This window comes from Oncorhynchus mykiss, chromosome 12, assembly GCF_057628025.1.
Source record: "Oncorhynchus mykiss isolate SJ-2025 chromosome 12, ASM5762802v1, whole genome shotgun sequence".
NCBI classification, from domain to species: domain Eukaryota; kingdom Metazoa; phylum Chordata; class Actinopteri; order Salmoniformes; family Salmonidae; genus Oncorhynchus; species Oncorhynchus mykiss.
Genome location: NC_143033.1, coordinates 15,229,177 through 15,517,534, shown reverse-complemented (window position 1 = coordinate 15,517,534; position 288,358 = coordinate 15,229,177). Strand labels below are relative to the sequence as shown.

The 288,358-nt window shown below is 42.9% G+C and overlaps 1 protein-coding gene across 2 annotated transcripts; it reads right to left on the bottom strand.

Moving 5' to 3' along the window:
- Positions 1-51,676: 51,676 nt before the first annotated feature.
- LOC110537019 (contactin-associated protein-like 4) lies at positions 51,677-267,301 on the bottom strand. 2 transcript variants are annotated; one of them, XM_021622727.3, is made up of 24 exons: positions 267,041-267,301; positions 236,089-236,199; positions 216,239-216,432; positions 205,131-205,278; positions 190,016-190,222; positions 172,515-172,696; positions 168,949-169,089; positions 166,707-167,007; positions 166,349-166,498; positions 163,216-163,387; positions 141,119-141,225; positions 137,922-138,041; positions 137,139-137,336; positions 134,089-134,245; positions 130,951-131,078; positions 129,321-129,491; positions 109,535-109,756; positions 90,367-90,606; positions 74,617-74,841; positions 68,008-68,141; positions 62,384-62,471; positions 56,311-56,529; positions 55,498-55,569; positions 51,677-54,486 (listed from the first exon to the last, which is right to left on the bottom strand). In XM_021622727.3, the coding sequence occupies exons 1-24, from the start codon at positions 267,162-267,164 to the stop codon at positions 54,287-54,289; spliced, it is 4,011 nt and encodes a 1,336-aa protein (XP_021478402.2). In that variant the 5' UTR covers positions 267,165-267,301; the 3' UTR covers positions 51,677-54,286. The 2 variants fall into 2 exon arrangements, with proteins under 2 accessions (XP_021478402.2, XP_021478403.2); XM_021622728.3 differs by lacking the exon at positions 55,498-55,569 and having other exon boundaries at positions 53,242-54,486.
- Positions 267,302-288,358: the final 21,057 nt, after the last annotated feature.

Sequence of the window (288,358 nt, the reverse complement as noted above, 5' to 3'; positions counted from 1 at the left end):
CTACAAACTGCCAGATCACATGGGATGATTAGACTACAGCCGGTAAAATCACTGGGTCCATTTTCAGGCCAACATATTATCTTTGTATTAATTTATCAGACTATTGTGCACACTGTCAGAAAAATCCTGTCATTTCCACGGTAACTTACTGGCAGCCAGTGCCTGTAAGTAACTATAAAAAAGATACAGTACAGTTGTTACCATACTGGCTGCCAATAACTTACAGTAGAAACAATAGGATTTTAAAAAATATTTATTTTTACAGTGCACCACAACAATTTTACCATTCGAAATGCAGTGTCACAGAAGGGGTCATTCAGACCAACTCTAACATGCCGTTGTCTGGAACATTGGGAAATTGTTGCTAACAGTGTTGAATAGAGTCTGTCTGGCCATGCCTGGCCAAGGGAGGCATTTATTCATCAGTAAGAGAATATGCTAGGTAGGGGAACTAGACTTCCTTGATTGATAAGTCCTGGAACGTCACATATTTTACAGAAACACTGAGTCAGAGAGAATGCCCAGCGGTGCCACAGTAAAACATTGAGTCAGCGAGAATTCCCAGCAGTGCCACAGTGACCTTGGCTGAACTGTGTTGAGTTAACTACTGTACAAGTCAAACTCCAAACAAGTAAGCCAGGCCTAAATCTAGGGCAGGCCAGGATGGAATGTGAAAATAATTGAATCTAAATCTAAACTACCCAACTTAATCCATAACAATGCCAATATTGAAATCATAAGCATTTGCCAAGATATAAATAAGTTATATTATTATCTGAATAACCTTTAGTCCCTGAGAAAAATTGTTAATTGGAAAGACAGGTACAGTTTATGCTCCTCATGAGCAGTGGTATCTCTTAATAAGGCATTCTCTTCCAAAGGCAAATAGACAAAACATATGCTTAATCAAATTCTCATGGTTTCTCCATGGCTATTGTATAATGTGTTTTCATGGAAATAACTTACAGTAAGAATCAGGCATCACAACATTTATTTTTAGTTCTAACTATGGGTAAATGAGAAAATGGTTTCTAAATCAGAATCAGAAAAGACTGGGAAGCACTTGCACTGTTGGGTCACTTGCAATTAACTTGAGGTTGTTCTTTTCCCTGTCTTAGAACAGCTGTAGATTTGGAGTTTATGAAAAGGTAGGAGGATCAACAGTAATGTATAAGCTTATATGAGGTTTTCTGAATCTGGTACTTTTGATCCTAGCTCTGTGTTTAAAGTGCTGTAGGGAAGTCTTACCCAGAGGACCCATGACGTTTTCAAACTCAGAATGAGGCCCTTGAGAGTAGAGTTAAAAGAACCTCTCCAAAGCTGAGACATATCAGAGAGAGATAGTGGGTGTTGATTTACCAAGCTCCTTGTATGTGTGTAGGTGGGTTTGTGGTGAACTGTGACTGAATGGATGCCCCACAGCAAAGATTTCATTGAAGGTGAATCCCGAGAGATTACTCATGTCTTTTTGAAAGTTTGTAGCCCAAGAGAACAAAGTCTGATTGGTGTGACTGGTTTACTTTTTCTCTCTCTCTGTCTCTCTCTTGCTGTCTCTAAAAACACGCATGCACCCACAAAGGAACACACAGACACACGTCGTACTGAAATGGCATCTGCATTTCAAAATAAGACATGAAACGACCATGAAATATCTCTTCATCTCCACCATGCTGTGTCTTACGCCTCCTGATAACAGCCAGTCATTAACAGATGAGAATGGCTTAGTCTGCACAACGCGTGTAAAAAACAAATTTATTACTGTAGTCTGCCTATCAGGAGAACACTTGGTACAGTCCCTAGTTGGAGAACTAGGGACTGTACCAATTCAAGGACACAATGTTTGGGCATGACAATTCCCTTAAAAATATTAAATACTCAGGTTACAGACATTTTGAAATGATATTGATTCCTTCTCCCAATAGAATGTTTGTGTGAATTCACTTTGGATTGTTACCCACTTGTTGCTACCAAGGTCATTATCACCACTTGGTCAGTTAGAGCTCTTAGCTCCCCGGCTTCATCATTCTCTGTAGTTGTCCGTTGTTAACATATTTTAATTAATATAGTCATACACTTTATCTTCCTGTCACGCTCAACAAATTGACATTCCATGGAAGATACAATCATAGAAAGAGAATTAATAATTATATTTCTATGGGTACAACAACAATCAACTTAATTCAAAGGTTGATGAGAGTTGATGGTAGCCTGGCTGACACGGGATCCATGTGACTACACAGCGAGCTGTGCATCACTGGTCTGGTAAGTCGGGCTTGTAAAAGGGGAGGTTAGCTCAAATTATTTGTATTGGTTCTCATGTCAATCAATCAACTGTAAAGCTCTTTTTACATCAGCAATCAGAAAGTGCTTACAAAGAAACCCAGCCTAAAACCCCAAAGAGTAAGCAATGCAGATGCATAGTGGTTAGAAAAAACTCCATAGAAAGGCCGGAACCTAGGAAGAAACCTAGAGAGGAACCAGGCACTGAGGGGTGGACAGTCCTCTTCTGGCTGTGCCGGGTGGAAATTATAAGAGTACATGTTGGCTTTTCATAGCCGAGCATTCAGTCAAGACAGCAGATGTGGAAGAGAGGGAGAGAGATGGGGAGGGAGAGAGAGAGAGAGAGAGAGAGGGTCAAAAACAGCAGGTTCGGGACAAGGTAGCAGGTCCGGTGAACAGGTCAGGGTTCCACAGCCGCAGGCAGAACAGTTGAATCTGGAGCAGCAGCACGACAAGGTAGCATGTCCGTTGAACAGGTCAGAGTTCCATAGCCACAGGCAAAATTCAGCAGAAACTGGATCCGCAGCACGACCAGGTGGACTGGGGACGAGGACAGCCAGGAGTCGTCGGGCCAGGTAGTCCTGAGGCATGGCCCTAGTGCTCAGGTCTTCCGGGAGGGGGATGAGAGAGAGAGAGAGAGAGAGAGAGAGAGAGAGAGAGAGAGAGAGAGAGAGAGAGAGAGAGAGAGAGAGAGAGCGAGAGAGAGAGAGAGAGAGAGAGAGAGAGGTGAATTTGAGGGAGCATACTTAAATTCACACAGGACACCAGATAAGACAAGAGACTTACACCAGATAGGACAGACTGACCCTAGCCCCCCAGCAAGTAGACTATTGCAGCATAGATACTGAAGACTGAGACAGGGGGAGTCTAGGGACAATGTGTCCGAGGCAATACTCCAGGACAGGGCCAACCAGGTGGGATAACCCCACCCACTTTGCCAAAGCACAGCCCCCACACGACTAGAGGGATATCAACAGACCACCAACTTACAGTACTACCCTGAGACAAGGCGGAGTATAGCCCACAAAGATCTCTCCCATTGCACGAGCCCGAGGGGGCACAAAACCGGACAGGAAGATCACGTCAGTGACTCAACCCACTCAAGTCGAGTTTAGAAAAAAATATCCTGGCACGATGTGACGCACCCCTCCTAGGGACGACATAGTAGAACACTAGTAAGCCAATGATTCAGCCCCCATAATAGGGTCAGAGGCAGAGAATCCCAGAGGAAGATGGGAGCCAGCCAGGCAGAGACAGTAAGGGCGATTTGTCACTCCAGTCCCTTGCCATTCAGCTTTGCACCACTGGGCCAGACTACATTCAATCATAGGACCTACTGAAGAGATGAGTTTTCAGTAAAGACTTAAAGGTCGAGACCGAGTCTGCGTCTCTCACATGGATAGGCAGACCATTCCTTAAAATGTAACTCTATAGGAGAAAGCCCTGCCTCCAGCTGCTTGCTTAGAAATTCTGTGGGAAAATAAGGAGGCCTGAGTCTTATGATCATAGCGTATGTATATATGGCAGGACCAAATCGGAGAGATAGGTAGTAGCAAGTCCATGTAATGCTTTGTAGGTTAGCAGTAAAACCTTGAAATCAGCTCTAACATTAACAGGAAGCCAGGTTAGAGAAACTAGCACTGGAGTAATGTGATCACATTTTTGGGTTCTAGTCAAAATTCTAGAAGCAATATCTAGCACAAACTGAAGTTTATTTGGAGCCTTATCCTGGTAGCCAGAGAGTAGAGCATTGCAGTAGTCTAATCTAGAAGTGACAAAAGCATGGACTATCTTTTCTGCATAACAAAAAAAATATAGGCCTGTAGTAAAACAATTATAATCCGGGGCAAGGTTTGGCTTTTTCAAGAGAGGCTTTATTACTGTCACCTTAGTGAGTTTAGTACACATCTGGAGGACAGGGAGATGTTTATTATATTCAACATAGGCGGGCCAAGTACAGGAAGTAGCTCTTTCAACTCGTTCAGTTGGAATAGGGTCCAGTAGGCAGCTGAAAGGTTTAGAGGCCATGACTATTTTTGTGAATGTGTCAATAGATACAGGATTAAAAAACTAAAGTGTCTCCATTGATCCTAGGTCTTGGCAGTTCTGTGCAGACTCAGGACAACTGAGTTTTGGAGAAATACGCATATTCAAAGAGGAGTCGGTAATTTGCTTTCTAATGATCATGATCATTTCGGCAATGAAGTTCATGAATTCATCACTGCTGAAGTGAAGTCTATACTTCTTAGTTCACTTTGCAACAGTGTAAAACATCTATTTTGTATTGTTTTTATTCTCCTCAATCAGGTTGGGAAAGTAGGTTGATCAAGCAGCAGTGAGGGCTCTTCAATATTGCATGGTACTGTCTTTGTAAGCTAGCTGGAAGACTTCCAGTTTGGTGAAGCGCCATTTCCATTTTCTTCAGGGCTCAAGTATTTTCTGTATAAAAGGGAGCTAATTTCTTGTGACAAATGTTTTGTGTTTTTAGAATTGCTAGTCCTGCGACTGCATCTGCATCTATTACACAAGATTAAGTTTAGAACCTCGGTTAGGTGGTTAACTGATTTTTGTACTCCGACGTCCTTGGGTAGGTGGAGGGAGTCTGGAAGGGCATCTCGGGAATCTTAGCAGAGTATTTGTTGTGATTGTAAACGTAATCAGGTGGTGGTCCGATAGTCCAGGATTATGAGGAAAAACACTTAGATCCTGAATATGTATTCCATGGGACAAAACTAGATCCAGCCTATGATTGTACATAGGTTCAGAGACATGTTGGACAAAACCTACTGAGTTTGATGATGGCTCCGAAAGTCTTTTGGAGTTAGGCTGTGGACTTTTCCATGTGAATATCGAAGTCACCAAAAAGGTGAATATTATCTGTCATAACTACGAGGTCCAATAGGAATTCAGGGAACTCAGTGAGGAACACGGTATATGGCCCAGGAGTCCTGTAAATAGTAGCTAGACAAAGTGATTAAGTAGGCTGCATCGATTTCATGACTAGAAGCTCAAAAGACGAGAACGCAGCCCTTTTTTCCCTTGCTGTTGTAAATGTTAGCAACACTTCTGTCTTTGCGGGATGCGTAAGGGATATGGTCACTAGTTTAACGAGGAGGAGAGGCCTCATTTAACACAGAAAATTCATCAGGCTTGAGCCATGTTTCAGTAAGGCCAAACACATCAAGTTTATGATCAGTAATTAGTTCATTGACTATGTATGCCTTGGAAGTGATGTCCTATTTTGAGATGTGAGATATTATCATAATCTCTTTCAATAAGGACAGGAATGGAGGTCTTTATTCCAGTGAGATGGCAAAGGCGTACACCACTAGGTTAAGCAGACTCCACTAAGCTGGCAGGCTGTCTAAGAGCCTGCTGCCTGGTCTGCAACATATCTCATTGTGGAGCTAGAGGAGTTAGACACCTGAGAGCACCCCTCCAGCTTGGATGGAGTCCATCATTCCTGAGCAGGCCAGGCTTGGTCCTGTTTGTGGGGGAATCCCAGAAAGAGGGCCAGGTCTCTACAAATTCTGTTGGGAAGGGCAGAAAACAGTTTTCAACTAGCGATTGAGCTGTGCGAGTCTGCTGTAGAGCTCATCACTCCCCCTAACAGGGAGGGGGCCAAAGACAATCACTCAATGCCAACACATTTTTCTAGTTAATGAGTTTCCATGGCCAAAGAGCCGCACGCACACAAGCTTAAGATAACCATGTGCAATGCCAAGTGGCATTGGTGTAAGATCGCTGCCATTGGACTCCGGAGTGATGAATCACGCTTCACCATCTGGCAGTCCGACGGACGAATCTGGGTTTGGCAGATGCCAGGAGAACTCTACCTGCTCCAATACATTGTGCCAACTGTAACGTTTGGTGGATGAGGAATAATTACCTAGGACTGTTTTTCACGATTCAGGTTGAGCCCCTTAGTTCGAGTGAAGGGAAATATTAGCTCTACAGGATATAAGGATATTCTAGATGATTCTGTGCTTCCAACTTTGTGGCAACAGTTTGGGGAATGCCCTTTCCTGTTTCAGCATGACAATGCCCACGTGCATAAAGCGAGTTCCATACAGAAATGGTTTGTTGAGATCGGTGTGGAAGAACTTGACTGGCCTGCGCAGAACCCTGACCTCAACTCCATCGAACACTTTTAGGATGAATTGGAATGCAGACTGCGGGTCTAATCGCCCAACACGAGTGCACGACCTCACTAATGCTCTTGCGGCTGAATGGAAGCAATGTGCAAACATCTAGTGGAAAGACTTCCCAGAAGAGTGGAGGCTGTTTTAGCAGCAACGGTGGGACCAACTCCATAATTTTGAGATGAGATGTTCGACGAGCAAGTGTCCACATACTTTTGTGGACATGTAGCGTTCATCTTCACTGAATCTACATCTTCAAATTTCAGTCATTCCATGTTTGCGTCATGCATTATCTCATCCTGTAAAGTAAAGTACATTGTGTACATGCTCTCTCTTTTCTTTATCTTTACATTAGTAATTGTTGCATTAGATAGACAGGTTTACTTGGTTGACTTGATGAAAGCTGATTCATATCTTTTGTTTTTGTTGGTCATACTTGCTGTAGTTAATATTTAGGGTATTTCATGTTCATATATTGCCAAAATAAGGGGGCATGCAGGAAACTTGCCAGAAGTGAGCATGGTTAATACAATAGCTAGCTAGCCATGGGCGATCGACACATTCACAGCTAGCTATGCTAGCTAACGTTAGTTGCTACTTGCTAGCCACAAGATTGTAACTTTTAACAGGGTGCAGTTGTCTAGTATGTCACTCGGTTTAGTGTAGAAGGGTTGTTATAACGGTAAATATAAATGTCTGTGATAATCTATTCCCCCTATTCATGATGTTAGTGGCAAACGATGTCAGAACTCCACACGTTTTACTAGCAGCTAGCTAGCTAGTGTATCTGTTTGCTTATCTAGGAAAGGCTTGCTGGAAGAGGAAGGGCTGGGGCAGTCCCATGTAAAACAATTGATCATGATTCATAAAATTTGAAATGGGGATATCCAACCAGCGTAGAGTTCAGCCTGGAAGTCTGAGGGTACACCTCCTTCATTATCGATGCTTCATGCTGACACATGAAAGCAGCCGTTCCAGACTCTCAAGTCAGGAAGAGCTGGTGTCAGTAAGGAAAGGCAGAGGGAATATTTCACCAACCATTCGAAAGTGTCTGACAGCATTCCAGTGAAAAGTTAATTTGCTTGATTTTTAAACACAACATTTTCAATGTCTCCCGTTGTTCAGCTATCTCTATTTTTTGCTTTTTCCTTCTGTCTCTCTCTCAGTCTCTCTTTCTCAGTCTCTCTTTCTCACTCTCACTTTCTCTCTCACTTTCTCTCCCTCTCTGCTAAGCACTGACCTTGGGCCAGTAAACAGTGTTAGTGATGTATTACAAGAGCAGAGGGTAAATAATTATCCTGAAGCGCGGTGGCCCCTCAACACAATGACGCTGAGCTGTAAATTTGGATTGGATTTATAAAATATGGATGCCATCTATCTCAATAAAGGTGTGATTTGAATATGGATATTATTATTAATGTGATTATATGGTTTAACATGGTGATCATGTACATACATTAGGGTCTGAAATTATTGACACCTTTGATAAAGATAAGCAGTATAACTGTATAAAATAAATAATTCAAATACTGAGCTACACTGAGTGTACAAAACATTAGGAACACCTGCTCTTTTCATGACATAGACTGACCAGGTGACTCAAGGTGAACACCATGATCCCTTATTGATGTCAATTGTTAAATCCACTCCAATCAGTGTAGATGAAGGAGGGGACACAGGTTAAATAATTATTTTTAAGCCTTGAAACAATTGAGACATGGATTGTGTATGTGTGCCATTCAGAGGGTGAATGGGCAAGACAAAATATGTAAGTGCCTTTGAACGAGGTATGGTGTAGGTGCCTGGCACACCATTTTGTGTGTGTCAAGAACTGCAACACTGTTGGGTTTTTCACGCTCAACAGTTTCCTGTGTGTATCGAGAATGGTCCACCACCCAAAGGACATCCAGCCAACTTGACACAACTGTGGGAAGCATTGGAGACAACATGGGCCAGCATCCCTATGGAATTCTTACGACACCTTGTGGAGTCCATGCCCTGACGAATTTAGGCTGTTCTGGAGCTGTGGGGTGGTTTGGGGGGTGGGGAGTGGAGGGGGAGTGGAACTGTGGGGGGATCTTGGATAGTTGATGGCCTGGCAGTTGGGAGCTTGGGCCGGTGGCAAAGAGGTCGTTGGTTCGGGTCCCCAATTTAACTTGGGAGATCTGCTCGATGGGCGGGGCGTTTGACCCTGGTTGCTCCGGTGGGTCGCTCTGGATGGGACTGTCTGCTAGATGACAATGTAATGTAAATGTTGAGCGGCTTCACTATATGTTTTAAAATGTAATAAATAAAAAAAATAATCATAATAAAATCCTACATCTGTGTGAGTTTCAAATACTTCTATGTTTTCAAAGATTGTTATACATGCAACCAACTAAATCGCTTCAATCAACCATGTCGGTAGAGCCTAGGCCACAATTGATGATTTTCGATAGAGACCTCAATTTAAGACAGTGGTTGGTAGTGGCTGAAAACATACACACAAAATCTACAGGCACATTTAGAGAGTGTCTTCAATCAGCAAACTGAGATTCCTTGCTGAAACCTTTGTATTCTGAACACCTTGACAAGCTCAAAAGCAAGCTGCTGTAAAAGACAGATGTAATGCCAATCCATCGAAATGCAAATGCAACTGCCATATTCAAATACGTTTTACAGTCTCGGCTTTAACTGACTAATCCCAGGTTAGACATTAATCACAAGCCATCTTGCTTTTCATAATGGTTTATACAGAAAGGGGTAAATTGAACATTGTCTGCCATAATGGCTACAATGATTGCCATTTATTTTTCTTGCCTAGCAAGTCCCATTTCAATCATATGAAATCATCAAATATAGTGAAAGATGAAAAAAATATAAAAAAATTGAAGAGTCTAGATGGATAGAAGATACTGAAAGTGACAATTAAGTGAAGTTACGCCAGGCAAAATGCCAACAACGAGGGTTGGGTTTGTCCCCACTGTACTGCTGCCAGGTAGCAGATAACAACACATCTAAATCTCCATTCTAAATGTCAGGTTGCAGATGTGGCAATCTGTGTCGTGACATGAGGTAAATGAGAGGTTTAACAGTGAGAGCCAGGTAAGATCCACTACAATAGGACAACTTAGCGCCAATCTGCTGTTCCCTTTTGATAAATGGTGAGCTATCTATACGATAGCTCTGTGTAATTGATAACGTGTGTAATTGAAAACATGGCTCTTGGATGAGTTTCATCTCCAACACAGGAAGGAAGCACATTTGCCTGTGATAGCTATCATGATGTGCTACCTGTCCCAGACCTGCTGTTTTCAACTCTCTAGAGACAGCAGGAGATTAGAGATACTCTCAATGATCGGCTATGAATAGCCAACTGACATTTACTCCTGAAGTGCTGACTTGCTGCACCCTCGACAACTACTGTGATTATTATTATTTGACCCTGCTGGTCATTTATGAACATTTAAACATCTTGGCCAAGTTCTGTTATAATCTCCACCCGGCACAGCCAGAAGAGGACTGGCCACCCCTCATAGCCTGGTTCCTTTCTAGGTTTCTTCCTAGGTTTTGGCCTTTCTAGGGAGTTTTTCCTTGCCACCGGGCTTCTACACCTGCATTGCTTGCTGTTTGGGGTTTTAGGCTGGGTTTCTGTACAGCACTTTGAGATATCAGCTGATCTAACAAGGGCTATATAAATACATTTGATGACTCGATTTGATGATGATCGTTATTAATCTCGGGCAGCGAAAAGCTAGAAGCCATCTCGTCTCCCCTGTGTCACCCAGGCAGGTGAAAATAGATCCTTTAAGATCACAGGCACATTATTTTATTTAACCTTAATTTAACTAGGCAAGTCAGTTAAAGAACAAATTCTTATTTACAATGACGGCCTACAAGGCCTATTGACAAACCTTTGAGGAGCAGAGGGTTCCCTGAGACATAAAGTTCACCTTATATAATGCCTGGCCTGATTGCTATCAGTCCTCTCATCATCTTTTTACTAGAAAAAGTTTGATAGCTTTTAAAGCAACATCACTCTCTCTTCTCAATTTGCGAAAACTTTTGTGGGTAAAAGGTAACTGGAAACATGTTTTATAACGTTCAAGTTTAAAACATCTTAGCATTCATTAAAGGCACTACAAAGGCGTTTCATATACAGTCAGCGTACGTCATCCTTCAAGGAATTGTGGGTTTGAAGCTGCCTACAGATGACGCATCAACCGACCCTCTGACATGGAAGGAAGTATGGACTCAAGGTGTTGTGGACATCAATAAAACATGAGGTGGAGGAACCTAACGTCTTTAAAAACCCTGTTATTTATAAATGTAGTCCGCTTCAGCATACTCTGAGATGTAATCTGGGGCATACAAAAGCCCATGATCTATGCCTTTAGACCGATCCGATCTCAGAGGGCTTAAGTCGGCGAAGGAGGAGAATGGGGGAGACGTTCGTAGTGTAGTTAATTAATTGCCCAGTTGTGTGTGAGCTACAACCATTTCCTATACCCTCAGCCAAACCAGTGCCACTTCACTGAGCTATTCAAGGGTGAGGTGATATTGAACATTTTTTGGAAGAAATCCATTTATTATACGCCAGGCCCAAGGTGGCTTAAAGGCCAGAAAATGTATATGTATTAGAAATACTAAACCCCTTTGTAAAGTCAGAGGGGGGGGGGGGGGGGGGGGGGTGTCTGGTCTGGCAACTCTTGAAAGGAGATGAAAGTAAGTAGGGAGCAGGACACTGTTTAAAGTCTCACTCTCATCTTCTGAGAAACCTGTTTCAAAAGTGTACAGATTAAGTGTGAATTCCTGTGTTATCGCACATTCATAAAAGATAAGGCTAGAAACATTCACAACAATTGACCTTAAGCCAAGGCCTACACAAGAGGCCAAGACTATTCCATCCCATAAGTATTCCTAGCTGACATTGTGAGTCCCTACTTCTAGACTATTCCATCCCATAAGTATTCCTAGCTGACACTGTGCTTCCCTGCTTCTTTAAAACATTTATTCTGTTTCCCTTCATGTGTTTCAAGACTATTCCCAAGGCAATCAAGAACGAGAGACACATTCACTGAAAGCATGCTTTTGTCAACTGATGTCTGTTGGGACTATACTGGGTGAGAAAACCGGAGCTTTCTCTTCTTTCAGCATAATGTACCCTGTACACTTCACACCAGTCAGATATTTATGAACAATATCTTTGGCTGGGCTTTAACAGCTTATCTGTATGCTATTTTGAACAGTTTAAAGTATTTGAAGGCTGTCTACGTAGGCTTACATTTGATCATACCAACAGTAATGGTAAGAGCAACAAATTCATCACACCCATATTACAGCTCTATTAATATGGAATTCAATAATATCTCAGATCCTGCAGCACAAGATGAGTCATTCCCTCCCATAGTGAAGCCTCTCTCAGCAGAGGCAGAGCCACAGGGAAGTTAACCAGTAGGAAGTAGTACAAGTCATTAAGTGAACTTTCTTTGAGGTACTGTTCAGTTTGAACATCTTGGCTCCTAACACCTGACCCCTGCCCACTGATCCCTGACAAACCCTCTCCCTGTTATGTCACTGCATCCCAACTAACCCTGCACCAACTAACACGCCGACTGACACGCCGACTGACACGCCGACTGACACGCCGACTGACACTCCGACTGACACTCCGACTGACACGCCGACTGACACTCAGGAAGGGGCCAAAAGCTCAAGAGAGAAGATGTCACGACAGGACAGACAGCGTTGTGTTATTCAGCCTCTTTTTCATCAATAAACGTCACATTGATATTCCAGGCACATCGCGCAGCGTGATAATGATGGATACAAACTGACAACGGAGGTCTGTGGTGTCATTTGTAATTGGTCGGTGCGTGGAGATGTTTTCCGTTTACCGTTGGGTCCCACGAGATGGCTAATCAGATAGTGGACCAGCAGTAATTATGTCTGCCCACCTACGGTATGTAGAGAAACATGGCACTGAAGAATCAGCTCGCTCACTCTCTCTCATCTCATCTTACCAGAGAGGAGTGGAGATGCTGCTGTAATCAACTAACCTCATTCATATGTGACTCCCTTTATTCTGGGGCGCTTCGCCTTGACACCTGCCTTGACTGTGCTGCATATTAAATTCAATTACCATTCAACAGTGGTTACTGCAAAATCAAAGGTTGAGGAATATATGAATATATCAGTAAGTAAACACAAGTCTTAATGCTATTAGGGCAATATCAATACCTGTAAGCTCAGCAATTATTGTTATACACGATAACAATGTCATGTTATTTTAAATAGGGAAAAGGGATATTACCATTTGGTCACTGAGATGAAAACCAAGGACCATGTCTTTTGAAAGTAAAGTTATGTTATTAAAAACAGGGTAATCAATAGCACACATTTTAAAGCAGCATTATGTCACATTTTTGCGTTGCCATGTCAGAAAAAGTCCTTAATATATCTGCAGTAATAGTGGAATAATAATGTTTCACAATATTGCATTCTGATGGTACAGCCTTCCAATTTGTCAACCTAAGACTGTCTGAATGGACAACTAAAATAGTGATATATCGCTGCTACTATTAAAGGGAAGGTGTACAGCACAGATACAGTTGTGAAGCTGCCTGTATGACAACCCTACACTGAGTATACCAAACATTACGAACATTTTTAGTTGCCTTCCACAAACTGTTTCCACAAAGATGGAAGCACAGAATTGTCTAGAATGTCATTGTAGTTTCCCTTCCCTGGAACGAAGGGGCCTAGCCAGAACCATGAAAAAAAGCCCCAGACCATTTTTCCTCCTCCACCAAACTTTACAGTTGGCAATATGCATTGGGGCAGGTAGTGTTCTCCTGGCATCCGCCAAACCCAGATTCTTTCGTAGTACTGCCAGATGGTGAAGCGTGATTCATCACTCCAGGGAACGGAGGCTGCGAGCTTTACACAACTCCAGCCAACCCTTGGCATTACGCATGGTGAACTTAGGCTTGTGTGTGGCTGCTCGGCCATGGAAACCCATTTTATGACAATGCTGATGAACAGTTCTTGTGCTGACGTTGCTTCCAGAGGCAGTTTGGAACTCGGTAGTGAGTGTTACACCCGAGGACAGATGTTTTTTACGCGTTACATGCTTCAGCACTCGGCAGTCCTGTTCTGTGAGCTTGGGTGGCCTACCACTTCGCAGCTGAGCCATTGTTGCTCCTAGACGTTTCCACTTCACAATAACAGCACCTACAGTTGACCGGGGCAGCTCTAGCAGGGCATAAACTTGACGAACTGACTTGTTGGAAAAGTGGCATCACATGTTGAAAGTCACAGAGCTCTTCAGTAAGACCATTCTACTGCCAATGTTTTCCTATGGAGATTGCATGGCTGTGTGCTCAATTTTATACACCTGTCAGCAATGGGTGTGGCTAAAACAGCGAATCCACTAATTTGAAGGGGTGTCCACATACTTTTGTTTATATAGTAGCTCTCACCTGGATTCATCTGGTCATTCTATGTCATGGAAAGAGCAGGTGTCCTTAATGTTTTGTATACTCGTTGTATAGTGCTGCTTTTCACATACAGTAAACTGATGGATAATTCTAAAAAGGTACTGTAGGCACATCACAGTATTGCTTGGTGCAGTATGCACAGCAGCAGATGCACAATTTTTGAAAAATATTCAACAAGAACAACCCATTAATGTTAGATTCATAGTGCACAGGCTGCCTTTCACATTTTCTGCTTGTTGTAGCAGAAAATACATTGGTATTAAAGCACCATTGGCACATTTACTCTCCATATGAAGGCACTTCAATGCCGCTCAGAGACCCATTTCATCAATTTTGTTCACAGTTTTACTGTGTAGGTTTCATTTTCCAGACACTTTGAATAGCCATTGCAGTAAATTTGATGCCTGGACTGAAATCAGTAAAGGTAGCAGATGTATTTGGTTCGCTTTGCTAAATATTCTGATTTTAATTACTCTGCTTTTTAGGGGGGGCAGTGTTGATGTGGGGTTAGGATTACTCCTACTGGGTAAATTGTGCATCACAGACTCTCATCTGCATAATCTGACTGGTCTACTGGGAGAAGCTACTCTTCATGCGGATCACAGATGACCAAAAGTAATTCATGCAAAAAATAGAGAGGGGGGGAAAGCAAGGCAGAGAGAGAATTAGGGCTCCTTCTCACTGGGGTGGGTTTCTCTCACTCTAAATCAGTGATAAGTGGAGGAACATCAGAATGCATAGGAGGATGTTTCAGTCAGGGGGCCTCATATATTGAAATGATATATTCAACGAGTTTAAGAGTACAGTATGGGCCATCAGATTGCATTTAAAATGCAGGAGCAAAATATGCATTCCATAAAACAGGTTTCCATCCAACCATTTTATGTGAGTAAAGTACGTCGGAGAGGCCTGATGGAAACAGGATATTCTTCAGTAAACTGTCCAAATGTCAACAAAACAAACTACATTAGACAAGGTGGGGTCTTTTAGTGTCAGTAAAATGAATAATGCGAAAAATGGCAGTGGAAAAGCTTTTTTGACATGTCTGGTCCTCCCACTAGTCCGGGAAAGCATGCAGTTTATTAGGCTACAGATGAAACAAGTTAGGAACTTCACAAGGTGGTGAAAGTGCAAGGTGATGAGCTTGATGCTCCTTTCCAATAAAAAAAATGGAGGCACTTATTCTGGTGACATGACCGTTGATGCTTGGCTGTCGTTTGACCAAAACATTTTTTAGCTTTTCGTCTATAATAACCTCGTCATGTATGCTATACATGCACTCTTGCCAACAGCATGGAAGATGCCCTCGGCAGCGGTAGAGCGTCCGGGATGTTTACAGACTGCTTCTTGACCCCCCCCCCCCCCCCGGATCTTCTTCTGTAGCTAGCCAGGAAACAGTCCCGTCCAACAGCACTAGAGGCCTGCCTTTAAATGCCTCAGAGGCATGAGGGGAGAGGTGGTTCTGTAGATTGGCGGGATGGTGGAGGCCCCGAGCCGTCCATGCATGCAGAGAGGGGCTGGTGAGCTCAGGCGTTCAGAAGATCGGCCTGGAGGCCAGCCACGGCATTCCGGTTCTTTGAGGCCTGGAATTGTGGCAGGGCACCAAGACAACAGACCGCAGACATCTGGTTAGAGTGGGTGTCCCCATGATAATGGAGAATCTGGGACTTGGTCTGAAAACATGGTGGAATCTAAGATGGTGAGATCAATCTCCATTGTAAACGAAGTAAGCTAGCTTAAGTAACTAAGTAAGCTTTTGCTACAGCGAGGCTTGTCATGCTGTGTCTTGCATGCAACATAAAACAGAGAGGAGGAATGACTGTTTGATCAGGTTTAAGTAGGGTGGGAGTGCTGATTAAGGAGGGTGAGAACAGGTGTTAAGGCTGATTAGCAGTTAGTAGCAACTGGAGTTTGTTTTAGGTGTTCCGTTTAAGGCAAATAGTTAAGCGTTGCAAACATTAGTTGAGGCTGATTGGCAATGGTTAGCAGCTGGTGCTTGTTCAAGGAGTTCAAGGCAACTAGTTAAATGTTACATTCAAATCTGGTCATTAACACCATTAATGGTGTTTTACTGTATTGCTGAGGGAATGAATATTACATTTGAGAGGTGATCTAAGCTTATCATTATCATTGGTCACATGCTTTGAGACCATATGAAGAGTCTATATGCTCTGTTTTTTTTAGGGAAGTTCTGTTTAGCCTTTCCAGTGTTCCAAATGGCACCCTATTCACTTTATAGTGCACTACTTCTGACCAGAGCCCTATAGTCCCTGGTCAAATGTAATGCACTATATAGGCAAAAGGGTTTAATTTGGGAAACACATGGAATCCACAGGGTGTGAACAACAAACATATTCTTTATATAATATATCCAGCATTGTAAATCCTACTTATTTACTATGTAAATGTACTTTAGCTCGGCTCGTAATATGTTAGCTTAGGGAGAGTTATCACAAAGCTGCAGTATATCACGTGTGGAGATAGAGAGAGAGCGTGTGATTAAGAACAATTGAGAATGATAGTGAAAGGAGAGAGGCAAGCACTCCACAAGAGTGAGAGAATACCTTGACATGGGGTCCTGTCAGTCACTGGGGGTCTTTAGCAAACTACCTCATGAGTATTTGTATGAGTGGGGACTGCGGAGGAGAAAATAGAGGGTATGCGCCTCCAGATAGGTAACCTCCAGTTAAAATGTTTGCCATTTAACTGGTGTGGAAAAGTACAGTACTTACACTTAGCATACTCCTAGTTCATTAGCTGCAGGGACAAGGCAGTAAAGAGATGCCTGGCTTACTCACACATCATTATGATTGATGGGCCTTGCCTAGCGATTATCCCTGATAGCGCTACAGACTCAGGCTGCCATTACAAGACTAAAGACATACCTGCTGCACTACATACTTACTGTACACGTTTTGTAGAACAACTGTAAGGTCACTTCTGGTAACTTTTTAAAAGGTCATTCTACTCCAAAATTCATAACAATTTAATGATGTTGACATCATCTGAAATATAACTGATGCTCGCCACTGAACTGTTGGGAGATGACGAGGAGCAAGCAGTGGCTATGCGCTCGTGGCTCTCTTTCAAGCCACTGCTCCCTCTGTTTGCAAAAAATATATGTTGTAACTTGCCACTCTGATCTTTAAGGGATAGTGCAAGATTTTGGCAATGAAAACCTTTTTCTACTTTAACAGTGTCAGATGAACTAACTAATGGATGCCATTTTTATGTCTCTGCATGCAGTTTGAAGGAAGTTGAGCCATTGCGAACTAGTGGTAGCACTGATAGGTTTGGATTTCTGAACTTTAAATGTTATTCATGATTAGCTGAAATAGAGACCTGAGGGGTGCCATAGCCGAGGGCTACACCAGACGTTAATGGTTATCTGTAGGAGGAAAGTATATAGTGGGTGCAATTAAGCATGGAATGTACTGAGTGTAGGGAAAGTGATCACGTAGCAGGCATTGATAAAGGGAGAGAGCCATGGATTAGTGATGAAGGGGGTCAAGGTCAGGTTAGGTCACGTTAAGGGAGAAAGAAACGTTTATGGCCCGTATCACTTAGTTTTCTGCATAGCAGTAATGATACAATGTTTGTTCAGATGGTAGGAGGAGACTCAGCATAGAGAAAGGTTTAAATATCAGTGCTTGTGTGAAAATGTCTTTGTCTAATGCAGCTGTATTGATCCTCTGGGAAGAATAAACCTGGTTTGAGCTTTCATAGTGTCCGTTGAGTTTATTAGAACCTAACAGCACAATGACAAAGTGTTTGTTAATAGCTAGCATGCATTGACTGGAAGTCTATGGGAACAGCAAGCATGCTAGCTGTTCCAATAGACTTCCAATCATTGCACTAGCTTCCTTTAAACTGCATTCAGAGACATACAAATTGTATCCATTAGTTAATCTGACTCGAGGTAAGTAGAAAAAGGACTTCCCACTATCTCTTTAAAAACACATCTCGGGGGAGCACCGCTGGTAAATTAATCTAGGGGAAACACAACATGTTTTACTTAGTGTGGTCTAGGAAAAAGGCCTATGTCAATAGCTTTATTCTGAAAATCCTGCTGTACTCTATCCTGAGTTAATGGCAATACTTACATTGTCAACATCGTGTTCTGGTAATTTAAGGCAGTGATTTATGTTTGCTAAATTACAAAATGTTTGGGGATTTTTTAATCTTTTTTCTTGTCCAGGACTGAACTTTTCAAGTTGTGGGGGAACCCTACATTATGGATTTCTTGGGAAGGCAAATAATAAAATATACTATTTTATTTTTCTGTTGAAACACCATGGTGGTGCAGATTGTTTTCTCAACAATGAATTGAATGAACATTGACATCTGTATTGTTGTTCCCTCTGCAAACATCCAGTCTCTATCTGAAAATTCTCCATATGCAGAATGACATTTTCATAGTCATTTATACGCAACAGTCTGTGGAGTCATGATAAAGTAACTGCCTATGCCTTGAAGCAGAGCACTGTGTACCACAGGGACTCTAGACTGAAAACGGTTGACTAGTTTCCTGTGAAGACAAGTCACAGTCTCCTTCAGTTTGAAAAAGGAAATGCCAGTGATTACACAGCAATCTACTGCATGGCATAATCCCTTTCTGTGCTGAAATCAGTCGTGAAGTGGGGTCGAAGAAGTGACCAGAGAACTAGAAAACTAAATGAAACCATTTTCTGTGAGAGGAATGTCTTGTCTTTTATATTAATTGACACCAAAGTGTATTTATTGATTTGAATAAAGGTATTTCAACCAAATGTGAATTTTCAAAACGTCCTTGCTAATTAGTGTGGTTGATATGACTTCTTCCGCAAAAACTTCCTTCCTCATTTTTTATCAAAACTTAACCTCTGACCTACAGGTAACTGCCAAGATAAAGTAAATACTTTAGCTACAAAGAATAATTAAAGCAGGTGCTTCCACACACAGGTGTGGTTCCTGAGTTAATTAAGCAATTAACATCCCATCATGCTTTGTGTCATGTATAAAAATGTCCAGTTGCCCATTATTTTGGCTACCATGGCTAGAAAAAGAGAGCTCTGTGACTTTGAAGAGGGATCTCAACGGAGCATAGGGGGTTTAAAGTGTGGGTGGGTCGGTCACCAGATCTCAACCCAATGGAACACTTACGGGAGATTCTGGAGCGTTTTCCACCACAATCAAACCACAATCAACAAAACACCAAATTATGGATATTCTCATGGAAGAATGGTGTTGCATCCCGCCAATAGAGTTCAAGACACTTGTAGAATATACACTATATGTAAAAAAAAAAATATTAAAAAAAAGTATGTGGACACCCCTTCAAATTTGTGGACTTGGCTATTTCAGCCACAACTGTTGATTGACTAGAGTATAAAATCGAGCACACAGCCATGCAATCTCTACAGAGAAACACTGAATGGCCTTACTGAAGAGCTCAGTGACTTTCAACTTGGCACTGTCATAGGACGCCACCTTTCCAACAAGTCAGTTCATCAAATAGCTGCCCTGGTCAACTGTAGGTGCTGTTATTGTGAAATGGAAATGCCTAAGAACAACAATGGCTCAGCCGCGAAGTGGTAGGCCACACAAGCTCACAGAATGGGACTGCCGAGTGCTGAAGAGTGTAGCGAGTAAAAATCGTCTGTCCTCGGTTGCAACTCTCACTACCGAGTTCCAAACTGCCTTTGGATGCAACGTCAGCACAAGAACTGTTCATCGGGAGCTTCATGAAATGGATTTCTATGGCCGAGCAGCCGCACACAAGCCTAAGATCACCATGCGCAATGCGAAGCGTTAGCTGGAGTGGTGTGAAGCTTGCCACCATTGGACTCTGGAGCTCTGGAAACGCGTTCTCTGGAGTGATGAATCATGCTTCACCATCTGGCAGACCGACAGATGTGTCTGGTTTTGATGGATGCCAGGAGAACGCTATCTGCCCCAATGCATAGTGCCAATTGTAATGTTTGGTGGAGGAGGAATAATGGTTTAGGGATGTTTTTCATGGTTCGGGCTTGATCCCTTACTTCCAGTGAAGGGAAATCTTAACGCTAGTGTGTGTGACATTCTAGACTATTCTGTGCTTCCAACTTTGTGGCAACAGTTTGAGGAAGGCCCTTTCCTGCCTCAGCATGACAATGCCCCTGTGCACAAAGTGAAGGTCCATACAGAAATGGTTTGTCAAATTCGGTGTGGAAGAACTTTACTGGCCTGCACAGAGCCCTGACCTCAAACCCATCGAACACCTTTGGTATAATTTGGAACGCCGACTGCGAGCCAGGACTAATCACCCAACATCAGTGCCGAGACCTCACTAATGCTCGTGTCTGAATGGAAGAAAGTCCCTGCATCAATGTTCTAATATCTAGTAGAAAGCCTTCCCAGAAGACTGGAGGCAGCAAAGGGCGGACAAACTCCATATTAATGCCCATGATTTTGGAATGAGATTTTCCACATTCTTTTGGTCATGTAGTGTATGCCAAGGCACACTGATACTTTACTGGCGGCTCAACACCCTAAGACACTTTATGTTGGTGTTTCCTTTATTTTGGCAGTTACAGTTGAAGTCGGAAGTTTACATACATTTAGGTTAGTCATTAAATCACATTTACAGTGGGACAGAAGTTTACATACACTAAGTTGACTGAGCCTTTAAACAGCTTGGAAAATTCCAGAAAATGATGTCATGGCTTTAGAAGCTTCTAATTTACATCATTTGAGTCAATTGGAGGTGTACCTGTGGATGTATTTCAAGGCCTACCTTCAAACTCAGTGCCTCTTTGCTTGACATAATGGGAAAATAAAAAGAAATCAGCCAAGACTTCAGACAAAAAAATTGTAGACCTTCAGAAGTCTGGTTTATCCTTGGGAGGAATTTCCAAACGCCTGAAGGTACCACGTTGTCACGAACGTCATAAGAACTGGAAATATACTCGGACCAACATGCAGCGTGATCTGGGTTCCACATCTTTTATTGGAAATAAGTGAACCACACAACAAACAATAAAGACTAAACGAAACTTGATGACAATGGAGTGCTAACATGCAACTACACATAAACAATATCCCACAAACACGTGTAAAAAAAAAAATGCTACTTAAATATGATCCCCAATTAGAGACGATTATCAGCTGCCTCTAATTGGGAGTCATACCAATCACCAACATAGAAAAACAAAACTAGAACCCCACATAGAAATAATAAATTAGACTAACCCACAGTCACGCCCTGACCTACTCTACCATAGAAAATAAGGGCTCTCTATTGTCAGGACGTCATCTGTACAAACAATAGTACGCAAGTATAAACACCATGGGACCACACAGCCATCATACCGCTCAGGAAGGAGGCGCGTTCTGTCTCCTAGAGATGAATGTACTTTGGTGGGAAAAGTGCAAATAATCCCAGAACAACAGCAAAGGACCTTGTGAAGATGCTGGAGGGAACAGGTACAAAAGTATCTATATCCACACTAAAACGAGTCCTATATCAACATAACCTGAAAGGCCGCTCAGCAAGGAAGAAGCCTCTGCTCCAAAAATGCCATAAAAAAGCCAGACTACGGTTTGCAACTGCACATGGGGACAAAGATCGTACTTTTTGGAGAAATGTCCTCTGGTCTGATGAAACAAAAATAGAACTGTTTGGCCATAATGACCATCATTATGTTTGGAGGGAAAAGGGGGAGGCTTGCAAGCCGAAGAACACCATTCCAACCGTGAAGCACGGGGGTGGCAGCATCCTGTTGTGGGGGTGCTTTGCTGCAGGAGGGACTGGTGCACTTCACAAAATAGATGGCATCATGAGGGAGGAAAATTATGTGAATATATTGAACATTTTGAACAACATCTGAAGACATCAGTTAGGAAGTTAAAGCTTGGTCGCAAATGGGTCTTCCAAATTGACAATGACCCCAAGCATACTTCCAAAGTTGTGGCAAAATGTATTAAGGACAACCAAGTCAAGCTATTGGAGTGGCCATCTCAAAGCCCTGACCTCAATACTATATAAAATTTGTGGGCAGAACTGAAAAAGCGTGTGCCGAGAAAGGTCTTCAACCTGACTCAGTTACACCAGCTCTGTCAGGAGGAATGGGCCACAATTCACCCAATTTCTTGTGGGAAGGTTGTGGAAGGCTACCCAAAATGTTTGACCCTAGTTAAACAATTTAAAGGCAATGCTACCAAATCCTAATTGAGTGTATGTAAACTTCTGACTCACTGGGAATGTGATGAAAGCTGAAATAAAAGCTGAAATAAATCATTCTCCCTACTATTATTCTGACATGTCACATTCTTAAAATATAGTGGTGATCCTAACTGACCTAAGACAGGGAATGTTTACTTGGACTAAATGTCAGGAATTGTGAAATACTGAGTTTAAATGTATTTGGCTAAGGTGTATGTAATCTTCTGACTTCAACTGTACCTATATATTGTCAAGTCCTTTATAAATAAACTAAATTCACATAATGACTTTGACACAGCTCTTACTACTGAACCTGAAAAGACTATGTGCTTCTGCTGTAAACGTACAAGAAATACATTATCAACCAGCACAGACGAACAATAACTTTTGCAATATAGTAACTTCCTTAGTCTTTCACAGTCTGGCAGATTGCTTGCCCATCACATTCGGTTGCCTATAAATACTGTAATGTATAATAATCTAATGTTGAGTAATGTTTTACATCTGCCATAGATTAAGTCTCGTTTACCTGAGGTCAGTGACAGAGAAGAGTTCAACTGAGCTTGAAAGACTTAAAATGTCAAAGAAATTGACAGTATGTTGAGAGGGGAAATTATTTGTGAATCATGAGAGAAGAAGGGATGATGCTAGAACCCACCCCCCTCTCTCTCTCTTTCTCTCTCTCTCTTCATAAAGAGGTTTTTCAGAATGTTAAGTGGCATAATTATGCTATAATGGTCCCTTGGGGATTCCAGGGGTGACGTATAAGTGCCCTTATGGAAGAAATAGGGATAACACCGAGGAACACTTTGAATGAATTAACAATCAGTCATTATGCATACATTTCCTGAGGTGCACAGAAGCACACTACCCAGCTAACACACCATATTCTGAGAAACCATACAGCATGTTTCTTAAAGCTTGGTGATAGTTTTGTTGTCTTGTGGTTATTTTGCATACATCCTTCACATAACTGTCTGGGAATGGTGCAGGATAGTTGCTTGACTTTGGAACATTCTCAGCACATGTATAAAAATCGTGTTATTTAATTACTTTAACAGAACGTTTACTAAAATCTCAAACATGGTTACATTTAATCAAATGTTTGGTAATGTTCTAGGAACGTTCTCCAAATAGAGTGACATTGAGAATATTCTCAAATAGTTCGGAGTATGTTAAGAAACAATGTTCGTGTGTGGGAATTTCAAGACTTTAGCATAATGTTTCCTATAGGTTTTTTTTCATTTTTCTATTTCAAGTATTTTTGTTAAATGGTTCAGAGAACTTTATTAAGACACAATGTTCTTCTGTAGGAATTTCAGTACTTCATCATAACATTTCCAAAAGCTTTCCTTGTGGTTCTATTTAAAGTAATGTTCTCAAATTGTTCAGAGAGCTTTAGAAATCAATTTTATTCCGTGGGAATGTCAGCACTTCCCCAGAACATTCCACACAAGTTCCCATGTTTTTTTTTTTTTTTATGTCACATTTTTTATACATTCTGGGAACATTCCCCTAAATGGTGTCACATAAGCGATGTTCTCAAAACATTCAGAGAATGTATGGTTCTCTTTTATGTTTGTATTTGTCAATATTTTGGGAATGTTCTATATAATGGAATTCTACATTAACATGAATAAGCTCTAAATTCCTTTCTCAGAACATGATGAAGGCCTTGCATAAAAAAACTCAAGAACACTTTAGTAACGTTGTAAGGTTGCATTTACACAGGCAGCCCAATTCTGACATTTTCTTCACTAATTCGTCTTTTGACCAATCAGATCAGACCTGAAAATGATCTAATTTGAAAAGATCTGATGTGATTGGTCAAAAGACCAATTAGTGTAAAAAATATAAGAATTGGGCTGCCGGTGTAAATGCAGCCTAAGATTGTTATTTAAAACATATACATTCAGTTCTCAGGGTCATCAAAACTCTCTCTATCCTCTATCTTGTTCTGGGTGTTCAGGTGTGTTGTCTGTGCCACTAATTGGCCACACCTGATATTAATCTTGTTTCCTTTTAAATGGAGTCTGTTTGAATCGACTAAAATTAACAGCTTTATATTATTGATATGATTGACTAACCAGGTTTCAACCTTTTTATACGAGTAGTACATGTCGGATAAATAATGCTGCGACAGGCCTGACGGAAACAGCAAATTTGTTGGTAAAGTTTCCAAATGTTGACAAAACAAAATACGTTAGTAAAGGTGGTTTTTTTTCGTGTCAGTAAGATTAATAATGCACGGAAATGGCGAAGGAAATGCCTTTATAAACAAATATTGATATAATAACCATGGTCACGTTTTGATCTGTTGTGTCGTCCTCCCACTACGACTTGTCGGGAAAGAATGCAAGTTTAGGCAACAGATCAAATGCTACATGAACTTCACAGAGTGGTGAAAATGCATGTTGTGATTGACGCTCCTTTCCAATAAATATCTAGGGTCTTATTCTGGAAACATGATTGATGCTTGGCTGCCTTTTGAAAAATAAAAATAATCTTGCTATTTTGTCTTTAATAATCTCATCGTTTTGGCTATCCTACCCCATCTGTGTCTGTGAGCTCTTGGCTAGAGCGCACATGCCAACACCAGAGTGGGCACATTCGCTACACAACTTATTTTTTGACAACTGACAAAACCATCTGCATTGTTGAAAATGCAATGGAAACCCATTTAACTTGTATGTTTTATTTAACTGCCAAAGTTTTTGAATGCGCACTATGTCATCATGAACAGCCTTTGATCCACAACAGGTCAATTTCATGGACACACATCTCTGGTAGGAAAATGCGCATGTTGTTTTTATTCACATGAAATTGGATGGAATCCTAGCTACTAATATTAAGTGTCATACACCTACCTGTGCCTAGCCCACATGGGCTTGCAAGTTACTTAAAAAAATATATGTATGCGTAAAAAACATATTTCACCAAACTCCATCCCTTGTGGCCCAGTGGACTAATTCCAGGGATAGAAAACAAGATCATAGGTTTGAATCTCACTGATGTCAATATATATATACATATACAGTAACGGTCAAAGTTTAGACACTCATTCAAGGGTTTTCTTTATTTTGACTTTCTACATTGTAGAATAATAGTGAAGACATCAAAACTTTGAAATAACACATATGGAATCATGTGTTAACCAAAAAATAGTGTTAAACTAATCAAAATATATTTTAGATTCTTCAAAGTTGCCACCCTTTGCCTTTATAACAGCTTTGCAAGCTCTTGACATTCAACCAGCTTCATGAGGAATGCTTTTCCAACAGTCTTCAAGGAGTTCCCAAATACAGTATGCTGAGCACATGTTGGCTGCTTCTCCTTCACTCTGCAGTCCAACTCATCCCAAAAAGGTTGAGTGATTATGGAGGCCAGGTCATCTGATGCAGCACTCCATCAGTAGTTTGACTAACCGCAAACCAGATGGGATGGCGTATCACTGCAGAATGCTGTGGAACCCATGCTGGTTATGTGTGCCTTGAATTCTAAATAAATCACTGACAATGTCACCAGCAAAGCACCCCCACACCATCACAGCTCCTCATCTATGCTTCACGATGGGAACCACATACAGTGGGGCAAAAAAGTATTTAGTCAGTCACCAATTGTGCAAGTTCTCCCACTTAAAAATATGAGAGAGGCCTGTAATTTTCATCATAGGTACACTTCAACTATGATGGACAAAATGAGAAAGAAAAAATCCAGAAAATCACATTGTAGGATTTTAATGAATTTATTTGCAAGAGCTAAACAGACAGGTACTGGACAGAGCTAAACAGACAGGTACTGGACAGAGCTAAACAGACAGGTAATGGACAGAACTAAACAGACAGGTACTGGACAGAGCTAAACAGACAGGTCCTGGACAGAGCTAATCAGACAGGTCCTGGACAGAGCTAAACAGACAGGTACTGGACAGAGCTAAACAGACAGGTACTGGACAGAGCTAAACAGACAGGTACTGGACAGAGCTAAACAGACAGGTACTGGACAGAGCTAAACAGACAGGAAAGTTAATAGTTACTAATGGGTAGGAGAAACATCACAGATGAATATCATTACTTCAGTATATTAGGAGATAGTCACAACACCTGATAAGGAGCTGGAACTACACACCTGATAAAGTTATGGAACTACACACCCATAACCCTAACCTTAGCCCTTTTAGCTAACCCTTCACATAACCCTAACCTTGACCTTAGCTCTAACCCATTACCCTAACCCCTAGCTAATGTTAGACACCTAGCCAACTAGCTAGATTTCGTAACATATCATACACTTAGCAATTCATAACATATTGTACGTTTAGCAAATTCATGACATATAATGAATTGTAATTCGTTACATATCGTACGAAATGGGTGATGGACATCCACAAATTAATACATACAATACAAAACATAACACATCATACTAAATGGAGGGTCTCGGATTTAAGTACAGAATAATACGAAATGCTCTGAGACCAGATTCGATAAGGAGCTGGAACTACAAATCTGATAAGGAGCTGGAACTACACAGCTGATAAAGAGCTGGAACTACACACCTGATAAGTAGATTGAACTAAACACCTGATAAGGAGCTGGAACTACACACCTGAAACTACAAACCTGATAAGTAGATGGAACTACACACCTGATAAGGAGCTGGAACTACACACCTGAAACTACAAACCTGATAAATAGATAGAACTACACACCTGATAAGGAGCTGGAACTACACACCTGAAACTACAAACCTGATAAGTAGATGGAACTACACACCTGATAAGGAGCTGGAACTACACACCTGAAACTACAAACCTGATAAATAGATGGAACTACACACCTGATAAGGATCTGGAACTAAACACCTGATAAGGAGCTGGAACTAAACACCTGATAAGGAGCTGGAACTAAACACCTGATAAGGAGCTGTTCATCAAAGCAGTCTGCAAAGAAAACAATATGTCCCTTCTTCAAAGACTGAAATCTGAACAAAACTCTTATGATATTGATCAAAATGAATAAACTGTTTTTCTTCACTAAATGCTACAATGAATCACAACTATGAATACCCTTTGTATCTATAGCTACATCATCCTTCAAGATAAAGTAATTAACCACCCCAAGAGCACAGAAATATGAATCCCAGCCCAGACAGGGCTGTGTCCCAAATGGCACCACATTCCCTATTTAGTGCACAACTTTTGATAGGACTCTGGTCAAAACGAGTGCATTAAATAGGGAATATGGTGACATTTGGGATGTAGCCCTGATTAAGGGATTGGAATGTGTGACCAGGTAGAATTGGAGGAGGCATACATACGACTCTAATCAATAATTGGTCACAGTGTACTCTAGCGGAAAATTGCTGAATGTGGAACGTAGTAGTCTTATCTGGCTCAAGGTAAACTGTGCTTAATTGCTGTTACACTTGATTATGCTCCAAATATTAGGCAGCCTAAGAAGCCTGTAGTGTGGTGCATCTTAAGCAGTATGCTGTAACAGTGTATGCATAATATGCAGATTTCTGTTCACATTCCGGGATATCTCTGCTGCCAATATACTATTTATATTCCAATAGCGCTCATCCATGCAAAGTCAATTTACTCATCTGAAATCATATTGTCTTTACACGCTTAATATGGGTTACTATGGTTATGAATTAAGGAATAAAACCACATATTTCTCTGTTTTGCATATGTGACCGACCGGCTCGATTCGGTCTTAAGTAGCAAAATTTGAAATAGTGTTTTTAAAATTTTTACAAGCCATGAGGCCGAAGGAATTGTATGCAGAGCTCCGATACAGGATTATGTCGAGGCACAGATCTGGGGAAGGGTACCAGAACATTTCTGCAGGATTGAAGGTCCCAAAGAACACTGTGGCCTCCATCATTCTTAAATGGAAGAAGTTTGGAAATACCAAGACTCTTCTTAGAGCTGGCTGCCCAGCAAAACAGAGCAGTCAGGGAAGAGAGGTTGTCAAGGAGGTGACCAATGGTCACTCTGAGAGAGCTCCAGAGTTTCTCTGTGGAGTTGGAAGAACCTCCCAGAAGGACAACCATCTCTGCAGCACTCCACCAATCAGGCATTTATGGTAGAGTGGCCAGAAGGTCAAACACAGATCAAACATGTAACGTTAGCTAGCGAGTCAGCCAGCTAATGTTAGCTTGCTAGCTAACAGTACACTTTAACGTGAAAATAAAATGACTTTCTGACAAATTAGAAAAGTATCATATCTGAAAATGTAGCTAGCTAGACGATCTTACCCATATGCATGGATGTATGTTTCTCCCTCTCTGTCACGGATGCCATGGTTGCCTTTAGTTTGAAGGTAATACAGAGACAGGCATTTTATACGACATCCTTCTGTCTGTTCTCTTTTCGATTCCCTCTACATATTTGCAATCAAATGCCTGAATTTTCTCTATCTCCTTAGCTATCGTACTCTAATTCCACTGGGCATCCCACTGATTTCAAAACTTGGTCCTTTAGAAAGTAGAGGATTACCTACACATACTGACCAGCTCATGTCATAGACAGAAGCGTGCTACATGGCAGACCAATCCGAACTCATCTCTCGACATCTCCAGTCCATCCACTATCTCAGCGAATCATGGCTAATGGAAATTAACTCTTGGAAGGAAGATAGTCGGGAGGACATATTATTGGACAAATGGAGTAGTATATGTACTAAGGCTCAGACACAGACTGTGAATACTCGGCTAAAATTATTGCAATACAATTGGTTGATGCGAACAGATGTAACCACTGCTAAGTTAAATGCGTTTAATAGTACAATTCCAGATATATGCTACAAGTACAATCACTCTAAAGGGATTCTGTTTCATTGTCTGTCGGACTGTGAGAAAATTCACGATTTTTGGAAGGAGGTATCACATATGATATCCCAAATAGTATCAGTAAAATTGCCTCTCCATCACAAAGTGTTTACCCTGGGGTTGTACCCAATCAATCCTCATCTAAAGAACCAAGAACAAACTCTTATAGATGTGTGCTTGTTGCAAGCAAGAGGCTTGATAGCTCTTGCCTGGAAAAGTGTGAACAGACCTAGTATTGCCCAATGGCATAGGGAAATGTTGTCTTGCCTGGGAAAGTGTGAACAGACCTAGTATTGCCCAATGGCATAGGGAAATGTTGTCTTGCCTGGGAAAGTGTGAACAGACCTAGTATTGCCCAATGGCATAGGGAAATGTTGTCTTGCCTGGGAAAGTGTGAACAGACCTAGTATTGCCCAATGGCTTAGGGAAATGTTGTCTTGCCTGGGAAAGTGTGAACAGACCTAGTATTGCCCAATGGCATAGGGAAATGTTGTCTTGCCTGGGAAAGTTTGAACATACCTAGTATTGCCCAATGGCATAGGGAAATGTTGTCTTGCCTGGGAAAGTGTGAACAGACCTAGTATTGCCCAATGGCATAGGGAAATGTTGTCTTGCCCAACAATGGAAAAGATAACATATAAGAGTAAACAAGACACTTTTGAAAAGGTTTGGGGACCATTTTTGGATTTTGTTGAGCAGCATGATGTGGGTGAAATATTGGCTAATAAAGGAAACTCAGGGTAGTGTGCTATGCTTTGTGTGCATGTGGTGTGTTGGGGAGAGATATCCAGTTGGCTTCTGGCGCTGTGTTTCATCTTAAATTTGCACCAAGTATGTTCTATCCTATTGGATCAGACCACTGTAATTGTGGTGGTTTTATGCTTCTGTAACACTTTTGTTTTGTCTTAGATGTTTCATAATATATATATATATTATGAAACATCTAAGACAAAATTATATTATGTTATATTTGTTGTTTTTTCATGTAATATTTATTCTTATATATGTCTTGTTAAAGAATAAAAATAAATAAATATATTGTTTAAAAATAAAATATAATCGCTAATGGGAACGTTTTATTTTTTTCCATGGCTAATCCAACTAGGCTCGTAAGTTACCAGTTTTATTCGTATTTACATATGGCATACTAGTTTGTTATTAAGGCAAATGAAAGCTTAAAAAAACAACTTTAAAATGCCTCTCCTTTGAAGTAGTGATGCGTGACATACAGTACCAGTCAAAAGTACTCATTCAAGGATTTCTCTTTATTTGACTATTTTCTACATTGTAGAATAATAGTGAAGAAATCAAAACCATGAAATAACATATGAAATCACGTAGTAACCAAAAAGGTGTTAAACAAATCAAAATAGATTTTATATATTAGATTCTTTAAAGTTGCCATCCTTTACCTTGAAAACAGCTTTGCACACTCTTGGCATTCTCTCAGCCAGCTTTATGAGGAATGATTTTCCAACAATCTTGAAAGTGTTTCCACATATGCTGAGCACTTGTTGTCTGCTTTTCCTTCACTCTGCGGTCAAACACTTTCCAAACCATCTCAATTGTGAAGGCCAGGTCATCTGATGCAGCACTCCATCCCTCTCCTTGGTCAAATAGCCCGTAAAAAGCCTGGGGGTGTGTTTTGGGTCATTGTCCTGTTGAAAAACAAAATGATAGTCCCACTAAGCGCAAACCAGATGGGATGGTGTATCGCTGCAGAATGCTGAAGTAGTCATGCTATTGTAGTCATGCTGATTAAGTGTGCCTTGAATTCTAAATATATCACTGACAGTGTCACCAGCAAAGCACCTCCACACCATCACACCTCCTCCTCCATGCTTCAATGTGGGAACCACACATGCAGAGATAATCCGTTCACCTACTCTGTGTCTCACTAAGACCGAGAAGGAGAGTGATGGAGTGCTGCATCAGATGACCTGCCCTTCACAATCACCCTATCTCAACCCAATTGAGATGGTTTGGGATGAGTTGGACTGCAAAGTAAAAATGCGAAGAGTGTGAAAAGCTGTGTAATCAACGCAAAGGGTGGCTACTTTGAAGAATTTTTAACACTTTTTTGTTACTACGCTTCCATATGTGTTATTTCATAGTTTTGATGTCTTCACTATTATACTACAATGTAGAAAATAATACAAAATAAAGAAAAACCATAGAATGAGTAGGTGTGTCCAAACTTTTGACTCGTACTGTATATGTACAGTTGAAGTCGGAAGTTTACATACACTTATATCAAAGTCATTAAAACTCATTTTTCAACCACTAACAAACTATAATTTTGGCATGTCGGTTAGGACATCTACTTTGTGCATGACACAAGTCACCTTTCCAACAATTGTTTACAGACAGATTATTTCACTGTATCACAATTCCAGTGGGTCAGAAGTTTACATACACTAAGTTGACTGTGCCGTTAAGCAGCTTGGAAAATTCCAGAAAATTATGTTATGGCTTTAAAAGCTTCTGATAGGCTAATTGAAATCAGTTGAGGCAATTGGAGGTGTACCTGTGGATGTATTTCAAGGCCTACCTTCAAACTCAGTGCCTCTTTGCTTGACATCATGGGAAAATCAAAAGAAATCAGCCAAGACCTGCAGACCTCCAGAAGTCTGGTTCATCCTTGGGAGCAATTTCAAAAACGCCTGAAGGTACCACGTTCATCTGTACAAACAATAGTACGCAATTATAAACACCATGGGACCACGCAGCTGTCATACCGCTCAGGAAGGAGATGCGTTCTGTCTCCTAGAGATGAATGTACTTTGGTGCAAAAAGTGAAAATCAATCCCAGAACAACAGCAAAGGACCTTGTGAAGATGCTGGAGGAAACGGGTACAACGTATCTACTGTATATCCACAGTACATCGACATAACCTGAAAGGCCGCTCAGCAAGGAAGAAGTCACTGCTACAAAACCTCCATAAAAAAGCCAGACTACGGTTTGCAACTGCACATGGGGACAAAGATCGTACTTTTTGGAGAAATGTCCTCTGGTCTGATGAAAACAAAATAGAACTGTTTGGCCATAATGACCATTGTTGTGTTTGGAGGAAAAAGGGGGAGGCTTGCAAGCCGAAGAACACCATCCCAACCGTGAAGCACGGGGGTGGCAGCATCATGTCGTGGGGGTGCTTTGCTGCAGGAGTGACTGGTGCCCTTCACAAAATAGATGGCTTCATGAGGAAGGAAAATTACGTGGATATATTGAAGCAACATCTGAAGACATCAGTTAAAGTTATATAAAGTTAAAGTTATAAGTTAAAGCTTGGTAACAAATTGGTTTTCCAAATGGACAATAACCCCAAGAATACTTCCAAAGTTGTGGCAAAATGGCTTAAGGACAACAAAATCAAGCTATTGGAGTGGCCATCACAAAGTCCTGACCTCAATCCTATAGAAAATCTGTGGGCAGAACTGAAAAAGAGTGTGCGAGCAAGGAGGCCTACAAACCTGACTCAGTTACACCAGCTCTGTTAAACAATTTGAAAGGCAATGCTACCAAATAGTAATTGAGTGTGTGTAAACTTCTGACCCACTGGAAATGTGATGAAAGAAATTTAAGCTGAAATATTTACTATTATTCTGACATTTCACATTGTTAAAATAAAGTGGTGATCCTAACTGACCTAAGACAGGGAATTGTTAATAGGATTAAATGTCAGGAATTGTGAAACACAGTTTAAATGTATTTGGCTAAGGTGTATGTAAACTTCCGACTTCAACTGTATAAAAAAAATATATACGTAAAGAGGTCCTAAAATTCTGATAGCTAAATGATCCTTGGTATGACCATTTTCCTCCACTAGCACTCCTCCCATGGTACAAACACAGTATTTCACCTCACAAAGTCACAATGACTGTAGTGGACCATCATCATGATTGTCTTCAGTGGAGGTTACTCAGAGTAGGAAAGGGAATTTCACACACCCTTCCATAGACATAAACAATAATTATTGTTGACTGAAAGAAAGAGAAAGACAATAGTTTAACAGATTTTAACAATTTATTTTAAAATGAAAGAGAAGCAAGAGAGAGAGAGAGAAAGGTATATTTCTAATTTTTTGAATAAAAAATACAGCTAGCTAGTTTAGCCATTCAACATTAGAACTCTTCCAAGTCAAGGTAAGCTTTTGGTTTTATAAATGTATTTTCACCAGGGCCTGCCAGTGTAACTGCTAAACTGCTTGCAGACTGTACACTGTACTGCAGGATTGTAGTGAGTTTACTAATGCATTAGCTGTAGTAGCTGCGTTATCTATTACATTTGCTTATGTGGTGACAACGATGTAGGCTGGGTGTAGTGGTTATGATATGAAGGTTTGACTTGGAAAGGTTTTTTCACCTGGTCAAAGACAGCTGATGTGTTGAGCACTGAAGTCCACAAGCGAAGGGAAAAGGTGAGAAGGTGAGAGCGCGTAGCAAAATGATCATGCTGTTTGTATGTGGCTGCAATGAAAGTGAACTGTTTTAGTGTGATCAAGGGTGTATTCATTCCAGCTGATTCTGTTGGAAAACATAAAACGGAATCAAATGGAACAAAACGGGGAAAAACAAACCTGAACCTCGTTTGCAACATTGGACTAATGATTACACCTTAGATCAGCTAGTGTGTGCAAGGTGGTACTGAATGTGTCACTGTCTGTCACCGTGATTACACACATTTTTCTCAACCTGTGCACCTACGTACGTTGTAAACGTTCATTCATAGGCTAGCTAGGTTGTCAGAATCACATGATGGGTACAGGGAAAATTTGAGTATCACGTAGTAGACTAAACCTATCGATGTTATATTGAGCTGGGTGAATAGAATATGAATGACAGTCATCCAATATGCTATAATAGAAATAAGGCCAAGCTCATAAAAAATATAACCTTACTCCCTCATTTTAAACGTCACCGACTGCCACTGATTGTATTTAACGTGCTCATGCATGACAATGTCCTAACAACAATGAGATTTATTCAAATGAACACTTTCCCTGTTCGATGAAAACCCAGAGATGAGTATTACCCCTCAAAATAGGATTTTTTTCTTTTTCGGGAACCAGACTCACTGAAGGTTGGACATGATTAATTTACTGTAAATTGGAGTCTATAATTTCCATGCGGTTTGAGTGTATCCAGGTAATTGTGTGCCCATGTGATGTCATAGTGGTAATGCTGACTTGCATGAGATCAGCATAACTAATTGATAATGCCCGAGAAGCCGGTGTGTGGAGGATATATTGGCACGGGGGTTGTTAGACCCGAGACTAATATACAGGTTACCAACATATTCAAATAATTATATTTTCATAAAATTTTCATTTTGATGAATTTATTCGTACCATTTCGTCCTTCTACAAGACATACAGTAGTCCCGATACTAATCTAGGGTTGCTACCAAAGCCGGCTGGTCTTTCGTTCTATGGGTTCAGTTGCTAGAGACGCCACCAAGTCATTCAGTCTTTTTGTTCTGTATCTATCTATGGACACAACCCAGTCGTTTGTTCTAAATGATCCATTTCCATACTGGCTGGCAACATTCTCATCGCGTGCTTGCTAGCTAACCAACTACAGCTACAGTCACGTCAAGAAAAATGCAAAGTAGTTGCATTTGAATAAGTTGTTTTCTTCTGAGATTTATTTGGATACATCCAAAACAATGAGCTAATGAGGCGCAATTGTGCGTGGCATAGAAAATGTGCTTACTCGTCAGGACACTGTTGTTTAGAGCAGAGGAGAAAAATAAAAAAATCTATGTATCCATAAAACTTTTGTCAGCTGATTCATGATTTAGACTGTCTGAGAAACGCTGCTCGTCACATTCATTAGTATGGGACAGCTGGAGATTGAATTTTAATATTGAAACAATGTTGCAAATGTTGAAGAGACAGACAGCAAGGTTTAAACAAATGTTTGCTGTTGAAAACAAAATGTTAGTCTTAAAGAAATGTGAGATAATGTCTAGATGCTTTTTATAGTGGAGATCAAGTTTTCACATTGCTTTGCTGATGAGACAGTGGATTGCGCAGTCAGATGGAACAGAGTAAATAGGCATTTTAACTTCATAGATTTAGCCGGTGGAAAGACACTGGATGGAAGTCGATTTTAACCAATCAGCATTCAGGATTAGACCCAGCCGTTGTGTAATGATCAGATTACCAAATTCTAAAGGTCTTGACTATGGCACTGAGAGAACTAGTCACAGAGGCATATACTGTACCTAGTACTGAAAGGTCAATGGTATGGTTTCTTGGGCAGAGCTAAATTTACAAGTACTGGACAGAGCTAAACTAGCAGGAGAGTTAGTAGTGAGTAATGAGTAGGAGAAACATCAGGGATTAATATCATTATGTCAGTATAGTGGAGTTAGTCACAACATCTGAAAAGGAGCTGGAACTACACAACTGACAGGAATATACATTTGCTTAACAAGTCACATAATAAGAAGCATGGACTCACTCTGTATGCAATAATAGTGTTTAACATGATTTTTTAATGACTACCTCATCTCTCCACCCCACACGTACAATTATCTGTAAGGTCCCTCAGTCGAGCAGTGAATTTCAAACAGATTCAAGCACAAAGACCAGCGTGGTTTTCCAATGCCTCGCAAAGAAGGGCACCTATCGGTAGACAAATAAACAACAGACAATGAATATCCCTTTGAGCATAGTGAAGTTATTAATATACTTTGGATGGCCTAATTTTGCATGCCCAATTTTTCAGTTTTTGATTTGTTAAAAAAGTTTGAAATATCCAATAAATGTCGTTCCACTTCATGATTGTGTCCCACTTGTTGTTGATTCTTCACAAAAAAATACAGTTTTATATCTTTATGTTTGAAGCCTGAAATGTGGCAAAAGGTTGCAAAGTTCAAGGGGGCCGAATACTTTCGCATGCACTGTACATAATAATACAAAATGCTCAGAGAACAGATGGGATTAGGAGCTGGAATTCACACCTGATAAGGTGCTGGACCTCACACCTGCAAGCTGCGCTCATCAAAACAGTCTGCAAAGGAAACATTGTACCACACATATGTCCCTTCTCCAAAAACTGAACAAACCTCTTACGATATTGATCAACATTCTACACTAAATGCTTCAATGAATCACAAACATTCATATCCATTGTATCTATATCTACATCTTCCCTCAAGGTAAAATAATTAACCACCCCAAGAGCACAGAAATATGAACGCCAGACCTGGACTGCGTCCCAAATGAATGTACTACTTAATGTACTACTTTTGATACGTCTCTGGTCAAAACGAGTGCATAAAATAGGGAATATGGTGACATTTGGGACGTAGCCCTGATTAAGGGATTGGAATGTGTGACCAGGTAGAAGTTGGAGGAGGCATACATACGACTCTAATCAATGATTGGTCACAGTGTACTCTAACGGAAAATTGCCTTCTCGGAATGTGGAACCTAGCAGTGTTATCTGGCTCAAGGTAGTCTTCACTTAATTGCTGATACACTAGATTCTGCTCCAAATATTAGGCAGCCTAAGCAACCTGAAGTGAGGTGCATCTTAAGCAGTAAGCTTTAACTGTGTATGCATAATACAGATTTCTGTTCACATTCCTGGTTATCACCGCTGCCAAAGCCAATATAACATTTATATTCCAATAGCTCTCATCCATGCGTTTTACATATATTCATGTGAAGTCACCTTGTCTTCAAACGCTTAATGGTGTTAAGAATTTACTCAAATTCAGAAGAGAGGACCAGACTTGAATGCAACACTTAACTGGTTACCTTGAACGCAGCTCCCTACTAACTCAACAAGCACCAGCAGCTACTAACTTCCAATCAGCTTCCACACCTGATGCAACACGTTAACTAGTTGCCCTGAACGCAGCTCCTCAACAGCATCAGCTGCAACTCATTGCTAATCAGCCTCCACACCTGTCCTGACTCTCCTTAATCACCACTGCCACCCTATGTAAACCTTACCAAACTAACATTCCTCCCGTGCGGGGATGCAGGAAATGGGTTTATTATTAAGGGACATATTGAGTAGACCTTGATTAGATATGGTTTCAAACAGTTAGTTGTCTTTTTATTTTTAAGAGAAACTGGGCTGGCAGGTAAGATGTAGTTTCTCCCTGTCTCTGGCCCTCACTCCAGAACAGTCAGTGACGGTAATGCACCATAACGTTGGATGCCATCCACCAATAATCCCCACCGAAGATGCATTACTCTTGTGTTCCACAGTGCGTGTTGTAGAACACTGGCGTTACCAGCCTTGTCAAGTTCTGCTGAGCAAGTTTGCTGCACAGCAGGTTAATTGTAATATTTTGTTGACTCTCGCACCAGCTCCTCTCAGGTCTTGTTCTCTAACCTTGTACTGTTTCTGTCTTTAACCTTGCTGATGAAGTCAGTTGGCCCTTGCTGCTTAATGCTTTAGTTTTATTTAGTTGTCAATTGCAATTTCTATCCCTTGTTCCTCTAATATTATGGCCCAATAAGCTGCCTGCTTTCACAACGTTTCCTCCCCGACAAGCTAGCCAACTCCGTGGTCCATTTCCATGTGCATTTCCCAAAGATCCATGACCGTGCTTCACTGAACGTACCAGCACATCTTCTGGCCACATGCCCCGCTCCTCTGTGTACCTATTTACCACATTGGCCACATCCATATCCCGCAGACCGACCTTCTCACTCTAGAAATGCCATCTTCATGTCACTGCATCGTCCAGCCATGGTTGTTCTCACTTGTGTTGCTACCTCCCTCATGCCCCCACTAAACTAATTCTCCCTCTGTTTGGTTGACAATGGCTGCCAATCCTGGTGGGACCACAACCAACTCCACCCATGTTGCTACGGCATGAGGACAACACGCATCCAAGGGCCACCATGATAACATCCCCACACCACCAACTTGGCTTCCAAGTCTCAGATCAGGCCTAAAAGACTTCGACCCAGGCCCCCAAACCAGCTCCGGACCTGGCTTCTCCCTCAGCCTCAGATTACGACTTGACATTGGACACAGCCTAAGTCAAACAGCAGCTACCCCCAACAGCTCAGCAGGCCCATATTCTTTCCCGCCTTCTCTCTAATACCCGACACAGGTACACATCCCTCTCCCTTATCTCCTCCACTCTCCAGGCTGGCAGTGTACTACCTGCATCCAATGGCTTCTCTGGCCCCCAGGCTCCCTTGCTTCTTGCAACTACTTTTTACTCTAGCCCAACTGATCGCTGCTCCGGAAGTGGCTCACCTACCCTCTCTGCCAGCGACAGCCGATCTCTCTCGGCATACTGCTTCCTCTACCCCCCCCCCCCATATGCTCTGTCTCTGCCGCTTGTGCAACTTTTCCAGTTGCCCGCTCTGGCCTCCCGGCTCCCTTGCCAGCTCGATCTTCACAGCCTTTGGATCCTATTGACCCCAGGTCTCACTTGCTCCATGTGTGCTTCTCTGGCAGCAGCTCACACTCTTTCTCTGTCATTGTTGACCGCTTTCCCTCAGGTCTCGCTGACCTCCTGGCTTCCTTGTCTGCTGCTTCTTCACAGCCTCTGGCTCCCCTCCCCCATGCACAGGTCCTGCTGGCCCCATCTCAATCCAGTGATTCACCCTCTATCTGCCAGTGTTGACCACTTTCACTCAGGCCCCGCTGCAACCACTGCAATGTCTCCTCTGCTCTCTGCCAGCAACGAATCCTCACGTCCCCCACCTACTCAGCCAGTCATGTGCCCACTGACACCACAGCAGTGCGGCCCCTGGCCTTCCCAGCTGCAACCCTGACCCAGTTCAGTGAACCAACTGCTTCGCAGTTCATCATAACTGCTGTCCGTCTGGCCCTGGCTACAGCCACCAGAAACTCTCCCCACCTCAGGACCTGCTGGTCCATGACTGTGACACACAGTGGTGGATCATCCCCTCTGCCAGTGATGACTTCTCTTTTCATCGCTGGTCCCATAACTGCAATCCGTGCAGTGCATCACCTTCCATCCCTACCAGCCATGAAATCCCAGACAGTTACGTGCCAACTAATCCTGCAGAGGTTTGGCCCCTGGTTTTACCAGCTGAGACCCTCTCCTCGATCAGTGAACTTCCTGCCACAGCCCAGCCGTGCCAACATCCCCCAATCTCCTTTTCATCCTCTCTGTATGCATCCAGATGCTGAGGTTATTTCTCCATCGCAGTCTCTACGCTGGGATTTGTTTATTTTGGTGTTCTTTGGCTTCCTGCAATGTTCTGAGTTTATATCCTCATTTTCTACCTACGTCCCTTCTCAGCATATCAGACCGACATCGCCATCCTCGACAAAGATACCTTCACCATCACACAGGAAACTGACCAATTTGGCAGAACCTCAAATTTACCTGTTCTGGCTAACTTCTGGCTAACATCTGCCCACACCAACCACTCACCTACTTCCTACAGCTCAGACAATTTCAATATCGGATCCACTGTTCATAACCAAATGTGGTTTCATCGCCCCCCCCCCCCCCAATGTTTCCATTCCCATCTGAGACAAATACGATTACTGTATGGCTATCCTGTTGATCAATTCTCCGGACACTACTTCCACATCGGCGCTGCATCCATGGAATCTCGACACAGCATCCCAGACCATACCATACAATTCCTTGCACGCTGGTCCTCTCAAGCTTATCATCCAATAGAGCACAAAGTGTTCTTCAATGGAAGCTTTGAGAACCTTTTCACGAGTGAGTTCCAAATCAAACTTATTTTATTTATGCAGAACATTTCTAACAGGGAATGCAATGCAGTGTGCCTGACAGGAAAAAACTATGAAAATAAAAGCTGAAATATTTACTACACAACAAACATAAGCTAAAATAATGGCAAATTGTACAACTTAAAAGCACCCAAAGGAAAAGCAAAGCTACAAATCTTAAGATTTGTCCAGTTTCGGCCCCACTCAGGTTCTCTGGCTGGGGGCATAATAACTAAAGAATGCCTCTTGGTCCTAGGCTGCGGGGTAGTTAAAAGGCCAGTGCCAGATGACCTGAGAGAACAGTAGCAGACCCTAAATGTAACCTTGTGGAAGGCCACATGATATGTATTTTCTGAGGTTTGTCCAGAAGGACATGATGGTCAACAGTGTTAAATGCAGCACTTTTTAAATCTGAGGACAAGGACAGAGAGCTGTTTGGTATCTAAGAACATTTACCACTTTAAGTAAGGCTGTCGCTTGGCTGTGATGGACACAGAAATCAGATTGGAATTTTTCTGAAATACAGTTGGCACTTAAATCATTTAGCTGTTTGAACCCCGGTTTCTCCAGACTTGTGCTTAAGAATGGAAGGTTGGCGATTATTCCGCTCTAAGCGATTTTCGACCAGTCTAGATGACTTTTCTTCAGAAGGGATTTCAACATAGCAATTTTTTGTGCAGTGGGGAAAGTGCCTGTGAACAGGGAATGATAAACAATATTTTGCACTTCAGATATGTAATTAACCCCTTTTGAAGGTGGTGGGGATATGATTGAGAAGGCTTAAGTTGTGATGCCACTTTCCTGAGCATGTCTGTGTCAACCAGGGAAAAATAAATCCATAGTGCCTGTGTGGTAGGCTAGAGCACATAGCAAACTTTTCATCAGGTCTTGCTTGACTGATACCCAGCCTAATGTTGGTTCTTATCTATGAAATATGCAGCAAACTCATCATATTTAGATGTGGAGGAAAGTTCACAGGTTCGTGTGGGTAGGCTTTATCAGGCCATCCATGGTTGAGAAGAGCACTCTCGAATTAGTCTGATTAATAATGATCAAGTTAGACATCAACATCAACTCAAGCAGTGTCCTCTAGTCCCTGCCTCCTATCACGGACATCATTTACCTCACGCACTGAATCCTACCCATCCAGCCAAAAGAGGATTGGCTTCCTAGCTGAACCTGGTTCCTCAAGGTTTTCTTCCTTCAAGGGAGTTTTTTTTCTTGCCACAGTCACTTCTTCTTGCTCTCCTGGGGTCTACACGCTGTACTACCTCAACTGTATTGCCAACCATTCAGCACCTGCAGTCCAGAATGGCTCACTTCCTCTCCAGGGTCAGAGTAACTTGGCCTTCTCTTCTTGGGGATTGGCACTGCATCTGCCTCATGCACAAATTCATGTTGGTCCTATGACCAGAAAATGTGAAATATTCCTCTATTAAAATGAACAAGACACCCTGCTAATAATAATACAAATGCAGGGCTATCGATCGACTTGGCTACTCATTCATTGCAACTGCAGCGCGAGTGGAAGCAGGGCAAAGTGTTTCTAATGTTGTAAGTGTCTTGAATTGACAATGCTGAATAAAAACTTAGACATGAACTCAATCAACACAGCAGCTGTTTGCTGTATTCTATTAGTCTCTCTCTCTGGTCATGGTTTGAAAAGTTGCGAAATCTCACATAGGCTAGGGGTTGTGGGAGCTGTAGGAACAATGATGAGCTATCCACGTAGGCACACTAGATGTCATTTATGTAGAAAAGCCTGGTCAATCTTCTAGGAATGCTTTAGAGATTGACCAGTCAGTTGGTGACCACTGGATTAGTGTCCGCACTGAGATTAAAAGGTTGGGAGTAAGATCCCCAACTGAGTCATACCAAAGACTGTAAAAATGGCACCTGGTGCTCCTCTGCTTGGCACTCAGTATTATAGAGATAGATTGGGGGTAGGGCCCTGCAATAGACTAGCGTCCTGTCCAGGGGCTGTACTTGTGCAGCAAGCTGCATCACACTACAGAAACACTAGATATGTTCCTGCTCCTATTAGCTCTTCCGATTGCACAAGCTAAGGCTCGTGCAAGGCTACTTAGTATACCTATTCTAGCCTTTGTCTTCAACTCAGTGCCTTTGAACATTGAATTAACTACTGTAGAATATTCTTTGTGTTCACAGTTGGCAATGCATATAGTAGTTTGTCCTACCAATAGAAGTCTTAATGCCATAGGGAAATTCATATACAGCATCAAAGAGTACTATTAAATATTTGTAGCCATAGAAATGCTGGGTAACTATTCTGTGATGTTGATTGCAGATCATTTAAAGAGGGTTGTATTCTGGGAAATGAGTCCTCGGGGAGGGTTGATCCCATGGGTTCAAGATTTTATATATAATTCAAATGAAAATCTCATATCAATTGGCTGTTCAATAACAGTAAGTACCAGTGGCTTAGTAATATTTTTGTAGGGGAGAGAGCAATTTTTTCTCTCAGTTTGACAGATGTAGCCAATTGAATAGCCTATTATTATAGAAATCCAATCAAATTTAAATTGTCACGCTTCGTAAACAGGAGTAGACTAGCAACGAAATGCTTACCTTTGGGTCCTTTTCCAACAATGCAGAGTTAAGACGAAGATTAAAAACAATATATAGGAATATGCATAAAATGCAACCTCCAATTGCAACGTCTGACCATGCCTCCACATAATGTCTAAATATTTGTTTATATATATGTTTAATACCCTCAAACACCAAGTTAGATACAGTATAGGCTACCTAATTTCAAAATAGGCCATCATCAATGCCAATCGTGAATTATAATTATAATTTTTACTGGTGAAATGTCCAAACTGCAACTTCATGAAAATAATTATTTTCCACCATAATTTGCAAACAAATTCATTAAAAATCCTACAATGTGATTTTCTGGATTTTTTTTCTCATTTTGTCTGTCATAGTTGAAGTGTACCTATGATGAAAATTACAGGCCTCTCATCTTTTTAAGTGGGAGAACTGGTGGCACAATTGGTGGCTGACTAAATACTTTTTTGCCCCACCGTATCAGTTGTTTTGCAAGGGCTATGTCTCGATTGATCCACCGATGTTAGCCAGATGTCAGCCATCTGCATCTGTGGTGAAAGGTAGCAAAGCTACAGCGGTGTGTCAAACCATGAGACATTCAAAAAATAATCAGTCTTATCGCGAAAACGTCTATCGTTTCTGAGCAGAAAGATGAGACGCTCACGATCACGAGGGTGTTCTCCGTTTTACTCTACACGCTGCAAAGACTCCCTAACTCTTCACCATTGTACACGATGGCCCATTGCTCTGAGACTTCCTATGACCATTCTAAAGCCCTCATGGGGCATCCTTGCCTTAATGGTGCTGACTTTCTGGTCTAACTCTTCATCTGACATATCAGAATAGCATTCCCTGACAGACATATTATCTATTTTCATCCTTATGAAAAAAAGCTAATGGTTACACTGTCATGAAATATGATTATATATCGACTATGAAACAAATAGGACATGGCCTGCTTATGAGTTGCCATGAAAGAAAGTTTGGTTAATTCAACTGAAAATAACAAGAACAGGCATTCGTAGCTAAATGCTTTTGGTTAGCTTGAGAATAAAAAGTGCATGATTTATCATTCTACGGTGTTTATGTGTGTAATATAGTAGAATGTTATGAACCGACACTGAATCGTAGGAGCTAACTAACCTGCTATGTAAAAGTTGGATGGAAGAACACCCAGTGCTGCTTACCTGAGATGCCATCATCACACAGTCCTTCTTCGTAGGTGTCCGCTATGACTTCCTTTGTGTTGGAAAAAAGTTGCTTTCAGAAAAATTATTTTTGATTGAAATAAAGAAGTTTTGCTCTCGACAAAAACACACAAATGTACCTCCATAGCATATAACAATTTTCCTGTGATTAACCAGACCGTCATACAAACTTGTTCTGCTGAATTCTTGACGCATAACTGAAGGTGCTGTCATAACCTGCCACCACACCCACAAGCGAGCCACTCAGGCACAGAATGACGCGTGGAAGAGGGCGAAGAACTTGTTGGGAGTAACAACAATTTGTTGCAAGTTGGGGAGGGGTGCTAATAGCCGAACAATACACTATTCAACCTTTAGTAAAGACCAGTCTCAACGTCAATAGTGAAGAGGCGACTGGCCTTCTAGGCAGAGTTGCAAAGAAAAATACATATCTCAGACTGGCCAATAAAAAGACAAGATGAAGATGGGCAAAGGAACACAGACACTGGACATAGGAATCCTGCCTAGAAGGCCATCATCCTGGAGTTGCCTCTTCACTGTTGACTTTGAGACGGGTGTTTTGCGGGTACTATTTAATGAAGCTGCCAGTTGAGGACGTGTGAGGCATCTGTTTCTCAAACTAGACACTTTAATGTAATTGTCCTCTTGCTCAGTTGTGCACAAGGGCCTCCCACTCCTCTTTCTATTCTGGTTAGTGCCAGTTTGCGCTGTTCTGTGAAGGGAGTAGTACACAGCGTTGTACGAGATCTTCAGTTTCTGGGAAATTTCTTGAATGGAATAACCTTCATTACTCAGAACAAGAATAGACTGACATGTTTCAGAAGAAATGTCTTTGTTTCCTGCCATTTTGAGCCTGTAATCGAACCCACAAATGCTGATGCTCCAGATACTCAACTAGTCTAAAGAAGGCCAGTTTTGTTGCTTCTTTATTCAGGACAACAGTTTTCAGATGTGCTAACATAAGAGTTTTCTAATGATCAATTAGTCTTTCAAAATGATAAACTTGGATCAGCTAACACAACATGCCATTGGAACACAGGAGCTGTGGTTGCTTATAATGGGCCTCTGTACACCTACGTAGATATTCTATAAAAAAATCAGCCATTTTCAGTTACAATAGTCATTTACAACATTAACGAAAACTACACTGTACAGTGGCTTGCGAAAGTATTCATCCCCTTTGGCATTTTTAGTATTTTGTTGCCTTACAACCTGGAATGAAAATTGTTTTTTTGGGGGAGTTATCATTTGATTTACACTCCATGCTTACCACTGTGAAGATGCAATTTTTTTATTTATTGTGAAACAAACAAGAAATAAGAAAAAAAAGAACACTTGAGTGTGCATATCTATTCACCCCCTCAAAGTCAATACTTTGTAGAGCCACCTTTTGCAGCAAATACAGCTGCAAGTCTCTTGGGGTATGTCTCTATAAGCTTGGCACATCTAGCCACTGTGATTTTCGCCCATTCTTCAAGGCAAAACTGCTCCAGCTCCTTCAAGTTGGATGGGTTCCGCTGGTGTACAGAAATATTTAAGTCATACCACAGATTCTCAATTGGATTGAGGTCTGGGCTTTGACTAGGGCCATCCAAGACATTTAAATGTTTCCCCTTAAACCACTCGAGTGTTGCTTTAGCAGTATGCTTAAGGTCATTATCCTGCTGGAAGGTGAACCTCCGTCCCAGTCTCAAATCTCTGGAAGACTGAAACAGGTTTCCCTCAAGAATTTCCATGTATTTAGCACCATCCATCATTCCTTCAATTCTGACCAATTTCCCAGTCCCTGCCGATGAAAAACATTTCCAAGGCATGATGCTGCCACCACCATGCATCACTGTGGGTATAGGGTCTCGGGGGGATGAGAGGTGTTGGGTTTGCGCCAGACATAGCGTTTTCCATGATGGCCAAAAAACTCTCATCACCCCGAGTACCTTCTTCCATGTGTTTGGAGAGTCTCCCACATGTCTTTTGGCAAACACCAAACGTGTTTGCTTATTTTTCCTTGAAGCAATGGCTTTTTTTCTGGCCACTTCCATTAAGCCTAGCTGTGTGGAGTGTACTGCTTAAAGTGGTCCTATGGACAGATACTCCAATCTCCGCTGTGGAGCTTTACAGCTCCTTTGTTATTGATCTTTGGTCTCTTTGTTGCCTCATTATTAATGCCCTCCTTGCCTGGTCTGTGCGTTTTGGTGGGTGGCCCTCTCTTGGCAGGTTTGTTGTGGTGCCATATTCTATCCATTTTTTAATAATGGATTTAATGGTGCTCCTTGGGATGTTCAAAGTTTCTGATATTTTTTTTATAACCCAATACTTGAATACTTTTGCAAGACACTGTATTTCTGATCAATTAGATGTTATTTTAATGTACAAAAATGTGCTTTTCTAAGTGACCCCATACTTTTGAACGGTAGTGCATATATATGTATAAATAAATATATATTTAAAACAATTAGCTAATTAAAATAAACTGAATAGCAACTATAAGGCGTTAGCAATAGGCTAATATGATAAACATAGCACACAATATATACAGGGCCAACTTGCATAGGTAATCAAATCAAATTTCAAATCAAATGTATTTATATAGCCCTTCGTACATCAGCTGATATCTCAAAGTGCTGTACAGAAACCCAGCCTAAAACCCCAAACAGCAAGCAATGCAGGTGTAGAAGCACGGTGGCTAGGAAAAACTCCCTAGAAAGGCCAAAACCTAGGAAGAAACCTAGAGAGGAACCAGGCTATGTGGGGTGGCCAGTCCTCTTCTGGCTGTGCCGGGTGGAGATTATAACAAAACATGGTCAAGATGTTCAAATGTTCATAAATGACCAGCATGGTCGAATAATAATAAGGCAGAATAGTTGAAACTGGAGCAGCAGCACAGTCAGGTTGACTGGGGACAGCAAGGAGTCATCATGTCAGGTATTCCTGGGGCATAGTCCTAGGGCTCAGGTCCTCCGAGAGAGAGAAAGAAAGAGAGAATTAGAGAGAGCATATGTGGGATGGCCAGTCCTCTTCTGGCTGTGCCGGGTGGAGATTATAACAGAACATGGCCAAGATGTTCAAATGTTCATAAATGACCAGCATGGTCGAATAATAATAAGGCAGAACAGTTGAAACTGGAGCAGCAGCACAGCCAGGTGGACTGGGGACAGCAAGGAGTCATCATGTCAGGTAGTCCTGGGGCATGGTCCTAGGGCTCAGGTCCTCCGAGAGAGAGAAAGAGAGAAGGAGAGAATTAGAGAACGCACACTTAGATTCACACAGGACACCAAATAGGACAGGAGAAGTACTCCAGATATAACAAACTGACCCTAGCCCCCCGACACATAAACTACTGCAGCATAAATACTGGAGGCTGAGACAGAAGGGGTCAGGAGACACTGTGGCCCACTCCGAGGACACCCCCGGACAGGGCCAAACAGGAAGGTTATAACCCCACCCACTTTGCCAAAGCACAGCCCCCACACCACTAGAGGGATATCTTCAACCACCAACATACCATCCTGAGACAAGGCTGAGTATAGCCCACAAAGACCTCCGCCACGGCACAACCCAGGGGAGGGGGGGGGGGGGGGGGGCGCCAACCCAGTAATAAATTAGCATGCTAGACTAGCAGACTGGAAAAGGCCATGGAAGCCGTTATCTTAGATTGCATAACAACAACACTGGCCGGCTGCCATTTTAGGCCGATGGCAGGAATGGCAATCAGATAGTTACATACTAGCTTACAGTACAACCAGACATAAAGTTCCCAGAGTGCTCCTCACTCTGCCACTCCTTTCTGAAGACTGTCCTGCCACCACAATGGTGGAACCAGCTTCCCCCTGAAGCTAGAACAGCAGAGTCCCTGCCCATCTTCGCAAAAAACTTGTGAAACCCTACCTCTTCAAAGGGTATCTTAAATAATCCCCCTCTTCACCTTGACCCCCCCCCCCCCCCAATACATTTTATTTTTATAAAACTGACCCTCCCCCACCCCTTCTAGTTCTGACTTTGCTGATAGCTACTTTGAGGAAATGTATACTTACTATGTGGTGTACCTACTATGTTGTCCCACCTAGCTAGCAGAGGAAGGCACTAACTGTAAGTCGCTTTGGATAAGAGCGTCTGCTAAATGACTAAAATGTAAAATGTAACCTTGAGATTTATTCAATTGAGCATTTTCCATGTTTGATGAAAACCCAGAGATAAATATTGCCCCTCAAATACAATCTGAGTGTTTGAGTTCCAAGATTTTTTTAGAGAACCACACTGACTGAAGATTGGGCATGATTGATTTACTGTGAATTGGGGTCTGTAATTTCCAATGCGATTCGAGTGTGCCCTGGTGATTGTGTGCCTGATGTGGTGGTGGTCAGCATAATGAGCAGATAAGGAAGTTCTAAAGGTCTGACTATGGCTCTGAGGGAACTAGTGACAGAGACATATACCTAGTACTGAAAGGTCAATGGTATGGTTTCTTCGCAAATCAAAATATTTAAATTGGGGTATTTCTTTATCCTAACAGCTGCCCTATATGCAAAGAGAAGACCCACCAAATCCGCCTACATATCGTGTTTCTGAATTCGATAGCAAATTGCTTCACCGTTTTTATCAATGAGCTGCTTCCTTTGGCACACAGTTTCTTGCATATCAATAAAAAAAGCTGATTTTCCAGCAATTGTAAAGATCAGCGCTATACATGAGGAACATATGCCAACACTATCTGTGTTTTCCTCTGAACAGACCCATCTGACTGGCCCTCAGTTTGTTCCCGGAGTCTAGCTCTCAGCATGTGCACTGGGTGACAAAGTCAAGCATTTAGCCATCTGTTCTTGGTTATTGTCTGCAGTGGCAGGCCAATAACCCAGCATTCAGCAGCAGATGTATGGGCGGGCCACAAGGCCTGGGAAATGTAATCTCACTGCTCAAAAGTGTGAATTGTTACAGAATGGATAAGAAAAAAGCTGTGAGGAGAATGAAGCCAAGATTTTTCCATCTGTGTGACACACCAGACAGGTATATGGGCAGAGCTAAAGTAGCGGGTGAAATTTAGAAGGATAATTCCTTGAACAATGAGAGATACTGTTGAAATGCTTCTCAGAATAATGTTCAAATCAAATCAAATCAAATGTTTTATTTGTCACATACACATGGTTAGCAGATGTTAATGCGAGTGTAGCGAAATGCTTTTGCTTCTAGTTCCGACAATGCAGTAATAACAAGTAATCTAACTAACAATTCCAAAACTACTGTCTTGTACACAGTGTAAGGGGATAAAGAATATGTACATAAGGATATATGAATGAGTGATGGTACAGAGCAGCATAGGCAAGATACAGTAGATGGTATCGGGTACAGTATGTACAAATGAGATGAGTATGTAAACAAAGTGGCATAGTATAGTATAAAGTGGCTAGTGATACATGTATTACATAAGGATACCATCGATGATATAGAGTACAGTATATACGTATGCATATGAGATGAATAATGTAGGGTAAGTAACATTTATATAAGGTAGCATTGTTTAAAGTGGCTAGTGATATATTTACATAATTTCCCATCAATTCCCATTATTAAAGTGGCTGGAGTTGAGTCAGTGTCAGTGTGTTGGCAGCAGCCACTCAGTGTTAGTGGTGGCTGTTTAACAGTCTGATGGCCTTGAGATAGAAGCTGTTTTTCAGTCTCTCGGTCCCAGCTTTGATGCACCTGTACTGACCTCGCCTTCTGGATGATAGCGGGGTGAACAGGCAGTGGCTCGGGTGGTTGATGTCCTTGATGATCTTTATGGCCTTCCTGTGACATCGGGTGGTGTAGGTGTCCTGGAGGGCAGGTAGTTTGCCCCCGGTGATGCGTTGTGCAGACCTCACTACCCTCTGGAGAGCCTTACGGTTGAGGGCGGTGCAGTTGCCATACCAGGCGGTGATACAGCCCGCCAGGATGCTCTCGATTGTGCATCTGTAGAAGTTTGTGAGTGCTTTTGGTGACAAGCCAAATTTCTTCAGCCTCCTGAGGTTGAAGAGGCGCTGCTGCGCCTTCTTCACGATGCTGTCTGTGTGAGTGGACCAATTCAGTTTGTCTGTGATGTGTATGCCGAGGAACTTAAAACTTGCTACCCTCTCCACTACTGTTCCATCGATGTGGATAGGGGGGTGTTCCCTCTGCTGTTTCCTGAAGTCCACAATCATCTCCTTAGTTTTGTTGACGTTGAGTGTGAGGTTGTTTTCCTGACACCACACTCCGAGGGCCCTCACCTCCTCCCTGTAGGCCGTCTCATCGTTGTTGGTAATCAAGCCTACCACTGTTGTGTCGTCCGCAAACTTGATGATTGAGTTGGAGGCGTGCGTGGCCACGCAGTCGTGGGTGAACAGGGAGTACAGGAGAGGGCTCAGAACGCAACCTTGTGGGGCCCCAGTGTTGAGGATCAGCGGGGAGGAGATGTTGTTGCCTACCCTCACCACCTGGGGGCGGCCCGTCAGGAAGTCCAGTACCCAGTTGCACAGGGCGGGGTCGAGACCCAGGGTCTCGAGCTTGATGACGAGCTTGGAGGGTACTATGGTGTTGAATGCCGAGCTGTAGTCGATGAACAGCATTCTCACATAGGTATTCCTCTTGTCCAGATGGGTTAGGGCAGTGTGCAGTGTGGTTGAGATTGCATCGTCTGTGGACCTATTTGGGCGGTAAGCAAATTGGAGTGGGTCTAGGGTGTCAGGTAGGGTGGAGGTGATATGGTCCTTGACTAGTCTCTCAAAGCACTTCATGATGACGGATGTGAGTGCTACGGGGCGGTAGTCATTTAGCTCAGTTACCTTAGCTTTCTTGGGAACAGGAACAATGGTGGCCCTCTTGAAGCATGTGGGAACAGCAGACTGGTATAGGGATTGATTGAATATGTCCGTAAACACACCGGCCAGCTGGTCTGCGCATGCTCTGAGGGCGCGGCTGGGGATGCCATCTGGGCCTGCAACCTTGTGAGGGTTAACACGTTTAAATGTCTTACTCACCTCGGCTGCAGTGAAGGAGAGACCGCATGTTTTCGTTGCAGGCCGTGTCAGTGGCACTGTATTGTCCTCAAAGCGGGCAAAAAAGTTATTTAGTCTGCCTGGGAGCAAGACATCCTGGTCCGTGACTGGGCTGGGTTTCTTCCTGTAGTCCGTGATTGACTGTAGACCCTGCCACATGCCTCTTGTGTCTGAGCCGTTGAATTGAGATTCTACTTTATCTCTGTACTGGCGCTTAGCTTGCTTGATAGCCTTGCGGAGGGAATAGCTGCACTGTTTGTATTCGGTCATGTTACCAGACACCTTGCCCTGATTAAAAGCAGTGGTTCGCGCTTTCAGTTTCACACGAATGCTGCCATCAATCCACGGTTTCTGGTTAGGGAATGTTTTAATCGTTGCTATGGGAACGACATCTTCAACGCACGTTCTAATGAACTCGCACACCGAATCAGCGTATTCGTCAATGTTGTTATCTGACGCAATACGAAACATCTCCCAGTCCACGTGATGGAAGCAGTCTTGGAGTGTGGAGTCAGCTTGGTCGGACCAGCGTTGGACAGACCTCAGCGTGGGAGCCTCTTGTTTTAGTTTCTGTCTGTAGGCAGGGATCAACAAAATGGAGTCGTGGTCAGCTTTTCCGAAAGGGGGGCGGGGCAGGGCCTTATATGCGTCGCGGAAGTTAGAGTAACAATGGTCCAAGGTCTTTCCTCCCCTGGTTGCGCAATCGATATGCTGATAAAATTTGGGGAGTCTTGTTTTCAGATTAGCCTTGTTAAAATCCCCAGCTACAATGAATGCAGCCTCCGGATAAATTGTTTCCAGTTTGCAGAGAGTTAAATAAAGTTTGTTCAGAGCCATCGATGTGTCTGCTTGGGGGGGGATATATACGGCTGTGATTATAATCGATTATAATCGAAGAGAATTCTCTTGGTAGATAATGCGCATTGTTGCATTGTCATATCTTTTCTTGCATGGACATATACATTTTTGGAATCGATTTTACATACATAAAGACAAACACCAACATAAACAAATCCTTAAGCCCTGTGCAATAGATTTCTCAATATTTAATTCAATGCATTCAATGCATCTCGCCATAAAGTTACACAGAATGAGTTCTTCCATTACGGACAGTGGACAGGAGTTTGATATTGAATGGAAGCATTAGTAGTGACAGAAGTGGTGGATGGTTTCAACTGTCAACACTTCCTTACAATCCTTTACACATATATGGTGTATCATGATTTGTTTAAAGTGCATCAAAAACATGTTTCTCATTCAACACTATTCAATAACTGATCAATTTGAAATTTATTGAACAGGATATACTTGTTAATCAAAACAACCTGAATATAATCACCAATAAGCATCATTCCATTATAGTTACATTGAGTAGTGTTCAGTTCAATCCCAACCATGTGTAATGTAAAAAAAAAGTGAAACTAAAGACCCCCAAAAAGAATAAACCTTTAATACCCCTCAAACTTCAGTTATGCCAACATGCCCATTACTGTATAGTTAGCACTTTGTTTCTTCAAAATGACAGTATACACAGCTTGTCCCAGAAAGCAAAATGAATGCCTTCACACCTCCGATTGGATCTATTCCCAGGCATATTGACACTCTGCTTTGCATGACAAAATACCACAGGGATGTGAAGAGTAGGTAGTATAGGTTTTTATACTCATTAGGCAGACTCAATATGCTGTTTCTGTCCATAGGTATTTTAGATTGGACTCTCTGTGGTCCTATAATCCATGAAATGTTCTAGTATCCTGCCCTAAAACATACCAACATGGGAGTGTGAGGGTTTTTAAACTGAATAAAGGGATACTAGGCGGAGACTCAATATCAGCTATCCATTTGTTTCTGTCCATGGGTATTTTAGACTGTACTCTCTGTGGGCTTATTATCAGAGGTTGTGTCCCAAATGGTACCCTAATCCCTATATAGTGTACTACTTCTTTTTACTGGTCAAGGGCTCCAGAGTGGCGCAGCGGTCTAAGGCACTGCATCTCAGTGCTAGAGGTGTCACTACAAACCCTGGTTCGATACCAGGCTGTATCACAACCGTCTGTGATTGGGAGTCCCATAAGTAAGCGCACAATTGGCCCAGCGTCGTCCAGGTTAGGGGAGGGTTTGGCTGGGTAGGCCGTCATTGTAAATAAGAATTTGTTCTTAACTGACTTGCCTAGTTAAATATTGTGCAGCGGCATTACTGTGACTGTGAGGGCTGTAGAAAAACCTCCGTAAGGTCACCTGTCTCCAACCAACATCTAGTAGATTCATACAATGTTTAATGCTTGGGAACATCTAATCTGACCAGGAAAAAAAGCACTGTGGAAGGAAAGAATGTCGTAGAAATGGTCAAAAGTCTTCCATTTAAAGTACTCTAGCTATGTTCTCCAGGGATCCAACTAACACAGAGAGCAGAGCAGTGTTTGTGTGATGAACAGCAACTGATGACGACAATCCTCTCCTCTTTACCTTCCTGATCTAGTCTGTACCGCTGTTTGAACCGAATGAAGACACGCATGCTGACAGATAGACAGGTTGGCATTCATCAGATCCATCTCCTCTTCTCTGACTCTGTCAGCGTGTCTCAGATGAACTTCCTCTGATTATCATTCTGCTTCCTATGAATCACCAATCCCACCAAACCTGTCTGTCTGTCTGACAAACCAAACTGGGTATTCTCATAAAGATTAGCACCTTGTGAAAGGAAGGTTGTGATTAGCCAGAGTGTTTTAGAGTGAGCCTAATGTTGTGAGTTCCGTTCAAAGCTTTTCTGAGAATTGGGTCTGTCAAAGTGTTCTAGCTGTGGGTGGTAAGGAAGCAGTGTTTCAAAGAAAACCGTTAAATGGCTATGCTTTTATTTTTTATCAAGGATAATGCAGCGCAAGCACACAAAATTACAGGTTATGCTTGCCACGGAACTTTCTGAAGTACAGTGAAGTAAAAAAACAAAAAAACATTTGGAACATAAAACTGTATTTACATAAATTTTGTCAGTGGGATGTTCGATTCGATATGTTTGTTCAATACATGTTCTCATGTATTTTGGTCAACAGATTCTGAGATGTTATTACTGTAGAGGTAATCTCTATGGCTAAAACATCTAAATCTCTCAATAAAGCAATTGCATCATCATAATACCAAAATACTTTCAACTCAATAATCCAAACATGTATTGTATCATCTTCATAACCGTACTGCAAGTACATACAGTATAAATCCATCCAGGCATTATTATATTTTCAGTACTGTACCACCGGAGAGGAATATTAGACAGCGATTGTTATAAAGACATGAATTAATTCAACATTTACATTTTCAAATAATATTTACACTCCCATGAATGACAGTATCAACACCTTTCAAAGTCTATCATCTACACTTGTGTCATATTACCAGTACAAACAGTGTGTACAAAAAACAGTAAACAATATGTGGTCATCACTAGTTACTACAGCCACAAAGTCATAAACCCAGTCTATTGCTACAATTTCTCTAAAATATAATGTCAAACCTAACCCTAACCTTAACCCAATCCTTAACTACACTGCTAACCTTATGCCTAAACCTAACCTTAAATTAAGACCGAAAAGCAAACTTTAGTTTCCATTATTGTTTACGATATAGCCAATTTGGTTTTGTGGCTGTGGTAACTACTTGAAACCACAATACATGGATGCATTTACAGATTATTTGTTGTCTTCTTCAAATCTTGGTCCGCCATCTTGTTTTGACAGTTGCTGATGGTCTTTTACTGCATGTACTGTGTGTGTAATGTACTGTGAACGTAATTAACGTCTCTAGGTCTTGTCAAGGCTTGTCCTTCCTTAATCAGATTCATTGGATTAGTCCAACATCGAGAAGGTCGAGATGTGGATAGTTTGACTTATATGAAATACTCCTTTTGGTTTTCACTTAGTATGTTCTGTGAGTTGGGCTCGCTGTGGAAAGGGTATTCAGGACTGTCGGCCTCAGGTTTGATTCCCTGGGGTTCTTGGGTGTGGAATGTCTCTTTCCGTCGATACAGGAACCTTGCCATTATTGCCAACGCACACAGAATCACAAATATCACCACAGCAATCACACCTGCAAAGGAGTACAAAACATTAAGTCAGGAAACAACAAAACAGCACTCATTTGAAAACAGAAAGAAACTTTAACAGAATGCTTTTTTAAGACGGAAAACACTGAAGACTTCTAAAGTGAAACCAATTAACATCATTTCACATTGTGACATCTCTATGGGTTTCCTTTTTCAGAAGCAAAAATAGAGAAAGCACAGTGGCTTTCAGAACACATTAACTCCTTTCTCACATTCTCAAGTTTAGTTCTGCAACATTTTGTCTACGGCATAGAAGCCTTAAGATAAATAATATGCCAATTTCTCTTGTGGGTATTTCATTGCTATTACCCGGCCTGCCTAATTTCCGTTGCTAATCTAAACTCTAAAAGGCATTACACAAGCTTCTAAAAGCTGTAAATTCATCTCTGTACAAGGCACAGCACAAAGATCTCCAGTTCAATTCTCACAAACGTAGCAGGCATTCATTTCATAAACCTTAGCTACAGTCCTTGTACACTGCAATGCTATGTATGGTGCATTTCATTATCAAGAGAAAAGGATACATCTTATTGGGAAACCAGAACACACCCAGACTCAATTTAATGGTAAATTACAATGGTTCTAAAATGAAAATATATTTGAAGATAGCTGTAAAACTTCCTTAATCAGCAAATCATTTCTTTAAACGTTGAATTAGTTTTGGTGTTCTTTGTGCATTTGGCACTGAGTAAGCCTGTATAAGGAGGACTTTAAACTACTTTCTATATTCCAGCAACTGAACCAACTGGAACCTAATCAACCACCGCTTCAAAGCTGTGTGATGTGATGCTGCAAACATGCCATATCTTATGTTGAAATATTGTTAACTTTTATTTATCCAGGTTTGTCTCATTCAGAAAAACATGTATTTTGCAAGTGATAAGTTTTGAACAGGATCATTTCTTATCTGACATGTTGTTTTACTGAATACAATATAAGTATGGTTTATTATGACACTATAACAGTGAAACACATGAGAAACATGTTCCCGTTACCTCCAATCAATGCAGAGTCACTCTTGATTGCATTGACTATAAGCTCACCAGTACCTACTGTACCTAAATGATCTACAGCGGAGAGAGACAGAGATTGAGAGAGAGAGAGACAGAAAGACAGAGAGCGAGCAAGAGAAACAGACAGAAAGAGAGAGATACACAGAGAGAAAGAGAGAGACACAGAAAGAGAGAGACCGAAAGACAGATGGAGGGAAACAGACAGAAAGAGAGAGATACACCGAAATAGTGAGAGAGGCAGCAGAAAGAGAGGCAGCAGAAAGAGAGAGAGGCAGCAGAAAGAGAAAGATAGACAGAGGAGTAGAAAGAGAAAGGGAGAAGAGAAAAGAAAGGGACAGAAGAGAGAGAGAGAGAGAGAGTCAGTAACATCAAGGGTCATCAGTCCATGCAGGATTCATTTAACACTACACCCTCAGTCCTAAACCGCATGAGGAGGACCACAGAAGTAATATTATGCAAATGAGAAATGCCTCTCATCCAAATGAATGAACTCATCTGTCACAATGTAATCACTTTCATTCTCATCTAATTAACAAGGAAGATGGTGTATGTATTAAATGGGCCCTTGATAAAGTTTGAAAAAGCAGTTTGGAAAAAAGTGTAGATTCTCAAGTGGAATTAAAGAAAAACAAAAGGCACTCAAGCAGAAGAGAGAGAGAGAGAGAGAGAGAGAGAGAGAGAGAGAGAGAGAGAGAGAGAGAGAGAGAGAGAGAGAGAAAGAGATGGAAAAGGGATGACCATAAGTCCCCGCTATTACCACAGACTCCGCCCATCATAGGGAACTTGACACCTTACCTGATAGGGAGTGTGTAGTTTCAGCTGGGTAGGGATTGGCTGGAGATGGGGAGCCACAGGTGGACTCTGCTAGGGATCCAATCACTACAACTGGGCTGGTGTTGGGGTAGAGCAGCGCTGCCTTCAGTGGGGCTACGGAGTTAAACTGGACCACCGACAGACAGCCACTGAAACCTTGGGAGTTCAGCCTGGCAATCTCTGGATCCAGCTCACCAGACTCTAAACACAAACGCACACACACACCCATGCACACAACCAAAAATGCAGAAACAGTCAGTGAGATCAGAGGTAAGTCAGATCATTACGTACTGTAATGGATAATGGTATAGATTAAAATAGATCCCCTACATCAGGGGTGTCAAACTCAATACATGGATGGCCTATTGTCTGTTGGTTTTTGTTTTTTCTCTTTCAATAAAGACCTAGTCAACCAGGTGAGGGGAGTGCTTACTAATTAGTGATCTTACTTCATCAATCAAGTACAAGGGAGGAGCAAAAACCCGCAGATACTCGGCCTCCCACTAATGTGCAGTATACTGATCAGTCTAAGGTAAAATAAGTGGGATTCATTGCTCTCAGCGTAATATTGATTGATTAGGCAGAAAGTTCATCAACAGCTCACAATAAACAAAGTAGATAATGAGAGACCCCTGTAACACTGCTTCCATTTGAAAGTAGATAATGAGAGACCCCAGTAACACTGCTTCCATTTGAAAGTAGATAATGAGAGACCCCAGTAACACTGCTTCCATTTGAAAGTAGATAATGAGAGACCCAAGTAACACTGCTTCCATTTGAAAGTAGATAATGAGAGACCCCAGTAACACTGCTTCCATTTGAAAGTAGATAATGAGAGACCCCAGTAACACTGCTTCCATTTGAAAGTAGATAATGAGAGACCCCAGTAACACTGCTTCCATTTGAAAGTAGATAATGAGAGACCCCAGTAACACTGCTTCCATTTGAAAGTAGATAATGAGATACCCCAGTAACACTGCTTCCATTTGAAAGTAGATAATGAGAGACCCCAGTAACACTGCTTCCATTTGAATGTAGATAATGAGAGACCCCAGTAACACTGCTTCCATTTGAAAGTAGATAATGAGAGACCCAAGTAACACTGCTTCCATTTGACTGGCTAATATCCAGTAAAACCCTACATTTGCCAGGGTATCTGCCTCACTGGCTCTTCAGAATGACCAAGTGACTATGCATTTAATGGTATGAATTTGCATGGTTATCAGTACTCTTGAGCAAGGCAGTTAACCCACTGTTCCCCGGGCGCCCGAAGACATGGATGTTGATTAAGGCAGACACATTTCAGTTGAAGGCATTCAGATGTCTGACTAGGTATCCCCCTTTCCCCTTTCCCTTTCTTAAAGAAGTTAGTGAGCCGATGGCATTGTACTGCATCACACAAGCTACTGTATCCTGACTGTAACTTTCCCTTCTTACAACAGGGGAGCTATTCCTCCTCAGTCAGGCCTCATCTCAATTCAATTCAAATCAATTCAAGGGCTTTCTTGGCATGGGAAACATGTGTTAACATTGCCAAAGCAAGTGAGGTAGATAATATATAAAGTGAATATATAAAGTGAAATAAACAATAAAAATTAACAGTAAACATTACACATACAGAAGTTTCAAAACAATAAAGACATTACAAATGTCATATTATATATATATATATATATATATATATATATATATATATACAGTGTTTTAACATTGTACAAATGGTAAAGGACACAAGATAAAATAAATAAGCATAAATATGGGTTGTATTTACAATGGTGTGTGTTCTTCACTGGTTGCCCTTTTCTCATGGCAACAGGTCACAAATCTTGCTGCTGTGATGGCACACTGTGGAATTTCACCCAGTAGATATGGGAGTTTTTCAAAATTGGATTTGTTTTCGAATTCTTTGTGGATCTGTGTAATCTGAGGGAAATATGTCTCTCTAATATGGTCATACATTGGGCAGGAGGTTAGGAAGTGCAGCTCAGTTTCCACCTCATTTTTTGGGCAGTGAGCACATAGCCTGTCTTCTCTTGAGAGCCATGTCTGCCTACGGCGGCCTTTCTCAATAGCAAGGCTATGCTCACTGAGTCTGTACATAGTCAAAGCTTTCCTTAATTTTGGGTCAGTCACAGTGGTCAGGTATTCTGCCGCTGTATACTCTCTGTGTAGGGCCAAATAGCATTCTAGTTTGCTCTGTTTTTTTGTTAATTCTTTCCAATGTGTCAAGTAATTATCTTTTTGTTTTCTCATGATTTGGTTGGGTCTAATTGTGCTGCTGTCCTGGGGCTCTGTAGGGTGTGTTTGTGTTTGTGAACAGAGCCCCAGGACCAGCTTGTTTAGGGGACTCTTCTCTAGGTTCATCTCTCTGTAGGTGATGGCTTTGTTGTGGAAGGTTTGGGAATCGCTTCCTTTTAGGTGGTTATAGAATTTAACGGCTCTTTTCTGGATTTTGATAATTAGTGTGTATCGGCCTAATTCTGCTCTGCATGCATTATTTGGTGTTCTACGTTGTACACAGAGGATATTTTTGCAGAATTCTGCGTGCAGAGTCTCAATTTGGTGTTTGTCCCATTTTGTGAAGTCTTGGTTGGTGAGCGGACCCCAGACCTCACAACCATAAAGGGCAATGGGCTCTATGACTGATTCAAGTATTTTTAGCCAAATCCTAATTGGTATGTTGAAATTTATGTTCCTTTTGATGGCATAGAATGCCCTTCTTGCCTTGTCTCTCAGATCGTTCACAGCTTTGTGGAAGTTACCTGTGGCGCTGATGTTTAGGCCAAGGTATGTATAGTTTTTTGTGTGCTCTAGGGCAACAGTGTCTAGATGGAATTTGTATTTGTGGTCCTGGTGACTGGACCTTTTTTGGAACACCATTATTTTGGTCTTATTGAGTTTTACTGTCAGGGCCCAGGTCTGACAGAATCTGTGCATAAGATCTAGGTGCTGCTGTAGGCCCTCCTTGGTTGGTGACAGAAGCACCAGATCATCAGCAAACAGCAGACATTTGACTTCGGATTCTAGTAGGGTGAGGCCGGGTGCTGCAGAATTTTCTAGTGCCTGCGCCAATTCGTTGATATATATGTTGAAGAGGGTGGGGCTTAAGCTGCATCCCTGTCTAACCCCACGACCCTGTGTGAAGAAATTTGTGTTTTTTGCCAATTTTAACCGTTATTTGTGTACATGGATTTTATAATGTCGTATGTTTTACCCCCAACACCACTTTCCATCAGTTTGTATAGCAGACCCTCATGCCAAATTGAGTCGAAGGCTTTTTTGAAATCAACAAAGCATGAGAAGACTTTGCCTTTGTTTTGGTTTGTTTGGTTGTCAATTAGGGTGTGCAGGGTGAATACATGGTCTGTTGTACGGTAATTTGGTAAAAAGCCAATTTGACATTTGCTCAGTACATTGTTTTCATTGAGGAAATGTACGAGTCTGCTGTTAATGATAATGCAGAGGATTTTCCCAAGGTTACTGTTGACGCATATTCCACGGTAGTTATTGGGGTCAAATTTGTCTCCACTTTTGTGGATTGGGGTGATCACTCCTTGGTTCCAAATATTGGGGAAGATGCCAGAGCTAAGGATGATGTTAAAGAGTCTTAGTATAGCCAATTGGAATTTGTTGTCTGTATATTTGATCATTTCATTGAGGATACCATCAACACCACAGGCCTTTTTGGGTTGGAGGGTTTTTATTTTGTCCTGTAACTCATTCAATGTAATTGGAGTATCCAGTGGGTTCTGGTAGTCTTTAATAGTTGATTCTAAGATCTGTATTTGATCATGTATATGTTTTTGCTCTTTATTCTTTGTTATAGAGCCAAAAAGATTGGAGAAGTGGTTTACCCATACATCTCCATTTTGGATAGATAATTCTTCGTGTTGTTGTTTGTTTAGTGTTTTCCAATTTTCCCAGAAGTGGTTAGAGTCTATGGATTCTTCAATTACTTTGAGCTGATTTCTGACATGCTGTTCCTTCTTTTTCCGTAGTGTATTTCTGTATTGTTTTAGTGATTCACCATCTCTCTGTCTCTCTCTGTCTCTCTCTGTCTCTCTCTTCAATTTTAATTTAGAGGCTTTATTGGCATGGGAAACATATGTTAACATTGCCAAAGCAAGTGAAGTAGATAGAAAACAAAAGTGAAAAAATGAACATTAAACATTACTCACAAAAGTTCCAAAAAAATAAAGGCATTTCAAATGTCATTTTGTTTGCAAATAGTTCAAGTACAAAGGGGAAAATAAATAAACATAAATATGGGTTGTACTTACAATGGTGTTCGTTCTTCACTGGTTGCCCTTTTCTTGTGGCAACAGGTTACAAATATTGCTACTGTGACAGCACACTGTGGTATTTCACCCAGTAGATGTGGGAGTTTATCAACATTGGGTTTGTTTTCAAATTCTTTGTGGAATATTTGTGTAATCTGAGGGAAATATGTGTCTCTAATGGTCATACATTTGGCAGGAGGTGCAGCTCAGTTTCCACCTCATTTTGTGGGCATTGTGCACATAGCCTGTCTTTTGAGAGCCAGGCCTGCCTACGGCGGCCTTTTCAATAGCAAGTCTCTCTCTCTCACACACACACACACACACACACACACACACACACACACACACACACTACATTTCAATTTGTTAGCGTGATTGATGACAGGCGTCGCTGGGAATGACACAGAATCCACTTTCATGCCAGCTCTTTGATCCTGATATGACACACATACTGTGGCGGGGTTAGAAAAGAGAGTATGGGGAGGACCCGGTCATGCTTTAACATGGTCCATGGCATCTGAGGTTACATTCCACTACCACAGAGCAGTTTGTTTGTGTGTATGTGCCGGATGACCGGAGAGCCAGAGGGCAGACCCCTTAGCCCCACAAGTCATTATACCCTACAGCTACTGGATTAGTCTGACTTTATACTAATGGAGCTTTTGGATTAGTCTGACTTTATACTAATGGAGCTTTTGGATTAGTCTGACTTTATACTAATGGAGCTTTTGGATTAGTCTGACTTTATACTAATGGAGGTGTTGGATTAGTCTGACTTTAGACCAATGGAGCTGTTGGATTAGTCTGACTTTATACTAATGGAGCAGTTGGATTAGTCTGACTTTAGACCAATGGAGCTGTTGGATTAGTCTGACTTTAGACAAATGGAGCTGTTGGATTAGTCTGACTTTAGACCAATGGAGCTTTGACTTTAGACCTATGGGGCTTTTGGATTAGTCTGACTTTACAATAATGGAGCTTTTGGGTTAGTCTGACTTTAAACTAATGGAGTTTTTTGAAAGTTCCTGAATAAGTCAATAACAATATCACAGTAGCTACTGTTTAACTTGTTATTGTGACATTCTTGACATTGTTACATATGGATAGAAATGGATTTGCATCTGAAATGAGTAGCAGTGCATTGTGTATACAGGCATAGTATGGGAGTATTATTTCCACTTGACATGGAATATTTTGTTAATTATATTGTATCAGAATGTACTGTACGACTGTAACTGCTGTATTTTATGTCTGTTTCCTTTAATCATTCCTCACAACTGAAAGCAGGCCTCCTATTTTAAAATAAAGACATTAGCAATAGGCCTTCATAAAGTGGCCTATTTCCAAAGCAGGGGATAGACAATAATTACACAAAGACGATATTATTCAGATTTGAAGTAAACAGACACCCAACAACGCTCTGATGATAACATGTCATGTCGAACTGTGATTACCTGAGTGAACAAAAAAATAAACATAATAATAGATAATTATTACATACGTATGGGAGCAATTCTATCTCTATTTGAGCTAAAGAAGCTCTTTGTTATCATATTTTCATTTGAACAATCTTTATGTCATTTTAACAAGCTTTATGTTATTTAACAAGCTTTATGTAAAAGCTTCAGACAGGAGGGATCCTCACAAGCTCTCCAGTTCTGTGATTGAAACATACAGCGAAACACCTCTGAGCTCTATATTAAATCACAATTTCTTTGCAAGTTTTAACTTAAACGGCCTTCTTCGTCATTTGAATGGAGTCTTCTATAACTCACCATGCACTTTCCCCAGGACAACTGACTTGATAGCATTGAATTCTGCATCAGATGTGAGATTGAAGTCTTCCCTTTCGTGCTGGTCAATCTGAAACAAATTGCAGAACAGGACCTGTAAACACTTTGTCAAATGGTCATATTGGGGATTTAAAAAAGACAATTAACACTTTCAGATGATGGAGAATGTACTCTTTCATGTAGACTGCTCTTCAAAGTACGTTAAACACATTATCACTTGGCTGTTTAGTATCTGTCATTCAACTAAAAAAGGAAAGTAGTGAAATAGCTTGGAAAGGTTTTCTCGTTCAAATCAAATCAAAGTTTGTCACGTGCGCCGAATACAACAGGTGTAAACCTTACAGTGAAATGCTTACTTACAGGCTCTAAACAATGGTGTGAAAAAAGGTGTGTGTGTGTAGGTAAGTAAAGAAATTAAACAACAGTAAAAATACATTTGAAAAAAAGAGTAGCAGGGCTATATACAGACACCGGTTAGTCAGGCTGATTGAGGTAGTATGTACATGTAGGTATCGTTAAAGTGACAATGCATATATGATGAACAGAGAGTAGCAGAAGTGTAAAAAGAGGGGTTGGCGGGTGGTGGGACACAATGCAGATAGCCCGGTAAGCCAATGTGCGGGAGCACTGGTTTGTCGGGCCAATCTAGGTAGTATGTACATGAATGTATAGTTAAAGTGACTATGCAAATAAGACAAACAGAGAGTAGCAGAAGCGTAAAAGAGGGCTTGGGGGGGGGGGGGGGGGGGGGGTACACAATGCAAATAGTCCGGGTAACCATTTGGTTAACTGTTCAGGAGTCTTATGGCTTCGGGGGTAAAAACTGTTCAGAAGCCTTTTTGTCCTAGACTTAGCACTCCGGTACCGCTTGCCATGCGGTGGTAGAGGGAACAGTCTATGACTGGGGTGGCTGGGGTCTTTAACAATTTTTAGGGCCTTCCTCTGACACCACCTTGTGTAGAGGTCCTGGATGGCAGGCAGCTTTGCCCCAGTGATGTACTGGGCCGTACGCACTACTCTCTGAAGTGCCTTGTGGTCGGAGGCCGAGCAATTGCCGTACCAGGCAGTGATGCAACTGGTCAGGATGCTCTCGATGTTGCAGCTGTAGAACCTTTTGAGGATATCAGTTTAGTTTCCTGAGGGGGAATAGGCTTTGTCGTGCCCTCTTCTTGACTGTCTTGGTATATTTGGACCAATGCGAATGGGGACGTGCTCGCTGCTCCTTTTCCTGTAGTCCACAATCATCTCCTTAGTCTTGGTTACGTTGAGTGATAGGTTGTTATTCTGGCACCACCCGGCCAGGTCTCTGACCTCCTCCCTATAGGCTGTCTCGTTGTTGTCGGTGATCAGGCCTACCACTGTTGTGTCGTCAGCAACCTAAATGATGGTGTTGGAGTCGTGCCTGGCCATGTAGTCGTGGGTGAACAGAGAGTACAGGAGGGGACTGAGCACGCACCCCTGGGGAGCTCCAGTGTTGAGGATCAGCGTGGCAGATGTGTTGCTACCTATCCTCACCACCTGGGGCGGCCTGTCAGGAAGTCCAGGATCCAGTTGCAGAGGGAGGTGTTTAGTGCCAGGATCCTTACCTTGGTGATGAGCTTTGAGGGTACTATGGTGTTGAACGCTGAGCTGTAGTCAATGAACAGCATTCTCACATAGGTGTTCCTTTTGTCCAGGTGGAAAGGGCAGTGTGGAGTGCAATAGAGATTGCATCATCTGTGGATCTGTTTGGGCGGTATGCAAATTGGAGTGGGTCTAGGGTTTCTGGGATAATGGTGTTGATGTGAGCCATTACCATCCTTTCAAAGCACTTCATGGCTACAGACGTGAGTGCTACGGGTCTGTAGTCATTTTCACCCTCTGGGTGAGTGGTTTCCTGTTTGATTATTTCCTTCTACAGCTGACTGAGTGCGGTCTTAGTGCCAGCATCTGTCTGTGGTTGTATATAAACAGCCACAAAAAGTATAGCTGAGAACTCTCTAGGCAAGTAGTGTGGCCTGCAGTTTATCACAATATACTCAAATTCAGGCGAGCAAAATCTAGAAACTTCCTTAGATTTCGTGCACAGCTGTTGTTTACAAATATGCACAGACCGCCCCCCCTCGTCTTACCGGAGTGTGCTATTCTAGCCTGCCGGTGCAGCGTGTATCCCGCTAGCTGAATATCCATGTCGTCATTCAGCCACGATTCCGTGAAGCATAGGATATTACAGTTGGTAGGATATTCGTGATCATACCTAGTCTAGTTTATTGTCCAATGATTGCACGTTGACGAGTAATATTGACGGTAACGGCAACTTTCCTAGTTGTCTTCTGCGGGTCCGGACGAGGCATCCGGCTCTTCTTCCTCTGTGTCGCTTCTTTTTGCGAATAATTGGGATGTCTGCCCTGTGGGGTGTTTGGAGAATATCGTGTGAGTCCTGCTTGTTGTTGTGGTTGTTATTGTTGAAGAAGAAATCTTTGTCTAATCCGAGGTGAGTGATCGCTGTCCTGATATCCAGAAGCTCTTTTCTTCCGTAAGATACGGTTGCAGAAACAATATGTACAAAATAATTTACAAATATTGCGAAAAAAAACACATAATAGCACAATTGGTTAGGAGACCAACCAGCACCTCTATAAAACATGTTTGGGTGTCCGCAGTGGTGGAAAAAGTACTCAATTGTCATACTCAAGTAAAGATGACTTGAGTAAGAGTCATAAAGTAAAATACTAGTTGAGTAACAGTCTTAAAGTATATGGTTTTAAATGTACTTAAGTACAACGATAGAAAAAGGACTCAATTGTCATACTTCAATAAAAGTAAAAAGTAATTGTTATATATCAAATTCCATATATTAAGCAAACTAGTCAGCATGCTTATTATTATTTGTTTATTTATGGACAGAAAGGGGCACACTCCAACACTCTATTTGTGTTTAGTGAGTCCACCAGATCAGAGGCAGTTGGGATGACTGTGTTATATTGATAAGTGCGCAAATTTAACCATATTGGAAGGGAAAGGGAGATACCTAGTCAGTTGTACAACTGAATGCCATCAACTGAAAAGTGTCTTCTGCATTTAACCCAACCCCTCTGAATCATATTGCTGTGCTGTCTGAGCATTCGAAATGTAATAAGTACTTTTGGAAGTCAGGGAAAATTAATGGAGTAAAAAGTACATATTTTCTTTAGGAATGTAGTGAAGTAAAAGGAAAAGTTGTCAAAAACATAGATAGTAAAGTACAGATACCCCAAAAAACTACTTAAGTAATATTTCAGATAGCCTAATGGTTAGAGCGTTGGGCCAATAACCGAAAGGTTGCTTGATAGAATCCCCGAGCTGACAAGGTAAAAATCTGTCATTCAACCCTGAGCAAGGCATTTAACCTAATGTTCCCTGGGTGCTGTGGATGTCAATTAGGGCAGCCCCCCAACCTCTCTGATTCAGAGGGGTTGGGTTAAATGCGGAAGACACATTTCAGTTGAAGGCATTCAGTTGTACAACTGACTAGGTACCCCTTTGATGTATTTGACTTAGTTACTCTACACCACTGGGTGTGCGTTATCATATTCCTTTTACTAGACTAGTCAGACTAGTACATGTTGGGTGGTTGGAAACATGGAAGTAAACACCTCTAAGTGTGCGGTCCACTAAGTGATTACTATGGAAGGGAAGTGCATTAAAATTGTCCAACACATTGGACTCACCCCCTTCTCTAAGAGGTTTATAAATGGGGTGTCTAAATTTGGGCGTTTGTATGGCCTTGCTGTTGTAGTTGGGTTGCTGTACTGTAGTTCAAATCCTCAAAGAATGGTTCATACAGGATGATCTCAGGCGAAATAGACTTTACCTTGCTTCAGCAAATACCCAGCAAGCCATGACCTTCAATTTGTATTGCAGAGCACTTAGTTAAGAACATTACACTGTAATTAAAAATAGCTAAGGGTGATGCGGTGGGGTTAATATCATGTTAACTAGAGTGGCAGTTTCAGATCACATCAGGGCAATGCTAAACAGGAATTCAGAATGATCTAAATAATAGATTTTACTATATGGGGTAAAAAACGCAACTTGCTTTCCATGTGTCTGTCGAAGAATGGCTGAAAAGAAGAATGTCGACCACCTTTGTTGTTACAATTCTTGAAATATGTGTTCAGTCTCCTCACAGATTTCAGTCCCTTACGCTAAAACTTTATCGATTACTCTCTACTGTTCTCTTGTTTGCCATCCTATTCCTTTAGTTATTTAGAATCATTCATGTTGCCTGAAAGGTCTCTGAATTGTGAATGAGTGGGCCTACTTAATGACTGAGAGTTGGAATGTGTCTGTGCATTCTGAGTAAGTACAGCTCTGGAGCAAGGCCTGGGTTTGTGTCCTGCTGTGCAAAAGGCTTGGACTTGATGATAGATACATATGTAGGATCTTAATTTGACGACCCTGTTGCAGGAGAACATTCCTGCAACAGGAAAAACTTGTAGTGTATTTGAGGTTTAAAAAGTATCCTGATGTTTTTCATCAATGACCATTACACATAATCTGAATAATTATTTCCTGTTGCTGTAGGATTATTTCCCTGATGTCGCAAACTGGCTAAAATTAAGATCCAACATCTGTAGGGTTGGCTTCTCATGTGAGGTTAGCAAAGAACTTGGACTCCATGATAGATACAGAGTCCCAAGAGGTAGAACTACACTATAGAAAAAACCTGCATCACTCTTTATCCACTATCCTCAAGTGGTATCACATCTCACTGTATATTTAAATCTGTTGGGAGTAATGTTATTTTCCTTTTGAATTAGTTTCACTCACCATGATAAATATCCCACACTGCTAACATGTATACACTTACATTTACAGCTCAGCAGGTTAGTTACATTACATATAGGCCTACTTGACTTTAAATACCCCTTGCTGACATTCAAGGCAGTGATTCTCAATATTTTTATGTTATGCTACACCCAATTACTTTTTTTTCTGCCTGCAGAACCTCCTCATGTGCAACCAATTTTTAGGCCTATGTTTTTATTAATATTCCCAACTACCCCTTGTGGATAGGCCAGGTACCCCCAGGGTACTAGTACCTAAGGAAGAGATCCACTGCACCAAGGTAACTGCTCAGCTTTACTTAATTTTGAATGAGAATAAGTTACCTGAATAGGGACAGAATAAATGATCTGAACAGTGGCAGAATAAATGACCTGCACAGTGACAGAAAAAGTTACCTGAACGGTGACAGAATAAGTTACCTGAACATGGACAGAATAAGTTACCTGAACGGTGACAGAATAAGTTACCTGAACGGTGACAGAATAAGTTACCTGAATGCTGACAGAATAAGTTACCTGAACATGGACAGAATAAGTTACCTGAATGCTGACAGAATAAGTTACCTGAACGGTGACAGAATAAGTTACCTGAACATGGACAGAATAAGTTACCTGAACGGTGACAGAATAAGTTACCTGAACGGTGACAGAATAAGTTACCTGAGCAGTGACAGAATAAGTTACTTGAATAGGGACAGAATAAGTTTAATAAGTTACCTGAACGGTGACAGAATAAATTACCTGAACATGGACATAATAAGTTACTTGAATAGGGACAGAATAAGTTAAATAAATTACCTGAACACTGACAGTCTCTGAAAGCCTTCTGATGGAGACTCTGTGAAGTTGTCCGTTGGCCAGGTTCCTAACGCTGGTCCTGAACACCTCAGCATCTCTACTGTTCTGCAGCTTGTATTTAACGTCCAGGTAACCTTTGAGAGATATAGAGACAACTTTAATACCAGGTAACTTTCAGAAACATTATGGGACAGTTGTCCAGAAACAGATTAAACAGACTCCTGCACTGAAAACATTCTTAACTGATATTCTCATTTGAAAGACCCTTTTAGTCCAGGACTAAGGTTAACTGAAATTCCCATAGAGATGAAACTTGAACAATAATCAACACCATTTAAATGCAGACAGCCACTGAACAATCTCACTTCTACATGTGCAGCATTCACAATGTACCCAGAAAATCGTTTTTTTTTTTTTTTCAGTACAGATGTATGATCTTAAATTGAGCCAATTTGCTACAACATGAGAATAATCCTGCAGCAACAGGGTATGGCAATTATTATGTTGATTATAATTAACTGACATTTTATGCTAGGGCAAAAACAAAAAATGTGCAGCCTTGGGGTCCCCAGGACCGAGTTTTGAAAACCCTGTACTAAGCGGATTAATCTCTAATTCCCTATCAATAACAGAGATAATAAATCAAATTAATTTTCATAATTTGCAGGGAATTATGTATCTGAGGGGCTCTGAGTAATACACGGTTGTGCTTGTATTGTCAGTCAGCACCAAACTAATCATTCACATTCAGACGAATGGACAAATTGGAAATGTATTACATTGCTTAAAAAACACATTCTCACTGATGCTGCAGCACACAAATTATCACTTCATACAAAGGTGTCTTTTTTTATCATTAAGCCAACATGAAAGCCCTTCATGATAATTACAATAACATAATTAGAATTCTTCATGGAGGGATTGGGGGTACAAATAATATACTGAACGAAAATACAAATGCAACATGTAAAGTGTTGATATCATGTTTCATGAGCTGAAATAAAAGATCCAAGAAATTATTCATACGCACAAAAATGTATTTATGTCAAATTTTGTGCACATATTTGTTTACCTCCCTGTTAGTGAGAATTTATCTTTTGCCAAGATAATCCATCCACCTGACAGGTGAAGCATATCAAGAAGCTGATTAAACGGCATGGTCATTACACAGGTGCACCTTGTGCGGGGGACAATAAAAGGCCACGCTTAAATGTTTCGTCACACAATGTCTCAAGTTGAGGGAGTGTGCAATTGAAATGCTTACTGCAGAAATGTTCACCAGAGATTTTGCCAGAGAATTGAATGTTCATTTCTCTACCATAAGACACCTCCAATGCTGTTTTAGAGAATTTGGCAATATGTCCAACCGGCCTCCCAAGCACAGACCATGTGTAACCATGCCAGCCCAGGACCTCCACATCTGGCCTCTTCACCTGCGAGATCGTCTGAGACCGGCCACCCAGACAGCTGATGAAACTGTGGGTTTGCACAACTGAAGAATCTCTGCATGAACTGTCAGAAACCATCTCAGGGAAGCTCATCTGTGGGCTCGTTTTAACCGACTTCAGTGGGCAAATGCTCACCTTTGATGGCCACTGGCAGGCTGGAGAAGTGTAAGAGGTTGGCACGCTCTTCACGGATGAATCCCTGTTTCAACTGTACCGAGCAGATGGCAGACAGCGTTTATGGCGTTGTGTGGGCGAGTGGTTTGGTGATGTCAACGTTGTGAACAGAGTGCCCCATAGTGGGGGTCGGTTATGATATAGGCAGGCATAAGCTATGCACAACGAACACAATTGCATTTTATCAATGGCAATTTGAATGCACAGAGATACCGTGTCAAGGCCCATTGTAGTGCCATTCATCCGCCGCATCACCTCATGTTTCAGCATGGTAATGCCCGGCCCCATGTCGCAAGGATCTGTACACAATTCCTGGAAGCTAAAAATGTCCCAGTTCTTCCATGGTCTGCATACTCACCACTGAGCTTGTTTGGGATGCTCTGGATCGGCGTGTACGACAGCGTGTTCCAGATCCCACCAATATCAAGCAACTTTGCACAGCCATTGAAGAGGAGTGGGACAACATTCCACAGGCCACAATCAACAGCCTGTTCAACTCTATGCGAATGGGATGTGTCGCGCTGCATGCGGTAAATGGTGGTCACAGCAGATAGTGACTGATTTTCCGATCCACGGCCTTACCTTTTTTTTAAAGGTATCTGTGACCAACAGATGCATAGTTGTATACACAGTCATGTGAAATCCATTGATTAGGGCCTAATGAATGTATTTCAATTGACTGATTTCCTTATATGAACTGTAACTCAATAAAATCTTTGACATTGTTCTGTTACATTTATATTTTTGTTCAGTGTTAATAAAACATGAACTAGTTACACACATCCAGGTGAAATAAAATAATATTTGAGAGGGTAAGAGTGTTAAATAGACATTAAAATGATTTGTGCCATGGGACAAATTAAACAACAATTTTATAAATGAGGGAGAGGGCCCATTCTGCGATTAAAGCAGAGGGCCATCATATCAGAAAGTCTACAATTACTGAGGCACTGTAAGGTACAGGAGTATTTGAGCCATTTTATGATTTGTGCTCTAGGTAAAATAAACTCTTATATAAGTGGAAAGGGCCCATTCCTATATTCAAGTAGAGGACCATCACATTAGATAGGCCACAATTACTGTCACACATTGACATGGGCAGAGTGTAGACTGTCTGCCAGTGGGGCGTCGCTGACCACTCGGAGAAGAAGCTATCCAGGGTTTCCGAGAACAACCGCTCACTGAGCTCTAATTGGACAATCGTTCAGGAAGAAGTGCGATAACTAACTGGATGACTGTACACTCCACAGTAACGCACTTGGCAGTCCATCACACTTCTCAGGACCATAAAAAACATGTATCAGAAGCAACCTTTTTGAATTGCATTTTCGTTAGGCATACAGCATAGCAGTGGAGGCTGGTGAGGGGAGGCCGCCTCATATTGATGGCTGGAATGAAGTGAGCCGTCCCCTCCCTCACCAGCCTCCACTGCAGTACAGTACATGGTAATGTAGAGGCAGTCTTACTGCAACTTCTATACAGTAGAGAATATCAAACTTCTTAAACACCCACTACACTTTGAGTTTCTTTAACCTCAGCAGTTAGTTTTTGAACATGTTGTAGCTAACAGTATCTACTTAACCCTTGCATGGTGTTCATGTTTTTGTTATTCACCCAATGTTCGCGGGTTATTTTTGATAAAATGTGATTTTTGTAAACAAAAATCTATTATAATCAAGACACGGGTGGAATAAATCATGTGCATCTGGAACAAATAGAAATGAAACATGGTTTTCATCACTATTGATGTTTATTGTTTTGAACTGAACAAATTGGAAGAACACATTTTACATTCAGTATTTTATGGAAATGATAAATGAGCCCCCGGTCTACAAAACACATGAGGGACAGAGTTTTATTGTGTGTGTGTTGCAAATGTATTTCTTGCACTTCATGCATGTGTCCTTGTTTTCCTGTCCTTCTTGGGTCCACACACATCGCAACGCTTCTTCTTGTTGGTACCGGCTGCAATCTAGAATGATAAAAACACTTAGTTCAGAAATGTTACTAACATCTCCCTCACTCACTCACATATATAGTTATAGCAGGCCAAGATAGAAGAGTCAGACACACACACATGCAACAACATCACTCACACTTACTTCCGGTATTGAAGTTGTTAGTCCTGTGGGTCGGGCAGATGGGGCACCAGCATCCTCCTCACAATGGCTGCAGAAGCTGGGGTTGCCTCATCTGGATTTAAGGTCTTACCAATGCCTTGCCCAGCTCCTCAAGAAAGAGCCGTCTCCTCTGGAGCTTCCCTCTGTTCCAATCTGGGTTCAACGCCATCCAGTTGACAAACGCGTTGTACGCTGAGATGTCCAAGATGTTAAAGAATATCACAAGTGGCCAGCATAGGGTTTTTCTTTTGCAGCTGTAGCCAGTCACCAGCCAGTCCACCCCTCCTTTTGTGGCATTATGATTTCTGATTTTATGTTCCTGGCCACAGATTCTCCCATCAATATGCAGCGTGCTCATGAGTACCACATTTTTGCCTTTCTTTGGCATGTAGGACACTAGGGACGTGTCGGCCGTGAACACAAACTTAGAGGAATTGATAGGCCTGTTCCGTGTATTCAACAGCTGAGGTGGGAGCTCTGACTTGTTTTTTCGTACTGCTCCTACCATCGTTAGCTTCCTCGAGGAGCACCTGTCCCAGCTTGTGCGAAGTAAAAAAGTTATTGCATGTAATGTTGTGGCCACGGAGTCCCTATTACGTCCAGGACAAACTGCATCCCTTGGTTCTTCTCAGGGGCTCCTACATCTGGCTTCCCTGTTCTTAACTGACTTGCCTAGTTAAATAAAGGTTAAATAAAAAATGTATAAAACAATACACTTGCAAGTTCCACGCATATGAGGAAGCAGCATCACAGGCAGCCCAGATCTTGATTCCATATTTTCCGGGTTTAAACAGTTTGCACTGCCTGAAGGGGCAGCGGCCTCTAAATGGCATAAGCTGATCATCAACAGTAACGTTGGGCCCAGGGTTGTAAAACAGGGGAAGGCGGTCCCCCCACTTGTCCCACACTGACCTGATTGCAGCTATCTTGTCTCTCTGCCGCCGAACTGGTCTGGTGTCTTGATTATCGAAACGCATAATCCTGGAAATAATGTGGAAGTTTTCCAGAGACATTGTTGCATGGAAAGGTTCTGTGCCAGTTTCTGCATCCCGCAGGGATTCTGTGGATTCCCCATTGGATCTGAAAGCACCAGCAAGGATAAGAACCCCAAAGTATGCATGTAAATGACTTTGGTCCATCTCCTTCTATTTCTCTCCAAAAACACCAGTCCAGAATAATTTTCTGGATGGTGTCTGGGATGAACAGTTCAAAAGAAGACTTTATGTCCTGCACATTTGTAACCACCATCCATGTCGGTCCTGGTTGCATCCTTATCACATTGGCAGCCATGCAGGGTGGCTCACTCCTTAGGCAGGCAGACCATTCAATTTCTCAATTTTTTGACATCCATATTTCTCCTCCTGCAGGCTGTTGATGAGCTGGTTGCTGACGGGCTGGTCCTGAGGCTGGCTGAGGGTCAATCTCATCCTCTTCTTCAAACTCACTATCAGACTCCGAATTGACAGGGACATTAGCTTCTCTCTCTGCAAAAAAATTCTAAGGCCTCTCTGAGTAGAGATTCTTTTTTCCATACTGATTGATTGTTGTAAGGAGCCACACATGCAAAGCTATTTATTTTTTGTGTCCCTCCCCCAATTTGCACCTGGCTGGGGTAGTGTGGGAAAAGACTTTCTTAAAAAAAAAAATGTATTTAAATAATGTATTGTAATAACATTGTGCAGGTTCCCACACTACAAAGGGTACAGAGTCCGAGAAAAGCGGCAGACAGGCAGACAGGCAGGGAGACAGACAGGTTCTTGGTGCTATGTTGAAACAGCAGGGCCAGGGAGGAGGACAACAGAGTGAAGGCACACAGCAAACCTTTGTATCATTTTTACTTGCTTTCACCTACACACACACTTTGACACTTTTATTACGAACACCACATACGTAATATAAATGTGTACAGTATGCACATGCATGCGTGCACAGTATGCACTTAATGAAAATGTGTTATTTTACATGTTCTTCACAGAAAATGAGCCAAGGCCAATGAGTCTCAAGTCTCAAATAATGAATTGTGTAATTTTTATTTGAGTAAACATTGAAAATGGATCCCACAGACCCGAACACCAGACAAGGGTTAAAGGAATTTACTGTGTAGCTGGAGACACTAGTAGTAGCCTAGCTACCAGGCAAAATATATTAATTTTATATTCAAACGCTCCTCATTAATATCACATCTAACACAGGACAAACAGAAGATACAAATCAAATCAAAAAGAAGCCTGGCAAGTTGATAAACTGTCCCTTTGTATTTAGATATGTTGACTATATTTACTATCAAGAAAGACATATTTTGCACTTTCTTACTCTTACTGAGATATCTTGCATGTGCTCTCTTAGAACAACCGACAATGCCACACATGTTACTTTGGATGAATTAAGAGGCAGTGGTGTCTGACAAGCCTGATGTCTACAGGGACTTGGAGACTCAAATTAATCCAAATGAATCTGCTAGTGGAGGAAAATGAGCAGCGAGATGAGGACCTGCTCAGTTCAGCAGCTGTTTCCAACCATGCTCTCTCTATCCCCTCTCTCTCTTCCCCATCCCCCCTCTTTCTATCCCCTCCCTCTCTCCCAACCCTCTTCAGCCCACCCCCCCTCTCTCACCTCTCCCAACCCTCTCCCCACCCTCCATCTCTCTATCTCCTCCCTCTCTCTACCAACCCTCTCCCCACCCCCTCACCATCTCCCCCTCTCCAAACCTCTTCCCCCCACCCCCTCTCTCTATCTCCTCCCTCTCTCTCCCCCAACACCCGTCCCCCTCGCTCTCACTTACAGTCATTGTTAATAACCTTTCTAAATGTAGTAATACGACATAACTAATATCACAGGTTGGATTTTGAAATCCCTCCGCCTCTTACCATTCCTATTGAGCAGCACAGCCAGGTACTCTCTATAGTAGGAGCTGACGTAGAGGAGCAGCGCCGGGCTCTGGGAGCTACGGAAGCTGAATGACACGTTCTCTCCCCGCAGCTTGAGGTCAGAGTAAATGGAGGAGGACTGGGTGCTGATGTTCCTGTTCAACTCATACGGCTCCTTGAATGTGTACTGGACCGATGTCCCAGGTTTGAAGTCAGCCGAGACCTCTGGAAGACAAGGGGGGGGGGGGGGGGGGTTCTGGGTTGAATTGAATGGTTTTGCTGTTACTCTTATGTGGATGATGTTAAAAAATACTTGGTGGTCTGATGTGATTAATAAGGAGCATCCAAACGATGCATTTAATGATTTTATGAAATTGCTTCTTCCAAGTATTGATAAACATGCACCTGTTAAGAAACTGACTGTTAGAACTGTTAGGGCTCCATGGATTGATGAGGAATTGAACAACTGTATGGTTGAAAGAGATGGAGCAAAAGGAGTGGCTAATAAGTTTGGCTGCACATCTGACTGGCTGACTTACTGAAATTGAGAAATGATGTAACTAAACTCAACAAAAAGAAGAAGAAACTGTATTATGAAGCAAAGATCAATTATATAATGAATGATGAAAAAAAAACTTTGGAGTACTTTAAATGTAATTATGGGCAGAAAGACCAATTCAACTCCATTTTTCATCAAATCAGATGGCTTATTAATCAAAAAAAGATTTGATAGAGCCAATTATTGTAATGGTTACTTCATTAGCAAAATGGGCAAACTCAGGCAGGAAATGCCAACAACGAACAGTGAGCCATTCTACTCATGAATATAAAAATTAATAATGAAAGAAAAGCATTGCAAGTTAGAATTTTGTAAGGTTAGGTGGACAGATGGAAAAATATTGTTATCGATCAATAATGACAAACCTCCTGCCATTGACAACTTCGATGGAAAGCTACTGTGAATGGTAGATGACTCTATAGCCACTCCTATCTGTCATATCTTTCATCTGAGCCTAGAGGAAAGTCTTTGTCCTCAGGTCTGGAAGGAAGCCAAAGTCATGACGCTACCCAAGAGTGGTAAAACAACCTTTATTGGTTCTAACAGCAGACCTATCACCTTGCTGCCAGCTATTAGCAAATTGTTGGGTAAATTAGTGTTTGACCAAATACAATGCTACTTCTCTGGAAACAAATTAACAACAGACTTCTAGCATGCTTATAGACAAGGGCACTCAACATGTACTGCACTGACACAAATGACTGATGATTGGCTGAAAGAAATAATAATACGATTTTGGGAGCTGTACTGTTCGATTTCAGTGCAGCCTTTGATATTATTGACCATAACCTGCGATGAGAAAACTTGTGTTATGTATTTTCTACCCCATGCCATATCATGGATTCAGAGCTAGAGTTGAAGTCGAAAGTTTACATACACTTAGGTTAGAGTCATTAAAACTCATTTTTCAACCACTCCACACATTTCTTGTCAATAAACTATAGTTCTGGCAAGTCGGTTAGGACATCTACTTTGTGCATGACAAATAATTTTTCCAACAATTGTTTGCAGACAGATTATTTCACTTATAATTCACTGTATCACAATATTTCCAGTGGGTCAGAAGTTTACATACACTAAGTTAACTTTGGCTTTAAACAGCTTGGAAAAATCCATGGCTTTAGAAGCTTCTGATAGGCTAATTGACATAATTTGAGTCAATTGGAGGTGTACCTGTGGATGTATTTCAAGGCCTACCTTCAAACTCAGTACCTCTTTGCTTGACATCATGGAAAAAACAAAATAAATCAGCCAAGACCTCAGAAAAAGAATTGTAGACTTCCACAAGTCTGTTTCATCACTGGGAGCAATTTCCAAATGCCTGAAGGTACCACGTTCATCTGTACAAACAATAGTACGCAAGTATAAACACCATGGGACCTCACAGCCGGCATAGCGCTCAGGAAGGAGATGCGATCTGTCTCCTAGAGATTAATGTACTTTGGTGTGAAAAGTGCAAATCAATCCCAGAACAACAGCAAAGGACCTTGTGAGGATGCTGGAGGAAACAGGTACACTTCACAAAATAGATGGAGTCATGAGGAAGAAAAATTATGTGTATATATTGAAGCAACATCTCGAGACATCAGTCAGTTAAAGCTTGGTCGCAAATGGGTTTTCCAAATGGACAATGACCCCAATCATGCTTCCAAAGTTGTGGCAAAATGGCTTAAGGACAAGAAAGTCAAGGTATTGGATTGGCCATTACAAAGCCCTGACCTCAATCCTAAGGAAAATGTGTGGTCAGCACTGAAAAAGAGTGTGCAAGCAAGGAGGCCTACAACAAACCTGAGTCAGTTACACCAGCTCTGTCAGGAGGAATGGGCCAAAATGTACCCAACTTATTGTGGGAAGCTTGTGGAAGGCTACCCTACATTTTTGACCCAAGTTAAGCAATTGAAAAGCAATGCTACCAAATACTAATTGAGTATATGTAAACTTCTGACCCACTGGGAATGTGATGAAATAAATAAAAGCTAAAATAAATTATTGTTCTGACATTTCAAATTCTTAAAATAAAGTGGTGATCCTAACTGACCTAAAACAGGGAATATTTACTAGGATTAAATAGGGGGCAGTATTTTCACTTTGGATGAATTGCGTTCCCATAGTGAACTGAACTATTTTTACTATTACTATTGGATAGAAAACACTCAGAAGTTTCTAAAAATGTTTGAATTATGTCTGTGAGTATAACAGAACTCATAGGGCAGGCAAAATCTTCCAAACAGGAAGTGAAATTCTGAATGCGGGTCTAATTTCAAGTCATTGCCTCTTCACTTCCAAACAAGATGTGGATCTGTTAGCACTTCCTACGCCTTCTACTAGATGTCCTCATTCAGTTGAACATGGAATGGAGCCTCTGGTGTGAACTTTGACCGAATGGGAGGGGAATGAGTCACTGTAACATCCTGAAGATTGATTCTCTACTTAGTTCGACCAGTTTATTCGACCTGGAATATAACTTTTTTAAGTTTTCGTCTGAGTTCGCCTGGACCAGCGTCAGCTTTTGGGCACGTGAGCTGAAAGTGGTAGCAAATGCAGCTAATTGGACACGCGTAATGGACATTATGGAACAAAACAACGATTTATTGTGGAACTAGGACTCCTTGCACTGCATTCTGATGAAAGATCATCAAAGGTAAGGGAATATTTATGATGTCATTTCGTATTTCTGTTGACTCCAACATGGCGGAGAAATATATTTACGTTTTAGCGCCGTCTCAGATTATTGCAATTTCCCCATTCCAGCTACTGTGAAGGACTACAACAAGAGCATGGGAGGTGTGGACCTGTCAGATGCGCTGATAGGATACTACATGTATTGTTTGAGGCTGATTCTGGCCTTTGAGGCTGCCATCCTCTCATCGATGGACAGGTTCTGGGCGGGCTGAAAATAGGTCTTGCAGGCCTCAACGATGTTGGGGTAGAGAGGTTTGATTTTGCACAGCCTATCAAACCTTGGTATGCCTCTCTTCTTGTCATTCTCTCCATAAACTTCTGGGTCACTGATGTGAAGCGCCCGTGAGATAGTCAGAAACATTTTACAAGACATGACAGTCATGAGGAAAGGCAGTTGATAGAGAGCTGATGTTTCCAGTAGTCCCTTAGAGTTTTCAACTTCACCAGCCCCATGTAAATTACCATTGAAAAGTAGCAGAAAAGGTCTGACATGGAAATGGTCTTCCTTCCTGTCTGCCTCTTTCCTGCCTGCTTCTTAGCCCCGTACTTATTGGTGTTCGACACCAGGGAATCAACAACTGATGGGGTGAAAAATAGTTGAAAAAGTTGAAGGGGGCTGTACTTTGCAGTCATGTCGAGTTGAGGTCCTGGCTGCCTTTTGGGTCTATAAACTGGTGGATTTGGTTCCACATCATCTTCTAACACAGAGTGTCAACGACTCTCTGGCCCTCTGTCTGCAGGTTTCTCTCTTCCCCACCTCTGCTTCTTTGTCACTGACTTCACATCTCTAGATGGCCAGGTAGGTGTGGAGCCAGAGACAGCGGGGGTCCGGCTGGATGAACCAGCTTCAGAGGGAGATGGACACCTAGACATTGGCGGCTCATAATCAGAATCACTGCCACTGTGAAAGATTTTTTTTTAATCAGTAACAATACTTTCACGTATGAGCTCTGTATCAACACGTAAAATAAACAGTTATATGTAGAGTACATGGAACATAATCACTATGGTGAAGTGGTGAAGGGCTGTTCCATCCCATGTTTATGTAAAATACATTTTAAAAATATATCACACACACACACAGTATAGCCAATGTGTACTTTACACATTTCATTACAGATGATATTTTTATATATTGCAAAAATTAAATAAAATTAAAAAAATCGCAAATGAATAATATTTGATATTATTAATTTCAAACAATGACATTAGCATTAGAATTTACCAATCCAGCATGGCATCCTCGCCATGCAGAAACATGTCTTCCGCCTGGGAGTCAAAACTAGCTTCGCTGAAAGATTCATATTCCTGAAGCAACTTGGTCTCGCTGTACCTATCTATTTCCTATATAATTTGGGTTAAATTTGTATACCTAGACTTTGTTTTAGCTTTTCCTGATTTATTCACCATAATTTAAATATATAAACTTGTTGAAAATGCTATTGAATATGTACTGCTATGCGTAACACCCATGGCTCCGTCAAGTAGGATTTGCAATGTCGAATGAACCTCTTTTACGCCAGAGTTTACGACAAAGGCTGGTCTTCAAACGTATAACCATTACATATTGCCGTTTACCTCAGCTCATTGGCTATCTTGCAAGCTAGATTTCAAGATGATCAGTGGTCATTTGGCCAAAATACAGTCAATCAACGATAGACGGATCCTTGGTGCGCAATGAGGTCATTGATTGGTGTCTTCAAATCGGTTTGTTTCGGTCAATACGTCCCGGGAAAATAAGGATCAAGTATGGTTGTGTTAGTAACAACCAGAGGATTGCAACCATGACTGGATAAACGTTTGTTTAGTGTGTGTAATTACCACGAACGCATCGTCCAAAGTTGAATGAGATGGAAATCACGACGCAAGCGGTTTACAAATGTTGTGTGTTAGGCTATAAAAATGAATTTTATCAAACAAAACGAACATTCACAGTGTAGTTGGCATTGCCACCAGAGGAAGATCTTCAATGGTAAGCAATTTATTTTATTGTAATTTTGGACTTTCATGACGCTAATGCTTGGTTGGTAAATGCTAGTAACACTTGTGTGTGCGTGGCGCCGTCCCCAGAGAATAGCATGTTTACTTTTGCAGTAACGGCTTTTTGAAATCTGACATAGACGTTCAACTTTTAAATGATGTAACATTCATGTATTTACAATGTTAGCTCTCTGCAGTTTCACCGGATGTTGGCCTGGTGGGACGTTAGCGTCTCACCTACCCTAGAGAGGTTAACACAGTGTCCAAAGAAGGGCCAGATGTATACAGAAAGGTGTCGTCTGCGTAGAGGTGGATCAGGGAATCACCCACAGCATGAGGGACATCGTTCATATAAACAGAGAAGAGTCGGCCCGAGAATTGAACCCTGTGGTACCCCCATAGAGACTGCCAGAGGTCCGGACAACAAGCCCTCCGATTTGACACAATGAACTCTGTCTGAGAAGTAGATGGTGAACCAAGCGAGGCAGTCATTTGAGAAACCAAGGCTGTTTAGTCTGCCGATAAGAATACGGTGATTCACTGGGTCAAAAGCCTTGGCCAGGTCAATGAAGAAGGCTGCACAGTACTGTCTTTTATCGATGGCGGTTATGATATCGTTTAGTACCTTGAGCGTGACTGAGGTGCACCCGTGAGCAGCTCAGAAACCGGATTACACAGCGGAGAAGGTACGGTGGGATTCGAAATGGTCAATGATCTGTTTATTAACGTGGCTTTCAAAGACTTTAGAAAGGCAGGGCAGGATGGATATAGGTCTATAACAGTTTGGGTCTAGTGTTACCCCCTTTGAAGAGGGGGATGACCACAGCAGCTTTCCAATCTTTAGGGATCTCGGACGATACAAAAGATAGGTTGAACATACTGGTAATAGGGGTTGCAACAATGGCGGCGGATAATTTTAGAAAGAGACCAGATTGTCTAGCCCAGCTGATTTGTATGGGTCCAGGTTTTGCAGCTCTTTCAGAACATCTGCTATCTGGATTTGGGTGAAGGAGAAGCTGGGAGGCTTGGGCAAGTAGCTGTGAAGGGTGCAGAGCTGTTGGCCGGGGCTGGGGTAGCCAGGAGGAAAGCATGGCCAGCCGTAGAGAAATGCTTATTAAAATTCTCAATTATCGTGGATTTATTGGTGGTGACAGTGTTACCTAGCAGCTGGGAGGAGGTGCTCTTATTCTCCATGGACTTTACAATGTCCCAAAACTTTTTGGAGTTAGAGCTACAGGATGCAAATTTCTGTTTGAAAAAGCTAGCCTTTGCTGACTGCGTGTGTTGGTTCCTGACTTCCCTCAAAAGTTGCATATCGCGGGGACTATTCGATGCGAGTGCAGTCTGCCACGGGATGTTTTTGTGCTGTTCGAGGGCAGTCAGGGCTGGAGTGAACCAGCGCTATATCTGTTCTTAGTTCTACATTTTTTGAAAGGGGCATACTTATTTAAGATGGTGAGGAAATTACTTTTAAAGAATGACCAGGCATCCTCGACTGACGGATGAAGTCAATATCCTTCCAGCATACCCGGGCCAGGTCGATTAGAATGGCTTGCTCGCTGAAGTGTTTTAGGGAGCGTTTGAGAGTGATGAGCGGTGGTCGTTTGACCGCGGACCCATAGCGGATACAGGCAATGAGGCAGTGATCGCTGAGATCCTGATTGAAAACAGCAGAGGTGTATTTGGAGGGCAAGTTCATCAGGATAATATCTACGAGGGTGCCCATGTTTACAGATTTAGGGTTGTACCTGGTGGGTTCCTTGATAATTTGTGTGAGATTGAGGGCATCTATCTTAGATTGTAGGACTGCCGGTGTGTTAAGCATCTCCCAGTTTAGGTCACCTTACAGAACAAACTCGGAAGATAGATGGGGGACAATCAATTCACATATTATGGTGTCCAGGGCACAGCGGGGGGCTGAGGGGGGTCTATAACAGTGAGAGACTTATTTCTGGATTCATTTTTAAAATTAGAAGCTTGAACTGTTTGGGCATAGACCTGGAATGTATGACAGAACTTTGCAGGCTATTTCTGGAGTAGATTGCAACTCCTCCCCGTTTGGCAGTTCCATCTTGACAGAAAATGTTGTAGTTGGGTATGCAAATCTCAGAATTTTTGGTGGCCTTCCTAAACCAGGATTCAGACACAGCAAGGACTTCAGGGTTGGCGGAGTGTGCTAAAGCAGTGAGTAAAACAAACTTAGGGGGGCTGATGTTAACATACATGAAACCAAGGCTTTTTCGGTTACAGAAGTCAACAAATGAGAGTGCCTGGGGAAATGCAGGGCCTAGGTTAACCTCCACGTCACCCGAGGAACAGAGGAGGAGTAGGATTAGGGTACGGCTAAAGGCTATCAAAACTGGTTGTCTAGTGCGTTGGGGACAGAGAATAAAAGGAGCAGATTTCTGGGCATGGTAGAATAGATTCAGGGCATAATGTACAGACAGGGGTATAGTGGTGTGAGGGTACAGTGGAGGTAAACCCAGGTACCGAGTGATGATAAGAGAGGTTGCATCTTTGGACGGGCTAGTTATGCTGGGTGAGGTCACCACATGTGTGGGAGATGTGACAAAGGAGTTATCTGAGGCATGTTGAGTGGGATTAGGGGCTCCGCACTAAACTAAGACAACAATAACTATCCTAAACAACAGTGTACAAGGCATATTGACATTTGAGAGAGACATAAAGCGAGGCATAAAGCAATCACAGGTGTTGATTGGGAATGCTAGTTAAGGCAACAACGGGTAAGACAACAGCTGATCTGCTAAGACAACAACAACAGGTAAAATGGCGATGAATGGGCAGAGAGGGTCGGTTAACTACACACAGGGCCTGAGTTGGGGCAGATTAACAAAAAATAAACAAAATTAAGTACCGTAATTAATGAACAGTCCAGCAGGCATCCGCTATGTAAAGTGATAAAGATAAAGTGATCATAGGGTCTAGTGAACAGCAATAGATGGAACAGGGAAGCCGTGGGGTAGTCGTTACTACACTAGAACGCGGGACACACAGAGTTTAAAGTTAGCAGGCTTGGGTAAGTAGAAGCGTCTGCTCTGACGTCCGGCAAAGCCCGGTTGAGGGCACAGCGGATGGAGTTAAGTCGGCGGACCAGTCGTGGTGGTACGGCGGGGTGCTGTGTCGATAAAGGGTCCAGACCAGATGGCGAAAGAGGTAATTGTAGTTGTAGTAATTTCGTTTGCTAGCCGGGAGATGCGCCTGGCTCGAGGCTAATTGGTGCTAGCTTCGGGGCAGGGGCGTTAGCCACTATAGCCACTTGGTAGCAGCTAGCTAGCAGTGATGATCCGATGCAAAGGTCCAGAGCTTACGGCAAGGATCCAGTGGAGTGGTGAATTCTAGCCATGTTGGGATAGAGTCCTGAAGGCATCGGCTGAGTAGCTGGGTGAACACAGAGTAGGCCGAGAGGTGGGTCTGGCTCAGGGCTAGCTTCGGGGCTGGGTCACTCGGTGGCAGCTAGCTAGATGTGATGATCAGGAGTAATGCTCCAAGGTTTACGTCAGGAATCCGGCATTGTTGTGGAGAAAACAGTCCGATGCTGGCAAGTATTATCCTGGCAACAAAAAAAACAGCTGGTGTCTGTGCAGAAGGAAAGGCCGCTAGCAGTGGCTAACAATGGCTAAAATAGCTAGTAGCTAATGGCTAGTCTATGATGGAGGTTCTGGCTATTAGGTCTAAAACAATAGCGGATCCGTGTCACTTTGGGTGAGGCGGGTTACCGGAAGGTATATTTAATTTAAAAAATGGAAAAGAGATTGAAAAGAGATTGAAATATATACAAAAAATGAAAAATACAAAAGTCCACGAGGACAACACTGCTACGCCATCTTGGATTTAAAATCCCCCATATGGTGGGAGCAATTAAGTTTGGAATGTACTGAATGTATGGAAAGCAATCACATGGCGGGCATAGATAAGGGGAGAGAACCATGGATTAGTGATGAAGGGGGTCGAGGTCAGGTCAGGTCACGTTAAGGGAGAAAGAAAAGTTTATGGCCCGTATCACTTAGTGTCCTTCCTAGCAGTAATGATACAATGTTTGTTAAATGGTTGGAGGAGACTCAGCCTAGGAGAAAATGTTAAATAGTGCTTGTGTGAAAATGTCTTTGTCTAATGCAGCTGTATGAATTCACTGAAATCATTAACAAACAGTTGCAGTCTGTTTTGGAATGAGTGGCCAGTAATAAACTGCTTCTGAACATCTTTAAAACTAAGATAATTGTATTTGGTACAAATAGTTCCCTAAGTTCTTGACCTTAGCTGAATCTGGTAATGAATGGTATGGCTAAACAAGTTGAGGAGACTAAATTACTTGGTGTCACCTTAGATTGTAAACTTCCATGGACAAAACATATAGATTCAATGGTTGTAAAGATAGGGAGTGTCACGCCCTGACCTGAGAGAGATTTTTTTATTCTTTATTGGCCAGTGATGATCCATGGCCCGGAGCCTCCAGTGATGATCCATGTCCCGGAGCCTCCAGTGAAGATCCATGTCCCGGAGCCTCCAGTGACGATCCAAGGTCCAGAGTCTCCAGCGACGGTCTGCAGTCCAGAGCCTCCAGCGACGGTCGGCAGTCCGGAGCCTCCAGCGACGGTCGGCAGTCCGGAGCCTCCAGCAAAGGTCGGCAGTCCGGAGCCTCCAGCAAAGGTCGGCAGTCCGGAGCCTCAAGCGACGATCCCCAGTCCGGAGCCTCAAGCGACGGTCCAAGGTCCGGAGCCTCCAGCGACGGTCTGCAGTCCGGAGCCTCCAACGACGGTCGGCAGTCCAGAGCCTCCAGCGACGGTCGGCAGTCCGGAGCCTCCAGCGACGGTCGGCAGTCCGGAGCCTCCAGCGACGGTCGGCAGTCCGGAGCCTCCAGCGACGGTCGGCAGTCCGGAGCCTCCAGCGACGATCCCCAGTCCGGAGCCTCAAGCGACGGTCCCCAGTCCGGAGCCTCCAGCGACGGTCTGCAGTCCAGAGCCTCCAACGACGGTCTGCAGTCCAGAGTCTCCAGCGACGGTCTGCAGTCCAGAGCCTCCAACGACGGTCTGCAGTCCAGAGCCTCCAGCGACGGTCGGCAGTCCAGAGCCTCCAGCGACGGTTGGCAGTCCAGAGCCTCCAGCGACGGTCGGCAGTCCAGAGCCTCCAGCGACGGTCGGCAGTCCAGAACCTGCAGCGACGGTCGGCAGTCCAGAGCCTGCAGCGACGGTCCCCAGCCCGGAGCCTCCAGCGACGGTCCCCAGTCCGGAGCCTCCAGCGACGGTCCCCAGTCTGGAGCCTCAAGCGACGGTCCCCAGTCCGAGCCTCAAGCGACGGTCCCCAGTCCGGAGCCTCAAGCGACGGTCCCCAGTCCGGAGCCTCAAGCGACGGTCCCCAGTCCGGAGCCTCCAGCGACTGTTCCCAGTCCGGAGCCTCCAGAGACGATCTACGGTCCGGAGTCCGCAACAACGATCTACGGTCCGGAGTCCCCGGTGATGATCCCCGCACCAGAGGCGCCACCGAAGTGTCACGCCCTGATCTTAGAGGGCCTTTTTTATTCTCTATTTGGTTAAGTCAAGGTGTGACTTGGGTGGGCAAATCTATGTTTCTATTTCTTTGTTGGCCTAGCATGGTTCCCAATCAGAGGCAGCTGTGTGTCGTTGTCTCTGATTGGGGATCATACTTAGGCAGCCCTTTTTCCCACCTTAGATTGTGGGATCTTGTTTTTGTGTAGCTGCCTGTAAGCAGCCCAGAATGTCACATTTCACTTTTCTTCTGTATTTGTTTTGGTGAGTTTCATTGATTAAAACATGTGGAACTCTAAGTACACTGCGCCTTGGTCCGCTCATTTCAACGCACGTGACAGGGAGAGGTCTTTTCGTAATAAAGAGATGCTCTTCTTTATTGATACCATACTTCACAAAGCAAATCCTGCAGGCTCTAGTTTTATCTTATCTGGATTATTATCCAGTATACCTATTTGGTCAAATGCAGCAACGAAATACCTAGTTAAGCTGCAGCTGACCCAGAACAGAGTGACACGTCTTGCTCTTGATTGTAATCAGAGGGCTAATATTAATACAATGCATGCCCGTTTGTCTTGGCCAAGAGTTGAGGAAAGACTGACTGCGTCACTTTTATGAGAAACATTAATGTGCTGGAAATTCCAAATTGTTTGCATAGTCAACTTACACACAGCACTGACACACACACTTACCCAACCAGACATACCACCAGGGATATTTTCACAGTCTCCAGGTCCAGAACAAATTCAAGGAAACGTACAGTATTAAATAGCCAAGAGTGCATGGAACCCCCTTCCATCTTATATAGCACAAGTGAAACGCAAACCTGGTTTCAAAAACAAATAAAGCAACACTTTGCGGCACAACACCTCTCCCCTTGTGACCTACTTGTGTGTAAGTACTGACATGTACAGTATCAGTCAAAAGTTTGGACACTAAATCATTCACGCATTTTTCTTTATTTATACTATTTTCTAAATTGTAGAATAATAGTGAAGACATCAAAACCATGAAATAACACATATGGAATCATGTAGTAACCAAAGTGTTAAACAAATCAAAATATATTTATATTTTAGATTCTTCAAAGTAGCCACCCTTTGCCTTGATGACAGCTTTGCACACTCTTGGCATTCTCTGAACCAGTCCAACTCATCCCAAACCATTTCAATTGGGTTGAGGTCGTGTGATTGTGGAGGCCAGGTCATCTGATGCAGCACTCCATCACTGTCCTTGGTCAAATAGCCCTTACATAGCCTGGAGGTGTGTTTTGGGTCATTGTCCTGTTGAAATACAAATGAGAGTCCCACTAAGTGCAAACCAGATGGTATGGCGTATTGCTGCCAAATGCTGTGGTAGCAATGCTGGTTAAGTGTGCCTTGAATTCTAAATAAATCAGTGTCACCAGCAAAGCACCCCCACACCATCAACCTCCTCCTCCATGCTTCACGGTGGGAACAATACATGCAGAGGTCATCCGTTCACCTACTCTACGTCCTACAAAGACACGGCGGTTGGAACCAAAAATCTCAAATTTGGACTCATCAAACCAAAGGACAGATTTCTACCGGTCTAATGTCCATTGCTCGTGTTTCTTGGCCCAATCAAGTCTTTCTTATTGGTGTTCTTTAGTTTTGCAGCAATTCAACCATGAAGGCCGGATTCACGCAGTCTCCTCTGAACAGTTCATGTTGAGATGTGTCTGTTACTTGAACCCTGTGAAGTATTTATTTGGGCTGCAATCGGAGGTGCTGTTAACTCTAATGAACTTATTGTGTACAGCTGAGCTAACTGCTTAGATTTGTTTAACAATTTTTGGTTACTACATGATTCCATATGTCTTATTTCATAATTTTTCAAATCTTGAACTTATTATTCTACAAAGTAGAAAATAGTCAAATAAAGAAAAACCCTGGAATGAGAAGCTGTGTCCAAACTCTTGACTGATACTGTATGTAAATTGGAAATGATTTGGTCTGTAATGCATTTTTTGTTATATGTCGGACCCCAGTAAGACTAGCTGTCTGCATTGGCATCAGCTAATGAAGATCCTACTAAAGCAAATCAAATAGCAATCAATGGTATTGTGTCTTTCACTTTGCTTTGTATTCTTTACAAAGATTTTCTCAACTCTGTTAACATTCTGTCCTTGCGTTAACTATTATTAAGCCAATGCAGAGTTTTGAACATGTATTTAAAACGTCAATAAATTTAATAACCCACTTCTTTGTTCTTCTATAAAATGTTCTTCTTACAGACATAATTAACACTATTATGACCTTGTTACTTACAGAACAATACATTCTTTAACTGACAAGAGCTAGACTGTGGAGTAGTAGAGCATCTATAACAAGAACACTAATTAAGAACAGTCTTCAAGTGTTGTGACCAGCGGCTTGGCATGCGGTAAAGAGGTCAATGGAACTCGACCCCAAAATGTGGAAATGCCATGGAAATGTGTGGGGGAAAGAGCCATGAGGGAAATATCACTTATCTCCTCATTGCCTCCCAGGAAAATTTGCTTACATTTAGGCTATTGTTTATATGTCTATTTCACGCTGTGTTGAGGTAGAAATCGGAGTACAATGCTTGTATGGGTGTCAACCCCAATACATGTTCATGTCATCGTTACCAATCAACTGCATAATAGTTAAAAACGACTTTGACTACCATCAATGATTTCCGTATGCTAGCTTTACTAACCAGCTTATGAGAACAGGTTTTAGCATTTAGCAGTCACTTCTTTTAAACCTGAAAAAGGGACAACTTCTAAATGCTATGCAGTGAAAACATCCAAATATATCCAAATCGGACTTACACTACATGGCTAAAAGTATGTAGACACCCCTTCAAATGAGTGGATTCAACTATTTCAGCCATACCTATTTCTGACAGGTGTATAAAATCTAGCACACTTCCATGCAATCTCCATAGACAAACATTGGAAGTAGAATGGCCCTTACTGAAGAGCTCAGTTACATTCAACGTGGCACCGTCATAGGTCACCGCCTTTCCAACAAGTCAGTTTGTCAAATTTATGCCCTGTTTGAGCTGCCCTGGTCAGTTGTAAGTTTTGTTATTGTGAAGTGGAAATGTCTAGGAGCAACAACGTCTCAGCCGTGGAGTGGTAGCCCACACAAGCTTACAGAACAGGATGAGTGCAGCACGTGTAGCACGTAAAAATCATCTGTCCTCGGTTGCAACACTCACTACCGAGTTCCAAACTGCCTCTGGAAGCAACTTCAGCACAACAACTGTTAGTCTGGTTCTTCATGAAATGGGTTTCCATGGCCGAGCAGCCACACAGAGGCCTAAGATCACTATGGGAGCAGTGGAAACACGTTCTCTGGAGTGATAAATCACGCTTCAACATCCGGCAGTCTGGTTGACCAATCTGCCACAATGGATAGTGACAACTGTAAAGTTTGGTTGAGGAGGAATAATGGTCTGGGGCAGTTTGCATGGTTCGGGCTAGGCCCTTTAATTCCAGTGAAGGGAAATCGTAACGCTACAGCATACAATGACATTCTAGACAATTCTCTGCTTCCAACTTTGTGGCAACAGTTTGGGGGCGGCCCTTTTCGATTTCAGCATGATAATGCCACTGAGCACACAGCGATGTCCATAAAGAAATGGTTTGTTGAGATGGTGTGGAAGAACTTAACTGGCCTGCACAGAGGACTGACCTCCACTCCCTCTAACACCTTTGTGACGAATTGGAACGCCGACAGCGAACCAGGCCTAATCGCCCAACATTGTTGGCTGAAGCTAGTCCCTGCAGCAATGTTCTAACATCTAGTGAAAAGCATTCCCAGAAGAGTAGAGGCCTTTATAGCAGCAAACTGCATACGCCCATGATTTTGGAATGAGATGTTCGATGAGCAGGTGTCCACATACTTTTGGCTATGTAGTGTAAGTAACCACATTGTGGGCCTGTTACAATGCATACATCATGACAGATTTGACGAATATCGTCTTTGTTAGAAGAGATTTGAATGTGCTCAAGTCTGGTCAATGGAACCTCTGTATTCCGTTGACTACGTTACCACATCTACTGTGTCAGTCAGCACTGCCACCATAACTACTGACCGCTTCTACCAGGAAGTGGTCCAAGTCATTCTTATTAAATATTCAACACATCCAATTTTCCAGCCTGCTTCATACAGTTGACCTGCTGATGGCGATGACTCAGAGACATCAAAAGGTGTACAGAAAACACTCCTATATTATTAAGCTCTTGATGTAGCTAACTCACACAGCTGGTAAGTGCATGTTAAGTCGTGTTTTAACTCAAGCTCGCTAAGAGGGTCCTCAGAAATAATATGGATTCTTCACTTTTTGATAGTCATCGTTTAATATGTAAAAATTCTAAATGGCTGTTCTGGAAAGAATTGGAGGCTCTAGAGCATTTCAGACGGTTGCTAGGGGACCTTTTTACCAAATAATGTGTTTTTTATGGTTGTGTTTTGCTTTTCATGTACTGTTGTGTATAATAACGTGCTGTCTTATTGTGTATGTGAATGTGTAGTTTAACGTGTTTATTGTATTTTGATGTGTATTGTGGTGCTATACAGGGCTCATCTAGAAAAGAGACCTTGGTCTCAGCATTGACGCCCTGTCAAAATAAAGGTTAAATAAAATGCCCACTCCTTGGTGGGAAGCTACTAAAGGTCAAAATCAAATGACTACAAAAAAATGTAGCTATAAATATGTTCTGTAGAGCTAACCTTATGTATGTTAGCCTTACAATAAAGGAATTAAAAACAGTAGGCTAAACCTCATTAGTTTAATATGGTTATATTTTTCAAATTTTTATTTAACCTTTATTTGACTAGGCATGTCAGTTAAGATACTGTAACCTTGGCGATGGTTTAGAATAGATTGTAGTGTTAAAACATATAAACATGTCCTCTGGTGTTGTGTTGACTGCATCAACATGAACACCACATCCTCTCATGTGGTTGATGAGATGATCACCAGAACCTCAGAGCTTAGAGGTCGATGTGATGCTCATGGTCTATTTACCTCTCTGGCAGAAGGGGCCTGCATAGGCTGAGAGGCCACAGTCGCAGGAGAAGCCGTTGTACATCTCCACGCACCTCCCTTGGTTCTGGCACAGCTCCCCGTAGCTGCTGCAGTGTCCCGGGCAGCCCGGCCTCACCCCGGGCGTGATCTTGGCCCTCTCCTCCAGGTCCAGTGTCCTCCCGTTCAGCTGCAGCGAGCGGATACACCCCAGGAAGCCTTTCATTCTGGAGGCTGTGCCACCTGTCAACACCCAACACAGCACACAGTAAAAACCCATTGTTCCTGTTTCTCTATCTGCAATTCCAAGGGTAGTGGATAAGTAAGATCTCCTATAGGTTATGTACAGTACATACAAACTTCTGTATCTCCTGCCAACACACAAAGCAGAGCAGTCAACCGCTTTGTTCCCGTTTCATAATGCGACTTTCTCTATTTCTTCTTAGTCTGTGTGACGGGGCACGTACCAGAGCTATGTGACACGTCACCCAGCCGCCCTGTGACGGGGCACGTACCAGAGCTATGTGACACATCACCCAGCCACCCTGTGACGGGGCACGTACCAGAGCTATGTGACACGTCACCCAGCCACCCTGTGACGGGGCACGTACCAGAGCTATGTGACACGTCACCCAGCCGCCCTGTGACGGGGCACGTACCAGAGCTATGTGACACGTCACCCAGTCACCCTGTGACGGGGCACGTACCAGAGCTATGTGACACGTCACCCAGCCACCCTGTGACGGGGCACGTACCAGAGCTATGTGACACGTCACCCAGTCACCCTGTGACGGGGCACGTACCAGAGCTATGTGACACGTCACCCAGCCACCCTGTGACGGGGCACGTACCAGAGCTATGTGACACGTCACCCAGCCGCCCTGTGACGGGGCACGTACCAGAGCTATGTGACACGTCACCCAGCCGCCCTGTGACGGGGCACGTACCAGAAAACACATTCAGAGAGCTGACTTTTATCAGCTGTCTGTCTGTTGCCACTGCTCTGGCTGCTAACCTCCCTCTCCTCCTTGTCTTTTCTTTCTCTTCTCTGGAATCTCCCCATACTTCATATTGTTCTTGGAGTTCAGGCAGGGCTTTTCACAACAAAGAATCAATGAGCCTCTCCCCCTGCAAAGCAAGACTCTGGGTTTGTCGGAGTTCTCTTCGAACTGAAAAACGTTTTTTTGTTTGTTTACAAAGCAGTAACACAATGTTGAAGCATTTCCTAGGCAGGCTGTCAAATCTTTAGTCAAATATAATGTAAGAAATCTTTCCTTTCAGGGACCGTTGAATAAAATGTCACTTTCTCATTGTAGACTAACTGATGCTGCAACTGAAAAACATTTTTTTAAACAAAGAAACCCTACAAAGAAAAATAATATTTACCCAGATGAGTCAATTAAGAACACATTTTTATTTACAACTACAGCCTGGCAAGTGTGCTACATTGTTAAAGTATTTCTTATGTATGTGTCAAATAAAATATTATTGAATACTCTTATGCTACAGTAGTAACTGTTGAGTTGGAATAAACTGTAATTTGGTCATCGCAGAGCGGACTTTGGGTATCTGCCCGATGGGATATAATCACGTTTGGGTAATTGTATATCAGAATGGGCTCATGATTCTGAAGTACTGAAGTGTAGAGAGTGTAGAGAGAGAGAGTGTAGAGAGAGTGTAGAGAGAGTAGGGAGAGTAGGGAGAGTGTAGAGAGTGTAGAGAGAGCGAGAGCGAGAGAGAGAGAGATCGCGAGAGCGCAAGAGCGAGAGAGAGCGAGAGAGCGAGAGAGCGAGAGAGCGAGAGAGAGAGAATGATCAAATATACAGACAACAAATTCCAATTGGCTATACTAAAACTCTTCAACATCAGCCTTAGCTCTAGCATCTTCCCCAATATTTGGAACCAAGGACTGATCACCACAATCCACAAAAATGGAGACAAATTTGACCCCAATAACTACCGCGGGATATGCGTCAACAGCAACCTTGGGAAAATCCTCTGCATTATCATTAACAGCAGACTCGTACATTTCCTCAATGAAAACAACGTACTGAGCAAATGTCAAATTGGCTTATTACCAAATTACCGTACAACAGACCAGGTATTCACCCTGCACACACTAATTGACAACAAAACAAAACAAAGGCAAAGTCTTCTCATGCTTTGTTGATTTCAAAAAAGCCTTCGACTCAATTTGGCATGAGGGTCTGCTATACAAATTGATGGAAAGTGGTGTTGGGGGTAAAACATAAGACATTTTAAAATCCATGTACACAAACAACAAGTGTGCAGTTAAAGTTGGCAAAAAACACACACATTTCTTCTCACAGGGCTGTGGGGTGAGACAGGGATGCAGCTTAAACCCCACCCTCTTCAACATACAGTATACATTCAACTTATTTAATCAGCAAAAAATAATTTCCCCTCCTCTACAAAACAAAGCGCTCCTTCGTAGGCCCACTTCTCCTCAAATAATAGGAGATCTTTTACAGCTGAAAAGAACTCAAAATCTACTTTTATTCTTGCTTTCACTAATCCTTTAAAAACACATCTTATATCCTGCCCATATCCCATTTCTATCTTATGTTTCCTACTCAGAAAAATTGACATCTTAGCTTGTCCCAAAATAAAATTTAACATTTGACATTTTCTTTTCTGTTGTTTACTATATTGAAACCCCAAAATAAAAACAGTGTTATTGAAAAACTCCCCTACAGCTTTAAACAAAGATTCCAGCATTTCCGATAGAGGCTTTATCCTCTCACACTCCATAAAACAGTGAAAAATGGTTTATTTTATATTACAAAAAGGACATCCATCTCTAACATCTGAGTTAATAACAGATACAAAAGCATTAACTGCAATGATGCCATGTAAAACCCTCCATTGCATATCACCAGTACCCTTTTGTAACGGTGGCTTGTACAGTGCTCTCCATACTGGCTTTACCTTGTCATCAATGCCCAATTTTACCCTCCATGGAGTGTCTTTTCTATTTTTCAATTTATCTTTATTCAACACCTTGACACACCCCCTATACAAGTCCTTCCCATTCACCTCATCCAAACCCACCTCCTCCGACCCTCTCAAATCCAGCAATAACGCCTTTCTTTCTGACTCTGAGATATTTGGTGTAATCCCTAGTCTTGGAAATAAGACGTCTTTATCTTGTACCTTCTTCTTGTGGCTACTAAGCATACCCCATTCTTCCGCTGACAGAGCCTTCCTGCAGCTCCCCAGCATTTGTCCGACAATCCTTTCCGACCTCATCCCCAAATGTTCTGCCACCCGTCTTCCATCCATTAAGGCGGGCCCAGCCATGGCCATTAACTGTTTTAAGGTTATGATTTTCCCCTTCACCAGAATCTTGGAGAAATGTGGAACAGCTGCAGTTGTACAATCCAGTCTTGCCCCATACACCAGAGGTTCCTCCAACAGCCAATGCACTCCGCTGAAGTTCGTCTGGAGACCTTCATTATGCTCCACACTCTGAGAAGGCCTCTGTAAAACGGAGGTACTCCCTCACTAGAAATCTGGCTACTATCAACCAGAAATAAAGCCTTCTTTAAACCTAATCCTCCAACCCGCTGTAATACAAGACCTGTCACCCCTCTCCACACCACATTTTCCGGTCCATAAAGCAACCTTTGAATAAACTGAAACCGGAAATCAGCAGCCCTACTAGCAAGATGTACAAGACCTTGTCCCCCCTCCTCTTTTGACAAATACAAAACACTTTGTGGAACCCAGTGATATTTATCCCAAAAGAAATCCACAATAATTGCCTGTATCTTAGCCAGAAGGCCAGATGGTGGTTCTAAAACTGACAACCGATGCCACAGTGCAGAGGCAATCACATTGTTAACTATAATAGTGCGCCCCCTATATGACATACGAGATAGTAACCAACGCCATCTCCTCATCCTCCCTTCCACCATTTCAACCACCCCACTCCAATTTTTTTCCCATAGTCCCCTCATCTCCTAGGTACACTCCAATATACTTAAAACCTCCCTTACACCATTCTAGCCCCCTTGGCAAAGCCATGATCCCTCCAGACCATTCTCCAATCTGTAAAGCACAACTCTTTTCCCAATTTACCTTTGCAGAGGATATTCCCCTAAAACGATCAACCATTAGACTCAAGCTATCCACCTCCGCTTGATTTTTCACTAACACAACTACATCATCAGCATAGGCTTAGAGACGAATAGGAGGAATATCCTCTGAAAAGTACACCCCTGCAATGCGACTTGTAATGCTATTTAGTAGTGGCTCTATAGCAATGGCATATAACATTCCTGACAAAGAACATCCCTGCCTAATACCTCTACACACTTTAAAAGGAGCACTCAAACCACCGTTAACTTTCAATACACTTTCAATGTCACCATATATCACCTTTATCATGGCAATAAAACCAGAGCTGAACCCAAACGCCTCAAACGTATGCCATAAATATTGATGTTCAACTCGGTCAAATGCCTTTTCCTGATCAATTGAAATTAGACCAGCATCCAACCCAATAGCCCTAGAGACGTCCAAAAAATCACGAATCAGAGAAATGTTATCCCCTATCTGCCTGCCAGGAACACAGTAGGACTGATCCGTATGTATGATTTGCCCCATCACCTCCCTCAGCCTGTTGGACAAAGCCTTTGACAATATCTTATAATCAGTGCACAATAAAGCCACCGGCCTCCAGTTCTTCACCTCCCTCTGGTCACCCTTTTTGGGCAGTAGGGTGAGGACAGCCCTTCTGCAGCTTATTGGTAGTAACCCTCCAGTTAAACTATCATTAACTACTTCTAACCAATCCTCTCCCAACATAGCCCAAAAAGACTTAAAAAAGTAAACGGGAAGCCCATCAATGCCTGGTGCCCTTCCATTTTCCATGCCTTTTAATGCAGTGTATAAATCCTGCAAAGACAATGGTTGCTCAAGCTCAACCTGAGCTTCTGCAGCCACCTTTGGGAGCCCATCAAAGAACTGCTGTGTCACTGTTTTATCCTCTTTGTACTCACACTTGTAGAGCTCAGCATAGAACTCTACTGCCCTCTTTATAATTTCACTAGGACTAGTGAGCTCTTGTCCAACAGCTGATTTGAGACAATTAATAATTTTTCTTTGTCCATTCTTTTTCTCTAAACCAAAGAAAAATTTGGATGAGGCATCTATTTCAGATATTCCCTGAAACTTACTTCTCACCAATGCCCCCTATGCTCTGATACCCAGCAGGTCTGCCAATGCAGCTTTTCTCCTCTTGAGGGCCTGAGTATGGCCTCGATCTCCTGTGGTCTCAACCAACGTCATGAGTTCCACTATTTCAAACTCTAGGGCTTTCATTGATCTGGTGATATCCTTGGTGACATTCCTCGTGTATTGATTACAAAATTGTTGAATCTGGATTTTCCCTATATCCCACCACTGTTGAAGGGATACAAAACTGGCCTTTTGAGACCTCCACCTCTCCCAGAAAAAACTGAAACAGTTCCTGAAATGAGCATCACTCAATAAAGTTATATTAAAATGACAGCATGCGCTTTTGGGTTTTACATCGTTAATTAACGCCACCTCTGTTATTAAACAATGATCAGAAAATCCCACTGGGGTTATCACACTTGATTTACTGACCTGAGATTGATGCTCAAAAACATAAAACCTATCTAACCTGGCCATAGAGATGATGTTCTCCCTCACATGCGCCCAGGTGTACTGCCTTGTTCCTCCATGTTGACTCCGCCAAATATCACACAGTTCATGTGTTACAATGAGGCGTTTTAAAAAAGTCCTTGAGGCTATATGAGGTTCTTGGTGATTTCTATCTAAATCGCTAACTGTGCAGTTAAAATCCCCAGCAATAAATAAATCATCTTCTTTGTTACATTTCTCAATGGTATTTGATAATGTCTCTAAAAAACATACCCTCTCAACTGTCACCACTGGGGCATATACATTTATCAGACACATAGTGATGTTTTCAGACCTTGCTCTAACTTTTAATAACCTCCCCTCAACTACCTCTTCAACCTCATATGACAAAGGCAAAAACCCTTTTGAGAACAAGATAACCACACCCCCACTTTTTGAGTTTTTATGACTACACACCACTGTCCCCCCCCCCCCCCCCACTCCTGTTGCCACATAACTTAATTTTCCAAATTACTATGCGTTTCTTGTAGAAAATGTATGTCACTTCCCTTTCCCCTAATTAACTCATACACCATGGCTCTTTTTTTACCCTCTCTTGCCCCATTTACGTTTAAAGAAGAAATCTTAAAACTTCTCATGGATGGAAAAAAAAATTAAAAAAATACAGAGGAAGATACAGCCACCACATCTCTTTACAGAGTTAAAACTGCAACTGAACTCTTTAATTTTCTTTAGAATTCACATCACTTATCACTCTCGTGACCACTTTCTTGAGTCTAGCAATTTCAGGGCTTTTCAAACTTCCCCCTGTAATTTTTGACATCAGAATCTTTGCTGATTCAATAAACAATTCACGTTCAGGGAAAAAATCAGTTACATTGTAATGCTGCATATATTTCTTCCCTTTTGTCAACTTCAGAAATTGACGTATCTTCTCGATCCCATACCTCCCTTCCACCCCATTTATCTCACTATATTGTTGTGACGCATCAGATGACTCACTCTCGCTATCCTCCCCAGAAGAAAACTCCACCATTTCTACAACTTGTTCATCTTCAACTGATTTATCAATCTCTACCTTTCTCTTAGAATTAGAACCTTCACCACCCCTTAAATTCTTCCTTTTACTCCTCGGTATTTTGAAAACATCCGCTTCCTTTTCCGTTATTTCAATCTCCTCTTGACCTCCAATTTCATTTTCCAGCACCACCTCAGCGACGGCAGTCGCAATCTCACCTACTGTTTCCCCTCCCTCTTTGTTCTGATCTACCTTAATTGCCCCCGTATCCACAATGCCTTCCTCTCCTACTTTTCCAACCACATCTGCCCACCTTCTCTCTTCCCCTGCACCCTTAGCATGTTCATCCCTTCGCGGTGGTGCGTTAGTTGCACCAGCACTAGAGCTACTACCAGGCTCAGCGCGCTCATTCTCGGGACAACTACGCACCAAATGCCCCTCTCTTCCACAGCCAAAGCATTTCATTGATTCAGTAGATGCATAGAAGACATAATCAAATCCATCAATCTTAAAACTGAACGCTAAATTCAGTTCATCTCCGTCCTTTTTTAAAATCATATGCACTTGTCTCCTATGAGACACGACATGTTTCAACAACGGAGATTTGCATCCAAAAAGAACCTTCTTTATTGTAGATACGATTTGACCATGGCGAGATAACTCTCGCTCCAACACTTCATCTCTAACAAATGGTGGCACGTTAGAAAGTATAACTTTCTTCGCCGGATTCATAAGCGGAAATACCGGCGTCTGTGTCTCCCGCAACACAACACCCCTCTCAACTATCTTATTCACCTTTTCAATTGAATCTAAGAATATCACTACAGCGCTATTCATCCTTGAGGCTGATTTGATGCTATCATACCAATTGATAGCACCCACAGCCAAGCTACATTCTTCCACTGAACACCCGGCCGCAGCAGGAATCTTTACTCCATGCCTCCGACTAAGTTTTTCAAACTCTACACTTCCGCGAGTGGCCATTGCAACCAGCCCCACCCGCTGGTTGTGCCCTCGCGAAAAGCGAACCTCAAAGATCCCACCACCCCTATACGTGCTTAGTGATAGTTCAACAATATACCCTTAAAACAACTAAATTAATCAATATATATATATATATACATACATACCAAAACCCAATAGAGTGAAAATAAATTCCATTCGCTCTCACAATCACTCCTGCTTGACGACTCACTCCCAGCATGCACTCCGACGAGAGAGAGAGAGAGAGAGAGAGAGAGAGAGAGAGAGAGAGAGAGAGAGAGAGAGAGAGAGAGAGAGAGAGAGAGAGAGATGACCATATTAGAGAAATGAGGAAAATTAGAGAGATCAGATGAGCTCCTGCATTTTTCAGCAGTTTCTTAAAAAAAGTCAGATAAACTTAGATTTTTTTTGTCAGGAACATATACAGTATGCTACCCTCGACAACATAACCTTCACTCCAAATCAAAACTCAAAACCTACAACCTGATTTTGGATGGAATTACGGAATCACCTGGAAGATTTACAACTACCAAGGATTATTATTCTATACAGCAAATTCTCTGGAAAACAACAGAAACCTGAAAACACCATCCAACCTCGAACTGAGTGAGTAATGTTTAGTCTGAAACTGTTTTTTATTTCAAAAAGCCAAGAAGAAAAATACACTACATTACTTTATAAGGACTGAATGCTAAATGAAGACTACCAAACTTGATACAACTTCAACTAGCACCGACGCGTCAATTGAGAGGTGTCAAATTCCTTTAGTACAACAATGGCAGGGGGGTCAAGCAGTCTACTCCAACCAAATGGAGAGGCCTTAGAAGCTGCCTCCTGCTGTTCAGAGGTAATTAAAATACAGTACCCTGTGTATGTAAAGAATGATAAGGCAAGAAAAGATTAGAAAATGAAGCTCCTTATGAAAAATCAAGTGACATTTTTTGCTGACTATTACAAAAATGGGAACATCAGCAACCTTATCTTCCACACAAACCATCCCCTGGAATGGCACAGTGCTACATTAGCACACTAACCTTTTGTTAAGAATTGAGAGGCGTGGAAACTCAGGGTACTTGACAACGAGGACTCTGAGTCAGCTAATATAAATCTCTATAAGTCTGGAACAGTAATGGTACAGGGCAACCCCAAACAGTTTCAGCTGGACTTTCACCTAATCAAAGAATTAGCCCAGCAGGAGAAGCTCTCCCTTGAGAAAGATACCCCCACCCCGAGTGGGTCAGACCAGACCTCTTCATTATATAACCCCACAGACGAGCCACCCCCAGCGGAAAGTCAACCTCCCAGCACAGAGTACTACCCTCTCATTGAAATGAAGGATACATTTACCCAGCTGGAGGTAAGGCAGGTGGAGCTGGAACAGCAGGTGATTACACGCCAGTCAGCACAGACCCAGACAACAGTCCAGCACAACAACACTCGCCTAACCAGACCCGGAGTGCTGGAGGTGGAGAGAGACATATCTGCACTCTGGACAGTGGTGAGACAACTTCAACAGGAGAAAGAGCAGGAGCAGGAGAAGAACAGAGCACTAGAGGAGAGGATGAGACTGCTGGAGGAGAAGTTGAGGGGGGTGGCGGGTGACAGAGAACACCCCACTAGAGAGGTGGCCACCTCAGCAGAGAAGCCAGCAGAACAGCCCACCTCAGCACCTGACAAAAGTCTCAACACCACAGCAGAAGTCCACACCAGACCCTGACCATAGCGTCGACATCACAGCAGAACAGACAAATGAAGAACCCCAAGCCCAGCGGCTCTCACCCCCTCTGAGCACCCCCCCTGTCAGCCACCCTGATAGCCCTTCTGACAACCCCCCCCTTCTCCTTATGGACTCAAATGGGAAATATATACAAGAAAAAAAACTTTTTCCCCCAAACACAATGTGTCTAAACTCTGGTGTCCAAACACCCAGCGCGCCCTAGACCTTCTGTCTGAGGACCAACTAGCCACATAATAATACACACAGGCACAAACGACCCGAGAGCACAGCAGGAAAGGGTGGCCACAGCACTTAAGGGAGTGATTGAAAAAGCTTCTTCTACTTTCCCCAACGCACAAGTGGTTATCTCCACCCTGCTACCACGAAAATACTTCCACCCTGCCATAATACAGCGGGTAAACGCAAGTATTTCCCGGGACTGGCCCACCACTCCACCCTCGACTTGAACAGCCTTTATGACCAGGTCCACATATACAAGGCAGCAGTGCCCACCACTCCACCCTGAACTTGAACAGCCTTTATGACCAGGTCCACCTATACAAGGCAGCAGTGCCCACCACTGCACCCTGGACTTGAACAGCCTTTATGACAAGGTCCACCTATACAAGGCAGCAGTGCCCACCTTTCACCTTTATTTAACCAGGTAGGCTAGTTGAGAACAAGTTCTCATTTACAACTGCAACCTGGCCAAGCTAAAGCATAGCAGTGTGAACAGACAGCAACACAGAGTTACACATGCAGTAAACAATAAACAAGTCAATAACACAGTAGGAAAAAAAAGAAAGAGTCTATATACATTGTGTGCAAAAGGCATGAGGAGGTAGGTGAATAATTACAATTTAGCAGAATAACACTGGAGTGATAAATGGTCAGATGGTCATGTGCAGGTAGAGATACTGGTGTGCAAAAGAGCAGAAAAGTAAATAAATAAAAACAGTATGGGGATGAGGTAGGTCAATTGGTGGGCTATTTACCGATGGACTAAAGGACATCGCTCTCAAACGTAGCCCCAACACTTCACACAGGAGCAACAGATCAATAGACACAACGCCCAGACCAGCAAGATACCCTCCCAGACCTGCGGGACCAACAACATTGGACACTTCATGGAACACAAAGCCTTCACTATATCATCCTGGAATATCCAAGGCCTGAGGTCATCTGCCTTTGGCCTAAAGAGCAGGAACCCGGACTTCACCAAAGAAATCGGTAATACAGACATTGTCATCCTGCAAGCAACCTGGTATAGAGGAGACGGACCCACTGGTTGCCCTCTAGGTTACAGAGAGCTGGTAGTCCCATCCACCAAACTACCAGGTGTGAAACAGGGAAGGGACTCAGGGGGTATGCTAATTTGGTATAGAGCAGACCTAACTCACTCCATTAAATGAATCAAAACAGGAACATTTTACATTTGGCTAGAAATTAAAAAGGAAATTATTTCATTAGACAAACATGTCCTCCTGTGTGCTACCTATATCCCCCACTAGAATCCCCATACTTTAATGAAGACAGCTTCTCCATCCTGGAGGGGCAAATCAATAATTTCCAAGCCCTGGGACATGTACTAGTCTGTGGCGACCTAAATGCCAGAACCGGACAAGAACCTGACACCCTCAGCACACAGGGGGACAAACACCTGCCAGCAGGTGACAGCATTCCCTCCCCCATATATGCCCTCCTAGGCACAACTATGACAACATAACCAACAAAAACGGGTCACAACTCCTGCAGCTCTGTCGCACGCTGGGTATGTACATAATCAATGGTAGGCTTCGAGGGGACTCCTATGGTAGGTACACCTATAGCTCATCTCTTGGCAGTAGTACTGTAGACTACTTTATCACTGACCTCAACCCAGAGTCTCTCAGAGCGTTCACAGTCAGCCCACTGACACCCCTATCAGACCACAGCAAAATCACAGTCAACTTGAACAGAGCAATACTCAATCATGAGGCATCAAAGCCAAAGGAACTGAGTAACATTAAGAAATGTATTGCAATGGAATGCTGTATTTCACAATTTCACAAAATGTCAAAATTTCTTGGCTTGCAATGTATCGCAATTCAGTAAAGCTGGGCCCATCGACCATCAATGAATAGGCTAGGATATTCTACATGCAACAGAACGAAGACCGAATACACACTTGCATCATTAGCGAAGAGAAAGAGCAGGAGAGCCAGCTGAACTGTGATTTAAATTTTGTAGTGAAAAAAACAAAAAAAACATGTTTTTCCATCACAGATTTTTCTTAAAGTTAAGGATACCAAATTCCCTACACCCCTAGTCACCAGATCTCAACCAAATGTAACACTTATGGGAGATTCTGGAGCAGCGCCTGAGACAGAGTTTTCCACCACCATCAACAAAACACCAAATTATGGAATTTCTTGTGGAAGAATGGTGTTGCATCCCTCCAATACAGTTCCAGACACGTGTAGAATCTATGTCAAGGTGCATTGAAAGTGTTCTAGCTCGTGGTGGCCCAACGCCCTATTAAGACACTTCATGTTGCTGTAGTGAGGTGCGTACTGGCGGCAGAGAAGTCAGGCGCAGGAGAGTGAAAACTGATTTACAACGGTGTCGTTTAATATCCATTAACCACCGTCAACAGAACAATACAATAAATGGGTCAAACAAAACCCGGTAAATACCAGCATACCGTGCATAAGCACTACAATAAACAATTACCGACAAGGACATGGGGGGAACAGAGGGTCAAATACACAACATGTAATTGATGGAATTGGAACCAGGTGTGATGGAAGACAAAACTAAATCAATGGAAAATGAAAAGTGGATCAGCGATGGCTAGAAGGTCGGTGACTTCGACCGCCAAACGCCGTCCGAACAAGGAGAGGGACCAACTTCGGCGGAAGTCGTGACAGTTGCGGTTTCCTTAATTTTGGCAGTTTGGCTAACTGTAGATGGTGTGTTCATCTACTGGCATGCCGATGTGTGCGACAGTATTGGTTCACAGTGTGTGGTCTCATCATAAGATGTGTACTGAAAAAGAGTGCCAACATGTCGTGGTCTCCGATAGAGGTGCCAGTTCAGATTATAGGTGCACATCCCGGTAAGAGGACAGAAATCACCAGTAGGACACAGATGTACAGAACACACTTTTATTGCCACGCTCAAGACAGGCGCACACACATAGTAAACAGGAAGTGGACTAGGTGTAAGTGAAAGTGATAGTGGTTTCTGTAATGGAACAGAAAGGGGAATGAATTACACAACAGTAATAACAGTGATGCTAGACGCTATGTAGCATAGGCTAGCGGTAATAGTATAGCTATATAACATTATAGCAGCAATGAACATGGCATAGTATACAGCCAGTAGAAGGTATTAGTATAACATCATATTAGTCTGGTAGCCTAGTGGTTAGAGAGTTGGGCCAGTAAGCTAAAGGTTGCTGGATTGAATCCCTGAGTTGACCACTTCAAAATCTGTCATTCTGTCCCTGAACAAGGCAGTTAACCCACTGTTCCTAGGCCGTGTCATTGTAAATAAGAATTTGTTCTTAACTGACTTGCCTAGTTAAATACAGTTTAAATTAAATAAAAATCAATAAAAAACACAGTATGTACAGGTCAACTAGAGTTAGTGAGGTTAGCAGTATTGGCTAACATAGCACACAGTATAGCAATGTATACAGTGCCTTGCGAAAGTATTCGGCCCCCTTGAACTTTGCGACCTTTTGCCACATTTCAGGCTTCAAACATAAAGATATAAAACTGTATTTTTTTGTGAAGAATCAACAACAAGTGGGACACAATCATGAAGTGGAACGACATTTATTGGATATTTCAAACTGTTTTAACAAATCAAAAACTGAAAACTTGGGCGTACAAAATTATTCAGCCCCTTTACTTTCAGTGCAACAAACTCTCTCCAGAAGTTCAGTGAGGATCTCTGAATGATCCAATGTTGACCTAAATGACTAATGATGATAAATACAATCCACCTGTGTGTAATCAAGTCTCCGTATAAATGCACCTGCACTGTGATAGTCTCAGAGGTCCGTTAAAAGCGCAGAGAGCATCATGAAGAACAAGGAACACACCAGGCAGGTCCGAGATACTGTTGTGAAGAAGTTTAAAGCCAGATTTGGATACAAAAAGATTTCCCAAGCTTTAAACATCCCAAGGAGCACTGTGCAAGCGATAATATTGAAATGGAAGGAGTATCAGACCACTGCAAATCTACCAAGACCTGGCCGTCCCTCTAAACTTTCAGCTCATACAAGGAGAAGACTGAAAAGAGATGCAGCCAAGAGGCCCATGATCACTCTGGATGAACTGCAGAGATCTACAGCTGAGGTGGGAGACTCTGTCCATAGGACAACAATCAGTCGTATATTGCACAAATCTGGCCTTTATGGAAGAGTGGCAAGAAGAAAGCCATTTCTTAAAGATATCCATAAAAAGTGTTGTTTAAAGTTTGCCACAAGCCACCTGGGAGACACACCAAACATGTGGAAGAAGGTGCTCTCGTCAGATGAAACCAAAATTGAACTTTTTGGCAACAATGCAAAACGTTATGTTTGGCGTAAAAGCAACACAGCTGAACACACCATCCCCACTGTCAAACATGGTGGTGGCAGCATCATGGTTTGGGCCTGCTTTTCTTCAGCAGGGACAGGGAAGATGGTTAAAATTGATGGGAAGATGGATGGAGCCAAATACAGGACCATTCTGGAAGAAAACCTGGTGGAGTCTGCAAAAGACCTGAGACTGGGACGGAGATTTGTCTTCCAACAAGACAATGATCCAAAACATAAAGCAAAATCTACAATGGAATGGTTCAAAAATAAACATATCCAGGTGTTAGAATGGCCAAGTCAAAGTCCAGACCTGAATCCAATCGAGAATCTGTGGAAATAACTGAAAACTGCTGTTCACAAATGCTCTCCATCCAACCTCACTGAGCTCGAGCTGTTTTGCAAGGAGGAATGGGAAAAAATGTCAGTCTCTCGATGTGCAAAACTGATAGAGACATACCCCAAGCGACTTACAGCTGTAATCGCAGCAAAAGGTGGCGCTACAAAGTATTAACTTAAGGGGGCTGAATAATTTTGCACGCCCAATTTTTCCGTTTTTGATTTGTTAAAAAAGTTTGAAATATCCAATAAATGTCGTTCCACTTCATGATTGTGTCCCACTTGTTGTTGATTCTTCACAAAAAAAAACAGTTTTATATCTTTATGTTTGAAGCCTGAAATGTGGCAAAAGGTCGCAAAGTTCAAGGGGGCCGAATACTTTCGCAAGGCACTGTATATACACTGCTCCAAAAAAATAAAGGGAACACTAAAATAACACATCCTAGATCTGAATGAATGAAATATTCTTATTAAATACTTTTTTCTTTACATAGTTGAATGTGCTGATGTCACGTCCTGGTCTTAGTATTTTGTGTTTTCTTTATTATTTTGGTCAGGCCAGGGTGTGACATGGGTTTTTTTATGTGGTGTGTTTTGTCTTGGGGTTTTTGTTAGGTATTGGGTTTGTGGCTTAGTGGGGGTATCTAGCATAGTCTATGGCTGTCTGGAGTGGTTCTCAAACAGAGGCAGGTGTTTATCGTTGTCTCTGATTGGGAACTATATTTAGGCAGCCATATTCTTTGAGTCTTTCGTGGGTGATTGTTCCTGTCTCTGTGTTTGCACCAGATAGGGCTGTTTAGGTTTTCGCACGTTTATTGTTTTTGTTAGTCTATTCATGTATAGTCTTCGTTATTAAAGAACCATGAATAGAAACAACGCTGCATTTTGGTCCGTCTCTCCTTCACCACAAGAAAACCGTTACAGAATCACCCACCACAACAGGACCAAGCGGCGTGGTGACAGGCAGCGGCCGCAGGAGCAACAAAGTTTGGATTATACGACTTGGGAGGAAATAGACAGGTGGGCGGTCGAGTGCCGGAGCCCGCCTGGGATTCGCTGGAGCAGTACGAAGAGGGTTATAGGAGAATGGAGTTGGAGAGACAAGCACGGCGGCGTGGACGGAAGCCCGAGAGTCAGCCCCAAAAATGTATTGGGGGGGGGGGGCTCAGGGAGAGTGTGGCAGAGTCAGGAGTCAGACCTGAGCCAACTCCCCCTGTTTATCGTGAGGAGCCAAGGAGGAGACCAGAACCAGAGCCGGTGTAGGAGGTGAGCGAAGCAGAGACTGTGAAGGAGTTAATGGGGAAATTGGAGGAGAGAGTTATGAGGGAGTGATTGTGTTGGTGCTTTAGGCATGGAATTCGCCCGACGGAGCGTGTCGGGGATTTGATGGCACCTGGGTCAGCGCTCCATACTCGTCCTGAGGTGCGTGTTAGTCGGCTGGTGAAGATTGTGCCAGCCTCACGCACCAGGCCTCCTGTGCATCTCCCTAGCCTTGCACGTCCTGTGCCAGCCCTGCTCTCAAGCTCTCCAGTACGCCTTCACGGTCCGGTCCATCCTGTGCCACCTCCACACACCAGTCCTCCGGTGGCAGCTCCCCGCACCAGGCTTCCTGTGCGTGTTCTCGGCCCAGTACCACCAGTGCCAGCACCATGCACCAGCCCTTCAGTGCGCCTCGCCTCTCCAGTGCTGTCGGAGTCTCCCGCCTGTTTAGCGCTGCCAGAGCCTGTCTCCTCTCCAGCGCTGCCGGAGTCTCCCGCCTATCTAGCGCTGCCGGAGCCTTCCTCCTCTCCAGCGCTGCCGGAGTCTCCCGCCTATCTAGCGCTGTCAGAGCACATTGTATGATTTTTAAGTCATTAATTTGCATTTTATTGCATGACATAAGTATTTGATCACCTACCAACCAGTAGGAATTCCGGCTCTCACAGACCTGTTAGTTTTTCTTTAAGAAGCCCTCCTGTTCTCCACTCATTACCTGTATTAACTGCACCTGTTTGAACTCGTTACCTGTATAAAAGACACCTGTCCACACACTCAATCAAACAGACTCCAACCTCTCCACAAAGGCCATGACCAGAAGGCTGTGTAAGGACATCAGGGATAAAATTGTAGACCAGCACAAGGCTGGGATGGGCTACAGGACAATAGGCAAGCAGCTTGGTGAGAAGGCAACAACTGTTGGAAAACAACTATTAGAAAATGGAAGAAGTTCAAGATGACGGTCAATCACCCTCGGTCTGGGGCTCCATGCAAGATCTTCCTCATGGGGCATCAATGATCATGACGAAGGTGAAGGATCAGCCCAGAACTACACGGCAGGACCTGGTCAATGACCCGAAGAGAGCTGGGACCACAGTCTCAAAGAGAACCATTAGTAACACACTACGCCGTCATGGATTAAAATCTTGCAGCGCACGCAAGGTCCCCCTGCTCAAGCCAGCGCATGTCCAGGCCCGTCTGAATTTTGCCAATGACCATCTGGATGAACCAGAGGAGGAATGGGAGAAGGTCATGTGGTCTGATGAGACAAAAATAGAGCCTTTTGGTCTAAACTCCACTCGCCGTGTTTGGAGGAAGAAGAAGGATGAGTACAACCCCAAGAACACCATCCCAAACGTGAAGCATGGAGGTGGAAACATCATTCTTCAGGGATGCTTTTCTGCAAAGGGGACAGGACGACTGCACCGTATTGAGGGGAGGATGGATGGGGCCATGTATCGCGAGATCTTGGCCAACAAACTCCTTCCCTCAGTAAGAGCATTGAAGATGGGTCGTGGCTGGGTCTTCCAGCATGACAACGACCCGAAACACACAGCCAGGGCAACTAAGGAGTGGCTCCGTAAGAAGCATCTCAAGGCCTAGCCAGTCTCCAGACCTGAACCCAATAGAACATCTTTGGAGGGAGCTGAAAGTCCGTATTGCCCAGCGACAGCCCCGAAACCTGAAGGATTGGGAGAAGGTCTGTATGGAGGAGTGGGACAAAATCCCTGCTGCAGTGTGCTCAAACATGGTCAAGAACTACAGGAAACATATGATCTCTGTAATTGCAAACAAAGGTTTCTGTACCAAATATTAAGTTCTGTTTTTCTGATATATCAAATACTTATGTCATGCAATAAAATGCAAATTAAGTACTTAAAAATCATACAATGTGATTTTCTGGCTTTGTTTTAGATTCCGTCTCTTGCAGTTGAAGTGTATCTATGATAAAAATTACAGACCTCTACATGCTTTGTAAGTAGGAAAACCTGCAAAATCGGCAGTGTATTTTTTTGTCATTCAACGAGAGAAGACTCGTTTTAATGCATATTTTTTTACAAAAAAATACTGCGCAAAACATCTTAGTTATATGTAAAAAAAAAAAAAAAAAACGTCAAAATGAATGACAGATTTCTTGAGTTATCTTAGAAAAATGTTGACTATTTTGAGGAGGTGTATACTGGCTACGACACACTAGCCGAACTTAAGCATGCTGGCACCTTGTTTGCGGTAGGTAGGCTACTTGTTTTAAGAGTTAGAGAGGGCTGGAAGTGTTCAGGAGAGGGGCTGAAAGCATTTTCTACACATACGTTCTGAATATAAAATCACAAAATGTGTGTTTATCAAACCGTGACACATAATACCAATAGAGGCCAACTTCCTATGAACCCCAGGACAATCTGTAGGTTTTACATAGAGTATGGTCCCTCACAAGCACTGTAAGGGATTACTGGCTAAAGACATCCAACATATCAATATTCATTCTCTCATTCTGACTCTGCCTGCATCCACTGTTTGTTCGTTTTTCCAGCAAAGTGGATGTTTGTGGATATAACAGACCGAAAGAAGCATCCTCAATATTTGCTTGTAGATAAAGTGTTATACAACAGCCTGTTTTTCCTAGTGTTTTTCCTAGTGTTTTCCTTTCTTTAAATCATTGGAATAGTCTGGGGCAAAAACAGACTGAAAACCAGCACAATGGTACTGATAGGCTCTATATGCCAAAGAATTTTCCCAATATAGATGTCTGACGTAGGTACAGAATAGATTTATTAAACCTAGCTTCAAGCAAATGCATATCAATGGACAGATGGCCTGAGAGCCAGGTTGTTTGAGAATGCATGAGCATTCTCAAACTATTACTGTGACGGCGGCTGCTTCTTATAGGTGGTGCATCCACTGCATCTTACTGTTGGAAGCAGGGCCTTCTCGTTCTCTTATTAACTTACCTCTTGAACTATGCTGTACTGATCAAAACATTTAAAAAAGGAGAGAAATGTCACAATATTTCAAACACCAATTCCATCTGGAATTACCGCTACCTATATTTGGAAGCTATGGATTCATAGTCTCTGTTCACCACCGGCAGAGGAAACAGAGAAAACAGAAAACGGCCACAAATGGCTTAATTTCTCTGAATTGCTCTCTGGCACACTCCTGAAGGAGGGAGTGGAGACAAACAGGAAGAATCTCAGGGTGCTATACCCTATGTAGAGCAATACTTTTGTAGTAGTAGTGCACTATATAGGGAATAGGGTAGCTTTTGGAAAGCAGACAAAAACGGCATTATTACAAATGACAGACGTGGATAGGGCTGGTGAATGTAGGAAGCCTAGCACCTCTCACTGAGCCATTTATATCACGCATGCTTATTCCTCTTAATGGCAGACCTGAGTTCAAATGCTATTGAAATTCCCTTCAAATACTTTATCTGTGTGTGCTTGAGCCTGCCTTTATGAACTGATATAGTAGTCCCACAACTGCAAACCCCACCCAACAGGCATTCACCAGGGCAGGCTAGATCAAACGCTTAAAGTATTTGAAGGATTACAAATAGTATTTTAACCCAGGTCTGGTTTATTTCTGTCTCGAATGAGGGAGGGATAGGTAGTGGTCTGAAGTAGCAGTGTTTTCCTACCTACAAATAACTGGCTGTTGAGCTGCAGATGGATGTGACCATCGGCGGGGGCCTTCTGTGTGGCGTTGGGGAAACCGTCCACACGCAGCGAAGCCTCTTTTACATTCCGCTCCGCTCGAACACGGTGCCACCTGTCGTCGTTTAGTGCCACATCGCCTGTCTCCACCCGCACTTCAAAGGGGCCGTTGCCCACGTCAAACGAGAAGACCACCTCTGTCGGCGCTGTAGGGGGAGGGAAGGAGGAAAGGAGGAGGGCGGATTGCGGAGGGAAGGAGGGATGGAAGGAAGGAAGGAAGGAGAAAGAGAGTTATACACACCAGATAAGTAGCATTTGGATAGGCGGGTAAATATCCCAAAATGCAGAGTGCCAAATATATATTTTTTACCTCCAGACATCTAGATAATTTTCCTCCCCTTGTCTTCTGACATTTTCTTTCCAATCTTGTCTATAAAAATACTAATCTGACCCATGTAACTTTCACTGCTCGGACAAAATCACATTTACACTTTTTCAGTTGTATGTCTGACACAACTGTGAAGCTTTTTTGATGGTTGCTGTGACCTTGAGTATCAACAGGAATAGAGAAAGATGAGGGGTTGTCATGCCGATACCAGTACAAAGTGGCCTGACAACATTGTGTTCCAGTTATTTTCCCCCAGATCTATCTCACACACTACATCAAAAACGTCCACTGCTGGCCTGGCACTAAACTCCACTATACAGTAGCTAGCTACAGGTAACTGCCAAAATAAAGGATAGACCAAAGTCTTAAAAGGGAGTTGGGCCACCATGAGCCAGAACAGCTTCAGTGCCCCTTGGCATAGATTCAACAAGTGTCTGGAACTCTATCGGAGGGATGCGACACCATTCTTCCACAACAATTTCCATCATTTGGTGTTTTGTTGATGTTGGTGGAAAACACAGTCTCAGGTGCCGCTCCAGAATCTCCCATAAGTGTTCAGTTGAGTTGAAATCTAATGACAGACGGCCATGGCGTATGGTTTACATTGCTTTCATGCTCATCAAACCATTCAATGACCACATGTCATTGTCATCCTATGGGGGCATAGCCATGGTAGCCAAAATAATGGCCTGCCCAGCATTTTTATATATGAACCTAAGCATGATGGGATGTTAACTTAATTGAGGAAAATAAGAACAATCCGAAATTCCTTTTTGATACTGTCGCAAAGCTAACTAAAAAGCAGCATTCCCCAAGAGAGGATGACTTTCACTTTAGCAGTGATAAATTCATGAACTTCTTTGAGGAAAAGATTATGATTATTAGAAAGCAAATTACGGACTCTTCCTTAAATCTGCGTATTCCTTCAAAGCTCAGTTGTCCTGAGTCTGCACAACTCTGCCAGGACCTAGGATCAAGAGAGACACTCAAGTGTTTTAGTACTATATCTCTTGACACAATGATGAAAATAATCATGGCCTCTAAACCTTCAAGCTGCATACTGGACCCTATTCCAACTAAACTACTGAAAGAGCTGCTTCCTGTGCTTGGCCCTACTATGTTGAACATAATAAACGGCTCTCTATCCACCGGATGTGTACCAAACTCACTAAAAGTGGCAGTAATAAAGCCTCTCTTGAAAAAGCCAAACCTTGACCCAGAAAATATAAAAAACTATCGGCCTATATCGAATCTTCCATTCCTCTCAAAAATTTTAGAAAAGGCTGTTGCGCAACAACTCACTGCCTTCCTGAAGACAAACAATGTATACGAAATGCTTCAGTCTGGTTTTAGACCCCATCATAGCACTGAGACGGCACTTGTGAAGGTGGTAAATGACATTTTAATGGCATCGGACCGAGGCTCTGCATCTGTCCTCGTGCTCCTAGACCTTAGTGCTGCTTTTGATACCATCGATCACCACATTCTTTTGGAGAGATTGGAAACCCAAATTGGTCTACACGGACAAGTTCTGGCCTGGTTTAGATCTTATCTGTCGGAAAGATATCAGTTTGTCTCTGTGAATGGTCTGTCCTCTGACAAATCAACTGTAAATTTCGGTGTTCCTCAAGGTTCCGTTTTAGGACCACTATTGTTTTCACTATATATTTTACCTCTTGGGGATGTTATTCGAAAACATAATGTTAACTTTCACTGCTATGCAGATGACACACAGCTGTACATTTCAATTAAACATGGTGAAGCCCCAAAATTGCCCTTGCTAGAAGAATGTGTTTCAGACATAAGGAAGTGGATGGCTGCAAACTTTCTACTTTTAAACTCGGACAAAACAGAGATGCTTGTTCTAGGTCCCAAGAAACAAAGAGATCTTCTGTTGAATCTGACAATTAATCTTAATGGTTGTACAGTCGTCTCAAATAAAACTGTGAAGGACCTCGGCGTTACTCTGGACCCTGATCTCTCTTTTGAAGAACATATCAAGACCATTTCAAGGACAGCTTTTTTCCATCTACGTAACATTGCAAAAATCAGGAACTTTCTGTCCAAAAATGATGCAGAAAAATTAATCCATGCTTTTGTCACTTCCAGGTTAGACTACTGCAATGCTCTACTTTCCGGCTACCCGGATAAAGCACTAAATAAACTTCAGTTAGTGCTAAATACGGCTGCTAGAATCCTGACTAGAACCCAAAAATTTGATCATATTACTCCAGTGCTAGCCTCTCTACACTGGCTTCCTGTCAAAGCAAGGGCTGATTTCAAGGTTTTACTGCTAACCTACAAAGCATTACATGGGCTTGCTCCTATCTATCTCTCTGATTTGGTCCTGCCGTACATACCTACACGTACGCTACGGTCACAAGACGCAGGCCTCCTAATTGTCCCTAGAATTTTTAAGCAAACAGCTGGAGGCAGGGCTTTCTCCTATAGAGCTCCATTTTTATGGAACGGTCTGCCTACCCATGTCAGAGACGCAAACTCAGTCTCAACCTTTAAGTCTCTACTGAAGACTCATCTCTTCAGTGGGTCATATGATTGAGTGTAGTCTGGCCCAGGAGTGGGAGGGTGAACGGAAAGGCTCTGGAGCAACGAACCACCCTTGCTGTCTCTGCCTGGCCGGTTCCCCTCTTTCCACTGGGATTCTCTGCCTCTAACCCTATTACAGGGGCTGAGTCACTGGCTTTACTGGGGCTCTCTCATGCCGTCCCTGGAGGAGGTGCGTCACCTGAGTGGGTTGAGTCACTGATGTGGTCATCCTGTCTGGGTTGGCGCCCCCCCCCCCCCCCCTTAAGTTGTGCCGTGGCGGAGGTCTTTGTGGGCTATACTCAGCCTTGTCTCAGGATGGTAAGTTGGTGGTTGAAGATATCCCTCTAGTGGTGTGGGGGCTGTGCTTTGGCAAAGTGGGTGGGGTTATATCCTTCCTGTTTGGCCCTGTCCGGGGGTGTCCTCGGAGTGGGCCACAGTGTCTCCTGACCCCTCCTGTCTCAGCCTCCAGTATTTATGCTGCAGTAGTTTATGTGTCGGGGGGCTAGGGTCAGTTTGTTATATCTGGAGTACTTCTCCTGTCCTATTCGGTGTCCTGTGTGAATCTAAGTGTGCGTTCTCTAATTCTCTCCTTCTCTCTTTCTCTCTCTCGGAGGACCTGAGCCCTAGGACCATGCCCCAGGACTACCTGACATGATGACTCCTTGCTGTCCCCAGTCCACCTGGCTGTGCTGCTGCTCCAGTTTCAACTGTTCTGCCTTATTATTATTCGACCATGCTGATCATTTATGAACAATCGAACATCTTGGCCATGTTCTGTTATAATCTCCACCCGGCACAGCCAGAAGAGGACTGGCCATCCCACATATGCTCTCTCTAATTCTCTCTTTCTTTCTCTCTCTCGGAGGACCTGAGCCCTAGGACCATGCCCCAGGAATACCTGACATGATGACTCCTTGCTGTCCCCAGTCCACCTGACTGTGCTGCTGCTCCAGTTTCAACTATTCTGCCTTATTATTATTCGACCATGCTGGTCATTTATGAACATTTGAACATCTTGACCATGTTTTGTTATAATCTCCACCCGGCACAGCCAGAAGAGGACTGGCCACCCCACATAGCCTGGTTCCTCTCTAGGTTTCTTCCTAGGTTTTGGCCTTTCTAGGGAGTTTTTCCTAGCCACCGTGCTTCTTCACCTGCATTGCTTGCTGTTTGGGGTTTTAGGCTGGGTTTCTGTACAGCACTTTGAGATATCAGCTGATGTACGAAGGGCTATATAAAATAAATTTGATTTGATTTGATTTGATTTAAAGATGCACCATGCAGAAATCGCTCTGCCATTTCCTGGTTGCTAAAATTCTAATAGTTTGCCTAATTTCAGTTTATGTGACAAAACAAGCAAGTGTAGTGTAGAGAATCATTGTACCATCTAAACCGCTGTGAAATATATTTTCCATAACAAAATACTATATTTTCAGCTGTTTGAAGCTAGTGTACAAAAACGGGAAGCATAGAAATAACACATAGAACAGATCTTACGCTTCTAAGACTTCCTTTCAATGAGAATGACAGATCTATAACTCACATTTCTATGTGAATTTGGTCAGGTTCCACATAGTTACATATTGCCACTTTAATTGATTTTAACTCAGGGATCACACCTATGTGGAAGCACCTGCTTTCAATATACATTTTATCCCTCATTTACTCAAGTGTTTCCATCATTTTGGCAGTTACCTGTATGTACTTTATTCCCTGAAAACATTTGTCATGCATTTTTCTCTTTCATTTTGTCACTCCCTTACCATAGAAAGCCTTTATTTTCTATGGTGGAGTAGGTCAGGGTGTGACTGGGGGGTATTCTAGTTTATTATTTCTATGTGTAGTCTAGTTTTTGTATTTCTATGTTGGCCTGGTATGGTTCCCAATCAGAGGCAGCTGTCTATTGTTGTCTCTGACTGGGGATCATATTTAGGTAGCCTTTTCCCAACTGTTGTTAGTGGGATCTTGTTTTTGTATTGTTGCTTTTGATCCCTACAAGGCTGTACGTTCGTTTGTTTCTGTTTATTATTTGTGTTGCTGGTTCACATTCTAATACATTTTGATGAACCCAAATCACGCTGCGCCTCGGTCTACCTATTTCGACGAACGTTACACATTTAGTGTATATGTTTATACAAAGATCTTCCTAACTGCCCATCTTGTCTGAATGGATCATTTTAATTCATTCAAGTTGTAAAGTTGTGGGGCGGCTTGCTTTAGCTCTTTAAAAATATTTTTGAGGCAGTGGAAGAAGTTTAAAAAGTTGTACTTTACTATTTAAAGCAAAACAATTACATATGGTCAAAGTTATATTTACTAAAATAATTGGTCTGATTATTTTGATAGACTACTATAATACTATTTGTCTACATGTAGTCGGGTGTGCAACTTTGGGCACTTTGGCCCTGCAAGCTTTCAGAAATGAAAACTTATTGAAACACCATTTTACCAGTATTATAATTGTTTTTGATAATGGCTGCGATCGTACTATTCAGGAATGTAAATATGATTTACATTTTTCTCAGACAGCCATAGACAAATGCAATTTCCATCTCATCATTAAACATACATTTTAGTTGAAAATGAAATATCATGCAATTTATTTATAACACTTTTCTAATACATTTGTACATGAACTTGTATTGAATATTTTTAAAGTGATTTTTAAGGTGTTCCTAATCTTAATAATTCAACACAGCGCCTGAATGTATAAACTTGCCTTTGTGACAGCTGAAAACATGTATTTATCATAAAAAACTAGATTTTTCCAAAGGGAGCAGTCCGTGTACATGCACTCTTTCTTCAGGTTCTCACAGCACAAAGACTCAATAAGGTTCTCAATGTTGCTGCAGCTGATCACTTTGTGATACCGTAGTTTGTCCACCATGGACTGGAGGTTGGTGCGGGTTTTGCAGAGGCGTGTGTCCCTATCCTGGCCAGTTGGCTTGACAACCCAAAAAGGACATATTTTGCAGAATTCAGTGTAGGACATTTTAATCTCTGAATATTCCCTCTTAAAATTCTGATAAAGGTTCTGAATTGTGCCATTCAAGAGGCACTTCTGCTTTTTCTTCTTGTTCCTCATTAGTGTGTCCTTTTTCCCTGTTGGTGCTCTACTGTTGGCATCACGTTCATAGAATCTAGTGATTTTATTTTCTGTGACTGTGCTAATTATGTTACACTGCTTTTTCCTGGGGTATTGAAGACTTGTTAGCCTGTTTTCATTTGCCCTTTGACCAGACCATACTTTCTCAGGATGTTGCCTCTGAGCATTTTTGAAGCTACTTGTTTGTCCAGTTGAATTGCTAGGGTTAGAGATTCCAAAACCCTTCTATGGATTATATGGCAACAACACAACAAACCAAATGTTATTTGTCACATGCGCCGGATACAACAGGTGTACATTAGAACTTAAAGTGAAATGTTTACTTACAAGCCCTTAACCAACAATGCAGTTAAGAAAATATTTTTAAAAAAACAAATAATTAAAGAGCAGCAGTAAATAACAATAGCGGGGCTATATACAGGGGGTACCGGTACAGAGTCAATGTGCGGACGCACCGGTGTCGAGGTAATTGAGGTAATATGTACATGTTGGTGTAGTTATTAAAGTGACTATGCATAGATAATAATAAAGAGGAGCAATGCAACTGTTCTGGGTAGCCATTTGATTAGATGTTCAGGAGTCCTATGGCTTGGGGGTAGAAGCTGTTTAGAAGCCTCTTGGACCTAGACTTGGCGCTCCGGTACCGCTTGCCATGCAATAGCAAAGAGAACAGTCTGTGACTAGGGTGGCTGGAGTCTTTGACAATTTTTAGGGCCTTCCTCTGACACCGCCTGGTATAGAGGTCCTGGATGGCAGGAAGCTCGGTCCCGCTGATGTACTGCGCACTACCCTCTGTAGTGCCTTGCCGTCGGAGGCCGAGCAGATGCCATACCAGGCAGTGATGCAACATACTCTTTTGAGGATCTGAGTACCCATGCCAAATCCTTTCAGTCTCCTGAGGGGAAATAGGTTTTGTTGTGCCCTCTTCATGACTGGCTTTGTTGTGCTTGGACCATGTTAGTTTGTTGGTGATGTGAACACCAAGGAACTTGAAGCTCTCAACCTGCTCCACTACAGCAACGTCGATGAGAATGGGGACGTGCTCAGTCCTCCTTTTCCTGTAGTCCACAATTATCTCCTTTGTCTTGATCACGTTGAGGGAGAGGTTGTTGTCCTTGCACCACATGGTCAGGTCTCTGACCTACTCCTTATAGGCTGTCTCATCATTGTCGGTGATCAGGCCTACCACTTGTGTCATCGGCAAACATAATGATGGTGTTGGAGCCGTGCCTGGCTGTGCAGTCATGAGTGAACAGGGAGTACAGGAGGGGACTGAGCACGCACCCCTGAGGAGCCCCTGTGTAGAGGATCAGCATGGCAAATGTGTTGTTACCTACCCTTACTACTGGGGGACGGCCCATCAGGAAGTCCAGGATACAGTTGCAGGGTGAGGTGTTTAGACCCAGGGTCCTTAGCTTAGTAATGAGCGTTGAGGGCACTATGGTGTTTAATTTCATGGCTACAGACATGAGTGCCAGGGGTCTGTAGTCATTTCGGCAGGTTAACTTAGTGTTCTTGGGCACAGGGACCATGGTGTTCTACTTGAAACATGTTGGTATTACAGACTCAGACAGGGAGAGGTTGAAACTGTCAGTGAAGACACTTGCCAGTTGGTCAGCGTATGCTCAGAGTACACGTCCTGGTAATCTGCCTGGCCATGCGGCCTTGTGAATGTTGATCTGTTTAAAGGTCTTCCTCACATCGGTTGCGTAGAGCATGATCACACTGTCATCCGGATAAGCTGATGCTCTCATGCATGTTTCAGTATTACTTGCCTTGAAGTGAGCATAGAAGTTATCTAGTAGGCTCATGTCACTGGGCAGCTCTCAGCTGTGCTTCCCTTTGTAGTCAGTAATGGTTTGCAAGCCTACTACATCCGACGAGCGTCGGAGTCGGTGTAGTACGTTTCGATCTTAGTCCTGTATTGACGCTTTGCCTGTTTAAAGGTTAGTCGTAGGGCATAGCGGGATTTCTTATAAGCTTCCGGGTTAGAGTCCTGCTCCTTGAAAGTGGCAGCTCTACCCTTTAGCTCACTGCGAATGTTGCCTGTAATCCATGGCTTCTGGTTAGGGTATGTATGTACAGTCACTGTGGGGACGACTTCACCGATGCACTTATTGATGAAGCCAGTGACTGATGTGGTGTACTCCTTAATGCCATTGGCAGAACGCCGGAATATGTTCCAGTCTGTGATAGCAAAATAGTCCTGTAGTTTAGCATCTGCTTCATTTGACCACTTTTTTATAGACCAAGTCACTGGTGCTTCTTGCTTTAATTTTAGCTTGTAAGCAGGAATAAGGAGGATAGAATTAATGGTCAGATTTGCCAAATGGAGGGCTAGGGAGAGCTTTGTACACATCTCTTTGTGTGCAGTAAAGGTGGTCTAGAAATCTTTCCCTCTGCTTGCACATTTAACATCCCTGCATTAAAGTCCCCAGCCACTAGGAGCGGTGCCTCTGGATGAGTGTTTTCCTGTTTGCTTATGGCGGTACACAGCTCATTGAGTGTGGTTTTAGTGCCAACATCAGTCTGACATTTACGAAAAATACAGATGAAAACTCTCTTGGTTAATCATGATACAGCTTATCATGAGATACTCTACCTCAGGCGAGCAAAACCTTGAGACTTCCTTAGATATCGTGCACCAGCTGTTGTTTACAAATATACATAGGCCCCCGCCCCGTGTCTAACCAGAGTCTAACAAATTATTTGTCCAATTCGAGGTGAATAATCGCTATTCTGATGTCCAGAAGCTCTTTGAAGTCATAAGAGATGGTAGCAGCAACATGGTGTACAAAATGAGTTACAAACAATGCGAAAAAACAAAATGGCAAGGTTGGTTAAGAGCCAATGAAACAGCAGCCATCTTTCACAACAAACAAGTGATATGAGTGGGAAAAAGGTGCTCATGCAGTAATAAAATAAAAATGTCACTTGTCAAAGCCTACTTCTTAACTCTTAACTCTTCTTTTATTTTGATTTTGACACAAATGAAAATGTGCCCATGTATTGATGTTTCAGCATTCTCTCAATTAAGAGTTCAGTGGATGAGTAATATCTACCATCTTAGTATGTATGAAGCCTGACCTGGAATATGAACCTAACTGAAGCTGGCTAGCTGTATAATATCCTGAGTAGATTTAGCTTGCTTCATAGTATACCACTCTGATCTTGTCCACATTCTGACTGTGCCCACATTTTCCCGAAATATGTCTACACATGGTATTAAAATGTGTCTCATACTCATACTCCACTGTGTCCGCATTGTGACCAGATTTCCTGGTCCATCCCTGTATGCAAATTATTTAGATATTCTTTTAAAATAAAATAAATATATAAATATTAAGACACATATTGTTTCCATCAGTCAATAGTGCCACCTGTCAGTGATTTTAGAAAGTGGAATACCAGAGAAGTAGACCATGATTTCATACCCTTTAAATTGATGTATAAAGTGCTGGAAAAGTGGTCAAAATTGCAGTTGTTTGTAAAAGGTTTGGGGGATTTTTTTTTTACTGCGGTTACTTAAACAGCTGTATCGTTAGATTAGAAGCAGATATTGTTGTTCTGATTTGAAGAGCAGAGAATAAAAGGAACATTTCATACGCTCTAACTTTTTGTCTAATTTGTTGGGAAATTGGTAAAAATGTCAGTTATTTATAAAAAGATGGAGAAAATGATGCGATAAAACCGCTATATTTTGATTCGTATGTGTTATTTTTGTACAGATTTGATTATCAGAGACTTAGAGGGCCTTCCTATACTTTTTTGTCTAACTGTTTGGGAAAGTGGTCAAAGTAGCTGATTCGTCTCATATTTTGCATTGTTCACAGGGAATGGGAGATGATGTCACAATGGGACCTTTAGAACGTTGAGGAAATCCCATGAAAGAGAATGAAGATGTACAAAAAAAAGGACAAAAAGCTTAGGAATAAAATATATAAAAAAGTTGTATCAAGCACTCTGGTCCTGACCACTCTGCACGTTTTAAAGTTTGAATGATTTATCTAGCTTAAACAGTGTAAGAGGAGTAGCGTTCCAAATAATAACAAGAAGAAGTATGACAGAGATTTAAAGTGGGGACTCACTAATTAGATATGGGAAGAGCTTGATGCACCACACACACACACACACACACACACACACACACACACACACACACAAACACACACAAACACACACACACACACACACACACACACACAGACACAAAGCTGAGTGTAGAGTCATCGAACACTTCTCTGTTCAAGCAGCAAAAAGACGGTGAAAATGCTGATCATCTGTTCTTATTGCTTTAGTATTCAGTGCACAGATTCCCCCCTCCTGTCTCTTATAACACACACACACACACACACACACACACACACACACACACACACACACACACACACACACACACACACACACACACACACACACACACACACACACACACACACACACACATACACACACACACACACACTTCACTGTGCATGGGGCCCTGTCTGAGTAGGGATGAGCATTTAACATTTTTTAATAGCATGATTTTTTTTGAATGGCCAGCACTGTAAAAATAATGTGTGAATTTATCTATATGCCAACAGATATGCCTAATTTATCATAACCATTACAGATAACACATCTTAATAGCTAAATTGCCCCATATACACTACCGGTCAAAAGTTTTAGAACACCTTTTCATTCAATGGTTTTCTATATTTTTACTATTACATTGTAGAATAATAGTGAAGACTTCAAAACTATGTTATAACACATATGGAATCATGCAGTAACCAAAAAGCATATGTGGGAAATCCTTTAACAATGTTGGGAAAGCATTCCTAGGTGAAGCTGGTTGAGAGAATGCCAAGAGTGTGCATAGCTGTCATCAAGGCAAAGTGTGGCTATTTGAAGAATCTCAAATACAAAATTGATTTTTATTTGTTTAACACTATTTTGGTTACCACATGATTCCATATGTGTTATTTCATAGTTTTGATGTCTTCACTATTAATCTACTATGTAGAAAATAGTAAAAAATAAAGAAAAACCCTTGAATGATTAGGTGTTCTAAAATTTTTAACCGGAAGTGAATAATGATATATATATAAAACAAGCAAGTGCCATTCCTTCTAGAGGTAGACCGATTATGATTTTTCAATGCCGATACCGATTATTGGAGGACCAAAAAAGCTGATACCGATTAATCGGCCGATTTAAAAAAAAAAAAATGTAATAATGACAATTACAACAATACTGAATGAACACTTATTTTAACTTAATATAATACATCAATTAAATCAATTTAGCATCAAGTAAATAATGAAACATGTTCAATTTGGTTTAAATAATACAAAAACAAAGTGTTGGAGAAGAAAGTAAGTGCAATATGTGCTATGTAAGAAAGCTAACATTTCAGTTCCTTGCTCAGAACATGAGAACATATGAAAGCTGGTGGTTCCTTTTAACATGAGTCTTCAATATTCCCAGGTAAGAAGTTTTAGGTTGAAGTTATTATAGGAATTATAGGACTATTTCCCTCTATACCATTTGTATTTCATTAACCTTTGACTATTGGATGTTCTTATAGGCACTTTAGTATTGCCAGTGTAACAGTATAGCTTCCATCCCTCTAGTTAGCGTGCGCTAACTAGCTAGCCATTTCACTTCGGTTACACCAGCCTCATCTCGGGAGTTGATAGGCTTGAAGTCATAAACAGCGCAATGCTTGACGCACAACGAAGAGCTGCTGGCAAAACGCACGAAAGTGCTGTTTTAATTAATGTTTAATGTTTATGAAAACTTGAAATTGTCCCTAATTAATCGGCGATTCCGATTAATCGGTCGACCTCTAATTCCTTCCACCTACCCAAGGATGTCAGTGTACAAACATTGGTTAACAACCTAACTGATGAACTAAATTAAACCTTGTGTAAAACCCTAGATGCAGTTGCGCCCATAAAAACTAAAAACGTTTGTCATAAGAAACTAAACTATACAGAAAATACCTGATCCCTGAAGCAAGCTTCCAGAAAATTGGAACGGAAATGGCGCTACACCAATCTGGAAGTCTTCCAACTAGCTTGGAAAGACAGTACCGTGCAGTATCAAAGAGCCCTCCCTCACTGCTGCTCGGTCATCCTACTTTTACAACTTAATTGAGGAGAATAAGAACAATCCAAAATGTATTTTTGATACTGTCGCAAAGCTAACTAAAAAGCAGCATTCCCCAAAAGAGGATGGCTTTCCCCTCAGCAGTGATAAATTCATGAACTTCTTTGACGAAAAGATCATGATCATTAGAAAGCAAATTATCCTCTTTAAATCTGCGTATTTCTCCAAAGCTCAGTCGTCTTGAGTCTGCACAACACTGCCAGGACCTAGGATCAAGGGAGACACTCAAGTTTTTTAATACTGTATCTCTTGACACATTGATGAAAATAGTCATGGCCTCTAAACATTCAAGCTGCATACTGGAGCCTATTCCAACTAATCTACTGAAAGAGATGCTTCCTGTGCTTGGCCCTCCAATGTTGAACATAATAAACGGCTCCCTATCCTCCGAATGTGTACCAAACTCACTAAAAGTGGCAGCAATAAAGCCTCTCTTGAAAAAGCCTAACCTTGACCCAGAAAATATTTGAAAAACTATTGGCCTGCATTGAATCTCCCATTCCGCTCAAAAGAAAAATGTAAAAGCTGTTGCGCAGCAACTCACTGCCTTCCTGAAGACAAGCAATGTATATGAAACACATCAGTCTGGTTTTAAACCATATCATAGCACTGAGACTGCACTCGTAAATGTGGTAAAGGACCTTTTAATTGGGATAGGAGGCAGCATTTTCACTTTTGGATAAATAGCGTGCCCAGAGTGAACTGCCTCGTACTCTGTCCCAGATGCTAATGTATGCATATTATTATTAGTATTGGATAGAAAAGACTGAATTTTCCAAAACTGTTTGAATGATGCCTGTGAGTATAACAGAACTCATATGGCAGGCGAAAACCTGAGAAAAATCCAACCAGGAAGTGGGACATCTGAGGTTTGTAGTTTTTCAAAGCTTGGCCTACCGAATACACATTGTGATATGGATAAAGTTGCACTTCCTACGGCTTCCACTAGATGTCAACCGTCTTTAGAAACTTTAAAGGAGGGGCTCATGAGACCTCTGAGGCAGTGATCTGGCAGAGTGCCTTGGTCTCATGACGCTCGCTCCCGACAGAGTTACCTCTCATTCCAGTGCATTTCTTCAGACAAAGGAATTCTCCGGTTGGAACGTTATTGATGTTTACTGTTAAAAACATCCTAAAGATTGATTCCATACATTGTTTGACATGTTTCTAAAGGACTGTAACAGAACTTTTTGTCTGGGTGAAGTGCCTGCGCCTCCTGAAGATGGATTACTGGGCTGAACACACGAACAACAAGTGGCTATTTGGACATAAATTATGGACTTTATGGAACACATCAGTAATTTATTGTCGAACTGGGATTCCTGGGAGTGCCTTCTGATGAAGATCATCAAAGGTAAGTGAAAATGTATGATGTTGTTTCTGACTTCTGTTGACTCCAAAATTGCGGATATTCCTCTGGCTGTTTTGGGTTCTGAGAGCCGTTCTCAGATTGTATTTTCCCGTAAAGTTTTTTTTAAATCTGACACAGCGGTTGCATTAAGGAGAAGTCTGTCTTTAATTATGTGAATAACAATTGTATATTTTATCAATGTTATTATGAGTATTTCTGCAAAATCACCGGCTGCTTTGGAATCAAAACATTACTGCATGTAACGCTCCAATGTAAACTGACATTTTATGGATATAAATATGCACATTATCGAACAAAACATACATGTATTATGTAACATGATGTCCTATGAGTGTCATCTGATGAAGATCATCAAAGGTTAGTGATTAACTTGATCTCTATTTATGCTTGTTGTGACTTCTCTCTTTGGCTGGAAAAATGGCTGTGTGTTTTTTTGACTTGGCTATGACCTAACAATCATGTGTTGTGCTTTCGCTGTAAAGCATTTTTTAAATCGGACACGATGGGTAGATTAACAAGATGTTTATCTTTCATTTGCTGTATTGGACTTGTTAATGTGTGAAAGTTACATATTTCAAAAAAATATTTTAGAATTTTGCACTCTGCCTTTTCAGTGGAATATTGTGGAGGGGTTCCGCTAGCAGATCGCCTGCCCTAGAAAGGTTAATGGAGTCAGACCAAGGCTCTGTATCTGTCCTCCTGCTCCTAGACCTTAGTGCTGCTTTTGATACAATCGATCACCACATTCTTTTGAAGAGATTGTATTTCCAAATTGGTCTACACGGACAAGTTCGGGCCTGGTTTAGATCTTATCTGTTGGAAAGATATCAATTTGTCTCTGTGGATGGTTTGTCCTCTGACAAATAAAATGTTCATTTGTGTTCCTCGAGGTTCCGTTTTAGGACCACTGTTGTTTTCACTATATATTTTACTTCTTGGTGCTGTCATTCGGAAACATAATGTTAACTGCTATGCGGATGACACACAGCTGTACATTTCGATGAAACATGGTAAAGCCCCAAAATTGCCCTGCCTGGAAGCCTGTGTTTCAGACATAAGGAAGTGGATGGCGGCATTGCTTTGACTTTTAAACTCGGACAAAACAGAGATGCTAGTTCTAGGTCCCAAGAAACAAAGAAATCTTCTGTTGGATCTGACAATTAATCTTGATGGTTGTGCAGTTGTCTCAAATAAAACTGTGAAGGACCTCGGCGTTACTCTGGACCCTGATCTTTCTTTTGACAAACGTATCAAGTCTGTATCAAGGACATATTTTTTCCATCTACGTGACATGGCAAAAATCTGAAACTTTCTGTCCAAAAATGATGCAGAAAAATTTATCCATTCTTTTGTCACTTCTAGATTAGACTACCGCAATGCTCTACATTCCGGTTACCCGGATAAAGCACTAAATAAACTTCAGTTAGTGCTAAACATGGCTGTTAGAATCTTGACTAGAACCAAACATTTTTATTATATTTCTCCAGTGCTAGCCTCTCTACACTGGCTTCCTGTTAAGGCTAAGGCTGATTTCAAGGTTTTACAACTAACCTACAAAGCATTACATGGGCTTGCTCCTACCCATCTTTCCGATTTTGTCCTGCCATACATACCTACACATACGCTACGGTCACAAGATGCAGGCCTCCTAATTGTCCCTAGAATTTATAAGCAAACAGCTGGACGCAGGGCTTTCTCCTATAGAGCTCAATTTTTATGGAATGTTCTCCCTATCCATGTGAGAGACGCAGACTCTGTCTCGACCTTTAAGTCTTTATTGAAGACTCATCTCTTCAGTAGGTCCTATGACTGGGTGTAGTCTGGGGGTGTGAAGGTGAGGCACTGAAAGCATTGGAGCGAGGAACCGCCCTTGCTGTCTCTGCCTGGAAAACGGCACTGGAAAACTAACCCTAACCCTAACCCTCTCTCCACTGGGATTCTCTGCCTCTAACCCTATTACGGGGGCTGAGTCACTGGCTTACTGGTGCTCTTCCATAGCGAACCTAGGAGGGGTGCGTCACTTGAGTGAGTTGAGTCACTGACGTGATCTTCCTGTCCGGGTTGGCGCCCCCCTCAGGTTCGTACGGTGGAGGAGATATTCGTGGGCTATACTTGGCCTTGTCTCTGGGTAGTATTTTGGTGGTTTGAAGATATCCCTGTAATGGTGTGGGGGCTGTGCTTTGGAAAAGTGGGTGGGGTTATATCCTGCCTGGTTAGCCCTATCCGGGGGTATCGTCGGACGGGGCCACAGTGTCTCCTGACCCCTCCTGTCTCAGCCTCCAGTATTTATGCTGCAGTAGTTTTTGTCGGGGGCTAGGATCAGTCTGTTATATCTGGAGTATTTCTCCTGTCTTATCCGGTATCCTGGGTGAATTTAAGTATGCTCCCTCTAACTCTTTCTCTCTCTCTTTTCTCTCTCTCTTCTCTCAGAGGACATGAGACCTAGGACCATGCCTCAGGACTACCTGGCCTGATGACTCATTGCTGTTCCCAGTCCACCTGGTCGTGCTGCTGCTCCAGTTTCAACTGTTCTGCCGGCGGCTATAAAAAGGGCTTTATAAATACATTTGAATGATTTAAAATGTATTTATTGAAACCGTAATATCAATTTGTTATATTATATACTGGAACACAAACGTCAAAATCTTCCACTCTATTACAGCTGACTTCATCCATTCTTTTACAAATGAAATCATCCACTTACAACCGAAAAACTCATATGAAAGCCCCCAGGGGCTCTCGGAGAGTGAGAATATGTGTAAAGTCTGGTATGATGAAAGCATATAAAATTGAAATTATCGATAAAGCCATAGAAGGAATTATTGGTTTGCACTTTGAACATAGGGTGTCAGATTGTTTTGTTGTGTTTTCATGCTATTTTCCACCTGAACAGGGGTAGAGATGTATCCTCCTTCTAATGTCATTTGTTAAGTCAAGTATACCTACATACAGACGCAGATGCTATTTACTTATGTGGGGATCTTAACAGTCGAATTGGGAGGTTACATGACTAAATACAGTTGAAGTCGGAAGTTAAAAAAATGTGTAGACCTCCACAAGTCTGGTTCATCCTTGGGAGCAATTTCCAAACGCCTGAAGGTACCACGTTCATGTGTACAAACAATAGTACCCAAGTATAAACATCATGGGACCACCCAGCTGTCGTACCGCTCAGGAAGGAGACACGATCTGTCTCCTAGAGATGAACGTACTCTGGTGCAAAAAGTGCAAATCAATCCCAGAACAACAGCAAAGGACCTTGTGAAGGTGCTGGAGGAAACAGGTACAAAAGTATCTATATCCACAGTAAAACAAGTCCTATATCAAAATAACCTGAAAGGCAAGGAAGAAGCCACTGCTCCAAAACCACCATAAGAAAGCCAGACTACATTTTGCAACTGCACATAGGGACACATATCGTACATTTTGGAGAAATGTCCTCTTGTCTGATGAAACAAAAATAAAACTGTTTGGCCATAATGACCATCGTTATGGTTGGAGGAAAAAGGGGGAGGCTTGCAAGCCGAACAACACCCCCAACTGTGAAGCACGGGGGTGGCAGCATCATGTTGTGGGGGTGCTTTGCTGCAGGAGGGACTGGTGCACTTCACAAAATAGATGGCATCATGAGGAGGGAAAATTATGTGGATATATGAAAGCAACATTTAAAGACATCAGTCAGGAAATTAAAGCTTGGTCGCAAATGGGTTTTCCAAATGAACAATGACCCCAAGCATACTTCCAAAGTTGTGGCAAAATGGCTTAAGGACAACAAAGTCAAGGTATTAGAGTGGTCATTACAAAGCCCTGACCTCAATCCTATAGAACATTTGTGGGCAGACCTGAAAAACCGTGTGCGATCAAGGAGGCCTACAAACCTGACTCAGTTACACCAGCTCTGTCATGAGGAATGGGCCAAAATTCACCCAACTTATTGTGGGAAGCTTGTGGAAGGCTACCTGGAATGTTTGACCCAAGTTAAACAAGTTAAAGGCAATGCTACCAAATACTAATTGAGTGTATGTAAACTTCTGACCCACTGGGAATGTGATGAAAGAAATAAAAAATGAAATAAATCATTCTCTCTATTATTCTGACATTTCACATTCTTACAATAAAGTGGTGATCCTAACTGACCTAAGACAGGGAATTTAATAGGATTAAATGTCAGGAATTGTGAAATATTGAGTTCAAATGTATTTGCCTAAGGTGTATGTAAACTTCTGACTTCAACTGTACATGATATTGATGATATTACATTGAGTGTTGCTTTGGATAACTCTGTTAATCATCATGGGGAAACCCTATTAGAATTCCTTCAGGACTCTAAAATGTGTATAATTAATGGAAGGATAATCCCCTTAAGAAATAACTTTACATCCATATCTGGCAAAGGAAAAGCTGTGGTGGACTATATAGTTACCTCCACGACTGTCTAGAAACTTGTTTGGATTTTAAGGTGTTACCCTCTAAACAAATGGTGGAAGACTGTGGATAATGGTGGAAGACTGTGGATGTTTTAACTAAATTGGAGAAAAATTGACACTTCCTGATAATTCCCTTTTATTTATGATATTTTCTGTTGGCCACAAACTTTCTCAACCAAATATAACTGTGCATCACTCAGGGCAAAATATACTGTACATACCCCACATAGGCCTAAATTTAAGAAAACAAATGTGCCAAAGGACTTTCTGTGTCTTGAAATGGCATGTGGAGCTCTGGTGGAACTCTGCAAAGATGCCAAGAAACAAAATTTGATTTAGATGTGTGGTATGAAAAATATTGTGATGTCATATATTCTGAAATGGGAAAACAATTATGAAATTAGAAATACACCGCCAAGCCCAGGACATTTTACAAACTGAATAAGGCTTGTTGGAATGATGAGTTAAGGGACCTATGGTCTATAATGTACTGATATTTACAGTGTAAAGATAGGAATACAAGAGAACCGTGTAGGAAGGCGTTTTAGAACAAACAGCATGTGTTTGATAAAAGACTGCACCTATTCAAACTGAGATATCAGAGAAGGCAGTTATTTCGCCATGAGGAGATACAGACAAGAAATCCTCAACCGTTTTGGAGGGAAAATAAACAAGGTAGGACAAAAACTACATAAGAAAATTATAATGGAAGTCAGGGAAGAGCTAGGGGGGGCTGAACCTGTTACACAGGTACTTAAGAGTGGGAGAAGGGGTTTGGTAGTTTGTTCTCAGGTAACAAAAAGTTAAGGTGATTGACGCTGCAAAGTTTTAAAATACTCAAAATTAATTTGCATCCTATATGATTTGCTCCAAATTAGTTTTGAGCACAGTATACTGCCATTCACTTGGTATAAGTCTATAGTGAATCCCATTCCCAAATCTTCAAAAAAAATCCTGACAGTACCACTGAACTATAGAGGCGTATTTTATTAAGTTCGGTCTATAAATTATATTCCTTCATCCTCAACAATAGGCTAATGACCTTGTTGGAGGATCTAAACATTCTGGTGAATGAACAAAATGTATTTCGTAAATCTGGAGCCTGTAAAGATCATATCTTCTCGGTCTGCACAATAATCAGAAATAGATTACACAAAGAGAAGCCTACTTTTGCATGTTTCACTGATTTCCAGAAAGCCTTTGATTTTGTAAATAGGGATATTTTAGCCTATAGTTTGTTTAAGACAGGGGTTGATGGGAAATGTTATCTTACAAAGTAACAATTGCTTGTATGTGTGTTAATGAATATCGTACAGATTATCACAGACTTTGTTTGCTTTGTTTATAAATTATTTGACAAAATAAATTAAACAGTTAAATATTGGAGTAAGATATGTTGATAAAATGCCAAGTACATTTTTATATGCTGGTTATATTATTTTGATGGCAGAAACTGAACAAGACCTGCAGAACATGTTATTATGTGCAGTCAATTGGTGTAAAAGATGGAGATTTTCATCCATTCTATTTTAGCTTACTTCATCCACTTTATTACAGTTGACTTCATCCACCCTGTTACAGCTGATATCATCCACCCTATTACAGCTGATATCATCCACCCTATTACAGCCGACTTCATCCACTCTACTTATAGCTGAGCTCATCCACTCTATTACAGCCAACTTCATCCATTCTATTACAACTGACTTCATCCACTCTAATTACAGCTGACTTTATCGACTCTATTACAGCCGACTTCATCCATTCTACTTACAGCTGAGTTCCACCCGTATGAAGTCTTTGATGCCCAGGTTTTCCAGGAAGACTCCAGAAGCAGCGGTGGTTTTGAACAGGAAGGAGATGTCTGCACTCAGCTCTCCGTGGAACGTGGGGAAGTGCAGATATGACGTCTCTTTGTTGAAGAACGCTGCGTTCCAGAAGTTCTCTGAGGAAATTATGGAAATCAATACATTTACCATTTACATGTACATACATTTTGGTCGTTTAGCATACTCTTATTCAGAATGACTTAGTCAGTGCATTCAGCTAAGGTAAGTAAGACAACCACAAATCACATAGGTGCGACAACCATAACAAGGTGCTGATTGAGAAAAAGGGTGCTTATTGTAAACTAAGGTCTAAATAGACTGAGAACAAAATAAGATGTGGCTTCGAGAGTATATGTCCTCAACTTGTTTCGTTCTCAGTTCATAATAATGATCTGTTGATGAGACTGTCAGGCACATGAACAGGCCAACTGTTTCTTCTAATTCACCTTAATTATATTCCACCTCTGTTTCCCCCGTTTATGTCTAATTTACTAAGATAAATATTTCAGGTAACCAAGGATGCAATTAGGAATAAAAAAGAGATTGGGACTCTTGATTCATTATTGCCTGATTAACAACTACCTACCGCCATCAGCATAAGTGTATAAAAGAGAGAACATTGTTTTTGTAACCATTCTGCTAATGTGGTACAGATAATTAGGTTATGTGCATAATCAGAGTGATTAACATGATGATTGATGGAGAGGAAGAGAATGTTGCATTAGCATCAAACAGGTATGGGAAAAGAAATGACTGTGCTGAGGACTCCGAGTGTAACGCTTGTCTTCTTCCGACGAGGAGTAAGAGATATCGGACCAATTTGCAGCGTGGTAAGTGTCCATTTTAATACTGTATGTAAAACTGAACACTACAAAATACAAAATAACAAAGTGAAAGAACAAACGAAAATCGAAACAAACTAAACAGTCCCGTGTGGCACAAAACACTAACACGGAAACACCCACAACTCAAAAGTGAAACCAGGCTACCTAAGTAAGATTCTCAATCAGGGACGTCCTGACCATACTAAACAAAGACATAACCAAAGAACTAAGGTCAGAAAGTGACACAGAGTAGGAGTAGCTTGTAAAGTCTACAGTGCTCAGGTCATTTATCTGCATTTGTTTGAATCACAGGCTGTGTGCATTGTAAATACTCCATGTCCATATAGAAATAATGGAGTGATAGATTGACTGATATATCAAAGCGAGCACACAATACTCAGTAAAACCTAGTCAGTTTATTGAAGGAGGGTCAGTAATGGATTAAATAATGGACTGATTTAGTAGAACGATTAATTTACTTGATCCTTACTTTCTAACCCAGAGTAAGGCACTGTGTGCCAAAACTTTGGTGATACCCAATAAATAATTGGGAATATAAAGGGTTCCAAAGGGTTCTTCGGCTGTACACATTTGTTTCAGGTAGAATCGTTTTGGGTTCCATATAGAAGCCTCTGTGGAAAGGGTGAATAAGCTGAATAACCCGTTTAGGTTCTAGATACAGTAGCACTTTTTTCTAAGAATGTAGATCGAGTGTGAGACTATCTTTACAATGTCATAATTTGAAACTTACTGTCGCCATGACACTTGAGTGGTCCGACTTTATAGGCTGCCTCTGATCCAGGTCTCTGTATATCCCCAACAACCACCCATCTGACCGGCAGATTCTCCTTATGGGTGAGCAGACCAGAGTCAGTCGCCCTGGGTTACATAAAACAGAGGAGGGATGCATTAAAACAACAGAGGAACAAAGGACCAGATCAAAATCAGTGTATCAGCCTATGTTGCTTTCTTCAATTGATCCTAATTAACAGCCATCCTGAGTATTTGATTTTTGGTTAGTTTATGAAGCACAGTAACGGTAGGTTGTCTTTGTGTCTGGATTCACAGTGTGACAGTAATAGCAGGCAGCTGGTCTGGTTCCTCTCGATAATCTCTCTAATATGTATAGCTATCGATGAGAGACATGGTATAGGGTGGAGGTGTATAGCTTTGGTTCTCCAGAGCTAACAGGATACACCATTTGTTGCATTTCAATGGCAAGTTGATTACTTGGGCTACCAGGTGTGTGGAATCTATAGCCAATCAATATGAGAGAGAGTGAAAGCGAGAAGCAGGATGGGAGCCTTCGAGAACTGGAGTTGTGCACTGCTGGTGTTGTAAGAAATACACATACAGAGATGTAGGATGAATGTTATTTTTATACAATAGAGTTGTAAGTACAGTATACTTCTGCTGCATCTTTGGAGATGTAGGCATTTGACTCATACTCCTAGAATAGAACCATTCCTTCTGGCCAGCTACTTCCTGTTCTGATTATTGCTTAATCAAATACCACTAGGGCACAAACAATCACAACAGGAAATAGAAAAGAAAATTGTGCCGATTTTAACAACCTCCATCCAGATGATGTTTACTCTAGCTGATGTTTATGTTCTTGTAGTCTTATTACTGTTGTGGGGGCTATAAAAATTTCATGAAAACAAATACAAATGCCGGTGAGAGAACAAGGCCCTTTCTGAATATGATAAAAAAATTGAAAGGTGAATCTCAGTCAGTAGAGATTCACACTGAGTGTTGAGTACAGCAGATGGTATAGCATGTTGGGGCAGAGATCCAGACATTACATAGGGAAGGGTGGACAAAAAGGAGCTGAAGAGTAGTGGGGATTGGTGTTCAGAAGATGTATAAAGAGAGATTTTTATTTTTTACCTTTACTTAACCAGGCAAGTCAGTTGATAACAAATTCTTAATTTCAATGACAGCCTAGGAACAGTGTAACTGCCTTTTCAGGGGCAGAATGGCAGATTTGTACCTTGTCAGCTCAGGGGTTTTAACTTGCAACCTTCCGGTTGCTAGTCCAACACTCTAACCACTAGGCTACCCTGCCGCTCTTTATAAAGAAAGAGGGAAACAGATAGAGAAAGAGAGTGAGAGAAAGAGGAGAGCAGATACAGTGGGGAGAACAAATATTTGATACACTGTCAATTTTGCAGGTTTTCCTACCTACAAAGCGTGTAGAAGTCTGGAATTTTATCATAGGTACACTTCAATTGTGAGAGACGGAATCTAAAACAAAAATCCAGAAAATCAAATTGTATGATTTTTCAGTCATTTATTTGCATTTTATTGCATGACATAAGTATTTGATCACCTACCAACCAGTAAGAAATCCGGCTCACAGACCTGTTAGTTTTTCTTTCAGAAGCCCTCCTGTTCTCCACTCATTACCTGTATTAACTGCACCTGTTTGAAATCGTTACCTGTATAAAAGACACCTGTCCACACACTCAATCAAACAGACTCCAACCTCTCCACAATGGCCAAGACCAGAGAGCTGTGTAAGGACATCAGGGATAAAATTGTAGACCTGCACAAGGCTGGGATGGGCTACAGGACAATAGGCAAGCAGCTTGGTGAGAAGGCAACAACTGTTGGCGCAATTATCAGAAAATGGAAGAAGTTCAAGATGACGGTCAATCACCCTCGGTCTGGGGCTCCATGCAAGATCTCACCTCGCGGAGCATCAATGATCATGAGGAAGGTGAAGGATCAGCCCAGAACTACACGGCAGGACCTGGTCAATGACCTGAAGAGAGCTGGGACCACAGTCTCAAAGAACCATTAGTAACACACTACGCCGTCATGGATTAAAATCCTGCAGCGCACGCAAAGTCCCCCTGCTCAAGCCAGCGCATGTCCAGGCCCATCTGAAGTTTGCCAATGACCATCTGGATGATCCAGAGGAGGAATGGGAGAAGGTCATGTGGTCTGATGAGACAAAAATAGTGATTTTTGGTCTAAACTCCACTCGCCGTGTTTTGAGGAAGAAGAGGATGAGTACAACCCCAAGAACACCATCCCAACCGTGAAGCATGGAGGAGGAAACATCATTCTTCGGGGATGCTTTTCTGCAAAGGGGACAGGACGACTGCACCGTATTGAGGGGAGGATGGATGGGGCCATGTATCGCGAGATCTTGGCCAACAAACTCCTTCCCTCCGTAAGAGCATTGAAGATGGGTCGTGGCGGGGTCTTCCAGCATTACAATTAACCAAAACACACAGCCAGGTCAACTAAGGAGTGGCTCCGTAAGAAGCATCTCAAGGTCCTGGAGTGGCCTAGCCAGTCTCCAGACCTGAACCCAATAGAACATCTTTGGAGGGAGCTGAAAGTTCGTATTGCCCAGCGACAGCCCCGAAACCTGAAGGATCTGGAAAAGGTCTGTATGGAGGAGTGGGCCAAAATCCCTGCTGCAGTGTGTGCAAACCTGGTCAAGAACTACAAGAAACGTATGATCCTTGTAATTGCAAACAAAGGTTTCTGTACCAAATATTAGGTTCTGCTTTTCTGATGTATCAAATACTTATGTCATGCAATAAAATGCAAATTAATTATTTCAAAATCACACAATGTGATTTTCTGGATTTTTGTTTTAGATTCCAGTCTCTCACAGTTGAAGTGTACCTATGATAAATATTACAGACCTCTACATGCTTTGTATGTAGGAAAATCTGCAAAATCGGCAGTGTATCAAATACTTGTTCTCCCCACGGTATATATGTAGAGAGAGAAAGAGAGGAGCAGATATATAGCGAGAGAGAGAAAGAGGGGAGCAGATATATATATATAGAGAGAGAGAAAGAGGGGAGCAGATAGAGTGAGAGCAAGAGATTAAGGGAAATATATAGAGAATGTGATGGTATTGTACCATTCTTTGCGGTCAGCGTCACAGTTGCAGTAGTGGTCTGAGTCGATGCAGTTCCCCTGAAGACCGCAGCCACACTGCTGGCTCCCTGGTACCGCCCCGCCCCAGTACGTCTGGGGCTCATCTGTACGACCCACCCACCAGGTGAACGGAGATCCATCTGAGATAAAGACACAGACACAGACACAGACACACACACACACACACACACACACACACACACACACTTTGAAGGTGTCGGATTCTGGAGTAAACTTTGAACATTGTTATACTCAGAGAGTAGGAACATTAGTTACACAAGAGACATGAGGGGTGCCATAATGAGGTGCTGAGTGCAGGGAAAACAATTGCATGTGACAGTACTGATAAGGGGAGAAATCGTTGAAGGCTCATATCACTTAGTTCCCTGCTTAGCAAGAATGATGCAACGTTTGGAGATAAGGAGGAGACTCCACCCAAAGTGGGGTATGAATACCACCACAGGGGAAGCTATTTATTTGTCTGAATACAGTTGTGTCGAAGAATAAAACTTGGTCAAACTTCTCTAGTGTCCGTGAGTTATTTATTCTGAAAAATGTTAACCTAACAAAGGGGTGTGTTCATAAATACTACAGACTCCCAAACTCCTGTTCATTTATTTACTATGTAGGGCATGAGATGTTTGGGTAAAAATGTAAAAACAGATCAGACAAGATGTGTTTTACCTAAAGATCAATTTGGTGCTATTTGCAATGAGGACACTAATGACATAGCCTCGGTTTTTCTGATGACTGCCTTGCCTGGTTCACCAACTACTTTGCAGACAGAGTTCAGTGTGTCAAATTGGAGGGCATGCTGTCCGGTCCTCTGGCAGTCTCTATGGGGGTGCCACAGGGTTCAATTCTCGGGCGGACTCTTTTCTCTGTATATATCAATGATGTTGCTCTTGCTGCGGGCGATTCCCTGATCCACCTCTACGCAGACGACACCATTCTATATACTTCCAGCCCGTCCTTGGACACTGTGCTATCTAACCTCCAAACGAGCTTCAATGCCATACAACACTCCTTCTGTGGCATCCAACTGCTCTTAAACGCTAGTAAAACCAAATGCATGCTTTTCAACCGTTCGCTGCCTGCACCCGCACGCCTGACTAGTATCACCACCCTGGATGGTTCCGACCTTGAATATGTGGACATCTATAGGTGTCTGGCTAGACTGTAAACTCTCCTTCCAGACTCATATCAAACATCTCCAATCGAAAATCAAATCTAGAGTCGGCTTTCTATTCCGCAACAAAGCCTCCTTCGCTCATGCCGCCAAACTTACCCTAGTAAAACTGACTATCCTACCGATCCTCGACTTCGGCGACGTCATCTACAAAATAGCTTCCAACACTCTACTCAGCAAACTGGATGCAGTTTATCACAGTGCCATCCGTTTTGTCACTAAAGCACCTTATACCACCCACCACTGCGACCTGTATGCTCTAGTCGGCTGGCCCTCGCTACATATTCGTCGCCAGACCCACTGGTTCCAGGTCATCTACAAGTCCATGCTAGGTAAAGCTCCGCCTTATCTCAGTTCACTGGTCACAATGGCAACACCCACCCGTAGCACGCGCTCCAGCAGGTGTATCTCACTGATCATCCCTAAAGCCAACACCTCATTTGGCCGCCTTTCGTTCCAGTTCTCTGCTGCCTGTGACTGGAACAAATTGCAAAAATCGCTGAAGTTGGAGACTTTTATCTCCCTCACCAACTTCAAACATCTGCTATCTGAGCAGCTAACCGATCGCTGCAGCTGTACATAGTCTATCGGTAAATAGCCCACCCAATTTTACCTACCTCATCCCCATACTGTTTTTATTTATTTACTTTTCTGCTCTTTTGCACACCAATATCTTTACCTGTACATGACCATCTGATCATTTATCACTCCAGTGTTAATCTGCAAAATTGTAATTATTTGCCTACCTCCTCATGCCTTTTGCACACAATGTATATAGACTCTCTTTTTTTTTTACTGTGTTATTGACTTGTTAATTGTTTACTCCATGTGTAACTCTGTGTTGTCTGTTCACACTGCTATGCTTTATCTTGGCCACCTGGCCAAGAGAGTCGCAGTTGCAAATTTGAACTTGTTCTCAACTAGCCTACCTGGTTAAATAAAGGTGAAATAAAAAATAAAATAAAATAAAAATATAACAGAGACACGCTCCACAAAAAGACTGTAACAAGAGGAGAGAGAGTGCTTAATTGAGAATGGTTTCAGTCACCACTTTCCCAAAAAAAACAGGCCAGACTCCAGACTGCTGCCTTGAAAGAGAAAAGCAAGTCATTCTCATTGATTCTTTCTTCCATCACTCGTCTGATCACGTTCCCCCACCTGAAGCAGGCTGTCTGGTTTTAAACAGAAACCTAACACCATACTCTATCCCTCATTATTCTCCATTTGACATTTTCCAGCATTTTTTATTTAACTTTGACATTGTTTTCCTCTTCCCTCAGTCAGCCTCTACAGTAACGAGACAGCTAATGGACAGCAATTACACTGTGAAGCTGTGAGTTGCCTTGTTTCATGTTAATTTGCAGGTTTAAAAGAGTCATTACAAATTAATATCATATGGCAAACACCAACGACACACCAATCAATGCAAAAACGAATCATCTAAATGCTAACTCACTCAGTGCATGTGCCATAACACATCCAGAAATGATGAATATTCTAGTATAACAATATGACGGGTAGGCCTACATAGAACAACCCCCCCCCCCCCCCCCAAAACCTAAATTAATTTGCAACAATGAGCACAATAATCAATTTGTGACATCTGTTTAAGCTCTGCGGGTGGAGAGCAGCACTCCCTCTCACAGGGTGTCTCCCAAATGGTACCCTATTCCCTAAATAGTTCACTACTTTTGCCGGGTCTGGTCAAAAGTAGTACACTATATAGGGAATAGGGTGCCATTTGGGATGCGTACACTGACTCACAGTTGACTGAGTGAGCAGGTTTTTAATCATCCTGACCTTTATGGCTGGCTGGGATCAATACTGTTAATAAAATGATTCACCTGGTGTGTTTAAGAGGAGTGACTTTCTGCAGTGGTAGAGGACTTCCTGCTCGCAGTGCTCTGCCTGGGTAATTATGGCCCAGAGCTGTTCCGCGTCGGCAGAATAGTTAAAATAGGCTAAATGCTGATTTATCCCAGATGAGGCCTTTAATTTGGTTAGCTCCGTGTTATTGTGTTGGATCACCAGCCATGTTTTATCTGGAGGAGAAGAGAGAGAGAACAGAGGGAAATCCTAGGATCATTCTAAATAATTATGAAAATGTTAATGATAGCAGAGACAGTGTGAAAACGGGGATGGGGTGGGTGGGAAGACGAGATGTTTCCGATAGCAGCTGGTGCCAGCCCTGAAGGATGGAAATCCTGTCAGAAGATCTGGGATCCCAGCCACAGCTCACAGCTCAGTTACTTACCGAGAGCCATCAACAGCCCCCTAAACGAGGTGTCTATCTGTTTCCGTCAGTGAGAGAAATAACTAAACTGCCACTGGCGGGCAATAAGGAAGTACCATATGCCAGATTGTTGGTGGCACTTTAACTGAACCCTACTTCTCTGTCATAACAGATTTGCATTAGGCAATAGTAAAAACCAAGTGGAGATTATTTGTCACACTGCCACCAGTGGTTATGTATGCAGGGAAACCCTAACTATCCATGCAGTGAGTGGTATAATGTAACAGGGAAGCCATAGCTTGTCATCCAGTGGTTTAATTAGTGTGCGAGTGAGTGAGTGAGTGAGTGAGTGAGTGAGTGAGTGAGTGAGTGAGTGAGTGAGTGTGTGGTTTACCTGTCATGTTGCAGTAGATCAGCTGTGACTTGATCGGACCACTTCCATCCACATCTATGTAATACAGGCCTGATGTGTTACCCTGGTGTTTATACGCTTCACATGACTTCTCATAGACAGCTGAGTAGGAGAAAATATACACAAGCACTTAGGTTACCTACTGCCAGTGTGAAGTACTTATGTAAAAATGCTTTAAAGTACACCTTAAGTCGTTTTGGGGGGTATCTGTACTTTACTATTGATATTTTTTTTACAACTTTTATTTCACTACATTCCTAAAGAAAATAATCTACTTTTTACTCACACCCAAAAGTACTTGTTACATTTTCAATGATATGCAGGACAGGAAAATGATCTAATTCACATACTTATCAAGAGAACATCCCTAGTCATCCCTACTGCCTCTGATCTGGTGGACTCACTAAACACAAATGCTTAATTTGTAAAAATGTCTGAGTGTTGGAGTGTGCCCCTGGCTATCCTTAGAATAAAATGTAAAAAATAACATGGTGCCGTGTAGTTTGCTTAATATAAAGAACTTGAAATGATTTATACATTTACTTTTGATACTTAAGTATATTTTAGCAATTACATTTACTTTTTCTACTTGTAAGTAGATTTAAAACCAAATAGCTTTACTCAAGTAGTATTTTACTGGGTGACTTTACTTTTACTCAAGAAAAACATTCACTGCTTTTCCCCCCCTGCTGAAATTAGTACTGACTGAAATAATGAACTGAAACAAATACAGCCACCAACAGACACATGCTCAAGAATTCCAATTAAATGTACATTACACAGGAACAACTTTTAGAGCAAACACTGCCATGTTTCCACTAGATGTGAAAGTAAGTATGATAAGTTAAGAACTTGAGACCTGGCATGTGGTCTATATGTAAATTTCCAAATCAAGTCTTTAACACCACTTCCTGAAAGAAAACAATTGTTTATAATTTATGCTGTTTATGAAGATTTTGACATCTAGGATTGCTTTGGAGGAAAATATTTAAATGTTTCAGCTGAGGAGCATACTTAATGCCTTTGGGTGGCAAGGGCTGTCCAATGATACTTTATAATGTATTCACATTTCTAAATGAATAACTAACTCACAGAATATACGTATACCAAACACAAAATGCATCTTTTGTAAATAATGTCTGAGTGTTGGAGTGTGCCCCTGGCTATCCGCAAAATTGATAAAAAACAAGGCAAATGTGCTGTCTGCTTTGCTAAATAATATGAATTTTAAATGAATCATACTTTTACTATTGATACTTAAGTGTATTTAAAACCCAAAACTTTTTGACTTTACTCAAGTAGTAATTCACTGCCTGACTTTCACTTTTACTTGAGTAACTTTCTATTTATGTATCTATACTTTTACTCAAGTGTGACAATTGGGTACTTCTTCCACCACTGGGTGTTCTTAATGTTTTGTATACTCCGTGTACATAACATATACATACAGTACTAAAAGCAAATAAAATTAACGTTCATATTCTAATCTATGACACCAAGGCACATTGGGTGTGCAAACAGAACACACACATACACAAAGCAAACAACACAAACTTTTATATTCCAAGACACTAAGCCATGTTGGGGTGTGCCAGACAAGAAGGCTCCACTGACGCAGAGCAGCGAAAGGCGTTCTTTGTTTTGGGCACTCAACTCTCTCCACTCTGATTTACAGTAGCTTTGTGTGCCAACAGCCTGTTCTGTTGATGTAATGTGTGTGTTTGAGCCAGCAGTCTGTTCTGTTGTTGCGGCGGTTGTTACATTATTGATGTGCTAACCATCATTATTTGAAAGGAGACGCACAGAAAACCATTGCATTCTAGATTAAAGGGTGCTAGCTGGTGTCCCTAAGGAATGCAGGCCCCATCACTGCAGATGTTGCCGTTTCTTTGACTCTGTCCGTAATGGCTAACTATTCCCTGTATAGTACACTACTTTTGACCAGAGCCTTTGGAGCTCTGGTCAAAAGAAGTGCACTTTATAGGGAATAGGATGCCATTTCAGATGCACACCATGTGTATACCAGTCTATATTATTCTGAATAGCCATTGGTTAATGGCTAGTGGGCATGTCTGACTGATAAATAATTAATACAAGGCCATATCAATAACAACATTAACAGGAGGTTGTATTCAGTGTATTCCCTTTCACTGTTACCCTGAGCAGGGTTCCTCAGTTAATTATTTGTTCCTGCCAAGAACAGACACACCTGCAGCTAATCAAGGGCTTGTTAATCGGGTATATAAGTGCTGGGCAGGAACAAAAATGTGCACCTCTGTGGGTTCCCCTGAACATGACTATGAAACCCTACTATAACTAGAACACATTGACCTGGCATAATACAAACCCTCATGAAATAAAGAATAGGTACAATGATGAATGCTCCTGTTTTTTTTTTGTGCACCATTTTGACCCGGAAGTCATCGTCTGGCAATTTGTACCGATCACCATGCAAGTCATTGGATGTGCGTACACAACGTATGAAACAATACAAACCCTCCCCTCTTGTCAGAAAATAATAACTAACAACCTCTAACAGTTTAGTCACACAGTATATCTCCATTCTCGTAAATATCTTATTTCCTCCTCACCTGAAACACTTCCTGTGATGAATCTAAGTTTAATTCCAATTTAATTATAGAGACAAAGAAAATCACCAGTCCTTTTCTGGTCTCCACCAGCACTTCAATTTCAACGCAACTCAAGTGTGAATGTGTTAAATGGTGAGGCGATTATGTTTGACTGACAAGTCGCTTAATTTAACGTTCAAATCTTCCACACAATTTATGATGACACTGAGCGGACTTAGAGAGACAGAGCGAGAGAAGCTCTCACATCATTAAAGGCTTTGTCCTAATCCTTATCAATGGTGAGGCTTTGTCAAACGGGTCTGGCACTGCAGCAGGCTATTGCTGCATCAGAGATAAGACGCTTGACCTTGAATCCAACTTGCTGTGTCTCTGTGCATGTTTAAGGAACAAACACAATATCTTCTCGACAGTATGTCTGTTTAGTCTGTTTAGTTCTGCGCTAGCTTTACAATTTGGATATACGCCTTTTGCTTCGAGCGCTTACTAATCGCATGCAAGCAAGCACACACAGGTTTTGAAAGAATTCTTCAGTTATAAAAACAACACTGTGGTTTCAAGATTTTTAAGAAACACACAAGGTCTCCTTACAGCTGTGACATGTTGCTCCACTGTAGCCCGTGTTCGAACAGTTGCAATGGAAGGTACTCCAAGACTGGGTGCATCTCCCCCCGTGTTCACAATGGCTTGGAGAGCATCTGAAAAGAGAAGAGAGATTTATCCCCACAGGTTTCTGAAGGTCAGAAATCTTTCTGTTCCTTTTTATACCTCTGAAATATACATTTAGTTCAATTTTAAATTACTTCACCAATCAGTGAAGATAGAGTGAATGCTCTATCTGAACTCCCGAGTGGCGCAGCAGTCTAAGGCACTGCATCTCAGTGCAAGAGGTGTCCTTACAGTCCCTGATTCAAATCCAGGCTGTATCACATCTGGCCTTGAATGGGAGTCCCATAGGGCGGTGCACAATTGGCCCAGCGTCATCCAGGTTTGGCTGGGGTAGGCCGTCATTGTAAGTAAGAATTTGTTTTGAACTGACTTGCCTAGTTAAATAAAGGTTACATTAAGATAGAGCAGCCTGCTGTGGAGCGGGTCAGCGATTTAATCTGTACAGGAAAGAAATTAAGAGCAACTTGTATTTTGCCGTAATAGCATGGTTTAATCATACTGAAAGACAAACACACACACACTGTGCTGCCAGTCACAGTGTAGGGTGTGAGATGTACCTGAAAATATGATGGTGAGGAGAGAGTGAAAGAGGATGGAGGAAGCTTGCCTTGAGGCACTGGGCATCTTGTTATAACATGCATTATCAGAATTCGGCCCCAAAAATTATACCTACGGAGGGGCGGCTTCTATGGAGGAACTCAGAATATGTTTGAACTTCCGAGTTGGTTTAACGTTGGACCAGCTCACAAGGTTGTGTGTGCAGGACTAGCTAACAATGTTGCGTGTGCAGAGCAGCACTAAAATTAAAAACACATCTTACCTTTTTGTAGTTAATAAATCCAATGGGAAATGTGACTAGTATTGACTTGTATTAACTATTTAAAAAGTATTCTGTAATTAAACCTCTCTCCCTAATTTCTTAATTATGTTTGTAATGTCAGTAGGCTACAGTAGGCTAACCAATGCTTCAGACGGGAGGGGAGGGGCAGGTAGCCTACACACCCACTGGCAAAGATTTCCAGCTGGCAGGCAGACGCTGGAATACGTTTCTGAGTGACAGAGTGAGTGCTTTGCATAGGCTGTTGCGATTTTTGTGGGAATGGAAAAAAATGCCCAGAACGTGCAATAACGTTACTAACTGATTCCCACACTTTTAAAATAACGGTTTTGCTCCGGGAACAGTATAGATCACTTTAGTTTTCCATTCTGTTCCTCAAATAATTTAGTTATTTTCCATTTTTTGGTTCTGTTCCCTGAATTGGTTCCAACCCCTGGCGCATAGTCAAACTATTTTCTCAGAGAGACATACAGTGCCTTGCGAAAGTATTCGGCCCCCTTGAACTTTGCGACCTTTTGCCACATTTCAGGCTTCAAACATAAAGATATAAAACTGTATTTTTTTGTGAAGAATCAACAACAAGTGGGACACAATCATGAAGTGGAATGACATTTATTGGATATTTTAACAAATCAAAAACTGAAAAATTGGGCGTGCAAAATTATTCAGCCCCTTTACTTTCAGTGCAGCAAACTCTCTCCAGAAGTTCAGTGAGGATCTCTGAATGATCCAATGTTGACCTAAATGACTAATGATGATAAATACAATCCACCTGTGTGTAATCAAGTCTCCGTATAAATGCACCTGCACTGTGATAGTCTCAGAGGTCTGTTAAAAGCGCAGAGAGCATCATGGAGAACAAGGAACACATCAGGCAGGTCCGAGATACTGTTGTGAAGAAGTTTAAAGCCGGATTTGAATACAAAAAGATTTCCCAAGCTTTAAACATCACAAGGAGCACTGTGCAAGCGGTCATATTGAAATGGAAGGAGTATCAGACCACTGCAAATCTACCAAGACCTGGCCGTCCCTCTAAACTTTCAGCTCATACAAGGAGAAGACTGATCAGAGATGCAGCCAAGAGGCCCATGATCACTCTGGATGAACTGCAGAGATCTACAGCTGAGGTGGGAGACTCTGTCCATAGGACAACAATCAGTCGTATATTGCACAAATCTGGCCTTTATGGAAGAGTGGCAAGAAGAAAGCCATTTCTTAAAGATATCCATAAAAAGTGTTGTATAAAGTTTGCCACAAGCCACCTGGGAGACACACCAAACATGTGGAAGAAGGTGCTCTGGTCAGATGAAACCAAAATGGAACTTTTTGGCAACAATGCAAAACTTTATGTTTGGCGTAAAAGCAACACAGCTCATCACCCTGAACACACCATCCCCACTGTCAAACATGGTGGTGGCAGCATCATGGTTTGGGCCTGCTTTTCTTCAGCAGGGACAGGGAAGATGGTTAAAATTGATGGGAAGATGGATGGAGCCAAATACAGGACCAATCTGGAAGAAAACCTGATGGAGTCTGCAAAAGACCTGAGACTGGGACGGAGATTTGTCTTCCATCAAGACAATGATCCAAAACATAAAGCAAAATCTACAATGGAATGGTTCAAAAATAAACATATCCAGGTGTTAGAATGGCCAAGTCAAAGTTCAGACCTGAATCCAATCGAGAATCTGTGGAAAGAACTGAAAACTGCTGGTCACAAATGCTCTCCATCCAACCTCACTGAGCTCGAGCTGTTTTGCAAGGAGGAATGGGAAAAATGTCAGTCTCTCGATGTGCAAAACTGATAGAGACATACCCCAAGCGACTTACAGCTGTAATCGCAGCAAACGGTGGCGCTACAAAGTATTAACTTAAGGGGGCTGAATAATTTTGCACGCCCAATTTTTCAGTTTTTGATTTGTTAAAAAAGTTTGAAATATTCAATAAATGTCGTTCCACTTCATGATTGTGTCCCACTTGTTGTTGATTCTTCACAAAAAAATACAGTTTTATATCTTTATGTTTGAAGCCTGAAATGTGGCAAAAGGTCGCAAAGTTCAAGGGGGCCGAATACTTTCGCAAGGCACTGTATCTGACAAAAACAAAAAAAAAATGGCATCCCGTGAATGCCTAAAATAAATACATCTCTTTATGTTTTATAATACTGCCCTTAATATGTTCAAGGCCCAGTGTTCTTTCGATTTTCTTTTCGAAGTTTTTTCAAGATCTGTAAAGAAACCTTTTCTGAAAGGCATTCTCAGAATGTCCTCTGAAATTGTCAGGTCTGAGAACTAATGATGGGCACCATTACATTTACACCACTGTTCAAAAGTTTGGGGTCACTTAGAAATGTCCTTGTTTTTTAAAAGAAAAGCACATCTTTCGTCAATTAAAATAACATCAAAGTGATTGAAAAGGGTGTCGTGATGATATATTAGTTAATGTGACGACTGTTGCTCATCGAATGAATAAATGTTTCTAATTGCATGATTAAATGAATCAAGCAATTATTAACTCATTAACCTGGGGCACCATGGGAAAATTTGTTTTATTGAGTTTCTATTTCCCAAATTAGCTCAAAGAACATCAGAATATTGATTTTACAACAGTCGCTAATTAATCAGTTTCCTCTACAGTCTCATTCTGAACGTCGCATAAACCGGGAATCTGCACGGACCCGGGTCTCACCAATGAGTTCGTACCACACCAATCTTAGTTGATTTTTATTTACTAGAAAGCTAAAATTATGATAAAAGATCCACATGCACAAAAACACAGTCTAGCCTATTGATTAGAACTTAGTATAACGGGCCAACACACTATGGCGCGTGTCACCCAAAATGAGAATTTAAAAGAGAGAGAAAAAGAGAAAGTACACAAGAGAAATATACATTTGGGTGCATTTGTCAGCTATGCTTATTTTAACCCTAGCCTTGCCCCGAACTGCCGCTATTTTGGGTCAGAATATAATGATGTAATTACGTGTGGGAGGTCTCAGATGAGAAGCTCCGCGTGGGTCGTTTACGCTTTTCAATGACGCACTTCTCCGGCGCAACTCTCTGGTTGTCCTCACGATGTCAGTGTCCTTTTGGTCTGATTCCTCGCCCTTGCTCTGGGAGGGGTCTTCTGAAGACAGACAGCTCTGTAGCTCAGAGCTCACAGTGTAGGAATGAAACAGTGTAGATACCACGATTCGATGGAGAGTGGAGGTTAGGTGGACCGGCTTAAATTCACCCGCTTAGACATAGCTACTCATCAGTAGCATGGGTAGAAAAAGGTCTTCAACCTTGGGTTGAGTTTTGGGTTGATTTACTTTTTAGACCTCGGCTGCAGCTCGGGTCACTTAGTCTGATATGTTTATTCTTCACTCCCATGTCTTATACCCTCGGGTCAGAAGTGGGCGCAACCGCCTTTAGGGCAATTCTCTGGGCGTACGAAGTTAAGAGACAAGGTCTAGATTTTACTCAAATCCAATTTTAGACAACTAACTTCACATTTCATCTTTACCAAAATATTCTCTTTGATTTGGACATTTTCCACACAAAGTACAATGTATAAACATCAAACATATACTGGGAAAACTCTTAAAGTTAATGTTTTCGTAATAACATCATCTATTAACCTTTAATAACAGAACAAAAATTACATTCATTTTCATATTCCATCTATCGTCATGACCACCATTGTGGCTGACAGAAACCATTGTTCCAAAGTCCCTTTATTGCATGTTTAATGTTCTGAGGTTGGTTCTCCATAGTGAGAGGACAAAGGAATGTTGTCTGGTGCCTAAGATTTACCAGGGCATGAGGGGTCATAAAACCCCCAGATCTTCAGACCCCTAGATCTCTCCTCCGATGTTGGGGGTGAGAGATAATCTGTAGGGTTGTGGTCTCCTGTATCCTGACCTGATCAGGACAGTCATGACAACAGTGTAGACATTGTTAATGTTGTAAATTACTATTGTAGCTGGAAACGGCTGATATTGTATCGAATATATACATAGGCGTACAGAGGCCCATTATCAGCAAACATCACTCCTGTGTTTCAATTTCAAATTGTGTTAGCTAATCCAAGTTTATCATTTAAAATGATAATGGATCATTAGATAGCCATTTTCAATTATGTTAGCACAGCTGAAAACTCTTTTCCTGATTAAAACTGGCCTTCAACGTCAACAGTGAAGAGGCGACTCTGGTGACTCTGGATGCTGGCCTTCTAGGCAGAGTTGCAAAGAAAAAAACACATCTCAGACTGGCCAATAAAAAGAAAAGATTAAGATGGGCAAAAAAAACACAGACACTGGACAGAGGAACTCTGCCTAGAAGGCCAGCATGCCGGAGTCGCCTCTTCACTGTTGACGTTGAGACTGGTGTTTTGCAGGTACTATTTAATGAAGCTGTCAGTTGAGGACTTCGGAGGCGTCTGATTCTCAAACTAGACACTAATGTACTTGTCCTCTTGCTCAGTTGTGCACCAGGGCCTCCTACTCCTCTTTCTATTCTGGTTAAAGCCAGTTTGTGCTGTTCTGTGAAGGGAGTCGTACACAGCGTTGTACGAGATCTTCAATTTTTTGGCAATTGCTCGCATGGAATAGCCTTCATTTCTCAGAAAAATAATAGACTGACGAGCTTCAGGAGAAAGTTCTTTGTTTCTGGCCATTTTGAGACTGTAATCGAATCCACCAATGCTGATGTTCCAGATACTCATCTAGTCTAAAGATGGCCAATTTTATTGTTTATTTAAATCAGCACAACCATTTTCAGCTGTGCTAACATAATTGCAAAAGGGCTTACTGTCAGGACGACCGCCGGTCTACTAGCTGCCACCGATCACCTTTTCCTTTTCTGTTTGTTACGTCTTATTGGTTGCACCTGTGTCTTGTTTGAGTTTTGGTTCAGGACTATATAAGCCTGTTAGGCCCGCCTGCTTTTGTGCGGCCTTGTTTTCTGTTAGTCTAGGTTGGTTGCGTGTTGTGTTCCCTGTCTGTTTGTGCCCAGTTTTGGGTTGGACACTTTTGCCTGTTGTTTTTGGCGTTAATTGTGGATTCCGCAATAAAGTTCAGTTTCCCACATTTTCTTCTGCTCTCTGCACTTGACTCCGCACCCACCACTCCAGGCTTTGTGAGACTTTCTAATGATCAATTAGCCTTTTAACTTTTTATGGCTGGGGGCAGTATTGAGTAGCTTGGATGAATAAGGTGCCTAAAGTAAACGGCCTGCTCCTCAGTCTCAGTTGCTAATATAGGCATATTATTATTAGAATTGGATAGAAAACACTCTAAAGTTTATAAAACTGTTTGAATGATGTCTGTGAGTATAACAGAACTCATATGGCAGGAAAAATCCTGAGTTGAAATCAAAAAAGGAAGTCAGAAATCTGAGCTTTGTATGTATTCACCAGAGTCCCCAATGAAATCCCCTTGAGATATTAATGACGTTGCACTGCCTAGGGGTTCCACTAGATGTCAACCATCAATAGAAATTATAATGTGACTTCTATGATGTTGTGGGAGTGAATGATAGCAGAATCAGTCAGGTGTCTGGCAGTCAGCCATTTTCTGATCATGCTTATTCCACGTGGTAGTCACTTGCGTTCTATTGCTCACAAAGACAAGAAGGAGCACTCCGGTTGGAACTTTATTGAAGCTATATGTTAAAAACATCCTAATGATTGATTCTGTACTTAGTTTCTTCGACATGTAATATCACGTTTTGAAGTATCTGTCCGATATAACGCTGACCAGAATTAGCGCTTGGATATGTATACCAAACGCGCTAACTAAAGAAGGTATTTGGACATAAATAACGGACATTTTCGAACAAAACAAACACTTATTGTGGGGATTCCTGGAGTGCTTTCTGATGTAGATCATCAAAGGTAAGGGAATATTTATCATGTAATTTCTTGTTTATGTTGACGCCATTTTTGCGACTATGGTGTTTTTACCTCTGAGCGCCGTCTCAGATTATTGCATGTTTTTTTAAAAATCTGACACAGCGGTTGCATTAAGGAGAGGTATATCTATAATTCCATGTGTATAACTTGTATTATCATCTACATTTATGATGAGTATTTCTGTTGAATCGATGTGGCTATGCAAAATCACTGGATGTTTTTGGAACTAGTGAATGTAACGCGCCAATGTAAACTCAGATTTTCTGATATAAATATGAACTTTATCAAACAAAACATGCATGCATTGTGTAACATGATGAAGATTATCAAAGGTTAGTAATAGCTAGTTAATTTTATCTCTATTTGTGTTTTTTCTCTCTCTCTCTTTGGCTGGTAAAATTGGCTGTGTATTTTTAGTGAGTTGTTGGTGACCTAACATAATCGTTTGTGGTGCTTTCCCCGTAAATTCTATTTGAAATCGGACACTGTGGTGGGATTAACAATAAGACTACCTTGAAAACGATATAAAATACATGTATGTTTGAGGAATTTTAATTATAAGATTTCTGTTCTTTTGAATATGGCGCCCTGTACCTTCACTGGATGTTGTTATATCGCTCCCGGTAACGGGATCTCAGCCATAAGAAGTTAAAATGATAAACTTGGATTAGCTAACACAACGCGCAATTAGAACACAGGAGTGTTGGTTGCTGATAATGGGCTTCTGTACGCCTATGTAGATATTCCATAAGAAATCAAGCCATTTCCAGCTGCAATAGTCATTTACAACATTAACAATGTCTACACTGCATTTCTAAGTGACCCCAAACCTTTGAACGGTAGTGTATATTCTAATAATCTGTTAACAGTATCTTGTAACTAAAAAGCCACCCGTATATTCCGGACGTATATTTTAGTGTGTGGAGATGACGCATCCCTTTTTGCAGCCTATGTTACCATATCTGTGTGTGCATTTTGGAGCTATCTGCTCTAAACGCAGCATCGTACAGATTGAGACCGGCGACGACGACCGCCGAGCACCGCCCGAACAGGCAGGGGAGCCACCTTCATGACAGTACTCCCCCCCTGACGCGCGGCTCCCGCAGCTGGCCTCGAGGGGGACACGGGGGGCAAGGCGCAGGGCGTTCCGGGTGGAGGCGGTGGAAGTCCAAAATGTCCCCCACCGTTACCCATCACCTCTCCTCCGGACTGTACCCCTCCCAGTCCACAAGGTACTGTAGGCCCCTCACCCGGCGTCTCGAGTCCAGAATAGTGCGTACTATGTACGCCGGGGACCCCACAATGTCCAGAGGGGGCGGAGGGACCTCAGGCACCTCACCTTCTTACAGAGGACCAGCCACCACTGGCCTGAGGAGAGACACATGAAACGAGGGGTTAATACGATAGTAAGTAGGAAGCTGTAACTTATAACACACCTCGTTTATCCTCCTCAGGACTTTGAATGGCCCTACACACTACGGCCCCAGCTTCCGGCAGGGCAGGCGGAGGGGAAGGTTTCGGGTCGAGAGCCAGACCCGGTACCCCGGTGCAAACACGGGGGCCTCACTGCGGTGCTGGTCAGCGCTCTTCTTCTGCCGTCCACCCGCCTGTTTTAAAGATTCCTGGACGGCTCTCCAGGCGTCCTTCGAGCGCTGCACCCATTGCTCCACCGTAGGAGCCTCGGTCTGGCTCTGATGAAATGGAGCCAGGACCGGCTGGTAGCCCAAAACGCACTGGAAGGGAGACATGTTAGTAGAGGAGTTCTAAGCGAGCTCCGCCCATGGGAAGTACCTCGCCCACTCACCAGGCCAGTTCCGGCGATATGACAGCAGAAACCTACCCACATCCTCTTTTACTCTCTCCACCTGCCCATTACTCTCGGAGTGGAAACGCGAGGTCAGGCTGACCGAGACCCCCAGCCGTTCCATAAACACCCTCCAAACTCTGGACGTGAACTGGGGACCCTGATCAGAAACGATGTCCTCAGGCACCCCGTAGTGCCGGAAGACATGGGTAAATAGAGTCTCCGCAGTCTGCAGGGCCGTAGGGAGACCGGGCAACGGGATGAGACGGCAGGACTTAGAAAACCTATCCACAATGACCGGGATCGTGGTACTTCCCTGAGACAGGGGAAGGTCGGTGAGAAAGTCCACCGCCAAGTGCGACCACGGCCGTTGTGGAATGGGGAGGGGCTGTAACTTCCCTCTAGGCAGGTGTCGAGGAGCCTTGCTCTGAGCGCACACCGAGCAGGAGGAGACATAAAACCTCACGTACTTAGCCAACGTGGTCCACCAGTACCTCCCCCTAAGACTCCGCACTGTCCTCTCGATGCCAGGATGACCCGAGGAGTGTAGTGTATGGGCCCATCGAATCAACTTATCACGGACACCAAGCGGCACGTACAAAACCCCTGCTGGACAATGAGGGGGTGCTGGTTCCATCCGTGCCGCCCACTCGATCTCTGCGTCCACCTCCCATACCATCGGACATGAAGCTGGGAGGAGAAATGAAGCTGGGAGGATGGGAGTCGACTCGATGGACCGCTCCTCGGTATCACAGAGGCGGGACAGCGTGTCGACCTTAGTATTTTGGGAGCCTGGCCGATATGAAATCGTGAACCGGAAACGGGTAAAGAACATGGCGCACCTAGCATGACGTGGATTCAATCTCCTCGCTACCCAGATATACTCGAGATTACGATGGTCAGTCCAGATGAGGAAAGGGTGCTTAGCCCCCTCAATCCAATGTCTCCACACCTTCAGAGCCTTGACTAAAGCTAACAACTCCCGGTCCCCCACGTCATAGTTCCGCTCCGCCGGGCCGAGCTTCTTCGGAAAAAAAGCACAGGGGCGGAGCTTTGGTGGCGTGCCCGAGTGCTGTGATAGCACGGCTCCCACCCCAGCACGGCTCCCACCCCAGCCTCGGACGCGTCCACCTCCACTTTGAACGCCAAAGAGGGGTCCGGATGCGCAAGCACGGGTGAGTCGGTGAACAGCCCCTTCAGAGGAGTGAAAGCTTTGCCCGCCACTGCTGACCACCGCAAACGTGCCAGTTCTACCTTCAGCAGTGAGGTAATGGGAGCAGCCACCAGACCAAAACCCCGGATAAACCTCCGGTAGTAATTGGCAAACCCTAAAAACCGCTGCACCTCCTTTACCGTGGTCGGAGTCGGCCAATTACGCACGGCTGTAACGCGGTCACACTCCATCACCACCCCAGAGGTGGAAATGCGATAACCCAGGAAGGAAACGGCTTGTTTGGAGAACACACATCTCAGCCTTGACGTACAGGTCATGCTCCAGCAGTCGCCTAAGTACCTTACGCACCAGAGACACGTGCGCGGCGCGGGTGGTGGAATAGATCAGTATGTCATCGATGTACACTACCACCCCCTGCCCCCTGCCCGTGCAGGTCTCTGAAAACGGCTGGAGCATTCTTCAACCCATATGGCATGATGAGGTACTCATAATGGCCAGATGTGGTACTAAATGTGGTCTTCCACTCATCCCCTCCCCGGATACGCACCAGGTTATATGCGCTCCTAAAGTCCAGTTTTGTGATGAAACGCACCCCGTGAAATGTCTCCACCCCCGTGGCGATGAGAGGTAGCGGGTAACTAAACCCCACTGTGATTAAATTTAGACCTCTATAATCAATGCACGGACGCAGACCTCCCTCCTTCTTCACAAAAAAGAAACTCGAGGAGACGGGTGGAGGGCCGAATGTACCCCTGTCCCAGAGATTCAGTGACGTATGTCTCCATAGCCACTGTTTCCTCCTGGGACAACAGGGTACATGTGACTCCTTGGAAGTGCAGCGTTCTCCAGGAGGTTTATCGCGCAGTCCCCTCGTCGATGGGGTGGTATTTGGGTGATAGCTAAATCGGCATATTCAGAGGGAATGTGCACAGTGGAATCCTGGTCTGGACTCTCCACCGTTGTCACACCGATGGAAACTCCTTTGCTCCTGCCTGAACACTCCTCTGACCACCCTCGAAGAGCCCCCTGTCTCCGTGAAATCACCGGATTGTGATGAGCCAGCCAGGGAATTCCCAGCACCACTGGAAACGCAGGTGAATCAAAAAGGAAGAGACTAATCCGCTTCATATGATTCCCCTGAGTTACCATGTCCAGTGGAACCGTGGCCTCCCTGACCAGCCCTGACCCTAATGGTCGGCTATGTAAGGCGTGCACAGGAAAAGGTTGGTCTAACGACACCAGGGGAATCCCTAGCCTTAACGCGAGCCCACGATCCATGAAGTTCCCAGCTGGCCTGAATCTACTAGCGCCTTATGCTGTAGAGAGGGAGAAAACCCAGAAAAATAAATTAGCAAAAACATATGGTGCACAGAAAGCTCTGGGTGAGTCTGATGCTGACTCGCCTGGGGTGAACGAGGAGTGCTCTGCCTGCCATCCCGACTCCCAGACGAGCTCCTCCGATCGGCAGTGTGTCCTCTCCGACCACACCCGGTGCAGGAGGAACCTCCTCCATGGGGATTGGAGCAGGAGGGCCTGGAGGTGGAATCAACAGGGCCCGTTCTGGACGCCGGCGGGTAGCCAGCAGGTTGTCTAGTCGAGTGGACATGTCGATCAGTTCATTGAGGGTGGTGTCCCGACACGCTAGCTCCATGCTAGCTCCATGCGGATGTCCTCCCGGAGCCTACAACGATAGTGGTCCATCGTTCCACCCCGCTCCTGCAGCTAAGGTCCGGAACTCCAGTGCAAAGTCCTGCACGCTCCTCGTCTCCGGTCGCAGGTGGAACAGCCATTCACCTGCCGCTCGGCCCTCTGGTGGGTGGTCGAACATGGTCCGGAAACAACGGGTGAACTCTCCGAGTCTGGGCCATTCCACACTGCGTTGGCCCACTCCAGGGCTCGACCCGTCAGACAGGAGACGAGGACGCTCACGCTCTCCTTCCCCGAGGGAGTCGGACGACCGGTAGCCAGGTACAGCTCCAGTTGTAGTAGGAACCCCTGGCACCCAGCCATCCCTCCCCATCGTACTCCATGCGGAGCGCCAGACGCAGGGCATCGGATCCGGACGCTGAAGGAGGGGTAGGTGGTGCTGGTGGAAGAGGCGCTGGAGGTGAGGTAGGGAGGCCACTCCTCTCCCATCAGTCCATCCTCTCCATCATCTGGTCCATAGCCGGCCCAATCCGGTGGAGAATGGTTGTATGATAGAGGACCCTCTCCTCCATCGATGGGAGAGGAGGTGCGGCTGCTCCTGCTGACTCCATGAAAAGGTGCGGGATTCTGTCACGAGTTACTAGGAGTGGAAGGTAGGAGTCAGGCGCAGAGAGCAGAGGGTTCAATGATTTGTATAATTTAATTATCCGGAGAAAACGCTCACACCAAACACAGGCCGCATACACACTGACCAACCCAAAACACAGGGTAAACGATCCGGAGAACAAAACCATATCCACAATCAACAGTCAACACAAAATAATCCAACACATACCTAAGCGGGCCTAACCGGCTTAAATAGACAAAAATCAAGAAACACAAAAGGAACAGGTGCAACTAATAAGACTAAACTAACAGAAAAGGAAAAAGGGATCGGTGGCGGCTAGTAGACCGGTGATGACGACCGCCGAGCACCGCCCGAACAGGCAGGGGAGCCACCTTCGGTGGGAGTCGTGACAATGTGAAGGAGGCAATCCTGCCTGCCATTCTCATCAGCAGAATGATGTTTACTGTCATAAGTTTTGTCCTGGAGGCAGAACTGAGCAATTACCCCCTTTGATAGGCCAAATGCAAAGTCAAAATTGCCTATATTGTAAAAATGTATGAAAACAAAAATGTTCTTTTTAACCTTAATTTAACCAGGTTTTATGTCTTTGTGGCTGTGCCAGCTAGTGATCACTCTGCAGAGCTGCCTCCAGAACAAGATTCATTACGAAAAACAGTAACCTGCTCCCCATCATCCCCAGCCCAACCTGAGACAAATCCAGCCCAACCTGAGACACATCCAGCCCAGCCTGAGACACATCCGTCTGCCTGACCTGCTGGCACTGATCCCAGAACAGCCACTGAGCTGAATCACAGGATTTCACAGGCTGCCTCACACACTCTCACTGCTGCCTCATACACAGAGAAACACTCTCTTTCTCAATCTCTCTCAAACACTTTCTCTTTCACTGCAGCCTGATGTTCACATGGGCAGCTTTCTTCTCATTCAATATCTCCCTCTAAGAGAGCAGAGGATGGAAAGCTAAGCCTGCCATGAGTCATGTAAAGATGGACCTGACAACTTCATACACCTGCTAACAGGTTCACATATAACAAACAGGATGCACTGAGCTAGAAACTCTTATTACGTACCTTGATCCTGTTCAACACACACACACACACTAAAACAGAGGTTCAGGTGCATGCATTTTAGGACATTCACACACACACACACACACACACACACACACACACACACACACACACACACACACACACACACACACACACACACACACACACACACACACACACACACAATATCCCTTTCTTTTCTCCACACTATTGTATCACATTCTATGGATCATAGAGATCATATTAGTATTCTAATTCCTAATTATGTTATGGATGGCCTTGGTCCCATAATCTTCCACACAGTGCAACTCCATTTTGTAAATACTGGAATGGGATCAATCCAGCGAGACACCACTGCTGTGTATCACCGAACTGTATATCACAGTGTTTCCATCCAATTCTACTCAACATGACTCCAAGTCATTACAGTTCACAGCCAAGTCACTGAACCCCCTGGTAAAGACTATTACCGAGAAAAGCTAGCTAGAATGTCCTAAAAAGAGCATCAAAGAGCTACAAAGTAAATAACCTCATTCCCCTGAACAGCATGATGGGACAGAGAGTAAACTTTGTTTTTCTCGTGGTAGTATCTGCAGAGTGTGAGTGTGAGTGTGAGTGTGAGTGTGAGAGTGAGTGAGAGACACAAAAACTTCTGACCCACTGGGAATGTGATGAAAGAAATAAAAGCTGAAATATTTTTTTATTTTTTATAATAAAGTGGTGATCCTAACTGAACTGGATTAAATGTCAGGAATTGTGAAAAACTAAGTGTAAATGTATTTGACTAAGGTGTATGTAAACTTCCGACTTCAACTGTATTATTTTGAATATAATGTTTACTGTTCATTTCTGTATGTTCATTAAATTTTTTTCATACACCTGTTTTTGCCAATAAAGCCCGTTTTAAATTGAGATTGAGAGAGCACCTGCTTGAGAACACCTGCGTGGTTGCACCTGCGTGAGAGCACCTGCTCCAGGGCTGTATGCCACAGCTCACAGACAGGGTGACAGAAGGCTGGGGCAGCTAGGTACCCTCAGCTACCCATAACCCCCCTCTCTCTCTGGGCCCTGATGCCGCCTCCCGCCCAACCCTTGGCAGGCTAAGCCACGTGCATCATGATCCCAATTACAGAGGGGTGATAAATATAGCCGTGTCACAACGCGGGAAAGTCACCGGCTGAGAGACAGGCAAAGCAGGCCCGGAGAAACAATGGTGAAGGTTACAGTGTTGTTTTCTTAGTTGCCATTCGCTGGTGTTGTCTGAACTGTAGTGTTTTCAAGGGTTGGCTGAGCCTGACAGGGGCCCTGCAGGAGACAGGTGAGACAGGTCTTCAGGTCCTCTCCCCTAAGCCTGGAGACCAAAGGTGGCCCAACGTCACATTATGAGAGACGGACCCCATGTCATCAACGCGACCTCAGGAAGAGATACTGGTGCATCCTGGTGGTGGGGTGTGTGTGTGTGGGGGGGGGGGGGGGGATCACTGCAGGCTGACAGAGGCTAAACTCACTGGTCCAACACTCCTCACTGCAGCAAAATACAGCCAGATCTGGGTTCAAATCCTATTCGCTAACTTTCATATACTATAGCTGCCCTTTTTGAAGCGTGCCAGGTGAAAGAAAATAAACTATTTAAACCCAGGTTTGGATAGGATACAGCTAATGTCTTACAAAACTCACTGCTGCAGCCATAGATAGCCTGGATATACAATGCTGTAGCCTACAGTACATCTCTATGGGTGTGCTGCAGAGCCAAGGGGAAAAGAAAGTATTGTTGCAGCACAGCACAGCCAGGAGCTTAAATGCAGGGTGTGAATTACTGTACATGAATGGCAGTAAGAGTGAATGCGATGGTGGATTATACAGAATTAGCTAGACATCAGTAAGAGTGGTAAAACTACACATTAGAATGGAAGTAGTTGTCACTACATTGTAAATATAGTTAAGAGTGACAATTATAGGGTGGAAATCTCAAGTGATTAATATGGAGCAGAATGTTAATCCTAATGTTGATTACGATCTAAAGATAATCATTCTGTTCGCATTGTATAGGAGCGGCATGATCATATCTCTGTTTCTTATTGTCTAAGGTGAGGTGGCTATGCACCTGATTGACCTGGTTATTTTCTCTGTTCCTGAGCTACTTCGCCTCTCGATAAATTCCGGTAGCTAGCTAACAGAGAGAGAGAGAGAGTGGACTAAAATCACTCCATTATAAATGATTCAATTCCCCTCTCCAGGGCTAAGCAACCAGCTTTGTGCTATTGCCTTACTCCCTTTGTCGTGCACACACACACAAACACGTGTCTTGAGGTAATGGAGTGTGCAGGTAGCCTGCCTGATGTGCACTGGCACTGTCATTTCATTTATACAAAATGCACTGTTTATGCCCCGTTTATTTATCACAAGATCACTTTCAACACCCCTGCCTGAAGCTGAGGTTCCACACAGAGCATAGGGCCATTGAGGGAACTAAAAGCAGTGTTTTCCCTCCAGCTTCCACAAACGCACAAAGGCAGGCGTGAGCAGGCAGACACACACACACACACACACAAGCTTCAAAAATTTACTCGCTCTCTCCCCCTGTGTCTAGCTCTCAAACACTCTCTCACACAAACACCTTGCCAAGGGAGAGACTTTTTACTTTTCACTTTCTTCATCCCCCCGATAGCAGCAGAGCAACAGCACCACACACACAGGTATTCATATTCACAGAGTGGGGGGGGGGGGGGGGGGGCGGTTGAATAGAACCCCAAGATGTGGTTGATTAGAATATTACCTAGTCAACAGGCCAACCACATCTTGGGGCCAGGTTTCTGGACCGAGATTAAGCTTTCCCCTGGAATGATAAACACGCTGAAAATATCCATTAAAAACCCATAGAGTTGATTGACACACTGGAGATCCCTATCAAAATCCGTCAGTTTATACTAGAGATATGTGACAGAGCTACAGTCCAGCGGTGTTTGTCAGAACATGAGACTTCCCGAAAATCGGTCTTCGCATGAAAACGTCTGAACGGTTTCACCTATAAACTACCATTCAATAAAAAGGGGAGACTCTCACGAACACGACAATGTTCTCCTTTTTGTTCACAGGACTTGTCTGAAGGTAACAAGTACTGCTTTATTTAACCCTTCGATTTTTTTGTGGGTTTGAAATTGACTCAACCATTTTTTTGGGGGGGTTGGTTGACTCATTTTTTTTTCTTCCCCCAATGGGGGGAGGGGGGGTCTGTCTCTTTCCTTTTTTCCTTCCTGTCTGTCTGTTTCTCTACAACTGACACGCATTGTAACGGTTTTCTTTATGAGAAGGAGAGTCGGACCAAAATGCGGCGTGTCTATTGCAATCCATGTTTAATGAATTAACACACTAAACACAAACACTACCAAAACAATAAACTTAACAAAACCCGAAACAGCCTATACTTGTGTATCCTAACACAGAACAATGACATCAGGACACTAAGGACAATCACCCACGACAAACTCAAAGAATATGGCTGCCTAAATATGGTTCCCAATCAGAGACAACGATAAACACCTGCCTCTGATTGAGAACCACTTCAGACAGCCATAGACTTAGCTAGAACACCCCACTAGCTACAATCCCCACACATACACACCACATACAAAAACCCATGCCACACCCTGGCCTGACCAAATAAATAAAGATAAACACAAAATACTTTGACCAGGGTGTGACAGAACCCCCCCCCTAAGGTGCGGACTCCCGAACGCACCTCAAAACAATAGGGAGGGTCCGGGTGGGCGTCTGTCCATGGTGGCGGCTCCGGCGCGGGACGTGGACCCCACTCAATCAATGTCTTAGTCCCTTCTCCTCGCGTCCCTGGATAGTCCACCCTCGCCGCCGACCATGGCCTAGTAGTCCTCACCCAGAACCCCACTGGACTGAGGAGCAGATCGGGACTGAGGGGCAGCTCGGGACTGAGGCAGCTCGGGACTGAGGGGAAGCTCAGGAGTGAGAGGAAGCTCAGGAGTGAGAGGAAGCTCAGGCAGGTTGATGAATCTACCTGGCTGGCTGGTGGTTTCGGCAGATCCTGGCTGACTGGCAGATCCTGGCTGACTGGCAGATCTGGAAGAGTCTGGTCGACTGGCAGATCTGGAAGAGTCTGGTCGACTGGCAGATCTGGAAGAGTCTGGTCGACTGGCAGATCTGGAAGAGTCTGGTCGACTGGCAGATCTTGAAGAGTCTGGTCGACTGGCAGATCTTGAAGAGTCTGGTCGACTGGCAGATCTGGAAGAGTCTGGTCGACTGGCAGATCTGGAAGAGTCTGGTCGACTGGCAGATCTGGAAGAGTCTGGTCGACTGGCAGATCTGGAAGAGTCTGGTCGACTGGCGGATCTGGAAGAGTCTGGTCGACTGGCGGATCTGGAAGAGTCTGGTCGACTGGCGGATCTGGAAGAGTCTGGTCGACTGGCGGATCTGGAAGAGTCTGGTCGACTGGCAGATCTGGAAGAGTCTGGTCGACTGGCAGATCTGGAAGAGTCTGGTCGACTGGCAGATCTGGAAGAGTCTGGTCGACTGGCAGATCTGGAAGAGTCTGGTCGACTGGCAGATCTGGAAGAGTCTGGTCGACTGGCAGATCTGGAAGAGTCTGGTCGACTGGCAGATCTGGAAGAGTCTGGTCGACTGGCAGATCTGGAAGAGTCTGGTCGACTGGCAGCTCTGGCTGCTCCATGCTGACTGGCTGCTCCATGATGACTGGCAGCTCTGGCTGCTCCATGCTGACTGGCTGCTCCATGCTGACTGGCTGCTCTGGCTGCTCCATGCTGACTGGCTGCTCCATGCTGACTGGCTGCTCCATGCTGACTGGCGGCCCTGGCTGCTCCATGCTGACTGGCGGCCCTGGCTGCTCCATGCTGACTGGCGGCCCTGGCTGCTCCATGCTGACTGGCGGCCCTGGCTGCTCCTTGCAGACTGGCAGCTCTGGCGGCTCCTTGCAGACTGGCAGCTCTGGCGGCTCCTTGCAGACTGGCAGCTTTGGCGGCATCCTGCAGACAGGCAGCTCTGGCGGCTCCTTGCAGACTGGCAGCTCTATGCAGACTGGCAGCTCTATGCTAACTGGCAGCTCTATGCTAACTGGCAGCTCTATGCTAACTGGCAGCTCTATGCTAACTGGCAGCTCTATGCTAACTGGCAGCTCTATGCTAACTGGCAGCTCTGAACAGGCGGGAGTCTCCGGCAGCGCTGTAGAGAAGGAAGGCTCTAACAGCGCTAAACAGGCGGGAGACTCCGACAGCGCTGGAGAGGAGGAGGGCTCCGACAGCGCTGGACAGGCGAGGCGCACTGTAGGCCTGATGCGTGGTGCTGGCACTGGTGGTACTGGGCCGAGAACACGCACAGGAAGCCTGGTGCGGGGAGCTGCTACCGGAGGGCTGGGGTGTGGAGGTGGCACAGGATGGGTTAGACCGTGAAGGCGTACTGGAGATCTTGAGAGCGGTGCTGGCACAGGACGTGCAAGGCTAGGGAGGTGCACAGGAGGCCTGGTACGTGAGACTGGCACCATCTTAACCAGCCGACTAACACGCACCTCAGGACGAGTATGGAGCGCTGACCCAGGTGCCATCAAATCCCCGACACGCTCCGTCGGGCGAATTCCATGTTTAAAACACCAACACAGCAACTCCCTCATTTCTCTCTCCTCCAATTTCCCCATTAACTCCTTCACAGTCTCTGTTTCACTCACCTCCAACACCGGCTCTGGTCTCCTCCTTGGCTCCTCACGATAAACAGGGAGAGTTGGCTCAGGTCTGGCTCCTGACTCTGCCACACTCTCCCTGAGCCCCCCCCCAAGAAATTTTTGGGGCTGACTATGGGGCCTCCGTCCGCGCCGCCTTGCTTGCTTCGCAAACTCCATTCTCCTATATCCTTCCGCGCACTGCTCCATCGAATCCCAGGCGGGCTCCGGCACTCTCCCTGGGTCGACCGCCCACCTGTCTATCTCCTCCCAAGAAGTATAGTCCATACTGTACTCCACTTTGGGCTGTTCTTGCCTGTTGACACGCTGCTTGGTCCCTTTGTGGTGGGTGATTCTGTAACGGTTTTCTTTATGAGAAGGAGAGTCGGACCAAAATGCGGCGTGTCTATTGCAATCCATGTTTAATGAATTAACACACTAAACACAAACACTACCAAAACAATAAACTTAACAAAACCCGAAACAGCCTATACTTGTGTATCCTAACACAGAACAATGACATCAGGACACTAAGGACAATCACCCACGACAAACTCAAAGAATATGGCTGCCTAAATATGGTTCCCAATCAGAGACAACGATAAACACCTGCCTCTGATTGAGAACCACTTCAGACAGCCATAGACTTAGCTAGAACACCCCACTAGCTACAATCCCCACACATACACACCACATACAAAAACCCATGCCACACCCTGGCCTGACCAAATAAATAAAGATAAACACAAAATACTTTGACCAGGGTGTGACACGCATACACACACGCGCCTGCAGATGTAATATGTTCCACTGAAATGAGAAGAAAGCTGGACACACACACCCTAACTTTAGACCACAATAACATCGGAAATGGAGTCGCAAGATGAAAACGTTATTTCCGCTAGCTGTGAATGTTTTAGCTATGCGATTCTGTCCAGTTAAAAACTGAAAATGAATAACCCCAAATCCTCTTCTTTTTACCTTTAACTAAGAACAAATTCTTATTTACAATGACAGCAGGTTAACAGCCTTGTTCAGGGGCAGAGCAACAGATTTTTAGCTTGTCAGCTCAGGGATTTGCTCAAGCAAGCTTTGGGTTACTGGCCCAACACACTAACAACCAGGCTACCTGCTGCACCTCTATGGCTACTTGTGGCGTGTAACTAACCCGATAAGGAATCCTGTAGCAAACACACCACTATATCAGGTTTTCATCTGGAGTGGTACATGAAAATACACAGTGTATTGTCCTCTTTGCATTGTATTTTGACGCCATTCTGGTCTCATGTGGATCAGTTGGTAGAGCATGGATTCGATTTCCATGGAGGACCAGTACGAATGAAAATGTATGCACTCACTACTGTAAATCTCTCTGGATAAGAAAGTCTGTTAAATGACTCAAATGTAGATGTATAATTAATTTGCTATTTAAATTGCTATAAGGACAGTGATATGGCTTGTTTGCAGTGCAGGCAGCTCATTCTTTCCAATACAACACAATCTGAATACGCCAATCAACTATACAACTAAACTCATTTAAAAAGGGAATCTCAAAGTTCAAAGCATCTGCTTCAAGTGAGCCATAAAGTCTCCAGACCATCAGAGACAGAAGCAGATCCAAATTAAATAATAGGATCAGGTCCAGATATTCAATTAAAACCAGTGAAGCAGGAGAAATGTGTCTCTCTGACGACGAGCTACAACCAGTACAGACAGATTGTTTGCTGAGACTGTGTGAATTTGTATGTGCGTGTGCTTGTGCGCGTGTGGTCACAAGGAGAGTTGATAATTGTCACAATAATCGTGTTCCTATTTGAGCGTGGAGAAAGCCGACAGTAAAACATTAGCTCCGCTCCTCATGAGTGGCTTTGACTCGCTGTCTCTCACATATCAGATACAATCTGAAAAAGATGGCCGGCAAGAACTATGGCGAAGATGAAGATTACAATGTCTCCATCCCAAACTGCACCCCATTCCCTAGATAGTACCCGGGCCAGGGCCCGTGGTCAAAAGTAGTTTACTACAGAATATAGGGGAAAGGGAGCCATTTGGAATGCACCCAATAACAATACTGATAGATGGTGATGACAGTGGTGATGATAAGAATGAAAAGGGAAGATGAAAGTGATGATGACTTTGATGATAATGGCCGTAACAAAGATGACAATATAAGAGGAATGCGATGGGAGACCAAACAGTGAGCCATTTAAAATCAAGGAGAAACGAGAGAAGAGAGCGGCATTAGAAAAACAAACCATGCCCTCTAAACTAAAAACTACAGCATAGAGTTGACAGGGCAGCAGCAGCAATGCAGCAGCAATAATAGAATTGTAACAAATCAGTCTCTGCAGGGAACATCATATTGGTTATTTCCAAACCACGGCCTCCACTGAACAATACGTCTACATTTCATATAGGACCAATCTTTCTGCTGCTGATTCCTCATCTCTGGGTCTCCACAGGGTGGTGTAATATCCCCCTTTCACTTCGCACTGTTGTATTATCAAAATAGCACACCTTGCCTCAGAAAAGTTTTCACTTCATTTAAAAGGTAGATGTGAAAACAATCAAGAAAAGTGTCGGGGAAGATCTAAAGAGATTTCAGAGATAAGCGTTTGAGAGACAAGCAAACAATGCACATAGACTTCTCTCTACCAGGTAACGCAGTGGATAAGGGCATTGGGCCAGTAACTGAAAGGTTGCTGGTTCAAATGCCTGAGCAGACTAGGTGAAAAAAATCTGCTGATATGGCCTTGAGAATGACATGTAACCCTAATTGCTCCTGCTCTGTATGTTGCTCTTGTTAAGAAAGTCTGCTAAAGGACTTCAATGTAAAATGTACTCAACACTGCATTACATGAAGGCAGCAGGTAGCCTAGTGGTCAAGAGGTAGGTCCAGTAACTGAAAAGTTGCTGGTTTGAATCTCCGAGCAAGGCACTTAACCCTAATTCCTCCTGTAAGTTGCTCTGGATAAGAGTGTCTCCTCAAAATTAAGTTAAATCGGGAGCTTTCATTATACCATTAGTTCATCCAATAATCCACACACCCAGGTTGTCCTTGTACCAGTTATATCTGGCTAAGTTTGTGTGTGAACTGAGGAAGATATAGCATTAGGAACATTTTGACACTGACACTCGGTTATCCAGAGATTACTGGAATCAGGAGGGAATAAACAGGAAATCGGAGAATCCTTCAACCAGGATTTCTGGAAAACATGGGCATTTTGGGAATGTTGTGCAACCCTAGTAACAATCCTATCAGGGAATGGTGTTTTGTACTGACCTGTCGATGATTCCACACATGTCGATTTGGAGATCGCTGTAGTTTCCTATCAGCATCTGTTGTACCTTGATGAGATCCACAGCATTGTTATCCACATGGATGTGTCTCATACAGCCTTGGAACACGTTGAAGGGGTTTCTGCACTCCTGGTTATTCTCACTGTCCGGGCAACCTGTATTAGACCAAACGACAGCCATAAATCAACGCCCATTTACAAGTAGGCATTACAAAAGACAGGTGGTCAATAAAAACAGGCCAAAGCCATTGCCCCATGATAAAGGATTACAAAGATATGTTGTATCTCATACAGTAGCGAAGAAGAGTACAGCTTGTATATTCAGAGGACAGCTTGTATATTCAGGGTATACAATATAAGAAGAATATTCAGAGCACAGCTTGTATATTCAGAGGACAGCTTGTATATTCAGAGGACAGCTTGTATATTCAGAGGACAGCTTGTATGTTCAGAGGACAGCTTGTATATTCAGGGTATACAATATAAGAAGAATATTCAGAGCACAGCTTGTATATTCAGAGGACAGCTTGTATATTCAGAGGACAGCTTGTATATTCAGAGGACAGCTTGTATATTCAGAGGACAGCTTGTATATTCAGAGTATAGCTTGTATATTCAGAGATCAGCTTGTATATTCGGTGTATAGCTTGTATTTTCATAGTATAGCTTGTACAGTATATACACTGAGTATACAAAATATCAAGCATTAGGAACACATTCCTAATATTGAGTTGTACCTCCCCCCTTTTCCCCTCAGAACAGCCTCAATTTGTCGGGGCATGGACTCTACAAGGTGTCGAAAGCGTTTCACAGGGATGCTTCCCCATGTTGACTCCAATGCTTCCCACAGTTGTGTCAAGTTGGCTGGATGTCCTTTTTTGGTGGACCATTCTTGATACCCCAATCACTACCAGTTGTAATACAGCCTGGGATTGAACTAGGGTCTGCAGTGACACCTCTAGCACTGAGATGCAATGCCTTAGACAGCTGCGCCACTCGGGAGCATATGCTTCTCCCATTCAGAGGGTGAATGGGCAAGACAAAAATTTGAAATGCCTTTGAACGGTAGTAGGTGTCAAGTGCACCGGTTTCTGTCAAGAACTGCAAAAGCTGCTGGGTTTTTCACACTCAACAGTTTCCCGTGTGTATCAAGAATGGTCACTACCAGTTGGGTGGTGCACAATTGCCCCACTGTTGCCCAGGTTGTGGAAGGGGTAGGCCGTCATTGTAAAATAAGAATTTCTTCTTAACTGACTTGCCTAGTTAAATAGAAATAAAATGAATTCTCAAATCTTACAAATACTTCTTTAACCTCTCTCCTCCCTTTCATCTATAGGTGAGATCAATAAGAGATAATAGTTTTCACCGGGATTCACCTATGCCAGCGAAAGTGTAAAAAATGTGGAAAAAGTCAATGGGTCTTGTGCAAGACACGTAACCCTAATTGCTCCTGCTCTGTATGTTGCTCTGGTTACGAATTCTGCTAAAGGACTTCAATGTATAATGTACCAAACTCAACACCGAAGTTACATGAAGTTACACAGGCAGCAGGTAGCCTAGCGGTCAAGAGGTAGGTCCAGTAACTGAAAAGTTGCTGGTTCGAATCTCCGAGCAAGGCACTTAACCCTAATTGCTCCTGTAAGCCGCTCTGGATAAGAGAATTTCCTAAAAATGACTCAAAATTAAGTTAAATCAGGAGCTTTCATAATACCATTAGTTCATCCAATAGTCCACACACCCAGGTTGCCCTTGTACCAGTTATATCTGGCTAAGTTTGTGTGTGAACTGAGGAAGATATAGCATTAGTGACACTGACACTCGGTTATCCAGAAATTCCTGTTACGAGATTCCTGGAATCAGGAGGGAATAAACAGGAAATCGGAGAATTCTTCAACCAGGATTTCTGTAAAACATGGGAATTTTGGGAATGTTGTGCAACCCTAACAACGATCCTATCAGGGAATGGTGTTTTGTACTGACCTGTCGATGATTCCACACATGTCGATTTGGAGATCGCTGTAATATCGACATACAGTTCCGAATGCCTTGTATATTCAGAGTACAGGTTGTATATTCCAGAGTGAAGGCCAAGTGTTGAACACGGGAGATTTTCTAAGCATAACTGTTATTCTGCTTGATTTCCAGTGTGTGTGGGCTGTGGACACAGAGCTGGTGCTGCCTGGCTCTCTGCTAAAGGTATTTAAATGACGTGACAAGGCTTCCAAAAATATTTTGCTGAGGGGAAGAAGGGAGAGGGGGACAGAGAGACAAACACAGAATCCAAACAGAGAAACAATGCTCTGAGGGAAGCTAAAGTGGAGGAGGAGAGTTCCTGCAGTCTGGTTAAGAAGCTCTATGCTTCTCTGCACTAAGCCCTGAGATCAAACGCTACTGGTCCAAAACAAATCTTGATACACATATGCACCAACAGTTACCCTTGACTATCTAACTGCAATTAGGATTAGTCTCTGGAAAGCCAAGTAGTATTTATGATTACAGCGAAGAGTTTTTCCTGGTCATGTGACACAGTCAGAAAAAAACCTGAGGTCCAATGTACACTAAGTGCACAAAACATTAGGAACACCTGCTCTTTCCATGACATAGACTGACCAGGTGAATCCAGGTGAAAGCTATGGTCCCTTATTGATGTCACCTGTTAAATCCACTTCAACCAGTGTAGATGAAGGAGAGGAGACATGTTAAAGAAGGTTCCTTAAGCCTTGAGACAATTGAGACATGCATTGTGTATGTGTGCCGTTCAGATGGTGAATGGGCAAGACAAAATATTTAAGTGTCTTTGAACAGGGTATGGTAGTAGGTGCCAGGCGCAGCGGTTTGAGTGCGTCAAGAACTGTAACGCTGCTGGGTTTTTCACACTCAACAGTTTCCTTTGTGTATCAAGAATGGTCCACCACTCAAAGGATAACTTGACACAACTGTGAGAGGCATTAGAGTCAACATGGGCCAGCATCCCTGTGGAACACTTTCGACACCTTGTAGTCCATGGCCATACAAATTGAGGCTGTTCTGAGGGCAAAAGAGGGTGCAACTCAATATTAGGAAGGTGTTCCTAATGTTTTGTACACTCAGTATATGATGCATGTTGTTTTCTCTCACCTCCAAAGAAGAGGTTGTTTCCTGATACCACGGGGAAAGATGGGCTGGCATGAGCCGTGGAGTCTTCCTCTTTATCCACAGTGATGGTCAGATGACCTCTCCTTGCAGTTAGATCTATTGAATGCCACTGGCCATCGTTCAGACCAAATCCTATGGACAGAAAGGAAACAAGAGTGTATTAGCTACCTATAATATAGGACATTATCCTGCTCAACTCAATATTTTGCATAACAGTCTTAGGGTGCAATAAGGATGTTTTTGTTTTTCCAGTGATTAGCTATTTAGGGTAATGAGATTGTGTTATTCTCATAGATCAAAACTTCACAAAACAACAACCGTATGTTACTGTTGATCTGACCTGCAGTTACGTCCACTAGGATTGTGTATCCTCCAGCCTTGTGTACCTGCAGCCTGACTCTGGCCTCACTCAGGTAGAGCCACAGGCTTCCCGCCTGCTGCTGGAGGTCAAAGGTTAACAGAAGGCCCGCTCTATTCCAGGTCCGGAACTGCAGGCTGATCGCCACGCCAACCGCCGCCACGGCAACCCCGCCGCCATCTCTCTGCTGCTGCGCTGCCCCTGGCAACTGGAGAAAGCTCTGCGCGCCGGCGAACGTCACGGGGACAGAGACTGGCTCAGCACATGTAAAGGTCACATTTCCCTAAAAAAAAAGTGTGTATATATATATATATACGTATATAGATATGTGTAATGTAATGGGAAAAACCTAAATATGAATTAGTCCTCAGCAAGAAGGTGAAATCAAGCTAAGGGACATCTGACCTGAGTCTATTGCGAATGGCATTCGAAGAGATCCATCTAATCAGCAAAATGACCAGCAGGAGGACATTCATAATACATATCATAATGAGAGTCCTCAACCTTATAGGGATCTGAGGTATATGATCTCAGGACATTAGCAAAGCAAACAAAGACGATTGCTGTCATGCTAGCCAGGTTAAACCAGACTGAATTCTGCACTCAACCATTGTTTTGCTTCAATGAAACAATGGTGAGCCCAGCATTCAGTCTGGTTTAAGCTAGTAATAACATGGACCATCTTAATCAGGCTAGTCAAATGCAACTTTCTGAAGTTATGACTGAAATCATACTGTGTGTCTGTCTGGGAGTAGGGTCTAGCCATCTAATGTGTTAACCATTGTTGTTGGATGGTGGTTGTATAGTAATGATTGTTTCATGGTCTGCTGCTGGGCGAAAATGGTGTATTGCAGTACTGTCTAGCTCAAAGTGATATCACAGCAGTATCTTTAGTATGACAAGTATGACTGTCACGCCCTGACCTTAGAGATCTTTATTTATTCTCTATGTTTGGTTAGGTCACGGTGTGACTCAGGTGGGAGAATCTATTTTTTTCTATTTCTTTGTTGTTTTTGCCGAGTGTGGTTACAAATCAGAGGCAGCTGTCTATCGTTGTCTCTGATTGGGGATCATATATAAGTTGTCATTTTCCGTTTGGGTTTTGTGGGGTGTTGTTTTCCGTTTAGTATAATGTGCCCGACGGAACTGTTCGTTTTTGGTTTAGTAGTCGTTATTTTTGTTTGAGTGATTCTTGACAAAGATCATGAACACTTTCCATGCTGCGCTTTGGTCCACTCTTCCTTACGACGACGAGCGTTACAATTACATTGTTGTACAGTAACTACAACAGGGAAACAGTTGTTTGCAGCAACAGTGAAAGTGACATACTGCAACAGTGTGCTTACAGTATGCTACTGTAGTGAGGAGAAACTTGAACCACTGAAAAAGAACAAAGAAATATGTCCTCAAAGTAAACTCCAGAGACTGACGTCACTTTCATTTCCCTAGCATATTTATTACATTTAAACAAATGGTCATATCTCATTTCTGGCTACTGGTATTCTCTGTGTTAGATGTGTGGGTGTTTATTCATTTCAGTTTTCCCGCATTAATTATTTCTGCTTATTCCTCCATTCGCTACTTCATTTTGGAGCAGTTAAGGTAATCATTTACAAGACGGTAAAATGTGTTTAGGAGAGAGCTAAACACCATCTAGAGGGATTCAGACACTCTGTTCAATGTACCCCCCTCATTAATGGACCAATCAACAGGAAAATAACCCATTTGTATTGAGGTGATTCTGTTATATAGAGGAGCAGCTAGATGCAGAGAGGTCTGATTTTCCAGCAGTTCACACAGACACAAGGTGCGCTATGGGATTTATAGTATCTCTGTTTCCTTTTAAATACTTTTGTACTTTTGCGACTATTCCACCTGTTCAAGTTTGCTCAATCAAGCTCAGCTAATGTATTTGAAAGAAAACAAATACTATTTGAATCCAGGTCAGCAGATAAATCCCATATAATTCCAGGTTAGCCTAGTTAAATAAAGATTAAATTAAAAAAAATAATAATAATAAACCTATCACCAACCACCTACAGTTCAACAGGCTGAGGTAGCAAACCCGTAGGATGGCTAAGGGCTGAAACAAGTTGGTTTTATACATTTTTTATCAACCTCCAAGAGTTAAATGTTCTATTCAATTCAGTTTGCTACTTAATTCATGCACTTTGGTTGGAGAGTGATGTAGAGGTGATGTGTTCCCTCCCCTTTGCAAACGTACCGTGATGGAGACCTGCTGTTGCTGTTTGGCCAGATCTATCACGTTCACATCGTTCCAGAGCAGGTTCTCAAGGCACCCATGGAAGTTCCTCCTGGACATAACCCTCTGACTTCCATGGCACTGGACGCCACCATAGCTAATCTTGTGAAAGAACATCAAGCCAAAGTTAATATTCCAACATGTTCTTACCTACAGTATATTATCATGATATGGGAATTTGATATAGTAACACCTTCAACAAGTGGTGATAGACCAAATGAGATTGGAAATCATGCATTGATGGCATATGTTTAGGAAGGAATAAAAAGGTAAAGTAAAGTAGAGTAGAGCAGGACAGAGCAGAGTTGAGTAGACGAGAAGAGCAGAGTAGAGTAGGACAGAGTAGAGAAGAGAAGAGCAAAGCAGAGTAGAGTAGAAGAAAAGAGCAGAGTTGAGCCGAGTAGTAGTGTGGAAGAAAAGTGCAGAGAAGAGCAGAGTAGAGTAGATGAGAAGTGCAGAGTAGAAGAGAAGAGCAGAGTCGAGCAGAGTCGAGCAGAGTAGAAGAGCAGAGTCGAGAAGAGTCGAGCAGAGTCGAACAGAGTCGAGCAGAGTAGAGTAGAGTAGAGTAGAAGAGCAGAGTGAAGTAGAAGAGAATCGCCGAGTAGAAGAGCAAGTGTAGAGTAGGGTAGAGTAGAAGAAAAGAGCAGAGTAGAGTAGAAGACAAAAATAGAAGAGTCGAGCAAGGTTGAAAGGAAGAGTAGAGGAGAAGAGCAGAGTAGAGCAGGGTAGAGTAGAAGAAAATAGAAGAGTAGATCAGAAGAGAAAATCAGAGTAGAGTAGAGCAGAGTAGAGTAAAAAAGAGCAGAGTAGAGTAGGGCACAGTAGAAGACCAGAATAGAGTTGCTGAAAAGATCAGAAGAAAAGAGCAGCGTAGAGCAGAGTAGAGTAGAACAGAAGAGTAGAGCAGAGTAGAAGAGCAGAGTAGAGTAGAGTAGACCAGAGTAGAGTATAAAAAAAGAGCAGAGTAGATTAGGGCACAGTAGAAGACCAGAATAGAGTTGAGGAAAAGATCAGAAGAAAAGAGCAAAGCAGAGTAGAACAGAAGAGTAGAGTAGAGTAGAGCAGAAGAGTAGAGCAGAGCAGAAGAGAAGAGTAGAGCAGAGCAGAGAAGAAGAAAAGAGCAGAGTAGAGTAGAGAAGAAGAAAATGGCAGAGTAGAGTGGAAGAAAAGAACAGAGTAGAGCAGAGCAGAGCAGAGTAGAGTAGAGTAGAGTAGAGTAGAGTGGAGTAGAGTAGAGCAGGACAGAGTACATTAGAGGAAAATAGTAGAGCAGAGTAGAGTAGAGAAAAAGAAAAGAGCAGAGTAGAAGAGTAGAGCAAAATTGAGTAGAAGAGAAGAGTAGAGGAGAAGAGCAGAGTAGAGCAGGTTAGAGTAGAAGAAAATAGCAGAGTAGATCAGAAGAGAAAATCAGAGTAGAGTAGAGCAGAGTAGAAGAGCAAAGTAGAGTAGATCAGAGTAGAGCAGAGCAGAGCAGAGCAGAGTAGAGTAGAGTAGAGCAGAGTAGAGCAGAAGAGTAGTAGAGCTGAAGAAAATAGAAGAGTTGAGCAGAGTAGAAGGAAAGAGCAGAGCAGAGTTGGATAGAGTAGAGCAGAAGAGTAGAGTAGAGCAGAAGACTAGAGTAGAGCAGAATAGATTAGAAGAAAATAGCAGAGTAGAGTAGAGAATAAGAGCAGAGCAGAGCAGAGTAGAGTAGACAAGAGTAGAATAGAAAATGAGAGTAGAGTAGAATAGAAGAGCAGAGTGGAGTAGATGAAAAGAGTAGAGTAGAGAAGAAAAGAGCAGCGTAGAAGAGCTGAGTAGAAGGGTAGAGCAAAGTTGAGTAGAAGAGAAGAGTAGAGGAGAAGAGCAGAGTAGAGCATGGTAGAGTAGAAGAAAATAGCTGAGTAGATCAGAAGAGAAAAGCAGAGTAGAAGAGTGAAGTAGAGTAGAGCAGAAGAGCAGAGTAGAAGAGCAGAGTAGAAGAGCAGAGTAGAGGTGAAGGAAATTGAAGAGTAGAGCAGAGTAGAAGGAAAGAGCAGAGCAGAGTAGGATAGAGTAGAGCAGAAGAGTAGAGTAGAGCAGACGACTAGAGTAGAGCAGAGTAGAGTAGAAGAAAATAGCAGAGTAGAGTAGAGCAGAAGTGCAGAGTAGAAGAGCAGAGTAGAAGGGCAGAGTTAAAGAAAAGAGCAGAGTAGAGTAGAGCAGAATAGTAGAGTAGAGCAGAGTAAAGTAGAAGAAAAGAGCAGAGCAGAGTAGAAGAGCAGAGCAGAGAAGGATAGAAGAGCAGAGTAGAATAGGACAGAGTAGAGTAGAGGAAAAGAGTAGAGCAGAGTATAGTTGAGTGGAACAGCAGAGTAGAGTAGAGGAAAAGAGCAGATTAGATTTTTATTAAACCAGGTAAATTGACTGAGAACATATTATCATTGACAGCAACAATCTGGAGAATAGTTACAGGGGAGAGGGCATGAATGATCCAATTGAAAACTGGGGATGATTAGGTGGCCATGACGGCATGAGGGCCAGATTGGGAATTTAGCCAGGACAACAGGTTAACACCCCTACAATAAGTGCCATGGGATCTTCAGTGACCACAGAAAGTCAGGACACCCGTTTAACGTCCCATCTGAAAGACAGCACCCTACACAGGGCAATGTCCCCAATCACTGCCCTGGGGAATTGGGATGTTTTTTCAGACCAGAGGAAAGGTTGCCTCCTACTGGCCATCCAACAAAATCTGGTCTCCCATCCAGGACCAACCCTGCTTAGCTTCAGAAGCAAGTCAGCAGTGGGATGCAGGGTGGTATGCTGCTGGCTATGAAGTAGAGCAGAGCAGAAGAGAAGAGTAGAGCAGAAGAGACAAGTAGAGTAGAGTAGAAGAGTAAAGCAGAGCAGAGTAGAGCAGAAGAGAAGAGTATGGCAGAGCAGAACAGAATAGAGCAGAGTAGCATAGAGCAGAGCGCAGAAGAGTAGATTAAATAAATTATCCCAATCTGTGTATTCAGGTAGGGACTACAATGGCACAAATTGTAAATAATTGTCTCAATAGGACTCATGTAGATTATGACCAGTAGCTCAACTGTGTTAAAATGTCAATAGAAAAGTATTTCTATAGGCCATTTATTAAAACAGTCCAGAAATATTGTATGGAGGTTGGGTTAATCTTATTCATTAGCGGCCTTTAATGAATCCCTCTTGGAGAGAATTCAATGGCATAATCAAGACCCGTGCTACAAAGCTATATTTATTTTGAGTGTGTGTCTTCTATGTGTTTAATTCGTACAGTATCTATGAACGCATCGGTTAGAGACAAATGGAGGGTAATATTTGAAAGAACAAGCATGCAGGAATGGTTTTGTGTGTGTGTGTGTGTGTGTGTGTGCGTGTGTGTGTGTGTGTGTGTGTGTGTGTGTGTGTGTGTGTGTGTGTGTGTGTGTGTGTGTGTGTGTGTGTGTGTGTGTGTGTGTGTGTGTGTGTGTGTGTGTGTGTGTGTGTGTAATTATTTGAGAAACAGGTCACAGGCAACACACCACAGGTCACAGACAACACACCTCGTTTATCTCGGAAGGACTGAGTTCTGCAGGAACCTGGATTTGCTGAGAGCTTTTGTCCACAGTGAAGTTGAGGTGGCCACTAAAGCGCTCGATGGCTACGTGGTGCCAGTGCTGGTCATCTAGAAGACTACCCAGTGACACAACCATGTGGCTTTCAGGACCAGGAGAGACACTTTTATCTGGAATACAACAGAGACACAGAAAGAAAACCATACATTAATCACAGAGGAAAACGTGTTCTGGTAATAGTCTGATAGAAGTGTTTTCCTTTCTAGGACAGGCAATGCTAGAATAAGGAAATGCTGTATGTTTCAAGCAGTGGAGACTGGTGAGGCGAGGATGGCTCATAGACTACGTTAAAAAAAATCTAATTCCAAAATCATGGGCATTAATATGGAGTTGGTCCCCGTTTGCTGCGATAACACCCTCCTCTCTTCTGGGAAGGCTTTCCTCTAGATGTTGGAACATTGCTGCGGGGAAGTTCTTCCATTCAGCCATGAGAGCATTAGTGAGGTTGGGCACTGATGTTGGGCGGTTAGGCCTGGCTCGCAGCCGGCGTTCCAATTCATCCCAAAGGTGTTTGATGGGGTTGAGGTCAGAGCTCTGTGCAAGCCAGTCAAGTTCTTCCACAACAATCGACAAACCAGTTCTGTATGGACCTCGCTTTGTGCACAGGGGATTGCTATGCTGAAACGGGAAAGGGCCTTCCCCAAAATGTTGCCACAAAGTTGGAGGCACAGAATCGTCTAGAATATCAGTGTATGCTGTGGCGTTAAGATTTCCCTTCACTGGAACTAAGGGGCCTTGCCCGAACCATGAAAAACAGCCCAAACCATTATTCCTCATCCAGCAAACTTTACAGATGGCACTATGCAGTCGGGCAGGTAGCTTTCATCTGGCATCCGCCAAACCCAGATTTGTCTGTCAGGTCCCCCAGATGGTGAAGCGTGATTCATCACTTCAGAGAGTCCAATGGCAGCAAGCTTTACACCACTCCAGCCGATGCTTGGCATTGCGCATGGTGATCTTAGGCTTGTGTGCTGCTGCTCGGCCATGGAAACCCATTTCATGAAGCTCCCGACAAACAGTTATTGTGCTGAAGTTGCTTCCAGAGTCAGTTTGGAACTCGGCAGTGAGTGTTGTAATCGACACACGCTTCAGCACTCGGCGGTCCCGTTCTGTGAGCTTGTGTGGCCTACCACTTCACGGCTGAGCGGTTGTCGCTCCATGACGTTTCCACTTCACAACAACAGCACTTACAGTTGACCGGGGCAGCTCTAGCAAGGCAGATATTTGACGAACTGAGCTCTTCAGTAAGGCCATTCTCCTGCTTGTAATTGTCTGCCTGTTGTCTGCCTGTTTGCCTGTAATTGTCTTTGGAGATTGCATGCTGTGTGCTAAATTGTATACACCTGTCAGCAAAGGGTGTTGCTGAAATATCTGCATCTACTCATTTGAAGGGGTGTCCACATACATTTGTATATATACATATACGTATATATACATATACACATATATAGTGTAGTTATGACTGGAATGGAATGGTATATTACACATGGAAACCATGTTTTTTGATGTGTTTGATACCATTCCATTAATTCCATTCCAACCATTACTGTGAGACCGCCACCACTGGTTTCCAGTGTTTAGGTCACCACATACTAAATCATTCAAGAGACAAACATCTGTAAGAGAGATGCCAGTCAACTACTCAATATATCAATCCACATGGCTTCATCTGTGCAATCAACCGAAAATGCTGACAAAACCGTCTCACCACCTGATTCTGCGTCTGCAATCATGAGCGTGTTGATTTTGTTTATCCCCACCAGACGCGTTCGTGACACGTAAGTTAAAATACCAAAACCAACTGTGAACCAAACATACTGAACAAAAATATAAATGCAATATGAAACAGTTAATGATTTTACTGAGTTACAGTTCATATAAGGAAAACAGCCAATTGAAATAAATTCATTAGGCCCTAATCTATGGGCTTCACATGACTGTGTATACAGCTATGCATCTGTTGGTCACAGATACCTTTTTAAAAAAAAGGTAGGGCAGTGGATCGGAAAATCAGTCACTAGTCACTTTAGCAGGGGTGCAGCCATGGGTGGGCCTTGGAGGGCATAGGCCCACCCACTGCGGAGCCAGGCCCAGCCAATCAGAAGTAGTTTTTTCCTACAAAAGGGCTTATTACAGACAGAAATACTCCTCAGTTTCATCAGCTGTCTGGATGGCTGGTCTCAGACGATCCTGCAGGTGAAGAAGCCGGATGTGGAGGTCCTGGATTGCTTTGGTTACATGTGGTCTGCGGTTATGAGGCTGGTTGGACGTACTGCCAAACTTTGCAGTCAGGATTTCAATTGCACCCTCCCTCAAAACTTTAGACATCTGCGGCACTGTCTTGTGTGACAAAACTGCACATTTTAGAGTGGCCTTTTATTGTCCCCAGCACAAGGTGCACCTGTGTAATGATCATGCTGTTTAATCTGCTTCTTGATATGCCACACCTGTCAGGTGGATGGATTATTTTGGCAAAGGAGAAATGCTCACTAACAGGGATGTAAACAGATTTGTGTACAACATTTTTGAGAAATAAGCTTCTTGTGCGTATGATACATGGGACCAACACAACATGTTGCATTTACATTTTTGTTCACTATTAATAGCAAATTTGTCCTGGAAAATAAACATTGTGTTGTTGTTTTACCTGAAATGCATATGGTCCTTTTTTTATGCTGCTGGATCTTTGTATAATTTTGACCCATGTTGAGTCATACAAAATCCTGTGTTCTCCACTCTGACAATTGATCCACAGATAAAAAGGGGAAACCTAGTGCATTCTTCTTCTTCTTCTTCTTCTGATTTTATATGGCAGTTGGCAACCAACTATAAGGAGCACTACCACAATGAAATGGACTGGAGTGTGACCCTCATTCATCTTTCAATCACCCATGGGGAATATTCTCCTAAAAAACAATGAGGAGATGGCAGAGGCGGGACTTGCAGCACGCCAAACATGTAAAATAGAACCAAGTTCTATTTTAGCACCTGGCTAGGCAGAAGCCCATTGATGGGCATCAGAAGTTTCGACAAAATGATTGAATAGCATATACAGTATTTGTACATTTATTTTGCACCGTTTGCACACGCAATAAATGTACAAATACACGCAACGTGTGCAAGCGGTGCAAAATAAATGTACAAATACTGTATATGCTATTCAATCATTTTGTCGAATTCCAACCATTACTGTGCGGTGTGGTAGGCATGTAAGTGACTTAGTGAAAAAAGCTTTATCAGAATCCATGACTTAATGGCCCATACCAAAAAGAGAAAATGAAGATACATGAGTGTGCTGCCTTTGAGAAGACAGAAGTCATAAGGTTGGACAGGGCAGGTGTCTTGAAGGCTCAGTGTTTCAATGTTTTAAACTACAGTAGCTTTTTAACTGTATTTCTGGCATGAGACTCGGGATATCTGGCACTCTGTTCCCTACATAGTGCACTACCTTTGAAGTAGAGCACTATATAGCAAATAGGGTGCTACTTGGGGAGACACACAGCCACATTGAGAACCCATGAACTTCAGTCATTTTATTCTTGTTGGGGACTGTCTTGTACAGTATACCATACCAACCATACTGGCTAAAGAAAGAAGTCCAATAAGTAATTATGCATCATTTAAAAAAACTGCAGCTTGTAAAAGATAGCAGGACATAATTCATGATATAGTATGAACTCTATCAGGTCCATCTTTACAGTCCGCAACCTCACAACATGTTGGGTGATTTTTTTTGTCTTGCAGTAAATAACAAACCTGGGTTCAAATACTATTTTAAATATTTCAAATACTTTAAGCATTTGCTTTAGCCTGCCTGGAGTGCTAGATGGGTGGGATTCTGAGGTTTTGGGACTTTACTATTGGTTCCATTGTACCAGGCAAGCTCAATCAAGCTTCAAATAGTATTTGAACCCAGGTCTGGAAAAGAAGCAGTGCAGTACTGTGGTGCCAGGGATGAAGGAATGAGTGAAGCAAATGCACTCCGTAATTAAATATGTATTAGACATTCTTCGGAGAAGCTGGTTATAGCGGAGAGACCTGCATCCCAAATGGCACCCTAATCCCTACATAGTGCACTACTTTTGATCAGAATTTTAAAGGACCCTGGTCAAAAGTAGTGAACTATATAGGGAATAGTCATTTGGGACGTACCTAGAGGCTACAACATCATTAAGAGAGAGAGACTTCTGCAAATGATGAATGTGTGTCACTTTAACACATCAATTATGTAGAGGTTATTTGTATGATGTCAGATTAGTTGAGAAGAGAGATGGGATGAGACACGATTAAGAGGCCTTGAGGTCGAGCTTCACAAACAAATAAATATCCATCTGTTGGTATTGATTAACTGAGCTCTCTTCGTGGCAGAGGCAGTTTGGCCCGTACCTAATGCGTTCCAAATAGCACCCTATTCCCCAGGGTCAAGGGTCACAATTAGGGACAGTATACAGGTGTAGGATCTCACCTAATTTCAGTTTGTGACAAAACAAGCAATGTGTAGAGAATTATTGTACCATCTAAACCTCTGTTAAATATCTTTTCAATACTAAAAATATATATTTTTCAGCTGTTTAAGCTAGTGTACACGGAAGTAAAGGACTGAAAAACAAAACGGGACGCATAGAAATTGCACACATAGAACATATCTAGACTTGCTTTCAATGAGCATGACAGATCTATAACTCACATTTCTATGTGAATTTGGTCAGATCACCCCCCAAAAATTACATATTGCAGCTTTAATTATAATCTGCATAATAATTCACATTTCCCGTTGCTGCAGCATTATTTTACTGCTGTAGCAAACCGGCCCAAATTAAGATCCTACATCTTTAGGGAATATGGTGCCACTTGAGAAGCAGACCTAATCCCCATGGGCAGATGTGAGGGAGAAGTCTCATGGCAGAGTTCGAGTCTCAGAGAGACATTATTTGTGCTAGTTTCAAACTTTCAGAACTCTCCGTTTGATCAATCTTTCAGAGGGTTTTTTTTTTTTTTTTTTTTGAGGGGGGCAGTAGATCAGCTTTAGTATTAGAAATAGATTGTGGCTTCCATCAATGTAATTGTCTGCATAATTTACAATCTGCCACACATCTTTCAGGTACACTCAACCCTTCTCATATATCTCTGAAGACCATCCAGTTTTGATTTCTATTTGCCATATATTTTTTAACTGTGCTGTACCAAAAAAGTTCTGAACCTATATACTTTTTACGGACACAGTATATTTTACATTAGTTATCTTGTCGTTTTTAGTCCCATCCAGTTGTTCTATTTGCCATATATTTTTCAACAGTACTGTGATGTTTGAAAACATTTCTGAACCTTTCTATTCTCAGTTTCTACAGATTGTAAATTAAAGATTAAACATTTTTGCTAAGAGTGTTATATTATTCTTCACATCAAAATCTGCAGAGCTGGGATGATTGTATCCCCCATATATAGTATAATAATTTAAATTCAGAAACTCAAAGGTGTTTTGGTGTATCAGTTCATAAACCATGTGTCATGGAATCGGTACATCAAAAATCTTTTCACAACTATTTTGCAATCTATATGGCACAGCTGTCCATTTTTTGGTCCTTAAATGAAACTTGTATAAAAAAAATTATCACATTTTTTTTTTATTTTACCAATTTTGGTCTTTACTGCTCTATACATTATAATAAAATAACCCAAAGTGAGTGGTTGTAATCTGAATAAAGGGAAAAAGGCCATTCTTGAACATGGGGTGAGACATTTTTACTAATCTGCTAGAGAATCAGTTTGGATTTATGTGTAACTTTTGTATGACTGATGCCTTTAGCGAGAGGTCTATTGCTTTAATATTTAATCATTTCTGTGCTATTCATTAAATAAATAGGCCTGTTTAATTCTGTCTGGATTGCAGTCCCAAATAAAAGTGAATATGTTTTGCTCATATCTTTAAAAAAGCAATTCACTAGGTGTAGGCAAGGCCGTAAGTAAATAGGTAAACTGGGATATGACTAATGACTTAATAAGGGTGATTTTTCCACAAATATTTCCCTTTCCATGGTAGCAAGATCTTATCTATTTTTGCTAACTTTCGATTAAAATGTATTGCAGTGAGATAGTATTCATATCCGAAAAAAAGAAATGGACTATTTCCACTTCACCGTCAGACCATTTTATTGGTAAACTACACGGTAATGTAAAAGTTATGTTTTTTAGTGATCCAATATGTAATATTTGATGGCCCTCAAATCCACTTATCATAATTTTGTTAAATCCAGAGGTTAGAAAATTATCTATATTCTCTAAGTACTGACCTTGCCTTCTGGATGATAGCGGGTTGAACAGGCAGTGGCTCGGGTGGTTGTTGTCCTTGATGATCTTTATGGCCTTCCTGTGACATCGGGTGGTGTAGGTGTCCTGGAGGGCAGGTAGATTGCCCCCGGTGATGCGTTGTGCGGACCTCACTACCCTCTGGAGAGCCTTACGGTAGTGGGCGGAGCAGTTGCCGTACCAGGCGGTGATACAGCCCGACAGGATGCTCTCGATTGTGCATCTGTAGAAGTTTGTGAGTGCTTTTGGTGACAAGCCAAATTTCTTCAGCATCCTGAGGTTGAAGAGGCGCTGCTGCGCCTTCTTCACGATGCTGTCTGTGTGGGTGGACCAATTCAGTTTGTCTGTGATGTGTACGCCGAGGAACTTAAAACTTACTACCCTCTCCACTGCTGTTCCATCGATGTGGATAGGGGGGTGTTCCCTCTGCTGTTTCCTGAAGTCCACAATCATCTCCTTAGTTTTGTTGACGTTGAGTGTGAGGTTATTTTCCTGACACCACACTCCGAGGGCCCTCACCTCCTCCCTGTAGGCCGTCTCGTCGTTGTTGGTAATCAAGCCTACCACTGTTGTGTCGTCCGCAAACTTGATGATTGAGTTGGAGGCGTGCGTGGCCACGCAGTCATGGGTGAACAGGGAGTACAGGAGAGGGCTCAGAACGCACCCTTGTGGGGCCCCAGTGTTGAGGATCAGCGGGGAGGAGATGTTGTTGCCTACCCTCACCACCTGGGGGCGGCCCGTCAGGAAGTCCAGTACCCAGTTGCACAGGGCGGGGTCGAGACCCAGGGTCTCGAGCTTGATGACGAGCTTGGAGGGTACTATGGTGTTGAATGCCGAGCTGTAGTCGATGAACAGCATTCTCACATAGGTATTCCTCTTGTCCAGATGGGTTAGGGCAGTGTGCAGTGTGGTTGAGATTGCATCGTCTGTGGACCTATTTGGGCGGTAAGCAAATTGGAGTGGGTCTAGGGTGTCAGGTAGGGTGGAGGTGATATGGTCCTTGACTAGTCTCTCAAAGCACTTCATGATGACGGAAGTGAGTGCTACGGGGCGGTAGTCGTTTAGCTCAGTTACCTTAGCTTTCTTGGGAACAGGAACAATGGTGGCCCTCTTGAAGCATGTGGGAACAGCAGACTGGTATAGGGATTGATTGAATATGTCCGTAAACACACCGGCCAGCTGGTCTGCGCATGCTCTGAGGGCGCGGCTGGGGATGCCGTCTGGGCCTGCAACCTTGCGAGGGTTAACACGTTTAACACGATTGTGTACTACAGGAAAAGGAGGACAGAGCACGCCCCCATTCTCATCGACGTGGCTGTAGTGGAGCTGTAGTGGCTGTAGTGGAGCTGTAGAGCTGTAGTGGTTCCTTGGTGTCCACATCACCAATGAACTCACATGGTCCAAGCACACCAAGACAGCCGTGAAGAAGGTACATCAAAACCTATTCCCCGTAGGAGACTGAAAAGATTTGTCATTGGTCCTCAGATCCTCAAAAGGTTATTCAGTTGCACCATCGAGAGTATCCTGACTAGAGGTCGACCGATTATGATTTTTTTCAACGCCGATACCGATACCGATTATTGGGGGACTAAAAAAGCTGATTATTTATTTATTTGCAATAATGACAATTACAACAATACTGAATGAACATTTTATTTTAACTTAATATAATACATCAATCAAATCAATTTAGACTCAAATAAATAATGAAACAAGTTCAATTTGGTTTAAATAATGCAAAAACCAAGTGTTGCAGAAGAAAGTAAAAGTGCAATATGTGCCATGTAAAAAAGCTAACGTTTAAGTTCCTTGCTCAGAACATGAGAACATTTGAAAGCTGGTGGTTCCTTTTAAAATGAGTTTTAGGATGGACTATTTTTCTCTATACCATTTGTATTTCATATAACTTTGACTATTGAATGTTCTTATAGGCACTTTAGTATTGCCAGTGTAACGTATAGCTTCCGTCCCTCTACTCGCCCCTACCTGGGCTCGAACAAGGAACACATTGACAACAGCCACCCTCGAAGCGTCGTTACCCATCACTCCACAAAAGCCGCAGCCCTTGCAGAGCAACGACTCCAAGTCTCAGAGCAAGTGACGTTTGAAAAGCTATTAGCGCACAACCCGCTAACTAGCTAGCCATTTCACATCGGTTACACCAGCCTAATCTCGGGAGTTGATCGGCTTGAAGTCATAAACAGCACAATGTTCAAAGCATTGCCAAGAGCTGCTGGCAAACGCACGAAAGTGCTGTTTGAATGAATGCTTATGAGCCTGCTGCTGCCTACCACCGCTCAGTCAGATTGCTCTATCAAATATCAAATCAGACTTAATTATAACATAATAGCACACAGAAATACGAGCCTCGGGTCATTAATATGGTCAAATCTGGAAACTATCATTTAGAAAATAAAACGTTTATTCTTTCAGTGAAATACGGAACCGTTCCGTATTTTATCTAACGGGTGGCATTCATAAGTTTAAATATTCCTGTTACATTGCACAACCTTCAATGTTATATCATAATTACGTAAAATTCTGGCAAATTAGTTCGCAATGAGCCAGGTGGCCCAAACTGTTGCATATATCCTGACTCTGCGTGATATGAACGCAAGAGAAGTGACACAATTTCCCTAGTTTAATATTGCCTGCTAATATGAATTTATTTTAACTAAATATGTAGGTTTAAAAATGTATACTTCTGTGTATTGATTTTAAGAAAGGCAAGGCATTGATGTTTATGGTTAGGTACATTCGTGCAACGATTGTGCTTTTTTCGCAAATGCGCTTTTGTTAAATCATCCCCCTTTTGGCGAAGTTGGCTGTCTTTGTAAGGAAGAAATAGTCTTCACAGTTCGCAACGAGCCAGGCGGCCCAAACTGCTGCATATACCCTGACTCTGTTGCACAGAACACAAGAGAAGTGAAACAATTTCCCTAGTTAAAAGAAATTAATGTTAGCAGGCAATATTAACTAAATATGCAGGTTTAAAAATATATGCTTGTGTATTAATTTTAAGAAAGATGTTGATGTTTATGGTTAGGTACACATTGGTGCAATGACAGTGCTTTTTTCGCTAATGCGCTTGTTAAATCACCCGTTTGGCGAAGTAGGCTATGATTCAATGATAAATTAACAGGCATCGATTATATGCAACGTAGGACAAGCTAGATAAACTAGTAATATCATCAACCATGTGTAGTTAACTAGTGATTATGTTAAGATTGATTGTTTTTTATAAGATACGTTTAATGCTAACTAGCACCTTACCTTGGCTCCTTGCTGCAGTCGCATAACAGCCTGCCGTTAAGGCATGGAGTGGAGTGCAATATAATCAGCTATGATCAGTGTCCAAAAATGCGGATTACCGATTGTTATGAAAACTTGAAATCAGCCCTAATTAATCTGCCATTCCGATTAATCGGTCGACCTCCAATCCTGACTGGTTGCATCACTGCCTGGTATGGCAACTGCTCGACCTCCGACCGCAAGGCGTACGGCCCAGTATATCACTGGGGCCAAGCTTCCTGCCATCCAGGAACTCTTTACCATGTCAGAGGTAGGCCCTAAAAATGACACTCGCCAGCTGGTCAAACTAGCCACCCTAGTCTGTTCTCTCTGCTACCGCATGGCAAGTGGTACCAGAGCGCCAAGTCTAGGTCCTAGAGGCTTCTAAACAGCTTCTACCCCCAATCCATAAGACTACTGAATATCTAATCAAATGGCTACCCAGTCTACTTGCATTGCCCCCCCCCCCCCCCCTTTACGCTGCTGCTACTCTCTGTTATTATCTATACATAAGTCACTTTAATAACTCCACCCACATGTATATATTTCCTCAATTACCTTGACTAACCTGTGCCCCCACACATTGACTCTGTACCGGTACCCCCTGTATATAGCCTCGGTATTGTTATTTTACTACTGCTCTTTAATTATTTGTTACTTTATTTTTATTTATTTTTTGTAATTACCACAAGCCCGTTCTCCCCAATTAAGGTGCCACCAAACTCTTGTGTGGCTGACATAATCTCAACTCAGTTGGATACAGTTATCAACCCACTTCCAGAATGCACTGGAGCAGGTCACATTGACCCTCATGTATTTGCATCCAATAAATATTACAGTTGACAGTTAAGAATTGGAGTGAAATATGAGCCAATGGTTCACAATTTAAACAGGCATTTTGATTAATGTAAACTACAGAGGGAATGGAATGGTTTTGGATACCGGAAATAAATCTTGGCAATCCATTTATTTCATTAATTTCCACATACAGGCAGCAAAGTTGCTGCAAACAGCTTGTGTCTGTCTGTCTGCTCCTTGGAGGGTGAACAGCCTGTTTTTCAATGTGAGCACTGCAGCTATATTGATTGCACAGGCTTGCCTCATGAAAAGCCTTGGACCAAAGCTTTGTTGCGACTGTGTGTACATACAGTATGGCTGTGCATGTACACATACTGTATTTGCGTGTTTGGATAGATGTATGGGCAATAATGGTGTATGTGGAAGAATGGTATTGTGGTTTTCCTCAACAATAGGTGTATAGGTTGTGTAGAGAATTCAATATTTATCCATTTTCACAACAAAGCCATATGTATTTGTTTGTGTGCGTACTTGTTGTTTACGTATGCGTGTGAGTTTGTGAGCATGCACATGCACATGCATACATGTTTGAATGTAACTGACAGAGCAGATACAGGGGGTGGCATTTGCATAGTGCTATAGCAGTTCTCCATGTTCTCTATAGAGGGTTCCTGCCAGAGCCTGTATAGTCACAGCTTTAAAGTACAGGGTGCCCCTATAGCAATGTAAATCTGTCCTTTCCCCAATCCTCAGAGAAGCAGAGGAAGAATGGCCTGCCACCCCTCCCTCCCTCACACAGCTATTACAAGACCCTGCCACCCTCCCTCACTCTCCCTCACACAGCCGTGATAAGGCCCTCTTACAAATGGAACTCACTGATTACCTCAAAGAGGAAGACCAGGACTGCGTCCCAAATAGCACCCTATTCTCTATATACTATAGTGTATTACTTGGTCTAAATAAGTGCACTACATAAGGGAATAGGGTGGCATCTAAGACACACCAAGGAGAATAGCGTTTAATTTAAGGCTAGCCATCACAGTAACACAAACAGCGCAGAGAAAGCTTCTTGACAGGGGAATGACAAGAGTTACAAGGCAATAGTAAACTGCAGAGAGGTCAATCCCCCCAGATAACCATCTCTGTCTACTCTACATTGTTATGGTCATATTGTGACATCCATCAACGTTGAAGGTACGAGAGGTACAGTATGCTGGTTACTGTTGCTTTCCAGGCACTTTTACTATCCTGTATAGAGGACTCAATGTCAATGCTGTCCTGTATTGGGACTGTTTCTTATCAGGATTTGACTTGATTCTTGAGTAAATGGCTGCTTAATTATAGCTTCAGGTCTAATACACAGTCAGAGAGGTACTGACCTAAATTATGCAGATAATTCAACCTTGCATTAAAACCGAGGAAGAGTCACACTAATTCAATAGACACAACATTACATTCATGTTAGAGAGAAGAGAAAGACTGAGTGAAAGAGACAGAGAGCTTACATTGGTAAATTACAGCATGAAACAAATTGGAAAGAGAGGGGGAGGGAGAGAGGGGGAAGGAGAGGGGGAAGGAGAGAGAGGAGAGAGGGGGAAGGAGAGAGGGGGGAAGAGGGGGAAGGAGAGAGGAGAGAGAGGATAGATGTAAAAATAAGAAAAAAACTGATACAGTGCCTTGCGAAAGTATTCGGCCCCCTTGAACTTTGCGACCTTTTGCCACATTTCAGGCTTCAAACATGAAGAATCAACAACAAGTGGGACACAATCATGAAGTGGAACGACATTTATTGGATATTTCAAACTTTTTTAACAAATCAAAAACTGAAAAATTGGGCATGCAAAATTATTCAGCCCCTTTACTTTCAGTGCAGCAAACTCTCTCCAGAAGTTCAGTGAGGATCTCTGAATGATCCAATGTTGACCTAAATGACTAATGATGATAAATACAATCCACCTGTGTGTAATCAAGTCTCCGTATAAATGCACCTGCACTGTGATAGTCTCAGAGGTCCGTTAAAAGTGCAGAGAGCATCATGAAGAACAAGGAACACACCAGGCAGGTCCGAGATACTGTTGTGAAGAAGTTTAAAGCCGGATTTGGATACAAAAATATTTCCCAAGCTTCAAACATCCCAAGGAGCACTGTGCAAGCGATAATATTGAAATGGAAGGAGTATCAGACCACTGCAAATCTACCAAGACCTGGCCGTCCCTCTAAACTTTCAGCTCATACAAGGAGAAGACTGATCAGAGATGCAGCCAAGAGGCCCATGATCACTCTGGATGAACTGCAGAGATCTACAGCTGAGGTGGGAGACTCTGTCCATATATTGCACAAATCTGGCCTTTATGGAAGAGTGGCAAGAAGAAAGCCATTTCTTAAAGATATCCATAAAAAGTGTCGTTTAAAGTTTGCCACAAGCCACCTGGGAGACACACCAAACATGTGGAAGAAGGTGCTCTGGTCAGATGAAACCAAAATGGAACTTTTTGGCAACAATGCAAAACGTTATGTTTGGCGTAAAAGCAACACAGCTGAACACACCATCCCCACCAAACATGGTGGTGGCAGCATCATGGTTTGGGCCTGCTTTTCTTCAGCAGGGACAGGGAAGATGGTTAAAATTGATGGGAAGATGGATGGAGCCAAATACAGGACTATTCTGGAAGAAAACCTGATGGAGTCTGCAAAAGACCTGAGACTGGGACGGAGATTTGTCTTCCAACAAGACAATGATCCAAAACATAAAGCAAAATCTACAATGGAATGGTTCAAAAATAAACATATCCAAGTGTTAGAATGGCCAAGTCAAAGTCCAGACCTGAATCCAATCGAGAATCTGTGGAAAGAACTGAAAACTGCTGTTCACAAATGCTCTCCATCCAACCTCACTGAGCTCGAGCTGTTTTGCAAGGAGGAATGGGAAAAAATGTCAGTCTCTCGATGTGCAAAACTGATAGAGACATACCCAAGCGACTTACAGCTGTAATCGCAGCAAAAGGTGGCGCTACAAAGTATTAACTTAAGGGGGCTGAATAATTTTGCACGCCCAATTTTTCTGTTTTTGATTTGTTAAAAAAGTTTGAAATATCCAATAAATGTCGATCCACTTCATGATTGTGTCCCACTTGTTGTTGATTCTTCACAAAAAAAAAAACTGTTTTATATCTTTATGTTTGAAGCCTGAAATGTGGCAAAAGGTCGCAAAGTTCAAGGGGGCCGAACACTTTCGCAAGGCACTGTACATATCCAACCAGAATCCATGGATTACAGGCAACATCTGCACTGAGTTAAAAGCTAGAGCTGCTGCTTTCAAGGAGCGGGACACCAATCCGGACATTTATAAGAAATCCCGCTATGCCCTCCAACAAACCATCAAACATGAAAAGCATCAATACAGGACTAAAATCGAATCCTACTACACCGGCTCTGATGCTTGCCGGATGTGGCAGGGTTTGCAAACTATCATGGGCTTGCAAACTATCTATTACAAAGGGAAACCCAGCTGAAAGCCTACCAGACAACTTAAAGCCTACCAGACAACTTAAATACCTTCTACGCTCGCTTCGAGACAAGCAACACTGAACCATGCGTGACAGCACCAGCTGTTCCGGACAACAGTATGATCAAGCTCTCCATTGCAGATGTGAGTAAAACCTTTAAACAGCTTAACATTCATAAGGCCGCAGAGCCAGACAGGTTACCAGGACGCGTACTGAAAACATGCGTTAACCAGCTGGCAAGTGTCTTCAATGACATTTTCAATCTTTCCCTGACCCAGTCTGTAATACCTACAAGTTTCAAGCAAACCACCATAGTCCCTATGCCCAAGATAACCAAGGTAACCTGTCTAAATGACTACTGCCCCATAGCACTCACATCTGTAGCCATGAAATGCTTCCAACAGCTAGTCATATCTGAGATCAACACCATGATCCCAGAAACCCTGCACCCACTCCAATTCGCATACTGCACCCACAGGTCCACATATGAAGCAAACGCAATCGCACTCCACACTGCCCTTTCCCACCTGGACAAAAGGAACACCTAGGTGAGAATACAGCTCAGCGTTCAAAACCATAGTACTCTCCATGCTCATCATTAAGCTAAGGACCCTGGAACAATTCGCTCTGCAACTGGATCCTGGACTTCTTGACGGGCTGCCCCCAGGTGTTGAGGTTATGCAACAACACATCCACCATGCTGACCCACAACATGGGAGCACCTCAGGGGTGTGTGCTCTGTCCCCTCCTGTACTCCCTGTTCACCCACGACTGTTTGGCCACGCACAAATCCAACACCATCATTAAGTTTGCAGATGACACGACGGTGGTAGGCCTAATCTCCAATGACGATGAGACAGCCTATAAGGAAGAGGTCAAAGATCTGGCAGTGTAGTGCCGGTACAACATCCTCTCCCTCAATATTGGCCAGACAAAGGAGCTGATCTGGACTACAGGAAATGGAGAGCGAACACGCCCCTATTCACATCGACAGGGCTGTAGTGGAGTGGGTCGAGAGTTTCAAATTCCTCGGTGTCCACATCACTAAGGTCCTATCATGGTCCAGTCATACCAACACAGTCGTGAAGAGGTACGCATCTTCCCCCTCAGGAGAATGAAAAGATTTTGGTTGGGCCCAAAGATCCTAAAAATGTTCTACAGCTGCACCATTGAGAGCATCTTGACTGGCTGCATCACCACTTGGTATAGCAACTGCTCGGCATCCAACCAGAAGGTGCTACAGAGGGCAGTACCTCACTGGGGCCAAACTCCCTGCCTTCCAGGACCTCTATACCAGGCGTTGTCAGAGGAAGGGGTTAAAAATTGTCAAAGACTCCAGCCACCCAAGTAATAGACTGTCCTTTCTGCTACCGCAGGGCAAGTGGTACCAGAGTGCCATAAGACTGCTGAACAGTTCATCAAAAGGTTACCCAGACTATTTACATTGACGCCCTTTCTTATTACATTTTTCATGCAGTATGTACACTCACTAGACTTCACCCACACACTCACACATACTATTCTGACACTCCAACACACATATATTAAATATGATCACTCACACAACACATGCATATTGACGCCACACACTCACACTCTTCACACACGCTGATGCTACTTTGTTAATTAATTATCCTGATTGCCTAGTTACTTTTACCACTACAGTACCTACATGTACATACTTTATTACCTCAATGACCTCAACTACCTGGTACCCCTGCACATTGACTCTGTACTGGTACTCCTTGAACATAGCCTCATTATTGTTTTTATTGTGTTAGTATTTTATTTTTTATTTGTCAAATATTTTTCTTACTATTTAACTCTGCATTGTTAGGAATGGGCTTGTAAGTTAGCATTTCACAGTAAAGTCTACACCTGTTGTATTCGGCGCATGTGACCAACAACATTTGATTTTGATTTGAAAGAGAAATAAAGAGGCATAGCGAAGGAGAGAAAGGGTGATGTAAAATACGGAGAGAGGGAGAGCGTCCCGACAAACGCTTTGATTGAGGCAGAGCCACAGTTATTTTGTCAGCGCCAGTCCATATCAAGATAAACAGAATGACATAATCTCTCGTCCATCATAACAACGGATGGTTTTCATTTTCTCCCTCTGAGCTTTCCTTTAAAAATGACAGCATTAACGATGGTTTACTGTCGGCTAGTTGACTATCAGCGTCATTCAATCACATTGTGTAGAAGAGAACAGCTATTGCAGGGAAAACTGGAGCTGCTGTTGAGGAAATTCAGTGTATTGGAGAGGTCTAGCTAGAGCCATGCATGTGGCATGGCTCTAAGGTAGACAGAAATGGTAGTGCCTAGAATCTAGGCCCTAGAGGGAAAACCTAACCTGCCTAGCGAATTGCCTATAAGATTGGAATTTCTATACATGTAGAAACCCCAGTTCTTGCCATCAATGGAAAAATCTGGTTAAATATATAAATGTTAAATAAAACATTGATATAAACTCTCATAAACTGAGTTTTTGAAATATGCAGAAGATGATCAGACAAGGAGACCGGTCTATCCAGGTTCATCACTACTACTTCTACCAAAAACAAAACGTTTAAACCTGGCCACTCAAATAGTTTGTGTACTCACAAGTTACAACCCTCTTCAGTATGACCTTACTGATCATGTAGTGTAAAATGTTATACTGTAGCCTATGGCCATTTGGATTGATTTAAGTGCAGCAGACAATTTTGATCCCTTCAACTAGTTTGATAAACTATGATTGTTTTTTGCCTGTTTTGGCACAGGTCCAGTCTGTCACCTGCTGTTTTCATTTCCTCTTCTTATTATGTTGACAATCACGTTATTCCAGTGACAAATTGTGGGGTTTTCATTTTATTCAACTAATAACGAATAGCAGAGCATCCCACAGTAAAGACCCTTTATTGGGTTTTGGATTGGATAACCTAAGTAACTGACTACAGTATACAGCAAACTGCAGATTGCAGCAATAAGGTATCCTTAAATCATTCAGTAGTTGCAGAATTTATTATGGTCCTAAGTTATCGTAAGTGTCTCAATAATTATGTGTAGGTCTGCTGTGTATTAGACATGTTTAGTGTGCTGATAGTACAGTGTATGTGTGTGTGTTTGTGTGTGCTCCATGTGCTGATAGTGCTTAGTGGATATCTACTTTACTAACCTCCCTGTGAAGATAGAGAGGTGTCTCTCTCTCTACCCTAGTGGTATGCAACAGACAGATGGTCCTGCTAAGAGGTGCACCATATGTTGATGCCTTGGACAGTCTGGCAAGCTGAGAACATAACACCACCTGAAGTTTAGCCCCACTTATGCCTGGTAAACATGAAACTTTCTTTCCCTGTCTGCTGTGCATCGTAGTAAGTATAGTAGTTGATGTAACATTTTTACTACGGTAGGCTATTCCCCTAAAACACTGGGTCAGCTCCAAACACATTCTATACTGTGAAAACTATTTATCATAAAAAAAGTATAGTGAACGTCATAAAGGACATGCGAGATAAATGGATTTTATTGTACTAGAGGCCACTGTACCTTTTCTGAGATGGAGTAAAAGTTTTCCTTTGTGTAACTCCAGCGTGATGGTGTGATCTTGTCCCTCTGTGTGTATCAAGGTCCCAGAGTTCTGCAGGGTTTTGAACTTCAGAGAGATGATGTCTTTGGCTGTTTGACTTGATGTTGGGTTAGGGCTGAACCTGTAGAGCAAGCAGCTGCTGCCGTCAAACCTTGCCACGTCAGACTCTGCAAACATCACATTTACAAGTAAAGATTATACTGTAGAGTATAGTAGTACAAACAACACATATACAAGTAAAGATTACACTGTAGAGTATAGTAGTACAACCAACACATTTACAAGTAAAGATTATACAGTAGAGTATGGTAGTACAATCCAACACTGCAAACTTTACATTTAATTGTTTATATTTTAGCAGACGCTCTTATCTAGAGCGACTTACAGTATTGGGTCCATACATTTTCATAGTGGTCCCCCTTAGGACTCAACCCCACAACCCTGGCATTGCAAGTGCCATTCTCTACCAACTGAGCTATAAGGGACTACTTTACAAACCTGTGATAGTAGAAGTTAAAATCACAGCCCTCATCTTCAGCAGGAAAACAAATGCATACATTCTATTCAGAAACCCAGTGGGAAACACTTGTTGAAATAACATCAGCTGTAATGCTGCTTGTAATGAGCCAATTTCAACCAGATTTGACCACTGGGATACTGAAGAGAATAGTAGAGACGTTATTCACACTCAGTGGCAGCCATTCATTGCGTTCAGTGTTTTTATTAGCAATTAGATGTGCATTATAGGCTCCAGTGTGTGCTGGTTGAGTGAGATTTAGAGCCGAAGCTAATTTCTCCTTACTTAACTGCCTCTAATGAGGCAGGTTAGCCTTGGTCCGTCACACATCAAACCACTTCAATCACTAGATCAGTCTTTTTCATGATTATGATTGAAGAGCTGTGATTAAAGACTAAAGAAGACTTTCATGTGAGAGTACTGACCTTTCATCTTATGCTTTTACCTTTTTGATATTGTTTGCAATGCATTGTAAGTTGAATATGACATACTTAAACATATGTCATTTTGGGATTACAGGTCTATTTCCCTGGCATTTACTTTCACAGTTACAAATTACATTGTGAAATGGTCATTACAGAATAATAATACCTATAGCACAGGTAGCAGTCAATGAGGGTTAAAACATAAACCCTTCAGAATGCTGTTCCATAGCCAAAAGCCAGTTAAATAAGTATAAACAAACCGTGGGCAATAATCGTTTTAAGAGTAAAACTGTCTGCTCTTATGTATAATCATTCAAAACACAATATAAAATATCAAAACACATCCACTCTGTCCTCGCTTATCCACAATTTAATACATCTCCTCCCAATAGTGCTGCATACAAAAAGAACACAAAACTATTCATATATTTGTTTAATATACATCATAAATCACCGCTCTACAATGGAGGACTGATTAAAAAACAAACAATCCAGGGACAGGTTGTTGGACTGAGGGAGAAACAGAGCCACAGTGTGAGACATAACAGATATGGATGTCTGTGTGAGACATGCTCGCTGTAAACAGAAATGACAACAGTGATGAAAAAGAAAATAAATGGATCTTTTGCATATTGTTTGTTGGCTCATCCACAGAAAAGAGCATGCAGTTAGTACACGTACAGTCCTTCCCTAGCATTGTTTAATACTGGACATATGCAACAACCAGATTACAGTATTCTCATTGTAATAATGCAAAGATGGAAAACTTTGATGTGGGTGGGGACCATGAAAAATCTGAACTCATCATGAGGGGCTGCTGTGGCTGATGAGGGGCCACAGTCGGAGCCAGCCCTAGCCTTTTAGGGGCCCTAAGTATTTTGGGGGTTTGTTTCAGAGTTTAATTCCTGCTAATCTGCACATTTTGCTATTGGGCATAGAGAAAATGTTGCAGTTTTAAAATAAGTTTGGTGCAATTCTACACATTTTGCCATGGGGCAGAGAGAAGATTTTGCACTTGTCTAACTAATGTCATGCAATTAAAAAAAAAAATTCAAAGGGGCAGAAAGAAAATTGTGCAGTTTTACAGCTAAAGTCCTGCAATTCCACACATTTTACCATAGGGTGGAGAGAAAGGTTTCCAGTTTTTAATATGATATCTGAGTGAAAGAGTCTAACAAAATAATGTACACACACACACACAACATTCGGAAAGTATTCAGAACCTTATTACAGCCTTATTCTAAAATGGATAAAAGTGTTTGTTTTCGTCATCAATCTACATACAATACCCCATAATGAAAAACAGGTTTAGAATTTTTGCAAATGAAAAAAAGAATAATAATGAAATAAATCACATTGTTGAATCAATTTTGGCAGCGATTACAGCCTCAAGTCTTTTTGGGTATGACGGTATAAGCGTGGCACACCTGTATTTGGGCAGGTTCTCCCATTCTTCTCTGCAGATCCTCTCAAACTCTGTCAGGTTGGATAGGGAGCGTCCCTGCACAGTTATTTTCAGGTCTGTTCAGAGATGTTCGATCGGGTTCAAGTCCAGGCTCTAGCTGGGCCACTCAAGGATATTCAGAGACTTGTTTCGAAGCCACTCCTGCGTTGCGTTGCCTTGGCTTGGCTTAGAGTCATTTTCCTGTTGGAAATTGAACCTTCGCCCCAGTCTGAGGTCCAGAGCGCTCTGGAGCAGGTTATCATCAAGGATATCTTTACTTTGCTGTGTTCATCTTTCCCTTGATCCTGACTAGTCTCCACATCATGATGCTGCCACCACCGTGCTACAGCACAGGGATGATGCCAGGTTTGCTCCAGACTTGGCATTCAGGGCAAATCTTGTTTCCCATTATCTGAGAGTCCTTTAGGTGCCTATTGGCAAACTCCAAGTAGGCTGTAATGTACCTTTTACTGAGAAGTGGCTTCTATCTGGCCACTCTACAATAAAGGCCTGATTGGTGGAGTGCTGCAGAGATGGTTATCCTTCTGGTAGTTTCTCTCGTCTCCACAGAGGAACTCTGGAGCTCTGTCAACCCTGATGCCTTCCATTTCCCCAGATTGCTCAGTTTGGATGAGCGGACAGCTCTAGGAAGAGTCTTGGTGGTTCCAAACTTTTTCCATTTAAGAATGATGGAGGTCACTGTGTTTTGGGGGACCTTAAATGCTGCAGAAATGTTTTGGTACCCTTCCCCAGATCTGTGGTTAGACACAATCCTGTTTCGGAGCTATATGGACAGTTCCTTCATCCTCATGGTTTGGTTTTTGCTCTGACATTCACTGTCAACTGTGGGACCTTAGGTGTGTCCCTTTCCAAATCATGTCCAATATATTGAATTTACCACAGGTGGACTCCACAATCAGGTTGTAGAAACATCTGAAGGATGATCAATGGAAACAGGATGCACCTTAGCTCAATTTTCGAGTCTCATAGTGTACAAAAGGCTGTGAAGTATTTGTAGATAATCATATCAGAGCTGTAGCTATGCCAGGCTGTTACGGACAGCAGCTTCTCTTCTCCACTTGAGCAGAGAACCCTTTTCATCATTTATGTACGGGACTAGAGTTTTTTTGTTAGTGGTTATACCTAGCCAGATCCTCTGTTGATGGAGCGGCTAAACACCCCTACACATCTCGTATCATGTCTGTTAGGTCTGGGTAAGATATGTATGTAAGAGAGAGTTAAGATAGTCAAGTTAAGTATTGAGACTTTCTTAGGAGTGAATTAACATAGTGAATTCAGGGCTGGCAGTAGAACATTCTGAAGTATTTGTAGGTAATCATTTCAATAATGTTAGTTCATCATATCAGAGCTGGAGCTCCACCCACCAGTGAAGTGGAGCAGAGCATACTGTCTCCAGCTCAGAAAAGGTCAGCTCGTGAGTAGTCAAGTGAGAGAAAGTTCCAGCCATCCTTGTGTTTTCCCACCAGTTAGCTTTCATTGTGTTAGCCATGTTAGTTCATATTTCATATCTTGTCTGAAGATGCACTCTGTGAAGATAATGTCATATTTATGGTTATGCTAATTAGTAGTTTCAACTGCGAGCTAGCAATTGTGAGCTGGCTACCTCTGTTTTGTTTATTATATCATTAACCCTATATTGGTATAGGATAATGTCCCCCAGTGCATTGCCATATCTCGGACTGGCCAATAAAAATAAAAGATTAGGATGGCAAAAGAACACAGAAACTGGACAGAGATATGGCTTTTTCTTTGCAACTCTGACTAGAAGGCCAGCATCCGTAGTCGCCTCTTCACTGTTGACGTTGAGACTGGTGTTTTGCGGGTACTACTTAATGAAGCTGCCAGTTGAGGACCTGTGAGGCGTCTGTTTCTCAAACTAGACACTAATGTACTTGTCCTCTTGCTCAGTTGTGCACTGGGGCCTCCCATTTTCAGCCTGTAATTAAATCCACAAATGCTGATGCTCCAGATACTCAACTAGTTTTTATTGCTTATTTAATCAGAACAACAGTTTTCAGCTCAAAAAGTACTATACCGGCTCCAACGCTCGTCGGATGTGGCAGGGCTTGCAAACTATTACAGACTACAAAGGGAAGCACAGGCGAGACCTGCTAAGTGACACAAGCCAACCAGACAAGCTAAATTACTTATATGCTTGCTTCGAGGCAAGTACCACAAATATGCATGAGAGCATCAGCTGTTCTGGAAGACTGTGTGATCAAGCTCTCCGCAGCCGATGTGAGTAAGACCTTTAAAAAGGTCAACATTCACAAGGCCGCAGGACCAGACAAATTACCAGGACGTGCACTACGAGTATGCGCTGACCAACTGGCAAGTGTCTTCAATTACATTTTCAACATGTCTGTAATTCCAACATGTTTCAAGCAGACAACCATAGTCCATATGCCCAAGAACACTAAGGTAACCTGCCTAAATGACTACCGACCCGTGCACTCACATCTGCAGCCATGAAGTGCTTTGAAAAGTTGGCCATGGATCACATCAACACCATTATCCAGAACCCTAGACCCACTCCAATTTGCATACCGCCTACTCAGATCTACAGATGATGCAATCTCTATTGTACTCCACACTGCCCTTTCCCACCTGGACAAAAGGAAAACCTATGTGAGACTACTATTCATTGACTACAGCTCAGCATTCAACACCATACTGCCCTCAAAGCTTATCACTAAGCTAAGGAGCCTGGGACTAAACACCTCCCTCTACAGCTGAATCCTGGACCTCCTGACGGGCCGCCCCCAGGTGGTAAGGGTAGGTAACAACACATCCCCCACTCTGATCCTCAACACAGTGGTCACTCAGGGGTGCAGACTCCGTCCCCTCCTGTACCCCCTGTTCACTCATGACTGCACAGCCAGGCATGAATCCAATACCATCATTAAGTTTGCCAACGGCACAACAGTGGTAGGCCTGGTCACAGACAACGACGAGACATCCTACAGGGAGAACATCAATGTGATCAAAACAAAGGAGATGATTGTGGACTACAGAAAAAGGAGGACTGAGCACATCCCCATTCTCATCGACTGGGCGGTAGTGGAGCAGGTTAAGAGCTTCAAGTTCCTTGGTGTCCACAGCACACCAAGATATTCGTGACGAGGGCTCGACAAGAACTATTCCCCCTCAGGAGACTGAAAAGATTTGGCATGGGTCCTCAGATCCTCAAAAGGTTCTACAACTGCACCATCGAGAGCATCACTGCCTGGTATGGCAACTGCTCGGCCTCCAATCGCAAGGAACTACAAAGGGTAGTGTGTATGGCCCAGTACATCACTGGGGCCAAGCTTCCTGCCATCCCGGACCTCTGACACCGCCTGGTATAGAGGAAGCACCTAGAAATTGTCTAAGAAAAACTGTTCTCTCTGATACCGTATGGCAAGTGGTACCGGAGCGCCAAGTCTAGGTCCAAGAAGCTTCTAAATAGCTTCTACCCCCAAGCCATAAGACTCCTGAACATCTAATCACATGTCTTCCGAGGACAATTTGCATTGCCCCCCCCCCCCTTTACACCGCTGCTACTCTGTTATTATCTATGCATAGTCACTTTAATAACTCTAGCTACATATACATATTACCTCAATTACCTTGACTAACCGGTGCCCCCAAACACTGAATCTGTACCGGTGCCCCCTGTTTATAGCATCGTTATTTTACTGCTGCTCTTTAACCTTTTTGGGACAGTGGGTAGCATTTTCGCTTTTGGATGAATAGCGTGCCCAGAGTGAACTGCCTCCTACTCTGTCCCAGATGCTAATATATGCATATTATTAGTATTATTGGCTAGAAAACACTCAGAAGTTTCAAAAACTGTTTGAAAGATGTCTGTGAGTATAACAGAACTCATATGGCAGGTGAAAACCTGAGACAAATCCACCAGGAAGTGGGAACTTGTTTGAGGTTGGCCTACCAAATACAGTGTCTAAGGAGTCAAGTTGCACTTCCTACAGCTTCCACTAGATGTCAACCGTCTTTAGAAACTTGTTTGAGGATTCGACAATAAAGGAGGGGCTATTGAGACCTGTTTGAATCAGTGGTCTGGCAGAGTGCCTTGGTCTCATGACGCGCGGTCACGAGAGAGTTAGCTCTCGTTCCAGTGCTTTTCTGAAGACATAGAATTCTCCGGTTGGAACCTTATTGATGATTTATGTTAAAAACATTCTAAAGATTCAAGCGATGTATGGAATCACTTGTTTCTACGACCTGTAACAGAACCTTTTGAGTTTTTGTCTGGACGAAGTGCTCGCGCCTCATGAAGATGGATTACTGGGCTGAACACGCTAACAACAAGTGTCTATTTGGACATAAATGATGGACTTTATGGAACTTTATGAAACAAATCAGTCATTTATTGTCGAACTGGGATTCCTGGGAGTGCCTTCTGATGAAGATCATCAAAAGTAAGTGAATATTTATAGTGTTATTTCTAACTTCTGTTGACTCCAACATAGCGGATATATCTCTGGCTGGATTGGGATCTGAGCGCCGTTCTCAGATTATGCTTTTTCCGTAAAGTTTTTTTGAAATCGGACACAGCGGTTGCATTTAGGGGAAGTCTATCTTTAATTATGTGAATAACACTTGTATCTTTTATCAATGTTATCAATGTTATGAGTATTTCTGCAAAATCACAGGATGTTTTGGAATCAAAACATTACTGCACGTAACGCGCCAATGTAAACTAAGATTTTTGGATATAAATATACACATTATCGAACAAAACATACATGTATTGTGTAACATGATGTCCTATGAGTGTCATCTGATGAAGATCATCAAAGGTTAGTGATTCATTTTGTCGATATTTCTGCTTTTTGTGACTATCTTTGGTTGGAAAAATGGCTGTGTTTTTTTTTACTTGCGGTGATCTAACATAATCATATGTTGTGCTTTCGCTGTAAAGCATTTTTTAAATTGGACACGATGGGTAGATTAACAAGAAGTTTCTTTCATTTGCTGTATTGGACTTGTTAATGCGTGAAAGTTACATATTTCTAAAAAATATTTGTGAATTTCGCACGCTGCCTTTTCAGCGGAATGTTGTCGAGGGGTTCCGCTACCGGAAAGGGCACAGTCAACCTAATGTATGTAAACTTCTGACCCACTGGAATAGTGATACAGTGAATTCTAAGTTAAATAATCCGTCAACAATTTTGTGAGAAATTACTTGTGTCATGCACAAAGTAGATGTTCTAACCAATTTTCCAAAAGTATAGTTTGTTAAAACAAGAAATTTGTGGAGTGGTTGAAAAACGAGTTTTAATGACTCCAATCTAAGTGTATGTAAACTTCCCAAACCTCCCGACATCAACTGTATGACTGCACTGCTGGTTAGGGCTTGTAAGTAATCATTTCACTGTAAGGTATACATCTGTTGTATTCAGCGCATGTGATAAATTAAATGATTTGATTACACTGTATTTCACTGTTTAGAGGTATTCAAGTTAATTGTGCCGTTTTAGCCTGTACTGAAGATGGTGATATACACGTGCGGCAGCACCCCTTTGTTCTCAAATTAGTGCAGTCAAAGTCACATTGTATTGCGCTATATGGTCCTGTATACAGTGGGGAGAACAAGTATTTGATACACTGCCGATTTTGCAGGTTTTCCTACTTACAAAGCATGTAGTTGTAATTTTTATCATAGGTGCACTTCAACTGTGAGAGGCAGAATCTAAAACAAAAATCCAGAAAATCACATTGTATGATTTTTAAGTAATTAATTTGCATTTTATTGCATGACATAAATATTTGGTACATAAGAAAAGCAGAACTTAACATTTGGTACAGAAATCTTTGTTTGCAATTACAAGGATCATACATTTCCTGTAGTTCTTGACCAGGTTTGCACACACTGCAGCAGGGATTTTGGCCCACTCCTCCATACCCTTCAGGTTTCAGGGCTGTCGCTGGGCAATACGGACTTTCAGCTCCCTCCAAAGAGTTTCTATTGGGTTCAGGTCTGGAGACTGGCTAGGCCACTCCAGAACCTTGAGATGCTTCTTACGGAGCCACTCCTTAGTTGCCCTGGCTGTGTGTTTCGGGTTGTTGTCATGCTGGAAGACCCAGCCACGACCCATCTTCAATGCTCTTACTGAGGGAAGGACGTTGTTGGCCAAGATCTCGCGATACATGGCCCCATCCATCCTCCCCTCAATACGGTGCAGTCGTCCTGTCCCCTTTGCAGAAAAGCATCCCCAAAGAATGATGTTTCCACCTCCATGCTTCACGGTTGAGATGGTGTTCTTGGGGTTGTACTCATCCTTCTTTTTCCTCCAAACACGGCGAGTGGAGTTTAGACCAAAAAGCTAAATTTTTGTCTCATCATACCACATGACCTTCTCCCATTCCTCCTCTGGATCATCCAGATGGTCATTGGCAATGGACATGCGCTGGCTTGAGCAGGGGGACCTTGCATGCGCTGCAGGATTTTAATCCATGACGGCAAAGTGTGTTACTAATGGTTTTCTTTGAGATTGTTGTCCCAGCTCTCTTCAGGTCATTGACCAGGTCCTGCTGTGTAGTTCTGGGCTGATCCCTCACCTTCCTCATGATCATTGATGCCCCACGAGGTGAGATCTTGCATGGAGCCCCAGACCGAGGGTGATTGACCGTCATCTTGAACTTCTTACATTTTCTAATAATTGCGCCAACAGTTGTTACCTTCTCACCAAGCTGCTTGCCTATTGTCCTGTAGCCCATCCCAGCCTTGTGCAGGTCTACAATTTTATCCCTGATGTCCTTACACAGCTCACTGGTCTTGGCCATTGTGGAGAGGTTGGAGTCTGTTTGATTGAGTGTATGGACAGGTGTCTTTTATGCAGGTAACGAGTTCAAACAGGTGCAGTTAATACAGGCAATGAGTGGAGAACAGGAGGGCTTCTTAAAGAAAAACCAACAGGTCTGTGAGAGCTGGAATTCTTACTGGTTGGTAGGTGATCAAATACTTACGTCATGCAATAAAATGCAAATTAATTACTTAAAAATCATACAATGTGATTTTCTGGATTTTTGTTTTGGATTCCGTCTCTCACAGTTGAAGTGTACCTATGATAAAAATGACAGACCTGTTCATGCTTTGTAAGTAGGAAAACCTGCAAAATCGGCAGTGTATCAAATACTTGTTCTCCCCACTGTAGCATTAAGTCATCATAGTCATGTTATATCCATGCATATTGTTTATAAGAGATGTGAATTGGAAATTGTAGTCTGTCATTCACTAATGTATCTTTATGAATCTGTGTACTTGCAGATCACACACACACACTTTGGTTGTAGCAAGTTGCCTAACCACTAAGTGCCTTAGTCCATCCACACTACATAAACTGTGCGGTGCCTGTGCATCTTCAGTGTTATTAAACCACCTCAACTGGAATCCTACCTGTTTGTCATCTGTGCCCTTACCAGCACACGGGAGCAAACACATCAAGTAAAACCTAAAGAATACAGTCTACCAAATCCTCACCTACACATAGCAACGGGTCTGAATACTTAAGAAAATAAGGTATTTCTGTTTTTTATTTTTAGACATTTGCAAAAATTGTCACGCCCTGATCTGTGTCACCTGTCCTTGTGATTGTCTCCACCCCCTCTAGGTTCCGATTATTTTCCCCAGTGTAATTAACCCGGTGATTCCTGTCTCTCTGGGCCAGTTCGTCTTGTCTTTTTCAAGTCAACCAATGTGTTTTTCCCGTGCTCCTGCTTTGCTATTCTCGCTTTTGCTAGTCCTCCCGGTTTGACCATTGCCTGTTTTCTGGACTCCGTACCCGCCTGCCTGACCAGTCTGCCTGCCCTGACCTCGAGCCTGCCAGCCACTCTGTACCTCCTGGACTCCTGATCTGGTTTTGACATTTTGCCTGTCCATGACCATTCTCTTGTCTACCTTTTTGGAACTAATAAATATAAAATACTCAAACCATCTTCCTCCCGTGTCTGCATCTGGGTCTGGCCCTGAGCCCTTATAGTACGAACTGGCCATGACAGACCCAGCAGACCTGGACCAGCTCCGCCACGCTGTCTCCCTGCAGGGAGCCACCACTGGGAGGCATGAGGAGCTACTTCAGGAAGGGCTTCGTTCCCCGACGGAACACTACGACCAGGGGTTTAAGGCTATAATGGAGCAAATCAGGGAGTTAGCTCATAGGCAGCCTACCACCTCTGAGAACCCCAAACCACCCAGTAACTTTTTCTCTATGAGTGCTGAGTTTGTACAGCCTACTTCGCTCCCCGCAAACCCCGCTTACCTCCTCCGGAGCATTACTTTGGGGATCCTGGTACCTGCCGCGGTTCTTATTCTCAATGCTCCCTTATTTTTGAGCTACAGTCATCTTCGTTCCCTTCGGACCGATCTAAGATAGCATATATCATTACATTAATGTCGGGAAGGGCGCTCTCCTGGGTGATGGCTGTTTGGGAGCAACAATCCGTCATTTGTCATCATCTGGAGGATTTCATGGCAGAGGTGAGGAAGGTGTTCAATTCTCCGGTATCAGGGAGAGAGGTGGCCCCTAAACGTCTTGAATTACATCAAGATTCCCATCGTGTGGTAGACTATGCTGTTGATTTTTGCACATTGGCCCCCGAGAGTGCCTGGAATCCTGAGTCCCTTTTTCGATACCTTCCTTCACGGACTATCTGAGGTGATAAAGGATGAGCTAGCTGCTCGGAAATTGCCGGTGGACTTTGATTCCCTCATTGCCCTCACCATTAGAATTGATGGGCGGCTAAGGGAATGCAGGAGTGAGAGGAGGTCTGGCCTGGGTCACACTCGTTCATCCACAGTGGCTCGCTCATCGTCGAAGGTATCTGGAAGTCCTCAAAGGATATTTTTCAGAGAGGATCTGAAGCCACACGAGCCTCCTCGAGAATCATCGATGACGGGTGAGTCTGACACAACAGAACCTAGGCAACTGGGAAGGGCTAGGTTATCACCTAGGGAACATTCCCGCAGGCTAAGCTCCAATTGCTGTCTATATTGTGGAGCTGTAGGACATTATATAGCCACCTGCCCAGTTAAGAGACCAGACACCTTAGTAGGTACAAGCACTCTGGTGAGTCAGAGGGTTCCCAGTCAAAGTCCCATTACCCATACTCCTTTTTCTGTGAGCTTGCTGTGGGGAGACCAGTATAAGTCTCTCCGGGTGTTTATTGACTCTGGGGCAGATTAGGGTTTTATGGACGCTACCCTGGTATCAGAACTGGGTATCAATACTCAACTCCTCTCTGTTCCCATGGATGCCAGGGCACTGGACGGTCGCGCCATTGGTAGAGTCACACACAGCAGAATTCCCCTAAATATGCGGGTATCTGGAAACCACAGTGAGTCAATTCAGCTCCTCCTCATTGAGTCTCCCCACATACCTGTTGTTTTCTTTTTTTCTTGGCTCCAAAAACACAACCCAGATATTGACTGGACTACGGGTTCCATTCTGTTCGGTTGGAGCCCATTTTGCCATTCAAAGGCGGCGCAGCCATCCCTGAAACGTCTGTCTCAAAGATTAAGTACGGCGTCGGATCTCTCTGCCGTGCCCAGAGAGTATCATGACCTCCTGGAGGTTTTCAGCAAAGCTCGTGCTATTGACCTCCTTCTGGGCACCACACCACCTCGAGGCCAGCTCTATTCCCTGTCCGGATCTGAGACTAAAGCCATGGAGGAGTACATTGAGGACTCAGTGGCTGTTGGGAGCATTCGTCCTTCTGCCTATCCTGCAGCCGCAGGATTCTTCTTTGTGGGGAAAAAGGACAAGACCCTGCATCCATGTAAAGATTGCCAGGGTCTCAACAATATTATTATTATTAATTTTTTTTAATCGGTACCCTCTACCACTCCTCTCCTCAGGTTTAGAACCTCTCCAGGGAAGTGTGCGTTCCACCGCTCCACTATCTCTTTTCTAGGATACATTATAGCTGAGGGGAATGTACAGATGGATCCAGAGAAGGCGAGGGTGGTGGTGGATTGGCCACAGCCCACGTCCAGGGTGCAGCTCCAATGGTACTGGGTTTTGCTAATTTCTATCGCAGTTTCATTCGGGGCCACAGCAAGCTGGCGGCTCCCCTCTCTGCACTCACCTCTCCCAAGGTACCGTTCACATGGTCTCCAGCAGCGGACAAGGCCTTTGGGGATCTTAATTAAGCAGCAATTCACTACTGCTTCTATCCTCATCCATCCGGACCCAACTTGTCAGTTTGTGGTGGAAGTTGATGCTTCTGACGTGGGAGTAGGGGTTGTTCTTCCCCAGCTATCCGTCCAGGACCAAAAGCTTATTCCCTGTGCCTTCATGTCCCATCGTTTCAATTCTGCGGAAAGGAACGATGATGTTGAAAACCGGGAACTCCTAGCTGTGAAGATGGCTCTGGAGGAGTGGAGACACTGGCAGGAAGGGGTGGAACATCCATTCCTGGTATGGACGGATCATTAAAATGTAGAATACCTTTGTACTGCCAAGCGCCTCAACCCAAGGCAAGCTCGTTGGGCTCTGCTATTTACCAGGTTCAATTTCACCATCTCCTACCGACCAAGGTCAAAGAACGTGAAGCCGGGCGCTCTATCCCGTCTGTACAGTTCCACTGCCACTCCCTCTGAATCTAAGACAATCCTCCCTGCCTCTTGTTTGGCGGCTTCTGTTGTTTGGGGAATTGAGGCTCTGGTTCGCAGGGCACAGTGTTCCCAGACCCTGAGGGGGGGGGGGGGGGGGGGGGGGGGGGGGGGTCCAACTAACTGTCTGTTTGTTCCTGATTCGGTCCAGTCTCAGGTCCTGGAATGGGCTCACTCCACCAGGCTTACCTGTCATCCTGGTACTCGTCGAACACGGGCTTTCCTCCATCAACGGTTCTGGTGGCCCACCATGGTTCCTGATGTCTCGGCCTTTGTCGCCACATGCATGGTGCGCACAAAGCAAGACTCCACGGCAAGCACCCTCTGGCCTCCTACAGCCACTCCCTGTCCCTCATCGCTCCTGGTCCCATATTTCCCTGGATTTTGTCACTGGGCTTTCCCCGTCAGATGGCAACACCACCATCCTGACGATGGTTGACAGATTCTCCTAGGCTGCCTATGTCCATCCTTCTTCCGAAGTTACCTTCAGCCAAGGAGACGGTCCAGCTTATGGTGCAGCATGTCTTCCGAATCCATGGCTCCCGGATGACATTGTCTCAGACCAAGGTCCTCAGTTCTCGTCCCAATTCTGGAAGACTGCATTCTTATCGGGTCGTCAGCCAGCCTGTCCTCTGGGTTTCATCCACAATCTAACGGCCAGTCGGAGCGAGCAAATCAAGATATGGAGACGGCACTCCGGTGTCTTGTTGCCAGTAACCCCACCACCTGGAGTTGGCAACTGGTCTGGGTGGAATATGCCAGGAACACTCTCCCCTGCTCGGCTACTGGACTATCCCCCTTCGAATGCTCCATAGGGTATCAGCCCCCGCTCTTTCCAGAGCAAGAAGTGGAGGTCAACATACATTCAGCAGAGATGTCCGTCCGCCGCAATCGGTGTACCTGGAGAAGAGCTCGGGCGGTTCTTCTCAAGACCACCTCCAGGTATCGTTGACAAGCGGAACACCACCGGACTCTGGCTCCTCGCTATTGGGTCAGGCAGAGGGTATGGTTGTCCACTCGGGACCTACCCCTCCGGGTAGAATCCCGTAAACTTTCCCCCTGTTTCATTGGTCCTTTCCCCATTTCTAGAGTCATTAGTCCCACTGCTGTCCATATGTTGTTGCCCCGTACCCTCTGTGTTCACCCTACTTTTCATATGTCCAGGATTAAGCCCTTGTCTCACAGTCCTCTGTTTCTAGGCCCATCCTTCCCCGCCGGGTATTCGATGGCCAGCCAGCGTATACGGTGAGACGCATCCTGAGGGTTCGACCACGGGGCAGGGGTTTCTAGTACCTGGTTGACTGGGAGGGTTATGGCCCGGAGGAGAGGTCAGCCAGGTATGCGCCCAGGTAGGACAGCAAGTGGTGCCCCTAGGGGGGGTTACTCTCACACCCTGTTCTGTGTCACCTGTCCTTGTGATCGTCTCCACCCCCTCCAGGTGTCGCTTATTTTCCCCAGTGTATTTATCACTGTGTTACCTGTCTTTCTGTGCCAGTTCGTCTTGTCTTTTTCAAGTCAACCAGCACATTTTTCCCGTGCTCCTGCTTTGCTATTCTCTCTTTTGCTAGTCCTCCCGGTTTTGACACTTGCCTGTTTTCTGGACTCCATACCCGCCTGCCTGCCCTGACCTCGAGCTTGCCTGCCACTCTATACCTCCTGGACTCTGATCCGGTTTTGACCCTTGGCCTGTCCACGACCTTTCTCTTGCCTACCCTTTTTGGAACTTACATACATATCAAATACTCAAACGATCTGCCTCCCGTGTCTGCATCTGGGTCTGGCCCTGAGCCCTCAAACATTTCTACAAATCACTTTTCATTTTGTCATTATGGGGCATTGTGTGTAGACCTTTAAGAAAAAAAAACTATCAATTTAAACCATTTTAGAATAAGGCTGTAACGTAACAAAATGTGGAAAAAGTCAAGGGGTCTGAATACTGAATGCATTATATATACTGTATATAGGGGGGAAATTGATATTGGGGACTTTAGGGAGTTGCCCATATCTGTTAAGAGGTAATGATGTCCTGTCAAACTCCACTGGTTGTACTTACTGTAAGGGCATCCATAGGCTTCCAGTCTCAGACCTATCCTCCCGTTGGGGTTCCAATCTAGAGGAAGTAACCGCAGGAACCTGGCGAAGACTGGCTGCTGCAGTTTAAACTGCACCACACTGTCTGCATTACTGTTCCCTGTAAACGCCTGGAACACACAGAGGGGACAGTATAATTATCTGCCTGATTTACACATTATACTCACATTATTTGGATGTTACACATCATTGGAGTCTACCTAGAGGCGAACTCCTCATAATAATGCTTGGAACAGAGCAAAAGGAATGGCATCAAAAACACATGGAAACCATTTGTTTGATGTATTTGATATCATTCCTCCAATTCCGGTCCAGCCATTACCACGAGCCCGTCCATCCCAATTAAGAGGTCACCAACCTCCAGTGCTGCACATCTATTAGCCATATATACTCCTATATCCTCCACACACTCTTTCCGTGGCCTACACCTGCTCTTATATGCTAGTAAAACTAAATGCATGCTCTTCAACCGATTGCAGCCCGCACCTGCCAGCCCGCCTAGCATCACTACTCTGGACGGTTCTGACTTACAATATGTGGACAACTACAAATACCTAGGTGTCTGGTTAGACTGTAAACTCTCCTTCCAGACTCACTTAATGTGAAAGCATCTTAAGCATCTTAAGCATCTCCAATCCAAAATTAAATCTAGAATCGGCTTCCTATTTCACAACAAAGCCTCTTTCACTCATGCTTCCAAACATACCCTCATAAAACTGACTCTCCTACCAATCCTTGACTTTGGCGATGTCATTTACAAAATAGCCTCCAACACTCTACTCAGCAAATTGGATGTAGTCTATCACAGTGCCATCTGTTTTGTCAACAAAGCCACATATACTACCCACCACTGCGACCTGTATGCTCTCGTTGGCTGGCCCTCGCTACATATTCGTGGCGAAACCCACTGGCTCCAAGTCTATAAGTCTTTGCTAGGTAAAGCCCCGCCTTATTTCAGCTCACTGGTAACCATAGCAACACCCACACATACACACTACCTCATCCCCATACTGTTATTTCTTTTTTTGCTCTTTTGCATCAGTATCTCTACTTGCACATCATCACCTGCACATCTATCACTCCAGTGTTAATGCTAAATTGTAATTACTTCGCCACTATGGCCTATTTTTTGCCTTACCTCCCTAACCTTATTACATTTGCACACACTGCACATAGATTTTTCTATTGTGTTATTGACTATACGTTTGTTTATCCCATGTGTAACTCTGTTGTTATTTTTGTCGCACTGCTTTGCTTTCTTGGCCAGGTCTCAGTTGTAAATGAGAACTTGTTATCAACTGGCCTACCTGGTTAAATAAAGGTGAAATAAAAAAATACAAAAATACAATCCTGTTGTGTAGATTATGGAGGTAAGTTTGGGAAACGCACTGTTCAACTTGTTTCTGTGTATTACAGCCAAGCCAGTAATTGCCTCGCAGGAGCATACAGTTCAAGTCGGAAGTTTACATACACCTTAGCCAAATAGATTTAAATTCAGTCATTCACAATTCCTGACATTTAATCCTAGTAATTTAATCCTAAAATTCCCTGTTTTACATCAGTTAGGATCACCACTTTATTTTAAGAATGTGAAATGTCAGAATTATAGTAGAGAGAATGATTTATTTAAGCTTTTATTAATTTCATAAGTGAGTCATGTTTGTAGGCCTCTTTGCTCGCACTCACTTTTTCAGTTCTGCCCACAACTTTTCTATAGGATTGAGGTCAGAGTTTTGTGATGGCCACTCCAATACCTTGACTTTGTTGTCCTTAAGCTATTTTTACACAACTTTGGAAGTATGTGTCACGACTCCTTCCGAAGGTGGCTCCCCTTCCTGTTCGGGTGGCGCTCGGTGGTCGTCGTCACCGGCCTACTAGCTGCCACTGATCCTTTTTCCCCTTTCTGTTTATTGGTTTCACCTGTTTGTGTTTTAGGCTGATTAGTCTGGCTTTATTTACCAGTAAGCCCCCTGCTCTTTGTGCGGGATTGTTTTGTGTAACTTGTGTGCACGTCTGTGGGTTGTGTGTTTCCCATTTCGTGGGTTTTGCTGGACAGTTTAAGTCCCCGTGTTTGGGGCATTTGTTTTGTTGTGCGCCCTGTGTTTTCGTGAGGTTGGCTTATGTTCGCCGTTTTGTGCATTAAATATAGCTCTTTCTGCGCCTGACTTCTCACCCACTACACCCAGTACGTTACAGTATGCTTGGGGTCATTGTCCATTTGGAAGACCCATTTGCGACCAAGCTTTAACTTCCTGACTGATGTCTTGAGATGTTGCTTCAATATATCCACATAATTTTCCTTCCTCATGAAGCCATCTATTTATTGAAGTGCATCAGTCCCTCCTGCAGCAAAGCACCCCCACAACATGATGCTGCCACCCCCGTGCTTGGGATGGTGTTCTTCGGCTTGCAAGCTTCTCCCTTCTTCCTCCAAACATAACGATGGTCATTATGGCCAAACAGTTCTATTTTTGTTTCATCAGACCAGAGGACATTTCTCCAAAAACTACGATCTTTGTCCCATGTGCAGTTGCAAACCGTAGTCTGGCTTTTTTTGGAGGTTTTGGAGCAGTGGCTTCTTCCTTGCTGAGTTTCCTTTCAGGTTATGTTGATATAGGACTTGTTTTACTGTGGATATAGATACTTTTGTACCTGTTTCCTCCAGCATCTTCACAAGGTCTTTCGCTGTTGTTCTGGGATTGATTTGCACTTTTCTCATCGAAGTACGTTCATCTCTAGGAGACAGAAAGCGTCTCCTTCCTGAGTGGTATGACGGCTGCGTTGTCCCATGGTGTTTATACTTGCATACTATTGTTTGTATAGATGAACGTGGTACCTTCAGGTGTTGGGAAATTGCTCCCAAGGATGAACCAGACAAAGAGGCACTGAGGTTGAAGGGAGGCCTTGAAATACATCCACATGTACACCTCCAATTGACTCAAATTATGTCAATTAGCCTATCAGAAGATTCTAAAGCCATGACATCATTTTTTAAAAATTAACTAAGCTGTTTAACTTAAGGCTAGATGGCAGTATTCTGAAGTTCGGATGACTGACGTGCCCAAAGTAAACTGCCTGTTACTCAGGCCCAGAAGCTAGGATATGCATATGGTAGCATTGGATAGAGAACATTCAGAAGTTTCTAAAACTATTAAAATATTGTTTGTGAGTATAACAGAATTGATACGGCAGGCAACAACCCGAGGAGAATTCACCCGGAATGTTTTTTTTTTGGAGGTCACAGTCCATTCAAATACTTGTCTATGGGATATTCAAAGTAATTCCTCCCAGATTGCAGTTCCTATGGCTTCCACTAGATGTCAAGTCTTTAGAAACGGTTTCATCTTGTTTTTTGAAAAAATAGTTAGAAGTTGTAGTTTTTCAAGGTGGCTCTCATTTGGACTGTATTCTTGTGGCGCTCGTGGATGAGGGCGCGTACTTCGTTATTTATGTCTGGAATTGAACATACTACATTCAGTCTTAAATTGTATAGTTTATTTACATATTAGTGTACCTGAGGCTTGATTAGAAACGTTGTTTGACTTGTTAGGACGAAGTTTATTGCTAACTTTTCGGATTCCTTTGTCTGCATGATCAACAAGTGGAACGGGTGGATTACTGAAAAAATACGCACCAACTAAAATGACTTTTTTGGGATATAAAGGACTTTATCGAACAAAACGCCAATTTGTTGTGTAGCTGGCACCCTTGGGATTGCAAACAGAGGAAGATCTTCAAAGGTAAGTGATTTATTTTATCGCTATTTCAGATTTTTGTGACGCCTCTGTGGTTTGGAAGATGTTTTTAATGCTGGCGAAAGGGGGCGCTGTCTTCAGGTAATCTTATGGTATGCTTTCGCCATAAAGCCTTTTTGAAATATTACAAAGCGGTTGGATTAAAAAGAAGTTAAGCTTTTAAACGATGTAAGACACTTGTATTTTCATGAATGTTCAATATTAAAAATGTTGTATTTTGAATTTCGCACTCTGAAATTTCAACGGATGTTGTCGAGGTGGGTCGCTAGCGTCCCACTTAGCCCAAAGAGGTTTTAAAGGAACAGTAAACTTAATGTATGTAAACTTCTGACCCACTGGAATTACGATACAGTGAATTATAAGTGAAATAATCTGTCTAAACAATTGTTGGAAAAATTACTTGTGTCATGCACAAAGTAGATGTTCTAACCGACTTGCCAAAACTATAGTTTGTTAACAAGAAATGTGTGGAGTGGTTGAAAAATGAGTTTTAATGACTCCAACCTAAGTGTATGTAAACTTCTGAATTCAACTGTATCTGGAATTGTACCCCTCTGGTGTTGTGCCCATCCCTCTCCCCTCCTTGAAATGAAATATAGCGAGAAACAAGCACGTCGCAAACAATGTTCCGCTAAGGTAGAAATTCGATGTGACATTTTTTCTTTACGTTTCTCTTAGCGACCAATGACCATGCATTGCATTGCATTAAGCTGGCCCAACGAAACAAGCTAGTTAAAGTAGATTATTTCGCAGAGACAACTAGGATATTTTGCAGAATTTATCAGTAGCTAGGTTTCCATCTAATTGGCGACAGATTTGCATGCGAATATTCTAGAATCTGCATTTTCCCACCAGTGGTGTTTCCACCAAATGAACTTGAGGATAACATAATCAGTGCGTGATGAAGTAGTGCACACAACATGTACTTTTCCACTTATGCTTTCATGTACCAAATACAAATCTAAAGTTCAATGTGCTTCCATCGCATTTACAACTCTACCAATAGTTTTGCCACAACAACTGTTGCATTGAATAGCAAATGTGCCTAATCTGGTTCTGGCACCTGCACTCTTGCCAACATCTTGCAGATACAGTGCATGTAGGCTGTGCAGGTTGGCTAATCTACATGAGATTATTATGGATAAGAGCGAGAACATTTTTAATTGTCAAATGGCAATCAAGCATCAATCTTATCACCAGAATAAGACACTTAATATTTATTGGAAAGCATCATCAAGCTCATCACTGTGCACTTTCACCACCCTGTGAAGTTCGTAATTTATTTCATCTGTAGCCTAATAAACTGCATAGTTTCACGAGTTGTAGTGGGAGAAGAACGCAACGATGGTTGTTATATCAATATTTGCGCATACAGACGTTTTCACCACCAATTCCTGCATTTCCTTCCACCCGCCATGTGGAACAGACAATTTATGTTGGCATTTATAAAATTACACCGTTTCCATCACCTGTTGTGATTTTATTTTATGTGGTTAATGCTGTACACACTTCATATAAATGGTGCACTGTGTAATGTCTGCATCATCGAACAAACAGTTGCTAGCATTGACCTTTAACTCACCATTGTAAAAACGTTTTTAAAAATACATTTTAAAAAGTTGGTGTTTTAGTGACATGGCATTGCATTAAACTGGCCAAACGAAACAAGCAAGTTGAATAGATTATTTCACCTAAATAACTATGATATTTTGCTGAATAACTCAACAGCTATATGCACCAGTGTATATGCACGCTATTCATTAATTGGTGAGCATCAGTGAAAAATCAGAGTAGCTTGCATTTCAATTGAACCTCAACTGCCCCCTTGAATTATTATTATTTTTTTAATAATCAGAATATGGAAATAGAGCCACTAAGGTGGTGGTGTGATGTAATCCATGCACTCATTGGAATCTACATCATATTTAACTGGTTGACTCAATGAACAAGCTAGATCTGGCTAGATCTAGTTACTAGCTACTGTAATGAACACAAGGGGAGACAGAGAGCTGGTTTCAAGCGCAGGGCGCAGAAGGTGTTTATTGCAAAGAACCACAGGAGGAGGCAGGTAGCTGGGTCCAGGGGCAGGTAGAAGGTCCAAAAGGGTAACAGTACAGGCAAGGAAAAGGCTAGTAATGTAGTCTGGGAGATCAGGCAATAGGTAGATAACAGGACATCCGATAGGCTAAAGTACAGGCAGGGAATAGGCAAAAGGCGTCGTTAGTTTTTGCCTGCCTCACTAGCATACAATGGAGGAGTAATTCACAGGAAACCCAGCGCTCTGAAAGCAATGTGTCACAAAACAAACAATACCTCACAGTGATGGGGTGCAAAGAACTGAACTAAATAGTGTGTGATAATGACATACAGGTGTGTGAACAGGTGATTAGAATGCAGGTGATTAGGATCCGGAGTGAGCTGCGTTCAGGGGATCTAGGTGTCTGAGAGTGTGAGCTAGAAAGTGGGCTGGAAAGTGAGCTGCGTCCAGGGGGTGTAAGTTGGAAGCAGACGTTACAGCTATGTAATCTCGCCTACCAGCCAGCTTGCTCTCAGTCTGGATGTTTGGTTTCAGAGCGCATCAGAACAGGACTTGGTAGTCTATAGCAGGAGCAGAGGAAATAGACACTAGACACCACTTTAAATGGGCTGATCTCTGTCCATCACCAGGCATGTAGCACCTCCCCTCTTTGTGGATTTCAATACGCAAGCATTGCAAGTAATGGGCCAAACAAAGAAGTGAGTTTGGGAAATCGGAACGTATGCGTCAACATTTTTTTTTGCACATATACATTTTCTATGCCCGAATACAGAATCAATTGGGCTCTCGAAAAATAATGTGGTCGCTGTAATAGAACATTTACTTTGATTGGCGATCTCAGCAATTTTTCAATGTCCCATCTCATACAGTTGTAGCAGGCTTTCTCCCTCTCCATTTTAAATGTAGGCTCAGTGAAATGACATTGCCACAAGCAGCACCGGAGATATTGAGATGAACTAGATGCAACACAGTCACACACATTTAACACTCTTCTTGTTGTGGAAATTGACCCACTAAGCTGTTTACTTTCGGCTTCTATGTCATATCGCTGAGTCTACCTTTAACCACACACCTTTCAAGTCTCACTTTGAGGCACAGTGTTACCGGGCTCTATGCGGCAGAAATTCGAGCCTGGGGACGAGGTGACTAGCTACGTGCACAATCATATTCACAGTGTGAGGGAGTGAGTAGTGAGTCTCAGCCTAGTCTGTCTCCACATGCCACCGCCAGGTAAAATAAATGGTCCAGATATTCGCCTTTTTTTTGGGCATCATCCTAAAAGAAAAGTAAGTTAGTAGCACGCACATCGCCCCTAGGAACTTCTGTCCCACTGAGCTGAAACTTCTGTCCCACTGAGCTATGGACACTGCACAGCTCAGGCTGAGTGGAGACAGTAGATCAGAGGGGGGATGGAAACTGTCATTCTATACAGCAGGCCAGGTATAGCACTTATTTGGTCATGTCATTTAAAATCTTGAAAGAATCATGTAGGGAAAGGGGGATACCTAGTCAGTTCAACTGAAATGTGTCTTCCGCATTTAACCTAACCCCTCTGCAACAGAGAGCTGCGGAGAGCTGCCTTAAATCGACATCCACGTCATCGGCGCCTAGGGAACAGTGGGTTAACTGCCTTTCTCAGGGGCAGAACAACAGATTTTTACCTTGTCAGCTTAGGGATTCGATCCAGCAACCTTTCGGTTACTGGTCTAACACTCCTACCCGCCAGGTTACCTGCCACCCCATGTAGACCAAGTTAAGTGTGATTGCTGAGCAACTCAGCTATAAATGTGCCCTTTCAAAGTAAACTTCGTAGATAATCCAAAAACACAGGACATTGTTCACTGTCTCAAGTGTCCGTGTCTGCTGTGATTGGGTGTGAGAGAGGCAAGAGACTGTGAGGAGAGGGAAGTCAGTGCTGGCAAGGGCAGCAGCAGTGTTGATCTACAGGTGAGAGAGTGAGTGACTAAGATTACTTATCCTGTAATGTGAAAATAAACAGTCACAAAACTGGGTGTTCCCTGTCAAGGGAATATATATATATATATATTTGTATATATATATTTTACTGATGTTGATAGTGGTAAAAATAAATACAAATTTGGCTTCCTTTGGAAACCAGTCATGTACAGCATACACATAACATCAACCTGTGCACTCTCTGACTTCAGTGATCATCACATACTTTTACCTGGGTTAAAATAGATCAAATTTGAACTAGGCCCTGCATTTTCAATGTACATAGCTTGAATGAATCACGTAGATTTGGACACATGTGATTTTTGATAGAGCAACTGACTATAAATGTGTCTTTTAAAGTACACTTTATAGGTTATCCAGTAACACAGGACATTGTTCACTGTCTCTGTCTAGCTCACCGTATGTCCTTGCCTGCTGTGATTGGGTGCTAGAGAGGCAAGCAACCGTAAGAAGAGGTCAGTGCATGCAGGAGCAGCGGCAGGGTTGGTATAGAGGTGAGTGAGAGGAGAGTTATTCTCAAAAAGTGAAAAAAAGTAGTCTCACAAAACTGGAGTCCCTTTCAAGGTGTATATACAGTATCATACTGAAGTATGAAGGTGGCAAAATGTCGGCATGTGATGATCAACCTCTCCACAACACCAATCACATTTTACCCTGCATCATTATAATACAACTGTCTTCATCTTCTGTGTCTTCTTAATATTTGCAGTGACTTACCTTCATTAATGATGGTGACGACTTACCCTTTCACTTATCCTTCCACTTATAGTGTTTTCAGAATACCCTTACATATACCCCTCAAAATGCCCCTGAAGAGAGGCATAATAAGTCATGTCAAACTGTGTTTCCGGGGGAGGACCCATGGACCCCCCTCTAACTGCCCCACCACCACAATCGTGTCCTTAGTGTAGTCATTTCTAAAATACTTTATTGGTACAGTATGTTGAAAAATTCATTTGTATTGCCAAGAATAGTATAGTAAAGTTATTATATAACTAACTTTGCCTCATATGACTGAGGAGAACACATAGCCGCATTGATGAAGTGGGTTCTGAAGAATGGTTTCAGTAAAAGATAAACAGATTAATAGGAAATGTAATACTGAAGCTCTCTTTCTCATGTTTTGCTGGCAAACACTTGGATCTACTCTGAATAATGAGTGTAGTTAACCTCTCTGATCCTAACTTATGTGGCTAATAAGACATGGAAATATTACTGTGTCCTATTATTGGTCCTCTCTTCCAGCTCTCTGGTTGCATCCCAAATGTATGGTTGTGGGCCCTGGCCAAAAGTAGTGCACTAAATAGGGAATAGGGTGGTATTTGGGACACAAGCCCTGTCTCTCTTTAAGAAAGGTTAATAATGGGGTCATCATCCTACTCACTATTCCATCCTCCCATTAAAGTTGACACTCTGGTTGGCGGTTCAAACTCCAAAATAATGGTGAAATACCTAATTAACATAGAATTTGCTAACTATTATTCTGAGATCGATAGGAGCCAGTCCAGTAGCTCCTTCTCATGTTGGCTAGGGGAGACCATACTATACCTTATGTTGGGTTGACATGAGAGGTGTGGTTGCACACTGTATAGATAGATATAAGCCAGCTCCCTTTTACACTGGCTAGCATCAGTTGGCCCTAAAGATGCGGTTACAGCAATGTGTGTGGCCAGCAGCAATCGATAACCACATGACTTATTCAGTACCCATCCTGAGCCTTTCTCATAAGAGTAATGGGGACTGTTTCCCCCTCCAGTCACCTGCCTATTGTAAAGGAAATCAATGGAACCCACTTCAACTGAAACTTAAAATGAAAAGTGAGGTCTGAGGTGGCATTGGAATTTTCAAAAATGAAGAGCTGTGTGCGATACTACAGTGATTTAAACATTTTTTTTTTTTTTACCTAAGTTTATACTATAGCATTTTACGTCTGTCTTGGAGTGAAATGTACTTTCTTATCATTGTTGCATAATTTGAAAGGGTGAGAAGCATCTTCAGTGTCTTTAAAGCAGGTTGACGTTTATTGGAATGAGTGTTGTCCTGGAGGCAGAACTGAGATTCCTCTAGATAGGCCAACTGCAAAGTTTGCTATAAAAATTTGCTATATTGTCAAAATTCCTGAAAACAAAAATGTGCTTTTTGGTCTTAATTTAAGTTTAGGGTTTGGCATTAGGGTTAGCAGTGTGGTTAAGGTTAGGTTTAAGGTTAGGTTTAAAATCGGATTTTATGACTTTGTGGCTATGCCAGCTAGTGACCACGCTGCAGAGCTGTCTCTAGAACAAGATTCATAATGAAAAATGCTAACTTGCGTCTTTAAAGAGGGAGGATGAGGCATGCGTCTGGTGAAGTGGAGCATTAAGCCCAACAAATTGCACTGCCTCCCTGCTGAGGAAGCTCAGTATGCTGCATCTCATTTGTGTGTGTGTGTGTGTATGATAAAGCTCATGAAGCAGCATCTCATTTGCTCCTGGAGTGAGGTGTCCCTTTGAAATATACCCAGAGTCAAGGAGCACATCTCTCCATTGCCTGCCCCCTGTCTGAAAAGCCTTTGCTCATGGAGAGAGAAAGAGAGTGAACACCACTCATCCCTAAAACTTAAACTTACTAAACCCTGTCTGAGGAAACAAACAAAAAAACACTAGGACTTTTGACCGATACTGATGCTAGACTGCTGCTGTCATCGACTGTCATCAACTAACTGGGAAGACTAGCATCTGGAGTTTAAAAATCCTTAAAAAGGTTTTTAGGATTTATCAGAATATGTGCAGACACTTTATGCTAAGTACTTTTTATAATATGCATAGTCAAACTGTGAGTAGATGAGAGTACTGTAGTTGTGAAATACATTAATTTAATTGACAATCTTTCTAATTTTCTCCTCCTCATGTCAGCTAAAATTATCAGAATGTTATTTAGTACAGAAAGCAAGTAACAAGGATGGAAACACTAAAAAGCAGCTACATCTAATAATTACCTCAGTCAACAGTACAGAGCTAAGCTGAGCTGTTCCTGCCTTCCGGTGTTTCATCTATTATTCATTGATAGTGAAAGGACTCTTATGAGTCTATTTGTGAGTTGGCTACATGGTGTACTGGTCTGCATCTGAAATGGCTCCCTATATAGTGTGCTACATTTGACCAGGGCCCTTGTCTAGGCTCTGCCGCAAGCTTCCACCTCGCCACAACGTGAGCCTGGGAGCCGAGGGTAGCCCTGGTAAAACGTAGCACACTATACAGGGAAAAGGGTGCCAATATGTGCCATTTTATACACAGCCATTATGGTCTTGTCCCACTGACTTACCCGGATGTTGTCCTCCTGGCGGTACTGTTTCCAGTTGCAGCCTGTGTCGCTGAACATGAGGAGGAAGGAGGAGACCCAGTCTGAGCTGCCATAGCGACCCTGCGTGGCCACGGCTGTGATCTCTGTCCGCTCCCCCAGGTCCACCTCCAACCATTGGTACTTATTAGACTCCACAGGAGCCCAGCCTCCAGCACCTGCAGGAAATACCGCACAGAGATACCACATATTGTAACTCTTTGGGAAGGAGTCAGTACAGTGCATACAGTGCATATCCTCAGTGGGAATGAAGCAGTACAGTGCATATCCTCAGTGGGAATGAAGCAGTACGGTGTATATCCTCAGTGGGAATGAAGCAGTACAGTGCATATCCTCAGTAGGAATGAAGCAGTACAGTGTACATCCTCAGTGGGATTGAATCAGTACAGTGTATATCCTCAGTGGGAATGAAGCAGTACAGTGTATATCCTCAGTGGGAATGAAGCAGTACAGTGTATATCCTCAGTGGGAATGAATCAGTACAGTGCATATCCTCAGTAGGAATGAAGCAGTACAGTGTACATCCTCAGTGGGAATGAAGCAGTACAGTGTATATCCTCAGTGGGATTGAAGCAGTACAGTGTACATCCTCAGTGGGATTGAATCAGTACAGTGTATATCCTCAGTGGGAATGAAGCAGTACAGTGTATATCCTCAGTGGGAATGAAGCAGTACAGTGTATATCCTCAGTGGGAATGAAGCAGTACAGTGTATATCCTCAGTGGGATTGAAGCAGTACAGTGTATATCCTCAGTGGGATTGAAGCAGTACAGTGTACATCCTCAGTGGGATTGAAGCAGTACAGTGTATATCCTCAGTGGGAATGAAGCAGTACAGTGTACATCCTCAGTGGGATTGAAGCAGTACAGTGTACATCCTCAGTGGGAATGAAGCAGTACAGTGTATATCCTCAGTGGGAATGAAGCAGTACAGTGCATATCCTCAGTGGGAATGAAGCAGTACGGTGTATATCCTCAGTGGGAATGAAGCAGTACAGTGCATATCCTCAGTAGGAATGAAGCAGTACAGTGTACATCCTCAGTGGGATTGAATCAGTACAGTGTATATCCTCAGTGGGAATGAAGCAGTACAGTGTATATCCTCAGTGGGAATGAAGCAGTACAGTGTATATCCTCAGTGGGAATGAATCAGTACAGTGCATATCCTCAGTAGGAATGAAGCAGTACAGTGTACATCCTCAGTGGGAATGAAGCAGTACAGTGTATATCCTCAGTGGGATTGAAGCAGTACAGTGTACATCCTCAGTGGGATTGAATCAGTACAGTGTATATCCTCAGTGGGAATGAAGCAGTACAGTGTATATCCTCAGTGGGAATGAAGCAGTACAGTGTATATCCTCAGTGGGAATGAAGCAGTACAGTGTATATCCTCAGTGGGATTGAAGCAGTACAGTGTATATCCTCAGTGGGATTGAAGCAGTACAGTGTACATCCTCAGTGGGATTGAAGCAGTACAGTGTATATCCTCAGTGGGAATGAAGCAGTACAGTGTACATCCTCAGTGGGAATGAAGCAGTACAGTGTATATCCTCAGTGGGATTGAAGCAGTACAGTGTACATCCTCAGTGGGATTGAAGCAGTACAGTGTATATCCTCAGTGGGAATGAAGCAGTACAGTGTACATCCTCAGTGGGATTGAAGCAGTACAGTGTACATCCTCAGTGGGAATGAAGCAGTACAGTGTATATCCTCAGTGGGAATGAAGCAGTACAGTGTACATCCTCAGTGGGATTGAAGCAGTAAAGTGTACATCCTCAGTGGGAATGAAGCAGTACAGTGTATATCCTCAGTGGGAATGAAGCAGTACAGTGTACATCCTCAGTGGGAATGAAGCAGTACAGTGTACATCCTCAGTGGGAATGAAGCAGTACAGTGTATATCCTCAGTGGGAATGAAGCAGCCTTGCACTGCGAGACCTAACCTGAAAACATCTACATCCATTACAGAGCTGGTGGCAAAACGAGGATGCATGATCCGCCAGCAGGTACTGTGCACACAGTAATACTTGAGAAATGTGTCATTGACATTCAGGGCCATTTTGTGAGCAGGAGTCACTCTCCATTGTATGATAAAGAAGAGCAGTTTCGATCATGCAACTAGTTAAAATGTGCAGAAAGTGTCCAAGTCTCTCACATTAAAGTAACCACTCAAACTGGAGCTCTGCATGGTCATGACTGCAGTAGTTTATATAGACAATCCCCTAAACAGACACTGGTCAAGTGCAGTACCATTAGCTGCTTTTTGCGGGGAAAATTTTACTTGCAATGACTGTGATATATGATGGTTGTCTTACCTACCTTAGTTGAATGTACCGACTAAGGGGCTTTAGAAAAGAGATTCTGGTAAATGACCAAACGTTCATGTTAATGTAGATAGAAGAAAAATTGAGCAATCTGATCAAAAGAGTGACCTATTCCATGAAACATCACAGCAGGTTGTGGAACAGGAACAGGGATTTGGCTTCTGCAAGAGCCAGGAGGAGGGAGAGAGGGAAGCCAGCCGGATAGAGACATGAGGAGGAGGGAGAGAGGAAAGCCAGTCGGATAGAGACATGAGGAGAAGTGATGAAATGGCACTCTGTAGAATGGAGGCGCCGTCGTGAGAAAGGAGGTACGACAGGATGAGAAGTGTGCTAATGTCTGTGAGAGAAGGGAAGCATAAAGTGCTGAGTCGGGCCAAAGTGCAGCCTCAGAGCCCCGGACGCCAGATGGACAGAACGGGAGCAGAGCTGTCTAGAGGAGGTGCCCAGGCTTCCAGCAGGGTCGGCACAAAGACAGAACACAAGACAGCTAGAGGGCCTAGCACAGAAATGACTCATACCGCAGCTGCCAATAGAAATGCCCCAATAAGCTGCAGCATGCCTTACTCTATACAGAGAGAGAACACACAGAGCCTTTTAAGTACCCAACACAAAGACACCGAGGTTAAAGACCATTTAACATTTGGTACCAAGTTGATGTCATCTAACTAAGCTGATGCAAATAGTCTCCAGGAACCCCACAGGGACTTAGGGACCAGATTCCACTGATTCTCCACCCTTAATATTCCTACTTTACCGTTTATATAACCGTCTGTTGGTTGTACTCACACTACTGTCTGGTCTGGTCCGGGTTAAGGCAACAAGCTGCCTGTATAGGTTGGCATTTAGGACATGAGGCAGTGAAAGGCCTGGTTTAATAAGTACTTAACTTTAGTAGCAGACAGACATTGCCATTGACACAGCGATGAGAGGGAGAGCGAACACGTTGACCTTTGTTCATTACTGGTGATGGAATAGAGAGAGAGAGCATGTAGGGGAGACAAAGAGGAGCAGAATACACAATACCAGGAGGGTATCCAGCTCTGAAGACTCTGGCCTTGGTCAAAAGTAGTGCACTACATAGGGAAAAAAGTAAAGCACTATAATAAGAGGGTGCCATTTGGGACGCAAACCAGAGACAGAATAAAGGGGTGTTTTTTTTCAAGCAATTAACACATTCATATTTTTATCCTGTCTTGAAAATGGGCAATTATTAGCTACCACGGGAAGGCTAATGGCTGCTAATGGTTGCTGGGAAGGCCTGTATGGGCCTGCGTTCCAAATGGAACCCTATTCCATATTTAGTGCAATCAATGGACCAGGGCTCAAAAGTAGTGCACTAGATAGGGAATATGATGCCATTTGGGACATATGCCTGGATTCCCAATGTGTTCTCCCTCTCTGTCTGCAGTGCTGTCTGTTCAAATCAAAGAAATCTCCCCTGATCTTCTCTTTAGTCCCTGACTGGAACGGACAGGGCTGCTGCTTTTCCCACTGTGCATGGTTATTAGGGTTAATGTAGGGTCAGGAACGTGGTCATTATACCACCGCTGTGCTGCTGCCCATTCAAATAAACACATCATATACAGTATATTCAGACATTTATATTCCTTAACTTATTCCACATTTGTTGGTGTTACAGCATGAATTCAAAATGGATTAAAACATTTTTTTTTTAAATCACCCGCCTACACACAATACCCCATAATGACAAAGTGAAAACATGTTTTTAGAAACTTTTGCAAATGTATTTAAAATGAAATAGAGAGATCTCATTTACATAATTATCCACACGCCTTTGAGATGACATTCCTAATTGATTTATAGATTGTTGAAAGTTTCCAAGAGCACAGTGGTCTCCATCATTGGGAAATTGAAAAAAATATGGAACTACCCAGATTCTGCCTAGAGCTGGCTGTCCGACCAAACTGAGCAACCGGGCAAGAAGGACCTTGGCCAGGGAGGTGACCAAAAACCTAATGACCACTTTGACAGAACTACAGAGTTCCTTGGTTGAGATGGAGAACCTGCCACAAGGACAACAGCACTTCACCAATCTGGGCTTTAAGGGAGAGTGGCCAGATGGAAGCATATCCTGAGAAAAAGGCACATGACAGCATGCCTGGAAAAAGAAACATGAAAGACCCTGAGATAAGTCAAAATATTCTGTGGTCTGATGAGACAAATGTAACTCTTTGGCATGAATGTAAAACACTGTCTGGAGAAAACCAGGGACAGCTCTTCACCCGTCTAACACCATCCCTACCGTGAAGCATAAGGGTGGCAGCATCATGCTATGGGGATGCTTTTCAGCGGCAGGGACTGGGAGACTGGTAAGGATAAAGGGAACAATGACTGGAGCCAAATACAGGCAAATCCTTGATCAGAACCTGCTTCAGAGGCAAATTACCTTAGACTAGGGCAAAGGGCACCGTTCCAACAGCACAATGACCCCAAGCATACAGCCAAAGCAACGCTGGAATGACTTCAGAACAACAATGGGAAAGTACTTGAGTGGCACAGCCAAAGCCAGACTTAAATCCCATTGAAAATCTGTGGATAGACTTGAACATCACTGTTCACCACCACCCCACATCTAACTTACCAATGCTTCAGTAAATCTGCATAAAAGAATGGGAGAAAAACCCCAAATCCAGATGTGCAAAGCTGATAGAGACATACCCAAGACGACTCAAAGCTGCAATCACCGCCAAAGTATTGATTCAGGGGTGTGAATACTTATTTACATTTGATATTTCTGCATTTGATTTTCAATAAATTTGCAAAAATGTCTAAAAACACGTTTTCACTTTGTTATTAGGGGTATTCTGTGTGGGTGAGAAAACAAATCAATTTAAACCATTTTTAATTCAGGCTGTAACAGAACAACATTTGGAATAAGTCAAGGGGTATGAATATTTTCTGAAGGCACTGTATCTGACTAAAGGTCTGAAAATATAAACATTATCAGTGGCATCTAATCATTTGTCCATAATCAACACTGACTATGAGTTTTTCGTAGGCAACAGTTTGTGTTTTTTTTTCAGTGACAAATTGTCGTAAATTTCTCTAATGCCATATCTACTACCCAGCGGAAAAAACTTGTTGAAATAATGTCATCACAACCTTGTAAATTGGTTAGAATGATGTTATGATTTCAACCAGCTTTGCCTTGTCAGAAGTACCCCACAGAGAGAGCTGTGGTTGGTTACCACACTGAGTGGAATCACACAGTACTGCAAACACTTTCATTTTCTAAGGTTCTACAAAATACAACTTTTCTTTTCTTCACAGATCAGTGGTGAATGAGTCACCAATGTAGCTGTAGGGTTTCTAAATTGAATAATCCCTTTACTCTCTGTTCCAATAAATCTCTACCCTCTGTCTTTAGATTTGTTCATATTGTGTATGACAGGCCTTCCAACCAGGAAGATAAAATCACTCAGACTTTTCTCCTCTTCCTGTCATGGGGTGCATCCAAAATGGCACCCTATTCCAGGTATCATCCACTAGATTGAGCGGCAGGACCATTTTCTACTTGAGCGGATGGACAGGAGGCTGGAACATAATTCTAACATCATTTGTAGACTGTAAATGTATCCACAAGAAGCCCAAACAGATGTAATACTTGACTAAAACAAAATGTCAACCTTGCTTACATGTATTTTTTCTAACTGTTATTTAACAAGGCAAGTCAGTTAAGAATAATTTATTGTTTTCAATAACAGCCTGGGAATAGTGGGTTAACTGCCTTGTTCAGGGGAAGAATGACAGATTTTTACCTTGTCAGCTCAGGGATTTGATCTTACAACCTTTCGGTTTCTAGTCAAACGCTCTAACCTCTAGGCTACCTGCCATCCTGTATATGACCACAAATATATTTATTAATACGTTGGAACGTTTCTGGTGTTTTTACAGTCTTTTATGTCCAACAATTAATGAATAAATAAATATATTTTGGTAAACAAATAAATATATATTTTAAATATTATTGGCACCTAGTTTTCAATATTTTGTCCACCCTCCCCTTGTGAGGGTAAAGGCACTTTTATCATGTTTAATGAGATTGGAGAACACATTGGAAAACACACATGAGATTGGAGAACACATTGGGAGGGATCTTAGACCATTCCTCCATACAGAATCTTTCCAGATCCTTGATGTCCTTCGGTCTGTGCTTGTGGACTGCCCTGTTCAATTCAAACCACTGGTTTCCAATGAGGTTCAAGTCTCGAGACTGAGATGGCCATTGCTAATGTTGATTTTGTGGTCAATTAACCATTTTCTTTGTGGATTTTGATGTGTGCTTGGGGTCATTGACTTGTATGTCTTCCATTTCCTAATAATTGCTCCCACAGTTGATTTCTTCAAACCAAGCTGCTTACCTATTGCAGATTCAGTCTTCCCAGCCTGGTGCAGGTCTACAATTTTGTTTCTGGTGTCCTTTGACAGCTCTTTGGTCTTGGCCATAGTGGAGTTTGGAGTGTGACTGTTTGAGGTTGTGGACAGGTGTCTTTTATACTAATAACTATATATATATATATATATATATATATATATATATATATATATATATATATATACACTGATAAGTTAAAACAGGTGCCATTAATACAGGTAACGAGTGGAGGACAGAGGAGCCTCTTAAAGAAGAAGTTACAGGTCTGTGAGAGCCAGCAATCTTGCTTGTTTGTAGGTGACCAAATACCTATTTTCCACAATAATTTGCAAATAAATTCATTAAAAATCCTACAATGAGATTTTCTGGATTTCCTTTTCTCATTTTGTCTGTCATAGTTGAAGTGTACCTATGATGAAAATTACAGGCCTCTCTCATATTTTTAAGTTAGAGAACTTGCACAATTGGTGGCTGACTAAATACTTTTTTGCCCCACTGTATATTATATTTAAAACAAAATATAAAACACCATTACATATCTACAATACAAAATGTATAATACCACCATAGAACAATATTACAATGTACGTGTGTGTAGTGTACGTATGCGTGTCTGTACCTGTGTGTGTGTCTCTTCACAGTCCCCACTGTTCCATAAGATATATTTGTAACTATTTTTTAAGAGATTCTACTGTTTGCATCAGTTACCTGATGTAGAATAGAGTTCCATGTAGTCATGGCTCTACACTATGTAGCACTGAGCACCATAGTCTGTTCTGGACTTGGGGATTGTGAAGGGAACTCTAGTGACATGTCTTGTATGGTATGCATGGGTGTCCAAGCTGTGTGCTAGTAGTTTAAAACCTCTTAAGGATCTGCCCCTTTTTTTTTAAATTTTTGCCTAAAATGACATACCCAAATCTATCTGCCTGTAGCTCAGGCATTGAAGCAAAGACATGCATATTCTTGATACCATTTTAAAGGAAACACTTTGAAGTTTGTGGAAATGTGAAATGAATGTAAGAGAATATAACATATTCAATCTAGTAAAAGAAAATACAAAGAAAAAAAACAATAGTTTAAAAATAAAATAAACATTTTACAATCTTTGAAATGCAAGAGAAATGCCATCATATATTATTCCAGCCTAGGCACAATTTAGAATTTTGGCCACTAGATGGTAGCAGTGTATGTGCAAAGTTTTAGACTGAGCCAATGAACCATTGCATGTATATTCAATTTTGTATCAAGACTGCCCAAATGTACCTAATTGGTTTATTAATAACTTTTCAAGTTCATAACTGTGCATAACGCCTGAAACAATAGCATGGTATTCTTTCACTGTAATAGCTACTGTAAATTGGACATTAACAAGAATATAAACTTTCTGCCAATATCAGATATGTCTATGTCCTGGGAAATGTTCTTGTTACTTACAACCTCATGCTAATCTCACAAGCCTAAGTTAGCTCAACGGTCCCTTGGGAGACCCACCGATCCTGAAGAAGTTTAAAACAGACAGCTCAGTGCATTCATAATTCATACTTCTTACAAAAACAAGTAGTGATGAAGTAAATCTCTCCTCCACTTTGAGCCATGAGAGATTGACATGCATATCATTAATGTTAGGTACTGTACCCGTGTACATTTAAGGGCCAGCTGTGCTGCTCTGTTCTGAGCCAGTTGTAATTTTCCTAAGTCCTTTGTGGCACCTGACCACACGACTGAAAAGTAGTCCAGGTGAGACAAAACTAGGGTCCGTTGGATCTGCTTTGTTGATAGTGTTGTTAAGAAGGTAGAGCAGCGCTTCATTGTGGACAGACTTCTCCCCATCTTAGCTAATGTTGTATCTACATGTTTTGACCATGATAGTTTACAATCCAGGGTTACTGCAGGCAGTTTAGTCACCTCAATTTGCTCAATTTTCACATTATTCATTATAAAATTTAGTTGAGGTTTAGGGATTAGTAAATTATTTGTCCCAAATAAAATGCTTTTAGTTTTTCAAATATTTAAGACTAACTTATTCCTTGCCACCCATTCTGAAGCTAACTTTGTTAATTGTTGCAGTCATTTCAGTCGCTGTAGTAGTTGACATGTATAGTGTTAAACAGATAAGATGACGCCGACAGAAAGGGCTGCCTCACTTCTAGTCCTTAGGAAACTCTGCAGTATTTCGTTTTTTTCTGTATTATTTCTTATATTGTTAACCCAGAAATTTTTAAGTGTTATTACACACAGCTGGGAAGAACTATTGAATATCAGAGCAACGTCAACTTATCAGCATTATGACCAGGAATACAACTTTCCCGAAGCGGATCCTTTGTCCGAACCACCCAGGGCATTTGAACAAATTCCAGAGGCTGACCCAAAACACCGTCAGAGAAGATGTAGACTGGTCAGACTTCGGAGGCCACACCACCCACCGCTTCCAAGTATATTACTCGCTAATGTCTCTAGATAACAAGGTAGACAAAATTAGAGCAAAGGTTGCTTTCCACAGAGACATCAGGGATTGTAACATACTCTTTCACGGAAACATGGCTCTTTCTGGATATTCTGTCGTAGTCGATACAGCCACCTGGATTATTTGTGCGTCGCGCCGACAGGAATAAACATCTCTCCGAGGAGAATAGGGGCGGGTTGTATGCTTCATGATTAACGACTCGTGGTGTAATTGTAACAACATACTGGAACTCAAGTCCTTTGTTCACCTGACCTAGAATTCCTCAAATGCTCACTGTATAATCCCCCAAGGGAATTCTCCTTGGTTATTGTCACAGCCGTGTATATCCCCCCTCAAGCCGAAACCACAACAGCCCTCAAGGAACTTCACTGGGCTTTATGCAAACTGGAAACCATAAATCCTGAGGCTGCATTTATTGTAGCTGCCGATTTAAACAAAGCAAATTTGAGAACAAGGCTACCTAAAGTCTATCAGCATATTGAGAGTAGCACTTGCGCTGGAAAAACACTGGATCTGTCACACCCTGATCTGTTTCACCTGTCCTTGTGATTGTCTCCACCCCCTCCAGGTGTTACTTATTTTCCCTGGTGTATTTTACCCCTGTGTTTCCTGTCACTCTGTGCCAGTTCGTCTTGTATGTTCAAGTCAATCAGCGTGTTTTTCCTGTGCTGCTGCTATTCTATTCTCTTTTACTAGTCCTCCCGGTTGACTCCATTCCCGCCTGCCTGACCATTCTGCCTGCCCTGACCTCAAGCCTGCCTGCCATTCTGTACCTCTGGAATTCTGAATTGGTTTTGACCTTTTGCCTGTCTATGACCATTCTCTTGCCTACCCCTTTAAGATTGTTAGTAAACATCTTTGACTCTAACCATCTGCCTCCTGTGTCTGCATCTAGGTCTCGCCTTGAGCCCTTATAGGATCACTGCTACTCTAACTTTCACGATGCAAACAAGGCCCTCCCCCGCCCTCCTTTCGGCAAATCTGACCACGTCTCCATTTTTCTCCTCCCTTCCTATGACAGAAACTCAAACAGGATGTAACCGCGCTAAAGACTATTCATCGCTGGACTGACCAATCGGAATCCACGCTTCAAGAATGTTTTGATCACGCGGACTGGGACATCTTCCGGGTAGCCTCAGAGAATAATATCGACGTATACGCTGATTTGGTGAGTGAGTTTATAAGGAAGTGTATAGGAGATGTTGTACCTACTACGACTATTATAACCTACCCTAACCAAAAACTATGGATAGATGGCGGCATTCGTGCAAAACTGAAAGTGCAAACCACTGCATTTAACCATGGAAAGGTGACTAGGGATATGGCTGAATACAAAGAGTATAGTTATTCCTTCAGCAAGGCAAACAAACAAGCGAAATGTCAGTATAGAGACAAAGTATGTCGCAATTCAACGAGACAGACATGAGACATATGTGGCAGGGTCTATAGACAATCACGGACTACAAAATGAAAATCAGCCACGTCACGGACACCGACGTCTTGATTTTAGACAAATTCAACACTTTCTTTGCCCGCTTTGAGGATAATACAGTGCCACCGGCATGACCCGCTAACAAGAACTGTGGGCTCTCCTTCTCCGTGGCCTATGTAAATAAGACATTGAAGCGTGTTAACCCTCGCAAGGCTGCAGGCCCAGACGGCATCCCTAGCCGCGTCCTCAGAGCATGTGCAGACCAGCTGGCTGGTGTGTTTTTACAAACATATTCAATCTCTCCCTATCCCAGTCTGCTGTCCCCACATGCTTTAAGATGGCCACCATTGTTCCTGTACCCAAGAAGGCAAATGTAACTGAACTAAATTACTATCGCCCCGCAGCACTCACTTCTGTCATCATGAAGTGCTTTGAGAGGATAGTCAAGGATCATATAACCTCCACCTTACCTGTCACCCTGTACCCACTTCAATTTGCTTACTGCCACAATAGGTCCACAGATGATACAATCGCCATCACACTGCCCTATCCCATCTGGACAAGAGAAATACCCATGTAAGAATGCTGTTCATTGACTAGTACCCTCCAAGCTCATCATTCAGTCTGAGGCCCTGGGTCTCAACCCCGCCCTGCGCAATTGGGTCCTGGACATCCTGACAGGCTGCCCCCAGGTGGTGAAGGTAGGAAACAACACCTCTGCTTTTCTGATCTTCAACACTGTGGCCCCACAAGGGTGCATGCTAAGCCCCCTCCTGTACTCCCTGTTCACCATGACTGCGTGGCCATGCACGCTTCCAACTCAATCATCAAGTTTGCAGATGACACAACAGTAGTAGGCTTGATTACCAACAACAACGAGACAGCCTACAAGGAGGTGGTGAGGGCACTTAGAGTATGGTGTCAGGAAAACAACCTCACTCAATGTCAACAAAACAAAGGAGATGATCGTGGACTTCAGGAAACAGCAGAGGGAGCACTCCCCTATCCACATCGACAGGACAGCAGAGGAGAAGGTGGAACGTTTTAATTTCCTCTATGTCAATATCACGGACAAACTGAAATGGTCCACCCTCACAGACAAGCTGGTGAAGAAGGCTCAACAGCACCTCTTCAACTTCAGGAGGCTGAAGAAATTTGGCTTGCCACCTAAAACCTTCACAAACTTCTACAGATGCACAATTGAGAGGAACCTGTTGGGCTGCATCATCGCCTGGTACGGCAACTGCACCGCCCAAGACCTCAAGGCTCTCCAAAGAGTGGTGCTGTCTGCACAACGCATCACCAGGGGCAAACTACCTGCCCATCAGGCCAACTACAGCACTTGAAGGCCAAAAAGATCATCAAGGACAACAACCACCCTGTAACGGCTTTCTTCCTGGGAAGGAGAGGCGGACCAAAACGCAGCATGGTTGAAGTTCATGGTTCTTTAATAAGACACTTAACATGAACAAACTACAAAACAATAAACGTGGCAAAACCGAAACAACCCTATCTGGTGCAGCAAACACAAAGACAGGAAACAACCACCCACAAATCTCAACACAAAACAGGCTACCTAAATATGGTTCCCAATCGAGACAATGACTAACACCTGCCTCTGATTGAGAACCATATCAGGCCAAACATGGAAATAGACAAACTAGACACACAACATAGAATGCCCACCCAGCTCACGTCCTGACCAATACTATAACAAGGAAAACACAAAAGAACTATGGTCAGAACGTGACACACCCGAGCCACTGCCTGTTCACCCCGCTACCATCCAGAAGGCGAAGTCAGTACAGGTGCATCAAAGCTGGGACCGAGAGACTGAAAAACACCTATCTCAAGGCCATCAGACTGTCAAACAGCCATCACAAATAGAGGCTGCTGCCTACACAGACTGAAATTATTGGCCACTTAATAAATGGTTCACTAGCCACTTTAATAATGTTTACATATCTTGCGTTACTCATCTCATATGTACAGTTGAAGTCGGAAGTTTTACACACACCTTAGCCAAATACAATTAAACTCAGTTTCACACTTCCTGACATTTAAATCCTAGTAAAAATTCCCTGTCCTAGGTCAGTTAGGATCGCCACTTTATTTTTAGAATAAATATGTCAGAATAATAGTAGCGAGAATAATTTATTTCAGATTTTATTTCTTTAATCACATTCCCAGTGGGTCAGAAGTTTACATACATTCAATTAGTATTTGGTAGCATTACCTTTAAATTGTTTAACTTGGGTCAAACGTTTTGGGTAGCCTTCCACAAGCTTCCCCACAATAAGTTAAGCGAATTTTGGCCCATTCCTCTTGACAGTGCTGGTGTAACTGAGTCTGGTTTGAAGGCCTCCTTGCTCGCACACGCTTTTTCAATTCTGTCCACAAATTTTTTATAGGATTGAGGTCAGGGCTTAGTGATGGCCACTCCAATACCTTGACTTTGTTGCCCTTAAGCCATTTTGCCACAACTTTGGAAGTATGCTTGGGGTCATTGTCCATGTGGAAGACCCATGTGACCAAGCTTTAACTTCCTGACTGATGTCTTGAGATGTTTCTTAAATATATCCACATAATTTCCCCCCTCATGATGCCATCTATTTTGTGAAATGCACCAGTCCCTCCTGCAGCAAAGCACCCCCACAAGATGATGCTGCCACCCCGTGCTTCACGGTTGGGATGGTATTCTTTGGCTTGCAAGCGTCCCCCTAACAATGGTCATTATGGCCAAACAGTTCTAGTTTTGTTTCATCAGACCAGAGGACACTACTCCAAAAAGTACGATCTTTGTCCCCATGTACATTTGCAAACCGTAGTCTGGCTTTTTTATGGTGGTCTTTGGAGCAGTGGCTTCTTCCTTGCTTAGAGGCCTTTCAGGTTATGTCGATATAGGACTTGTTTTACTGTGGATATAGATATGTTTGTACCTGTTTCCTCCAGCATCTTCACAAGGTCCTTTGCTGTTGTTCTGGGATTGATTTGCACTTTTCGCACCAAAGACCAAAGATTATTTTACCATAATTCATCTTTCTTCCATAGTGTAGTTTCTTATTTTTATTCAGTTTAGTCACATGGTCTATCACATGTTAAATCCAAGGGGATTTAACAGTTTTTAAAGTCATTTTCTTAATGGGTGCATGCTTATTAGTAACAGGAATAAGCAATTTCATAAATGTGTCAAGAGCAGTCTCTGGTTTCTCCTCAATTCACACCACAGAGCAGCAAATATTCTTTACATCATCTACATAAGAATCACTATAGAACTATACTGTATGACATCTTATACAGTATATTAGGCCCAGCCTTTGGAACTTTGGTTTTCCTAGACATGGCTAATATATTGCTGATTTGGATAATACTTTAAAGCAAACTTCTGACGCATTAGTAAAGATGTGTTCAATACATGTTGATGATTTCATTCTTGTACTGTTTGTAAATATCCTTGACTGATAGGTTGACTGATAACCTGAACCAGGTTTCATGCACTGGTTACAGTTTGGAGCTTTTTCTTAAGTGGGCAGCTTGATGAAAGCACCCAGAAAATATACCACATACCTCATCATTTCACACATACTACTCAGATACTGACTGTTAGCACGTGGTGGTCTATAGCAGTTTCCCACAAGAATGGGGTTTAGGTGAGGCAGATGAACCTGTAGCCATATTTCTTTTTTTATTTAACTAGGCAAGTCATTTAAGAACAAATTCTTATTTTCAATGATGGCCTAGGAACAGTGGGTTAACTGCCTTGTTCAGGGGCAGAACAGATTTGTAACTTGTCAGCTCAGGGATTTGATCTTGTAACCTTTCGGTTTACTAGTCTGACACTCTAACCACTAGGCTACGCTGCCGCCCCAGTATTTAACAAGGGTGCCAATAATTCTGGATATAACTGTAAATCATTCTTGCCTGGACTGCCACGTGTTGCCCTGTCTATTTTAGAGGGGAGATTGGGAAATTGTGGCCGACATTACTTTGGTGAGTCATACCAGATTTCCAGCAAAGAGCAGATGTGTGTCTAATGAACGGACTACTCACTCATCAATAGTGTACTGTTTTTCCACTTGCTAGTGAATGAATAAGGAATAGAGACCTGTTTAGAGTGTGGGGCCTTGAGTGACACCAACTGTCTAATAATGGCCATATGGATTTGGGAGGACTTTCTGATAGGACATTCCAAGCTGGCATCTGGCTGAGCTGCCAGTTCAGGTAAATGTTCACTAGACCAAAATGGCCACCAGTTCTCTCCAGAGACATGGAGAGCCAAATCAGACCATGAAACCAGAGGACAGTGGATCGCTGATTGAACAAATAGATCAATATGTGATTAGCCAATAGTCTTTATAGAGTTCATTTCAATGAATGGTCTCCACTTAGTTGAATTTCACTTCAAGAAAAGGAATTAGCCAGCCAAAATGTAATTTTAAAGCATATTTCAATATAATTGTATAACTGTCAGTATCACAAAAATGAAAAAAGAAACCATTTAAATGTTAACTACTGATATTAACATTTAGCAAAGGGATGAATGGAAGTTGTCCGAATTGCTCCTCCACAATCAAAAATGAGACAGAGTAACTCATAATTAGAATCAAACACAGTTTTGTGTATTCAAAGGGATACCTCAGTGTCAGAGACAGTAAATGGTGATAGACGGTGGGAATAAGAAAGTGAAAAAGAGAAAGATAGATAATTAGAAAGAAGAGAGGGTGTAATAGGTTATTAAAAAGAAGGGGGATAGTGAAAGAAGGAGTGAGAGAGAGAGAAACAGGGTTGAATTAAGTAAACTCATTTTGTTTCATTGGAGAATAGAACAAGGGAGCGTGAAAGAGAAAATAAAAGTCAGTGTGTTCACAACCCGGCCTACCATAATGCTTCACAACCCGGCCTACCATAATGCTTCACAACCCGACCTACCATAATGCTTCAGAACCCGGGATACCATAATGCTTCACAACCCGGGCTACCATAATGCTTCACAACCCGGCCTACCATAATGCTTCACAACCCGGCCTACCATAATGCTTCACAACCCGGCCTACCATAATGCTTAACAACCCGGCCTACCATAATGCTTCACAACCCGGCCTACCATAATGCTTCACAACCCAGCCTACCATAATGCTTCAGAACCTGGGATACCATAATGCTTCAGAATCTGGCCTACCATAATGGTTCAAAACCTGGTTTTCCATAATGCATTATTGTACCCTAGGCAGGTGGTTTAACCAGATCTTGACTGGATCTCAATGGGTCTTTCATGTTTCTCCACATTGGATTACATGGACATGGTCACATATCTGATCACAGCATGTGTAGATAGAATGTGTAGAATGGTGGAGTCTGAAAAGCATTCTAATTCCAGACTGACTAGAGGGGTACATAATAGGATCTCTGTGGATGACCTCTGCGGATGACCATCTAACACAGTCTGAGGACAAACAATGTAACTTGCAAGGATCAGACAATGTGCCATTTTGATATGTTCTTATACAATGACTTTACTGACTATATATTGTATACAATCATATCACCACCTGTATCACCTGTTCTCATGTTGTTGCTTTCTGACTACAATCGATAAACGGGAATATTTAATTCACTATTTCAATCAACTTAGTTGTCAGATCACGAAATACCATTCTCAGTAAACAAGCCTGGTGAGAAGATACAATACCAGCAGGACTGAACAGATCTTAATTTGAACTAGTGTGCTACAGCAGGAAAAGAATCATGCAGCAACAGCAAATGTGAATTACTATGTGGATTATAATTAATTAACATCTTTGTAGTGGTTGATATATTTTTCGATAGAGCATATCAAGTCTGAAATTTCAAAGTGGAAATTACTATCTTTAGAAGCTTTTAAAGCTTTTGATAGTTACCACTGTTCATTTTGTCAGTAAATTGAATCAGTAATGTGAATATCCTCTGAGAAACACTAGCTAGAGGATGCTAAGTGTTAACATGTGCAGGCAGATTTGTAAATTAGATGGTTTCATTCATTTATTCATAGATTTCTTCTTAGAACAGCTGGGATTATGTCGTCTCGTGCCCTGCCATGTAAAAAAAAGCAATTTGAGAGTCACCGTATTCTCGTCTTCGTAGGATAAATTATGCAGCATCACCGTTTCAACCCCCTGGGATGCCATGTTGTTAGATCCTCTTCCATTCACAGAAAGGACAGAGAGTGAGCTTGAAATCAGTCAAAGGTCAAATAGAAGATAGGTTTTTGAGAGGCATCTTTGCAGTGTCCTGTAAACAATCAATTACAGTTCTGTACTCCATCACTAGAAATGTTCACCCACAGAGCAAAGCTGGTTGCAATTACATCATTACAGACAGAAATCTGGTTCCAATTATGGAGATTTCTGATTGTAATGTAATTTCATTCTATACACTCGTACCTGTGCACAGGTTGAAAATGTCTGATTTGGTCAGTGATAAATGGCTAAATTGGTATGCAGTGGCTGTACAGTAACATGCTATACATGACCTCTGAGATCTGGCTCTGTACTTCACAACTCTGTATGTGTTTTGACTGACAGCCGTTCTGAACTTGAGCACCTTGCATGACAAGAAGTTTCCCAAATCCCTCCTGCTAATTGCTAATTTTGCTAATAAATGCCTTACTTTGGAAATTCGAAGTCATGCAATGAATATCAGTCAAATTTGGTTTACTCCTTGCTGACAGTTCTTGCAGCAGTTTCTGTAGTGTAGTGGATATCACGTTCTCTTAACACGCGAAAGGTCCCCGTTTCGAAACAGGGCAGAAACAGTACTCTTTGTCACATGCAATAATTACTGTGGATGTTATAGAGAATTATTTTTCATAAATGCCTTATTTTAGAAATTTGAATTCATGCAATGAATATCTGTAAAATTCAGTTGACTCCTTGCTGACAATTCAAGCAGCAGTTTCTGTAGGACAGTGGTTATCATGTACGCTTAACACGCGAAAGTTCCCCGGTTTCATCCTGGGTGGAAACAGCACTCATTGACTCATGCAATAATTTCCATAATTGTAACAGAGAATTATTTTTGTCATTAATGCCTTACTTTGGATATTCACATTTATTCAATGAATATCTGTAAAATTCGGTTTACTCCTTGCTGATAGTTCTTGCAGCAGTTTCTGTAGTGTAGTGGTTGTCACGTTTGCTAATTTTTGCAAATTTGATGTTGTCTGAGTGAGGGAAAAGCTGTAAATTAAGAGAGAATGTTGCTGAGGCACACACACCTGAATGCACTCATTACTTAATTAATTAATGTGTACCAAAATTATCTGTTTCTCTGAATTGCCGTGTGAAAGCCTAACACTGTTATATCATATTTTATATCTTAGCTAGTAATGTTGGCAACAGAACAAGCTTTCAAATGATGCTCACCTCACCCAGATTGCCTTTTATATGGGGCCCTATTTGGATTGCGTAAACAACAACAGTAATTGTGTGATGCAGGGCTGTGTTCCAACCAAAACAACTACAATTGTATTTGCTCTAGTTTCTCAACGGCACAGCTAGAAGAGCTAAAAGAAAAAACACCTTATACAGTAGTTGAATCTTCTTTGAGTCATAAAAGTGCATTGAAATGACTTAGGAACTGTGCACACTTTGGAGAAGTGTGTGGCCACTTGGAGACACCCGTTAGTCCTTTGACTCAAACTTTTTTTGTCATATGTTGCACATACGCTACATGTTCTAGGAATATTCTTATCATGTTACCGAATGTATCCGGAGTATTTTAAGATTTCATTATCAACCAATGCGGCAAAAAGTACAGTAAATGTAAAACACACTAAATCAACAGTGTAATGTTTGGATTCAGTCTTGTGTCAGGTGACCTGTTGTGTCCTCATATTTGGTCTAGTAATTTCCCCATAATCTCCAAACTGTTCCCTTTTTAATTGCTACCATGGTTATGCATATGCTTTATACATATTTCTTCTGTAAGAAAAACATTTTAATTTAGCCCAATCCATATAGGCCAAATCCCACATGTGTAAAGAGTTTTAAGCAATCTTCTACCTCTGGTGCAGACATTAACTGATATCTAAAACAAGTAACCTGACTGACACTGCTTCATCATGATCAAACACAGGGAAATATACCAAACAGATGATACCATAGAGTTTTAGACACCTATCGATCCACCCAGATCAATTCAGATGGGAATAGTGAAAAACCTGTGTGCTTACTGCTACAGCCATCAAAGACAGCACGGAAGCAGCATCCAAACAAGCTTAGTTTGCTTTGGTCTCACAGTCCCCCAAAAAAATCATTCACACAGACCCTCTTATGTGGCTGCTAAAAATCCCTGCTTTTCCCAAATGATTTTCTGCTTTCAAACTAGAAACAAAATAGATAAACCCTCCCCGTTTTAAAACATTCAAACAAAGAACCACCGTGATAGCATTTCCCCCTGTTAGCAAGGCAAGCAAACCCTATATCAGCATCCAGCATACCATCCAATCCCCTCTTGATTTTTTTTGTTTGGATGAGTCGCCATTCAGATGGTAATGGTGGGCGACCTTGCATTGGAGCTTGTGATGTAGTACTCCAATAGCTACCTACAGTAGGTGACCAGCTAGGTACGCTACTCTGAAGGGATGTGGTAACAACAGCATCTCTCTCTCTCAAAGTAAATCATCTGGATCCTGCGCTACTGCTGCTGAATCTTGCCTATGATGTTCTTTATGCACAGTCCTGTGGGGAACCCAACCCTATTCTCCCTCTCCGCAATAATCATCTGAGCCTCAACACCACAGTGTACTGCTGGAACACAGCCTCCCAATAACAGTGGGGGATACTACAATCAATACAGTGTCCATATCAGACTCTTTTCTCAAGCCAAACAATGCCTTATTATTTTTCCCATCCTTTACTCCAACTTGAAATGGGGAATGGATGAGGTCAATGTGTGTGAAGCATTGCAAAAAGCCATTGGGACCACAACCTGTTTCCTCAGAACTACTGCAGCAGAATGGTACACTCATAGCACCTTTTTTTCTATCTTGAACCTAAAATGGTTCTTCCATGAAGAACAATTTTCCACAGAGGGCTCTACTTGGAACCGACAAGTTTTCTACCTGAAATCAAAAAGGGTTCTCCTATGGGGACAGCTGAAGAAACCTTTTGGAACCATTTCTTTTTCAATAGTGTATGTATCAAAAGTCCCGTACTCACCATCTCTCCTGTTGACTTTAGCAAAGCCGGGCCCATGGCTGTTGGATAACTGTGAGGAGCTTCTGAAGGAGGACTGGGGCAGGTTGGACACCAGTGGGCCATCACAGCTGTCTATCAAGCAAACATGAAACACAAAGCAAAGGATTAGTCTTTGAGCCCTGGACTAGTAGTAACTCAGCATAGTACCCCCAAAAAACATCATCAAGGATGAATAATGCTTAAAGTGAGTTGACACAATATTGTAAGCCACGATAGAAACACCATCGACACCATTGTGGCGACATCACAGGATGTCATCACCATTCTAATGACATCACTGTAAAATAACTACATAATGCTTATTAAAATAACTACATTGTTATGTTCCAACACCACTAATGTGTGCTCTGACTTTATTGGAAGAGATCAAAACACCAAGACCAAAACAATATCACAAAACATGTTACAGAGTGTCTTGAACTCAACTGTAATATGTTGAAAAACCAAAGTATTGATAAACCAAATTAGGAAAATATCTCAACCACACGAGATCAACTCAAGAGTCAAACACTGCAAAAGTAGGGTGTTCTTGTCACATTGAAGAAGCCCATGTGTCAAGAATTACCACTAAGGACCATGCCATACTATTCAAATAGGAGCTGCACTTTGCAGTACTTTCACTAGATGAGAAGATAATCATTGACCACCTCTAACATGGCCCCCATGTGATCAAGCATTTTTGCCCTGATGATGTCAGATTGGGTATTGTATTGCAGTTATATATGTTAGAACCACCTCAGTAATAAAACCAGCTGGTGACTCATGTTGTTTAGATCCAGAGCCTCTCAGAGACCTGTTCATGCTCCACACACTTTTATGATTATGACTGTTATGACTGGAGGTTTAGATTGCAATAAATAAAAAAACACACGCATACACATTGGCATGCACGTACGCATATGACCAAATGCTCACACACATGCTGGGGGTGCGTGATTACATGCACAAGCAAACAAATGCACACACACACACAGATAAAATTGGCTTATTTCTTATGACATTAAAAACAGAACAATAAGAAACAAATAGTACAGAACCGTGCTAGGGGCAAATAAGCTTTAATGCTTGTTTTAGGCGTGTTTTAAATTGGTCATACCATGGATCATTTAGCTATTTTATTTAGAAATGTAGGACACCTGTAGGTATCCCCCAAAATAATGAAAACATTATTTGATAACATATTGAATTTTGGCCTTTACTACTATAGCCCTTAGAAATGCATTGAATAACACATTCATGAATGGCATATCAGACAGTCAAAAAAGAAATCATGAGGAATAAGGTTTTAAAGCGTCTGTCCTATATCTAGAAGAGATCACAGGGAATAAGGTTTTGAAGCGTCTGTCCTATATCTAGGAGAAATCACAAGGAATAAGGTTTTAAAGCGTCTGTCCTATATCTAGGAGAAATCACAAGGAATAAGGTTTTAAAGCGTCTGTCCTATATCTAGGAGAAATCACAAGGAATACGGTTTTAAAGCGTCTGTCCATATCAAGGAGAAATCACAAGGAATACGGTTTTGAAGCGTCTGTCCATATCTAGGAGAAATCACAATGAATAAGGTTTTGAAGTGTCTGTCCTATATCTAGGAGGTATAAGAAAGCTCAGAAAGAGTTTGTTGGTACAAAATTACCTCCATACCTCCAGCACGCACCCCTGAGCCCCATGCAAAAACAGATATCTAAACTGACTAACTTTGATGGGGATTTTTGTATTATATTAATCATACAGCTTGCAAACCTCTCATTAGTAGTTCGCGCACACACTCTCATCGTGACCAACCTACAATCACTATCTCTCAATGAGTGTACATGAGGTTGTTTGTTGAGTATTCAGTGTGAAAAGCATTTCAATTATAGTGTTTGAGGGTGAGAAGTGCACTCCAAAAACAGAGCAGAGGAGTAAAAGCTGAGTTGATCATCACTAATGAGATGAGACTCGTTGAAAACTACTTGACAGAAAGAACAGTGTTTGAAAAAACTATTTTAAAAAAATGGTGTTCAGAGTTAGGCATTTCACTGCCATTAGCCACATCTCTGACTGACTCTGTGTTCAGTCATGCACAGACATCATGGTGCGGTGGAGGAAACTGGAGGTTAATGCTGAATAGCTGTGCGGCACACATCCACTGAACCTCGACAATAAACTCACCTTTCCTAGTGTGTGAGACACCTTTGCAAAACAGACTTACAGGTACCATAGCTCATTTCTCTATCTCTAAACCAGGGGTGTCAAACTTATTCCAAGGAGGTCATAGTGTCTGCAGGTTTTTTGATTTTTCTTTCAATTAAGACCTAGACATCCAGGTGTGGGGAGTTCCGTACGAATTAGTGACCTTAATTCATCAATCAAGTACATGAGCGAGCAAAACCCCGCAGACACTCAGCCCTCCATGGAATGAGTTTAACACCTGCGCTCTAATCCATAGAAATCCCATGTTAAAAAACAAACAATACTTACATCCCAAGGTAATGCTTTATTTATTTTTTTACAGACATAATATATGTACTAAAAGCTAGATTCTCTACTTAACATGTTGCTACATAATAGTACTTTTTATATTTTTATTGAATTATAAAACATACAATACACCTGCAGTGTATTCTCCTTCGCTCAACATTTACATGACATTTTTGACATTTAGCAGATGTTCCCATCCAGAATGACCCACAGGAGCAACCCGGGTCAAGCGCCCTGCTCAAGGGCACATCGACAAATCAAATAAATACAAAATTGTCAAATGGCAAAATACATCCGGTGTAGACTTTATTGTGAAATGCTTGTTTACAACGCAGTGTTGAAAAATACAAACAAAATCATAACACAAGTGGAATCAAAGTAAATACACAAGAATAGATCTATATACAGGGAGTACCACATCAATGTGCAGAGGTACGAGATATTTGAGGTAGATATGTACATGGAGGCAGGGTAAAGTGAGGCATCAGGATAACCTCCCACTCATCTCCAGTTACACATTCCAACCCTCACCTATCTCTGCTGACCACCCACTTTGGATTTCTATGCGCCATTTATCTTTTAACTATGCCGTGATGTTTAACATATAATTTAAATCTATCTTATCAAATTGAATCCACCGATTGTGAGTTGAAGATAAATACTTTTGCTAAGAGTAATAATATATTAGCGATTGATCTCCCAACAACACTATTTCTAGAGTCAATTTTAGATTAATGGTATGCTTTTTTAGCCACTCCTGAACCTGAGACCAGAAGCTACCCAAGGGCAATACCAATAGTACTATCTTAGAAAATGATGATATATTGTGTGTGTCCCGAATGGCCCATAGGGCTTTGGTCAAAATTAGTGCACTAAATAGGGAATAGAGTTGGGATGAAATCATTAACTCATTCCAAAGTATTCTTCTCAAGGAGGGTCAGTGGCCTCAGAACCCATCAGAAGTGTTTAATCAGTATTGATAAAAGACAGATCCTTGGCAGGAGCTATAGGCAATAGAGTGAGACAGGCCACCCTCTCCTCTCCTCTCCTCTCCTCTCCTCTCCTCTCCTCTCCTCTCCTCTCCTCTCCTCTCCTCTCCTACTCCGCTTCCCTCCCCTCCCTTCCCTTCCCTTCCCTTCCCTTCCCTTCCCTTCCCCTCCCCTCTACTGTGTCCCATTTCACATTTTGCTGAAATAAGTCCAGATGATGGAAGTGGAGAATGAATACGGATGAAAATGATGCATCACCTTCATAAACAACAACTAGAAATAGAGTATGGATAAGGCGCTGGACTGAACTCCAAGACTGAGTTCAATACAATTCACTATATGTCTTTTGGATGTATTAAAAAATTCCGACCATGCTGCATTCAGCAGAAATAATAGTCTAATGAGGCCAATAACATGCTTGTTTGTGAACTGGAACTATGGCATGGAACACTAACAGTCATCCTCAATCCAAACTAAACACCAGTGTTCTGTTCTTGTGTTCCATTCTGCACAACTTGGTTCCACAGTATATTGACCCATGGGGCCTATAGTCTTTCAGCTCTCCAGACAGATTGAAGAGCAGAACTGTAGCAGCACACCCAACCTAATGTGCTAACTCCATGTAGTGACATTGTAGGGGTGCTTCAGTCCCTGTTTTAATTAGCGTGTTCCTCTGGCAGGGAATTAATTGGCCAGATTGAGAGAGAGGGAGAGACAGATTGGGCTTGTGGCCAGCTAGCACAATGTAGTTGACTATGGGTGCTTCCTAAATGGCATCCTATTGCCTATATAGTGCCCCATAGGCTCTGGTCAAAAGTAGAGCACTATATAGGGAATAGGATGCCATTTGGGACACATCCTATAACATTTACACCAACTGCCACAGGAAGTAGAGCAGCTAGAAGCTTCTGTAGAGTTAAACACGTGCAGCACCAACCTCCACAGGGAAAGACGTGTCCCAAATAATAAACTAACGTACTAGAGCTTGTTTTTCGTGTTTCATATTGGCCCCGAAAGATAATGTTCCCATCTACTGGTGGATCTACAATAATACAAAATGCCAGAAGTTAATTCCTAATAAAATACGCCTGAATATGAACCAAACTCGATGGAGAAACTTTGTGAATGACCAAAGTGAATCAAGAATATGAACAAATAACTTTGGTCCAGTGTCACAACTTCTGCCGAAGTCGAAGCCTATCCTTGTTCGGGCGGTGCTCGGCGGTCGACGTCACTGGTCTTCTAGCCATCATTGATCCATTTTTCATTTTCCATTGGTTTTGTCTTCCTACACACCTGGTTTCAATCCCATTCATTACCTGTTGTGTTTTTAACCCTCTGTTTCCCCTCATGTCTTTGTCAGAGATTGTTTGTATTTCAGTGTTGTATATAGGTTTGTATTTCAGTGTTGTATATAGGTTTGTATTTAGTGCGTGTCGGGGTCCTCGTACATATTTTTGTTACTTGTTACATTTAGTGTTTGGAGTATGTTTCGTTCATTGTTATTAAATAACTCCATTACACTCAGTTTAATTATCCTGCGCCTGACTTCCCTGCCACCTATACACAACTCTGACATCCAGTCTAGCTCTGACCTAAGTGAATCAAGAATATAGATAGATGACTTGGGCCCATCTAGGGCTATTGAAGACAAATTGTGTGTATCTTTTGAAGAAGAAAGAACTGAATGACTTGTATCTTCCTTCGCAGCATGTGAGACCAGGATGTGAGTGAGCATTATGTAATGTACTACAGGGCCTGCAAACTGCCTTGTAGCTTGATCTGATCTGTGATTGACTGCTATTACCCAAAAGAAAGTCCTGGCTCGCCAGAGCAACACTATCCAATCATTGAGTTATTGTGATGGTATGATAGGTGCAGCCCTCATAGGGCATCATGCTGTTTCTGTCTGTGGCTACGGAACCCTGACCTGTTTCACTCTCTCTCTGCCTATGGCTACGGAACCCTGACGTCTCTCTGTCGCTGTCTCCCAGTTTCTGTCTGTCTGTCTCAACCTCTGAATGCTCGACTATGAAAAGCCAACTGACATTTACTCCTGAGGTGTTGAACTGTTGAACCCTCTATAACCACTGTGGTTAATTATTTGACCCTGCTGGTCATCTATGAATGTTTGAACGTCTTGAAGAACGATCTGGCTTTCATGCTCATATACTCTTGCCTTTCAAGGGAGTTTTTCCTGTTAATCACTGTGCTTTTATCTGCGTTGCTTGCTCTTTGGGGTTTTAGACTGGGTATCTGTATAGAACTGTGTGACAACTGCTGATGTACAGTACCAGTCAATTTTTTTTAATATTTGTAAAACTTTTTTCGACATTGTATAATAATAGTGAAGACATCAAAACTATGAAATAACACATGGGAATCATGTAGTAACCAAAAAAGTGTTAAACAAATCAAAATATATGTTTTCTTCAAAGTAGCCACCCTTTGCATTTGATGACAGCTTTGCACACTCTTGGCATTCTCTCAACCAGCTTCGCCTGGAATGCTTTTCCAACAGACTTGAAGGACTTCCCACGTGTGCTGAGCACTTGTTGGCTGCTTTGCCTTCACTCTTCGGTCCAACTCATCCCAAACCATCTCAATTGGGTTGAGGTCGGGTGATTGTGGAGGCCAGGTCATCTGATGCAGCACTCCATCACTCTCCTTCTTGGTCAAATAGCCCTTACACAGCCTGGAGCTGTATTGGGTCATTGTCCTGTTGAAAAACAAATGACAGTCCACTAAGGGCAAACCAGATGGGCAAACTGCAGAATGCTGTGGTAGCCATGCTGGTTAAGTGTGCCTTGAATTCTAAATAAATTACCGACAGTGTCACCAGCAAAGCACCCCCACACCAAAAATGCAGAGATCATCCTTTCACCTACTCTGCGTCTCACAAAGAAACAGCGGTTGGAACCAAATATCTCAAATTTGGACCAATCAGAACAAATGACAGATTTCCACCGGTCTAATGACCGTTGCTCGTGTTCCTTGGCCCAAGCAAGTCTCTTCTTCTTATTGGTGTCCTTTAGTAACAATTTGACCATGAAGGTCTGATTCACACAGTCTCCTCCGAACAGTCGATGTTGAGTTGTGTCTGTTACTTGAACTCTGTGAAGCATGGACAAAAGGAACACCTACATACGTGAGAGTACTATTCATTGACTACAGATCAGCGTTCAACACCATAGTGCCCTCAAAGCTCATCACTAAGCTAAGAACCCTGGGACTAAGCATCCCCCTCTGCAGCTGGATCCTGGACTTCCTGACAGGCCATCCCCCGGTGGTAAGGGTAGGTAACTACACATCTGCCACGCTGATCCTCAACATGGGGGCCCCTCAGGGGCGCGTGCTCAGTCCCCTCCTGTACTCCCTGTTCACTCATGACTGCATGGCCAGGCACGACTCCAACACCATCATTAAGTTTGCCGACGACACAACAGCCTGATCACAGACAACAATGAGTGTGGTGCCAAGATAACAACCTCTCCCTCAACGTGATCAAGACAAATGAGATAATTTTGGACTACAGGAAAAGGAGGACCGAACGCGCCCCAATTCTTAATGACAGGGCTGTAGTGGAGAAGGTTGAGAGCTACAAGTTCCTTGGTGTCTACATCAACAACAAACTATCATGGTCCAAACACACCAAGTCAGTCATGAAGAGGGCATGACAAAGTCTATCAGGACTTTGTCATTGTCAGTCTCAGGAGACTGAAAAGATTTGGCATGGGTCCTCAGATCCTCAAAAAGTTTGACAACTGCACCATGAGCGCATCCTGACTGGTTGCATCACTGCCTGGTATGGTAACTGCTCGGCCTCTGACTGCAAGGCACTACAGAGTGTAATGCGTACGGCCCAATACATCACTGGGATCAAGCTTCCTGTCATCCAGGACCCCTATACCAGTCGGTGTCAGAGGAAGGCCCAAAAATAGTCGTAGACTGTTCTCCCTGCTAATGCACCGCAGCAGTACTGGAGCTCCAAGTCTAGGTCCAAAAGGCTTCTTAACAGCTTCTACCCCCAAGCCATAAGACTCCTGAACAGCAAATCAAATGGCTACCCAGACTATTTGCATTGACTCTGTACCGGTACCCCCTGTATATAGCCTCCACATTGACTCTGTACCGGTACCCCCTGTATATAGCCTCCACATTGACTCTGTACCGGTACCCCCTGTATATAACCTCGCTACTGTTATTTTACTGCTGCTCTGTAAACAGGTTTTCTCCGTTTAAAAAAAAAAACTTATTTGGAATGCAATTTCTGAGGCTGGTAACTCTAATGAACAGCAGAGGTAACTCTGAGTCTTCCTTTCCTGTGGCAGTTCTCATGAGAGACAGTCACTTATTTTTCTTAAAACTGTATTGTTGTTTAGGCGCTTGTAAGTGAGCATTCCTGAACAGCAAATCAAATGGCTACCCAGACTATTTTCACTGTAAGGTCTACACACCTGTTGTATTCGGCACATGTGACAAATCAAATCAAATTTGATTTAATTTCACAACTGCACTCAAAGAAACTTTCAAACTTATGGAAATTTTCCAGATGACGGACTATCGTTTATCTTTGCTTATTTGAGCTGTTCTTGCCATAATATGGACTTGGTATTTTACTAAATAGGGCAATCTTCTGTATACCACACCTACCTTGTCACAACACAACTGATTGTCTCAAAAACATTAACAAGGATATACATTCCACAAAATAACTTTTAACAGGGTACACCTGTTCATTGAAATGCATTCCAGGGGACTACTTCATGAAGCTGGTTGAGAGAATGCAAAGAATGTGCAAATCTGTCATCATGGCAAAGGGTGGCTACTTTGAAGAAAACATATATTTTGATTTGTTTAACACTTTTTTGGTTACTACATGATTCCATACGTGTTATTTCATAGTTTTGATGTCTTCACTATTATTCTACAATGTCGAAAATAGTCAAAATAAAGAAAAACCTTGGAATGAGTAGCGTTGCCCAAACTTTTGACTGGTACTGTAAAAAGGGCTTTAAAAATGCATTTGATTGATTGATCGATCATTCCCCACTTCTCCAATCTATAGTGGAACATGCTGTGTTGAATAGGCACTATGTTATGCAGCAGTCACAGGCGGGTATTGAATGAACATGTGCTCACAGCCCAAGGTTATTATATAAAACTAAAACTGAAATAAAACTAAATGTGGTTTTCAAACTTTTTTTGAATTTTTCTGAATCTGGTGGGTCACATTGAGGTTGACTTTAATTTAACGATACACTCGGCGAGATGACGTTGTCATGAGCAGCACTGCTGATCTAGTTAAACAATGCAGCAAGACAATAGCTGATTACGCCAGTAAGAAAAACAATGTATCAATTGGATAACTAACGCTCAGCTAGCCAGACAAACTATCCCCATCTCTAAAATGACCTGACAACAATCAACCCTCTCATTTGTACTTTACATTAAAACCATAGCACCCTGGGTTGACTGCAGCCAAGATAAATGTAATCAGTGATGACAATGATCAAAGGGAGGACGTTGTGGCAATGTAGCCGTTAAAAACTCTTTATCCTGAATCTGTCAGTCTGCCAGTCTTAACTTCTCTTTACAATAACACACAGACACAGAGTTGAGACAAGCTGACGGCAAAGCTGCAAGGCTGTCACTCCCCTGACTGGGTTCAAACACGTTTATTACTAGAGCAAAGGCACCACTAGGAACAGTCACTGACTCCAACACTTTCCCGTGCGACCATGCTAATGCAGATTTCATCTAGAATCCTTCAGGCAACTTCACTTATGCTAATAGCTCCCAAGACTGTTGTGAACACAAGCAAGTAATTAATGGGTAATCTAATGCTGCTTGAAAAACATAAACTAAGATGATCTATAACCCAGAAACGAGACAAAGGATTTGTCCCAAATGACACCCTGTTCCCTATAGTGCACTAGGCCCGGGTCAAACGCAGTGCACTATAAACAGAATACGGTGCCATTAGGGACAGACCCTAAGATGTTTTCAACCATTGCTGCAGCCAGCTGGGTCCTCTCCTCCTCTCTACTCCCCTCTCCTCTCCTATTCACTTCTCACCTCTCCTCTCCTCCTCTCTACTCCCCATCTCCTCTCCTATTCACTTCTCACCTCTCCTCTCCTCCTCTCTACTCCCCTCTCCTCTCCTCCTCTCTACTCCCCTCTCCTCTCCTCCTCTCTACTCCCCTCTCCTCTCCTATTCACTACTCACCTCTCCTCTCCTATTCACTACTCATCTCTCCTCTCCTATTCACTACTCACCTCTCCTCTCCTATTCACTTCTCACCTCTCCTCTCCTCCTCTCTACTCCCCTCTCCTCTCCTATTCACTACTCCCCTCTCCTCTCCTATTCACTACTCACCTCTCCTCTCCTATTCTCTACTCCCCTTTCCCCTTCTATTCAGTCCCCTCCTCACCTATTCTGTCCTCTCCTCACCTATTCTGACGTTTCCTCCCCTATTATGTCCTCTCCTGTCCTCTCCTGTCCTCTCCTGTCCTCTCCTGTCCTCCTCTGTGACGGGCCTGGACATGAAGAAAACTGAAAGACAAACCTGTAAAATGGACGTGTTCTATGCATTCACTTCTCCAACTACAGCTCTAAGGCCTAAATTGTACATAGGTCTGGAGCGTCCACGGGACTATGGTGTGTGGGTGGATAGTGTACTTTCGCCACAATGGGCATAAAAGTGACTGATGTATCGCCACCCAGCCCTGTTCCAGGGGATAGGCATACTGTAAGTCTATCCATCAAGACACACTAAGCACGCCTGCTTTAAAAAGTCCTCCTATGATAATTACATTCCCTCTGTGTTTTCTCCCACGTGGCTGATACAAAAATCCTTCTGCAGGGTTGGAGAAAAACGCAATTAGCAGACCTGGGTTCAAATACGATTTCACATCATTTCAAATACTATATGCTAGCTGTGCTTGTTTGAGCTTGCCTGGTGCAACGGAACCAATAAAAAAGTCCTAAAACGTGTCACTCCAAACCCCGCCCACCTGACACTCCAGGCAGGCTGAAGCCAAACGGTCAATGTTTTTGAAAGATTTCAAGTACTATTTTAACCCAGGTGTGCCAATGAGGGGCTCTTTCAACAGTCAAGCCTCATAACACGAAACAGTCAATGCACACTCCATATCAGGTGTGGAACCGAACGTTCAGTACAATAAAGGGGAAAATGCTATTACTTTACAACAACATTTGTCACGTTTCTTCCTAGAGGTGTCATAATTCACTCAAGCTACACTTTTTAAAGTGTTTTTTCTAAGTGTCGCTAATGCACTTTACAGTCATCCATTTGACTTTATGTGTTGTAACAACGTCGTGTCAATGTGTGTGTGTTTATTCAGTGTTGAGATATGCCTGTGTACTTACTGATAATCACCAGAGACGCAGACAGACACAGACGCTGCTGCTACACTTCTGGACCCCTTCACACATAACGGATGACTATCTTCTCTGAGTTACTCAGCACTCAGCAGCAACATCAATACACACACACGTTGTAAATACAGCTTGTTTTAACAGTACTAAATTAGGCTTTGTCGAAAAATATAATATGTGAAATATGACTGACAGTCAGAGTGGCAGCCTGTACTCCATTAGATCATAACGGGGCCCCAAATGGCACCCGTTTCTTCGTATATAGTGCACTACTTTTATCCAAAGCCCTATGGGCCCTGGTCAAAAAGAGTGCACTATAGTTGGTAACAGGGTGCCATTTGGGATGCAAACATATTATTCTACTGCTAAGGAGGAGTAAAATGGAGTGAGTAATTAGGCTCGTAGCTAGAAAAATGATGATTATTATTTATTTTAGAAGACCCGGTCCCCTGGCTGTGCTATTCCCATAGACATATGGCTATTCCAATCTGTACAGGTGTACTAGCACACAGCTAATGGGGAACGGAAAGGGCATGTGTTGAGGAGGTTTCGGGGTCTCTGGGAGTGAACGCAGGTAGTAATACAATTATAGACTACACTCAATTATAGACTACACTCAAATACAAACACCTATGAATACACGTACATGCACATTGAACACACACACAAGCTTCTACCCTGCCAATACGCTTGTGGGTGACTGTCAATCAATGGGTGATGGTCTACCAATGTACCCTTCGTATAGTACTGCAGCCCTCTTCCCCTTACATCTGGTTTCTTTATTCAGGGGATAGAGAGGTAACTGAGTCTCTGTTGAACCAACACACTGCTTCTATCTGTAGCCTTGATCACTGCTTAGCTTTGAGCTTATGAAGATGCCGATGGAAAACCTCTTCAGAAGGTCAGACTAACTCTTCCTCCCAGTCATGTTAACAAAGTAAGTATTTTGGTGAGCCTGAGTTAACTTATAAAATATTGAGGTGCCTGCCCTCCTTGCTTGGCTTGGAGTGTTCAGATACTGTATAGAATACTCAAGAGTTGAACAGCTGAGGGGAGAAGAGAAGAGAACAGAGCTGAAAGAAGAGGGTTACTTCAGTTCTGACCCACATTTGTCACTGGTTCAGCCTCTCTGACTGGCCTACTCAAAGGAAACCACTGGGGAGTGAAATGGAAGAGCTCAGAATGTCCCAGAAGAGCTGGGAGTTGGAGGGTGTCAACAAGACAAGATTATCCTAATATCTCTTCCCCTGTAACCGACTCTCCTAATATATCTTCCCCTCTGACCGATTCTTCAAATATCTCCTCCCTCTAACCGATTATCGTAATATCTTTTCCCCTCTCACTGAATCTCCTAATCTCTACTCCCCCTTACCGATTATCGTAATATCTCCTCCCCTCTGACCGATTCTCGTAGCATCTCCTCCCCTCTGACCGATTATCCCATTACCAACTTCCTCACTCACCAACTACCTCGCCCTCCAACTACTACCTCACGCTCCAACTACCTCACACTCCAACTACCTCACTCTCCAACTACCGCAGGCTCCAACTACCTCAGCCTCAAACTACCTCACGCTCCAACTACCTCACACTCCAACTACCTCACGCTCCAACTACCTCACGTTCCAACTACCTCAGACCTCCAACTACCTCAGACCTCCAACTACCTCAGGTCTCCAACTAGCCCTCTCTCTCCAACTACCTCATGCTTCCAACTACCTCATGCTTCCAACTACCTCACACTCCCAACTACCTCATGCTTCCAACTACCTCAGGCCTCCAGCTACCTCACTCTCCACCTACCTCAGGTTCCAACTACCTCACTCTCCAACTATCTCATGCATCCAACTACCTCACTCTCCAACTACCTCACTCTCCAACTACCTCACTCTCCAACTACCTCAGCCTCCAACTAAGGTTTATGAAATGCAATAAGGAAACATTTCTATGGTTCTCCTATATTGCTACTTTTCTTCCACTACACCTCTCCTGACTGTAGCCATTATAAACTAAAGCCTGAATAAAAATGATTGAAAACAGATAGCAGGAACCTGCGATTCTTATCATATTACTTTGATGATTTGATGTTGCAGTTGACTCAGATGACATGCATTGTCAATGCTGTAATCATTGCAAACAGTGGACAACAACAACAAAAACAACAGCTAACAACAGCCCTGTTTTTGTTGAATACATGTAGATTGATTCAGATTGACAGATTATTCAGAGCACTGCTCCACAGGTCTGTTATGGTGTTACAACGGTTCTTTTTAGAAACGACATAAACTGCTGCAACTGTCATACTATAAGCTAGTACTGGACAGCTGTTGGGTGCATGGTAGCCAATGGCTGAATGGTAGCACACCTGTGCTATTTCCTTGTAAGCATCCAAAATGGCACCCTATACCCTTCAGTGAACTATTTTTGACCAGAGCCCTATGGGCCCTGTCCCTGGTCAAAAATAATGGACTGAATAGGAAATAGGGAATAGGGTGCCATTTGGGATGCATACCCTGTCAAATGTCACAGCTGTGATTTGACCTGATAGACATGAGGCGAAATTGAAAATCATATTGCATATTGAGAAATAAATGCAGGTGTTGTTGTGAATGATGACTGTATGAATGTTAAACAACTGCAGCATAATCTGTATCAGCAAAGTTGACTATTCTAGTTATTACAGCAAAGTAGGACTGAAGCTAAAAGAGGCTGAGAGAACAATTGGGCAACCTATAAAGAGAACCACCATGACAGATTTCTGGTCCAGTACCAACTCATCTACAATGATGACAGGGCTGTGTGATGAATGCGTCCATTTTGAAGGTGCCAGGCTTTTGAAGAATTTGGCCTTGAGCTAATACAGAATGGCCTGGGTCAGAACCAAAGTTAGATGAACTGCCGTTTTCTGTCAATTTCCTACTTAAATACTGCTCTCTGGATTAATAAATCTAGATTCATAACTGCCAGAGCCAGACTCAAGTTCACACAGTAAAAAAAAATGTTTAAATACGACCAGCGCTACCCGCCGCTACCTTTGTGTAACCTTGACTTCATAAGATCTCATTCATGGCTCGACTTCCCCAACACACATTTCATAAATGACAGTAAAGAAGAAATATGAGGGTGATTTATCCTCTCCTCGCTATCTGCTTTCCCCTTCCCTCATGCAGCCTCCGTGAGATGCCACCCTTCTCATGAATCATGATGGACAGTGGGCTTTGCAGGGAAATACCTACGCCACACAGACAGTTGCACCAAATTGATTTTATTCACTGGTTTATGTTCTTCACAAAACAAACAACCAGCTCATTGAAAAGTAATACATTCCGAAGAGGCAGGGAGCTGTGTGCTGCATATGAAGCACTGAAGCACCCGGTCAGTCGGTTTACTGGCCAAATATACATCATTTCCAACTCAGGAACATTTTTTTACTTGATTATTAAAGCATGAAAAACCCAGCAGTGTTGCAGTTATAGACACAAACTGGTGCGCCTGGCACCTACTACTATAACCCATTCAAAGGCACTTAAATATTTAGTCTTTCCCATTCACCCTCTAAATGGAACACATACACAATCCATGTCTCAATTGTATCAAGGCTTAAAACTCCGTCTTCAATCTGTCTCCTCCCCTTCATCTACACTGATTGATGTAGAATTGTGCCAGGAGGGGATTGCTGATGTTTTACGTGCTCCTAATTAACTGCTAGTTTGTTCGTTTTTTGGGGTTGTTTGTAACTTATTTTTTTACTTAAATTCTCTAGGGTAGGGGGCAGCATTTGGAATTTTGGATGAAAAGCATGCCCAAATTAAACTGCCCTCTACTCGGGCCTAGAAGATAGGATATGCATATAATTAGTAGATTTGGATGGAAAACACTAAAGTTTCCAAAACTGTTAAAATAATGTCTGTGAGTATAACAGAACTGATTTGGCAGGCAAAAACCTGAGAAAAATCCATTCAGGAAGTCCAAACACACCAAGACAGTCATTAAGAGGGCACGACAACATCTTTTCCCCCTCAGGAGACTGAAAAGATTTGGCCCCAGATCCTCAAAAAGTTCTACATCTCCATCATTGAGAGTATAGACTGGTTGCATCACTGCCTGGTATGGCAACTGCACAGCATCTGCACAGTACTGCACAGTAGGTAGCTACAGAGGGTAGTGTGTTCGGCCCAGTACCTAACTCGGGCCAAGCTTCCTGCCATCCAGGAATCTATATACTAGAGGAAAGCCCAAACATTTTTCAGAGACTCCAGTCACCCAAGTCATAGACTGTTTTCTCTGCTACTGCACGGCAAGCGGTACCGGAGTGACAAGTCTAGGACCAAAAGGCTCCTTAACAGCTTCTACCCCCAAGCCATAAGACTGCTGAACAACTCATCAAATGGCCACCAGACTATTTACATTAATACCCAACCCCATTTGTTTTGTACACTGTTACTACTCACTGTTTATTATCTGTGCATAGTCACTTCACCCCTACCTACATGTACAAATTACCTTGACTAACCTGTAGCCCGGCACATTGACTCAGTATCGGTACCCCCTGTATATAGCCTCGTTATTGTTATTATATTGTGTTACTTTTTATTATTTTTTACTTTAGTTTCTTTGGTAAATGTTTTCTTAACTCTTTCTTGAACTGCACTGTTGGTTAAGGGCTTGGAAGTAAGCATTTCACGGTAAGGTCTGCATGTTGTATTCGACGCATGTGATAAATAAAGTTTAATTTGATTTGATTTAACTTTTGACATCAATTAGGGATCATATCTTTCACCTGGATTCACCTGGTCAGTCTATGTCATGGAAAGATACAGTATACACGGGGTCAGATTCAAATACCCAACTGAATTTGTGCATCAACCTAATTCAATTTTAATGCCGTATGAAAAAGAAGCAGTTAACGTAGCTGTGTGTTGAGCTCTTAATTGTAAAGGACTCTGTGTACACACATATAAAACAAGTTAAAATGAGTCACTAGGAGCGATCTATAAACAGTCAACTGTAGGTCTCCAGCTGAGAACTACTAAGGTTCTTCCCCCGGCTACAGTGACTACGGTGGCTGCCTCTCTCTCTCTCTCTCGTCTTGAGAGTTGGACCAAAGCGCTGCGTAGCTCCGATTAAGCCTGATGCTCTCAGACCCTCAACCGATAAGAGGATAGCCTTGGAATAATTCAGGGATACTCTAATCTGTATACAATACACAGTATACTGTACAGTACCCCCCCCCCCCCTCCCCATAAGGAGCATAGCCAGGGAAACCTTCAACTGATATTGGTGGTCAAGGTAAGATGCTCTCATGAGATAGCCTCAGAATATTTCATAGATAGGCATCTACGCATGTAGGATGCTAATTTGAGCCAGTTTGCTACAGCAGGAAAATAGTCCTGCATTAATAGTAAATGTGAGTTATCATGTGGATTATAATGAATTTAAATTTCTGTAGGGGTTGATACATTTCACGTAGCGGAAAACCAAGTATTAAATGTCAAAGTTCTCCTGCAACAGGGTGATCAAATTAAGATCCTACGTCTGTATTTTTTCATCCAACCATGAGCAACATAAACAAGGAGACCTTAACCTGACTGTGGAGGGTGAGGGCGAGGGCAGACACTCTCATGAAATAGCCTCAGAATATATTATGGATATGCATACTTACACAGCACGCAGGACAGCACAGCCTCACACACCACATAACTAGGTAGACCATAACCTGACATTGGAGGTCGAGGGCACACCCTCATCGAAAGTACAATATGCGATACCTACGAGAATGTAACCCACAATCTTGGCATTACCGGCACCATACTCTTACCAACGGAGCCGCAACGGACCGGAACCTGACATTGGAGGGCAGGCAGACCCTCTCATGAAAAGTACTAAACTGACTTCTCAGACAAGCAGTTAGTGTATGATGAGTCAGCAAGTTGTTTGATTATACATGCTGCCAACTGGCCAACAAATCAAATATCAAGTCCTGTTCTCCAAAGATACAGATGCACTGAAGCAGCTTGGAATACAGTGAACAGCACCAGCCAAGCATGATGTGAAAGGAGGAAACATATACTGTCGTGTTAGAATAGAAAAATGCAGTTATGTGGGATGCAAAGGACTCTGACTCAGGGATGCACTCAGAGTGGCAAGCAGCCAGGGGCGGACTGGCCATCTGGCATTTTGGGCATCAATGAAAAAATGGGCCGATGTTATAAATGCCAGGGCTGATTTCTGATCCCAGTCCACCCCTGCAGGCAGTAAAGCAGTGGAGGAGTAGAGGGCCAGGGGCTTGCAAAATGTACAGCCATCTGCTCAAATTACAATACATATGTATCTCATTACCAACCACCATACCCTTCTCTCTCTCAATGCTTATCTGTAGCTCTCTCTCTCTCTCTCTCTCTCTCTCTCTCTCTCTCTCTGCTTATCTGTAGCACTCTACCTCTATCTCTCTCTCCCTACATCTCTCTCTTTCCACTTTTATGTCTCTCTCCCTCTCTCTTGCTCTCTCTACCTCTATATCTTTCTTTCTATCTCTCTCTAGCTCTCTCTCTCTTTCTCTCTTTCTACCTCTGTCTCTCTTTCTCTCTCTACATCTGTATCTTTCTTTCTCTCTCATCGCTCTCTCTATGTCTCACTCTCTCTCTCTCAATTCAATTTCAATTCAATTTAAGGGCTTTATTGACATGAGAAACATATGTTATCATTGCAAAAGCAAGTGAAGTAGATAATAAACAAAAGTGAAATAAACAAAAAAAAATAACAGTAAACATTACACTCACAAATGTTCCAAAATAATCAAGATATTTCAAATGTCATATTATGTGCAAATACTACAAAATATGGGTTGTATTTACAATGGTGTTTGCTCTTCACTGGTTGCCCTTTTCTTTTGGCAACAGGTCACAAATATTGTTGCTGTGATGGCACACTGTGGTTTTTCACCCGATAGATATGGGAGTTTACCAAAATTTGGTTTGTTTTCGAATTCTTTGTGGATCTGTGTAATATGGGGGAAATATGTGTCTCTAATATGGTCATACATTTGGCAGGAGATAAGGAAGTGCAGCTCAGTTTCCACTTATTTTTGTGCACAGTGCGCACAAAGCCTGTCATCTCATGAGAGCCAAGTCAGCCTATGGCGGCCTTTCTCAATAGCAAGGCTATGCTCACTGAGTCTGTACATAGTCAAAGCTTTTCTTAAGTTTGGGTCAGTGACAGTAGTCAGGTATTCTGCCACTGTGTACTCTCTGTTTAGGGCCAAAAAGCATTCTAGTTTGCACAGTTTTTTTATTAATTATTTCCAATGTGACAAGTAATTATCTTTTTGTTTTCTTGTGACTTGGTTGGGTCTAATTGTGAAATAAAATTGTAGACCTCCACAAGTCTGATTCATCCTTTGGAGGAATTTCCAAATGCCTGAATGTACATTGTTCATCTGTACAAACAAAAGTACGCAAGTATAAACACCATGGGACCACGCAGCCGTCATAGGAAGGAGACGCGTTCTGTCTCCTAGAGATGAACATACTTTGGTGTGAAACGTGCAAATCAATTCCAGAACAACAGCAAAGGACCTTGTGACGATACTGGAGGAAACAGGTACAAAAGTATCTATATCCACAGTAAAACGAGTCCTATATCAGCAAGGAAGAAGCCACTGCTCCAAAACTGCCATTAAAAAGCCAGACTATGGTTTGCAACTGCACATGGGGACAAAGATCGTACTTTTTGGAGAAATGTCCTCTGGTCTGATGAATCAAAAATAGAACTGTTTGGCCATAATGACCATCGTTATATTTGGAGGAGAAATGGGGAGGCTTGCAAGCCGAAGAACATCATCCCAACCATGAATGCCTACAAACCTGACTCAGTTACACCAGCTCTGTCAGGAGGAATGGGCCAAACTTATTGTGGGAAGCTTGTGGAAGGCTACCCGAAACATTTCACCCAAGTTAAACAATTTAAAGGCAATGCTACCAAATACTAATTGAGTGTATGTAAACTTCTGACCCACTGGGAATGTGATGAAAGAAATAAAAGTTTAAATAAATCATTCTTTCTACTATTATTCTGACATTTCACATTCTTAAAATATAGTGGTGATCCTAAATGACATAAGACAGGGAGTTTTTACCAGGATTAAATGTCAGGAATTGTGAAAACCTGAGTTTAAATGTATTTGGCTAAGGTGTATGTAAACTTCAGACTTCAACTGAATATATGTTGAAGAGGGTGGGGCTTAAGCTGCATCCCTGTCGCACTCCACGGACCTTTGGAAAAAAATGTGTGTTTTTTTTACAATTTTAACCGCACTTTTGTTGTTTGTGTTCATGGATTTTATAATGTTGTATGTTTTTCCCCCAACACCACTTTCCATCAATTTGTATAGCAGGTCCTCATTTTTTTAAATCAACAAAGCATGAGAACACTTTTCCTTTTTTTCCCTCTTTTTTTTGTCAGTTAGGGTGTGCAGGGTGAATACATGGTCTGTCGTATGGTAATTTAGTAAAAAGCCAATTTGACATTTGCTCAGTACATTGTTTTCACTGAGGAAATGTATGAGTCTGCTGTTAATGATAATGCAGAGGATTTTCCCAAGGTTGCTGTTGAAGCATATCCCACGGTAGTTTTTTTATTCAAATTTGTCTCCACTTCTGTGGATTGGGGTGATCAGTCCTTGGTTCCAAATATTGGGGACGATGCCAGAGCTAAGGATGATGTTAAAGTTTTTAAGTATAGCCAATTGGAATTTGTGGTCTGCATATTTTATAATTTCATTGAGGATACCATCAACACCACATGCATTTTGGGGTTGGAGGGGTTGTATTTTGTCCTGTAGTTCATTCAATGTAATTGGAGAATCCAGTGGGTTCTGGTATTCTTTAATAGATGATTCTGTCATGTTGTCTTGTCTCTGTCCTTTCCCTTCACCCTGTCTCCCTCTGCTGGTCGTGTCAGGTTACCTTTTCTCCCCTTCTTTCCCCCAGCTGTTCCCTGTCTCCTCCTAACTACCCATTCACCCCGTTCCCCACCTGTTCCCTTTTTCCCTCTGATTAGGTCCCTATATCTCCCTCTGTTTCTGCTCCTGTCCTTGTCGGATTCTTGTTTGTTTGTGTTTCATGCCTGAGCCAGACTATCGTCATGTTTGCTGTAACCTTGTCCTGTCCTGTCGGAATCTGCCGGTCTATCTGAGCCTACCTATGTTTGGTTATTAAAGAAGCTCTGTTTAAGTTAGTTCGCTTTTGGGTCCTCTTTTACTCACCATAACAGAAGAATCCGACCAAGAATGGACCCAGCGACTTCGGATCCTCTCCACTCAGCCGTCGAGATCCAGGGAGCGATGCTAGGCAGACACAAGCAGGAATTGTCTGCTGCTCGACATGCCGTTGAGACCCTGGCCACCCAAGTCTCCAACCTCACAGAACAGGTTCACCATCTCCGCCTCGATCCACCGGCCACTTCCAGGGCTTTCGAATCTCCGGAGCCCAGAATCAATAACCCGCCGTGTTACTCTGGGGAGCCCACTGAATGCCGCTCGTTCCTCACCCAGTGTGATATTGTGTTTTCTCTCCAGCCCAACACTTACTCCAGGAGCACTGCTCGTGTCGCCTACGTCATATCTCTCCTTATTGGACGGGCTCGTGAGTGGGGCACGGCAATCTGGGAGGCAAGGGCTGAGTGTACTAACCAGTATCAAGACTTTAAGGAGGAGATGATACGGGTTTTTGATCGATCTGTTTTTGGGGAGGAGGCTTCCAGGGCCCTGTCTTCCCTATGTCAAGGCAATCGATCCATAACAGACTACTCTATTGAGTTTCGCACTCTTGCTGTCTCCAGTGGCTGGAATGAGCCGGCCTTGCTCGCTCGTCTTCTGGAGGGTTTCCGCGCAGAGGTAAAGGATGAGATTCTCTCCCGGGAGGTTCCTTCCAGCGTGGATTCCTTGATTGAACTCGCTATTCGCATTGAGCGACGGGTTGATCTTCGTCACCGAGCTCGTGGAAAGGAGCTCGCGCTCTCCGTCGCCTCCCTCTCCGCATCACTACCATCTTCCTCTGCCGGCTCGGGTGCTGAGCCCATGCAGCTGGGAGGTATCCGCATCTCGACTGAGGAGAGGGAACGGAGAATCACCAACCGCCTCTGTCTCTATTGCGGTTCCGCTGGTCATTTTGTCACTTCATGTCCAGTAAAAGGCCAGAGCTCGTCAGTAAGCGGAGGGCTACTGGTGAGCGCTACTACTCCTGTCTCTCCTTCAAGATCCTGCACTACCTTGTCGGTCCATCTACGCTGGACCGGTTCGTCAGCTTCCTGCAGTGCCTTAATAGACTCTGGGGCGGAGGGCTGTTTTATGGACGAGGCCTGGGCTCGGGAACATGACATTCCTCTCAGACAGTTAAAGGAGCCCACGGCCTTGTTCGCCCTGGATGGTAGTCCTCTCCCCAGGATTCAGCGTGAGACGCTACCTTTAACCCTCACTGTTTCTGGTAATCATAGTGAAACCATTTCTTTTTTAATTTTTCGTTCACCTTTTACACCTGTTGTTTTGGGCCATCCCTGGCTAGTTTGTCATAATCCTTCCATTAATTGGTCTAGTAATTCTATCCTCTCCTGGAACGTCTCTTGTCATGTGAAATGTTTAATGTCTGCTATCCCTCCTGTTTCCTCTGTCTCTTCTTCACAGGAGGAGCCTGGTGATTTGACAGGGGTGCCGGAGGAATATCACGATCTGCGCACGGTGTTCAGTCGGTCCAGGGCCACCTCTCTTCCTCCACACCGGTCGTATGATTGTAGTATTGATCTCCTTCCGGGAACCACCCCCCCCCGGGGTAGACTATACTCTCTGTCGGCTCCCGAACGTAAGGCTCTCGAAGATTATTTGTCTGTAGCTCTTGACGCCGGTACCATAGTCCCCTCCTCCTCTCCCGCCGGAGCGGGGTTTTTTTTTGTCAAGAAGAAGGACGGGTCTCTGCGTCCCTGCATAGATTATCGAGGGCTGAATGACATAACAGTGAAGAATCGTTATCCGCTTCCTCTTATGTCTTCAGCCTTCGAGATCCTGCAGGGAGCCAGGTTTTTCACTAAGTTGGACCTTCGTAACGCTTACCATCTCGTGCGCATCAGGGAGGGGGACGAGTGGAAGACGGCGTTTAACACTCCGTTAGGGCACTTTGAATACCGGGTTCTTCCTTTCGGCCTCGCTAACGCTCCAGCTGTCTTTCAGGCATTAGTCAATGATGTCCTGAGAGACATGCTGAACATCTTTGTTTTCGTTTACCTTGACGATATCCTGATTTTTTCACCGTCACTCCAGATTCATGTTCAGCACGTTCGACGTGTCCTCCAGCGCCTTTTAGAGAATTGTCTTTTTGTGAAGGCTGAGAAGTGCACTTTTCATGCCTCCTCCGTCACATTTCTCGGTTCTGTTATTTCCGCTGAAGGCATTAAGATGGATCCCGCTAAGGTCCAAGCTGTCATTGATTGGCCCGTCCCTAAGTCACGCGTCGAGCTGCAGCGCTTTCTCGGCTTCGCGAACTTCTATCGTCGTTTCATCCGTAATTTCGGTCAGGTGGCAGCTCCTCTCACAGCCCTTACTTCTGTCAAGACGTGCTTTAAGTGGTCCGTTTCCGCCCAGGGAGCTTTTGATCTCCTCAAGAATCGTTTTACATCCGCTCCTATCCTTGTTACACCTGACGTCTCTAGACAGTTCGTTGTCGAGGTTGACGCGTCAGAGGTGGGAGTGGGAGCCATCCTTTCTCAGCGCTCCCTCTCTGACGACAAGGTCCACCCATGCGCGTATTTTTCTCATCGCCTGTCGCCGTCGGAACGTAACTATGATGTGGGTAACCGCGAACTGCTCGCCATCCGGTTAGCCCTAGGCGAATGGCGACAGTGGTTGGAGGGGGCGACCGTTCCTTTTGTCGTTTGGACTGACCATAGGAACCTTGAGTACATCCGTTCTGCCAAACGACTTAATGCGCGTCAGGCGCGTTGGGCGCTGTTTTTCGCTCGTTTCGAGTTCGTGATTTCTTATCGTCCGGGCTCTAAGAACACCAAGCCTGATGCTTTGTCTCGTCTCTTCAGTTCTTCAGTAGCCTCCACTGACCCCGAGGGGATTCTCCCTGAGGGGCGTGTTGTCGGGTTGACTGTCTGGGGAATTGAGAGGCAGGTAAAGCAAGCACTCACTCAAACTCCGTCGCCGCGCGCTTGTCCTAGGAACCTTCTTTTCGTTCCCGTTCCTACTCGTCTGGCCGTTCTTCAGTGGGCTCACTCTGCCAAGTTAGCCGGCCACCCTGGCGTTCGGGGTACGCTTGCTTCCATTCGCCAGCGTTTCTGGTGGCCCACCCGGGAGCATGACACGCGTCGTTTCGTGGCTGCTTGTTCGGTCTGCGCGCAGACTAAGTCCGGTAACTCTCCTCCTGCCGGCCGTCTCAGGCCGCTTCCTATTCCCTCTCGACCGTGGTCTCACATCGCCTTAGATTTTGTCACCGGACTGCCTTCGTCAGCGGGGAAGACTGTTATTCTTACGGTTGTCGATAGGTTCTCTAAGGCGGCTCATTTCATTCCCCTTGCTAAGCTTCCTTCTGCTAAAGAGACGGCACAAATCATCATCGAGAATGTTTTCAGAATTCATGGCCTTCCGTCAGACGTCGTTTCGGACAGAGGTCCGCAATTCACGTCTCAATTTTGGAGGGAGTTTTGCCGTTTGATTGGGGCTTCCGTCAGTCTCTCTTCCGGCTTTCACCCCCAGTCTAACGGTCAAGCAGAACGGGCCAATCAGACTATTGGTCGCATCTTACGCAGTCTTTCTTTTCGCAACCCTGCGTCTTGGTCAGAACAGCTCCCCTGGGCAGAATACGCCCACAACTCGCTTCCTTCGTCTGCGACCGGGCTATCTCCTTTTCAGAGTAGCCTCGGGTACCAGCCTCCGTTGTTCTCATCTCAGTTCGCCGAGTCCAGCGTCCCCTCCGCTCAGGCTTTTGTCCAACGTTGCGAGCGCACCTGGAAGAGGGTCAGGTCTGCACTTTGCCGTTATAGGGCGCAGACTGTGAGAGCTGCTAATAAGCGTAGAACTAAGAGCCCTAGGTATTGTCGCGGTCAGAGAGTTTGGCTCTCCACTCAGAACCTTCCCCTTAAGACGGCTTCTCGCAAGTTGACCCCGCGGTTCATTGGTCCATTCCGTATCTCTCAGGTCATTAATCCTGTCGCAGTGCGACTTCTTCTTCCGCGATATCTTCGTCGCGTCCACCCGGTCTTCCATGTCTCCTGTGTTAAGCCCGTTCTTCGCGCCCCCGCTCGTCTTCCCCCCCCCCCCCCCCATCCTTGTCGAGGGCGCACCTATCTACAGGGTCCGTAAGATCTTGGACATGCGTCCTCGGGGCCGTGGTCATCAGTACCTAGTTGACTGGGAGGGGTACGGTCCTGAGGAGAGGAGTTGGGTTCCCTCTCGGGACGTGCTGGACCGTGCGCTGATTGATGATTTCCTCCGTTGCCGCCAGGTTTCCTCCTCGAGTGCGCCAGGAGGCGCTCGGTGAGTGGGGGGGTACTGTCATGTTGTCTTGTCTCTGTCCTTTCCCTTCACCCTGTCTCCCTCTGCTGGTCGTGTCAGGTTACCTTTTCTCCCCTTCTTTCCCCCAGCTGTTCCCTGTCTCCTCCTAACTACCCATTCACCCCGTTCCCCACCTGTTCCCTTTTTCCCTCTGATTAGGTCCCTATATCTCCCTCTGTTTCTGCTCCTGTCCTTGTCGGATTCTTGTTTGTTTGTGTTTCATGCCTGAGCCAGACTATCGTCATGTTTGCTGTAACCTTGTCCTGTCCTGTCGGAATCTGCCGGTCTATCTGAGCCTACCTATGTTTGGTTATTAAAGAAGCTCTGTTTAAGTTAGTTCGCTTTTGGGTCCTCTTTTACTCACCATAACAGATTCTAAGATTTGTATTTGATCATGTATATGTTTTTGCTGTTTGAACTTTGTTATAGGGCCAAAAAGTTTGAGGAAGTGGTTTACCCATACATTTCCATTTTGGATAGATAACTCTTCGTGTTGTTGTTTGTTTGGTGTTTTTTCCAATGTTCCCAGAAGTAGTTAGAGTCTATGGATTCTTCAATTACATTGAGGGTATTTCTGACGTGCTGTTTCTTCTTTTTCCATAGTGCATTTCTGTATTGTTTTAGTAATTCACCATAGTGAAGGCGTAGACTCAAGTTTTCTGGGTCTTCATGTTTTTGGTTGGATAGGTTTCTCAATTTCTTTCATAGGCTTTTTGCATTCTTCATCAAACCATTTCTCATTGTTGTTCATTTTCTTCGGTTTTCTGTTTGAAATGTTTAGATTAGCTAGGGAAGCTGAGCGGTCAAATATACTGTTTAGGTTTTCTACTGCCAAGTTTACACCTTCACTATTACAACGTTTTGTCCAGGAAGTTGTCTAAAAAGGGATTTCATTTGTTGTGCATAATTGTTTTTTGGTAGGTTTCCACACTACTTTCCTTCCAACTAAAGCATTTCTTAATATTATTCAGTTCCTTTGGCTTTGATGCCTCATGATTGAGAATTGCTCTGTTCAAGGATTTTGCTGTGATCTGATAAGGGTGTCATTGGGCTGACTGTGAACGCTCTGAGAGACTATGGGTTGAGGTCAGTGATAAAGTAGTCTACAGTACTACTGACAAGAGATGAGCTATAGTAGGAGTCCACTCAAAGCCTACCATGGAGAAATGTCACATGAACAAGTGTACAATAATGCTTTGTTACTGATCCGATATGGTGATTTATCTGAACTGAACACACTGTCCTCTCTCATCCAATCATTTTGCAGTGTTCTGCACCTCAAAACAAGAGCGTCATTTATTTACAGCGGCTCCTAAGAACACTAGAATGCTGGAAGCAACTCTTATTCCTTCCAGGTTTATAACTTCTGACCCTGACTCTGGGGGGTGAAATCAACCATAGGCGTTCTCCTGCCCTCTCTCCTTGTGTTAAATATTAAAAAGAGAGCTATTGAATGAATGACGAATTACATTTTGTTTTCGTGTAAAATTGCCAGTTGGCAACCCATCCCTTATGGGATTAATTGACACACATTACAATAGTTCACTGATAATTTGGTGATAATTCTTCTTCCAGTGTTCTCTGTAGTGCGTATCGCATAAAGAGGGAAAAATATATATTAATAGTAAATAATATAATCAAAACTAATTATATCCCTGGAGCAGTAAACATATATATACAGTCGTGGCCAAAAGTTTTGAGAATGACACAAATATTCATTTTCACAAAGTCTGCTGCCTCAGTTTAAATTATGGCAATTTGCATATACTCCAGAATGTTATGAAGAGTGATCAGATGAATTGCAATTAATTGCAAAGTCCCTCTTTGCCATGCAAATGAACTGAATCTCCAAAAAACATTTCCACTGCATTTCAGCCCTGCCACAAAAGGACCAGCTGACATCATGTCAGTGATTCTCTCGTTAACACAGGTGTGAGTGTTGACGAGAACAAGGCTGGAGATCACTCTGTCATGCTGATTGAGTTTGAATAACAGACTGGAAGCTTAAAAAGGAGGGTGGTGCTTGGAATCAATGTTCTTCCTCTGTCAACCATGGTTACCTGCAAGGAAACACGTGCCTTCATCATTGCTTTGCACAAAAAGGGCTTCACAGGCAAGGATATTGCTGCCAGTAAGATTGCACCTAAATCAAACATTTATCGGATCATCAAGAACTTCAAGGAGAGTGGTTCAATTGTTGTGAAGAAGACTTCAGGGCGCCCAAGAAAGTCCAGCAAGCGCCAGGACCGCATCCTAAAGTTGATTCAACTGCAGGATCGGGACACCACCAGTACAGAGCTTGCTCAGGAATGGCAGCAGGCAGGTGTGAGTGCATCTGCATGCACAGTGATGTGAAGACTTTTGGAGGATGGCCTGGTGTCAAGAAGGGCAGCAAAGAAGCCACTTCTCTCAGGAAAAACATCAGGGACAGACTGATATTCTGCAAAAGGTACAGGGATTGGAATGCTGACGACTGGGGTAAAGTCATTTTCTCTGATGAATCCCCTTTCCGATTGTTTGGGGCATCCGGAAAAAAGCTTGTCCGGAGAAGACAAGGTGAGCGCTACCATCAGTCCTGTATCATGCCAACAGTAAAGCATCCTGAGACCATTCATGTGTGGGGTTGCTTCTCCGGCAAGGGAGTGGGCTCACTCACAATTTTGCCCAAGAACACAGCCATGAATAAAGAATGGTACCAACACATCCTCCGAGAGCAACTTCTCCCAACCATCCAGGAGCAGTTTGGTGACAAACAATGCCTTTTCCAGCATAATGGAGCACCTTGCCAAAAGGCAAAAGTGATAACTAAGTTGCTCGGGGAACAAAACATCGATATTTTGGGTCCATGGTCAGGAAACTCCCCAGACCTTAATCCCATTGGGAACTTGTGGTCAATCCTCAAGAGGCGGGTGGACAAACAAAACCCCACACATTCTGAAAAACTCCAAGCATTGATTATGCAAGAATGGGCTGCCATCAGTCTGGATGTGGCCCAGAAGTTAATTAACAGCATGCCAGGGCGGATTGCAGAGGTCTTGAAAAAGAAGGGTCAACACTGCAAATATTGACTCTTTGCATCAACATGAAGTTGATTGTGATTGTCAATAAAAGCCTTTGACACTTATGAAACGCTTGTAATTATACGTCAGTATTCCATAGTAACATCTGACAAAAAATATCTAAAGACACTGAGGCAGCAGACTTTGTGAAAATTAATATTTCTGTAATTCTCAAAACTTTTGGCCACGACTGTACATACGCAGCATGTGACAGAGCTGCAGGAATTGTGACCCGTTTTGTTGGTTATATTGTCATAGTTAGGGGGGCATATGGGGGAGGGAATTCTGTCACCTCCAGGTAGGTGTTTGTCCCCCTGTGTGCTGAGGGTGTCAGGTTCTTGTCCAGTTCTGGCATGTAGGTAGCCACAGACTAGTACATGTCCCTGGGCCTGGAAATGATTGATTTCCCCCTCCAGGATGGGGAAGCTTTCTTCATTAATGTATGGGGATTCCAGTGGGGGGGATATAGGTAGCACGCAGGATGACATTTTTCTCTGTTGAAATCATTTCCTTTTGAATTTCTAGCCAAATGTAAAACGTTCCTGCTTTGATCAATTTAATAGAGTGAGTTAGGTCTGCTGTATACCAAATTAAAATACCCCCTGAGTCTATTCCCTGTTTCACACCTGGTAGATTGGTGGATGGGACTACCAGCTCTCTATAACCGAGAGGGAAACCAGTGGGTCCATCTCCTCTATACCTCCCTCTCTCTACCTTTATATCTATGTTTCTCTTTCTCTCTCTCTACCTCTGTCTCGATCTCTATGTCTCTCTCTCTCCCTCCATGTCTCTCGCTCTCTCTCTCTCCCTCTGCCTCTTTATCTCTCTCTCTCTCTCTCTACCTCTACCTCTACCTCTCTCTACCTCTCGGACTCTCTCTCGCTCTACCTCTATGTCTCTTCCTCTCTGTCTCTCTCTCTACCTCTATCTCTCTCTACCTCTATGACTCTCTAAAAGGTCCTCAGTGATGTCACCATTGCCCTTGATTGATTGGTTGTGCTGTTATTTTTATTGACAAGCCCAAAGCTTTTGATACATTAGACCATTCCATTCTTGTGGGCCGGCTAAGGAGTATTGATGTCTCTGAGGGGTCTTTGGCTGGTTTGCTAACTATCTCTCTCAAAGAGCACAGTGTATAATGTCAGAACATCTGCTATCTCAGCCACTACCTGTCACCAAGGGTGTACCTCAAGGCTCGATCCTAGGCCCCACGCTCTTCTCAATTTACATCTACAACATAGCTCAGGCAGTAGGAAGCTCTCTCATCCATTTATATGCAGATGATACAGTCTTATACTCAGCTGGCCCCTCCCTGGATTTTGTGTTAAACACTCTCCAACAAAGCTTTCTTAATGTCCAACAAGCTTCCTCTGCCCTTAACTTTGTTCTGAACACCTCCAAAACAAAGGTCATATGGTTTGGTAAGAAGAATGCCCCTCTCCCCACAGGTGTGATTACTACCTCTGAGGGTTTAGAGCTTGAGGTAGTCACCTCATATAAGTACTTGGGAGTATGGCTAGACGGTACACTGTCTTTCTCTCAGCACATATCAAAGCTGCAGGTCACCCATCTTTTCAGTTCGCTGCAGCTAGCGACTGGAACGAACTGCAACAAACACAGGACAGTTTTATCTAAATTTCTTCATTCAAAGACTCAATCATGGACACTCTTACTGACAGTTGTGGCTGCTTTGCATGATGTATTGTTGTCTCTACCTTCTTGCCCTTTGTGCTGTTGTCTGTGCCCAATAATGTTTGTACGATGTTTTGTGCTGCTGCCATGTTGTGTTGCTACCATTTTGTTGTCATGTTGTGTTGCTACCATGTTGTGTTGTCATGTGTTGCTGCCATGCTGTGTTGTTGTCTTAGGTCTCTCTTTATGTAATTTTGTGTTGTCACTCTTGTCATGATGTGTGTTGTGTCCTATATTTTATTTTATTTTATTTTTAATCCCAGCCCCCATCCCTGCAGGCCTTTTGCCTTTTGGGAAGCCTTCATTGTAAATAAAAATGTGTTCTTAACTCACTTGCCTAGTTAAATAAAGGTTAAATAAAAATATATTAAAATGTTTCTCTCTACCTCTCTCTACCTCTACAACTCTCTCTCTCTCTACCTCTCGCTCTCTCTTTCAGCCTCTTCCTCTCTGGCTCTCTCTATATATACACTTCTGTCTCTCTCTTCATGTTGTACACACACACGCTCACGCACATACAAACACACACACACGCACGCACACACACACGCGCACACACACACACACACCATAACTAGACAGGTGCCATGTTGGTTGAAGGGATATCACATGGTGTTGCCTGTAGGCACAGCATGCAAAATGACTTTGAATTAAAACTTGTTTTACATTTATTTCTCTAAATTTACAGTAACTGTGAGACCATTCCATTACCCCACCTTTCATCTACAATTATCTGTGAAATTGTAATATTATGTTTTCTTGCCATTTGCCAGCTGTAACCTATGTCCATTGGTACTGTAATGCATTATGATTGCCTGCAAAACGCACCTTCAGAATCGAAGCATCAACCATGGCTACACTGATGATCAGTGGGGTTAATTTACACAATCACTAGTTTACTGGACCATTTCTATGTCTCTCTCTCTCTCTCACACACACACACACACACACACACACACACACACACACACATATTTATATATACACACACATACCATTCCGTGGGACCCCGTTGAAAATAAGCTTGTTCAAGAGATTACGCAGTATGTGGGAAATTAAGAAAATAACACATGCATTGTCTTTTTGAACGTTGATTAATGCAACCTATGATCGACTATATACGCAGTGGCCAAGCTTCTAATAGGCTACTCTTTATAATACTGTATCTTCAAGTGCATAATTGTATCATTTGTTTACCCTGTGGCATTTGGTGTAGCAAATACATATTTGCGGGGACAAGCACAGATACCATAACCATTACACTTAACCGCAGGGTTATAACCTAATAATAACAGCTGCTAAAAATATATGACACTAATATTCCCTGCACTGCAAACTCTGACAGCTTAATGCATGTTTCCTTTTGACACGCTGGATGGGCTTGCTGCGCATTTCTGTCAAGTCAGAACATCATCATGCATGGCGGGTATCCACATGGCTAAAGGGAAAGCTCTGTTTAATCCATAACAGGCAAAATAATACTCTGAAAAACATATTCAACCACTCCGCGCAAGAGGTTTAACACATTAACTTCAACGCCCAAACGAGTACACATCAATAATGTCACCGCTGACTGTGGTAATTTGTCAACAAAAAGTTGCCTAAAGGTTTATATCCCCATAAAACAAGTAACAAATAAACCACTCTATTAAATCACTCAGACTATTTAGAAAGCAGAGAAGAAAACTTGTCTTAATAAACGCAATACAGCAAATTCCACGCCATCCGTCTCCGCTTAAGTTGCAGGAATCTTGTTGTGTGTGCTCACCTTTTCCAATTGCCCCATGTGAACACCAGAGAAGGACGGCGAGCTGTAAAATCATTCCACTGTGTCTTCTGGTCCTCAAATCCATGTTCAAAACGAAATGATGCTGCCGGAGGAGAGCGACCATTCCTGTCCTCCTCTAGCTCGGTAAATAATTCGCGTGTGCCTCTCTCTGCGCTGCCTGCCTGTGCGTCCGCTCTGTGAAGCGCTCTGCTCACGCCATGCGACTGGTTCTGACTCGAGGAGGAACAGTGGAGAGAGAGCTGAGAGAGAAATAGACACACCTCTACAGCCCAGCCTCTGATCAGTATCACATATTTTAAAGTGCCCATTATTAAGCACAGACTTCAAAACCAATAAACTATACAAATTCTTGGACTTAATGTTGTCTGCTTTCAACTAACATTTTTTAACATTTAGCCTGTGTCATGATTAATTTAACTCTATATAGTTATTTGTGAGAAGGGTAGGCCGTCGCGGTGGCAGTGAGGAGCGAGGGAGACTGATATATCATCGAATAAATTAATATTGGCCCCAACTTTACAATACTTACAAAATAACAACCGGACGATGAACATACCTTCCATGGGATAGCACCTACCCAGCCAACCACTTACGGTACCTGTTTAGCCTGCGGCGACAAGAGAAAACGATTGGTTTGAAGTAAATGTCCAGTGAAAATGGCACTTTTGAAAGCTCATAATCTGTTAACTCATACCCAAATAATGATGTTGACTCATCATATAATTGTATTTGTGTCCAAAGTATACATTTGAGGGGGTAAAACACTTAAAAGAATGCTTGCTATTTCCTCAAAATAAGCTGCTTGTTAATGTACTTAATTACAATAGTATACTTAATTTTGCAAGGAAAACTATTTAACTCATATTGTAATTAATTACAAATCATATTTCATAGAAATGTGGAAACACTGGACAGCTATTTTAAATCACGGGTTTAAACACCTACACCAGTAGAAATGTACTTTTTCGAGATTTAAGACCATGGACAGAGCTTCACTAGAGGTTTACGTCAATTAAGTAATTGTTTAGTTCAAAGTATGATATATTTGGACTTGAAGTGGCAAATCCACGTAATGTCTATTCTATTATACACATTCTTTTCAACCTACTTTTTGTTTCAGGGCTGGGTTTTATTTGAATGCTACCCCCCATCAGCATGACATTGTTTATTCATCAGAAACAGATGCACAGTTATTCCTCTTCATGACCGAGATGAGCCAAACAGCCTGGCGTCAACTAGGCCACCTGTGCCATTGAGCAAATCAAAATAGGGGTGCAAACTTGTGTTACAAACTTTTACTAGACAATTATCATAATCCATTGAATAATTTTTCAATTGTCACTTATTTTTTAACTAGTCTGTATACATTTTGTTTATGCATGACCAAATTATAAATCGTATAAATACGTGATATGATAGCATTTTGCAAACCCGTTCCCCTTTTGCCCCAAGATGAATGGTTTTGACCACAAGTTTTGCTTCACTACACACTCCACTGCTTTGGTAGGTGTAACGTTAGCTAAAAAGTGTCTATACATATAATGGAAAGGCAGCCGCGAAAAAAAATTCAAGGAACTTATAGTTAGTTACATGTCTTTTGCGGCGTGCATGATCATGAGCAAGCCTATCATTTCACTTCCCGTGTGAGAACCATGGGCACTGACTGATTTGACTTTGCCGTATTGAAACCAAAGCCTCCAAGCAGCCTACCTACCAAAGGTTTCACCGTGTACATTACAATGTAGAAAAACACATATCATTCATTAGTTATCCATGTTACTGTAGCTTCATCTTGTTCTTTCGAACTATATATATGGTGGATTCGTGGCCGCAATTTTTGGAAGACGCCAAAACTTTGGAGATAACAAAAAATGTCAAGTCAAAGATTGGCTCTGTGCCATGATGCAGCCTAAAACCAACATGCTAGCTGAGCCATTCAGGATGCCCCCACGCTAGCGTTTAACATTTTTTTTATTTTTTTACAAAGTCTGCCAATACTTGAGGCGCACACACACACACACACACACACACACTCTTACAAAAAACCCACAAAAAATCACAAGATTATTTTTCACCACTTCTAGCTGCATTGAGGGAAAGCAGCAGAGAGATGCAGGATGCTACAGTGCCTTGCGAAAGTATTCGGTCCCCTTGAACTTTGCGACTTTTTGCCACATTTCAGGCTTCAAACACAAAGATATAAAACTGTATTTTTTTGTGAAGAATCAACAACAAGTGGGACACAATCATGAAGTGGAACGACATTTATTGGATATTTCAAACTTTTTTAACAAATCAAAAACTGAAAAATTGTCCGTGCAAAATTATTCAGCCCCTTTACTTTCAGTGCAGCAAACTCTCTCCAGAAGTTCAGTGAGGATCTCTGAATGATCCAATGTTGACCTAAATGACTAATGATGATAAATACAATCCACCTGTGTGTAATCAAGTCTCCGTATAAATGCACCTGCACTGTGATAGTCTCAGAGGTCCGTTAAAAGCGCAGAGAGCATCATGAAGAACAAGGAACACACCAGGCAGGTCCGAGATACTGTTGTGAAGAAGTTTAAAGCTGGATTTGGATACAAAAAGATTTCCCAAGCTTTAAAAATCCCAAGGAGCACTGTGCAAGCGATAATATTGAAATGGAAGGAGTATCAGACCACTGCAAATCTACCAAGACCTGGCCGTCCCTCTAAACTTTTAGCTCATACAAGGAGAAGACTGATCAGAGATGTAGCCAAGAGGCCCATGATCACTCTGGATGAACTGCAGAGATCTACAGCTGAGGTGGGAGACTCTGTCCATAGGACAACAATCAGTCGTATATTGCACAAATCTGGCCTTTATGGAAGAGTGGCAAGAAGAAAGCCATTTCTTAAAGATATCCATAAAAAGTGTTGTTTAAAGTTTGCAACAAGCCACCTGGGAGACACACCAAACATGTGGAAGAAGGTGCTCTGGTCAGATGAAACCAAAATTGAACTTTTTGGCAACAATGCAAAACGTTATGTTTGGCGTAAAAGCTACACAGCTGAACACACCATCCCCACTGTCAAACATGGTGGTGGCAGCATCATGGTTTGGGCCTGCTTTTCTTCAGCAGGGACATGGAAGATGGTTAAAATTGATGGGAAGATGGATGGAGCCAAATACAGGACCATTCTGGAAGAAAACCTGATGGATTCTGCAAAAGACCTGAGACTGGGACGGAGATTTGTCTTCCAACAAGACAATGATCCAAAACATAAAGCAAAATCTACAATGGAATGGTTCAAAAATAAACATATCCAGGTGTTAGAATGGCCAAGTCAAAGTCCAGACCTGAATCCAATCGAGAATCTGTGGAAAGAACTGAAAACTGCTGTTCACAAATGCTCTCCATCCAACCTCACTGAGCTCGAGCTGTTTTGCAAGGAGGAATGGGAAAAAATGTCAGTCTCTCGATGTGCAAAACTGATAGAGACATACCCCAAGCGACTTACAGCTGTAATCGCAGCAAAAGGTGGCGCTACAAAGTATTAACTTAAGGGGGCTGAATAATTTTGCACGCCCAATTTTTCAGTTTTTGATTTGTTAAAAAAGTTTGAAATATCCAATAAATGTCGTTCCACTTCATGATTGTGTCCCACTTGTTGTTGATTCTTCACAAAAAAATACAGTTTTATATCTTTATGTTTGAAGCCTGAAATGTGGCAAAAGGTCGCAAAGTTCAAGGGGGCCGAATACTTTCGCAAGGCACTGTATGTTGCTGGAATGGATGTGCCAAAACTTGCAACTTGAGAAAAAAAGCATCAATAGCAAAGGCCAGGGTAACATAACCAAAGATAGGGAAAATTGCAGGAAAGAGGAAGGCGTTTTATTTAATCATGATATCGCCCCAAAAAATTCCCTGCAAACTAAATTGCCTTCACTTACAATTCATTTGTTCTCACATGTGGAAATTATTTCCTTGCAATATTTTGTTATGCAATCAATATTTTTGGTTTTATGTTTTGCTTTCAATATGATTATTTTTGTTTGCAATACTATGAATTTTGTTCTTCACTTCAGAAGTTTTTCTTGATATTAATGGCACAAAAGTAACTCAATCACTGGAGGATTGCACCATGTAATAACACTATTACTTGATTAAAGGATTTTTAAGTGCCAATCCTTAATTGAGCAATTAACAAAGTGAGCTCCCTGCCACAGTTTCAGTAAAAAGTTGAGGGATTGGGCTGGAGAAATGCAACCACTCTCAAATCCTTAGTCTACAGTATGCTATGGATGCAAGGACTGACCATCCATGATATCAAAAACATGTTTTTAGACTATACAGTGGTTGTTTACATTTACTTTGTGAACAAACACTGGAGTAAAACAAGTTTATATTTTAAATTCTGAGGGGTACAACAGTTGAACTAAGCTCACAAGGTATTTAAATACATTATATTCTTCAAGAATCAATGGGTTCATATCACACAAAAGAAATGCATTCATGTCAACATAATCACTCACATCTGCTAAACCCGCTGGTGGGAGAGATGTTATCATGTTGCATTTATATGGTAATAACTGTTGTTAGGTTCCCCAATAAGAAACCAAAAATTGTTGCTCAATAGAAAAAGGGAATTAACAAATGAGCCACTGACAACCAAAACGAAACAGGTGGGGTTTTAAAATGGGTTCTGAAAGGCATCCACAGGGGGCCTACTGAGTGGTGGCCAAGCAACCTGCCACATACAGTGCATAGAGGAACTCTGGAGCTCTGTCAGAGTGACCATTGGGTTCTTGGTCACCTCCCTGACCAAGGCCCTTCTCCCCTGATTGCTCAGATTGGACGGGCAGCCAGCTCTAGGAAGAGCCTTGGTGGTTCCAAACCTCTTCCATTTAAGAATGATGGAGGCCATTGGGGACTTCAATGCTGCAGACATTTTTTGGTACCATCCCCAGATCTGTGCCTCGACACAATCGAGAGAAAATCCTAAACCCGTAATAATGATAAAGTCACTGGCTTGCTGCTACATAGCTCATCCCTCATTGGAGAAAGACCTCCAGTACATACTGTTGTAGAAGGTATGCCAGAAGAGGATGTGTGTAGCTGTGGGAATCTGCCTTTGAGCCAACTGCCAAGGACACATACAGTACATAGGCCTTAGACCAACAGACACAACAACAACAACACGCTGGTTTGTTGGCATGAAAGCAATTTGAAAATTTATAGTATTGCATGTTGCTTCACCCATGGAACCATTTAGAGATATCCTTCACATGATCCACAGCTCATTTGTGAAAAGGGTAAAAGAGCTTGCATCCGAAACATTTGAATTCAAAATACACAAAGGAGTAACACTGACTCATAACGGTTTTATAGACTAGCTAATTATTAACCGATATGGTGAGAGAGCACTAAGACAAAGACAACAAGGAATTGTAGACCTTTTGTACTGAGGGCACTGCCCGTGAGACGGATTTCACACAAGCACGCGCACACGCACTAGCCATAAGGATCACACCCCAGTGCACCGCTGACAGACTACACTTAGATGAACCACTGGGCTATTTAATGGCCGTATCAGATGTCCTGTCAGGTAAAAAGGCTTTTAAACACAAGAGTCTGACTGACTGACAGGGAGAACCTGAGCTTCAAAGGGTTTCCAGCCATTTGCTGCACACACTACGGACTGTATTCTGTCAATGGAAACGTATCACTGTGTGTTGAGTGACATGTGCCTCCACAATACCCAAAAGCCTTTATATTGGCCAGCTTTGTAAATTCAAGGACAAAGCTTTCCTTTTACTATTTTGTGAGAAATCACTACTTGGCAATGAATGTTTATATCTCTTCTTTAGAAATGTAGCTCCATCCATTTATTTGGGACTAGTACTTTCATGTTTAGATAGATGCATCTTGAAAATGTCCTAAATTCCACTCTTTTGAGTGAACCCCTTGTTTCCCCATGTCTGAATCCAAAATGGCACCCTCTTCCCTACATAGTGCACTACTTCTGACCAGAGCCTGTTAAAAGTAGTGCATTATAGGGAAGAGGGTACCATTTTGGACGTACACACTATTTCTTAAGCTATTGTAGCTGTCTTGGGAAAACCTCTCTACTCAAGTGTAGACTGTATAACATATTTATTTACAGCTCAATACACATTTAATTTTCTATTTCTCACCCCAGATTAAATCCAAACCTATACTAGTCTCCTGTGTTGACAATGTCCAGGACATTCCAAAGATATTGGGTCTCAGCCTTTTGAGTATTGTGTTGTTGTGTTGCTACCGTTATTTGCTAAAGCGTTCATAATTGTTTGCCCGTAGTTGATTATGTTCTAATGAATCGCTACTGCAAATGCTAAAGTGATTCAAACATTAAGGCTCATTTGTAAAACCAGCAGTGTCCAATCTCTCTATTGATATCTGTTTCTATTTGCATGCCGTAAGACACACTGTGAATGCATCACAGTGTATAATTGCAATGCACTCATACAAACGTTAATGGAGATGATTCCTACTCACACAGTCAGCGTCAAAGAGTCACCGGTGGAATTACATTTCACAGAAGTGAGTCCAGTAACACTGCCTACCCGCTGAGCTGCCTTTGTTGAGGCATCACCGTTGTTGTTTTTCGCTTTCAGATGTCCATTTCCCATGGTAACTCCCTATCCCACAGAACAGAGATGTTGAAAAGAGCACTAAAAAAGAGAGATGCGAGGAGAATGTGAATGAGTGCTCTGTGTAGAAGAGTGGGCAAGATGGAGGGTTATAGTGTTCGATATAAGCCCACCTTTAGTTCCAGGGGTGCTAGGAATTGAGGCTATGTGGTTTTTGTAACAAGGAGTATGGAGTGGCTTCAGTCATTAAACGCAATAGAATGGAAGGAAAAACGGTTTTGTTCTTTAAAAGAAGTTGGACAACAAAGACAGCATATCTCTAAAATAGCATGGAGATATCTCTGGGAGCATACAGTAGCTAATGCATATGTATACATCCAAATGTCTTTGATCTTCATTTTGTGTGCCTGGCCACAGTAATCTCTATACTCATTTACATTTCACACAAGTTTACTAAATGTAAACTTGGGAACAGTTTGCATATGAAATTGAATATTCATACTCATTCAGAAAACATTTACTCAGGATTTGTTTGTAGTTTCCTGCATCACAATCTTATTCAATAGAACATAGTTATGCGTTACATAAGCTGTTCAGCTATGCCATGTGGACAAAACATACATTTAGCGGATGCTCTTACCTAGAGCAACTTACAGTAGTGAGCGCATACATTTTCTTTTCTCATATTTGAGCCCCATGGAAATCGAACTCACAACCCTACTGTAGCATTGCAAGCACCATTCTCTACCAACTGAACCACACGGTGCCACAACATCCTCAGCATACAAATTTATATGAAATAGAGCAGTACTCTATACAGTACTTGCAATCTTTGACGAATCTAGCAGTAATCCAGCCTGCTGGTAATTTTGTAAAAATAGTCTTAATCTTGCTTGGAGTGCCAAAATGCAAATGAGACGTCTGTTTCATCCATGCAAAACATATTATTGGAACCTTCCTTATGCAGTGTGCTGTAAATAGACAAAATATGATATGATTGGGTTTAACTCCTTTGTGTGTGATGAATTCAATTGTTTCCGATGTAAGGCCTTCTCACACATGAAACGTGAAATCATGTGAAGTAAATCAACAATGGTAAAACAGTTAGACTCATTCAGTGTGTTGCTGTAACATCCTCAAGTACAAACATTTGAAGGAGTTCTTCATTATGGAAAAATTAAGCCGACATTAGGCTCATGCAGTGTAGAGGCGCTAGTTTTGCTATTAGTTAGTTAGCTTGTTGCCTACAGTAAATTAGTCATTTGGCTTGGCAGCTGTTCTAAAGCGCTGTACTGCTTTCTGCCTTGTCTCTTTTTGCATTTATTCTGCTTTATATTCCCTCCCTGTTACAGCTGGTCTCTGTTGTGTAGTGTTTTATTCTGTATTGTTGTGTTGTGTTTTGTTGTGTAGTGTTGTGTTTTGTTGTGTAATGTTGTGTAGTGATGTGTTGGTAGTGTTGTGTTGTGCATTTATTCTGCTTTATATTCCCTCCCTGTTCCAGCTGGTCTCTGTTGTGTTGTGTTGTGTTGTGTTGTGTTGTGTAGTGTTTTGTTCTGTAGTGTTGTGTTGTGTTTTGTAGTGTTGTGTTGTGTTGTGTTGTGTAGAGTACTGTAGTGTTGTGTCTTTTTTCCCCTCACAAGAAGAATGTGCTTAGTCAGTTAGCTGAGAAAGTATCTGTTTCGATGAGAGAGCATAGAGAGTTTAAGAGATCAGGGTGTTTCCAGCTCCTCTCCTTGGTGTGTGAGAAACAATAAAGCGTAAATCCTGGGTTTGGAGAGCGAAGGTCCTTATGTTCTCACTGACCATACTGCAAATTAGCTGCTTTACTTCAACAGGGGAGGTGATTCTGATGTGACCTGACGGGAGACAGTCAGGGCAGAGAACCACTAAATGCATGGAGAGAAATAGACTATCTACAATTTGTAGACTAACTGGACGTGACCTTTTACAGGCTCAATAAATTCATTGGGCCACAATTCAGCGAACACAAGGAAAGGAAATAAAGCTGAAGGAAGGTAGTACAGTCATTTATGATGGTGCTTTCCCATTCTGTCACGACTTCTGCCGAAGTTGGTGCCTCTCCTTGTTCAGCCGGCGTTCGGCTTTCTAGCCGCCACCGATCTACATTTCTTTTTCCATTTGTTTTGTCTTGATTGTACACACCTAGTTTCTGTTACATTATAATTCCCTATTTAACCCTCTGGTTCCCACATGGTTTTGTGCATGTTTGTTCTTTGTTAAGTAGTCGCTCTGTTGTGTCGAGCTGGAATATTTTCCCTGTATGGAATTTGCGCCTGACTCCGTCTTACCTGCTGCACAATTACTCTTGACAGAAACACACACCACGTTATGGAGTCAGCTGGTACATCCGGTCCTCAGTTACCAGTGGAGGAGCACGTCCAGCAGCACCAGATGCTCCAAAATATTGACACAGCCATGGATCGCGTACTGCACACCATGGAGCTATGGGAGAGAGGGCGTTTTCCCACACCCCCTTCCACTTCACCCCAAACCACACCGCTGTTCACTCCTTCGTCACCTGAACCCAGTGGGATTCGACTCTCGCTCCCGAGGGCAAATGATGGGAAGGCTGCCGGGTGCCAGGGATTCCTGCTCAAGTTGGAGCTCTACCTGGCGACCATCCACCCGGCTCACTCGAGACACGAGAGCGTGTCTGCCCTCATCTCCTGTTTGTCAGGGAGAGGACTTGAGTGGGCCAACGCCGTATGGGGGAGAGAAGGCCACTATGAGGATGGTCCACTATGAGGATTTCACCCACCGTTTCCGGGCGGTATTCGATAATCCACCGGAGGGGAGAGCAGCGGGGGAACGGTTGTTCCATCTTTGACAGGGGACGAGGAGCGCAGAGGACTTTGAACTGGACTACAGGACCCTGGCAGCCAGCGCGGGATGGAATGAAAGGACGTTCGTCGGGAGCTGGCATGCAGGGACACCACCCTTACCCTCGACCAACTGGTGGATTTATCCATCCGGCTGGATAACCTGACCACCTACGGAGCTCGGAGGAGCTCGGAGGTGCTGCTCTGAGGGTGACCAGAGGGGGGGCGGTTTCCTACAACACATGTGGCTGCAGAGGGCACACTGCTGGTCGGTGCTGGGGAGGTTCCCCAGAGAGTCGAGGCAGCAGGCAGGGCACTGGTGGATCATCCTAGGTGAGTATGCACCCGACTCAACCAGAGCTTCCTGTTGGGCACATGTGTGTATGTATAGAATTTCCTGAGTTTTCCCCGCATTCCCAGCATAAGGCGCTAGTAGATTCAGGCGCAGCTGGGAACTTTATTGACCGGTAATTTGCACTTAGATTAGGGATCCCTATTGTTCCTGTTGATGTGCCCTTCCCTGTACATGCCTTAGATAGTCATCCTTTAGGGTCGGGGCTGATTAGGGAGGTCACAGCTCCACTATGTATGATAACGCAGGAGGGTCATGAAGAGAGAATTAGTCTCTTTCTGATTGATTCTCCTGCGTTTCCTGTGGTGTTGGGGCTTCCCTGGTTGGCCTACCATGACCCCACTATTTCGTGGCAACAGAGGGCTCTTAAGGGATGGTCCCATCAGTGCTCAGGGGGATGTGTAGGTGTTTCCATAGGTGCGACTATGGTGGAAAGTCCAAACCAGGTCTCCGCCATGTCTTCCCCCCTGAATATGTCGATTTGGCTCTCGCCTTCTGTAAGAAGAAGGCGACTCAACTACCACCCCTTCAACAGGGGGATTGTGCGATAAATCTCCTGGTAGACGCAGCACTTCCCAGGAGTCACGTGTATCCTCTGTCACAGGAGGAGACGGTGGCTATGGAAACATATGTCTCCGAATCTCTGGGACAGGAATACATTCCGCCTTCCACTTCACCTGCCTCCTCAAGTTTATTTTTTGTGAAGAAGAGGGAGGGAGGTTTACGCCCGTGTATTGACTATCGAGGTATAAATCAGATCACGGTTAAGTACAGTTATCCGCTGCCTCTCATAGCCAGTGTGACAGAGTCATTACACGGGGCGCGCTTCTTCACAAAATTGGATCTTAGGAGCGCTTACAACTTGGTGCGTATCCGGGAGGGCGGTGAGTGGAAGACGGCATTTAGTACCACCTATGGGCATTATGAGTACCTCGTCATGCCGTACGGGTTGATGAATGCTCTATCAGTCTTCCAATCCTTTGTAGACAAGATTTTCAGGGACCTGCACGGGCAGGATGTAGTGGTGTATAGAGATGACATTCTAATCTACTCCGCTACACGTGCCGAGCACGTGTCCCTGGTGCGCAAGGTGCTTGGTCGACTGTTGGAGCATGACCTGTACATCAAGGCTGAGAAATGTCTGTTCTTCCAACAGTCCGTCTCATTCCTAGGGTACCGCCTGTCAGGGGTGGAGATGGAAAATGACGGACAGGGCTTTTGGTCACCTAAAGGCTCTGTTTACCTCGGCTCCCATGCTGGCTCATCCTGATCCTTCCATGGCATTTACAGTAGAGGTGGATGCGTCCGAGGCTGGGATAGGAGCTGTGCTGTCTCAGCGCTCGGGTACGCCACCAAAGCTCCACCCCTGTGCTGTCTTTTTGAAGAAGCTCAGCCTGGCGGAGCGAAACTATGATGTGGGGGACCGGGAGCTGTTGGCTGTTGTCAAGGCTCTTAAGGCATTGGCTTGAGGGCGCTAAACACCCTTTCCTCATTTGGACTGACCACCGCAATCTGGAGTACATCTGGGTGGCGAGGAGACTGAACCCTCGCCAGGCAAGGTGGGCCATGTTTTTCACCCGTTTTGTTTTCACCCTTTCTTACAGACCAAGTTCCCAGACCGCTAAGGCAGACGCACTCTCCCGGCTGTATGACACAGAGGAGCGGTCCACGGATCCCACTCCCATACTTCCGGCTTCTTGCCTGGTGGCACCGGTGGTATGGGAGGTGGATGCGGCCATTGAGTGGGCATTACGTACAGAGCCCACTCCCACCCAGTGTCCCAGTGAGGGTTTATGTTTTCTCCTGCTCGGTGTGCGCCCAGTGCAAGGCACCTAGACACCTGCCCAGAGGGAAATTGCAACCCTTACCCGTTCCACAACGGCCGTGGTCACACCTATCAGTGGATTTCGTGAAGGATCTTCCTCCTTCACAAGGAAACACCACGATCCTGGTTGTTGTGGATCGGTTTTCCTGCTGTCTCCTTCCTTTGCCCGGTCTCCCTACGGCTCTACAGACTGGGGAGGCCCTGTTCACCCACGTCTTCCGGCACTACGGGGTGCCTGAGGATATAGTTTCTGATTGGGGTCCCCAGTTCACATCTAGAGTCTGGAGGGTGTTTATGGAATGCCTGGGGATCTCAGTCTGCCTCACCTCAGGTTTTCACCTGAAGGTGGAGAGAGTTAACCAGGATGTGGGTAGATTTCTGTGGTCCTATTGCCAGGACCGGCCGGGTGAGTGGGCGGCTTTCATCCCCTGGGCAGAGATGGCCTTAGCCAGAGCAGTGGGTCCAGTCGCTTTACAGCAACGAGCTCTGACAAACTTCCCCCTCAAGCTCTACAGAGGGCTCACTCTAAATGAGGCTGTGTTTAAAAATGTACTCACTCTCATATACTTACCTATCTAGTAGGGTAAACAGTTTACAGTGAAGTTTAATAGCTAATGGTTACACACTAGTTCTTACTGTGGATCTTACTGTGGATCAAATAGATACCTTGTCATTTTGGACCTGGGTAGTCAAGATGACTGATTGAAAAAGTCAACAAACCGATTCACAACAACAGTTACTGAACATTTTATAATCCATGAAATATCTCTTTCTCCCAAAGGTTATAACCTTCACCTATAGTGTCAACAGAGGGAGATAGAGGTTGAAGTGGTTATTGTACAGCTGCATGGGCCTTCAGGTCCCATCAAGAGCATCTTGACTGGCTGCATCATCGCTTGGTATGGCAACTGCTCGGCATCCGTCTACAAGGCGCTGCAGAGGGTTGTGTTTACGGCCCAGTATATCACCATCAAGGCCTCTATACAAGGCAGTGTCAGACGAAGGCCCCAAAAACTTGTCTGTAACCAACTGTCAAATCTGTGACCAAAAGGCACCTGAACAGCTTCTACCCCCAAGCCATAAGACTGCTAAACAGCTTCTACCCCCAAGCCATAAGACTGCTAAACAGCTTCTACCCCCAAGCCATAAGACTGTTGAACAGTTCATCAAATGCTATTTACATTGACCCTCTATTATTTTATTTTATTTTCTTTATTGTTTTGCACTGACTCCCATACACTAGACTCTACGCACACATTTACACATACTACACCGACACACCAACACACACACATGCTCCCACACACACTCTCTCACACACACACAATCTCACACATAGACACAGTTTCACACGTCACATGTGCTGATGCTACTGTTTATTAATTATTTTGTTAATTATTAATTGTTTATTAATTATCCTGATTTGCTCATTAATTGTACCACTATCTACGTGCACATACCGTATTAACTCAATGACCTCAACTACCTGGTACCCCTGCACATTGACTCTGTACTGGTACTCCTTGAACATAGCCTCATTATTGTTTTTATTGTGTTAGTATTTTATTTTTTATTTAGCAAATATTTGTCATATTTTATAACTCAGCAATGTTGGGACTGGGCTCGGAAGTAAGCAATTCATTGTAAAGTCTACACCTGTTGTATTGGGCACAAGCAACCAATAAAATGTGATTTGATTTGCGTGGCCCTGCAGCCATATAAATCCTATAATGTACCTACTGTATATGACTGTAGCCATAGAGATCCTATAATGTACCTACTGTATGTGACTGTAGCCACATAGATCCTATAATGTACCTACTGTATATGACTGTAGCCACATAGATCCTATAATGTACCTACTGTATATGACTGTAGCCACATAGATCCTATAATGTACCTACTGTATGTGACTGTAGCCACATAGATCCTATAATGTACCTACTGTATATGACTGTAGCCACACAGATCCTATAATGTACATACTGTATATGACTGTAGCCACATAGATCCTATAATGTATGTACAGAATATGGCTGTAGCCATAGAGATCCTATAATGGGCCTACTCTATATGACTGTAGCCATAGAGATCCTATAATGTACCTACTGTATATGACTGTAGCCATAGAGATCCTATAATGGGCCTACTGTATGTGACTGTAGGAATAGAGATCCTGTAATGTACCTACTGTATTTGACTGTAACCACAGAGATGTACACACTGTGTATGACTGTAGCCATAGAGATCCTATAATGTACCTACTGTATATGACTGTAGCCATAGAGATCCTATAATGTGTCTACTGTGTATGACTGTAGCCATAGAGATCCTATAAAGTACCTACTGAATATGGCTGTAGCCATAGAGATCCTATAATGTACCTACTGTATATGACTGTAGCCATAGAGATCCTATAATGTGCCTACTGTGTATGACTGTAGCCATAGAGATCCTATAAAGTACCTACTGAATATGGCTGTAGCCATAAAGATCCTATAATGTACCTACTGTATTTTTTATATATATTTTTGATTTATTTCACCTTTTTTTAACCAGGTAGGCTAGTTGAGAACAAGTTCTCATTTGCAACTGCGACCTGGCCAAGATAAAGCGTAGCAATTCGACACATATAACAACACAGTTACACATGGAATAAACAAAACATACAGTCAATAATACAGTAGAACAAAAGAAAACAAAAAGTATATATACAGTGAGTGCAAATTAGGTAAGTTAAGGAAATAAATAGGCCATGGTGGCAAAGTAATTACAATATAGCAATTAAACACTGGAATGGTAGATCGGCAGAAGATGAATGTGCAGGTAGAGATACTGGGGTGCAAAGGAGCAAAATAAATAAATAAATAAATAGGTAGATAGATGGGCTGTTTACAGATGGGCTATGTACAGGTGCAGTGATCTGTAAGCTGCTCTGACAGCTGGTGCTTAAAGCTAGTGAGGGCGATGTGAGTCTCCAGCTTCAGGAATTTTTGCAATTCGTCCCAGTCATGGGCAGCAGAGAACTGGAAGGAAAGACGACCAAAGGAGGAATTGGCTTTGGGGGTGACCAGTGAGATATACCTACTGGAGCGCGTGCTACGAGTGGGTGCTGCTATGGTGACCAGTGAGCTGAGATAAGGCGGGGCTTTACCTAGCAGAGACTTGTAGATAACCTGTAGCCAGTGGGTTTGGCGACGAGTATATGACTGTAGCCACAGAGATCCTATAATGTATCTACTGAATATGACTGTAGCCATAGAGATCCTATAATATACCTACTGTATATGACTGTAGCCATAGACATCCTATAATGTACCTACTGAATATGACTGTAGCCATAGAGATCCTATAATATACCTACTGTATATGACTGTAGCCATAGACATCCTATAATGTACCTACTGTATATGACTGTAGCCATAGAGATCCTGTAATGTACCTACTCTATATGACTGTAGCCAAAAAAACGTAAAAACCTCTAGAGATGGCTACTCAGTCGCAATGCTGGAATATTGCTTGATGCTGATTGATGTATCATCTAAAATATATTATAGTATAGTAACAATGTCGCCGGAGACTGCTGATGTTTTACGTGTCCCCAACCGATTGTGTTTTTTTGTGTTGTTTGTAACTTTTTTTAAAATTATTTTGTGCATAATGTTGCCGCTATCGTCTCTTATGACCAAAAATAACTTCTTGACATCAGGACTGCGATTTCTCACCACGGACTGGCATAATCCTTTTTTTCCTTTAACAAGTCTGATGAGCCCGACGCGAATGATATACTGCTTTCTCGGGAACAGGCCCAGACCCCATGATTTGCCTGAAGAGGAGGTGGAGAAAAAGGGGCCAGAGGGCGGGCTGCCTTCTGAGAATTCGTAGGCGATCAAATAAACCTCCACTTCCTTCCATTCTTCTAGCAAACGTGCAGTCTATGGGTAATAAAATACAGTATTTTTCCTACGCAGAAGATTAAACTACAAACGGGATATTCAAAACTGTAATATGTTATGCTTCATGGAGTTGTGGCTGAACGACGACAATGTTGACATACAGCTGGTTGGTTATACGCTGTATCGGCAGGATAGAACAGCGGAGTCTGATAAGACAAGATGTGGCGACTATGTATTTTTTTAAATAACAGCTGGTGCACAATTTCTAAGGAAGTCAAGAGTTATTGCTCATCTGAGGTAAAGTATCTCATGCTAAGCTGTAGACCACACTGTCTACCTAGAGAGTTTTCATCTGTATTTTTCATAGCTGTTTACATACTACCACAGACTGAGGCTGGCACTAAGACAGCATTGAATGAGCTGAATTCCGTCATAAGTAAACAAGAAAACGCTCACCCAGAGGAGGCGCTCCTAGAAGCCGGGGAGTTTAATGCGGGTAAACTTAAATCCGTTTTACCAAATTTCTATCAGCATGTTGTCGTGTCTTTACTATCATTAAATTGAAGACGTGTTTATCAAAGATTCTCTGTAATTAGTATTAAGCGATCAACTTGTCAATCATGGAAATGTAATTAACTAGGAAGTCAGGACACAAAGGAAAAATATTCAGATTACAAAGTTATCATTTCCTAAAATAACTTTTCAGATATTTTATCTGCTCAATTAGTCTTCGAATTAATTAATTATTTACTTTACCTCACGTTAGTCTCATTCCAAACGTCGTAAATTGTTGGTTATCTGCACAAACCCAGTCTTCACTATGAGTCATCCATACATCAATTGTCTTAAATCCTTTATTTATTACTAATTAAGTAATTCACAGAAATGCATAAACAAACAGTAAATATGGTTACAAGAAATTATTAGGAGAATGTGCCCTAGAGGGCTAAACCGGCATGGCGGCTTGTTAGACAAAAGGGGAAGTGGGGGTCGACTAAGAAGTCACTACAGAGTGATAATTATAACAATTGAAATGCTAATCCTTTGCACATGAATTGATACATGGGCATAATCCTCCCTCCTTCTTAGCCACGAAGAGGAAGCCAGCCAGCACAGGAGACGTGGATGTGCGGATGAAACCCTGTTGGAGCGCCTCTTGAACGTAATCATCCATGGCCTGGGTCTCAGCCACAGACAGAGGGTACAGTAGATGTATCTGCGTGGAGGTGTAGCACCGGAAAACAGGTCATGACACAGTCCCAGGGGCAATGAGGAGGGAGACAGGTAGCACGGGTCTTGGAGAATACCTGCCCAAAGTCCTGGTATTCCTCTAGGATGTTGAGTTGATAGGCAACCACAGGACTCTCAACCAACGTGGAACCACAGGGGACAGGAAAAGAGGTCTTCCGGCAATCAGGTGACCAGTGTTATTCTCATCCACGACCATGGCGTTGCAGCCAAGGGAAGCCTAGGAGCTGTGAACTGGTGCACTGGTGATGAAGAAGGGGATGTTATTCTGGTGATTGGACTCCATGGTGAGGGTAGGTGATGTGAGTGATGGTTCCAGATCCTAATGGCTAACAGTCAAGACCTTGAACCGGAAAAGGAGAGGAGAGCGGGTAGACGGTAATGTTGAGGGAGGAGGCATTGGTCTGATATATAAAAAGTTCCCTGCAGTGCCAGAATCCACTAAAGCTACACAGTACATGAGGGACAGGCAAGGGCTGATTTCAAGGTTTTATTGCTAACCTACAAAGCATTACATGGGCTTGCTCCTACCTATCTATCCGATTTAGTCCTGCAGTAATTACCTACACGTACGCTACGGTCACAAGATGCAGGTCTCCTAATTGTCCCTAGAATTTCCAAGCAAACAGCTGAGGGCAGCGCTTTCTCCTATAGAGCTCCATTTTTAAAGAATGGTCTGCCTACCCATGTGAGAGACGCAGACTCGATCTCAACTTATAAGACTTTATTGAAGACTCATCTCTTCAGTAGGTCCTATGATTGAGTGAGGTCTGACCCAGGAGTGTTAGGGTGAACAGAAAGGCACTGGAGCAACGAAGAGCCCTTGCTGTCTCTGCCTGGCCAGTTCCCTTCTCTCCACTGGGATTCTCTGCCTATAACCCTATCACAGGGGCTGAGTCACTGGATTACTGGTGCTCTTCCATGCCGTCCCTAGGAGGGATGCGTCACTTGAGTGGGTTGAGTCACTGACGTGGTCTTCCTTTCTGGGTTGACACTCAACCCCCTTGGGTTGTGCCGTGGCAGAGATCTTTGTAGGCTATACTCGGCCTTGTCTCAGGATGGTAAGTTGGTGGTTGAAGATATCCCTCTAGTGGTGTGGGGGCTGTGCTTTGTCAAAGTGGGTGGGGCTATATCCTGCCTGTTTGGCCCTGTCCGGGGGTATCATTGTCTCCTGATGCCTCCTGTCTCAGCCTCCAGTATTTATGCTGCAGTAGTTTATGTGTCGGGGGGCTAGGGTCAGTCTGTTATATCTGGAGTATTTCTCCTGTCTTTCTCTCCTTTCCTGTGTGAATTTAAGAATGCTCTCTCTAATTCTCTCTTTCTCTCTTTCTTTCTTTCTCTCTCTTGGATGACCTGAGCCCTAGGACCATGCCTCAGGACAACCTGGCATGATGACTCCTTGTTGTCCCCAGTCCACCTGGCCATGCTGCTGCTCCAGTTTCAACTGTTCTGCCTGCAGCTATGGAACCCTGACCTGTTCACTGTGATTACTATTATTTGACCATGCTGGTCATTTATGAACATTTGAACATCTTGGTCATGTTCTGTTATAATCTCCACCCAGCACAGCCAGAAGAGGACTGGCCACCCCTCATAGCCTGGTTCCTCTCTAGGTTTCTTTTTAGGTTTTGGCCTTTCTAGGGAGTTTTTCCTAGCCACAGTGCTTCTACACCTGCATTGCTTGCTGTTTTGGGTTTTAGTCTGGGTTTCTGTACTGCACTTTGATATATCAGCTGATGTAAGAAGGGCTATATAAATACATTTGATTTGATTTGACAGTCAGCCAGAGTGATGGACACCAAGAGTCTAGTGGGAAGAGTTGAATCTGGAATACTCACTCCTGGTCGGGGATGGAACATCACGTGACCGTTCGTCTGCTCTAGTGGATCCCGGATTCTGAAGTACCGGACACTGCTGGAGCTTGTGCCCTCCTTGCCCACAGTACAGACATAGCCCCAGCTGTATCCGTCTGCGTCGTTTTGTCGCGGAAAGGCGTGTGACCCCTACCTCAATGGGTTCAGGCTCTGATCCCGAGTACTCGCCAAAGGAGGGAGAGAAGCGATGAGAATGCAGACGCTCCTGGAGAAGGTTATCCAGATGGATGGCCATCACAATGAGTGCGTCCGGGGTGAGGTTCTCATCCTGACAGGCCAATTCTGTCTGGACCTCCTTGCCCAGCCCTCATCTAAATAGCGTGAGAAGCGCTGGCTCATTCCATCCACTGGAAGCTGCTACTGTCCCGGAAGGTGAGCGCATACTCAGCAGCCGTCTGATTCTCCTGCTATAGCTGAAGCAGATGCTCACCTCCTTCAATGCCCTCCGCGGGATGATCAAAAATGCATTTAAACAGAGCCATGAACCCCTCATTAGAATCTAGCTCCTCCTCTCTCCCAGACGGAGCCCATTACAACGCCCGCCCGGTCAGCAGAGAAATAACCATGGCAACCTTGGATCTCTCAGTGGTGGGGGCTCGCAACTGGTATGAAAAATAGAGGGAGCACTGAAGGAGGAAGCCATGGCATTTGGATGATGTACCATTGTATTTTTCCGGGAGGGATAGACGGCCATCGCTGACCTGAGTGAGTTGCTGAATAGGCTGCTGCTCTGGCTCGCTGGGTAGACTGGCTCTAGAGTGTCCTTCACTGCTGGACTGCAACATCTCTCGGGGGGGTTGAGATGCTGCAGACCGTGGAGAACCTCTTCCATGGCTGTCCCCAGTTGAGCCAGCTGGTCAATGTGTTGACGTAGAAGGTACCCTTGGTCGTCGACCGTCTGAGAGATATCCAATTTTACAGCTGCTTCCATAGTTTGAGTTGGTATTCTGTAATAATGAAGCTGTGAGTTGGGAAGCAGGTTCAGGTGAAACGGTTAATAAAACCAGGAAAGAGACAATTCCATGTGGCTACACGCCGGTAAACACGCATAATACCAACTGGTGAGTGAACATGAGGGAGTGACTTATAAAGGGGAGGAAATGATGAAGGTAATGAAGTACAGGTGTGAATCATAATGATGAAAAGGTGCGTGTAATGATGAGTGCCATGTGTGCGTAGTGATGACTCCCAGGACCAGTGGTTGGTATTCCGGTGACATAGTACGCCGGAAGGGGTGAGCAAGAGAAGATGTGACAGGTGTCTACAGGTTTAAAGGTTTTTGCTCTTCCGTAGTGCCAAGCAGTTTTCATACCAAGCGGTGATGCATCCAGTCAAGATGCTCTTGATGGTGCAGCTGTAAATCTTTTCAGCCTCCGGAGGCGTTGTCCTCCTCACGACTGTGTTGGTGTGTGTGGCCCATGATAATTTCTTAGTGATGTGAACACCGAGGATCTTGAAGCTCTAAACCTGCTCCACTACAGCCCCATCGATGTGGATGTGCCGTGTTTGGCCCTCCGTTTCCTATAGTCCACGATCATCCCCATTTGTCTTGCTGACATTGAGGGAGAGGTGTCAGGACAACTCCTGGCACCACACTGCTAGGTCTCCGACCTCCTCCCTGTAGGCTGTCTCATCGGCGTCTGTGATCAGGCCTACCACCGTCATGTCATAGGGAAAATGAATGATGATGTTGGAGTCGTAAACGGCCATGCAGTTGTGGGTGAACACTGAGTATAGGAGGGGACTAATCATGCACCCCTGAAGGGCCCCTATGTTGAGGGTCAGCAGGGCGGATATGTTGTTGCTTACCCTGATCAGCTGGGGGTGGTCCATAGGGAATTCCAAGGTCCGGGTGCATAGGGATGTGTTTAATCCCAGAGTCCTTAGCTTAGTGATGAGCTTGGAGGGCAGTATAGACAAGTTGGTTGTTTAGCAACAAAACCAATGTGTGCGCAACTATGGCGCAAAACAGACAGGTTAGACAGGTTACCTTGGTGTCCATGGGCACTATGACTATGGTGGTCTGCTTGACACATGTAGGTATTACAGACTGGGTCAGGGAGAGGTTGAAATGTCAGTGAAGACTCTTGCCAGTTGGTCATTGCATGCTCTGAGTATGCGTCCTGGTAATGCGTCTGGCCCTGCAGACTTATGAATGTTAACTTGTTTAAAGGTCTTACTAACAAAGAGCTACTCCAGGATTTGGGTGACACCCCTGTCCTAGGGGGTCCAGAGCTCATGGGGGTGTAATTGTTCCAGTAGATGGTGGTGCTGGAGGCTGACTGATACTGATACAACTGAGTTTCAGCTGGAGATTGTTCATGTGACTGTGATGTGTTGCCTCCACATCATTGTGTTACAATAGCAATAACTCAACATAGGAGATAGATTCACTGGCACAGTTAGGGGGTGTGTGTCTTTCAGTGAAGTTGGTCAGCTTGTGCGTCTTCTCTCCCTTATTAAATGCTTGACCTGTAAAAAGACTGATAGAGACAGGATTGAATGGATAATATTAACAAAAGCGGATAGCAATGATAAGATTCCATTGTGCAAAACATTCTTATGGGGGAACAGTATTTTATGATACCCAGCCACCAACACCCTTCTTCCCATTCAGTTTATCCTTGAACCACTGATATCATTAAGGATTTGTCTGGCGACC

Coding starts and splice junctions, on each gene's coding strand:
- LOC110537019 (XM_021622727.3), bottom strand. CDS start 267,164: ATGGTCGCTCTCCTCCGGCAGCATCATTTCGTTTTGAACATGGATTTG. Junction 190,223..205,130: donor AGCCTATGGATGCCCTTACA/GTAAGTACAACC, acceptor TGATGTTTGCAG/AGTCTGACGTGGCAAGGTTT. Junction 56,530..62,383: donor TGTCCTGGGGAAAGTGCATG/GTGAGTTATAGA, acceptor GTTTGTGTTTAG/AGTCTGGTGAGCTGGATCCA.